Raw genomic sequence first — 233,082 nt, forward strand, 5'->3', positions numbered from 1 at the left:
GTAACAATTGGATTAAAACAAGGCGAACCATTATCACCCTTACTTTTCATATTGTTCATCAATGACATTGTTGAAAATATTGATTTTAATACCTTAACTGACAAAGATTATGATCTGTTATCCATGTATATGATTTTATTTGCCGACGATATAGTTCTGTTTACCACTGACCCTGGTAGTTTACAAGCTCAGATAGATGCTGTGCATCATTATTCTGAAAAATGGGGACTTAAAATCAATGTGAATAAAACTAAGATTTGTGTTTTTGAAAAACGAAAACAAAATGTTTATCCAGAATTTTACATAAAAAATGAAAAAGTTGATATTGTTGATAATTTTGTTTATCTTGGTGTTAAATTTATGTACACTGGAAATATGGCAAATGCGTTTAGAGCATTATACGAATATCAAGCCCTTAGGGCGTACAATGATCTGTTGTGTGTATTTGATAAATTACAACTTGATATTAAAACTAAGCTATCACTTTTTGATTCAATGATCGTTCCTATTTTAACATATGGCTGTGAAGTATGGGGTATTTATAATTACAAAGATGCTGATAAATTACATATACGTTTTTGTAAATACATTCTTGGTGTAAAATACCAAACTCCAAACTATGCTGTGTTAGGCGAACTTGGTAGATTTCCTTTGTCTGTTATTTGTAAGGAAAGGGCTATTAAATTTTGGATAAAGATGATGAAAAATAATAACACACCTGTGTATTCAATGTATAATGATTTATGTAATAATGTTACTACTGTTTGCTGGGCAAGTAGATTAAATTCAATTGTTGATCACCTTGGTTTTGCAAATGTTAGCCTCAATTTTGATAGAAGTATGAACTATGACAACTTGTTTAAATGAAGGATAAGAGATCAATTTGTCCAAGACTGGAGGGACTGTATTAATTCTATGCCAAAATTAGATTATTATTATAAATATAAGAATGATTTTTGTTTCGAAAAATATCTCGATGTTATAGCAAACGATAAATTAAGAAAACAATTAACATGTATACGATTATCTTCACACTCTTTAGAAATTGAAATAGGTAGATACAATAATGCTGACAGACAAAACAGATTGTGCAAATTATGTTCACAAAATATGATAGAATCTGAATACCACTTTATCTTATGCTGCCCTCTGTATCATTGTGTCAGATTAAAGTATCTAGGTCGATGTTCCTGGCCTAGCATACAAAAATTCAATGCATTAATGTCAACACAAAATAGAACACGGTTGCTAAATATTGCAAGATTTGTGAAAGAAGCGCTATGCTTACGTAAAAATACTCTTGAAAACTGATTTTGATATGTCTACTGATCGTTAATTGTATTTGTGCGTTTATGTGCTTTTGCTGTTTGTAAATTGTCTTGTGTATATATTTGTTGTCTTTGCCATAAGTTATCACTATTGTAAATGGCCAAAGGCAAATGTTTTGCCGATTGCTAATAAACTTGAAACTATTAAAATTTGTAAAACATTGCTTGAACATTTCGGCAAACATTATGGCCCCGATTAACAAGTTAGGAATTGGACTGTGTGTGAAAAAAAGCCACCCAACTGGACTAAAAAATTTCTACGATTCTTTGCATGTGCCATCCATACCTGAAGTAATGTCCCAGTGCATGAGGTGTCTTCCTCCACTATCAACAATAATCTTTGAACGAAGTCTTTTTAAGCAATATGCACACAATATCATCAATACACGAATTAAAAATAACATAAAAGTTAGCCGTAATGTAAGCTCTAATTAATTTAACCAGATATTATTGCATATCAACAAATAAAGTTACAACAGGACAAAATTATAGGGTCGGAGAGAATGTTGCGGCAAAAATAACTAGCTTTGTAAACAAGAGGGTCATGATGACCCTATGACCCAGTTTTGAACTTGGCATAGGAATTATCAAGATAAGCATTCTGACTAAATTTCATGAAGATAGTCATAAATGTGGCCTCACAGAATTTAGTTGTTTTTCAATCACAACAGCACAATTTTTCATTGTCCAATCAGTATCTTTTCATTGCACTATATCCACTGCACTATATTCATTGCACTAATAGGCCTTAGTTAATATTCATTGCACTGTATTTATTGCACTAGTATATTCATTGCACTAGTATATTCATTGCACTCTATATATGATGTCAGTTATATTTTTTTTAAAAATTCCATGACCTACAGAAATGCCATTAAATCTTACTCACGAAGCTGTAGTCATGTGAGTGCAACGTTTACAGATGAATTCAGGTGAACCAGCAAGAAAAAACTATAGTCATTAAATACTAAAGCAAGTTACAGTTTTATAAGTTAAAACACTTTCAGACATACATAAAAACTTAATTTCTATGTCACTTTCCCATCAATTTTTTTTCTAACCAGGTAGTATGAAGTAACTGCACATGCAACTATATGTATGGTATTTTGTCTAGCTACTGGATTCGCTCATTGTACGTAAATTTAAACCACCTTTTGTTTCAGTTACTTGTTCTGACTGAGAATCATATCTGTAAATCTGGTTCTCAAATCCTCCATTGCCAAGCCCAAAGTTTGTCTGTTTTCCTGCTCTGGTGTTTCGCCGCCAATACATGGCTATCAGGACAACAAGTAAAATGATAACGACAGATGCCAAGATGATTCCAGCAAGTGCTCCAGAAGACATACCTAGACCTGTTGTTGATGTAGATTCTACAAAAAATATATATATTTAGTAGTTTTCCTTGAGAAAAATAACATATAACTAGATGTGTGTCAACAAGACACTTCAGGTGCCCCCACTTCCTGTCACCATATGGTTTTATGTTACTTATTGGCAATGCGAGACTAAATTAACTTCTGTATTACCTTCCGTTGAGTGTGTGTCCTCTTCTGGGGTGGGGGTGGGGTGAATCTTAAACAGTACCACAACTTTACATGCTGAATAATAATTGTTAAAGGTTTCATGACCCTTGGACATACATGCCACACTAACTTTTTGGCCCTTAATGCACATTTTTGACTATGTCAATGACCATAAATCTGAGAAATATCCAAAACAAAACCCCAGATGTATATCTTCATATGAAGAACTACAATCCTATAATGTTTCATGACTCTGTGTTAGATACTTTTTTAGATATATGTGACACAAACTATTACGCATTTTTTTTTACTGTCATAGACCAAAACCCTGGTCTTACTGAGTAAAATCTAAAAGAAATCCGCGATGCACAACCTCACGTTTTCAATAACAAGAGGTTTCATGATGCTAGGCCAAACATTATTTCGAGATAGGCACAACATAAATTCAGACTGGCAGATGATCAACAGATGTGTGGACAAGGATAAATCTATGTGCCCCTACCCCCACATTGAGGGGCACTAAAAGTTTATCCTCTAAAATAATTTATAATAATTTAGACAAGGAAAATTCAAGTAAACTGATAACCTTTAACATTTCAGCTATATTGACCTGTGCAACCATGCTATTTATAGAGCTATCAGTATTAAATACTCAAAAGAAATTGCATGATTAGTGATACCTGTATAAAGTATTTCTGTATTAAACCTGATGCATAGTACTGTTAATATAAATAAACAGTCACTGGCTTACCTTTATCAGCAGATTGAGAATGTTTATATAAATAAATATTATATAGTTAGATGGCAGTGGTTCTGTTCTGTTCTTATCAATTATACACAACACAAAACATGATTACCTGTATCATCAGACTGCAGTTGTTTTCTCTGTAGATCTGGGGACAGAGCTTCTGTCATTTTTATCAACTATACAGAACTTATAAGATGATTACCTTGATCAGCAGATTGCTGCATTGGATTCTGAGTGCTTCCTCCAGTGTATGGTCTAACAGAGATAGATGGCAGAGCTCCTGTCACTGGTTTTGCATTATCAGACACCACAACTAATGTTTTCTGTGTCACTGTTACATGAGGTATAATTGCTGTTGGCTGGGATTTCTGAGTTACTGGTGGTTTGTCTGTTGGTGGGGTTTTCTGTGATATGCTGTTTGTTGGTGGTGAAGGGGTTCTCTGTATTGGCAATATGGAAGGGCGGGTGAAAGGTATTGGAGTGGGAACATTGATGGGTGCTCCTCCTGTACCAATCTGAATCTTGCTGATATCAACAGCTGAAAAAGAATTATTTTAATAAATTTATTTATTTATTTATTTGGATTTTACGGCACACCAACACAGTATAGGTTATATGGCGCCAAACAGGACTACAAATTTTGGTTCCACATCTCATTTACATCGAAATAAAAACATGAGGTATGGGATCGAAATTTGCATACCTGCTGGAATCACAGAGTTACTGCAAAACCAAGTGTTAAGACCCTATTAGTTGCCTCTTACGATCATGCAAGGGTAAGGCAGTGGTTCCAATTCTTTTCATACACAGATCGTCCAAGAACCACATGGGGCAACAAGTGAATGAAGTAATGCCATGCAATACAAAGTCCCCTACTGGAAGGCACCTAATTTTCTCTACTGTTATTTATAGTAACAACAAAAGGAAGTTAATCCTAAAAAAAAAAGAAAACAAGAGGACCATGATGGTCCTGAATTGCTCACCTCTTCCCACATGACCCAGTTTTGAGTATGATGTCGTTCTTTCTATTATTTGACATAGTGACCTAGTTTTTGAGCTCATGTGACCCAGTTTTGAACTTGACCTAGATATTATCAAGATAAAATTCTGACCAATTTTCAGGAAGATCCATTGAAAAATATGGTCTCTAGAGAGGTCACAAGGTTTTTCTATTATTTGACCTATTGACCTAGTTTTCGAAGGTACGTGACCCTGTTTTGAATTTTACCTAGATATTATCAAGATGAACATTCTCACTAATTTTCATGAAGATCTCATGAAAAATATGGCCTCTAGAGAGGTCACAAGGTTTTTCTATTTTTATACCTACTGGCCTAGTTTTTGACCGCACGTGACCCAGTTTCGAAATTGACCTAGATATCATCAAGGTGAACATTCAGATCAATTTTCATGAAGATCAATTGAAAAATATGGCCTCTAGAGAGGTCAAAAGATTTTAATAATTTTAGACCTACTGACCTAGTTTTTGACCACACATGACCCTGTTTCGAAACTGACCTAGATATCATCAAGATGAACATTCAGACCAACTTTCATACAGATCCCATGAAAAATATGGCCTTTAGAGAGGTCACAAGGTTTTTCTATTATTTGACCTACTGACCTAGTTTTTGATGGCACGTGACCCAGTTTCGAACCTGACCTAGATATCATCAAGGTGAACGTTCTGACCAATTTTCATGAAGATCCTGTGAAATATATGGCCTCTAGAGAGGTCACAAGGTTTTTCTATTTTTAGACCTACTGACCTAGTTTTTGATGGCACGTGACCCAGTTTCGAACTTGACCTAGATATCATCAAGGTGAATATTCTGACCAATTTTCATGAAGATCTTGTGAAATATATGGCCTCTAGAGAGGTCACAAGGTTTTTCTATTTTTAGACCTACTGACCTAGTTTTTGAAGGCACGTGACCCAGTTTCGAACTTGACCTAGATATCATCAAGATGAACATTCTGACCAACTTTCATAAAGATCCCATGAAAAATGTGACCTCTAGAGTGGTCACAAGCAAAAGTTTACGGACGCACGCACGCACAACGGACACCGCGCGATCACAAAAGCTCACCTTGTCACTTTGTGACAGGTGAGCTAAAAAATGTATATAACATAAGTCCACATGAAACTCTTTACCAGGTGGAGATAAGTCAAAATACACCAAAAAATCGGACATAACATGCATGTTGTACCACAGAAAAGTGGTCTCGATTTTTCCCTACAGCCAAAGCTATTTCTAGTAATAACAAAGGTAAGTAATTCTAAAAACAAGGGTGCCTCATGGTGGTGAACATTTGTGCCAAGTTACATCAAAATCCCTCCATGCATGAAGAAGAAATGCTCCGGACAAAGTCATTCTTGAATTTGACCTTTGACCTCTAAGTGTGACCTTGACATTAGACCTAGGGACCTGGTTCTAGCGCATGACAATCTGTCTCATGGTGGTGAACATTTGTGCCATTTAGTTACATCAAAATCCCTCTATGCATGAAGAAGAAATGCTCCGGACAAAGTCATTCTGGCCTCTAAGTGTGACCTTGACCTTAGACCTGGGGACCTGGTTCTTGCGCACGACACTCAGTCTCATGGTGGTGAACATTTGTGCCAAGTAATATTAAAATCCCTTTAAGGTTTGTTGAGTTACAGACTGGACAGGAAAAAAGCCCTTTTGGCCTTCGACTTCCAAGTGTGACCTTGACCTTTCAGCTAAGGGCCCAGGTTTTGCGCACGACATGTTGTCTCATCCAAGGTAATATTTGTGTCAACTGATACTTAAATCCTGTTTTGCATGACAAAGTTATAGACAGAACAGGAAAAAAATCCTATTGACCTTTGATCTCCAAGTGTGATCTTGACCTTTAAGATAGGGTTCTGGGTGTTGTGTACGACACGCCATCTCACCATTGGGAACATTTATGCCAAGTAATACTGTAATCCCTTGATGGATGATAGAGTTATGGACCGGACAGGAAAAAAAACACAGTTGACCTTTGACCTCTAATTGTGACCTTGACTTTTCAGCTAGGGGTCCGGGTTTTGCACATGACTCGTCTTATCATGGGGAATATTTGTGCAAAGTAATATTAAAATCCCTTCATGGATGACAGAGTAATGGACCAGACAGGAAAAAAGGCCTGTTGACCTTTGACCTCCAATTGTGACCTTGACCTTTGAGCTAGGGGTCTGAAAGTTGTGCACGACACATCGTCTTATTATGAGGTATATTTGTGCCAAGTAATATTAAAATCCCTTCATGGATGAGAGTTATGGACCGGACAGCAAAAAAGTCCTGTTGACCTTTGACCTCCAATTGTGACCTAGACCTTAGAGCCAGGGGTCCAGGTTTTGCCAATGACACATCGTCTCATGGGGAACATTTGTGCCAAGTAATATTAAAATCCCTTTATGGATGACTGAGTTATGGACCGGACACGAAATTGCGGACAGACGGACGGAATGACGGACGGAAAAGTGCATTCCTATAGTCTCCGAAACTGGTTTTCAACCAGTAGGGGACTAATAAAAATATGTTCATAAGACCAGTTTCAAACCTCCCGCATCTTACTGTTTTTTTTAGTCTAACTAATAAAAACATGTTCGTAAGACCAGTTTCAAACCTCCCGCATCTTACTGTTTTTTTAGTCTTGAGACTAATAGCAATGCTACCTATATCTCCTATATTGCTTTTATAACTACAAGGTTAACCTGAAACTCAGCATAATGTGTTTCATATGATCTTTAAGTACTAGCTTAATTAACATTTCAGTAAATGGCAATATCTGAAACTACGAATGAAAGATCAGACAGTTCATCATATATAAAAATCTTGTTGAAACACAATACAATGCATATGAGAGCTAAATATCTTAATTTTATCTAAAATATGTTGGATCTTTCCAAGTTATGATATGCAAATGACAACTAAAGAGATAGGAATTACAAAACTTCTTGCATTTGTAAATCAGTGCATTTAGATATTTTCATAAATCTAGTAAGGTTGGTCTGAGTTTTTGGTTTTGATTATTTGTGTTGTATACTTTGCAATATTTTTTTTCAATCTGATACCTAACTCAATAATACTTCTCTCTGGAAGGTCAAGGGCAAGCTTTCAATCCATTTTATCACCTCAGCAGCAAGCCATAATAAATTTATAAAACCTAATAATAATCATACTTCAAGGTGCACTACATACATTGTAAACGGTCACTACAATAAAACGTTTCCACAGAAACATGTGTCAAAAATTCTGTTTATTGTCCATTTATTTCAGTAACTGTGTTATATATAACAAACTAGTTCCATTTATTTTCTAACTTTAATTTGCATTTGAATGTTTTATATTTACATAACCTTACCCATTTTTTTGTTTGTTTTGTTTTGTTTTTGTTGGGTTTAACATCGCAACAACACAATTATAGGTCATTGGCGATTTTCCAGATCTGATGGTGGAGGAAGACCCCAGGTGCCACTCCGTGCATTATTTCATCACGAGCTGGCACCTGGGTAGAACCACCGACCTTCCGTAAGCCAGATGGATCGCTTCCTCGCATGAAGATAACCATACCTGTGGTTACCAATTTTATACCTGCGGTTATCAATTTTATCAATATACAAATTCGCATTAAAATGCAACAGTTATCACAATATCTTCTTTGGGACTAGAGGATGTGGACGGTTGCATTTCCACTACTGTCCATGAACAGGCTCAATCAAACCGAGCCTGCAACATTTTCGTTTATGTCTTGTTGAACGATCTGTGGTTTTCCACTTTTTCTATTTTGACAATTAATATTAAACTTACTCTTGTAATGACTTACATTGTCAATTTAATGCTTCTTTTAATACAAACAGGAAAGTTTTACCTGGTGATTTTTCGCAGACAAACAGTCGTTTACTGTTACAGTCCTCGTCATTCCATTTTCCATCAGACAAAAATACTTCAGCACAATTCTCTAAGTTTCCTGACCATCCCCGAGTTGATGGTTCCCCTTTTCTCCAATTAGTGTACTGTACTGGAGATCTATCTATCCACTGGAAACCAGCTGTAAACATTATCATAGCAAAACACCTTCTAAATAACTCAACAACAGTAACAAACAAGACTTATCACTAATGATGATGAATACCCATAGACAGCAGCTTATTGTCAGAGGAACAGGGCTACTGAAAATATGATGAATTGCTTTTACATATTGTACAGGGAGAAGATGTACAAAGATGCACAAAGAATGTTGTGCAAAACTGTATAAGATCTCCAATTTCATTGCTGTACCTTAAAAAGAAGAAAGTAGGTCAGTAGGTCAAGGTCATGGTCAAGGGACCATGTAATCTCTAAGGGTCATCAACTAGTTATACTTAACAGCATCTGAAATATGTTAGAAAATAAATGAAGTTTTTTCCAATGTAACTCTATTCATATTTGAAACAAATAAAGGGCCATGATTTCGTGAAAAATCATTCAATTGGAACGACGTGCTTCACACATGCACAACTACACTTGGTACCCATGATAATAATAACAAGGTTTGATAAAAGTCTGGCATACAATGACTGAGAAATAGGGCGGACAAATTTTTTCCATATACATATGGAGAAAAAATTAATAAAGGGCCATAACAAAGTGAACAAGAGGGCCATGATGGCCCTATATATCGCTCACCAGAGTTGATCTGGCCTACCGACCTAGTTTTTTACCCCACATGAGCCAGTTTCGAATTTAACCTAGAGATTATCAAGACAAACATTCTTACCAAGTTTCATAAAGATTGAGTCACAACTGTAGCCTTCAGAGTGTTCACAAACTTTTTCTTTCATTTGATCATGTGACCTTGTTTTTGACCCTAAATGACCCAGATTAAAACTTGACCTAGAGATCATCAAAACTAACATTCTGACCAAGTTTCATAAAGATTGGGTCAAAAATGTGGCCTCTAGGTTGTTCACAAGCTTTTCCTTTGATCTGGTCTACTGACCTAGTTTTTGACCCCACATAATCCAGTTTTGAACTTGACCTAGAGATAATCAAGACAAACATTCTGACCAAGTTTCGTAAAGATTGGGTCACAAATGTGGCTTCTGGAGTGTTCACAAGCTTTTTCTTTGATCTTGCCTACTGACCTAGACTTTGACCCAACATGCCCCAGTTTCGAACTTGAACTAGAGATCATCAAGACTAACATTCTGACCAAGTTTCATAAAGATTGGGTCACAAATGTGGCCTTTGGAGTGTTCAGAAGCTTTTCCATTGATCTGGCCTACTGACCTAGTTTTTGACCCCATATGACCTAGTTTTTGATCCCATATGACCTAGTTTCGAACTTGACCTAGAGATCATCAAGACAAACATTCTGACTAAGTTTCACAAAGATTGGGTCACAAATGTGGCCTCTAGAGTGTTCACAAGCTTTTCCTTTGATCTGGCCTACTGACCTAGTTTTTGACCCCACATGACCCAGTTTCGAACTTGACTTAGAGATCATCAAGACTAACATTCTGACCAAGTTTCATTACGATTGGGTCACAAATGTGGCCTCTAGAATGTTCACAAGCTTTTCCTTTGATCTGGCCTACTGACCTAGTTTTTGACCCAATATGACCCAGTTTCGAACCTGACCTAGAGATCATCAAGACTAACATTCTGACCAAGTTTCATTAAGATTGGATCACAAATGTGGCCTATAGAATGTTCACAAGCTTTTCCTTTGAGCTGGCCTACTGACCTAGTTTTTGGCCTACTGATCTAGCTTTTTACCCAATATGACCCAGTTTCGAATTTGGCCTAGATATCATCAAGACTAACATTCTGACCAAGTTTCATAAAGATTGGGCCACAAATATGGCCTCTAAAGTGTTCACAAGGCAAATGTTGACGGACGACGGACGCCGCACGACAGATGCCGACGGACGTCGGACAATGACTGGTCACAATAGCTCACCTTGCACACTTTGGTGCTCTGGTGAGCTAAAAATCATTCAAAATGAACATGCTTTGCACATGTGCAACTTGACTTGGTACCAATGGTAATTGCAAGGTTTGATAAAAGTCTGGCATATAAGGACAGAGAAATAGTGCAAACAAATTTTTCCATATACTACATATAAAGAAAAAATTAATAAAGGGCCATAACTAAATGAAAAATCATCAAATGTAACCCGCTTCGTACATGCACAACTAGGCCTGGTACTGATAATAATCATGTCCATATGTTAAACATGAACATGGTGATGTGCTCTAATGATTGCTGAAACTGATAAAGTATATACTGAAGTAGATATATGTAACAATTTTAAAAACTGTCCACGGAAAAAAAATCCTAGGAAATGCCTTGAACGAGTGACTAGCTTTAGAGTGTGTGTGTGTTCGGGTTTAACGTCTTTCTCAACAATTTTTCAGTCATATAAACGACGGTGTCTACTTGCTGCCTCACTGGAATATCACGCCATAGACACGTAGCATGATACCCCACCCAGTCACATTATACTGACACCAGGCTGACCAGTCCTAGCACTATCCCCTTAATGCTGAGCGCCAAGCGAGGAAGCTGCTAATCCATTTTTTACGTCTTTGGTATGACGCGGCCGTGGATCAAACCCACGACCTCCTGCATTCGAAGCGGACGCTCTACCACTAGGCTACCGAGGCGGTTGACTAGCTTTAGAGAATATGATACACTCTGATAGAGAAGGCATCTACTTCTACACTTAAAAATAATACTTTAACACTGCAATCTTACTTACAATCTATTGACTTATGTAAACCAGTCCAGAAGCTCTGACCATTGACAGCCAATGATGTCATAGTTTTGACAAGAAACTGGTTCACTGTCTGGTTGTGAATGGATACAAGTGCCCCTTTATGTTGTTGACAATAGAAACCAGCATCTAGTGCTGTTCTAGGAACATTCACACCCAGGTAGTAACACTGACTACTGTACGAGTACCAACCAGGGTCACACAGTCCATTAGGGGCTGGTGGGGTCAGTGATGGAGATGCTGAAATTTAGAAGTAAAGGAAATAGTTCAGGATAAATTGTTAACAACATTATATGATAATCTATCCATTTCCATATGTTTTCTGCTTCAAAAACTGATAACTACTTTTTGTACCCAATAATTTAAAAACAAAAATCAGCTGGAACAAACATTCAAATGTACCCTGACACTGAAAAAGTGAGAACAAGCAATTTTCATTGGATCTTCATCAAATTTGATCAGGAAGTTTGTCCTGATGAAATCTAGTTCATGTATGATTATAGGTTATCTGGGGCAAATAAAGGGCCTTATAAACTCTACTGAAAATCACTGAACCAGAATATGTCAATGATATGCACAACTTAGCTTGGCAACAACCACTTCAAGGAAATTTAGTGGAATTCCTCCTAGTGCTACAAGGTAAAACTGTCGTAACTCCACTACAAGAGGACATTGACCCTAAAGTGCTCACCTGTGTAGTATTTGTATAAGTACAGAGTTGGCGCTCACCTGTGTAGTATTTGTATAAGTACAGAGTTAGGTTTCTTCTATGTTAGCCTATATTATATACATGAACTTTTTGAACAATTATGGTAGACATTATAAATCTGATATCACACACCAAATATCAAGGCTCTAGAACCTAGGGCAATAATTTGAACAATTATGGTAGACATTATAAATCTGATACCACAAACCAAATATCAAGGCTCTAGAACAATTTGTGCAAAATTATTTTAAAATGGGGCCAGCAGTTTTACACAAAAATGATTTTTAAAGTTTCCACTACAGACATATAGGGAACAGTGACCACGCCCAATAATATCAGACAAGACTAAAACATCATAAATTCTAAAAGATTTGAATTTGAATTTGCAATAATTAATTTTTGAATTTTGGTGAAAATGAGGAGACTTTACAAATGAAAAAAGTTATAACCTAAGGATATTTTATAAATGACAGAAAAAAAATGTTGCCTGAAGAGGTTTTACATATGAAAGAGAACTAGTTGTAACATGAAGATTTTTAGCTTGAAGGACATGTTGAAGTATATTGTTACCTGGGCAGATATTAAAGAGTGAAGGACATGTAGAAGTATTGCTGTTACCTCAGGAAATATTACAGAGTGAAGGACATGTAGACATATAGCTGTTACCTTGGGAGATATTACAGAGTGAAGGATATGTAGAAGTATAGCTGTTACCTTGGGAGATATTACAGAGTGAAGGATATGTAGAAGTGCAGCTGTTACCTTGGGAGATATTACAGAGTGAAGGACATGTAGAAGTATAGCTGTTACCTTGGGAGATATTACAGAGTGAAGGACATGTAAAAGTATAGCTGTTACCTTGGGAGATATTACAGAGTGAGGAAGATGTAGACGTATAGCTGTTACCTTGGGAGATATTACAGAGTGAAGGACATGTAAAAGTATAGCTGTTACCTTGGGATATATTACAGAGTGAAGGATATGTAGAAGTATAGCTGTTACCTTGGGAGATACTACAGAGTGAAGGACATGTAGAAGTATAGCTGTTACCTTGGGAGATATTACAGAGTGAAGGACATGTAGAAGTATAGCTGTTACCTTGGGAGATATTACAGAGTGAAGGACATGTAAAAGTATAGCTGTTACCTTGGGAGATATTACAGAGTGAAGGACATGTAGAAGTATAGCTGTTACCTTGGGAGATATTACAGAGTGAGGAAGATGTAGACATATAGCTGTTACCTTGGGAGATATTACAGAGTGAAGAACATGTAGAAGTATAGCTGTTACCTTGGGAGATATTACAGAGTGAAGGACATGTAGAAGTATAGCTGTTACCTTGGGAGATATTACAGAGTGAAGGCCCCCCAAAAAAAAAAAAATGTATAGCTTTCTTGGAATTTACAGAAAGACATTGAATTTTGTGTACTGGGAGATTTACAATGAAAACATATAGATTATAAGCTGTTCCTGAGATATTACAGTAGGAAAGAGACATAGTGTTACTGGAGATTTACGTGAAGGACATGTGAAGTATATGTTACCTGGGAGATATTAAGAGTGAAGGACATGTAGAAGTATTGCTGTTACCTGGAATATTACAGAGTGAAGGACATGTAGAATATAGCTGTTACCTTGGGAGATATTACAGAGTGAAGGAATATGTAAGAAGTATATGCTTTACCTTGGGAGATATTACAGAGTGAAGGATATGTAGAAGTGCAGCTGTTACCTTGGGAGATATTACAAGTGAAGGACATGTAGAAGTATAGCTATTACCTTGGGAGATATTACAGAGTGAAGGACATGTAAAGTAAGCTGTTACCTTGGGAGATATTACAGAGTGAGAAGAGTACGTTAGTGTTACCTTGGAGATATTAAGAGTGAAGGACATGTAGAAAGTTAGTGTTACTTTGGTATATTACAGAGTGAAGGATATGTAGAAGTATAGCTTTACCTTGGGAGATACTACAGAGTGAAGGACATGTAGAAGTATAGCTTACCTTGGGAGTATTACAGAGTGAAGGACATGTGAATAGCTGTTACCTTGGGAGATATTACAGAGTGAAGGACATGTAAAGTATAGCTGTTACCTTGGGAGATATTACAGAGTGAAGGACATGTAGAAGTATAGCTGTTACCTTGGGAGATATTACAGAGTGAGGAAGAATGTAGAAGTATAGCTTTACCTTGGGAGATATTACAGAGTGAAGGACATGTAGAAGTATAGTGTTACCTTGGGAGATATTACAGAGTGAAGGACATGTAAAAGTTAGTGTTACCTTGGGAGATATTACAGGTGAAGGACATGTAGAAGTTAGCTGCTACCTTGGGAGATATTACAGTGTGAGGAAGGTAATGTTAGCTGTTACCTTGGGAGATATTACAGATGAAGAACATGTAGTGTATAGCTTTACCTTGGGAGATATTACAAGTGAAGACATGTAGAGTAGCTGTTACCTTGGGAGATATTACAGAGTGAGGAATGTAGAGTATAGCTGTTACCTTGGGAGATATTACAGAGTGAAGAACATGTAGAAGTATAGCTTTACCTTGGGATATATTACAGAGTGAAGGATATGTAGAAGTATAGCGTACTTGGGAGATATACAGAGTGAAGGACATGTAAAGATAGCTGTTACCTTGGGAGATATTACAAGTAAATGTAAAGGAGATGTAGAAGTATAGCTATTACCTTGGGAGATATTACAGAGTGAAGGACATGTAGTTATTACCTTGGGAGATATTACAGAGTGAAGGACATGTAGTTGTTACCTTGGGAGATATTACAGTGTAAAGGACATGTAGTTGTTACCTTGGAAGATATTAAAGAGTGAAGGACATGTAGAAGTGTAGTTGTTACCTCAGGTGATATTACACAGAGTGAAGGACATGTAGAAGTATAGCTGGTACCTTGGGAGATATTACAGAGTAAAGGACATGTAGTTGTTACCTTGGGAGATATTACAGAGTGAAGGACATGTAGTTGTATAGCTATTACCTTGGGAGATATTACACAGTGAAGGACATGTAGAAGTGCAGCTGTTACCTTGGGAGATATTACAGAGTGAAGGACATGTAGAAGTATAGCTGTTACCTGGGGAGATACTACAGAGTGAAGGACATGTAGAAGTATAGCTGTTACCTTGGGAGATATTACAGAGTGAAGGACATGTAGAAGTATAGCTGTTACCTTGGGAGATATTACAGAGTGAAGGACATGTAGAAGTATAGCTGTTACCTTGGGAGATATTACAGAGTGAAGGACATGTAGAATTATAGCTGTTACCTGGGGAGATACTACAGAGTGAAGGACATGTAGAAGTATAGCTGTTACCTTGGGAGATATTACAGAGTGAAGGACATGTAGAAGTATAGCTGTTACCTTGGGAGATATTACAGAGTGAAGGACATGTAGAAGTATAGCTGTTACCTTGGGAAATATTACAGAGTGAAGGACATGTAGACGTATAGCTGTTACCTGGGGTGATATTACAGAGTGAAGGACATGTAGAAGTACAGTTATTATTGTAGAGATTGCACTGACACTAGGATATGCATAACTACATTTGTTATGTGAAATTATGTGCACTGAAAGACATGCACAAGTACAGGTTGTAACCTGACGAGATTTATAGATTGAATGCCATACAGTAATACTGTTGTTACCTGAGAAGATTTATAGATTAAAGGATATATAGAAGTAGAATTATTACCTGAGGAGATTTTACATATTGAGGGATATTTAGATGTACAGTTGGTATCAATCCATCTTCCTGTAGAATTGACAATCACACACCCTTGACCACCTACTGGCTGTCCAGCATCCCAATTTGTGTACAACACTGGCCAACCATCTGTCCATGAATATGTTCCAGATTGCTGCATATCAAGAAAAACTTTTGTGATATTAACAGCACATAGTGTGATATAAAATCATGCCCATTCAAATTACACCTGTTACTTGTATGTAGCACATGATGTAAACAATAAACAAGAGAGCCATGAAGGCCCTGTATCGCTCACCTTACCTACTGGCCTAAAGATCATCAAGATGAATATTCTGACCAAGTTTCATTAAGGTATGGTCATAAATGTGGCCTATAAAGTGTTAAATAGCTTTTCCTTTGATTTGACCGTGACCTAGTTTTTGACCCCGCATGACCCAGATTCGAACGTGACCTAAATATCATCAAGATTAACATTCTGACTAAATTTCATGAAGATATAGTCATAAATGTGGCCTCTAGAGTGTTAACAAGCTTTTCCTTTGATTTGACCTAGTGAACTAACTTTTGACCCTACCTGACCCAGATTTGTTCTTGACCTATAGATCATCAAGCTTAACATTCTGACCAAGTTTCATCAAGATATGGTCATAAATGTGGCCTCTACAGTGTAAACTAGCTTTTCCTTTGATTTGACCTGGTGACCTAGTTTTTAATTCTACATGACCCATCTGGACCTTGAGATTATCAAGATTTACATTCTGACCAAGTTTCATGAAGATACAGTCATAAATGTGGCCTCTACAGTGTTAACAAGCTTTTCCTTTTATTTGACCTGGTGACCTAGTTTTTGACCCCAGATGACCCAATATCAAACTCGTCCAAGATTTTATTGAGGGTAACATTCTGACCAAGTTTCATTAAGATTGGGCCAAATATGTGACCTCTAGAGTGTTAACAAGCTTTTCCTTTGATTTGACCTGGTGACCTAGTTTTTGACCCCAGATGACCCAATATCAAATTCATCCAAGAATTTATTAAGGGTAACATTCTGACCAAGTTTCGTTTAGATTGGTCCAAAATTGTGACCTCTAGAGTGTCAACAAGCTTTTCCATTGATTTGACCTGATGACCTAGTATTTGACCCCAGATGACCCAATATTAAACTTGACCAAGATTTTATTAAGGGTAACATTCTGACCAAGATTCATTAAGATTGGACCAAAATTGTGACCTCTAGAGTGTTAACAGTCATACTGTTGACGACGACAACGCCGACAACGCTGATGCCGACGACGGACCCAGGGTGATCACAAAAGCTCACCTTGAGCATTTTGTGCTCAGGTGAGCTAAACATGAGCAGAGACCTACAGTATCATGAAAAAATGTGCAGGATTAACCTGACAAACAGGATGAAGGATCGTGCAAAACATGATACTACTACACATATCAATAACTCCCCAATTTAATCAGTGAAATAAAGAACAGGGACTAAAGCTACAAAAAACATCTATATGTATTTCTTACAATAAACACAACTGTTACAGTTCACCCTGCTGACTCACAGCCTTTTCTCATGGACTTATCACCATTAAGGATACTGACCGCTGGATATAAACTATTAGGTGAAACATCATGGACTAATGGACTTTGGTTGCATAAAAACACTAAACTGATTTTTCAAGCATGCTATGATATTCTCTAACATGAAATGACAAAATCTATTTTATTACCTTGACATCATTTAACCCAATCCACACTGCATCAACATGGTTCTGCTTCATGGTCAGGTATATATAAGCCTGCTCAAATCCAGAGTTTACCGATGACAAATATCCTCCTGAGAAATTAATTTCTTCTGTTTATTAAAATTGTATAAATTTTCAGATATTCAAAACGTGTACATGTCATATCAGTAAAGAACCAGTTTCTGAAATTCCCTTAAACATATCTTTGGTCCATTTTTTTCTGAATGTCACACTTGCCTATCAATAGCAACTTTAGTCTGGTTTTTTTTGTTGATGGTTTCTTGTCAACTGATGTTTGTGACAATTACGAATTTAGAACATTCATAAATGCTGAAGACCAAAATCTCTTTAGATTTAACCAGTGTCTTAGATTTAAAAACTTTTTATTGGATTGCAGTCATACCACTAGTCAATTCTACATTTATGCTCAGAAACAACTATCAGATGGTAGAGTAACATTTTGGACCCTAAACCAAGTTTTATAACCTTTGGCCTTGAAACCAGAAAGAAATTCTTGATACAACTTTGGTAACACCCAATTTCAAATTGCGAAAAAAAGTAAAGTGGCACATGCCAAAAAAAAAAAAAAAAAAAAAAAACAATCTGAAGTTACAAGCAGGTATGCAAAACAAAATATGACTAGAGTCCAAAACTTAGAATTTCAAAATGATGGAAATATGTAATAATCCTGGGTTTAAATCTGACCAACTTGTGACTATTTAGAAACATTACAGTATTTCTGTCTCCTTAGTATCTTACCTCCTTGTTGAATACAGTAATCATTTGCAGCTGACCAGTTGACTGCTTTGTTTACAAAGAAATAGCACCCAGTCTGAAACAGCTTTTGTCCTTGCTTTACATCACAGATACTGGGTACCGGTTCTGGTGTACTAATCGTTGGATCTGAAAATATAAATTTTGTCCTGTATGTACTGACTAACATAAAAGGTATTTTACACTTGTTCTCAGTATAAATGGTTTTGTTTAAACATTAAAAATTTGTCATGTACATATTGACTAACAAAATAAATACTTGGAGCCAATACTGGTTATCAATGGAATCATAAGAGTTATCTCTTGTGTAACTGACCAGAAAGACTGAACAAAGCCATGAAGTTTTTACATGCCTGCCTATGTAGGAAAGGATTTGTCCTACCAAAGGGCCAGTGTGGAATGAAAATGTGGAAGGTTTGTCTCCCCTTACCTTTCTTTGTCATACAAACATATCCATGAGTAGTTGCACAGCTTACATCATTCCACTGTCCAACCATACCAGGATACCCCATTATCTGCAAATAAATACTGGAAGAACTAGACGATGCTTTTTTAGACAAGAGGACCATGATGGTCCTGAATCGCTCACCTATCCCCACATGACCCAGTGTTGAACTGAGTATGACGTCGTTATTTCTATTATTTGACACAGTGACCTAGTTTTTGAGCACATGTGACCTAGATATCATCAAGATAAAAAATTTTGACCAATTTTCATGAAGATCCATTGAAAAATATGGCCTCTAGAGAGGTCACAAGGTTTTTCTATTATTTGACCTACTGACCTAGTTTTTGACCCCACGTGACCCAGTTTCAAACTTGACCTAGATATCATCAAGGTGAACATTCTGACCAATATTCATGAAGATCTCATGAAAAATATGGCCTCTAGAGAGGTCACAAGGTTTTTCTATTTTTAGATCTACTGACCTAGTTTTTAACCCCACGTGATCCAGTTTCGAACTTGACTTAGATATCATCAAGGTAAACATTCTGACTAATTTTCATGAAGATCCATTGAAAAATATGGCCTCTAGAGAGGTCACAAGGTTTTTCTATTTTTAGACCTACTGACCTAGTTTTTGACCGCACGTGACCCAGTTTCGAACTTTACCTAGATATCATCAAGGTGAACATTCTGACCAATTTTCATGAAGATCCATTGAGAAATATGGCCTCTAGAGAGGTCACAAGGTTTTTCTATTTTTAGACCTACTGACCTAGTTTTTGATACCCACATGACCCAGTTTCGAACCTGACCTAGATATCAGCAAGGTGAACATTCTGACCAATATTCATGAAGATCTCATGAAAAATATGGCCTCTAGAGAGGTCACAAGGTTTTTCTATTTTTAGATCTACTGACCTAGTTTTTAACCCCACGTGACCCAGTTTCGAACTTGACCTAGATATCATCAAGGTGAACATTCTGACTAATTTTCATGAAGACCCATTGAGAAATATGGCCTCTAGAGAGGTCACAAGGTTTTTCTATTTTTAGACCTAATGACCTAGTTTTTGACCCCACGTGACCCAGTTTCGAACTTGACCTAGGTATCATCAAGGTGAACATTCTGACCAATTGTCATGAAGATCCATTGAAAATTATGGCCTCTAGAGAGGTCACAAGGTTTTTCTATTTTTAGACCTAATGACCTAGTTTTTGACCGCACGTGACCCAGTTTCGAACTTGACCTAGATATCATCAAGGTGAACATTCTGACCAATTTTCATGAAGATCCATTGAAAATTATGGCCTCTAGAGATGTCACAAGGTTTTTCTATTTTTAGACCTACTGACCTAGTTTTTGACGGCACGTGACCCAGTTTCGAACTTGACCTAGAATTTACCAAGATGAACATTCTGACCCATTTTCATAAAGATCCCATGAAAAATGTGACCTCTAGAGATGTCACATGGAAAAGTTTATGGACGGACGCACGGACGACGGACACCGCGCGATCACAAAAGCTCACCTTGTCACTTTGTGACAGGTGAGCTAAAAAGCGCATGTCTTCCCCAAAGTATAGTAGTAATCGGCAAGTGTTCAATAAGGAAATGAGCGAAGATCAATGAGACACTGATGGCTGGCTTAGTGGCTGAAATGCAATAAGAATCATCTACTCAGTATGTCCAACCATTCTTTAAAGTTTCAAGGATCTGTGTCAAGTGATTCTAAAGTTATGGATTGGAAACAGTCTTCCATGTTCTGGCCCCTGTGACCTTGACCTTTGATAGAGTGACTCCAAAATCAATATGAGTCATCTACTTTGCATGTCTAGTCACCTTATGCAGTTTCAACATTCTGGGCTAAGCGGATGTCAAGTTATTGATCAGAAACAGTTTTCCATGTTCAATTTTACAAACTTTCAGAAATGCTAAAACAGTGGGTGAAGAAAATGCCCTATAAAAATAAAACAAGTTCAGTGACCTGTGGTTTTTCTTCTCTTGTTTGTTTTAAAAACTGATGTTCTTCAAGCTCACAGAGTTTGAAAAAATTCTTAACATTACAAAAATTCGCTCCTACATCCTTAAAATAATAACCTGAAATTCTAAGTTGAAAGGGGGCAATATTTTTACATATAACAGCTAGAGCTATGTGACTTGTCCTTGGAGGTCATCTCATGATGCTGAAGACATCTGTGAAGTCTGAAAGCATTTGGCCAAGTAGTTTCTTAGAAACTACTAACATGCAAAACTTTAACATGAAATTTTGTGAAGTGGATGCCAAAAAAAGGATGATTACAAAAACACTACTATTTAAAACAAGAGGGCTAAGATAGCCCTAGGTGGCTCACCTGAGAAATATACCATTACAGTGTAAACATGTCTGACCTAGTGATTTCATGGAAACAAATATTCTGACCAATTTTCATTAAGATTGGACCAAAATTGTGGTCTCTGAAGTGTTAACAAGTATTTTCTGACCTAGTTTTTGAGCCAAGACAATCTACATTCGAACTTGACCTAGATTTGATCAAGGCAATCATTCTGACCAAATTTCATCAACCTCAATTGAAAAATACAGCCTCTATAGCATACAAAACGGTTTTCTTTGATTTGTCCTAGCAACCTAGTGTTTGACCCCAGATAACCCATTTTCAAACTTGACCTTGATTTCGTCAAGGCTATCATTCTGACCAAATTTCATGAAGATCAATTGAAAAATACAGTCTCTATTGCTTACACAATGATTTTCTTTGATTTGACCTAGTGACCTAGTTTCTGACCACAGATGACCCAAATTCTAAATTGACCTTCATTTCATCAAAGCAATCATTCTGACTAAATTTTACGAATATCCAGTGTAAAATGCAGCCCCTATTGTGTTCACAAAGATTTTTCTTTACTTTGACCATGTGACCTAGTTTTTGGCTGAAATTACCCATATTCAAACTCCACCTAGATTTCATCCAGACAAACATTCTGATCAAATTTCATAAAGATCCAGTGTAAAATGCAACCCCTATTTGCATACACAAGGTTTTTCTTTGATTTGACCTAGTGACCTAGTTTTTGACCCCAGATGACCCATTTTCAAACTTGACCTAGAATTCAATAAGGTAATTATTCTGACCAAAGATCAATTGAAAAATACAGCCTCTATCGCATACACAAGGTTTTTCTTTGACGAACTAGTGACCTTGTTTTTGACCCCAGATGACCAATTTTTGATTTGGCCTTGATTTCATCAGGGCAATCAATCTAACAAAATTTCATGAAGATCAATTGAAAAATACAGCCTCTATTACATACATAAGGTTTTTCTTTGATTAGACCAAGTGACCTTGTTTTTATCCCCAGATGACCCATTTTCGAACTTGGCCTAGATTTCATCATGCTTATCCTTCTGACCAAAATTCATGAACATCAATAAAAAAAATACAGCCCCTATCGCATTCACAAGGTTTTAGTTTGATTTGACCTAGTGACCTAGTTTTCAATCCCAGATGACCCATTTTCGAACTTAGCCTAGATTTTATCAAGGTCATCATTCTGACCAAATTTCATGAAGATCAGTTGAAAAATACAGCCTCTATCGCATACACAAGCTAAATGTTGACAGATGACAGACAGACGACGGATGACAGACACTGGATCAAGCGATCACTTAAAATTCAAATAGTCCAGTTAACAAGGCAAAAGACTCAGGCATTCTCCACTTATCAATCCAAAATAGTTTGCAGTACTGAGGTCAGTGTAACCTACATCTTTGATCTACTGGCCAAATAAAATGGAGTTTAAAGTAAGTAGGCAGAATTTCACTTTTTACTAACACTTGAATAAAGACAAGTCATCTACAAACCACAGGCAATCATGAAATTTGATATCTGTAGAACTAAGCATCCTGTAACCTTTAAAGCCATGACAGACAAACAGACAACAAACAAAACTATACATCAGCTCTTCTTTAAGCAGAGTGGTGAGGGCTGTCATAAAAACATTAGACTAAAACAAAATAAACAGTGAAGATTAAACATAAGGGTCATGAAGACCTTGGATTTCTCACCTGAGTAATGTGAGCTACAGTGACAAATGAAAGAGATTAGGTAAGAAAGTCAAATGTAAGTAAACACTGAAATCTTAGGTAGGTCAGTAGGTCACATTTATTGGTCCGAGAGCTCACGGACTTTTATTGCAACAATTGAGGCCAAAAGAAGTTTTTACTTTTTTGGAAACAATATTTCATATCCTCCATGAAAACCCATTTCTTAAGTGTCAAAGCCGTGCCTATCTATATTTTGTTTACTTATGTTTGTGATAGGGGAGGTAAAACTCACTTGCTAAAATTTAGGGGGTAGGGTAAAGTTTACGTCTACCAGTTTTTTCACTGTTTAATTACAGTAACTATCTTATTGTCAGTAACTGTATATATGTCAACCAATGTCAGCAAAAAGAAATTCATCAAAAAGGAATGAAGGGCAAACTTGATATTTAAGGTCAAAGGTCAAATTCATGTACAAATCACAAAAATTGGCATATTTGAAATTTATTTTCATTCTTAAAAATTAGTTTGTTATCATAAGTCACTCAGTTTTACTTATGTAATGTGTATATATCAGCCAAAGTCAGAAATGCAAGTCTTATTGCAAAACGTCAAAGTCAGCCCTGATAATTGAAGGTCAAAGTTCATTTTCATGCAAAAATGTGAAAAATGTTACATTTACTTTTTTAATCTGTTTAATATGTATTCACATTATTAGTCACTGAAGTTAATTTGTTTTAATGTCTGTATGCCAGGCAAAGTCAGCAGTGCAGATGTAACCCCAAAACTGCCAAGGGTAAAGCTTATATCAAAGGTCAAAGGTCAAATTTGTGTGAAAAATTGCCTGAATAGCTTCCTGTTTGAAATATAAATGCTATTTCTAATCGTTATTAGTAATTGCTCGTGATTTATTTTAATGTATATATGTCCCACAATGTCAGTAATAAAGATATCGTCTGTAATTAGAAAAGTTCAAATGTGATATTAAGGGTCAAAGGTCATTTTCATGTAAAGAAAATAAAAAAATGCTCTTTCACTTTTCTTCTTGTTGATAGTATTTTGTCGATATTAGTCAACGATATCAGGTCATTTTAATGTATAAATGTTAGGCAATGTCTAGTAGGCACATATAATTTCAAAACATCCAAGGTAAACCATAGTATCAAAGGTCAAAGTTCAAAAAAGTGAGTAAAATGTTTCAAAAATATCACCTATTTGTAATAATTTTTTTTGTATAAAAGTATTTGTTATGTCATTTTAATAACTAATCGTTGTTCATTTTACTGTATATAAATCAGACAATGTCATGGAAGAGAAAATAAGTCAAGGTCAAACCTGGTATTGGAGGTCAGGGGTCACTTTTGTATAAAAAATCACAACCTTTACCATACTTACTCATTACTTTGATCAAAAATAGCTTGTTGTTATAATTCACTGTTAGCAATTTACTTTAATGTATACATATCAAGCAAGGTCAGCAATGTAGGTCTTATCCTTATAAGTCAAAGGCAAACCTATTATCAAAGGTCAAAGGTCAAATTTGTGTAAGAATTCGCAAAATAACACGAATAATGCAAAGATTCTTGGTTGCGGGTTTATCCCGCTACCAAAGTTAAAGTGTATTCTGACAATCATAGCATCTTTATTTTATTCCGAATCACATCCAAAAGATGTTCATGTGCTACACAAAATAGTCCCATTCATGAACAGTGCGAATAAATTATCAATGAACAAGCAGTTCTTATTCAACCTGTATCCACTCACACTGACCATTTAGATTATATAAGATCTATCAATGATAAGGTATTCCAGCCCATGGTTACATCACAAGCTGGGTCAGGCAAAGTTCATCTTAGATATGAGGCACATTAAATTTGTATTTGTTTCTCATTCATGTATATTCATAGACTCGCATTTAAACAGAAAATCTATCTACCAAAAACCTGCAACCATCAGACATTTCAAGGCTTTGATTCTTTATTGTGTAGGTTATTTGTGTCACTACTAGTAAAACTGATCATTTTAAAGTATATACAACTGACAATATCACTGTTGAAATAATAATGAAAAAAAAGGTCAAGGTCAAACCTGACATTAAAGGTCAAAGGTCATTTTCATGTAAAAATTCATAATACAGCATTTTTAATTTCTTCTTCGTTACAAATTATCTTGTCATTTTGTTCATTGAAAATAATTCTGTCTTATGTTTATTTGTAAATCAATGTCAGCAATGCAGATCTAATTTCAAAAACAGTGATTGGTATAGCTTATATCAAAGGTAAAAGATGAAATTTGCGTGAAAGATCGCAAAAAAATAGCATTTTTGCAATACTTTTCATTGTTTAAAGGTATTTTGTCATTATTAATATCTTATGGTTATTCCTTGAAGTTTCATACATGTATATATATGGGTCAATGTCAACAATGGAGATATCATAAGAAATGAGTCTAGATCAGCCCAGATGTTAAAGTTTAAAATTCATTTTCGGGTAATAAATTCAAAAGATAGCACTGTTATTTTATCTCTTTGTTCAAACATATCTTGTTATAACTTGATGTTAATTCATTTTAATGTTAGCCTTTACTTACTTACTTCCTTACTGCCTTCCATCTTCTTATGGCCGTTTTATTTTTTATGATTAGATGCGGCAATGTACTGCACCGTATTCTGCAGGTCGCTGATATCTCTCCACGGCTTGGTCTCAAATGGGATGTCTGTTGGCTAAACGTTCTGGCTTGCTTCTTCCAGATAGGAACAGCTCTGCAGAATGTGAAACGGTGTTTGTTCCTCTGATCCGCACTGACATTTAGCTTTCTCTGCAACTCACAGCTTCTTCATATGTTTTCTCAGGCCACAGTCTTCAGTGCGCAGACAGAAGACAGTTAATTGCCTGTTTAGCTTGTGTAGACAGTCCTGATTTGGCAGGAACCTCCATTTATGTTCTTCCAGTCTGACGCAAAGCTGTTCTTCCACAGAGTCTGGGCTTCTCTGTATGAAGTTGGAGGTTAGGGCTGTATTTGCCTGATTGCTGTCTTTGCAAGTTTGTGCGCAGCTTCATTTCCAGCTATGCCCACATGTGCAGGAATCTATCGAAATGCTACATTGTTGTTCTCAGACAGGAGATTGATGTTTTTCAACAGCTGTCTGATTAAGTTGACTGATGGACCTGCTGAGAGAGCCTGAAGAGCTGACTTGGGGTCTGTTAGGAATATATTATCCCTTTTCTCCTCGCTCATACTGTTCGAGTGTCGCCGATGTGAGGGCTTGCATCTGGATCTGTAGTTGGAGCATCTCTTGCCGACTGTATGAGAGAGTATGAAGGAGGAGCTGTCTGAAAATTTGTTGTAGGCACCACCCCAAGCTTTCTGAACTGCCTTTTCCACTGATCCATTGGTATATTCTTGGGTCCAAGAGTGTGCTGGATAGCGGTTATTGATCATTTCTAGCGTAAGAGATTGTTGGTAACCTGGTGTTGCTTTCCCTTTTCTTCTGCTCCTGGCACCTCCAATCTGATCTTTGGAGCACATTGTCTGGGAACCTATTCATTGGGCTCGAGCGGCTCTGCCTCTGTGTCCAGTGCTGCTGCTTTCCCTTTTTGCAGTTTTTTGACGATGTGGTTAAGACTCTGTCTTTTCAGTCTGTTCTTGGTTCTGCTCTCAAATTTTGAGTGGAGTGGGTGGGATGGTAGTCTCTTTGCCTTCTCTGCATGGACAAAAGCTTTGTACTCTCGTCTTGTCTCTAATGGTTCAGGGTTGGCTGTCTTTTCTATTTATTTTATTTGAGTTGTTTTCATTGCCCCGGGATTATCCTTAGACCTGAAATTTAACCTTGTCCAGTTTATCTTTACAGGTTTTGGAAGCAGGTACTTGGACTTGCAGAGGATCTTTGCATTTACTCCCCAACTTGTTCCAGCCATTTTTTTTCATAATGGCGAGTTTTTTGAAGGCCCTCTCCTTCGACATTTAATGTTAGATTTGACCTTGACTAATTTTTCATTATTATTTCAAGAATGATATCATCTGTTATATATACTTTAAAATGAATAATAATTAGTTAATAGTTTTTAAATACCCTCAAAACATAAAGAAAAATTATTGCAAAAATACTGGGTTTTTTGGCTAATTTTCACGCAAAGTTGACCTTTGACCTTTGATAATAGGTTTGGCTTTGCCTTATATGGATAAGACCTACATTCCTGACCTTGCTTGACATGTCTACATTAAAATAAATTGCTAACAGAAAATTCTAACAAGAGCTATTATTTTTTAACAAAGTAATGAGTAAGTATGCTACAATTTGATCTTTTACACAAAAATGACCCCTGACCTTTAATACCAGGTTCGACCGTGACTTATTTTCTCTTCCATGACATCGTCTGACATATATACAGTAAAATGAAAAACGATCAGTTACTAAATTGACAAAACAAATACTTTTAAAAAATAAAAATCATTACAAACAGGTGATATTATTGCAACATTTTATTCACTTTTTTGACCTTTGTCCTTTGAAATTATGGTTGACCTTGAATGTTTTGAAATAATATGTGCATACCAGACATCGCCTACTTTTTATACATTAAAATGAACTGATATTTTTGATTAATATCGACAAAATATCATTAACAAGAAGAAAAGTTAAAGAGCTATTTTTTCAATCTTTTACTTGGAAATGACCTTTGACCCTTTATATCACATTTGAACTTGTCTGATTTTAGACGATATCTTTATTACTGACATTGTCGGACATATATACATAAAAACAAATTACGAGCAATTACAAATAATGATCAGAAATAGCTGTTATATTTCAAACAGGAAACTATTCATGCAGTTTTTCCAAAATTTTGACCTTTGATCTTTGATATAAGCTTTACCCTTGGCAGTTTTGGGGTAAACTTTGCACTGCTGACTTTGCCTGACATACAGACATTAAAACGAATTAACTTCAGTGACTAACAATGTGAATACATATTAAAAACGTTAGAAAAAGTAAATGTAACATTTTTCATATTTTTGCATGAAAATGAACTTTGACCTTCAATTATCAGAGTTGACCTTGACATTTTGCAATAAGATTTGCATTTCTGACTTTGACTGATATACACACATTACATATATAAAGCTGAGTGACTTATGATAACAAACTAATTTTTAAGAATAAAAATAAATTTCAAATATGCCATTTTTTGTGATTTGTACATAAATTTGACCTTTAACCTTAAATATCAAGTTTGCCCTTCATTCCTTTTTGATGAATTTCTTTTTGCTGACATTGGTTGACATATATACAGTTACTGACAATAAGATAGCTACTGTAATTAAACAGTGAAAAAACTGGTAGACGTAAACTTTACCCTACCCCCTAAATTTTTACAAGTGAGTTTTACCTCCCCTATCACAAACATAAGTGAACAAAATATAGATAGGCACGGCTTTGACACTTAAGAAATGGGTTTTCATGGAGGATATGAAATATTGTTTCCAAAAATGTATAAACTTCTTTTGGCCTCAATTGTTGCAATAAAAGTCCGTGAGCTCTCGGACTATATGGTCACTACAAGTCAGTTTGAAAATCAGTGTGCAAAACTGTATATGTCATCCAAACTCCAAGGATGTACCTTAAAAAATAATAAAAGTAGGTCAGTAGGTCAAGGCCACAGAGCTCATCATGCAGTTATAATTAAACAGTCTAGGAAATATGATCTGATAATTTTTGAAGTATTCTTTTCTATATAACTCATATAACAAGTGACCCCCGGGCAGGGCCTTTTTTTCCCCTCATGGGTATAATTTGAACAATCTTGTTAGATGTCCATTACACAATACTACATACCAAATAACAAGGGCCTTGGCCTTGAACTTTCAGACAAGAAGATTTTAGAAGATTTTCCCAATATAAGTCTATGTAAATCTTGGGACACCTAGGACAGTGCCGCTTTTCCCCTCAGGAGCATAATTTAAACAATTTAAGTAGGCAATGCTAAAAACCAAATATCAAAAGCCGAGGCATTGCAGTTTCAGGCAAGATGATTCTTTTTTCCTATGTAAGTCTATGTAAAAGTTGGGACCCCACGGGGCAGGGCCTCTTTTCATCCAAGGGGCAAAATTCGAACAATCTTGGTAAAGAACCACAAGGCAATGCTACATACCAAATATTTAAGGCCTAGGTCTTGTGGTTCAAGACAAGAAGATTTTTATCCTTTATAAGTCTATGTAACAAGAAGACCATGATGGTCCTGAATCGCTCACCTGTCCCAACATGACACAGTTTTGAACTGAGTATGACGTCGTTTTTTCTATTATTTGCCATAGTGACATAATTTTTGAGCTCATCTGACCTAGTTTTGAACTTGACCTAGATATCATCAAGATAAAAATTCTGACCAATTTTCATGAAGATCCATTGAAAAATATGACCTCTAGAGAGGTCACAAGGTTATTCTATTATTTGACCTAATGCCCTAGTTTTTGAAGACATGTGATTGAGTTTCGAACCTGACCTAGATATCATCAATGTGAACATTCTCACCAATTTTCATGAAGATCTCATGAAAAATATGGCCTCTAGAGAGGTCACAAAGTTTTTCTATTTTTATACCTACTGATCTAGTTTTTGACTGCATGTGACCCAGTTTCGAATTTCACCTAGATATCATCAAGGTGAACATTCAGATCAATTTTCATGAAGATCCATTGAAAAATATGGCCTCTAGAGAGATCAAAAGGTTTTTCTATTTTTAGACCTACTGACCTAGTTTTTGACCACAGTTGACCCAGTTTCTAACTTGACCTAGATATCATTAAGATGAATATTCAGACCAACTTTCATACAGATCCCTGAAAAATATGGCCTCTAGAAAGGTCACAAGTTTTTTTTTATTATTTTATCTACTGACCTAGTTTTTGGTGGCACGTGACCCAGTTTCGAACTTGACCAAGATATCATCATGGTGAACATTCTGACCAATTTTTATGAAGATCCATTCAAAGTATGGCCTCCAGAGAGGTCCCAAGGTTTTTCTATTTTTAGACCTACTGACCTAGTTTTTGAACGCAGTTGACCCAGTTTCGAACTTGACCTAGATATCATCAAGAAGACCATTCAGACCAACTTTCATACAGATCCCATGAAAAATATGGCCTCTAGAGAGGTCACAAGGTTTTTTTATTATTTGACCTACTGATCTAGTTTTTGATGGCACGTGACCCAGTTTCAAACATGATCTACATATCATCAAGGTGAACACTGACCAATTTTCATGAAGATCCATTGAAAAGTATGGCCTCTAGAGAGGTCACAAGGTTTTTCTATTTTTAGACCTACTGACCTAGTTTTGGATTGCACGTGACCCAGTTTCGAACTTGACCTAGATATCATCAAGACAAACATTCAGACCAACTTCCATAAAGATCCCATGAAAAATGTAACCTCTAGAGTGGTCAACAGCAAAAGTTTAATGACGCACGGACAGACGGATGCACGGACGACGGACGCTTCACAATCACAAAAGCTCACCTTGTCACTTTGTGACAGGTGAGCTAAAAATTGACACTCTGGGCAGGGCATCTTTTCAGTTGCCTTGGCAACCAGAGTTCTTTGTAGAATTCAATTCTTTGAACAATTCTGAAAGGGAGCCACCCAAGAATCATTCCTGTGACGTTTGATGTAAATCTGCCTGTCAACTTCAAGAAGAAGATTTATTTTGAAAATGTTGACGGACAGACGATGGACACTGAGCAGTCACAAAAGCTCACTCAGGTTAGTGAACAAATCAGCTGATTGACCACCTACCTGTACACAAGCTTCTTTTTGTTTACCATTAGGTTCATTGTGTGCCCAGTTAGTATAAGTTGTTTCATCATTGTTCACCCACAACAGCTGGTTCCCCCAGTTCTTATGTAGACCTATCCATGGATTTACTTTCATCGCTGCCATCATAGTTGTTATAAAGGCTTGAAAAATTATGTTAAAAATTTTAAAGGAAATTTATCCTCTAATTCCTGTTTTCTGTGTTATTGACTAGACTTGGGTAAAACATTTATATCTGAGTTTGCAATGCAATTCATCTGTCTGAAACTTTAAAGATTATTCATATTCACTGAGCATTTTATACATTTTCACAAAATGTACTTTTACACTTTGATATTTGTTTCATTTTTCTATATTGTTGCCAAACTATCAATGAATTTTTTAAAATTGCATATGGATATATTTTAAGCTTTGATTGTGCAAACGATCATATGAAGATTTTATGTCCAAGATCTGCACAGAAAGTTATATATATAAAGAAGCAATTCCCATTAATTCACATCATGAATTATAATTACCGTAAAAGCTCAAATATAATACGCACTTTTTTTAATGATTTTTTTCATTTTCTCAAAGGGGTGCGCAATATAAACCAAGGTAGAGCTTCAAACATTTTTCCCAGTTTGAAAACCTGAAAATATCTGCAAAAATCAGACAATTTGTCAACTGTCATGTGTTTACATTTCTGGCCATGCTTTTTTAACCTCCTCTTTTTTACACATGCCGCTAATGGCCGATTTCGAGTTTGTAAACAACATTTTCTGACAGATTTTTCTGTGCATAATATATTCCAATGTAAGCATTTTTCCCAAGATTTTGATGCAAGATCGAGGGTGCGTAATAAACATGCTAGCGTAATATATTCGAGTTTTTACGGTACTTTCCTACATGTCTGTCTTGGTTGAACAACCAACATTCAAGATATATTGAAAATGAATATAATCTTAAGCTACCAGCAGTTTTAACATGTTCTTTTTTGTTGAAATATCCAAACAGCTGTTACAAGAAAATGTGAAACGGGAAATTCTACCAAATCAAAACAAATAAAAATCTTTTAAAATATTTTCATTAAAAACGGAGGTAATTACTTTTTAATAAAACAAGAGTGTATACTTTTAAATTAACATTTCTGACACAGATCTAACTCTACCTAACTGGTCTTTCTGCTCATAAATAGTATCTTTTTTGCAGAATAATGAAAAGTGAAACCTACTTAAAGGTGACTGACCGAAAGGGCTTGTGATAGAAGGATCCTGAATTCCTAAATGGTTTATAAAACTGACAAGTTTTTAAATATGAGTTATACAAGGAAAATATGTGAATAAATGACCTGCAGGCAATGATGTAAAATTTGAACAAAAGCAATTGTCTTTGAGTTCTTACTCCTTCTTTTGTGCCTGAACAAAAGATCCAACTACTACAAATGTTAATTTCAAATTTGACAGTGAAAATAAAATAACAAAAATGAAATGTTAACCATAAAATACAATATACCATTTGTGACATCATCCAGAATGCTAGCAAGGTTGTAGCCAGATCCTAGTCCTTTACAATTAGCCAGGGCTGTTGTCCAGTTCACAGGGGTTAGATATATTCTGTAGCATCTACATAGAGAACATATATTACAGATGCACATATTGGCAAAATCTACTGTTACAATAGTTTTCACAGAAGACAAGAAAAAAAGATGTGAAAAATTACATATAAAAGGGGAAATAGTTAAATATTTACTGGTGATAGTTACAGATATTGTGCTCCTCATTTTCCCTCATTGCAGATTATGCTTATTGTTATATCAAATTAAAAATAGAATTAAAATTTAAAACAAAGAACGGATTAAGAAAGTTGGTTTTTTTAGCTCTGAAGTACAGTCATGACCTTGGCCTTAATGCAGAACAGTCAGAGGGTGGTCTCAATAGTATCAAGACTATATCAAGTTTCATCAAATTTATCAAGGCATTTAAATAAAATGAAGCTGACACTAGTGTTAAGGATGACAAATTTAGAAACGTACAGACAACTAACATATGTTACTGTACCTGTTATATAGTAAATTAAAACCAGTTGGACAATTTCCTGCCCATAGTCCAGTGGGAACAGGGGGGGTAGGTGGCATACCCAACTGTACTTTACAAATATATCCCATCTGGTAGGAACAGTGGTCATCATTCCAGTTACCTGAGAAAAATCACGAATTTTCATTAGAAAATGTACATCTTTATTTTGCCATAGTTTGATATGTATATCACAAACATATTTATCGTACAAAATGTAATTTTTCAATGCTTATCTCATTCATTTTGTGTAACAGTTAAAAACATTTTAGCACATACCATATTTTGGCATAGTTAAGTATACTGTGAAATCATTAATATTCGTGAGGGACTAAATTTCGTGGATTTCGCAGTTGAGTCAATCCACAAAATTTAATCCCAACTAAAATGTAAAATTCCCATTCATTTTATGTTCAAAAGTTGCAAATCAACAAATTGATATCCACACGAAATTGCCGTTTTGTCCAAAAGCACGAAATTTCATGCCCACGAAATTAAATGATTTTAAAGTATCACAAGCAATGCCAACAATGAGCTCAGAATTAAACACTCAGAAGATAGATCTCGAAATCAGCTTAATAACATTGGACCAAAGTGCTTAAACGAAACAATCTTGCTTTTTGTCAATAGGCATCATTTAGAAAATATGATTACCAGTTCTAAGGAATATGTCTACACAATCTTCCTCCCCGCCAGCATCATTTGGTTCATTCTTCCCCCAGTTATAGTATGTCACAACTGAGCCATCAGACCACCTGAAAAGGAATATGTTTTCAAGTCTTAATATAGACTTTACGACGCTGATGAATGAGGATGTCAAATAGCTCTACCTTTGAATAGTCAAGCTAAAAACTAGATAAAATAGAGAAAAAGAAATATGTATGATGCCTAATATAGGTCAATGTGACATCAACTTGACTGTGTTTTGAAAAAACACTAAAACATTGCAAAGCTGTTCTATATCTCTGAAATAACTGAGGATTGTGGAGAGATTAGAAATTAGTTGCAGTAAAATCCTCTGATTGTTATAGGCCAGTGGTCAGTATCAAATAAACTATTCGTCATTTTCATTGATATAATTTGATCAAGTAACTTGAGGAATAAAAATGTGTTTCGCTTTAGAGTATTAACAGAGCTATACAAATTATTCTTTTCAATTAACAAGAAGAGTAAATAGTAAAAATTAAACACTTACTTATATCCATTGTTCAGGTCAAGTGCATTCAAGCCAATCCACACTGAATTTGCAGATATATTTTTCAACTAAAAAAAAAATACTATCATGGTAAACTTTCATCAACTTTGTTATATTAAATCACATCTAATAATCTGAGATAAACTTTATAAATCAATGCGTGGAGCACAGCTCCGTCTTTTAAGACTTTTTCTTTTTAAATATAAGTTTGATGACAATATTGCCAGCACACTGGAATACCTAATACACAATAAGAAGGATACATCAGATTAAGTCTGGTGAAAATCTGTCAAAGTGTACATTGATACAACTTATAAGGCAAAACAGGACTGTAGCTGCTGCAAGTAGATTTGCAAAAGTTACACCAAAACTCTGTACAAATCAGTTCTAATCTTTGTCACCTCTATTAAGCAGTTTCATGAGAAAATACCTGTATCGAAATGTTTTACCTAGTTTTTATACTGCTTTGTTTCCAATTACATTTTCTGAAATTTCTTCTGGCCTGGATAACAGAAGTTTCTCTAACACTTCTGATTCCAAGTTTTCACTTAAAACTAGAGCTAACACTAAAGGTGATGAATGTACCCCCCGCATGCACTGACACAGTACATTGCAATTTGATGCACACAAGACTGCATAATTATGTGGACTGTATGTATATAGACTGTATGTATACAGTAAAGTAACAAAAAACAAAGTCCCATAACTATGCAGAATATTTATCTAAAAGAATATAACATGCACCATGCACAACTAGGGTTGGTACTGATCACTTGTGTGAAGTTTCATTAAATTGTGTGTAAGGGTTTGGTAGATTAGGCACGCACAAGATTGCATATGCAGACTGTATGTACATAGTATGTTAACAAGAAACAAAGTCCCATAACTCTGCAATTTTTGTCGCTGAAAGAACCTAACACGCCCCATGCACAACTACTGTTGTTACTGATCACTTGTGTGAAGTTTCATTAAATTGTGTCAAGGGGATGAGGAGAGATGGTGCGCACAAGATTGTGTCTATGTATATAGTAACAAAAAAACAAAGTCCCATAACTCTGCAAATTTTTTTTCTGAAAGAACCTAACATGCCCCATGCACAACTACTGTTGTTACTGATCACTTGTGTGAAGTTTCATTAAATTGTGTCAAGGGGATGAGGAGAGATGGTGCGCACAAGATTGTGTCTATGTATATAGTATAGTAACAAAAAAACAAAGTCCCATAACTCTGCAAATTTTTTTTCTAAAAGAACCTAACATGCCCCATGCACAACTACTGTTGGTACTGATCACTTGTGTGAAGTTTCATTAAATTGTGTCAAGGGGATGAGGAGAGATGGTGCGCACAAGATTGTGTCTATGTATATAGTATAGTAACAAAAAAACAAAGTCCCATAACTCTGCAATATTTTTTTCTAAAAGAACTTAACATGCCCCATGCACAACTACTGTTGGTACAGACCACTTGTGTGAAGTTTCATTAAATTCTGTCAAGGGGATAAGGAGAGATGGTGCGCCCAAGATTGCATCTACGGACAGACAGACAGACAGACAGACAACCTGAAACCAGTATACCCCCCCCCCCCTTACAACTTTGTTGTCGGGGGGGTACAATAAAAGGTCACTTATTACCAGTGTAAGATATATAAAAGCTTGTTCTGCTTGGGAGAGTATGGATGCAAGATCTCCACCAGACTGTTGGCATGTCCGACGAGCCTGCCTCCATGACTTTCCCTGGTCCCCGTTTCCATCATTAGCTCTGTAACAGGAACCATGATAGGCTACCCATCCACTTCCAACAAGACTTTTGCATAGTGAACCTTAAATATTACAAAAATAACATAAGGTCAGTGAATGGTACATTAAAACTCTTTCTTGTGGTAAAACAATGAAAAATGTTCAATGTAAAAGGGACATGCCTTCAGATTTATGCAAAACTAGAGTTGTCACAGGAGTGAGGAATTATACCCCCATAATAAAGCCTTCTCACAGAACTAAGGCAGTGTCAAAGCTGAACTTGCTTGACCTTTGACCTAATGACCTCAAAATCAACTGAGGTCATCTGCTGGTCATGATCAACCTTCCTATGAAGTTTTATGATCTTCGACCCAAGCCTTATCAAGTTATTGTCCATAAAAGATTTAAATAACCTTTGATCTTTGGAACCCAAAATAATTATGGGTCATGTGCTGGTCATGACCAACCTCCCTATTAAATTTCGTGACCCTAGTCTCAAGCCTTATCAAGTTATTGTTCGGCAAAGGTTTAAGTGTTCCAGGTAACTTTGACCTTGACCTGTGACCTGCTGACCCCAAAATCATTAGGGGTGATCTGGTGGTCATAACCAACCTCCCTATCAATTTTCATGATCCTCGACCCAAGCGTTCTCAAGTTATCACCTGGAAACCGTTTAGCTGTTGCAAGTCACTGTGACCTTGACCTTTGACCTACTGACCCCAAAGTCAAACTTTATCTGTTTTTTATGATGTTACACCAGTGTACCAAAAATTATTTAAATCTGTCAAGCCTTTCAAGAGATATCATCCGGAAACCGTTTAGCTGTTGTGAGTCACTGTAACCTTGACCTTTAACCAACTGACCCCAAAGTTGAACTTAACCTGTATTTTATGATGTTACACCTGTGTACCAAAAATTACTTAAATCGGTCAAGCTTTTCAAGAGTTATCATCTGGAAACCGTTTAGATGTTGCGAGTCACTGTGACCTTGACCTTTGACCTACTGAGCCCAAAGTCAAACTTGACCTGTATTTTCTGATGTTACATCTGTACTCCTAAATTTATTTAAATCAGTCAAGCCTTTCAAGAGTTATCATCCGGAAACTGTTTACCTGTTGTGAGTCACTGTGATGTTGACCTTTGACCTACTGACCCCAGAGTCGTACTTGACCTGTATTTTTTTATGTTACATCTGTGTACCATAAATTATCTAAATCGGTCAAGCCTTTCAAGAGTTATTATCTGGAAACCATAAAACCAACGGACCGACAGACCGACCTACAGACAAGCTCACTCCTATATACCCCCCAAACTTTGTTTTGTGGGGGTATGACAAAATATATTAATCTAAAGCAGTAAAAATCTTATCTAAAACAGCAGGAATTCAACTGACTAAGATTCTTATAGACTGTTGTAAAAATACTATTATTGTCTGGTACCAAGAGTCACGATAATATTTCAAAGCAATTTTGTTGTTTGTTTCTTGTTTTTTTTTTCAAAAGGAAGCATTTGTGTCTGTTAATTATATAATAAATAACAATAAATATTCAATTTTAAGGTTTCGATGGAGGCATTGAGAAACAAAAATCAAACAACACCAAATCATAGAAAGAAAGAGTTGTTTGACATGAAAATTGTACAGCATGTAAAACATGTATATTACTTTACGAAACAAGTGTCAGTATACTGAAATAAACATTGAATTCCGGAAAAGGGCTGCCTAAAGGGGCTCCACTTCCGGACAGTTAAACACCTTTAAAAACTCACCATTTTCAAAGAACAGTTACACATGTTCATTTTGATGCATTTGCAATAGCGTGCGAGTGGTGAAATTTCGCATAACAAGGTGGAACACAGTTTTCAGCAATTGTTTATCTTTATTTCTTTACAAATGGCATTCATTTACAAAGGGAGACAACTGTTCCCGATTATTTTAAGTACAAATGGCATTCATTTTCAAAGGGAAACAACTTTATCCAATTATTTTAAGTAATCTTTGAGAAAAAGTTGTCTCCCTTTGAAAATGAATGCCATTTGTAAAGCAAAAATGATAAACAATTGCTGAAAACTATGTTCCACCTTGTTACGTGAAATTTGACCACTCGCACGCTATTGCAAATGCATCAAAACAAACATGTGTAACTGTTCTTTGAAAATGGTAAGTTTTTAAAGGCGTTTAACTGTCCGGAAGTGGAGCCCCTTTAGGCAGCCCTTTTCCGGAATTCAATGTTTATATCAGTATACTGACACTTGTTTCGTAAAGTAATATACATGTTTTACATGCTGTACAATTTTCATGTCAAACAACTCTTTCTTTCTATGATTTGGTGTTGTTTGATTTTTGTTTCTCAAGGCCTCCATCGAAACCTTAAACAAAAAAAGAACCAGAAACTACTTTCCATAAAAGTCTGAGACATGGTTATTGCAAAAAACATGCAAAGATAACCAAAGAATGAAAAGGGGCAATAGTTTTAAAATTTTAACAAAACTAGAGCTGCTTTTGAGAAAAACACATGTCTCCCACAACTGCCTCATCATTTGAATAGTAAGTCAATCTTTATATATTGTTTACTTAGAGCACATGCACATAAAGGACCCTATACTACCAGAGCGCATGCGCATTTTTGACACCAAAAGGACCCTTTAAAAGTAGTATAGGAGTCCTTTTGGTATCAAAAATGCGCAAGAAATCTGAGGATTATTTGGTAATTCAAGGGCCATTATTCTGAAGTGCCTTGGCCGATTTGGCTATTTATCGAACCTGGCCAAGCACTTATTGGCAAACAAACTTTGTTCAAGTTTGGTGAAGGGTTGAACAAGCTTTGTGATAAACAGACACACACACAAACAGGAGAAAATCAATATGCCTCCCACATCACTGTGTGGTGGGAGACATAATTAATCAACCATGACTGTATCTAGAAAAAAAAACCCAATAATTTTTATAGTTTTTCCTCAACATGTTCTTGGACTGAATCACATAATGTAAACTTTTTATGTTAAAACTAAAGTTAAGATTGTCATAATTTGCTCAGACAGTATTCATTTAAGAATCCAGTATGAGTTATGCTTAGTGACAGAAAAAAATATTACATATTAGTCTTTTCACCTGATCCATTCAAACTGCAACAGAATATTAAAGACTGTGTTATAAACTTCACACATATCAAATGTACTTACTAGACTGTGTGGCTGGTGCTGTCACTGTTTTCAATGTTGTAAAATGTCCTCCTGAAAAGAATACAGGGTATGTCAGCCACCTTTGGATTTTGGTCACAAAGTGAAAAGAAGTGTCTTCTTGGATGACTGTTAGAAAATGTTAAAATTTACCAAGGGAGCAATGTGATGGATTCAATGTTGTGAAGCCATCAAGCAGTAAAAACTAAATGGCTACAATACAGACACATTTTTTCAGTCACAGAGATATTCAGCAGAGAAAATGTAAAAACAAGAGGACAATGATGGTCCTGAATCGCTCACCTGTTCAAACATGACCCAGTTTTGAGTATGACGTCGTTTTTTCTATTATTTGACATAGTGACCTAGTTTTTGAGCTCATGTGACCCAGTTTTGATCTTGACCTAGATATTATCAAGATAAAAATTCTGACCAATTTTCATGAAGATCCATTGAAAAATATGGCCTCTAGAGAGGTCACAAGGTTTTTCTATTATTTGACCAATTGACCTAGTTTTCGAAGGTATGTGACCCTGTTTTGAACTTTACCTAGATATCATCAAGGGAACATTCTCACTAATTTTCATGAAGATCTCATGAAAAATATGGCCTCTAGAGAGGTCACAAGGTTTTTCTATTTTCATACCTACTGGCCTAGTTTTTGTCCGCACGTTACCCAGTTTCGAAACTGACCTAGATATCATCAAGGTGAACATTCAGACCAATTTTCATGAAGATCCATTGAAAAATATGGCCTCTAGAGAGGTCAAAAGATTTTTCAAATTTTAGACCTACTGACCTAGTTTTTGACCGCAGTTGACCCAGTTTCAAACTTGACCTAGATATCATCAAGATGAACATTCAGACCAACTTTCATACAGATCCCATGAAAAGTATGGCCTCTAGAGAGGTCACAAGATTTTTTTATTATTTGACCTACTGACCTAGTTTTTAAAGGCACGTGACCCAGTTTCAAACTTGACCTAGATATCATCAAGATGAACATTCTGACCAATTTTCATGAAGATCCATTCAAGGGTACTGCCTCTAGAAAGGTCACAAGGTTTTTCTATTTTAAGACCTACTGACCTAGCTTTTGATCGCAGTTGACCCAGTTTCAAACTTGACCTATATATCATCAAGATAAACATTCAGACCAACTTTCATACAGATCCCATGAAAAATATGGCCTCGAGAGAGGTCACAATGTTTTTTCATTATTTGACCTACTGACCTACTTTTTGAAGGCACGTGACCCCCTTTCGAACTTGACCTAGATATCATCAAGATGAACATTCTGACCAACTTTTATGGAGATCCATTCAAAAGTATGGCCTCTAGAGAGGTCACAAGGTTTTTCTATTTTTAGACCTACTGACCTAGTTTTTGAACGCACATGACCCAGTTTCGAACTTGACCTAGATATCATCAAGATGAACATTCTGACCAACTTTCATACATATCCCATGAAAAATGTGGCCTTTAGAGAGGTCACAAGGTTTTTCTATTATTTGACCTACTGACCTAGTTTTTGAAGGCATGTGACCCACTTTCGAACTTGACCTAGATATCATCAAGGTGAACATTCTGACCAATTTTCATGAAGATCTTGTGAAATATATGGCCTCTACAGAGGTCACAAGGTTTTTCTATTTTTAGACCTACTGACCGAGTTTTTGACCGCACGTGACTCAGTTTCGAACTTGACCTAGATGTCATCAAGTTGAACATTCTGACCAATTTTCATAAAGACCCCATGAAAAATGTGACCTCTAGAGTGGTCACAAGCAAAAGTTTACGCACGCACACAAGCACGGACACATGGACGACGGATGCTACGCAATCACAAAAGTGACGAGGTGAGCTAAAAAATATAATATCACATGTTTGACAGTCTGACATTGTAGAAGTAAAATACAACCATTATATAACTTTGGTATTATACTTGCTCTGACGCTAATGTTGTTTTAGGTATAGGAGACATTGGTCGAATTTAGTTAGAGATAGAAGAAATTTTGATGTTTCAGCAGGTAAAGCTTACATGTGATAAAAAGAAAATTGTCTTTCCACATTAAATTTATTAAGCTCTTTGAATAAAACTGATAAAATGCTCAACAGTCTCAGCCTCATTTAATAAAGTCAATATGAAATGACACTCATGTAATATCCTCTATTAAATTAACAGTTACAAGACTCTGTCATAATGCATAACCTTTTTTTTGACATTATGATGATAACAGAAGTAATAATATTAGTTGTTTCACTAGATACAGTGAAACACAAATTTAATTTTCTTGAAAGTGCATCTTGGGAGGTCTCAAGTAAACGAAATTTGATGAAAATGATCTAAACGAAAATAATTTGTTCTCCTCAAACTTTCATACAGATCCCATGAAAAGTATGGCCTCTAAAAGACTTTTATACTCTAAACTGACTTCAAACTGGTAGCTAATCTTATCAAGTCAAAACCAGTACCTGCAAACTACTCAGTCAAGACAAGAAAAGTTCTATTTTTGCAGAAATGTGGGAAAAGGTGAAAAACAAAAATGTTACTATGGTAACAAATCTAGTAAATGCATTACAGAAACAAATTAAAGGAGTCAGGTTATCATTTATTTTAGCCTTGCAAGTCTGTTGTAACCAATTATTTTATCATAAATACAAATATTTGATCGAGTTCAAAATTACTTAATTTTGTTTTCCTTATTGCAAGCATGATGACAATGTTTATTTATTCTTAAGACTTTCCGAAAAAGTAGAAGTACTAAAATGTTTGTTTGTTTTAGGTTTAATGCCATTTTTAAACAGTATTTCAGTCATGTAATGGCGGGCAGTTAACCTAATCAGTGTTCCTGGATTCTGTACCAGTACAAACCTGTTCTCCACAAGTAACTGCCAACTTCCCCACATGAATCAGAGGTGGAGGACTAATGATTTCAGACACAATGTTGTTTATCAGATAGTCACGGAGAACATACGCCCCGCCCGAGGATCGAACTCATGACCCCACGATCCGTAGACCAACGCTCTTACCTACTGAGCTAAGCGGGCGGGTGCTAAATACTAAAATGGGAGGTGGGGCACATCAGCCTCAACCTTTTAAGTTATATTCTGTTTGAAATAAGTAAAGTAGCTTTTTGTAACAACAAAAGCAAAATATTAATTGAGCCGCACCAAGAGAAAACCAACATAAGGCATTTGCGACCAGCATGGATCCAGACCAGCCTATGCATCTGCACAGTCTGGTCAGGTTCATCCATGTGTGCTAGCATTTAAAGCCTATTGCAATTAGAGAAACCGTGGTCTGCATCCATGCTGGTCACAATTGCACTATGGTTTTGTCATGGTGCGGCTCAATTATTTCACACTATAAAAGACAAGACTTATGATAAGAAATAAGCTGAACCGTGTTTGTGGTCTCTATACAGACTTGCCACATTGCAAAATTCTCAGTCGGCTTTAAACGTAGTTCTGAACATCTGATAAAACGAAAGTAATGGTTTAATGTCATTTATCCTAATAAAGTAGAATAGTGTCTGAACTGGCATATGGAACAAAAATCATTGTATAAATTAATGGCAGTCCGTGAGTAAATTTATCAAAGTCTGTGAGTAAATTTATCAAAATGGCAACACTATTATTTTGTCTAAAGATAAAATATGATATCAGAAAGTTAGACAAATGAAATAATTCATCAAATCTTAAAATCAGTTGGAAATGTGTTGATCTACTTCATCTAAAAAAAGAGCAAGCAGACCTATATATTTCATTTCCCATATACCGGTAATAGATTATAAGATTCTTTCACCAGTTGTAGGTGCAGATGGAAATTTCCGGCCTCGAGGGTAACTGTTTAGGCAGTTACGAACTCCAGCTGAGTAACCGCGTAAACAGTTGCTCAAGAGCCGGATATTCCCATCTGCACCTACAACCGGTGACAGAATCTTTTTCTTGCATACCATATTAAAACAAGAGGACCATAATGGTCCTGAATCGCTCACCTGTCCCAACATGACCCAGTTTTGAACTGAGTATGACGTGGTTTTTTTTCTATTATTTGACATAGTGACCTAGTTTTTGAGCTCATGTGACCCAGTTTTGAACCTGACCTAGATATCATAAAGATGAACATTCAGACCAACCTTCATACAGACCCCATGAAAAATATGGCCTCCAGAGAGGTCACAATGTTTTTTCATTATTTGACCTACTGACCTAGTTATTGACGGCACGTGACCCAGTTTCAAACTTGACCTAGATATCATCAAGGTGAACATTCTGACTAATTTTCATGAACATCCATTCAAAAGTATGGCCTATAGACAGGTCACAAGGTTTTTCTATTTTTAGACCTAATGACCTAGTTTTTGACCGCAGCTGACCCAGTTTCAAACTTGACCTAGATATCATCAAGATGAACATTCAGACCAACTTTCATACAGATCCCATGAAAAATATGGCCTCTAGAGAGGTCACAAGGTTTTTCTATTATTTGACCTACTGACCTAATTTTTGAAGGCACATGACCCAGTTTCGAACTTGACCTAGATATCATCAAGGTGAACATTCAGACCAATTTTCATGAAGATCTTATGAAAAATATGGCCTCTAGAGAGGTCACAATGTTTTTCTAATATTTGACCTACTGACCTAATTTTTGAATGCACATGACCCAGTTTCGAACTTGACCTAGATATCATCAAGGTGAACATTCAGACCAACCTTCATACAGTTCCCATGAAAAATATGGCCTCTAGAGAGGTCACAAGGTTTTTCTATTTTAAGACCTACTGACCTAGTTTTTAACCACAGTTGACCCAGTTTCGAACTTGGCCTAGATATCATCAAGATGAACATTCAGACCAACCTTCATACAGTTCCCATGAAAAATATGGCCTCTAGAGAGGTCACAAAGTTTTTTTTATTATTTGACCTACTGACCTAGTTATTGTCGGCACGTGACCCAGTTTCAAACTCGACCTAGATATCATCAAGGTGAACATTCTGACCAATTTTCATGAAGATCCATTCATAAGTATGACCTCTAGAGATGTCACAAGGTTTTTCTATTTTTAGACCTAATGACCTAGTTTTTGACCGCAGCTGACCCAGTTTCGAACTTGACCTAGATATCAACAAGATGAACATTCAGACCAACTTTCATACAGATCCTATGAAAAATATGGCCTCTAGAGCGGTCACAAGGTTTTTCTATTATTTGACCTACTGACCTAGTTTTTGATGGCATGTGACCCAGTTTCGAACTTGACCTAGATATCATCAAGATGAACATTCTGACCAATTTTCATGAAGATCTTTTGAAAAATATGGCCTCTAGAGAGGTCACAAGGTTTTTCTATTTTTAGACCTACTGACCTAGTTTTTGACCGCACGTGACCCAGTTTCGAACTTGACCTAGATATCATCAAGATGAACATTCTGACCAACTTTCATAAAGATCCCATGAAAAATGTGACCTCTAGAGAGGTCACAAGCAAAAGTTTACGCACGGACGGACGGACGGACGACGGACGACGGACGCTGCGCGATCACAAAAGCTCACACTGTCACTTTGTGACATGTGAGCTAAAAATAACAAGAGGGCCATGATGGCCCTGTATCGCTCACCTGTTATCATTGCACTTGAGGACAAGAAGGTCCTCAGTAAAATATCAAAGTCCTAAGGACAGGAAAAAGAAAGGGAAGAAATTTAACCAAAAAGAAAAAAAAATGCCTACAAGGTATAGATATGTCAAAATACACCTAAAAATTGGAGGTACCATCCATGTTGTACCACAGAAAAGTGGTCTCTGTTTTTCCCTACGGCCAATAATAAAAAAGTTACTAAAAATAAGCTATTTATAGTAACGTAAAAGGGAAGTAATTAAAACTAGAAATGTGTCCATGGGACACAGATGCCCCCACTACATGACATTAGTCAGGGGCCAGAACTCCTACAATACTGAATGAATCCGGATGCGAAACCCCAGGTGCACAACTACACATGCTGACCAACATTCCTGTAAACTTTGGTGATTCTAGGTCAAATACTTTTGGGGCTATGCGCGACACAACATTAAAATGACCAATTTTTTACTAAGTCAGGGGCCATAACTCCTACATGACTGGATGAATCCGGATGCGAAACCCCAGGTGCACAACTACACATACTGACCAACATGCCTGTAAAGTTTTGTGACTCTAGGTCATATACTTTTGGAGCTAGGCACGACACAACATTAAAATGACAAATTTTTACAAAGTCAGGGGCCATAACTGCTACATGACTGAATGAATCCGGACGCGAAACCCCAGGTGCACAACTACACATGCTGACCAACATTCCTGTAAACTTTGGTGATTCTAGGTCAAATACTTTTGGAGCTATGTGCGACACAACATTAAAATGACCAATTTTTTACTAAGTCAGGGGCCATAACTCCTACAAGTCTAGATGAATCCGGACGCAAAACCCCAGGTGCACAACTACACATGCTGACCAACATGCCTGTAAAGTTTTGTGACTCTAGGTCATAAACTTTTGGAGCTAGGCACGACACAACATTAAAATAACCAATTTTTACAAAGTCAGGGGCCATAACTTCTACATGACTGAATGAATCCAGACGCAAAACCCCAGGTGCACAACTACACATGCTGACCAACATTCCTGTAAAGTTTTGTGACTCTACGTCAAATACTTTCAGAGCTACCCGCGACACAACATTTTCGGAAGGACGGACGGACGGACGGACTGACGGACGGAAGGACGGACGGACAAGAGCAAATCTATATGCCCCCCCCCCCCAAAGTGGGGGCATAAAAATAAATATTGTTAGTGAACAAAAGAAGGATCTGACAAATAAATCTGTTGACATAAATGAAATTTCAGATCAGTATCTTCATTAGTTATGGAGATATACGTACCCATTTTAATTTGAAATAAAGGGAGGTAATTTGACATAAAACCAGTCCATAGTTATCTACCCTGATTGTCTCTGTCCAACTAATAACAATAATGAAATTTCAAATAAGTTCTATAAGTACTTACTGATATAAATCCATTTTGATTACAATCAGGGGAGGTAATCAGATATAAAATAACTCTGGAACCTATGATTGGATCTGATTTGTCATGGAATCCAAGATTTATTGTTGTTGAAGATATTTTGGAAGTTTGTATCAAATAAAACCATAAATGAAGTCTCTATATGGCTGCAAAAGCCAAAATAGCCAATTTTGGACCTTTAAGGGGCCATAACTCTGGAACCCATGATGGAATCTGGCCAGTTGAAGAAAGGAAGCAAGATCTCGTTGTGTGCAAGTTTGGTTAAAATCAAATCATAAATGAAGCTGCTATTGTGCAGACAATGTCAAAATAGCTAATTTTGGCCCTTTCAGGGGCCATAACTCTGGAACCCATTGTGGGATCTGGCCTGATCAAGAAAGGAACCGAGATCTTATGGTGACACAAGTTTTGTGCAAGTTTGATTAAATTCAAATCATAAATGAAGCTGCTATTGTGCAGACAAGGTCAAAATGGCTAATTTTGGCTCTTTCGGGGGCCATCACTCTGGAACCCATAACGGAATCTCGCCAGTTCAAGAAAGGAACCAAGATTTTATGGTGATACAAGTTGTGTGCAAGTTTGGTTAAATTCAAATCATAAATGAAGCTGCTATTGTGCAGACAAGGTCGAAATAGCTAATTCTGGCCCTTTAAGGGGCCATAACTCTGGAACCCATAAAGGAATCTGGCCAGTTCAAAATAGGAACCAAGATCTTGTGGAGATACAAGTTGTGTGCCAGTTTGGTAAAAATCAAATCATAAAGCTGCTATTGTGCAGACAAGGTCAAAATAGCTAATTTTGGCCCTTTCAGGGGCCATAACTCTGGAACCCATAATGGGATCTGGCCAGTTCAAGAAAGGAACCGTGACCTTATGGTGATACAAGTTGTGTGCAAGTTTGGTTAAAATAAAATCATAAATGAAACCACTATCGTGCAGACAAGGAATTGTTGACGGACGCACGGACGGACGACGGACGAAGGGTGATCACAAAAGCTCACCTTGTCACTATGTGACAGGTGAGCTAATAACAAGAGCTGTCCATAAGACAGCCAAGCTTGACTATTCGAAATATTGTCCCAGAAGCAGGAAATTATTACCCAAAAAGGTTAAATATAAAAAGAGTTTTAAGTTCAAAAGGGGGAATAATTTGACCAAAATGCATATCAGTTATGGGACTTACTGCTATCAACTAGTTTTATAACCCCGAAGGCACATGTGAAGTTTCAATTCAATATCTGCATTTGTTTTGGAGATAGAAACTTGCATGTAAAACTTTAACCAGAATTTTCAAAGTCCAAAAGGGGGCATAATTTGCCCAAATTACATGCCAGAGTTATGGGACTTGATCCAGTGAGGTTAGTAATTGATCTAGAAAAAGAAAAAATAAGTTTCAAATCTATATGCCTTTTAGTAATAGCTGTATGTACTTGCACGCAAAACTTTAACCAGAATTTGCTAAGTCCAAAAGGGGACATAATTTGGCCAAAATGAAGGTCAGAGTTATGGGACTTGCTGCTATCAACTAGTTTTATAACCCCGAAGACACATGTGAAGTTTCAAATCAATATCTGCATTAGTTTTGGAGATAATAACTTGCATGTAAAACTTTAACCAAAATTTTCTAAGTCGAAAAGGGGGCATAATTTGCTCAAAAAACATGTCAGAGTTATGGGACTTGACCCAGTGAGGTTGGTAATTGATCTAAAAAAAGAAAAAATAAGTTTCAAATCTATATGCCTTTTAGAAATAGCTGTATGTACTTGCATGCAAAACTTTAACCAGAATTTTCTAAGTCCAAAAAGGGGCATAATTTGGCCAAAATGAAGGTCAGAGTTATGGGACTTGCTGCTATCAACTAGATTTATAACCCCGAAGACACATGTGAAGTTTCAAATCAATATCTGCATTAGTTTTGGAGATAGTAACTTGCATGTAAAACTTTAACCAAAATTTTCTAAGTCCAAAAGGGGGCATAATTTGTTCAAAATACATGTCAGAGTTATGGGACTTGACCCAGTGAGGTTGGTAATTGATCTAGAAAAAGAAAAAATAAGTTTCAAAGCTATATGCCTTTAATTGATGGCTGTATGTACTTGCATGCAAAAACTTAACCAAGGTGTGACGCAGACGCCGACGCCAGGGTGAGTAGAATAGCTAGACTATTCTTTGAATAGTCGAGCTAAAAATGTCAATCAATATCATAAAATGAAAAGGATTTGATAATTAAACTTGGATTAAAGTAGATACAATAAAATGCTGGCAGTCAGCCCAGTCCACAACCCTTCTCTCCTTTGCAGATTGGCTGACTTGAATAATCTATCAAAGATTGTTTCACATAGCCTGAGAAAAAACTTTGACACATAAACATAGTTATAATAGGTGGAAATGGAAACTACCTGGTCCTCTTTTCACCATGCAGATCCAACTATTTCTGGACATACAGGCTGCATCATTCCATTTTGACGTAGAACTCCACATCTCCACACAATCTTCAAAACCGTTGTAATTGTCTGGTTGTTTAACATTCCAGTTCAAAACATTGACTGCACTTCCATCAGTCCATACATACCCTTAAACAATGTAAATACACATTATAAGAACAAAATATTTCTTTCATTCACCTAGGATTTAATTTTGATAAATTGGGGGTACTACAAAATTTATAATAATAGCCGACACAAAGATTTATGTCTAAAAATGACATGTTCACATAAGATAAAAATAATTCAAGATATCTTCAAAATTTCAGAAAATCTTACCACTGTCACTGGATACATGCAGAATAATGTTTTAACTTATGCATGTCAAATGTTCATCATAAAGATGAATTTTATAGATACTACCAGTTATGCTATAAATTTCATCAATCATCTTGTATCCATGGCAATCTGAAAGCTTCGTTATACAACTATATGCTCTACAAGCTCAGTAGGTAGAGTACAAGAGAACACAACTACCTGTCTGAAGTGAATATTTTCTGTTAGGATTTGATAGAAGACACTGTGAACTTTCAGATATGGCAGGCTGCCACACTTAGACAATTCCATATGAAGAAAGTTACCAATCACAGTCAAGTAAAATCACTTTTTCTTTGCTGATTTTGCATGACAAGCGGGGAACCAGTCAACCATAATTTGCAGAATCGAAGACGGCATAGAAAGTTACAGCTTGCCTTCAACTCAAAGTGTTCAATAAAACTGTTGTCATTTCTTCTTCTTCTCTCAACTCGTATTTTGCAAGTTGCCAAAATTTTATATGATATCAAAAATGATGTAATTGTAGCATTTCAACATTCCATACATCAAAAATTCACCACTTTAGAAAGTTTTTAGTCTTTTATGTTTCAAGTTATAATCAGTTTTGGCAGATACAGCAACAGGTAGTAGTATATAACAAACGGGTCATTGAAACAGTGACGCGATCTGCAATGATGCATCTGGCTCTCACGGATTTTGCCTGACTCAAATCAAATTCAGGGCAAATGCTTCACAGGATCTATATAGGCCTAGCCCATTCAAATTCAGGGAAACAGCATCAAGGGATTTTGGCCTTGCCTGATCACATCTGGGGCAAGTGGATCATGGGATCTAAGCCCAAAAAATCAAGTGAAGCCAAATATAACAGTGCAGATAAAGATACTGTAATTATAATCCTATTATAAATAATCCAGAAATAACTAAAATGCCATTTCATAATTACACAGAGTTGCAAATAGTGTTAAACTCAATTATCAAACACAGGAACTTATCAACAAATGCAACTGTGTTAGATCTAGTTGTAATAGTTTATTACATACCATTTTCTGAAGCTCTGTCATTAAGACCAATCCAAAATGATGTTGATGTTCCTCTGAATAATAAAACAAAAATTATCAGAAAATAAATAAAACAAATTTTTACATAATCACAAAATAACAATTATTCAGCTAGACTTTCTTCAAACTTTACAATGAAGTTTAATAAATTTCTATACATTAAATAAATTCTACAGAGTGCTAAGTGACTTCAAGAGAAATTACAACTAGGTAGTACTACACATCTCTTGTTTTTATTTCTTTGTTCTTAAACTTAAACAAATGATGCATGGCTTAAGAAATTTTCAGATAGTACCCGGAAAAGTACTGCCATTTCTTCATGTACAATTAAAAATCAGTAAAACTGTGGCATAATGCAAATTAGAGAATTCTTATTTGATATGTCAAAATGTATTTTCTTTGGATATTGAATAAATAAATGCTACTCTCCATGACTGAAGAAAGACACAATAACTTGTTTCATGAATAAAATATCAGTTAAAAATACAAAATGCTATGCTGCAAAAGTTTTAAGATCTTAGTTAATGCCATGCAGAAAACAACATTTTATTAGTGGTTGAGGAGGTTTGAAAGCAGTCAGGAGAATACTGGTGACGAGTCACAGTCAATACATTAAAAGCTCTTTGACATGTTCTGAAACCTGTTATTTAAATATTCACATTCAATGTGTTCTTATCAATCATACTTTCAAACTTTAGCAAAATATGACCAGAGATAAAAATATCAGAGCAGTTTTCCGTGTATCTTTTTAACACCCCTCGTATAACTTGAACATTCCAAATGTCCATTTTTATAAACTTTTTTAGGAATGAACACAACATAACAAGCAAAACTTTCAAAAATATAGTAAATGTGAATGTTAGGTTAGAAAAGACAATAATTAAAACATACACAAGAGCGTTTCTCCATACATAGTCTATGTCAGCTGCACTGTGGAATGAAGCAAGATTACCTCCCTTGCTTACACAATCATCCAGAGCTTCATCCCAGGTGCGCTCTAGATGACTGGCAACTTTGTTCACCTGTAGTAATTAAAGAATCACATTATTCTCAAAATACAAGATACAGGAAATTCTAAATCAATACAAATGTAAGTCGTACACTAAAGTTTAAATGTATAAGATTCAAGTTTCCATTAATTTTTTACAATGATCATCTATTGTCATCAGTAAGAAGTTTTGTAATATCTTGAAGCAAAGTTTTTTTTAAAAAAACTACAGCTATTTGGCAAAAAAAGATCAAGCTAAAAATTTTACATTTCAAGGTTGAAATTTCAGACTTAAGTTTTTAATGACTTTGGGTCCGAAAGCCGGGAAGTTTACCTTCTGTATATTGAGAAAAGTTTGCTTGGTATAACTCTTTTCAATAGTATTTCAGTTACATGAAATATTCAGCAAGAAAAACACGATTTGTGTATTCTACCAGTACTAATTTGTTCAATGCCTTTTGTTCATATGCTAAAGGAACTTTTACTTGAAATGAATAAAAGTTAGATACCTGATAACAATAGCTTGGTGTCTGTATGAGTCCTGGGTCACAAGGAGGGAGTGTGGTTGTTGCTGAGGGCAGGGTTGGAGCAGTGTATCCTACCCTGGTCTTCTTACATACTAACCCAGCCTTGTTAGTGCATGGCTGATTACTCCATAAGCCAGTCATGTTACCACTTCCTATGGAAACACACTGCGAGGTTCCATCTAAAAATAAACCTAACCATGAAATCTCTAGACCTATGTTTGTTTATCACAATGTGACTTTTACTTAAGGCAATTGAAAAATGTTTGAAATGGATTAAATGATGTCTTCAAACTGAGTTTCAGTTGTAAAATACAAGCCCTTTTACATGATTCTGTACCTGAGTTGACCAGATTCCTGATTAACTAGAGTTGTCACAGGAGTGATGAATTATACCCCCACAATATGGCCTTGTCACAGAACTAAGCCAATGTGAAAGCAGAACTTGCTTGACCTTTGACCTACTGACTTCAAAATTAATAGGGGTCATCTGCTGTCATGATCAACCTCCCTATGAAGTTTCATGATCCTCGGCCCAAGCGTTCTCAAGTTATTGTCCAGAAAAGGTTTAAATGTTCAGTGTCACTCTGACCTTTGACCTTTTGAACTCAAAATCAATAGGGGTCATCTGCTGGTCATGAGCATCCTCCCTATTTAGTTTCATGATCCTAGGCCCAAGCGTTCTGAAGTTAATGTCCGAAAACTGTTTAAATGTTCCGGGTCAATGTGACCTTAACCTGTGACCTACTGACCTCAAAATCAGTAGGGTTCATCTGCTGGCCATGGCAAACCTCCCTATCAATTTTCATGATCCTATGCCCAAGCATTCTCAAGTTATCATTCAGGATTCGTTTCACTGTTCCGGCTCACTGTGACCTTGACCTTCGACCTACTGACCTCAAAGTCTAACTTGACCTGTATTTTATGATGTTACACCTGTGTATCAAAATTTATGATCCTAGGCCCAAGATTTTTCAAGTTAACATCCGGAAACCATTTAACTGCTCCAGGTCACTGTGACCTTGACCTTTTTGTCCTGAAGCCATGAAAACCCAACGGTCAAACCGACAAGCTCACTTCTTTCTACCCCATGCTCCCCCAACTTGTTTTGTGGGGGTATAATTAACAACTTCCCCACTGAGCACTACAGCTATACCTATAAAGCTAAATGAGCAGTCTTGTTCTACCTGCATAGATAACAGGGTACTCTTGTTCTACCTATAACAGGGCACTCTTCTTATATCTATAACAGGGCACTCTTCTTATATCTATAACAGGGCACTCTTCTTATATCTGTAACAGGGCACTCTTGTTATATCTATAACAGGGCACTCTTGTTATATCTGTAACAGGGCACTCTTGTTATATCTGTAACAGGGCACTCTTGTTATATCTATAACAGGGCACTCTTGTTATATCTACAAAGCTAACAGGGCAGTTTTGCTTTATCTACCAAGCTAGCTCAGTAGGCAACAAAAATAAATGAAATATAGCATGAACCATTTTAAACAGGTTGGTAACTTATAATGGTTAAATAAACTTTTTCATTCAAGGTTGTTTGTAAGTACACATACACGAAATGATAAACCAACAACACTGCAAACAATGCTAGCATACCTGGTTTATTTTTTGCCCAGTTGGTGAATGCCAGGGATGGTCTTCCAACAGTGTGCTGGTAGGTTCCCGACTGTGCTAGATCATTTACATCTATCCAATATTGTCCTGTTCTGGCACCCAGCACACCTGATAAATACGACTGTTCATATCTAAAATAACAAGGACATTCTTTGAGATTTTCGCAGGTAGATACACATCTGCTCGACATTTTTAAAAGACAACTTCCTTCAAGTGAGGTAAATATTGTGCTTCTTAATAGGGGAAAATTATTACCTATAATGCATGCGTAAGACTGATTTTGAATGTTCTGCACATCATGACAATCAGAATGTCTGTACCGAGATAGTGTAAGTTCTGTAAAAGGTTTCTGTGGTATTGATAGAAGGAATTGTTTTGAAATAAGAAAATCAGCCGAGAGATTCTGCAGGGTGTATTATTAACAAAACAGAAATAAATGTGTCACTTTGTAAAGTCTTATATATGGATGACACAGACCACTGCTCTGTATGTTTAAATATAATGCATAATAACTGAGTATGACCTGGAATGCTTAGGCTGGCTTAACTTCTGTGTATGAAATGCCATGTTAAATTCATCTTAAGCATTTTAGGGACGTTTTGAAGCAGGCATGAAATACTTCATGTTTAATGCACGGACCACACAAACTTCTAAATTAAGATGTCTTCATTTGTAGATTCAGATTACAGAGAAATACAAATCCTTAGCTTATTTCAATTTTTGCCTCTTATTTACTTACCTTCAAATGTTCTCTGTCATTGACTTACCTTCACTTTTTGTCTGTTTTATAAACTTACATTCTAATATTCCTTGAACTTAACTTACCTTCATCTCTTTTTCTCTTTCAATAACTTGCCTTCAAATTTTCCCTGTTATAAACTTACCTATCTCCAATCCGAGCCAAAGATCCTCCAAAGGTTTCACACACTGCTTTGCTCTCTTGCCAAGTCCTTTTGGCATCCCCATAAAGGTAGCAGGACCACCGGTACCCATCCCAGCCAGTCTGGCACCCAGTAGGTACTACTGTAGCAACTGGCTTACTAGCTCGCTGTTTGTCCATCTGACACACAAACATGTGACTGACATCACAGGATGCGTCCTGCCAGCCTCCAGACTAAAACAAACACAGTGCAGATAAATCAAGGCAGCATTCTGACAGGGACAAATTAGCATATAAATTCTATTCTTCCAGTCTCTTGGCTGTATTGAAAACAGTGTACGCTAATTATAGCAACATTCATAAATTAACAAATAAACTTGCTAACCTACAAATTCTATTAGCAGCTATCAGAACTGACGTGTAAAGTTTCCATTCTATATGTTGATGGAATACTACAAGAAACAAATATTTATTTATCAGAGGAGCCTTCCAACTACAGCAAGCAAACATTAAAGATTCATCATGACAGGTTCCTAAACAAACATAAAACTTTGTCGCAATTACCTTCACACTGAAACAAGCGCACATTATAGCCATTTTAGAACACAATGGAGTGCATTACTTGATCATCCTTTAGGGTGCTATAAACCAACAATACAGTTTCATCAATGGAAGAAGTGCAACAGAGTCAAGACCCCCACCTCCATGCATTCACCAGTGTAAACAAGTGATGAAACAATTTTCTGAAATTGGTGTATTTGGTCAAAGCTGTTGTGCGAAACATACAGAAAGATTTTGAAAATCAATCGAAGGACCTGCTAAATCTTGAGACAGTGAAGACAATCAAACCTTTCTTAACACTTATCATGCTGGGCATGATTGATTCTGCCTTTGCTACCAGTGCAGATCATGATCAGCCTGCACATCCATGCAGTCTGAACATGATCTGTACTGTTTGTCATTCAATCAGTATCCTTTTGATATGCACCTCTGTTAACAGTTAATGGTAGTGTCTAAATTGAAAGATGGACAAGTTAATTATAGAAGTTTAGCAGTGTTTTTAGGTTAAAGACCACCTGTTGACAGAGACCACCTGGTTCTAATGACCACAAGTTTCATTTCTAATACTGATATTTACAATATTTCAACCTTTGAATAAAGACCACCTGTAAATAAACATCTCTATTTCATTCTCCCACAGGTAGTCTATACAGACAGGTTTGACTGCAATGTACTATAGTATGAATGCATTAACTTACTTGCTGCATGTGCACTTACTTTGTTCTGCATTAGAACACAATCTTGGTTGGCATTAGCCGTATGGCTTGGTTGGTTTAAACCCCAGTTTGTGTACTTAACCTGCCGACCATCAGCCCAGTTAAAAACAGACTCATCTTGTATGTCATTAAAACCTATCCAAGTACTCTGACCATCTGAAAGTAATATGCTGAATTTAAATAAATTTCATCATAAATTTGAAATTATGCTGATTGTGACACAAGTGTCACTCAACAACAACCTCTATACAATGTAAGTGTAACTTAGTGTAAACCTCTATACAAAACAAGTGTCACTCAACAACAACCTCTATAAAATGCCAGTGTAACTTAGTATTAACCTCTATACAATGCAAGTGTAACTTAGCAACAACCTCTGTACAACACAAGTGTCACTCAACAACAACCTCTTTACAATGCAAGCGTAACTAAGCATTATCCTCTATACAACACAAGTGTAACTTAATGACAACCTCTGAACGACACAAGTGTTACTCAACAACAACCGCTATACAATGCAAGTGTAACTTAGCGACAACCTCTTTACAACACAAGTCACTCAACAACAACCTCTATACAGTGGAACTTCTGAAAACTGGACCTTCTGAAAACCGGAAACCTTTGAAAACTGTGCGAAACTCAAGGTCCCGTTTTTTTCTGTTCTTATCTCTATATATTTTTAACTTCTGAAAACCGGAACTTCCGAATTCTGAAAACTGGACGATTTTTGAAGGACCGCTTATATTTTAACACTAAAATTTACTTCCAAAAACCGAACAGCAAACTTTTTGCCGGATTAAAAGTGTCACCAATCCAAAAATGCCTACGGCAAGTAGGCAGAAGAACATGGTATTTTATCTATCAGTGGCGCTCATTTAATTAATTACTTGATATAAACTCGTAAAATTATAAAGGATAATAACCTCCTTCATCCTACGTGTAAGAAAACATAACGCTTGTGCACCACGTCCACTTTGCCCACAAACTTTCAAACTTCTGAATTCCGGAAACTTCCAAATACCGAACTTTTAGGCTGGTCCGGAGGTCATTTGGTTTTCGGAAGTTACACTGTACAATGCAAGTGTAGCTAAGCATTAACCTCTATACAACCCAAGTGTAACTTAGCAACAACCTCTGTACAACACAAATGTCACTTAGTGACAACCTCTGTATGGCACAAGTGTCACCCAACAACAACTGCTATACAATGCAAGTGTAACTTAGCAACAACCTCTTTACATAACAAGTGTCACTCAACAACAATCTCTATACAATGCAAGTGTAACTTAGCGTTAACCTCTATACAACACAAGTGTAACTTAGTGACAACCTCTGTACAACACAAGTGTAACTCAGTGACAACCTCTGTACAACATAAGTGTAACACAGTGTCAACCTCTGTACAACATAAGTGTAACACAGTGTCAACCTCTGTACAACACAAGTGTAACTTAGCGACAACCTCTATACAAGCAAGTGTAACTTGACGGCAATTTTTATACAATGCAAGAGTCACTGACAGAAACAACATCTATTAAACATGGGTGTCTATATGTTACAACCTCTAAACAACACAAGAGTTAACTTCTACATCATGCAAGTGTCAAACAGCAACAACTTTGTTACAACACAAGTGTCACTTAACAACAACCTCTGTAAAACACAGGTGTCACTCAGCAACAGCCTATGTACATTACAGGTGTCACTAAGCAATAACCTTTGTCCAATACAGGTGTCACACAACAACCTACATACAACAAAGGTGTCACTCAGAAACTATCTCTATGTAATGTGTCACTACACACTTAGCAACAAGATCCATGCAAATCAGGGCAACTTGTATAGTGTAGAGAGTACATTGTGTCCCCAATTGTGTCTTTTTGAGTGGCAGCTACCAGATAGTTTTCGGCTACAAGATCTTGTAGGGTTTAGAACTCTTCCTATTTTTCTTGCAAGTTTGTGCTGTCAAATGCTCTGATAAAGAGATTTTGATGAGGAGCACCTGTCCACTATGGTATTTTGTTTATATTTTTTCATTAAATGTATTGAGATGTAATACAACCAACAATTTATGCTGGGCTTATTTAAGAAATAAACATGACAGTGTGGACAACAGAAAAAATGATGTTTTAATTGATTGATAGGCTCAAAGGCCAAGTTTATATAATTCAATAATAAATATCATATAGTACTCCAGTGGAATAGTAACATCAGCAAGTTCAGTGTTTTCACATTATCACAAGGTCACATATTAGAAAATCTTTTTCATAACACAGCTGTACTAACCCTATTCAAAACTTTTGCAAAATATGACTGATTTATAACATTTCTGAAATAATATCTTTAAAGTAGCTTTGTTCTTCAACTGAATATGTATCACTATAACTAGAGTTTTTCTCAATCAATGTTTTCACTAATGGTTCACTTTTTAAATGTCCAAAATTATATTTGATATTTATAAAAACTTTGTACCAGTTCGGCCATCTTTTTTATTTACCTGTCATGATTTCCCTCCATTTAAAATTAATGGGTCTTCCAAGTTCAATTAATATTGCAAAGCACTAATTACTTGTACAAGAGATAAATTATTTAGTGATTAATGGGCCCTACAAGATTTTCTTGTAGTATGTAGATGGGGCTTTAGTCTCAAAGCTCATAACAGATTTACATACAGGAAGATAACATCAGCTATTATCTTCATAAGCTTGTGATTACTGAAGCAGACACCTATAAAAGAACATTTGTGTCCCTAGTAAATGCTAATGTGAAGTCACCTGCAATATTCTCATACATGAATTTATGGCAGACCTGCTTGAACATCATAAGTTTTTAAAAAAGAAGAAAACAATATAATTGTAAAAGTTTCAAACAGATTCTTACTTGCATACTGAAGCAGACTGAAGACAAAGTCCTGCTCTGCCTGACTATTGGGTGAGGCGAGATCCCCACCCTCAGACTTGCAGCTAGCTCGTGCATCGTACCATGACTGCTTGTCCAAGATCAGTATATAACAGCGATTATTGTAAGACTTCCAACTGGTTGGACAGATCTTGAATTCTGGTGCTATAATGTGAACAGACAGCTTCCAAGTAACATTACAAACACCAAACACTCTGATAAGCCATTTAAGTAAATTACTTTTTAATATTTGTTTAGCTATTTCCAGTTGATAACGGTTATACTAACAAGCAAATTCATCTAATTTATATTCTCAGCAGAATAGGTTATTTTAAGAGGTATTCAATTTCCAGATCTATCTATTAATTTTAAAACAATAAAAGGGCAATAACTTTCCAGTATCTGAAGTGATCCTGATGAAAGATGTTCTGCACAATAGCCCTATAGTGATCTAAATTTGTAATAAATCTGATGAAGATCCATCAATGAATTACTCTGTTTATCTTTGAAAATGCAGAAGCAAAGTAAATATTATGACCTAACTTTTCCAGTAATTCGTTAACTTTCAACAGGTTGTTCATACAGGGAAATTGAAGTTTCTAAAGGGAAACTTACACATTCCTGTTGTATAGATGATGTTAGAAGTTGGTCCTCCACATTGAAAGTTTGTCTTGGGAAAACACGAGAGTTTACAGTCCGTTGCTGGACCATACTTGCCATATGAGTTACCACAGAAACATTTAAACTGGTCCTGAAGTAAATAATAATCTTTTATTGTAGTTTTATTCTTTTGCTTGATGACAGATCCCAAATATTTTCTCTCTTTTTATCAGCCAAAGCAATATTTTGCACACCACTTGGCTGAAAAGATGCTTAGTTGTGTTTGTACAAGTAAAGTTAATTCTCCTTTAGTTACCAAGTTTTTTATGATTACAAATCATACATAAAAGCAAGAAAAACACTTCAATATTTACTGAGAAAATTCACATTTAAATTCAGTGACCTATCATTTAGTACCATATGGTTAGTTCACTGATTCTTATTAACTGGTGTTATATGGTACATAAGTTAATGCCTTGTGGGCGAAGTTAAACAAAACTGTTGCATAACATTTATAAATAATACACAGACTAAACAAAATTTAGCTGACTACAAACCAGTTTCTGATCACCTAAATATACAAATTTTAATGTAGCATTACCTGTAACCCTGCATAGTAGTAACCTTTTCTGAAACAATGGTCCACACACATTGGGGGCCACATTCCCACCCTGGGGTCAGTGTATGGCTCAAAGGGAAGGTCTCGGTCATGATCATCATCAGCAAAACAACCAATTCTAACACCTGAGGCAGCACCTACATAAAGAAAGTCAACAAAATTGTGATCATCTAAATAATAAGGCACTGTAAAAATTCTCAAAACTTTATCGCTGAATATTTTACATTTTAAATATTTTTGACTTGCACATTTTACTAGGCATAAGTGTTCCTTTTAAACTGCTATGAAAATTGTCAGGAGACAGTATAGACTTTATTTCATATCACAATGCCAATGAGCAAGAAAAAAGTTTTTCAAGGTCCTTACATTTGGAAGTAAGTCTTTTTGTGTATCAAGGCTAAATGTTACATGACTGGGCTGCAGTAAAATCAATACCATTTCATTAGCACAATGCACCTAAGTCTGTACAAATACAGACAAGTACATAAGTGATGGAAACCAAGCTAAACTTATGGATATATAATCTGGTAATATCTTACCTTTTTAAATGGAGCTTATAAAAATTAAATTTCGAGTGCTGAGCACAAAACTGTTGTATCTTGTTCTTTATTTATATACAGTTATAATAGTTTCCCACTCAGCCCACAATATACATACCAGGGCAGCCATAAAGTTCCCATCTGAGAGCGATTCTGCTGTTCCAGGTCTGAGGATATATCAGTATATACCTGGCTATAAATGGTATCAACAGGTTATGTTTTCTCACTATCTTGTTTTCCCAGTTACCATCAAATACCTATGATATAGTAACAATATATGTATACATATATCCATGTATATTTGGCTACAAACTGTACCATTAAGTCATTGTTTTACTGCCATGTTTTCTAAAGTGATGCCAAGCTACTGTCAAGCGCTTACAATACACTGAAAGATATGCATACATGTATCAATGTAGATACAGTCGACATCGTACTTGCGACCACCTCTATTAAGCGATTTGTTTATTAAACGACCGGTCAGAATCCCTCCCGAATGTTTTCAGTAAATAAATTCATTCCATTAAATGACTTTTTTATTTAACGACTAGCGACCACATTAATGTAGTCCCAACAGGTAAAATATTCGACAAAAGTATCTATTAAGCAACCGGGTACCAAATTCCCGCCGACCATTTCTTCACCTGTGTACTTGGCGAGTACTTTTTTGCAACTGACTGAATGCAATTAACTTTGTTCAAGATCTTAAAACAGATTCTGAACTCATACATGCAGTTTTTCGCCATCATGGCATCAACATTGGCTAAACGCAAAGTGCATTAATAGTTAAAAATAACTCTTCTCTTTACCTGACTGAAATTCATTAAGAGACCATTCCATTAAGAGACCACTTTTTAGCAGTCCCTTGGGTGGTCTCTTAATACAGTGTCGACTGTATAAACATGTTTTCCAAGCTACTGTCAAGTAACTACAACACATTAATTTAGATATGCATGCAAATATCAATGTACCTCTTTGCTAAAAGTGTTATTTACAGAAGAGCATTAGTGCCAGGTATATGGTATTTAATTACTCGAAATTTCGAGAAACTAACTACCATAGTATGTGTAGATGTATGTTAGGTCCTGGCCAATATTTAGGTACCTCGTGTAGCCCTTAGGTAGCCATAGAGGGTCACAGAAGATGGGCCTCCTGTCCTCTGTTTGTCACTTATATCATCAAGTCCTTCTGAAAATCTTTTATGCCATTTAAACACTAAACTTCTTGAAACGTGAAATTTCCTTTCTGCATTAATTTGTGTGTATCCGTCGGTGTCACGTTTCCACTTATGCAAAACTTTATCACACCGCACTGCTCATTGTGTAACATTGCTGCCATAGCTTAATATTGTTTGCGATTTGTTTGACGCTAATAGAACGCGCTTCAATGCAGATGATGTTCAAAATAACCGCTGAAAACGTTAAATGACGTCACATTTGATATTCATGATACATTTTTTCGCGCATTTTGCTGCTTATGCAGACTACAATAGACAACATATGCGTTTTTCTGAAAATGCGAAGTGCTGCGTGCAGGCGAGGTGTTTTAGTATACTGGCAGTGATGCAATGAGTGCCAGAAGTTGAATATTGATTGTAGACTGACCAAATCAACACTTTTGTGTCTTTTTGTAAGGGTAAAGTTACACGTTTTGTAATGCACGTCTTGTCCACGGACTTTCTAAACACACCTCGTAGTTACATATACCAGTCCCCACATGCTGGGTACAATATCTGAATGTGTAGGAAGACGTATATTTACTACTTAAGAGTCAATAAAAGTAACCAATAAAAAAACAACAGAATTTTTGAGTTAGAATCTCAAAATTTAGACCAGTAACTTAAAATTTCAAGACAGTAATAATGTATCTCAAAATTTCAAGTCAGGAATTCAAAACTTGAAATGACCTTAAGTTTCCTAAAAAACATACACCCTACACCAGTGCTATTCCATGGTTACAAAATATTGTATAAAATGATATGCAGATGGTCACATGATGTTAATGCAGTAGACATTCAGAAATACCTACTTTCCATTCACCAAGCATTTCAGATGCAGAAGTTCTATTTGCAAATTACAAGCCTCTCTATTGATCACTGTTAAACACCCTTTTAAAAGCTACTTCAAACATAGTACTTACAAGTTTTTAAAATCAAAGAATTCAGCATACCTTTGGACTGCTTCCTAATTCATAGTAATACACCCATTTAACATTATCGTTGGAATAGCTAAGTCTGTATGTTTTCACCCAGTCCCCAGAGTCAAACGCACCCTGGGTGGCTACTCCTGTAATCTGTATCGCAAACCCCAAATCTGCCTGAAAACACAACATTTCCTAAAGATTGACAGTTTGTATTTTTTATAATGTTGAGCATACAGAATGAAAACAGTTGTCAAACACTTCATCTTATTGAACTAGATGACTTGCAGTTTACAAGGTCTTCTTGTATTATTAAGACTAAACATCTGCTGAAGCAGACTAAGCCTGGTCATCATTTACAGGATATAATTTTAGAAAGTTACACAAAAAATCAAAACATCTGTATTGTTAAGACACAGAGACAGTATGTACAACGTACAGAATCTCTTCGGCAAGATCTGTTTGTTTGTTTCAGGTTTAACGCAGTTTTTCAACAATCAAAGCAATAGTGTGACACATAAAGGCTTTGTACCTATATGAGAACTCAAGACAATATTATATTGCTAAAAATTCACATATAAAATAACAACAGCTGTCGGATGACAGCGCACTCGACTAATCGAAGAATTGATTGAAGAATGGGGTCAAAATATTAACACAGATTTTCAGACAAAAGAAAAAAATAGATTAGTCAATGTTCCTGTATTTGTGGATTTCTAAAAGTCTTGCACTAAATGGCAATGTGCGACCATGATGGTAATGAAGTGTTGAAAGTTTCAAAGTCAAACAGTTTAAACAAAATATAGAATGGTATGAGAAACTTAACTTATTTCTATGTCAAAAAAGGGCTAAACTGAGTTAACGTCCTTGGCCTAGTTATGAAGTCTTGCCTATATAATGTAAACTGTGATGGTAAACAAGTGGTCAAAATTACAAAGCCATATGACAGACTTGTATGAAAAAATTAACTGATTACCAAGTCCAAAAAGGGCTATAATTCAGCCAAAATAGTTGATAGAGTTATGTACTCTTAACTACAGATGGAAATCATGTTGATAAACAAGTGTATAAAGTTTCAAAACCACAGTTCAAATAGTTTTGAAAAAACACTGACTTGTACGGAGAACTGAACCAATTTCAAAGTAAAAAAGGGCCATAATTCAGCCAAAATAGTTGACAGAGTTATGTACTCTAGCCTACAGATGAAAATCATGATGATAAACAAGTGTTCAAAGTTTAAAAGTCATATGTCAAATAGTTTCGACAAAACATGGACTTGTACGAAAACAAAACCAATTTCCAAGTCCATAAAGGGCCATAATTCAGCCAAAATAGATGACAGAGTTATGTACTCTTGCCTACCATTAGGGGACTAATTTTGAAAAAAAGGCACTGCCTCAATCGGGACCGATCAGACTTAAACTCATCCCTTTAAACATTTAAAAAAACTGTCTACTAGGGTGTTTAATAAGGCAAATTGTTGAGAAGCACAATGACAGACTTAAGGTGATCACAACAGCTCACACTGTGCTCGGTGGCTAAAAATTTAATAAAAACTTAAAAGTTACTAGATTGCAACTCACTGTTAAAAAGACTTAACAGACAAACATTAACAATTCTATTTGCACCAGGCAGGTTAAGGCTCATTTAGGGAGACATATTAGCCTTCTTGTGCAGGTTTTGGGTTTTTTTTCTATTTGTGTTATTGTAATTCTGAAATTACTCGTAAAACAAAATCCTAATTTTGCTTTTATATACACATCCAAAGACTTGCATTACACTTTATTTTTTGGAATAAATTTGTTCATTTTTTTAAGTTTTTATCTGTATACACATTTATAATGATCACAGATCACATAATTTGTTTTTTTCCATACATGAAATATAGCTGAATCGTGAATAACAACTTTTAATAACGAAACTGGATGCTTTTGTCAGGCTTTGAAATAAGTATTGTAAAAATTAAAGAAAATGTGACTTGCTGTAATCTGTATTCTAAAAGGTACAATTTCTCTTACAAAAAGAACAAATAAACAAGAGGGCCATGATGGCCTGTATCGCTCACCTGGATTTGACATAAGATCATCAAGATCAACATTCTGACAAGTTACATTAAGATATGATCTAAATATAGCCTCTAAAGAGTTAACTAGTTTTTCCCTTTTGATTTGACTTGGTGACCTAGTTTTTGACCCCACATGACCCAGATTCAAACTTGACTGAAAGTTCATCAAGATTAACATTCTGATTAAGTTTCATGAAGATGCAGTCATAAATGTGGCCTCTGGGTGTTAACAAGCTGTTCCTTGATTTGCCCTGGGCGACCTAGTCTTTAATCCCCCTGACCTAGATTTATTTGGGCCCTATGATCATCAAGATTAAAATTCTGCAAAGTTTCATTAAGATATGGTCATAAATGTGGCCACTACAGTTTTAAACAAGCTTTTCCTTTGATTTGACCTGGTTTCATGTACCTTTGTTTTTGACCTAGACGACCCAATATCAAAACTTGTCCAATTTTTTATTGAGGGTAACATTTTGACCAAGTTTCATTTAAGATTGGGAAAAATTGTGACCTCTAGTGTTAACAAGTTTTCCCTTGATTTGACAGGGGTAAACCTAGTTTTGACCCCACTTGACCCAGATTAGAATTGATCTATGGATCATTAATATTAACATTCTGACCAAGTTTCATGAAGATATTGTCTTAAATTGTGACCTCTACGTGTTAACAAGCTTTTCCTTTGATTTGACTTGGTGACCTAGTTTTTGATTCAGATGACCCAACATCAAATGTGTCCAAGATTTTATTGAGGGTAACATTTGACCAAGTTTCAAAAAGATTAAGTCAAAAATTGTGACCTCTTAGAGTGTTAACAGTCAAATTGTTGACGACGGACGGACACAGGGCGACCACAAAAAGTCACCTTGAGCACTTTGTGCTCAGGTGAGCTAAATTGCTAGAGTCGTCACAGGAGTGACGAATTATACCCCCACAATATGGCCTTATCAAAGAACTAAGCCAAAACAAAGCAGCATTTTTTGACCTATTACCTAATGACCTCAATTCAATCTCCATGTTTATGTCCTCCGCCCAAGTGTTCCCCAAGTTGTTGTATGAAAAAGGTTTAAATTTTCCCGGGTCATCCTGACCTTTGGAACTCAAAATTTCAATACAGGTAATTGCTGGTCAAGCCCAAACCTTGTACTAAATTTTGTGTTTCTATCCAAGCATCCTAAAGTTTTGTCAAAAACCGTTTTAAAGAACCGTTATTTATTTTGTTGAATTTAACATCACACCGACACAGGATAGGTCTTTATGGCGACTTTCCAGTTTTAAAAGGGTGGAGGAAGACCCCAGGTGCCCCTCCGTGCATCATTTTAAAGAACCGGGTCAGTGTGACCTTGACCTGTGACCTAAACATATTTAGGGGTCACCTGCTGGTCATAATCAACCTCCCTAACAATTTTCATGATCCAGGTCAAGCATTCTCAAGTTATAATCTGAAAAACATTTCACTGTTTTGCCTTATTGTGCCCTTGACCTACTGACCTCAAAGTAAAACTTGACCTGTATTTCATGATGTGACACCTGTTTTCCAAACTTTATCATCCTAGGCTCAAGGTCTCGTTATCATTCGGAACGGTTCAACTGTTAAAAATCACTGTGACCTTGCCTTTGATCTATTGACCTCAAATTCAAACAACCTGTATTTTATCATGTTACCCCTGTGTTACAAAAGCTATGATCCCAGGCCAAAGCATTTGCAAGTTATCTTGACCTTTGACCTACTGCCCCAAAGTCGAACTTGACCTGTAACTATATACCAAAAATATTTAAATCGGTCAAGCTTTTCATGAGTTTTCATCTGGAAGCCATGAAAACCTACTGAGAAAGACGACAAGCTTACTACATGGGGGTATAATAGAACATTCTTTTAAAATCTCATGAAAAATAGAAAATAGATGTCCAATATGTCAAGCCCGCCAGCTGTCAAAGGACTGGGAGTTGTGCATGACACTCCTTGTCTCATTGAGGCAAACATTTATGCCAATAAAGAGATTGCAAAAAGTTACAATATAAGTTATTTACAGTAACAACAAGGAACGTAAAATTAAAAAAAAAAAATTAAAAAAAATTCACACAAAAATCCGCCCCCAGCAGAGATAGGTCAAAATACACCTGAAAATTGGATGTAACATGCATGTTGTACTACAGAAAAGTGGTCTTGATTTTTCCCTACGCCAGTAATAAACAAGTTACAAATGTAAGCTATTTTATAGTAACAACAAAGGGAAGTAATTCTAGGATCTTATGCAAAAACACCCGTCGCAGGGATGATAACAATTGTACCAAGTTACAAAAAAAATCCCTCTAGCATCAAAAAGAAATGCTCCAGACAAAGTTTTATTGTATCTGACTTTTGCCCTCTAAGTGTGACCTTGACCTTAGTCCTGGTTCTTCCGCATGACACTCCGTCTCATGGTTGGTGAACATTTGTGCCAAGTTACATCCAAAGCCCCTCATGCGTGAAGAAGAAATGCTCCAGACAAAGTTTTTTCATTCTTGTATCCTTTGACCTCTAAGTGTGACCTTGACCTTAGGCCCTAGGGACCTGGTTCTTGCAAATGACACTCCATCTCATGAGGGGTGAACAATTGTGCCAAGTTACACCAAAATTTCCCTCCATGCATGAAGAAGAAATGCTCCGGACAAAGTCATTTTTGAATTTGACCTTTGACTGTAAGTGTGATCTTGACCTTTGAGATAGGAACTTGGGGTTTGCGCATGACACTCCGTCCCATGAGGTTAAAACATTCATACCATATATAAACAAGATTGCTCCATGCATGTCCAAATTATGGTCCGGACAAAAAACCCGGACAACGCACGCACGCACATACACCAAATTTTGAATTTGGACAACTTGTCTTCGCTTCCGCAAGCGGGCTCGACAATAAAAAAACCCAATGTGATTAATCATATTATCTCTTAAGTAACAGAGCTTAGTAAAACACTGCTGTTCTCAAAATATATTTAGTTTCTAAAAAAATCCTGATTCCTATCCTTAAAAGGTTTTTTTTTTTTATTAAAGTTCCCTTGTTCTTCTGTCTTTTTATATTTCTGGTGTTTCTTTATTGCTTTTCAAGTATACTGGATTTGTGACCTTCCATTTTTTTAGCTGCCTGCTCTCAAGAAGGTAAACCCTTTGTTAAACAGAAATCAAAATATTGTAAATTGATAAAAAGGACCCCAACCAACTTTCATAAAAAATCTCAGGGAAAAATGTGACCTATAGAGTGGTCACAAGCAAAAGTTACGACGCCGGAACGGACGATGGTTGCCGCGCTATCACAAAATCCCCCTTGTCACTTTGTGAAGGTGAGCTAAAAATCAATATTTGAGAACCGCTTCCTGCGGTAACACTAAAATGTAATTAAAATTAAACATTTGTTGATGTGTTTTTTGGGAAATGTTACCTTGCTTTTTGGGGATGTTGGGGAAAAAATGCATATTTTTGGATTGGGAAGTGGCCGAATATGGGCCCTCTGTCATATAAGGTGAAAAGCCCTGCCGGCTAACAATTTCTGACAAGAAATCATTTTAAAAGTTTTTCTTTTCGGGTGGTTTTTATTGGAATTAATTCTTTGGGTATTTTTGAAAGGGACACCCCATGATCATTCTGTGAAGTTTGGTGTAAAATTTCCCCGTGGTTCTGAAGAAGATCTTTACAAATTGTTGGGACATGACGGACATCAACTCATGTTGTCACCCTGTGACAGGTGTCGAGCTAATAATTGTTTAAATTTGCATACATGTATTAAATTTTATGTTTTGTCCTGAAATGCTTTATCATCAAGAAATGAAATGGAGTCTTTACTAAGGTCTAAAAAACATTTGTTTCCGGTAACATGCTAAAAAAAATTAGGGTAGGTAGGGCGGAAAAACTTTTTCTTTGGATTTTTTAAATTAATTTTAGGGAGACTTTTTGGAAAAATTTTTTTTTGCGTCAAAAAATGAATACAAATAGGGGGGTTATGCCTCTAGAGCATCAGTAAGTTGATTTATAACATCACTGTCCATGTGTAAAGATAAAAAGTGCAGTTTTGCAACCCTTTTTGTCAAAAGTTGAAAAAATGTTTCTCAAAGACAAAGGCGTCCATTTAGGGTCGGGCCAAAATTTATGGTAGGTCAGGATACGGAAACAGACAAATTTTTTTACGCCTAATTTTTCCTTTGGGATTTGATTCTATGCACTGACTCAAACGCAAAAATCTGTTCACACAAATACTAATTTGTATACAGTATATCATGCCTTTTGAATGATTGAAACTGCTTCCATGGTGCACAGCTGCAATTTTTATAGTAAAGAAACAGAAAGATAGAAATACCTTATGGCCGCAAGCAAGTGGTTTCAGTCTGTCAACAAGCACTTTGGAGCGTACAACAAAACTCTGTATAATAGACCATGATGCCTGAAATAGTGGAAGGTGAGCAAATTAAGAAAACATGGACAACCAGCTGTTTTGAAATTTCAAGGTCTAAGAGTTAACATCCTTTTTTCAGTTTATCAATTTTCATGCAATAAGATGAAACCCCCAAATTTTATTTATTGGCATTTGGGGGGGAGAAATTTGTTAAATAAACTTTTTTTAATGAAAATAAAACAGTAGCAAATTTTGTCAAAGTAAATGAAACGAAGTAAATTGCGGTTTAAATTTCAGTTTTTTAAAAAAGAAAAGTCACTGTATGAGTAGGTTTGTTTACATGACTGACCAGCCAGAACAGCCAAACATTCATAGCTGTCAAGGCTCCACAAAGGCCACGAGTGTGATCGGAGTTCGAAGGAAGGTTTCCCTCGTGAGGGTTGGAGGGCGATGATCCTTAAAAGCCCGGGAAAAGCCCTCACATAGAAAATTTAGACTTTTAACACAAAATTTGATTGGTTTTGAATAGTCTCCCCCATGTTTACTTTTTGTGATGTTTATTCATGCGGTAGAAATAAACTGTTGCACCGGTGAATGTAAAAGCTGTATAATACGGTTATAAAAACACTGTGTCAAAGTCACCCTTTCATGTTGATTCAATAATTTTCTTTCGAAAAAAAACAGTTGATTGCTTTATTTCTTTAACATGCGTGTGAAATTGAATAGTAGGCGTTGTGAGCGTGATCTAAGGCCAAAATGCGTGTGGCACACGCGCAATGCGTGTGTCTTGACAGGTATGAATATTACTTTAACCCAGTGAATTCCAGGTACCTTTTTGACTTGGTGGTCTATGACCTTCACTTTGCTCGGTATCATGAAAAGGCAAAAACAGACTGGTAAAGCAGCTAGAAGAATCTGTTCTGCCTTCCTCAGTTTAGTATGAACACAGGAGTCGACAAAATGCTACAATTGTTTATTGGTATCTCAGCAGCGGTCATGATTCATAAACGTTTTAAACTTTAAACGTAATTTGGTATGTGTGCAGTGTACAAAAATTCAGATTTCAACTAACCATGCTGGCAACCAGATTGAAAATTTTCCAAGCCTGACACCAATTTACATGCCCGAACTTAAAGCTGAATTTGAACCATAAAACAACTGGTCTAGCTATACCTCAAATACTTCATCATATTGTTTGGGACATGCTCGACTGGGGATTCCCAGGAGAACAGGAACTGAATGCATCGGACCAAAAAGTAATGTGAGCGGCTTCAGTTTGCATTTGCAAAAGCTCAAAATTTCAAATTTAACTTTTTTGACCAACGTACTGCAAATTTTTTGCATGTTTGCTTTTTTTTCTTGTTGCTTAATCTGAAATCTACTTGCAAATTTTGACCTTTCAATTAAAAAGTTAGAATATCCTAAAAAAATCATGCTAGAACATCAATATTGTTTGCACGGTTTTCCTTGGTGTACAATTTTGTGCGTTTACTCAAAATGACCTTCAAAGTAATTCGGAACGCATCACTGATGGCGTTAAACTTAACTACTGGCTGAAACTACGGCAAGGCAAATTTTCGTACCTTAAAATTATAAATAGCGATTCAACTGTATACTGTACAAATAGTAAGATAGCCTGCGTTCTAGATTTAATTATAAGATAGACCTCTACATTTCTTTTAATCAGTAAACCATTCAACAAAAAAAAGGCTAACCAAAAAAGATGATTTTGTTTTCTGTTATCCTCAAATGAAAGCGAATTACAAACATTAACAAAAACCGCAACAATTTGACATTTTTGTATTTACAAAATAAATTGTGTGAAATTTTTATCTTAACTTGCATTCCATGAAATTGACTTGCATTTAGCGAGTCCAAAATTTGAGCCCTGTGATTTGTGAAAGTAATTTCATCTTCTGCATGATTATGGTTCTGACTAATCTTAAAATCTTGCATTTATGGAACAGTTTGTATTCAATTCCTTCATATTCTGGGCCAAAATAATCGAGCATGCTTCAGAAGTTCAGAATCCAGATAAGGGCTGTATTTTTGTAATTACGAACTTGTTAGGGATCAGATATGACTTTATTTTAAAATGTGGATGTATCAATTTCGAATTTATTTTAAAATGTGGTTGTATCAGTACGACATGTAAACAGTATTACATATATTCCAAAGAAGGGGCCGAATTGCATTGTTGCGCAAGTTGCACTTATCAACGCTATCTCAAACTGTTGACATTTTGCATGGTTTTCAAAAGAGTGTGGAATTACGAAACAAACACCGTTGCATAATGTATGCATTAACACATAATTTTTTGGACTTCAAAAAAAATGCATCATAAAATCTGAAAAGGGGAAATATTCTACCAAAAATGAAGGCAACCAAGTTATTTTTTATTTTAATTTGTGTCATGATGAACAGATGAACCAAGTTTGAAAGAAAATCTTTACATTTTCAAAATGTTTGTTTTTATGTCGAAAGCCGATCGGGCAATGTTACCAGCCTGTTTAAAATTTTTTTCTATAAGCCCATCCGATTCCATAATGCTTTATTTAGGCCCAGCAAGCTTATCGGCAGAATCATAAGCTCACTTAATTACTGTGTATACATGCAGTGAGCCTTAAGAAAATTAATCTAAAAGGCCCATTTTAAAATTTATGAATAAATAAAAATGTAAAAAATATGGAATTTCTATGCTTTTTATGGGTGGGGTGTTTGTTTACATTTTATTATACAATGGAAAGTTAGTTACTCAGTTTCTAAAAATGTCAAACAGATCCAACCATGCACATGCTCTAATGGAGTGCCGTCCCATATTTTATATTAAGTAAAATATTCCATTAATCAGTCATGCCTGCAAGTTAAAATCACGGATTTCTTAATTTTAAAAAATTTAATATAGGCTTAAATAACAAAGAAGTTCAAAGAAACTAAAGTACCGGAAAGGAATTAAATACGATCTGAAAAAGCGACACAAAAGGGGAATCTATTCTCTCAAATTTCCCCCAGCTGAAGAACTTGTTGGAGAATTTTTTGTTTCCTCAAATTTTCAAAATGTCGGCGCCAGTGTAACGTGTATCCACTCTCACTCTAAATATAAAAATGTTCAAAAAGTTCGCCGTTTAAAAATGCTACTCAGTATTTAATAAGCATGTTTGTATCACAAACTATATCAGTGTAGTCCCGTTACCGGCTGATTAGCTTCTGGGCGCAAAAAATTATCAGCTTTCTTTGAATATTCTTTCGAGTCGCAGGCATCTTATTGTGCGGATATTGCGTTTCGCCTACTGATCTGACGGACGCTTATTAAAATTAACGAAGACCGTGATATCCCGAATTTCATCGGGTCGTTCCCCACGCCCCTGGTTTTAACGGAACTCCATATTTTTTTATTTGGATAGTATGTGTTGTTTGGATACCTCGTATGTTCACCGTAGTGGGGGTTCGATCCCGATTTTCGTCGCTTTGCGACGAAAATCGGTAAGATCGAATTCCTATTATATTGAACAAAATGATAAGGTTTCAAAGCAAAATGTAGATCACTTTACACAAAATGTAAACTAGTACGAAAAACTTAACCAAGATTTCTAAGTCCAAAAAAGGGCCCTTTAAATTTAGGCAAAATCTTTGATGGAGTTATGTACTCTTGCCTATAACTGGACATGGTGTGGTAAAAAAAGTGCTGAAAGTTTCAAAGCTTTAATTATCTCAAAAGACTTTGTCAAAATATAAACTAGTACGAAAAACTTAACCATGATTTCTAAGTCAAAAGGGGCCACAATTCAGTCAAAATCCTTGATGGAGTTATGTACTCCTGCCTATAACTGGACATGGTGATGGTAAACAAGTGTTGAAAGTTCTGAAGCTTTATCTAGAAAGACTTTGTCAAAATGTGGACTGGTATGAAACACTTAACCATGATTTCTAAGTCAAAAGGGGCCATAATTCAGCCAAAATCCTTGATGGAGTTATGTGCTCTTGCCTATAACTGGACATGGTGATGGTAAACAAGTGTTGAAAGTTTCAAAGCTTTATCTCAAAAGACTTTGTGAAAATGTGGACTGGTACGAAAAACTTAACCAAGGTGTGACGCCGACGCCGTGGTGAGTAGGATAGCTCTACTTATTCTTCAAATAGCCGAGCTAAAGAAGATGAAGAGAACTTCATAAGAACTGTAAAGTACCTTCAGATATTGCTGTTTATCACTGTATTTGGGTATCCATGCTCCGCCATAAGCTCCATTGGCCGGGAGATTTAGACGAGATCTACTTACGGTGTGTCGGTTATCAAGTACTGATGATGCACTTAACTGTTTATCAGCAATATGATGTTTTCCACTCATTAATGCTACCCCATTACAACCTGAACAAAACAAGTTAGAATGGCTAGTGTTAATGCAATGATTATATGCATTTGAAAATATGGATTCATTCGTGAAACAAAATTAAAAACTTAACTTATTCTTAACAATTCTTCATTTTTCAAAGTTTCAATATTTAATCCTTACCCTGCTAAATTTCTATAATGAACTTGTCCTTCTTTCAATTTGGACAGTACCATTAACTCTAAAAAGAGGTACTTACCAAAAAGGTACTGACTGAATTGCGAACAGTGCAGATCATGATCACACTGCATGGATGTGCAGGCTGATCACGATCTACACTGGTCGTAAAGGCAGAATCAATCTTGTCCAGCATGATAAGGGTTAATGAATATACTGGAGCATGACCTTTCCTTTAACAATTTATAATCAAACCCCAATTTGATTCAATTCTGGAGTTTTCTCAGACACTAAAACTTTTTCAATATTTGCTGATACATTCTTACAATAATAAACTTTCAAAATATATTAGCAGAAAGGCAACATGTTCAATTCTTATAAACTATGAAAAATCAATATTTTCATGAGCTTAAATTTTTCACAAGGACATTACTATACTGGTCAGTTCAGTCAATTGGTAGACTCCTGATTAATTTAGCTAGGAAGTAAGAATTACCATTTTTACAAACTAAGACATTAAATACTCATGCAATATTGAAGTGTCCAGCTAAGTGGCAGAATCCTGATTTATCTAGCTAGGAAGTGAAACTAAATTCTAGTGATATATTAGATGTGTTCCAGCTAGTCAGAAAAATCCTGAAGAATCAAGTGAAAACATACCATTCTGACAAACTAGGACATCAAAAGCTAGTGCTATCCCTGTGTTCCAGCCAGTTGGTTGTATCCTGATGAATTTAGCTTGGAAATGAGACTTGAAGTAATATGTTACAGGCGAACTGTTATCTACATTCCCTGAGATTGTCTGCAAGTAACGCAAATCAATAAATATTTGAAAATAAAATTTCATTAACATATAATCAGTTCCTGTTCGCACATTCACCTATGAGTGAAGCTTGTTCAAGAGAGCTTCAAGCAACCACTTTCATCTATCCCCTTGTCAGGCAAATGTTCTTCAAGTTGATTTACAAAGTGCAATATACTTGTAAAGAATACTGTCATAAAAGATAGTAAGAAATCCAGGAACAATGCATCTTAGACAGTCTTTATGTACCAGTAATTACTGCAGAAATTTTAACAACAGGATTAATCAAAACAGAACACTGAACCAACATTGGACAAATCTAAGTACTCAGTTACCATTTCTCTAGTTTACATGCTAAATGGAAATAAAGATCCATCTAAAGTAAACTTTACACTATGTTTTGTTTGTTTTGTATATAAGTTTTTTTATAGTCGCCACCGGTAACCCATATGGGAGACTCCTCCAGAAGACTGTAATGTTAGTGGGAGGATAGTGCAAGATACAGAAGAGTCTCCAATTCCAGAAGCTTCCCTGGTTCTTTAGCATGCCAGGTGTAAAGCACCCATACACGGGACTCTTATCCCAATGATAGTAATTTCGGTTCAAGAAGCAGGGGCTCAAACTCACGACCCCTGGTTTTGTAGTAAAACAGTGTTACCACTAGACCACACTGTCTGCTCTAACTAACTATGTTCCCATGGCTAAAGTTATAAAACTGAGCTTCAAGACCAATCACAGAATGCAACCTTGTGATTGGTTAAATTAAAAAGTGGGATAAAAAAAACAACCAATCCATCATTACTTTTGCGACTAGAGCAGATAAGGTTATGTCAGGTTTAAAACCTCTGGGCAAGGTTTTTAGATAAAATTCAACATACACAAATTTATTTTAATTAAGTGATCATTATTACCTTATATAGCTTTTTTCTAATGATAATATTGAAACAAGCACTGCCAATATGTTCCCAAAGTTAAATGAATCCTCGTAACAGATTAAAATGTTAACATCTACATGTCTCCACATCTACATATCATTCCTGATCAATCGTTGATGATATTATAACAAGCAGACTTGGTGTGTTCTCAGGGGAAAACTGTTAGAAAATTTAGTTCTGTGCAAAGTTACTATAGATAAAAGTTCTACAACACTATTAACGAAAACTATACAGTTTTAAAGAATGGGTTATGCTTCTCAGCAAAAACGTTCAGACTGGGGCTAGACATAATTATTTAAAGGTAAACTATTCCACAGCAGTACACTTCCCAGAAAGAACAAGGAGCTGCGTTCAATAAACGCTTGATGCCTCCGGTGGCATCCTTGTCGATAGAAAGCAACACAAGTCCAAAACGAGGTCAAGTTCAAGGTCAAGGTCAAAATGAGGTCTGGTGATGTCTGAAGATGAGGAATGGTCACAGGTTACATCTGCATTAGTATCAAGTCATTCTAGTTAGGGGTATTGATGCTAGACGAAACGGTCCCATTTGGTTAACCTCGTACTGACGGACGGACGGACAAATGAACGGATGGACAGGACAATCACTATATGCCTCCCGCATCAGTAGATGCCTGGGGCATAAAAAGTTTAAGTGGTACTGTGTTCTTGAGTAAGATATTAAGTATATACAGCTCAGGTTTCTGGTGGACAAAAGGTAATGATGGGCAACATAAACAAAGTGGTTCACTTTAAACTATTTATTACCTTTCATTAATACAGGTTTCCTCATACCGTGGCCCAAATATATGTGCCAAACTGTGCAGCAGTATTCTGTATTTAAAGTTTCTACATTTTTTTTATAAATTTAATGGTATTATTTGCTTTAGTAGTTATATTTCTAATATGCTCGACCCAAGATAGATCATAACTGATAGTTATGCCTAGGTATTTTGAATAAGCTGTCGATTTTAGCTGAGTTTTGAGTAAAATATAAAGAAATTGTTGGCTTTCTCTTTCTTGTAATTCTTAAAACTTCACATTTTACAGGATTAATTCAATGGACCTATCTTGTTCCAATATTTTGAGTGATTTGAGGTCTTTTAGTAAGGTTTAGGCATCATGTGTGGATTTTGTCAGATAGACAACAGTTTCTGCAAATATTCTCACCTTACATTTGACACTGTGAGAGAGGTCATTTACATAGGGCTAAAAAGGCAGTGTCCTAATACCAAGCCTTGACAGACACCAGTATCTTATTTCTGACCTTCAATGACAAACTACTGGGAGTGTGAGGAGAGAAAAGAATGGTCCCAGTTTGTGACCTCATTACTTACATCTAGCCTATGTAAATTAAGGACAAGTATACAAGGACAACATTACTAAAGGTCTTACTGAAATCCCGAGACTCTAATACCAGTTTGTTTACCTTGTTCAAGATTGCCTTGGATCTTGATGAAACTTACTAGTCAGGATTCACAATTGTGTTTTGACCTGAAACATGCTGATATGGGCTGAGAATGTTGTGTTCCTCATAAAAGTACAAAATATTATATCCCAAGACATGACTCAATAGAGATTAAGGAGATATATAAATACTGTGTTTGCATAATGGGGCATTTCATGGGCAAATACAGCATGTTTCCAGTCATTTGTATTAAAACCTGTTTTAAGTATATGTACCTTAGGTTTTCCATATGGTTCCTGGTAGTAGACGAATGAGGTACCATCCAGACCATACTTCACCCTGAACTGTGTTACCCACTCCTGTGCTGCTGGGTTACCCTTCACAGTTACACCACGAACCACAAATACATTACCTAAATCTACCTGTAAAAAAATAGAGCAAACTTCTGTTACTCATAATCATCCAATTATGATTGTAGGTTAATTTCTGTTCATCAAAACAAAAACGTAGTTAAAGAATTTGTTTTGTCTTCTTAATTTATAATTTCTTACTTTTCAGGATATATGTACATATTCAAAGCAAATGAAAACCTAATAGAAATGTGGTTGTTGGTTAAAACATCCTTGCAAAAGAGACAAACAAACTGAAACTAGTGAGAAATTGATGAAATTTGTTTGTTTTGGGGTTTAACACTGTTTTTTTTTTCAACAGTATTTCAGTTACGTAACGGTAAGCAGTTAACCTAACCTGTTTTCCTGGATTCTGTACCAGTACAAACCTGTTCTTTGTAGGTAACTGCCAACTTCCACACATGAATCAGAGGTGGAGGATGAATGATTTCAGATACACTGTCTTTTATCAAATTGTCTTGGAGCACACATGCCTCGCCTGAGGGTTTAACTCGCGACACCACAATCTGTCAATCTGCCCTCTCCTTACTGACCTAAGTAGGCGGGTTTTAAATGATTTAACAGATTTAATATTCCCCAACATATGACTATATTTTGAAAGATGCTTTTGTAAATTAAAAAAAGAATTAAGGGCAATAACCCTGCAGTTACTGAAGAGATGCTAATGAAGGATATGCATGTTACATCACCCTATAATGGTTTACCTAGTTACATGGGAATTTACTGACTGTGAAAAAATTATAGGGCAATAAAAGTTATCCTGACAAAAGTTGCCCATACACCACTGCCCACCACTGCCCATGTACCACTGCCTAAGGATCTACATTTGTGTAAAGTTTCTAAAAGACCCATCGAAAGGTTACTTAGATAAATCAAATATTACTATTTTTAACAAATCAAGGAGAAAAACTGCTTTCTCTTTGTCAAGGGGAACAAATATATATGTGCGCAAAGGTCATTTGCTAAATGATAATTATGTGAGGTTTGGTGATTCTAGCTCAAATACTTCTTGAATAATAAGCATTTTCAATTTCAAACAGACAGTGGCATAGATGGATCTACTACCCACCACCTTCAGCAGGGGATAATAAGAAAGAACATAAACCTGAATCCACTGGTTAGTATCAGAGGTTTGAGGTTTCCAACATGCTGGTGAAGTACTCTGGGTAACTGGGCGTAACCTGGCTGCCTTTGCATCATGTGCTATGTCATAAACACCTGAAGCTTGCAGCTGACCATCCATAGCAACAAGAGGTCCGCTCACAGCATAATCAGGTATACAGCTCTCTGAAACCAATCAGATACACAAGCTTGAAGTGACCTTGCTACCATTGCTACTATGCTCTGTCAATTTTGTCAAATTACAGGTTGAATAGTTTTCAATTTCAATTTAATTTTCAATCTTTCAAGCAACAGTTTGTCTTCCTGGACAACAGAACAAGTTTGAATGCCTTTCCTTACAGCCAGTTTGAATCAAGTTAAAATAAGCTCAATCTAACATAATTGTAAAACCTTCAGAGGAAAAAACCTTGAAATCATGAAATCTCCACCACAGCAACTTATCACTGTCAGCTCTTGAACAGCTGGAGAGCAAAACCAGCAAGATTTGCAGGTAAATACAATACAGTGAAACATTGCTTGCTAGAGAGTTGATGACTCCAACACCTGGGCTGACTCGAGCAATTCACACAGTCACTGACTGTTGTCATTGTATTCTTTTACGTTTGAATCTCTTAAACACTGGATCACTTGAGCATTTCGTATATCCTCTGTCTTTAAATTATCATCGTTTTACAGTGTATGCTTATGTCTGTTTTTAGAAACTATTTTTCCAGATGTATTTCATAAATTTACAGCAGTCTGTGATAATACTCCTCAATTTTATACCTGAACTTCTTTGTTTATCACAATTTACCAAATTCCCCTCATGAAAGGTGTGGAACCAGTACTGCCTGTAATTAGCATGTCTAAGTCAGCATCACCTCATTCAGAGTTGAACAACTGACCTCTGTATTATAAGTTCTAACTGGTTTTGAATTGAACTAAAATGAATACATTTTTCATACAGGCTAATTCAAAATGTACATACCTTCAAGACAGCCAAGAATCTCCCATCTGAGGGATATACCCTGGTGCCATTGTACAGGAACCAGCTTCACTTGCTTGGCTTCAAATGGGAAGAACAGCACGTTTGTAACTGATGTAGAGGAGTCATTGTTCGCTGAAAATATCTGAAACAAAACAAACAGCTTCTTAAGATTGTGCTAAAGTTTTCTGGAAAACAACCTCATAAAAGCTAATCAATACTTTAAATTTGACAAGTCTACTTAATTATGTCTCAAAAAATCTTTACTCACTCCAATATTAAGCACCAGTTGTTTTTTACCTTTAAAAATGAACTTAAGTCTTTCAGTTAAGCTAGTGAAGAACTCTTTACTGACTTTTTTCATAAGATTCCAAGCAGTGTATAATTTTCTCTTCAGTTTATTTTTGTTTTGGACTCTATTTTCAAACAGAACACAATCAACTGTCAGTTAAATACCATCTTCTCTGATTTCCTTGCAACACTAGCTTGTTCTCAATAGCAACACTAGCATGTTCTCCATAATTAATTCATAACTTCTCCACATAAAAAATTAGGCGACACAAAATAAGCCATTAGTTTATTGTCAACAGAAACTTTTTTAAGACCAAGGTCACAATCTTTCATTTCTTATACTGTAAAATCATTTAATTTCGTGGGCATGAAATTTCGTGGTTTTTGTCAAGAGGGCAATTTCATGGGGATATGAATTCGTGGATTTCAACTTTTGAACATAAACTGAATGGGAATTTTACTTGTTCGTTGGGATTTAATTTCGTGGATTGACTCAACCACGAAATCCACGAAAATTAATCCCCCACGAATATTAATGATTTCACAGTATATCACTGGTTTATCACAAAATAGGATATCTGTACTTCGCATGGCCTTGCAAGTCTCTGTGTGTTAACCATTCTGAGTAGACCTTACCTTGTCAGTATCAAAGGTGTCAATGCAGGTTAACCATTCTGAGTAGACCTTACCTTGACAGAACCAGATGTGTCAATGCAGGTTAACCATTCTGAGTAGACCTTACCTTGACAGTACCAGATGTGTCAATGCAGGTAAACCATTCCGAGTAAACCTTACATAGACAGAACCAGATATGTCAATGCAGGTTAACCATTCTGAGTAGACCTTACCTTGACAGAACAAGATGTATCAATGCAGGTTAATCATTCTGAGTAGACCTTACCTTGACAGTATCAAAGGTATCAATGCAGATTAACTATTCTGAGTAGAACTTACCTTGACGGTATAAGAGGTGTTGATGCAAGTTAACCATTCTGAGTAGACATCAGAGGTGTCAATGCAGGTTAACCATTCTGAGTAGACCTTACCTTGACAGTATCAGAGGTGTCAATGCAAGTTAACCATTCTGAGTAGACCTTACCTTGACAGTATCAGAGGTGTCAATGCAGGTTAACCACTCTTAGTAGACCTTACCTTGACAGTATCAGAGGTGTTGATGCAAGTTAACCATTCTGAGTAGACCTTACTGCGACCAGGCCAGTGGGATGATTGTATTTTAACCATTCTGAGAAAAGCTTACCTTAACAGTACTAGACAGATCACTGTATGTTAAACATTCCAATAAAGCCTTACCTTGAAAGTACAAGGCAGATCATTGTATATCTTAGATATACAGAGAAGAACTTACCCCGACCATGCCAGAACGATCATCATGTTAATCATTCTGAGAAGACATAATTACATCATCATATATTACCACTCTAAGTAGACCTTACCTTGACAGTTCTAAGTGTATTAATGCATTTTAACAATTCTGAGTAGACCTTACCTTGACAGTTCTAAGTGTATTAATGCATGTTAACCATTCTGAGTGGACCTTACCTTGATAGTTCTTAGTGTATTAATGCATTTTAACAATTCTGAGTGGACCTTTCCTTGATAGTTCTAAGTGTATTAATGCATGTTAACAATTCTGAGTGGACCTTACCCTGACAGTTCTTAGTGTATTAATGCATGTTAACAATTCTGAGAAGACCTTACCTTGACAGTTCTAAGTGTATTAATGCATTTTAACAATTCTGAGTGGACATTACCTTGACAGTTTTAAGTGTATTAATGCATGTTAACCATTCTGAGTGGACCTTACCTTGATAGTTCTTAGTGTATTAATGCATGTTAACAATTCTGAGAAGACCTTACCTTGACAGTTCTAAGTGTATTAATGCATTTTGACAATTCTGAGTAGATCTTACCTTGACAGTGCCAGGTGGATCATTGTATGTTAACCATTCAGAGTAGTATGTCTCCTGGTACTGTATCTTAAATTGTGTTACCCATTCATCAACATCTGTCCGTCCAGCTGTGGATATACCTTTCACCACAATTGTGTTGTAGAATGTCACTGCTATATATTGGTTAGTATTTGCAGTTTTAGCTGACCAACCTCCGCCTGCTAATTAAACGAAAACCTGTTCCATCAAAATAATGTCTGAAATTTACATTAACATACAAGTTTTATATGACTGATGTACTGAAATTTATAATTCATCTATATATGTCTTTTTCTGTTAGGGGATATTTATTTCATGTTTACAATTTAATAGCACCATTGGTGCATGACCATATAAATACAATTAATTATAATTTCAAGATCTTTTGAAAGTTTTATTTGTTTTTAAATATTAAAAATATTCATTTTCCTTTGAAGGTCTGACTCATTTTTTCTATTAAATTCCCAGCAAACAATTGAAAAATTATCCCTACAAATGATTTGATTTACAACAGTTATTTTGTAATGAAAAAATATGAAATCCAAAACAATGGAAACAAAGTCTTGGTGTTATGAATTGTTATGTCATCTCTGCAAAAGTCTTAAAAATGAATATTAATGATCCTTTAGCCAAGGCCTAGTCCTTATTTGTACTGATCAGTTTCTGCAGCAGTTTTAGATTTGTATGATTGACAACATGTCAAGCCCGCCCTCTGACCCCCTAACTGTGACCTTGACCTTTGAGATAGAGTCTGTCTCATCGAGTTAAACATTCATGCCAAATATAAACAAGATGATTCTTCAATGCATTTCAAAGTTATGGGCCGGACAAGATCTGACATGACCTGACCTCCAACTAAGACCTCGACCTTTGTGATAGGAACCCAAAGTTTGTGCATGACACTTCCGTCTCACTGAGAGTTTTTTTTGGACATAATTATAGGTCATATGGCGGTCATATGGTGACCCCAGGTGTCCCTCCATACATTATTTCATCAGGAGCAGGCACCTGGGTAGAACCATCGACCTTCGGTAAGCCAGCTGGATGGCTTCCTCACATGAAGAATTCAATGCCCTGAGTGAGGCTCAAACCCACATCGATGAGGAGCAAGTGATTTGAAGTCAGCGACCATAACCACTTGGCCACGGAGGCCCCTTGCCAAGAATGAACAAGATTGCTACATGCATGTCAAAGTTATGGCCCCGGCAAACAAATCCAGACTGATGAACGCACAGACACAAGCACGCACTGATGGACACATGCACGCACATACATCGAACAGCCATTTGGAAAACCCTGTCTTCGCATCCAAAAGCAGGCTTGACAAAAACAGATATTTTTTCAAAAGCTTTTTGTCTAAGTTTGCATCTTTTCAGTTGAAATGACAGTTAACTTTTCAATTTTGCTATTTTGCTACTATCAAAAATTTCCATATAAGGACATTTTACTTGATAATGTGGCCCTAAAATATTATTAATTACTATATTGGCATTCTATGATGTCAAGGTCATCAATACAAACAGCCTTTAAACTTGAATGTTTTTCAGAAAATTTTGATCTTCTTGATAATATCCAGGCATTCTTAATTAATAAGATACGTTCTTTTTTTTTAGCTTTCCAAACAGTAAATATATACTGCAATACCATAGACTGAACTCATGTCTACTTCGTTCTAAAAATAAATGTAACATAGAATTGTTAACCAATTTATGTCAATGTTGATTCATAAAGTACTACAAGATAAAAATTGATTAATACACCTGATCTTTCAATGTGGTGGTGGTTGAATTTGCTATCAAAACACATGACAAATTTTCAAACCAAGCACCATAACTAAAAGAAATACACCATTAAAAAATACAGAACATGACTCTGTCAATAATGTATTCACCAGTATGTAGTTAGGAGTTTCAAACAAGCCAAAGAGCCACACAACAGGCAGCTTACCTTGCATGTTACCGGGGAACAGCCTTGAATTGATGGCTAAATGTTGAGCATCGCGTGCTGTTGACGAGGTGAATGACCTTGTATCAACCAGACTGTAATTCCCTGATATCATGGCCTCTCCATGACAATTACCTGTATACAAAAGAAATGTAAACAATCATATACGTTTTCCTTTGGCCTACAAATTTTTTAACAGATTCTAACTTAATGCATTTCTGACAGATCATTGATACAGACAAATATAAAAGAAAGTTTTGCAAACTGTACTTTGAAAACTTGTTTCAACAATACTGACCATAGATAATTCATGTAAAGATATCTGCAAGTAAAAAAAATTCGACCTTTTTCATTTTTCTTCAATAAGACTGAAGTCTATCACATTTTCCCCAATTTTAGAAACTCCTTCTACTGAAAAAAAAATGCAACATGGAAATTCAAATTGGTATAAATGAAAAAACAACAACAAATAGTAAGATGGCAAAATGGACAAGCAAAAACAGAAGCCCTAGAACAGTTACAGGATTCTCATTTAGAATACATAAAATCAGAAAATAAACACACTACCTTTATTGAAACCTGTAGGTGGAGCCACAGTTAAAGCAGTGGTCATCAGAGCTGAAAAGAATAAGCAGTATTCTATTTGATAATGCATTCAACAGTATACTATTTGATGATGCATTTCTGGCAGGCAGTATGTTATCCATAAAGCATTTCCAGTTCAAAAACTTGATTACTAAATATACTTTTACCAGCAATGTTTAAGAGATACAATACTATATTAAAGCATATTTCATTTTATCTGTTTCACAATGGCTATTAAGCATTGTTACTTTCACATCTTCTCCATGGCACTCACTTAAGTACAGTGATAGACAGACTTCCACAAACTTCAATGCTGACTAGATTCATACATACAACCTCTGAATTAAGATCCAGACATTTCTGGCTCTCCTGACACTTCACCTGACCCTCTTTACACTTCACCTGGTCCTCTTTACACTTCAACTGACTCTTGACATTTCACCTGACTCCCCTGACACTTCACTTGAGTCTCTTTACATTTCACCTGGTCCTCTTCTGACTTCAACTGACTCTTGACATTTCACCTGACCCTCTTTACACTTCACCTGACCCTCTTTACATTTCACCTGGTCCTCTTCTGACTTCAACTGACTCTTGACATTTCACCTGACTCCCCTGACACTTCACTTGAGTCTCTTTACACTTCACCTGACCCTCTTTACATTTCACCTGACACTTGACACTTCAACTGACTCTTGACATTTCACCTGACTCCCCTGACACTCCACTTGACTCTCTTGACACTTCATCTGACTCTCTTGGCACTCACCTCTCTTTAGACTTCACCTGACTCCCTTTAGACTTCACCTGACTCTCTTGACACTTCACCCGACTCTCTTGACACTTCACTTGACTCTCTTGACACTTCACCTGACTCTTTTACATTTCACCTGACCTTCCTGACACTTCACCCAACTCTCTTTAGACTTCACCTGACTCTCTTGACACTTCACCTGACTCTTGATATTTCACCTGACTCTCCTGACACTTGACTCTCTTGACACTTCACCGGACTCTCTAGACACTCATCTCTCTTTAGACTTCACCTGACTCTCTTTAGACTTCAACTGACTCTCTTTGACACTTCACCTGACTCTTGACATTTCACCTGACCTTCCTAACACTTCACCTGACTCTCTTTAGACTTCACCCGACTCTCTTGACACTTCACCTGACTCTCCTAACACTTTACCTGACTCTACTCTCTTTAGACTTCACCTGACTCTCTTGACACTTCGCCTGAATCTCCTGATACTTCACTTGACTCCTTTGACACTTCACCTGACTCTCTTGACACTCACCAGACTCTCCTAACACTTCCCCTGGCTCTCTTAACACTTCACCTGACTCTCCTGACAATTCACACGACTCTCTTGACACTTCTTCTGACTCTCTTGACACTCACCTCTCTTGACACTTCATCTGACTCTCTTTAGACTTCATCTGACTCTCTTGACACTTCACCTGACTCTCCTAACACTTCATCTGACTCCCTTGACACTTCACTTGACTCTTTAACATTTCACCTGACCTTCCTGACACTTCACCTGACTCTCTTTAGACTTCATCCTGACTCTCTTGACACTTCACTTGACTCTTCTAACACTTCACCGGACTCTCTTGACACTTCACCTGACTCTTGACATTTCACCGAACCTTCCTGACACTTCACCTGACTCTCTTGACACTTCACCTGACTCTCCTAACACTTCACCTGACGCTCCTGACACTTCACCTGACTCTCTTGACACTTCATTTGACTCTCCTGACACTTCACTTGACTCTCTTGACACTTCACGGGACTCTCTTGACACTTCACCTGACTCTCTTGACACTCATCTCTCTTTTACACTTCACCTGACTCTCTTTAGACTTCACCTGACTCTCTTGACACTTCACCTGACTCACCTAACATTTCACCTAACACTCTTGACACTTCACTTGACTCTCCTAACACTTCACCTGACTCTCTTGACACTTCACACGACTCTTAACATTTCACCTGACCTTCCTGACACTTCACCTGACTCTCATTCGACTTCACCTGACTCTTCTAACACTTCACTTGAATCTCTTTACACTTCATCTGACTCTCTTGACACTTCACCTGACTCTCCTAACACTTCATCTGACTCCCTATACACTTCACTTGACTCTTTAACATTTCACCTGACCTTCCTGACACTTCACCTGACTGTACACTTCCGCCAAGAATGACACTTCACCTGACTCTCCTAACACTTCATCTGACGCTCTTGACACTTCACCTGACTCTCTTGACACTTCATTTGACTCTCCTGACACTTCACTTGACTCTCTTGACACTTCACAGGACTCTCTTGACACTTCACCTGACTCTCTTGACACACACCTCTCTTTTACACTTCACCTGACTCTCTTTAGACTTCACCTGACTCTCTTGACACTTCACCTGACTCACCTAACATTTCACCTGACACTCTTGACACTTCACTTGACTCTCCTTACACTTCACCTGACACTCTTGACACTTCACCTGACTCTTAACATTTCACCTGACCTTCCTGACACTTCACCTGACTCTCATTAGACTTCACCTGACTCTTCTAACACTTAATTTGAATCTCTTTACACTTCATCTGACTCATTGGACACTTCACCCGATTCTCCTTACATTCCTGGCACATTTTCCAATATTCCACCTGACACTCACCCCAGCATTTCACCCTACGCTCCTGATACTACTCCTAACACTCCTCTTGACTTGTCTTCTGACACTCATCCTGACCCTCCTGGCACTTCTCCTGACTCTTCTGACACTCCTTCTGACTCTTCTCCTGACACACATCCTGACTCACTCAGGTATTTCTCCCACTCTTCTCATGAAACATGACACTTCACCTGACTGCTGACACTTCTGGCACTCCTCCTGACACTACTTTAAAACTCATCCTAACTCTCCTCCTAATTCATCCAAACACTTCTCCCCACACTCTTCTTCAAACTTCTTCTGAAACTTCTCCTAGCACTCCTGACATCTAGGACACTCCTCCAGAAACTTTAATCAGCACACCTGATATCTTAAGATCCTCTCCTGACACTCATTCACACACCTTCCAACACATCTCTTGATACTTTTCTCAACACTCCTCCTCACATACCTATATAACTACCCCTCACAAACACCTATTAGTCAGTGTTTACCTATCCAGTTGCAGCTCAATAAAATGGTTGCTATGAATATTGAACAAGGAGCTGCCTTCAATAAACGCTTGATGCCCCCAGTGGCATCCTTGTCGATAGATTTTGCACCTTATGGTTCAGGTAACTCTAAGGCTAAAATAAAGTTAATGTGAGGTCAGGTGATGTTTGAAGATGAGGAATGGTCACAGGTTACATCTGTATTAGTATCAATTCATTCTTGTAAGAGGTATTGATGCTAGACGAAACGGTCCCATTTGGTTAACCAAGAGATGGCCCATATAAAGCAACTTAAGTCCAAAATGAGGTCAAGGTCAAACTGAGGTCAGGTGATGTCTGAAGATGAGGAATGGTCACAGGTTACATCTGCATTAGTATAAAGTCATTCTAGTAAGGGGTATTGATGCTAGACGAAACTGTCCCATTTGGTTAACCTCGTACGGACGCACGGACAAACGAACAGACAGACGGATGGACAGGACAATCACTTTATGCCTCCCACATCAGCAGATGCTGGGGGCATAATAAAAACAACTGAACTATAGACAATACCATTTTTCTTGCAGATGAAGACCTGTTCCTTGCTACAATATTTATCATTCCACTGGTAGTTCCAGGCTGGTACCATTTCAGCACAGTCTTCAGGCTGGGCACCAAACATCACATTGTTAGGCTCACCTGGATGCCAGTTCAAATACCTGTTTGGTAAATTGTTTTGTGTAATAGTTTAGTCCCTCCACTTCTTCAACAATAAATTTCTAAAATCTTTCAGATGCGACTTTAAAATGAGACCTGATTGGGGAGCTTAAGGTATTGGACCCCTAATAGTAATGTTTAAAAAATGGCATTTGCTTGGTATATTCCTAAAGTTGACCATGTTTCGCACTGTGTTGCAAATTTTAAACAACTTTAACCGTGCCATTTTTTGTAAATTTTGTATAATTTATGGTATTTCCTCAAGCTCAAGTAGAGACAAATTTCAATGTGATGGCCACTATTAATGTTTGCAGAGAATTCATTACAGCATTAATTTTGATAAAAAAAAAAACCCATCAAACTATTGTTAAACAATTATTAAACACAAAATAAAACTGTAAATATCATTTTTTCTAGGGTGCCTCAAGTAAACAGATTTAATGAGACAGAATTCTAACTCCAACTTTGAAAAATTAATGTCGAATCCTGTGAGTCTGTTTTGAATTTTGCTCACTTCATTCAAAAATAACCTTGGGGCGGAAGTAAAACCTACCTGCATTTCTTCCACAATATGTAATCTAAAGAATGAAGGCAAAATAGAAAACTTTTACCGCATGTAACTTAGTATTTTAAAAGATGTCTAACTCTAACCTTTCAGATTCAGAGGTAAATTCACTTTGAACAGCAAGAAATCGCTTATAAAATGAAAATATTCCACTTTTGTACAATACATCAATAATAAGTCTTGAAAGAAGTAAAAACTTACTAGGAAAAAAGGAAAATATGGAGAGAAAAAATTTGGTCCCAGTGCAACCTACGCCCCCCTGAATATTGCAGTCTAAGTAGGTTTATGGTAGGAATTGAATACTCTTCAAAAAGGAGGTACTCTATTACAGGTCCAATACCTTAACCAAACAGCTACAAGTCACAAAACTTTTTTGTATTTAAAAAAAAATGAAGGATATAATCATCAAGGGACAAAATAAAATTATCTGTATATTCTACACATTGCTTTCTGTCTATGTCCCAGGTTCCACGAAAAGTCAACTGTACTTTTAAAATTAAAACAGAATCCACCATCTGTGGTTGATAGAAGGATAGACAGATGGATGAATAGGCAGGAAAATGTAGAAAACTAGAATGTGTCTGTAGGACACAGGGTGTGCCCCCCACTGGTACATTTGTCACAAAAAAGGGGCAATAATTCAAATGTTTGCAGTCTTAATGGGGTATAGCCTCAAAAAACATTTTATGAAAAGGATTCATTATTCTAGGCCATATACATTTTGAGCTATGAGCATCACAAACAAAAAATCCGCTATTTTTGCTATTTCAAGGGCCATAACTCTGTAATAAGCGCTAAGATTCTCAAGACGAATGCCAAGTGTGCAAGGTCACATCACAGTAAAGACTCAAGCAAGGTTTCATGAATTTATATCAAATACTTTTTGAGCTAGGCATATAATTAGGTGAAAATGTACATTTTTTTACTATTTTAGGGGCCATAACTTTAAAAATAGTGGGTGGAGCCAGCAAAAATATAAGAGGTGTGCAAGTTTATATCATGATAAAGACATATGCAAGTTTTCAACCAGTTATATTAAATACTTTTTGAGCTAGGTGTGTCACAAGGTGAAAATGTGCATTTTTTACTATTTCAGGTGCTATAACTGAAAATAGGGGGCAGACCCATATGAAAAATAGGAGGTGCACAAGTTTATATCATGATTAAGACTCAGGCAAGGTTTCATGAATCTATATCAAATACTTTTTGTGCTAGGCGTGTCACAGGGTGAAAATGTGCATTTTTGACTATTTCAGGGGCCATAACTCTGAAAATAGGGAGAGCAGCCAGACGAAAAATAGGAGGTGCACAAGTTCATATCATGATAAAGACTCATGCAAGATTTAATCAATCTATATGAAATACTTTTTGAGCTAGGCACGTCATAAGGTGAAAATGTGCATTTTGACTATTTCAGGGGCCATAACTCTGGAAATAGGGGGCAGACCATATGAAAAATAGGAGGTGCGCAAGTTCGTATCATGATTAAGACTCACGCAAGGTTTCATGTATCTATATCAAATACTTTTTTAGCTAGGCGTGTCACAAGGTGAAAATGTGCATTTTTTACTATTTCAGGGGCCGTAACTCTAAAACTATGGGGCGGAGCCAGACGAAAAATAGGAGGTGCGCAAGTTCATATCATGATAAAGACTCATGCAAGGTTTCAATAATTTATATCAAATACTTTTCAAGCTAGGCGCGTCACGAACTTCTGACGGACGCACGGACAAGACCAAATGTATATGCCTCCACCACTCATGGGGGGGGCACAACAATGTGTATATTCTCCACATTGTCTCTCTCCTACTTACCAAATTTCCTGAAAAAAAACAACTCATGTACTTTTTAAGTTATTGCAGATTCCAATTTTTGTCACTCTTTCAGGAATATTTGTTGCCATAGCAACCATGTTAATAAAATAAACAATTTTGCATATTTTCCATATAACCTTCTATCCATATATTGTTTCATAAAAAATGTCTTGTACCTTTTATGTTATTGCGGGATGCTTCTTTTCTGTGACAGAATGACAGACTGGGGGCAAACCAAAAGTTTTTCATACATGTGTCTCTGTGAAACAAATGAAACCAAAACTGTGGCCTACTTTAACCACAAGGGCATGATCTGAACAAACATGGCAGTCCATCAATTCACAATGGCACAATGCCAAATATCTAAGTTCATGGCATTATGGCGTTAGACAAGAAAATTTTTGAAGTACTTCCTATACAAGTCTAAGTAAAACAAATGAACCCTAGGGCATGGCCAATTTTTGCCCCAGGTGTATGATCTGAAAATACATCGTATAGAACAACCATACATTGCCACATGCGAAATATCCAAGCTAAAGGCATTACAGTTTTAAACAACAAAATTTTCAAAACTTTTCCTAAATGAATCTATATTAAAAATGTGACCATGACCTCTAGTAGCTATGTTTTTGATGAATCAGAACAGCCTGAATGATTTCTGTAATGGGTCACCCAAGGGGCATTTCCATTTAATTATTTGAAAATCTTACCAGCAGTTCCTGACGGGAAGATTTTTTGAAGTTCCCACTGCATACAAACTGGGAAAAGAGATCTTGCAGGATTAAGTTTTTTTGGAGAATGGAAAAACTTGATAGACTTTGGTAGCTGGTCTCTCAAGAAATATCTCTGTCAAGTTATTTTGAAATTAGGCAAGTGGTTTGAATTTTTTAAAGTTTTGCTCCAGTGCCATGGCAACAAGAGTTCCTTTGGTAGAAAACCATCCAAGTTTCATCAAGGCCAAGTTTATCAATTTCCACCAAACGGTTCCGGTTGAGACATCATGTGGATGTATAGAGGGACAACAGAATGGCTTATGATAGATGATAATTGATCAGAATAGATCACCCCAATCACATTGTGCTCAGATAAGCTAAGAAAAAGTACACAGTACCTGAATGGTGTGTTATCATTCCAGTGCCAGCCTCCTTCCTGTGTCTGGTCTGTAGCACCAATCCAAAAGTTCAGCTGTATAGAAGCATACTTTCCAGATGATAACACAGCTGTAACATAACATTGTATACAGATATAAAATTGTCAATAAAATCTAAAACAGGGGAACCATGGTAACTTTTTAATATGTGAGACTGTAAAAAATAAATGTGCCACACCATGAGAAAACCAACATAGTGCATTTGTGACCAGCATGGATCCAGACCAGCCTGTGCATTTGCTAACAGTTTTTGCATCCATACTGTCCGCTAACAGTTTCTCTAATTGCAGTAGAGTTTGAAAGCAGGCTGGTCTGGATGCATGCTGATCGCAAATGCACTATGTTGGTTTTCTCATGGTGCGGCTCAAATCCACTTCAGAAGTACTATATCCTTGGTTTTCTAACTAGAGATAAATATCAGTACCTTCTTTCTAAAGGTAAAAAAAAGTCCAAAAAAACTGAAATAGAAATGTAAACTGACATAAACTACTACCTTGAACGAAATTCTGTTCACTCACACCAGATATACTGAGTAGGTCCCCACCATTCTGCTGACAATAGGCTTTAGCTCCCTGCCATGTCTTTGGCAGTCCAAGAACCACTTGGTAACAGAAGTTATTACTGGTACTAGAGATCCAACCAAAACCACACTGCGGTGAAATCTGAGCTAGAATACAGATAGACCTGAATGTCACAGATTACAGCACCAGCCAGGAATTATCAGGCATCAAACTTTTCTGGACAATACACATGTTGCATGGTATCACCAGTTGGTAACAATGCTAAAGGAGGCAACTGCCAAAACATTTATAAGAAATATTTTACTTTTTGACTTACAGGATATTTCAACTGTATCATACAGCCTTCTTCAGGAAAGTGCCGAGTCAGTGGTGACATCACATGACACAATCAACCTGTTGTAAGCTAGTGGGGCTGGAGTTACCTCTAAAGGTATTATGCTCAACTACTGATGAAACATATACTTAACTGTTTTCCAGTAAAGATTTATAATGACTGGTCAAGTAAAATGTTGGAGCCTGTAATCAGATACTTCATTACAATTACATTCCATACTTGCACAACTACTACTTTCATTATACAGGAGAAGTTATTATTTACTTACTAGGTACAGGTGGGCCTGATGGTGGCAGTATCACCTTAGGAACTGAAAATAAAATTGTTTAACATATTTACATTTCTTGTAATTTCAAGATCAGATCTACTTATCAAACCAAGCAATAAGTATTGAATAATTTTACAAATAAGTGAATACATTTCTATTAAATGGAGAAGTTATAAATACTTCTTTCAGATAGAGAAGTAAACTGCCAATGTGCTCAATTCAAAGAAATATTATATATAGTTTATTTGATAAAAGTGACAATAGAATAAGACATAACTGTGTATGGTGTGAAAGTCTAAAGGTTATGATTAAGCTGCTCTATCTATGTAACAGGTGCATTAAACATAAGAAAGCTAAAACTACTTCCTATTAGCAAACTAACCAGCATTTTTCTCACAGATGAACCCCTGCTGTATTGAGCAATTTCCATCATCCCATGATCCTGTATAATCCCTACGTCCTCCGATAATCTGAATACATTCCTGTCCATTCTTGTAATCGTCTGGTTCATTAGGGTAAAAATTGGTTTCATTAGCCTAAGGAACAAAACAAAACATACTACAAGGTGATGTTGAGAAACATTTTTTGTGCAACTTATCAATATTTAAGCCTCTTAAAGTCCATGGTGGTATTCAAATCATTTTTGGATACAAAAATCCAAAATGAGCAAAAAAAATTTCCATAAAATTATTTGTAATTTTGTTCAGAGGATACAGTTTTGTCTAAGGCCCTGTTTGTGTCTTCACTTTGGTTGTTTTTTTTAGCTTTAATACAGTTTCTATCAGTATTTCAGTATTGAATCGCACATAAATCAATGGTGGATGAATGTCTTCAGACACAATGTCTTCTATGCAATCAACATAAAGAGCACAATATTATGTACTACAAGGAACCAAACGCACTCTCTCTATTCATACTCTTGTGCTTAAGCTATAAAGTTAACTGGTCTAGCACATCCATTTATAATCTAATCTATAAAATTCATAGTTAAGTTTTCATAATCACTGTACAAACTATTTAAGACAAGAGCACCACCTTGCAGGTGCAGACACTCATCTGATTTTTTTGTCTCTGTATAATAGAAATATTGTCCTACCCATGATTTTCTTAGTTCAAAAGGGGCCATAATTCTGGCAAAAAGCAATGTAGAGTTACAGTACTTGCTGTGCAGAGTCAACTTTTAATGGCGAATAACTGCTCCAAGTTTTAAAGCAATAGATTTGATTTTTAAGGAGAAAAGTTAACAAAACATAAAACTTGACCAAGAAATCTGATATTTTCTAAGTCCAAAAGGGGCCATAATTCTTGCAAAAAGCAGGATGGAGTTATGTTTCTTGCTATACAGAGTCAGCTATTGATGGTGAACAAGTGTTGCACGTTTTAAAGCAATAGATTGGACAGTTAAGAAATTAAGTTTAAAATCTGACCTTAACATAAAATTTAACCAGGCAATACCAACACCAACACTGACACCAACAATAACTCATCATATCTTTCAAAAAATCAGATGAGGTAAAAATAACTTCATAGAACTTTTTTAACTTTTCAACTCTTATCAGACCTTACTTGTATGTACTATTACACTGCCAAAAATCTGTTTGATTTCACTAGAGATCTATCTATAACACATGCACAACCTACCCAGTATTGTCCAGGAGTTGAACCATCCACCCATCTGAAGACATCATTAGATTTATCATACTTGAGTCCTATCCATGCTGTAACAATCTTTGATTGCTGAACTGAAAAACATACAGTATAATGTACTTTGGGCCCATGTTCAGCTGAGAGATACACCAACAATATTTGAGTGCCACTGTCCGAAAACCAAGGTTAGAACTTTGAGACCAGTACCGGTATTGAGCAAGATCAGCCTGTGCTACTGTGCAGTCTGATCTGGATCCATACTGTCTGCTTACCGGATGCATATTTATAAGTGCTGATCAGGAACTGATTAACAACAATATGGATGCAGAGACAAACTAACAGTATAGATGTGCACTGATCTGAATTCTTGCTGGTCACAAAGCCCTGATTTTGGTTTTTGCACAGCAGTGCTCATTTACACTTTCTAAGAATTTATACTCATTTCCAATCATTGTATTAGTACAGAACCTGTACATGTTGCAAATACCTTTATGACAGTAAGTGTTCAGTAGGAAATATAAACTGTAATAATTTCAAAACTTAAGATTTCATTCTACCTACTCCTGAATACTAAAAAAATAAAGAATAAAACTAATGTATGCTGATACTAAACAGAATAAATTTTCTGGTTTATTAAGTGAACTGAAGGTCGTTAAGCTCACTGCTTTATTACCCACATTTTTTTTTTTTTTTTTTTTTTTTTCTAGTTGTGGGTAACCCCGTTTATTATCTCCGTAACCGGTATAATAGGGGTCGGAGAACCATCCGCCTATTAACCTTACAATATCCAATACATTCAAATATTTAGATATATAATAAAAGTTACTACATACATACACAGTACCATACATAATACCATATTTACAAACAGTTGATGTTATTCACTAATTTTTCTGGCACATAAAAACAATTTTGTGATGAATGTATGATGCTTTTTGTGTAAAAAAAGGAAATAAATTATAAAAACAGTTGATGATATTTCTAATTAAGATAATAAATATTACCCACATTTTTGACAACAATATTTTTTCCTATATAATTAAGCAAAATATAGCTAAAATACAATCTGAAATGTAAGAATTATATTGCAAAAAGAACATTAGTGCACCAATATGAACTTTCAAAACATCTGATATCATGACTAATTCTGTTTTTCTAAATGTATTTTTCATTTTGCACAAACTACAATACAAGTTTCATTAGTCTCAAATCCAATATGTCATCATCCAGCCGCAGTAAGTATTCTAATTCAAGAACATACCAGTCACAAATGACATCTCGTATGGGTTTCCAATGACAACCAGTTGTGCTCCAGAGCTCTTGCAAAAGTCATTGGCATCATACCAGTTCTTCAAGGACTGGTTACGAACTGGTCCAAAGTAGTAGCACTCTCCTCGGAACAAAACCCAGTCATGATCACAAATGTAGTTTACTGAAAATATATATAATATAATGTTGTAAAACTGACTTTTAACTGTATCAAGACATCTCATTTTTTATTGCAGTAAATATTTCCTTGCATGTTTTTTCTCACGATGCACATCTGAACATCAAACAAAGAGCTAATGCATTTAATATAACCTTCTACAAGGAGGAAACAGTAAGACATTTGTCAATAACACCTCTACGAAATAAATACTGCTTTTATATATTACCTTCAGATAAATTATAAATCTACATGAACAATGAAACAAGAAACACACCTGGCGGAACTGTAGGGTTGAAGGGAACTGTTGTGATCGACATCTCACAGAAGAAAGCTGTTGGCTTAAAGCAGTAGACATTGGACCATCTAGAATCCATTAGACCTGAATAATTAAAATTATAAAGAAAATTGAAAATGTTATTACAGTTTGGATTAAAAACAAAATACACACTATACTGTTTATATAGACCAAATACATTCAACAATTAAAATAGACTCAACAATTTAAAAGATTTTTACAAATTACATTTGGATAAGCTGAAGCAAAACCTGTGATACAGTTAATATTTTACATATATTTGACATTTCTTGTATGCCAGACAGGATTTTTCCATGCATTTGTGGTGCAGGAAAAACTCATCTTACGTTCAAGGGTGTAAGATGACTCACATGCTGCTTTTTATGAATGAATGCGTAAATTCATTCCTTACTATGATAAAATAGTGCTTAAAAGAATAGTATTTGTTTTATTTTATTTCTTCTATAAATATATTCGCATCTTTTTCTTCTTCTATAAATTGAAGGTGCGAATGGAAATATCTCAGACTGGCTCTTGGGTAACTGTTTTGTGGTAACTCGGCAGAGACTTGTTATTGCCAATATTTCCATACGCACCTTCAACCAGTGAAAGATTCTTATAATCAGATAGAAAGTTTCAGCTAAAGACATGTAAGGGAAAGTGCTGACACTCCCTGGTGACTATCTCTTTTTTGAAAATCTGATGTCTGAAAAATCTTTGTATGTGTGAAATTATTTAAGAATTGGGCAAGAAGTTTCTGACAAGATGTTTTAAAGATCCCACTATATGCATACAATACATTAATAGGGAAACTGGTGGTCACATTTTTAGTCGAAGCAGAATAATCTGAACAATCCTGGTGCATAGTATCCCAAAGATCAATACTGAGAGCTTCAAAATTGTGTCAGCATTTTCTCATGAGATTTTTAAATTTCATACTACATACATATAAGGAAAAATACTGTGCTTCACAGTGGACAAGTTTAAAGCAGATCATAATAATCTGAACAGTCTTTGGACAGAGTTATCAATTTATTTTAAACAAACTAATGCTTTATGAGATTATTGTTTCTTTCCGAAGGAACATTTCTTTGAAATTATTTGAAATTAGGACTAGAAATTAAGTTATTGTCATTTGAAAAGCTTTCTGGTGGCTCCTATGTACTGCTTACTCGAACTGTGCAAGCAATTTTGCAATAGGACTCTACAAGGAGCAGCCATGCCAAGTTACATAAATTTCTACTGATGGCATTGCAGGAGATGTAGTATGAAGAATAGAGCAGCCAACAGACAGATACAGACAGTGACCACAATAACTCACCTGGAGCAGGTTGTAATCTGGCCCCATGTTCACAAAACATTTTCAGTCTCAGCTGAGTTTGATAATGAAACTTTATTTGTCATTCATATCTAAATAGCATATTTAAAACTAAATTTTAAGTTAATAACTATTTTCAAGTGGCTATTCAGAATTGACTGTCAGTCTCATTTTGAACTTAACCTTGAAGTTTAGTAAAACTGATATTAGAATTTCAAACTCAAACTAAGATGAGACCAAAAAATGTTTAGTGAACACGGGGCTGGTGAGCTAAAAATGTATCTTTTGTAAAAGACCAAAAAGCATCTTTATGTATATAGCCAAAACATTCAATATCTTTCAAGGTAAAGGCAATAATTATGCTTGTAATAAATTATGAGAACATTTTTACCTTTCACTATAAGTCCACAATCAAATCTTTTGGCAATCGGCTTTGGAAAATTTCTGTCCCACAGTTGGTAAGAACTTGCATTTTTTGTTAATCTTCCATCTAACCATTGCAAGGTATCTGACTGATTCATATCTAAATTGTAACAAGACTTATTAGCTGAGAATGAGGTCAGCAGCAAACAATGAAAAGCTGAAAAAGAGCACATTATGAACAAGGCTTTAGTTTTGTTTAACAAAGGTGGGAGGAGATGACAATATCGAGAAACAAATTAGTTTTTTTAATGGGGTTAAGCGGGGAGTAGGGGAACAGAGATATAATTAATACAGTAATACAAGACAGGAGGGGGGTGGGGTGACAACAGGATACTAATAGATGATTATTCTAGGATAGAATTCCTAGGTTGACGTACCATCATATGACCTAAGCTTTCATGTTTAAAAGAAAATAAAAACACTTCCGATTATAAACACAAGTTTATTTTTCGTTTAGGGTAAGTGTGGATTGAAAGACGGTCATAGTGGCTTACAACTTCAAACGTTAAATGGCGACTGAAGTTGAAAATCCTCACAAAGGGTGCGACCCGGGCATGCCTTAGATAATTTGAACCTCGTTGCGCCAAAGCCAGGTAGAACCAGGCACCACCTTTGGTACCATATAAAAACCAGGTACTTCCATGTACCATTTACAAACCAGGTACCCATTTTGTACCATATACGAACCAGGTACTTCCATGTACCATATGGTACTACCATGTACCATATACGAACCCGGTACCCATTTTGTACCATACACGGACCAGGTACTTCCATGTACCATATACGAACCCGGTAGCCATTTTGTACCATATACGAACCAGGTACTTCTATGTACCTTATACAAACCAGGTACCCCTTTGGTACCATACAATAACCAGGTACACCATGTACGAACCAGATACCATTGGCGCAACATAAACCTAATAACAACAAATGTAACCTATGTAAATGGTTGAGCAACTATAAGAACGCCTAGCCCTTTTCGCTCTCTGGCCAATTCTTATATGCTCGAAAAAATGAACCAGAAAAAATTGAATTTTGAACCCACGAGTGTCACCAACCCCGGTAAATGGCGGCAGCTGGTCAGGGACCCATGAGTATGCAAAAAGATTTAGTAATTGACAGTTAACAACTCAGTATGGCATGCCCTAGTCGCACCCAGACGTAAGAACTTTCCGCCAGTATGACAGAAGAAAGATTAGAAGAGAGAAAATAAATAAAAGAGATGAAAGTAAAAGAAAATATTTAGAGTTTAAAGTTATAAGTTCTGGTACCGGCTTAAGATAACAAGCTAAGCAATTTTAAAATGACAAACAGGAATATATGTATCTCCTTGACGCACTCACTTCACATCATTTATAACTGTCACCATGTACATCTGATTTGCAAATGGTATAAGTAATCATAATCATAAACTAGGCAAAATGTCTTAGAGTCAAGTGTTTCAAATAAGCACCTTTAAACCTAAGTAAAAGTTAACAAACAGGAATATATGTATCTCCTAAACGCAGGCACTTCACATCATTTCTAAATGTCACCATGTACATCTGATTACAAATGGTATAAGTAATCAAAATCATAAATTAGGCAAAGATGTCTTAAAGTGTCAAGTTCTTTAAATAAGCACATTTAAACACAAGTAAAAATTAACGCTGGTGAATGTTAACGGTCAATATAGATATTTTGAACCAGTACAGAATACATTTCCATCACAGTGTCACTGGTTTCATCGTATCCTGTGATCCTTCCGAATAAGGCTGAATGATATAATCATTGGCTTCTGAGCGATACTATGATGTTGAACTTCAAAAGTAGCATATTGTGTCGATTCTGTCTGGTTATAGCGTTTCTTGACTCATGTGCTTTAACATCTGATGCCATAAAAAGTAAAGCATTCTGAAAGAGTGAGAAAAACTCGGCAGCAAAAAAGTAACAAGAATGTTGCAAAAATAGGCAAGTATTGCATATAACGTGTAACTGCCTTAATACTTTACCATTATAATTATTGATTGAAAATCTATAGTATCATAAAACAAACGAAATAGTGTTTAAATTATGCTAAAAAAGGGGTGCGGTGGGCGGGTTGTTCTTAAAACGGCCTCGTGCTGAATGGCAAATCGGAAGCACGGCAAACACGTGACTTTACTTATAAATTATCGTCTGCTACGAAATCTCGCGATACATACCATAGCAACGACTTAGCGTTATGACAACCGATGCCAAATTACAAACAAACAATTAAATTGGAATTTAGCCAGAATAAACAAGATTAATTGGAAGGATTAATCTATATTATTCTAGGATAGAATTCCTAGGTTGACGTACCATCATATGACCTAAGCTTTCATGTTTAAAGAAAATAAAAACACTTCCGATTATAAACACAAGTTTATTTTTCGTTTAGGGTAAGTGTGGATTGAAAGACGGTCATAGTGGCTTACAACTTCAAACGTTAAATGGCGATTGAAGTTGAAAATCCTCACAAAGGGTGCGACCCGGGCATGCCTTAGATAATTTGAACCTCGTTGCGCCAAAGCCAGGTAGAACCAGGCACCACCTTTGGTACCATATAAAAACCAGGTACTTCCATGTACCATTTACAAACCAGGTACCCATTTTGTACCATATACGAACCAGGTACTTCCATGTACCATATGGTACTACCATGTACCATATACGAACCCGGTAGCCATTTTGTACCATACACGGACCAGGTACTTCCATGTACCATATACGAACCCGGTAGCCATTTTGTACCATATACGAACCAGGTACTTCCATGTACCTTATACAAACCAGGTACCCCTTTGGTACCATACAATAACGAGGTACACCATGTACGAACCAGATACCATTGGCGCAACATAAACCTAATAACAACAAATGTAACCTATGTAAATGGTTGAGCAACTATAAGAACGCCTAGCCCTTTTCGCTCTCTGGCCAATTCTTATATGCTCGAAAAAATGAACCAGAAAAAATTGAATTTTGAACCCACGAGTGTCACCAACCCCGGTAAATGGCGGCGGCTGGTCAGGGACCCATGAGTATGCAAAAAGATTTAGTAATTGACAGTTAACAACTCAGTATGGCATGCCCTAGTCGCACCCAGACGTAAGAATTTTCCGCCACAAAATAACAAAGAAATAACTTAAATTTCTTTTTATTTCCCCCAATATTCTTACAATACTAGTTATAGAACACGTTCATTCAATGAATCCCATGGTAATATTCCAAAACGGACTGAACTGTTATTATCCGAGAGCAAGCAATTGTATCGCGTGCTTTAAGCCCTAAAGACACACACTTCTCTTGCACCAGCAAGCGACGGACAAATTACTGTGTAACTTCGGGTTAACCTTATAAAGTCTCCGATTATTCTTCGTTAAAAAGATGACATTTATACTGAATGTGTGACATGCAAATCCTGGGTGTATGACATATGACAACGAGCGCCACCTACATAAAACCTTATGGTACTTCCATGTACCATATACGAACCCGGTACCCCATTGGTACCATACACAAACCAGGTACTTCCATGTACCATATAAAAACCAGGTACCCATTTGGTACCATACAGTAACCAGGTATTTCCATGTACCATATACTTACCAGGTACCCATTAGCCATAAGGACGGATCCCAAGATTCCTTTTCTAGCTAAATCAGTAGCCTTGCAAATACAAAAACTATGCGTTTAAAAGTTTTAAAAAGTCTTAACCTACGGAAAGATGTGCACTTGCGCAATATCACCGGAAATTGATATCGAGTAGCGTGATTACCATTTTTTTTTTTTTTTTTTTTTTTTTTATTAACAAATCGTGGGCCTTCCCAACTCGAACTTGCCTTCGAATGAGTTAGGGCCGACTCAGTTGTTAAATTCAAAAGGTATACTGATCGTATCCGAAGTATAACAACGATTAGTTTCAAATGAATGCATTATGATTTGAACCGAATTGATACGTTCCAGAACAATGTTTTTAAATTGTATTGTTACATTGTGTTTCGCCGACGCGAAATAGTCAAGAAAAACATACAAACAAAGAAAAAGAAAACCATACAACTAGTTAGAACAAGGTCCGGAAAGTTTGGACCAATAACCATTATATTAAACAAATTCCAAGTATTACCCTACAAGACCAAGTATGTTCAAGTTTTTAGAAGTGATACAAAGTACTATTCAAGTTAGCAATGTATTATAAAATGCCTCGAATATCAAAACTTCGATTTTGAATAAAGTACTGTAATATCACATTATCATGTTGTATGTTTTCTTATTGTTTCATTATACTGTTCGTCTTCAAATAATTTGAAATGCTGCTGTACCAAATATCGCATTAGACTTATATATTGTTAAAATTTAAATTATTAGGGATGCATATTAGTTTTCAACTGTCAGACCGTTAGTTAGATCGCTCGCCCGCCACGTCAACTTTGTGCCTGAAGACGCCTTACTCGCGAAGCACTGCACCCAGGATGCTCAAACTTCACATGCTGAAAGTACTTATTGAGTATACGACCCCCGCGACCCCGGGGTCACCAGGTCAAAGGTCAGGGCCACAAGACCAAAGCGCTATGGGCACCATCCAACACCAGTGACAGCTCATGTTTTTATTTATTTATTTATTTTTATAAAGAAACTAGCACCCGTATAAATATATATGTGGGCAATATCCCTACTCGCGTCAAACACTCTGATGACCAAAATAAATGAAGCAATTTCCGATTATTTCACGGATTGGACATAAATTCAAATAAAACTTAAATTTATCAGAAGAGGAATTCAATTCTTCATTGCCTTATGTAAAAATAAAAAATTACAAATTGTTCTGATGATATAAACCTATATTTGTACAGTACTGTGCCTACCCGCAGGCGATAAAACCAGTAACTTATATATGACTGTGAACCATTATTTTGATCCTTAATATAACAGTTTTGACGTTTGGACTGCCAATCACAAACATACAACAATCCGACAGTCGAATTATTTTGACTGACAAGAACTGCTTATCCCTATATTTTCTAAAAGCAACAATAATAAAATCAACTCAAACTTACCAAAACGTTACGACATCTTGTTAATACACTTTATGCTAAGTCGCAAAAATTCTATTTATAGACTCGTCAGCCAAATAGGGTGATCAAAATGATTTACCTAGCTATATTTAGATCTGAATTACTATTTTTACTGAATAACACTACCGAGATAACGGACCAATCCATTATTAATCAAGGAAAGTGCACTACACAGTGTATGTACTTTAACATGTGTAAAATTTTGCTAAATAGCAGTTAACGCTAAGTTTTTAAATTGCTGCAATACGTTCATTATTTAATATTTTCCCATTCTGATTTTTGCATTTTGCAGTCCAACATCTGAGCTTTATGCATATAGTATGTTACATTTATTTACTTTTTGGACAAACGAAAAATTAAAGAACGCGCTGTATAAATTCGTAAGCATGCAATTTCATTAAAATCGACCGTTTTTGTAGAATTGTGTCTGTATTTCTTTCATTATCTTATTTTAGCTGTTATAGAATTCAAACTTTATCATTTCACAAGTGGTGATAGAAATATTAAACTTTTAATAGTAAAACGAAGGTACCATGCGCGCGTTGTATATATACGCGGCGCATACGGATCGCGATGTTTTCTGTTTATTACTTGCGCAAAGCTGACACTTGCAACTGTGTTCGTCTGGTTGATTACTAAATTTCTGCTCTACGGGTATTTCCTATAAAGGGCTCTTTCACGTACCTACTGCTTGCTACGGTCACCCGCCGGTCAATGCGTGTCCTCATAGCTACCTATTCTAATTTATAAACAAACGTGGTGACCTAACTTTTGTGGGCAATAAATTTATTTGTTTAAAATATTTTGATAAAATTTCACGCAATTCCGATTTATAGGATACTGACTAATTTTAAATGGATTCAGCAGTTCACGCAATTTGTCTGGCTGAATTAAGGTATGTAACGTATCCCTTCGACGTTCGATTGAACCAATATTGTATTAACAGTTGTTTGAACGACATTCTATCGTACCGGTGTTTGAAACCTAGGAGTGAAATCCACTAACTCCACCGCACCCTTCAATTCGCCCCTACTTATTTTTATATATAGATATATATATACATTGTGTGTGTTAAGCTCGAATGAACATGCAAAGTAATAACATTCTAAAGTAAACATGTAGTATTAATATTCTGCATCATAAAATCTGAGTAATAAAAAAGTCTCATTTCCTTTGTTTACGCGGTCCTATGTACCGCAATTTGAAACTGAATTGTAATCTGTGGTAATCGCTTGATCACTACATTCAATAAAGGACAGAATTTTCTGTCTTCCTATTACGAAATGACTGCTGACACACGAGACCGTGAGACTCAAATAATTTGCTGGAAGTCGATAAAATTACCTCTAACATTCTCCATCCCATCTGCGGCGTTTCTCTTATACCTTGCCGGTACCCAACACTTCTTGTTTTTTGCCACGTGGCATAACTATCGCTTAGCATATTTGGTATTTATGTCTTGTTCTTAAAACGGCCTCGTGCTGAATGGCAAATCGGAAGCACGGCAAACACGTGACTTTACTTATAAATTATCGTCTGCTACGAAATCTCGCGATACATACCATAGCAACGACTTAGTGTTATGACAACCGATGCCAAATTACAAACAAACAATTAGATTGGAATTTAGCCAGAATAAACAAGATTAATTGGAAGGATTAATCTATATTATTAAAAAAACGTAAAAAAAAAAACAAATTTGGAGCAGGGGGAGATAATGTGGTAGGGAGTGACAGGATACTAAGTGACAGTACTAAGGAAAACAAGAAAGTAAAATTAAAAGGGAGGGCAGACAGAATGGAAGGCAAAGATATGTATGAAAATTATTTTGATATTCCCCCTTCAACTTTACAGCTAATTTATATAAAAAATGTCTAAGTTTAGAAAGGAAGATAATTTTACCAAAATGATATTAAGAGTTATGAAACGTATGTTTTACTATTGATAACTATGATGGCAAAGACAAATGTAGAGTGTTATTGACTTGCAATGTTACTGAGAAACTAGTTTGACAACAACAGCAAACAGAACTTTGCTGAAAACTATGACTAAGCATTAAAAGGGCATAATTTTATGAAATTTATGGAAACAATGTCATTCAGTTTGTATTATCATGGCAAAGAAGTATGTGATGTATCATTCAGATATGTTTGCAGTTATTGAGACACAAACTTGCTAACAACCACAAAAACAAATTTGTTGAAAATAAATGACTCAAAGTGAAAGCAAGAGTTACTGAACCTATATCATTCATCTGGTATCATATGATGGTAAACAAATGGTCAAAGGAAGTTTCAAAGCCATATGTCATACAGGTTTGGCAAAATATGGACTGGTATGAAAAATTTAAATAATTTCAAAGTCAAAAAAGGGCCATAATTCAGCCAAAATAGTTGACAGAGTTATGTTCTCTTGCCGTAAGATGGAAATCATGATAATAAGCAAGAGTTCAAAGTTTCAAAGCCACATGTCAAATAGTTTTGACAAAACATGTACTTGTACAAAAACTGAACCAATATCCAAGTCCAAAAAGGGCCATAATTCAGCCAAAATACTTGACAGAGTTATGTTCATTTGCCTACAGGTAGAGACTTATATAATAAACAAGTGTTCAAAGTTTCAAAGCCACAAGTCAAATAGCTGTTACAAAACATGGACTTGTACGAAATCTGAACCAATTTCCAAGTCCAAAAAGGCCATAATTCAGCCAAAATACCTGACAGAGTTATGTACTCTTGCCCACAGGTAGAGACTGTTATAATAATCAAGTGTTCAAAGTTTCAAAGCCATATGTCAAATAGTTTTTTTTATAAAACATGGACCTGTACGAAATCTGAACCAATTTCTAGGTCCAAAAAGGGCCGTAATTCAGCCAAAATACTTGACAGAGTTATATACACTTGCTTACAGGTAAAGACTGTTATAATAAACAAGTGTTTTAAGTCTGAAGTAAGTATCTTTGATGGTATACAACATATTACCATTTCAAAAAAACATTAACAAACACTGACTCTATAGTATAGCTCTCCATATACTTTGAATAGTTGAGCTAAAAACTGGTAATGCTTGCAGACTAAAATCTGAAGAAGCAACATTACCTGAAAATCCGAGCCATGCCCTATTCACTTTCAGTGAATTCAAAGTGACATTGATGAAAGACTGTTCCTGTTGACTGCAAAACAAAGTATAAGGTACAGTTTGTAGGGTGCTACTCAAGAAGTGTTTGTTTTCTTCCTTGAAATCATTATATTTTGTGGTTAAGTATTTTGTGGTTTCAGGCAACACAGAAATTTCGTTGGGACATGAAATCACATTCTTTAAAGAGCGACATAAAAATAAAATTTAACTTGTTTGTTGGAGTTAAAACTGCTATTTAATGTCAAACGGAAAGGTCTTTTAAACTTATAAACTGTAAAACAAAACTCAACCAAATAAAAAAAAAGTCAAGCAAAAACATTTAAAAATTTGACCTTGTTCAATTGCACCCAACATCTGTGTGAAGTTTAGACCAAGTATCTGAATAAGTTTTGGGGACAGTAATTTCCATGCAAAATTTTAATGTTGCATTTTCCAAGTTAAAAATGGGGCATAATTTTGCCAAAATACAATTAAGAGTTACGGAACATGTATTTTCACCATGTTTTATCCACCTCAATAACTTGTATAAAGACTGTATAAAGTTTAAATTCAAAACTTGTACTAACAGTGGAAAAAGTAATTTGTATTCAACACTTGAACACTTTGTCAAAATTTATGTAAGAGTTATAGGACCTGATGCTGCAACCTTGTGTTAATACCTGAAAGATGAGTATGAAGTTTAAACATAGTATCTGTAATGGTTTAAAACATGGTAACTGTACTCTTTGAAGAACTTTCATCATATTTTCAAAGTTAAAAAGGGGCATAAATCTAGAAATACTGCAGATAGTTCGGCATCTAACAAAAATTTCCAAGTTAGAAAAGGGCCACTATTCACGAAATACACATATTTCTGGTAGAGTTGTAGAACTTATCACACAAATAGACATCTTCACCTTGAGCAAGTACAGCAACATTTCACTTGAATATCTTAATGAAGAAAATGTTTGACATCACAAAAACTTCAAAATGCAGAGGCCAATGCTATAGCTGTCCTTATTCTTCTAACAGTCAAGCTAAAAATGATTTGTTAACAGTTTCTATTCAATTTTACGACAGATATATTTACTTATCCAGCACCTACACTAGGTTGCTACTACCAGAAACAATACCAATTTAATTTATCACCTAGCACTGAAAACGAGTTGGGAAATCAGTTGTGGCCAGGGATAGCTAGAACTATAGTCCAGCTATTACCACAATGCTACTGACTCCCTAATAGAAGACTATCTTTTTAAGTTTAATTACGATCCATCCGCCCTTTCAGACACAATGAAGCATATAAATGCCATGTAGAGTATAGACCGCCCTAATAGAAGACAATTTTTATTACCTATTTATAACAAGCAGAGAGGCTCCAGTACTCTCACAGTATGTTTTAGCATCAAACCAAGTTTTCTTGGCAGTATCTACAACATTAGGATCATAACATCTGTCCTGATTCTGCAACCATCCAGCCGGACATACACCTACAAGTATGACAAATAGTAAGCATTACAAAAGTGATATATCAGTAAATGCAATTTATATATTCAATTGGAATGCATCAAACTTAACAGATAGAACAAAAGCAAACTTCCTTTAAGGCATGAATATCTCTAACCATCTATGTTTATGAAAATGTTTTTATCATATATATTTTTCTGTCTGAAATATGGCCTGTACAAAACACAGTGTTTTTTCCTGCTTGTCTGTTTGCTGTGTGTGTGTGTGTGTGCACGCAAAGCTGTGGTTTGCAGTGTAGGGAGGCTTCGTTTTTGGTACATGGCATTACCTGTTGAATATTAATCCTTGCTTTTTTCCCTGACACCCACCCTCCTTTTACCTACCCATACCCAACACAAACAAACTTAACTTTTTATTAAATGGTATTAAAATATGGTATTATAATGACTTACCTAGAGACCTGTTACATATAAACTTGAGTTGTGTATCACAAACATAGTTTCTCCAGGCCCACCCATCAATAGGAGATGCAGCTGAACAGGTAGAGCCGTTCTTTCTACAAACACAAGGACAGTTTGAATCAAAAATAGAAGTTCCTTCAAACATTGATGAAATAATTGTTGAACTAAATTAAAGTGTATAAAATATTATTTTTGCCGATTCCCTGAATTTTAGTATCAATTTTCTGCTTAAATGACCTAGTGCTTAAGGTACTTTGTCTAGTAATTTGATTTGCCTGATACAAGTGGAAAATAAAGCAGCTTTCACAAATGGAATATTCAAGTCATTAAATGAGCCACACCATGAGAAAACCAACATTATATTAAGTGCATTTGCGACCAGCATCCACAGGCTGGTCTGGATCCATGCTTGTCGCAAATGCACTATGTTGGTTTTCCAATGGTGCGGCTCAAATATCTATTATAACATGATCCAAAAAATTTCCTACATAATCACATAGGAAAATAAGTGGTATATTATTCTAAAAGATTGTAAGATTTTTTCAATGGTGGTAGGTGCAGATATGAATATCTGACTTGACAGCAACTGTTTGGCAGTAACAGGGCTGTGCTTTGATCTCTGTGAACTTCTAAACGAGCAAAATTGCTCAAGTATAACAGATTCAACAGTAACGTCATAAAAATATGACATCATACACGTTAAAATCATAATGCTGGGCCAAATTACAAAATGTCTTCATTTTTTGTTGAATAGTTCTATTCACAAGTAATTGTTAAATTCCTAGTTTATAAATATAAAAACTCTGAACTGTAATGACCTATAGACTGAATACTAATCTGCAGTTCAACAGTTAGTGTGAAATTTTTGCATGGTTATAATCAAAATAATAAATGTGCCACTTTATCTTATCAGTGAATAATATATAAGCAGTCATATAGTTAAGAATATTAAATCACTTGTGCTAGGCTGATAAACATACAGGAGTACATTCATCACTTCTTTCGTAAAAAGACTTACAGAATTTGATTGCCATATGAATACCATCTTGCATATCTGACCGTGTCGTTATTTATCCACCTCCACATTCTGGGCTGAACCTAAACAAGAAAAGTAATTTTCCATTTCAGTTTCTACAGTACTTAAACATTCAAACCTACATTATCTTCAATTTATTGCCAATATATTGGTTCAAATGAAACATTGGTCTAGCAATCTAGTACTCTTGTTATAGTCTAAAATAGAAAACAATAGCATCACAGTCAGAACTAAATATGCTTGAAGCAATGTCCCATTCAAGTTTGAGAATTACTGCTTGAAGTATTCTGAAGTTATTGAGCAAAAACTAAATTGCAAAAAACTGGATGGATGACCTCGCTGCATGACGTCCATCTGATCACTTTACACAACAGTGGCCATGACCTGTTGACCTCAAAATATGGGGAAGTGTTCTTGTGGTTCAGTGTCCCCTGCTCAAACAGTGAATCACAGGTTCAAGCCCCACAGAGGTCTTAACGACACTAGAACTGGTCTTTGTAGGGACAGTAGTGTCAAGAATGGTTCAAATATGCTTGAAGCTTTCATCACAACAGCCAAAAGAAATTAGTAAAAATTGAATTATTTTGAGGGTCATAGGTCAGGTCATTCTCAAAATATTGAGTGTAAATGGTTTTTACACGCACAGTCAGTGTGTCCACCACCACTGACCAACTCACCTAAACACGCATACAGGAAAGTTTGCAAGCCATTGATCAAATGGTTCTTTAAATACTGAGAGGAAAGGGTTTGACCTGCTTACCTCTAAATCAACAATTGTGATTAACTGCCAATAGGCTTAAGATATTTAGCAGAAACAGTTTTTTTAACTAGTCGTCACTGTGAGCTTGATTTTTTGACTTACTGAACCAAAAGTCAATTGAGATGTTCAACTATCCATCAGCAAAAGTTTTTGGCCTGCCAAGATTTGAGAATGTAGGTCTAGGGATTATCTGGATATTAAGCAAAAACAATTTTTGTACATATAATCACCTTGTCTTTGACCTAATGACCACCAAAAACAATTGCATCATGTCTGCCAAGTTTCAGGAATGTAGGTCAAGGAATTCTCAAAATATTGAGCAGACATGAAATTGCTAAGAGACAGAGAACAAGTGTCATCACATGATTCAGACACGAAGAAAGTCCTCACTATTTTAAATATCTTTGTATTTATTAGTTAAATGGTAATAAACATGTGTTTTCATAATAACCCTGTAAAGGACTGAACACTTGTTGTATTGGTGTAAGGCGGCAGTTTGATGATAAATATAACAGATTGGGGACCTTCTACTGAGCCATTATGAGAGACACAATGTTTATAACAAGAGGGCCATGAAGGCCCTGTATCGCTCACCTGACATACTGACCTAAAGATCATCAAGATTAACATTCTGACCAAGTTTCATTAAGATATGGTCATAAATGTGGCCTCTAAAGTGTTAACTAGCTATTCCTTTGATTTGACCCCGTGACCTAGTTTTTGATCCGACATGACCCAGATTCAAACTTGACCTAAAGATCATAAAGTTTAACATTCTGACTAAGTTTCATGAAGATACAGTCATAAATATGGCCTCTAAAGTGTTAACAAGGCTTTCCTTTGATTTGACCTGGTGACCTAGTTTTTGACCCCACCTAACCCAGATTTGATCTTGAGCTATAGATCATCAAGTTTAACATTTTGACCAAGTTTCATCAAGATATGGTCATAAATGTGGCCTCTAAAGTGAAAACTAGCTTTTCTTTGATTTGACCAGGTGACCTAGTTTTTAATCCTACATGACCCAGATTCAAGCTGGACCTTAAGATCATCAATATTAACATTCTGACCAAGTTTCATGAAGATATAGTCATAAATGCGGCCTCTACAGTGTTAACTAGCTTTTCCTTTGATTTGACCTGGTGACCTAGTTTTTGACCCCAGATGACCCAATATTGAACTAGTCCAAGACTTTATTGAGGATAACACTCTGATCAAGTTTCATTAAGATTGGGCCAAAATTGTGACCTCTAGAGTGTTAACAAGCTTTTCCTTTGATTTGACCTGGTGACCTAGTTTTTGATCCCAGATGACCGAATTTCGAACTCGTCCAAGATTTTATTAAGGGTAACATTCTGATCAAGTTTCATTAAGATTGGGCCAAAAATGTGACCTCTAGAGTGTTAACAAGCTTTTCCTTTGATTTGACCTGGTGACATAGTTTTTGACCCCAAATGACCTCTAGAGTGTTAACAAGCTTTTCCTTTGATTTGACCTGGTGACCTAGTTTTTGACCCCAGATGACCCAATATCGAACTTGTCCAAGATTTTATTGAGGGTAACATTCTGACCAAGTTTCATTAAGACTGGGTCAAAAATGTGACCTCTAGAGTGTTAACAGTCAAATTGTTGATGACGGACGGACGATGACGGACACAGGGCGATCACTTAAGCTCACTTTTGAGCATTTCGTGCTCAGGTGAGCTAAAAATGTTATTGCAGGATTGCTCTTGAAATATACAATAGAGTTAACTTCAAGGCAAAACACTAGGTGCACAACTTCACATGCTGAACAATCCTGTAATGTTTCATGACTTCAACTTGAAATACTTTTAAAGATATGTGTGACAGAAACTTTTTGGCCCTTTATGCATATTTTTGACTGTCAATGGCCATAACTTTAGTCTAAGTGAGTGGAATCCTAACCAAACCCTTGTTGCACAACTTCCCAAGCTGAATATCAGTTTTATGATGTTTCGTGACTCTAGGTCAATAACTGTTTGAGATCTACACAACACAAATTTAGACCAATGGACACAAATATGGACAAGGGTAAATCTAAATGTCCAAACATACAGTTTTGGGCACAATTACACCTCTTTCATATAAAGGGCTCTTCTGGACTAATAAAACAAGAACATACGGTTCATGCTCAATCATTGCATGTCCATGTAAACCGAAGTCATGTTTCACATTTCTATTCTCTAGCTGAACATTATTCTATGAAATGATTATAAAAGTTTACAAAAGCATAAAACAATTAATATTGCTTTACAGTGTCTGAGAGTCCAATCCAGGCTACATTATCAATGGTACGACATGTAATAAGACTGTCAAGACTTCTGAGTTCATCATAGTTCTTGTAAATTGTAAGGTCTCCTTGATTTGCTTGGCAAGTTTTCCTCGCGTTGAACCAGGACTGTGGAGTATCAAAGAACTTGAGGCATCTACCATCTCTATACTGCCAACCATCAGCCAGGTCACACAGATCCAGCATTGCTGAAAATTACCAAACAAACATTTGAAAAGAATATAAAACACTAGAGGTTCCTTTGAGAAAAGCACATGTCTCCCATGACTGCCTAATCATCTGAATAGTAAGTCTGTCTTTATATACTGTTTGCAGCCTATTGGTATCTGTAGGAGTTGGAGTTGGAGTAACCGGTTTACATCTGTGTATCGGTAATTATGTTCAAGGGCAATAATTCCGAAGTGCCTGGGGCAATTTGGCTTATTATCGAACTTGGCAAGGAGTTATGGTCAAACACATTTTGTTCAAGTTTGGTGATGATCTGTGTCCTCAGTCAATATCATTTTTACAGGGCCGTAAAAACACATCCTGACCTCAACGTAAGTCAATAACTGTGTAATAACGTAATAAAATATGTAACAGAAATCTCACACGTATGTGGAAGATTATGTAATAAACTAGAGCTATTACTAAAGGTGATGAATGTACCCCACGCATGCACTGACTTAGTACATTGCAATTTGACGAACACAAGATTGCATAATTATGTGGACTGTATGTATATAGACTGTATGAATACAGTATAGTAACAAAAAACAAAGTCCCATAACTATGTAGAATATTTATCTAAAAGAACGTAACATGCACCATGCACAACTAGGGTTGGTACTGATCACTTGTGTGAAGTTTCATTAAATTGTGTGCAAAGGTTCGGGAGATTAGGCGCGCACAAGACTGCATATGCAGACTGTATGTACATAGCATGTTAACAAGAAACAAAGTCCCATAACTCTGCAGAATATTTATCTAAAAGAACGTAACATGCACCATGCACAACTAGGGTTGGTACTGATCACTTGTGTGAAGTTTCATTAAATTGTGTGCAAGGGTTCAGAAGATTAGGCGCGCACAAGATTGCATATGCAAAACAAAGTCCCATAACTCTGCAATTTTTTTTTAAAGAACCTAACATACCCCATTCACAACTACTGTTGTTACTGATCACTTGTGTGAAGTTTCATTTAATTGTGTCAAGGGGATGAGGAGAGATGGTGCGCACAAGACTGTGTCTATGTATATAGTATAGTAACAAAGAACAAAGTCCCGTAACTCTGCAATTTTTTTTTCTGAAAGAACCTAACATGCCCCATGCACAACTACTGTTGTTACTGATCACTTGTGTGAAGTTTTTAAATTGTGTCAAGGGGATGAGGAGAGATGGTGCGCACAAGATTGTGTCTACGGACAGACAGACAGACGGACGGACAGACAGACAACCTGAAACCAGTATACCCCCCTTACAACTTTGTTGTTCGCGGGGTAGAAATAATCTAAACATCTCTTTCTGAACATAGTTCCTCAAAGGAGTCCGTGGTACAGTGGTTAACAGGTTGCAGCTGATATACTGACTAGTGTACAATACCAGATGACTATGTAAACTCATACTAAGCCATGACTGTATGCTGAAGGTAAATTGTCTGGAGCTTGGAAATAAGTCCAGTCTATTCAAGGTGGGAACTTTTATCAACTACCCAGATAAACATTTAGGTGTAAAAAAAAATTTTGTTTCTGGTATCCCAACCTACCCTAAATTTTTGGTCTGACCCTAAATGTTTTTATGGCCTTGTAGAATTTGTTTTTCAACATTTTAACAAAAATTTGCAAAACTGCACTTAATATGCTTTAAACACGGCCAATGATGTTAGAAATCTAGATACTGTAAAGGCATAACCCCTTATTTGTATTCATTGTTTGACACAAAAATAATTTCCGAAAAGTCTCACTTAATAAAACAGACTGTCAAAAATATGCCCACCATCGAACTTGGCCTAATTCAAGGGCCATAATCCAAGAGTGACTGGGGCGAGTTGGCTGGTTGTCAAACTTGGCCGAGATATTATACCCACAAACATTGTCACCAAGTTTGGTGAAGATAACATGAAAACTGTTCAACTTAGAGAGCGGACAAGGCTAAATTCGCAGATTTCGAGTAATTCAAGAGCTGAGATAATAAGCTCACAAACATTGTCACTAAGTTTGGTGAAGATCGGATGAAAACTGTTTGACTCTGACAGCAGACAAGGCTTAATTTGCAGATTTCTTGTAATTCAAGGGCCATAACTCAAGTGTGCCCGGTGTGATTTTGCTGGTTATTAAACTTGGCCAAGATATTATGTTTGGTGAAGATTGGATGAAAACTGTTTGACTTAGGAGGGAGGACAAGGCCGAATTTGCAGATTTGAAGTAATTCAAGGCCCATAATTCAAGAGTGCCTGGTGCGATTTTGCTGGTAATCATACTTGGCCGAGATATTATGCCCACAAACATTATCACTAAGTTTGGTGAAGATAGAATGAAAACTGTTTGACTTAGAGGAAGAACAAGGCTAAATTTGCAGATTTCATGTAATTCAAGGGCCATTACTCAAGAGTGCCTAGTGCGATTTTGCTGGTTATCGAACTTAGCCGAGAAATTATGTCACAAACATTGTCACCAAGTTTGGTGAAGAGCAGATGAAAACTGTTATACTTAGAGAGCGGACATGCTTTTGGACCCTGCCCCCTGCCCCCTTTCTGAGACAGGCGTATAAAAATATTTTTTTAAAAAGATTTCCGACCTACCTACCCTAATTTTTTTACCATGTTACCAGAAACAAAGAACTTTTTTAGGCCTTAATTTTACATCACATACAGGTTGAACACACATTCCCAGCCATCTGTACATCTATATCAATTGTCTAAAATATTGTAACAGCTATACTAAAATTTAGAGTCAACAAATATAACTCCTAGCAATCATTACACCTACTCACATTGTCTTAACACATTGTACAGCTGCATGCAATGTCAGATCCAATAACAAAATCTAGTAGATATAGTTCCCAAAACCCCTTTTACCCAAATCAATGTATAGTTACAATGTATTATTGTTATTATTATTATTATACCAGATTTATATAGCTCCCTTTTCATGATAAACACGTTCAAAGGTGCTTTACCGGTACTTATAGCAAACGCAGCCACACGGGGCGCAAAATTCATCCTCTACCAGTACAGACAAAGATTGATCTGACCAATAACAGATAGAGAGAAATCATTATAGATACAGGCCTGTCCGGCTAACTTAGCCTAGCTCTTTGCGAATTATAGACAGTCTGGTTCTTTAACATGCCCGGTGTATAGCACCGATACACGCGAGACCGTCTTTCCTGGGAAGAACCATTACAGGCCTCTAGTTAGGTGGGAGACTCCCAAGAGCATCTCAGAAATTTCCAGTGCCTGGACCGGGATTCAAACCCTGGACCTCTGGATTGACAGTCAAGCTTGTTACCACTAGACCACCGGCCCACATAGTTGTTCTTGCCTTAAAGTCAGACACAGTAATGAAGCCATCATTCTATACTCATACTGCTCACATTAACAAAATATTGAGCTAATTCATATTTGGACAGACACATAGTTTTCCACTCCTTTGTAAACCTGTCACCATCTACTCTGAATGTCTGACAAGTAGTAGAGATGTACTCAACTTCATATCTGATCTATATCATTCCTCAGCCTTAGGTACTGAAAGTCTCTGGAAGCAGTTTTCAGTCATAGAACATGTGGTCCCCGATTCCTACTAAAAAATGCCTGACAAACTGTACTGCTGTACTCACCTTTAGGTCGGACACATATAGTTCCCCAGCCATCTGTACACCTTCTAGCTTGTATTTTTCCAATATCTGGTTTGTAAGAGTACAACCCAGCACATTTATTTGAATTACTGTTTCTGTCCCCTTCCTTATTCCTATACCATGGTCTGTAAATGGATTATACATTACAGCTCATTGATACACTCATTTATTACAAGAGGCTACTGTGGAATTAAGATGATTGTATCATGGGACATAGATACACAACTTTCTCAACATCTGATAATATAAAGAGGAACATACCATAATAACAAGAGCTGTCACAGGAGACAGCGCGCTCGACTATTTCGATGCTGGATAGTGAAACTGGGCACATCTGAGGAAACTAGAGCTGTCACTGGAGTGTTTAATGACTCCAATTGTGGATGAAGATATTGCACTATAGCCTGAGTCTATGTCAAAAATATCAACTTAAAGTAATAAGAGAGGTAAAGATAAAATGTATCAAAACACTATATAAGTATATCCTAAGCAAAAAGGGGCATAATTCATTAAATATTGGTGCCAGAGTTATGCACCTTGTGTCATATGGTGTGGGTGATGATGTTGAACAACTATTTTAAGTTTGAATCAAATCCATTCAGTAATAACAGAGACACAGTGAAAGTGCATCAAAACTTTAACCTAAAATTCTAAGTAAAAAGTGGGAAAAATTAATGAAAAATTGGTGCCAGAGTTATGCACCTTGCACCATATGGTGTGGGTGATGATGTTGAACAACTATTCTAAGTTTGACTCAAATCCATTCAGTAATAACAGAGACAGAGTGAAAGTGCATCAAAACTTTAACCTAAAATTCTAAGAAAAAAGGGGAAATAATTCATGAAAAATTGGTCCCAGAGTTATGCACCTTGTGTCATATGATAAGGGTAATGATGTTGAACAACTGTTTAAGTTTGAATCAGATCCATTCAGTAATAACAGAGATAGAGTGAAAGTGCATAAAACTTTAACCTGAAATTCTAAGTAAAAAGGGGAATAATTCATTAAAAATTGTGCCAGAGTTATGCATCTTGTGTCATATGATGTGGGTGATGATGAACAACTATTTTAAGTTTGAATCAAATCCATTCAGTAATAACAGAGGTAGAGTGAAAGTGCACCAAAACTTTAACCTGAAATTCTAAGTAAAAAGGGGGAATAATTCATGAAAAAATGGTGCCAGAGTTATGCACCTTGTGTCATATGATGTGGGTGATGATGTTGAACAACTATTTTAAGTTTGAATCAAATCCATTCAGTAATAACAGAGATAGAGTGAAAGTGCATCAAAACTTTAACCTGAAAATCTATGTGATAAGGGGGGGATAATTCATGAAATATTGGTGCCAGAGTTATGGCCCTTATGTCAGATGATGTGGATGATGATGAGGAATAAGTATTTCAAGTTTGAATCAAATCCATCAAGTAATTACAGAGATAAGTTGAAAAAAGAGAAAGTGCACCAAAACTTTAACCAAGGTGGGGACGCGGAAAGACGCCGACGCAGACGCCGACGCCGGGGCGAGTAGGATAGCTCTCCTTATACTTCGTATAGTCGAGCTAAAAATTATTTGAATTATTTAAGAAATATTTCTCATTTAGTTATTTGGCATTTAATAAAATCATTGTTTGGAGGTCAGATGCTAAATTTAAGAATTATATCACAAGGGTGCAGCCCAAGTGACACGATACTATGCACCTGAACGACAATGATTTTGTTCAAGAGCAAATCACTGTTTGAGATTTATTATTTCCATTCTCACACATTATTAACAATTGTTATCTACATCTATATGCAGATATTCAAATATTTGCCCGTTTTTCATTGATTTCTTTTACAGTGCGCAACTATGACTATTAACAATATAACATAATTATTGTGAAGTACAAACTGTTTATGTGTTGCATAACACATAGTTTTAGTCTTTAGTCATATGTTTAACAGTGAAATAAATCAGGCTGTGTCAAATTATAACATGACTTCCTGATTTAGGAAGCAAAGGTTGCAGATAAAAACTGCTTTTGTTATGAAAACTTATAATAAATGTTTAACTGAATAAGACAGCTTCTTTCTAATTACATGTACTGGAAACTTCCGGACTTTTCTTCTGGTCCCGAGGCTGTACAGTTTTCGGAAGTTACAATGTATATTATAAATTTTGAACCCCATTGCTGTTTTAAACTCTCTTTTGTTAACCTTTTGGCTTTTAGCATTTGAAGGAAACCCTTAAAGCTTGTTTAGGTCTAAAATAAAATATGAATGAAATGTAGCAATCTTCACAGTTTTGGTAATTAAAATCCCATTAAACGGAAGTCTTTTCTACATACTGCTATGCAAGTTTCAGAGGAAAATCACTTATATCATAATCTTTGGCAATACGAGTTCCCAAGAAAATCACTTTAGTTAGAGCCTATGGCAAATTTCATTTTATAACATTGTTCTTGATTCTTATTTGCAATCATTAATTTTCCTTACATATTTCGTGAATTATATGGAGTACCATCCATAAACTTCCATCGTCTGTTTACCAACTGCAGATCTGTCCAGTAAAGTATTCTTGCACCCTGACTAACCAGTTTTGTCATCCATTTCTGAAAATGAAGTATTAAATATTTCCTGATTGATACATCCAGCAATAAAATATACACGTATATGCACAAAATATAAGTGACATAAGTTTCATCTATTAAGTCAGTTCATGACTCGAAAACTTTCCAAATCAACTACAATAGGTGAGCATCATTGTGTACTCTGATTCTGCCTGGTATATTGACTTGCCCGATTTGTACACATCAGTCACCTTAGAGATATGCTGAATAGCCGGACTACAACATCAAGCTGCATTCTGGTGTACCAATCAAGCGATTGGGATTGGCCGGTTTTGTATGAATCGAGCCTACTGATTATTAGGAAATTATTAGAGAACAAACTATCTACAGAAAAATTTATCATTTATAATAATCTTGCAAAAGACCTTTTTTAATCTTAATTCAAAATATATTCTACTTACCAGTTCATCTGTTGAATGCCAGATCCACAAACTAGCATTTCTCGAAGCACATGCATGTTCCAAATCCCGATGATTGTATCGTGAATCCGAAACATAGTAACAGTTGTCATAGTACTCATACCAGCCTGGCTCACAGGTACCATATATACACGGCACAACTGAAATGTAAAACTTCATGTTAACCCTTATCATGCATGATACGATTGATTCTGCCTTTGCAACCAGTGCAGATCATTATCAGCCTGCACATCCGTGAAGTCTAATCAAGATCTGCATTGTTCGCCATTCAGTCAGTATATTTTAGGTAAGCACCCCTTTTAAAAGTTAATGGTACTGTCTACTTTATTTTCAAGTTTTATGGTAAGCATTCAAATGAATTACAAATCATAAGTATCCCCTAGTGAAATTTAGAGAATTTATATTTAAGGATTTTTTCTAAGTTGCTGATTCTAGACAGACCTTGCAAAAAATGACTACTACTTTGTCATGTTCAAACTTTTGTTTACACTTAGTAAGATTTCAACCCAATAATAACTGCATTTTCCAAACAGTAGAGTGTCTGCGTTCAAGGAGGAAAAAAATTGGGTCGTGAAAATATGTGACATTTGATTTTAATGGTGTAAAAACTATCTCTCAACACATTTCTGGTGCTTTATTCAATAAGTGATAATGTATTTATGTGTTTTGAGAGGTTTTTACTTACAAATTAGCAGTTTAATACAGACTTTAATGTTGAAAATCCGAAAGAGTGAATTTTGACTGCGGGCAAGTGGATTTTTATGTCTCACAGTGAAAAATAATGAAAAATATTGGGATTTTCACACCCCTGCTGAAGAATGTGATACATATGTACCCACTTTTCAAAAAGTGGTGGGAATGCTTTTAGATTCAAGTTTTAGGTTCAATTGCAACAAAATTAAAGATGTAATTCATTTACACTCTCTCGGAAAAGGAGGTCCCAACTCCTTGACAGGGTTCTCCGAAATGCTTAATTCTGCGTATTTGTACACATACTTTTTGGAAAAGGACGCCAAAATATTCCACTATTCCCTGGGATGCATAAAAAATTTGTCGAACGTGTAGCTTACAGATTTACACAAAAGAACTACCTTGTCAGAAGCTATTTTGCCTGTCAATCAAAGGCGGAGTATGCGGTGGCTGCTTTGTGCTCTCGACTAATCAGAGATCATTGTTTTCCAATAACCGCATAGTTAATTAAGGTTGTATTGTTTACGTAATAGATTTAACCAACACACGACAAACATGCCTTTGATTTATGTGCTAATTAGTGTGTTGTCCAATTTATCTTCATAACACGTCTGGCTCACTTAATTATGCTTTTTGCATTTGCCACAAATTTAGATAATTGAATTAAATGATGACTGAAAGTAGCAGTGTTTGCAGGACAGAAACTGGACTTAATTGTAATGTTATTCGCAGCCGTTCCCGAATAAATTAATTAATGTGACAATAAATGATGCGATACAAAATATATTTCAAACGCTGATAGCCTTACTCATTTGGCTTATTGGGATGACTTATTTTATGATCTGATATTTTATAGTTGTCATCCCTCTAAGCCTTAACCGTATCTGCATTTTACTGTTAAGAAAACGTAAGCATAAAAATTTTGAAAAAAGTCATATAATACTGGTCAGACTTACTTGCTCCAATAAATTAAACATTAATATTCATGTAGAAACTTCAAATGGGTTGAATATAACTCATAATGTTAAATAAGAGACTTAAAACTATATGGAAATACGTGCAGGTGCGAGCAAGGCTGTAGGAACTGGGGCGGCAGGGGAGGTGCCCGCCGCCCCAATATTTTGAGAAGCAGCAAAATGCCTAACTCATAAATTTTTGAAAAGGCTAGAAAATATAACTGAGAATAAATACGGCGGTCTTCCCTTGCCAATTGTCAATTTATCATGAAGTGCATCGGCGACTGATATGTACACAGAATCATGTCATATCGCTGACACTTTGCTAGATCAGCTAGGTTACAAGGTTTTGTACAAAATCCAAGGTCGCTGTAGTTTCACGCCCCGCAGACTTGGATTATAGGCGACACATTAATTAATGAAAGTTAACTGTGTTTAATTGCTTACTGTCGAACAGATTATAGACACTAAAATGCAATTTATGTTGTGTCTCAAATTCTGCCAACAAAGGTAAATATCTTGAGTAAAACAGAGATGTCTTTTCATAAAATAATAAGTATTTTTGACACTTAAACATATTAATTGTTTGAAATATCAAAGAAAATATAGTAACATACCAATATATAATTTGTGCTTAATTCAGAAAGAAAACTGTGAATTGCGTTTTACCTTTATAAATGCTGGCATGTAATGACTAAAATGCCATAAGGACTGGATTACCCCTGTAAGTCAGGGTCTTGTGCTCGATCTCCTACTTAGACATTACTGGTTCTACCCTGGCAAGACATTGTCCGTATCTAACATTGTACCGCCATTACAGTGTTTAAACGCAGTAAACTGTAAACAGGGGTGAAAACTCGCAAAAAAAAACAAGTATGTTCAACAACTACTGATTAGTCCAAGAAGTCACCAGATTGCACCATTTACTCTAGCCATATGCAAAATTTTCCCAGGCCCACCCGGACCCTGTTGAAGGGATGGGGCTAGCCTTACTCCTTTGGCTAATCAGGATGACTTATTTTATGATCTGATATTTTATAGTTGTCATCCCTCTCCGTGACGGAGACAGTGACAGTTATCACGCTGTCCCAAAATGACCTATTATTTGGACAAAGATGGGGCTACCCCCTCCGAAACCCACCCCATCCACCGCCCCAATCCTTAAAACGTCCCTACGCCCATGGGTGCGAGCAGATATTTACCCAGGCACCGGTTTCAATACACAGCGGACTGCATATGACACGAAACTGCAGAAACAAAACACATTAAAATATACAATGTCAAAAAATGTCTGCGAGGCAATTCTATATATGCTTTAATGTCAATATAAATCAATTATCAGAGATGTAATCATTACAAATACATTGATACATGCACCAGGAAATGTTCCCAGAAATATGCAGAATAAGTTTGGACGTGACGGGAGCTGTCTCAAAATGTTCTGTTATTCGGACTAAAACGCCGACAATTAAGGTTCTTCCGCAAATTGAAATTAGAAATTCATGTGAAAAATCAGAATCCTCGAAACAGCTTTCGAAATGCAATGACACAAAAAATATATGATAAAAGTTGAAAAGATATATCTGTAGGTAAACTTGCGAGCATGAAAGCTACGTTGAACCCTATCTCCACAGTGCTTTGGAAGAAAATGAGTGAACATTTTTGGTGCAAAATTTCGGTATCGTATGCAACCTAAATTGCTATAAAATATTTACTTTCAAATCAAAGAAATGCCAAAATAGTGCACACGAGCGTTACTTTTTCAAGAAAATGTCGTTAAACATTCTAATGCGCAAAACACGTGCACAGTTTTTCTAAAATATTTCGCCGCCATGTTTATTTCAAGGAATTAAATATATGATTGTTCTTTTACCTCAGATTTCCTTACTGAAATATATATGCCTCCTTATTCATTGTTAGAGATATCCATTTAGTATAGTTTAGCACTGCCCGATCTCCTTGATCTGTTACCGATCCTTTACATTTAAAGAATAAACGCAATGTGTAATGATAGTTTTTCGCTTTACACACCACCTTTGGACAAGAAAGGCGTTTCACTTAAAATGTGTAAGCATCCGCTGGCAAAATATTATTGAAAGATCGGAACTTTTTCTAAAATAAAGTTCAATTTCAATCATTTTCAAAAACTGGAAATATTGCACATTGTGTTGAATACATAAATAAAACAAAAATCCCCAAATAAACCATTTTAGAACTTTTCCGGGAACTATAAGTTTCAGCCGAACAACGCATTTCAGGATGACACAAAACTGGTTTCTCTTTTTAAAGTTTGTAAACAGTGTCAAAGTTCACCTGAGGAACATTGCTGAAAAAGTAAAAGTGCTTACTTGTTTCAGTTTTACATCCTGTAGAAAACGATCAACTTTCAACTTTAAATGCATAGATGTTCTAAAATTATTCCAATATCAAAAACCGTCCGATCTTTTCCGTGATAAATAAAACGAAGCAAATTTAACTATTTGTTTACACTTTAACCATGTGAAATTAAAGGCATGTACTATCACGAGACTCCCGTGCATTTTGAACCTCGTGGTGAATAAACTGAATTTACTTTAAAGTATGGTGTCTCAGTTGAGCCAGTTATTTGTTAATTTCAGAGAACATACATTAAAGAAGTGTTTATGAGATTATGCATTTGTACGAATATTTACTAGTCTGCTTTATATTAACGACGATAGAAACAAGTGTGCACTCGGCAAATAGCAAGTATAATACTAGTATACTGAAACTGATCCCAATGTTCGTAATTTTCAGAATGATAAAGAGCTCGTTATCCTTTGTTTCATAGACAGTCTTAGTACTGGACCGCTGCTTCCGCTGTCAACACCGCAGTAATCACTAATGTAAAGTCAGTGTCCATTTCTATGCCTGAATTTCAATACACATTTATTATCAGTTTAAATCTATGAAAGTGTGAAAAAATATCGTTGTTTAACGAAGAAGCAAGAAACAGAAAGGTTACTTTTGAGATACTGCTGATTTTAATCATCAGGTTTTTGCGTGAGAAGTTCAACTGATTGCATTTTGTAAAATGTTTCGTAGTTATCTACAATTGTATACAAATTGTATTACCTCCTAACATATTTGGCTGTACATTTTTTCTGCGATTTATTCTCACTGTGTTTTTAAAAACATGCTGCATAAATTCTCATATTGTATAAAAAGTCGATAGATCAAAATTGGTTAGTTTACGACGCATGAAACATCTAATAAGGAATCAATATACACATCGAACTTGTCCGGACCAGTATGCGGAAATACTGTGGCCGAATGTTTCAAGATTGTCTAAAATATTTGCATATATCATGATAAAGCAAATATTTTTGATTGTTTTTTTATAATTTATAGATATACAAACACGTATGTGTGAGAAAGTTACGTTAAGTAATTTCGGTAGTTACAGAGGGGGTGCCGAAAATTCTATTTCCACCACATTTTCCGTGAGATAAGCAGCGCGTAAGTACATAAATTCCGCTATAATAAATTAAACCTTTATGATACTAGCACAATCCTTGAAAAGAATTTTGGATCGTTGCTAAATCTTGTTAACATTAAGTCTGAGACTTGTCTTACAATTTTAGGCAGTCTGGTACACCATACGTAAAAAAATCATTGCCCGCACATTGCACTACTTTTATGTATGCTGAAAATAGCAATATGTACAGATTTATTTTCGTTTTAATACATGAGGTGGTCAGATTTGAAAACAGATTTTGTACTAAGTTTAGTTCTATTCAGTAAGACAATTCTCCTATGCACTAATTGAAACTTTGAACTAACTTTTGCCATTCATGAATTTTTAAAAAAGTATTTTGAAAGGATTTATAAATCTAACCAAAAATTTGGAAAAATACAGGTAAAATATCTTCTTTGTTTATTTCCAAATTTTAGTTTTACTTTTTATACACCTTCTTTTAGTTCAAGTCTTGCAAACTGAGCTGTTTTTGTACTCTGGAACAGCTGCATTTGAAAGCTTTTGTTCACTATATTTTCACACCTCAAATGAAGGTCACTCTAAATTCAAGATGGCGGAAGTACCTTAAAGGAGAGCCAGCTCTGGCCTTCAGAGTTGTTTTTTTTTTCTGGTCTAGCTTGAATTTTCGATACACCTAATTTCATCTTACCTGGCCGTATCATTTCAAGTAATTATGGCTAGTTAGAGTCATGTTTATTGACTAATGAGCACATTCAAACTTACAGTTTTTGCACGTCCTTTACTGTAAATGGCGGAGTTTAATCTAAGGGACATAACCTGGTAATACACAGCGTTACCAGTAGGTTGATACAATAGATCTAGATCTACTTGTAGATCTATAACAAGATTTAGCTTACCAAAAGGTTCCTTCTAGCGCATATTAAATATTCTTTTTAAGGGATCTGTTTTTAGCATCCTGTTACAGATGTTTAATAAAACAATAATGAAAAATATGTTTTGTTAGTTTACGTGCATTCTTATCTATCTATAAATACTGCATGACACCCTTGCGAGTATTTTATGCAGGTGCGCGTCAGTGCATAAGAGTTTAAAAGCAGGAATGTACAGGAGAATTAAAGTAATACATAAAGTATTTGTGAGAATTTGAGAAAAAGCTGATAGTGCTAATAAAAAGGCGAAATGTACAGTAAAAGGATTAAAAACAGCCTGGTCACTCAGAAGTCCTGGCCCAGTTTGGTTACCCCTTGCCTAAACTGGTCCAGGGTAGGTGCTTGAGCAATGTCAGCCGGCAAAGAATTCCAGAGAATGATGGTAGCCGGGTAGAAAGAGAACTTGTAATAATTACAGGGTGTTTGAATTTGCCGGAAATATTGGGAATGCATGTGTCTAGTGAGCCGGGTAGGAGGTAAAATATAAGACGGCATTGGCACTGCAACCAGTCCATGGACAATCTTATAAAACATCAGTAGCCTGGCATCATTTTCTTCTGTTTGCAAGGGAACGCCACCCCAATTGCTTTAACATGTGTGTGACACTGCTGTAATTTGAATAGTCACTGGTGACCCATCGAGCGGCCCTGCGTTGGACCATCTCGATTTATGTATGTTGAGCTGTGTATGTGGACTCCACACTGAGCTGCAGTACTCTAGTTGTGGTCTAACAAGGGTTTTGTAGGCAAATTCCCTAATATTTTGCTGTTTGGAGGGAATATTGCGCTTAATGAAGTTAAGTGTTTGACCAGCTGTTGAAGTGACCTGGTTTATGTGTTTGTTCCAGTTTAGATCTGAAGTGATGCTAACACCAAGGTATTTTGCATCACTCACGGTTTCTAGTGTCTGCCCATGTAGTGTGTAAGTGGATTTGTAAGGGTGTTTAGACTTGGAAATATTAATCACTGTACATTTGGATGGATTGAATTCCATGTCCCATGTGTGTTCCCATTTTTGTAACCTGGTTAAGTCCTCTTGCAGAGTATGTTGTTGTGTAACATTGTTGACTGTGATATAAACAGCAGTATCATCAGCAAATAACCGGACCTGTGAAACAATATTTTCAGGCAGGTCGTTTATGTATAGCAGAAAGAGAAGAGGGCCGAGGACAGAGCCCTGTGGGACACCAGATGTGACCGGGACCTCATCCGACTTATCACCATTGACTAAGACGGACTGACGGCGACCGATGAGAAATGATTTGACCCACTGTAGTGTACAGTCCTGGATGCCATGTTGGTGCAGCTTATATAGTAACTTTAGGTGATTAACCTTATCAAACGCCTTTGAGAAGTCGAGGAGTATTAAGTCTGTTTGGTGACCTTGAATTAAATTCCTGGATAGGTCCTCGACAAGTCCTAACAGTTGAGTTTCGCATGACCGTTTTGACCTGAAGCCATGTTGAAGGTGATAAAGTATGTTGTTGACCTGGAAATGTTTAGTGATGTTTGATGCGACAATGTGCTCCATAACTTTGCAAAGAACACATGTCAGGGAAATGGGTCTATAGTTAGCAGGGTTGCTTTTGTCACCCTTCTTAAAGAGAGGAGTGACATTCGCCTTGGACCAGTCGGAAGGGATAGTGCCTGTTTCTAGAGATTTTTGGAAAAGTTTGGTAACCAGGGGGGCTATTTGTACACTTAGGTTTTTCAGGACTACCGGTTTTAAGTTATCGGGACCGCAAGCTTTGTCACTCTGTAATGTGGACAAAAGCTTTTGGACACCATTTACACTGATGGAAATTTCAGACATTTTGGGGTATTGAGGCTTTGGGGCATTGCTAAACAGGTATTTAGTTTTCATTAAGCATAGCTGACCTAGTTTTAAGGGATTCATTGGAGTGAAGACGGACTGGAATTGGCGGTTGAGAACATTTGCCTGGCCCCTGCTATCTGTGATAAGGTTATCATTTTCCGATAGTGGGGCAATGCCTTGAGTGTCCTGTTTAGCATTTTTGATAGTTGAGAAGAGCTTTTTACGGGAGAAGTTTTGACCTGGTTTGGGGTTATTTGGATCACCTGAGTGTGCTTCTAGGACATATTCTAGGTAGTTTGTGTGGGCCTGCTTTATCTCCATTTTGACCTGGTTTCTGAAATTTTTGTACTGATGTTTGACCTTTGAATTTGAACTGTTTTTCTGTTTTTTGTACAATTTATTTCTTTTTCTGATTTGTCTCTTGATGCCTTGGGTGATCCAGGGAAGAGATGGTTTAGAACCCAACCTCTTGGAGGGAATGAAAAGATTTATTCCTTCATGGATAAGATCTTTAAATTCTATCCACAGCTCTTCAATAGATTTGGAATGGAAGTCACTAAACATAGAAGGTGACTTTGATTTTACAAACTGTTGGAAATTGACCCAGTTGGCTTTAGATCTAGATCTATTTAAAAACATTTAAAGTTATTTCGCACAAACATATATTTTAACTTATAATAATAATCAAACACCTTCTACTTAAATATTATATCAGCGGACAATAAATAATAAAGACCATAATTCTATCAAAATTTCGGGAATCTTCCCTAGTGGAGTGGCACAGATCGGAATTTGGCCGTATGTTAGCCTCTTTGTAAATTTAAAGTTTCACATAGCAATACATGGACAGAAAAGTGCTGCCAAACATCTTGCTTAATTGCATCGCATGACTGATACTTCCAGCTCCAAAACGAAATACGGCCGTCTGGGACCGTAGAAGCTAAGCTAGAAGAAAATGAAACCAAGCATTACGCGATGCGTTAAGAGCCTCGTTTTCGATTTTTTCCGAACGAGGCGTGAATAAGGAGTATAGCAGACGATATTTTTGACGGGAGTTGATGATGCTTACTCATTTAAATAATTTCCATTCTTCATTCTGACAAGTTAGATTTAGGAGTTATATGATTTTAACTATATTATTGTTTCTTGAAGACCTGTTATTACGTAGTTGTATTTCACTAAACTTTAGTCTAAAGATTGGCTTAAAGATGCGTAAATACACCCTGGCAAAGAGGCTATTTGTAATGAATATGCATGAGTCCAAGATGGCGGCGCCCTACTGGAATTCGGATGCCTTTGATGATACCCTTGTAGCCATTACCTGCTCAGTCAAGTGTGACATGTTCACCATAAGTGTACCTTCTCTTGAGAAGGAACAATGATCATAATAGTTCAAACTTAAAAAACTATACGAAATTAAACTTAATGTCGAATATTCTGCAATTCATTAACATCAAAATAATCTCTTAAAGTCTGAAACCGGAATGTCGTCTGCAGGGAATTCAGACGGTGTATGAAATTTCCTTCTCGTGAGAATCACTTTAGTGCGCAACTCTCAACTTTTTAAGATATTGATAGGATTTAGATTGTGGAAAATCCTCTCCAAAAATATTTTACAAGTCTATGTATACAAACTAAGGGTGTGTACGTAGCAACAATCACAATTTAATATCAGACCTTGTAACAGTCATTCGTTTAAAAAAATCCCAGTAGTATGGTGGCTGATTTCTGCCATTTCGTGTTGGCGGGACGAAAACTCGACGTTTAGAGGGCGCCGACACGACGAATTTTTCTGTCGAGTTTTCGTGTTGGCAGTTTAAAGATGTCGTATTGGCGCCTTTTATTTGTCGTGTTTTCGCCCCGCCAACACGAAACCACGACATACACCTTATTTGTCGAGTTTTCATGTCGCACCACCGGCACGAAAACACGACAAATACTTTTCAGACATCTCTTATAAAATGTAGAGTTATTCTGAAGCCAGTGGAAAAGGGTTTTAGAAGCATTCTTCTTTCTATTCGAACGAACCGTCAATTCAGAATTTATTTTAAGTCACTAAAGCTGCATTAGGAGATTTGAGATTATAAAACAGTTCAATAATATGTCAGATGTCGGTTATCGTTTTGAGAATGCGAAGTGTATGTATAACTGTATAACAGACTCGGTATTAGGGTTGGGGAGCGGCACCAGTTAAGAATGAAGGCGGTATCGGTGAGCCGAATGGGGCTAGGTACAGAAGGGGGTAACCCCCACCCCTCCCCTATTAGTTGGGTCATGGCGTGTCCCCATGGAAATGTTTGAAATAGGCTATATGTATAAAATGGTGGCAAGTGCTGCATTTCTGAGTCCAAATTTTGAGGTACGGGAGGAGTTAACCCCCTCCTGACAGTGGAGTTGCAGGGTCTCTACCTGGTCATTTTTTAAATATAGGTGTGAAAAGGTGGCCCCGCTGCATATTTAGTGCAAAATTTGAGGTATATGAGGGGATCATGCCCTCTTATTTGGGTGTCAGAGGGTATCCCCACGGACATTTTTGATATATGTATGAAATGGTGGCCTGTGGTGCATTTTGGAGTCTAAATTGTGAAAAAAAAATCATTCCTTTGCCAAAATAGTTGGGTTGCAACTTTGATGAGTACAGGTCACTTTTCAGCCGGCCGATATGGGAGGGGCAGGGGCAAGCCCGGCCATGGATCCAAGCCTGTGCAATTAGAAAAATAATTTACGTATACGAGTGGGCCTCAGTGAAGATTAATGTCCCTCATAAATATTGGCTTTGATTTTATTATTATGATGTTGTATATAAAACATTAAACGCATGGCAGAGCACAACCCTATCATAGAATATTTCTTCGCTGGGTACACATACAATAAATTGATTGTAATTCTGTATTGTCATGGGATTAATATCAGTTATATATGGAACGACTATACGTCTTCCTGGTTATATCGATATTTATCCTGCAATTTTATAATAATGTTGATATCCTCCATATGTGTATATTAGCTAACAGCTAACAGCTAACCCACCACTTTCGTACTCGCAATATCTTCGCAGTAATACTTAGTAGAGACTTATAAAAAATTAAAACAAAAACAACTGTCATAAACACAAACTTGTCAGCTTTTGTCATTACCAAAAATAAGATATTTGTCGTGTTTTCGTGTCGCGGAGCGAAAACACGAAAATTCGACAAATAATGTATTTGTCGTGTTTTCATGTTTTCGTGTCGTCGGGGCGAAAACACGACAGCACGACAAATAAAGGACGCCAACACGACATATTCATACCCGACAATACGTAAACTCGACAAATAAATATGTCGTGTCGGCGCCCTCAAAACGTCGTGTTTTCGTGTAAAATTTGTCGTGTTTTCGTGTTGTCGTGTTCGTGTTTTCGCCCCGCCGACACGCCAACACGAAATGGCAGAAATCAGCCACAATACAATAGGCCATAATTTATTTTATTCACCTTATACATTTATTAACCGTAATTTACTAAACGTGTAATATTGTAAAACCTACACAAGGTAACCTCACTACCGTTTATTCATAATACCTTTTTTTTTCAAATATGTCGTATTTTATACTAAGTTTTCTAAAATGGAATTTAGACATACCGTACCCATTTAACATTGTTTGTTTTGTTTTGTTTTGTTGGGTTTAACGTCGCACCGACACAATTATACGGGTCATATGGCGACTTTCCAGCTTTGATGGTTGAGGAAGACCCCAGGTGCCCCTCTGTGCATAATTTCATCATGAGCGGGCACCTGGGTAGAACCACCGACCTTCCGTAAGCCAGCTGGATGGCTTTCTCACATGAAGAATTCAACGCCCCAAGTGAGGCTCGAACCCACATCGGTGAGAGGCAAGTGATCTTAACCACTCGACAACGGAGGTCCCGTACCCATTTAACATCAGTCTGCCACGTACGAAGACTGATTACCGACTTAGACACAAGTTACCTTATGTGAACCTGTTCCTGATCAGAATTTGCACTGAAACTGAAAACTGAAACTGTTTTATTTGATTAAACACAATTTTTTAAGTAAAACATATTCAATGGCCTTTCTACAAACACATAAAAAAAATTTACGTCTAAAAATTAAGACATTTTAAAGATGTATGAAATAAATGAGCATAAACATCATTGTGAATAAACTATTTAGTAAGTGTTAAACAAAGATCAGGCATCAGATAAGATTAATAAAATATTAGAATATTAAGATACAGTAAAATAGCCGCTGTTTTGTTAGTAAGTAAGTAAAAGTGAGTTATTGTGACATGTCCATAAGTTATTACAAACGACTGTATTTATTTGTGATAAAATTGTTCATATTCGAATGTATTTACACAGTAAAAATCATCCAGTTCATGTTACCACAATATCTTAAAAATCACAGTCACAGGCTCTAAAAGAGTAATTTCCAAAATAATGAGTTTTCAACTTCTACTTTTGTCACTGAACGTTTTGCGCTTGTTGAAAAGAACAACGTAACACCCAGTAACGGAATTTGAAAAACGCAAGTTCCTTGTCTGAGTTTGTTTTATGAGAAGTTCTGAAAGATATTCCGGAGAATTTCCGAATGAACAAGTATACATGTAGGTGAGCATCTTGAATGTGATTCTGGCTTTGATTGGTAGCCAGTGAAGTTCATAGAGCGTTTGTTTGGAACTGTCGTATTTCCTTCGTTTTAGGACAAGTTTTGCACATATGTTCTGAATTCGTTGCATTTTGTTTACCTCGCTTTGACCAATACCATACAAAATGACATTGCAATAATCTAAATGGGATATCACCAATGGCAGAGTTTCGGCAGTCTCTTTGGTAAGATATTTCCGGATACATTTTTAATTCTGAAGTAGGTGAGCATTGCTGTTCTACACTTTCGTCTTGCATGCTCTTTTAGATTCAAGTTTTAATCAAGGTATGCAGCTAGATATCGAATAAAGCTCACTGATTTCACTTCATCACCTACAATGCATATTTTGTCAGTTGCACACTTAGAGAGCTGTTGCCTACTACCAAACATGATAAACTCGGTTTTGGAAGTGTTCATTTTGAGCTTATTTTCATTCATCCGGTTGTCGATTGTTCACTTTAGTATGGGATTGTTGCATACATGGCCAATAGTTCCAATAGTTCCGCTTTTACTTGGATTTTAACCCTGAGGTGATACCGACTTGACATCACTTAGAATGACCGACGGGAAAATCAAAGCCTTGAGACGTCTGGTGGAGCGGGTTTTGGTTGTTAGATTTTCTATTTTATATCAATTATTGTGCACTTCAATGCCATTCATTAACAACAAGGATAACGCTTTACAATTTGTCTATAAAAATGTCATGTCACCTGTATAAAATGTAACTAAATATAAAACAAAAACAACAAACAATTTTCGCGTAAATTAAAAGAAAAATCACTGTGTGATATTAATATTAACCACATTTACTATAAATATCTCACTTATAGATTGCGCTATTAATAATATACTTCTGATCTATTTGTAACAAAGCAAAGACCAAACTGAGAAACAAATAAAATTATGCCTGAAATATAAAATGAACTCTGCATGACCTCTAATGAAGTTATCTAATTGGCAAGCTGGAAATGCTCTTTTACGATATGTCATGACAACGCCATTATTTTGCTGTTGTTTTTTTTTTTGTCATTTTCTTCCTTCATAACGTTTTTCGCTAGTCTGTAAATTCTAGATGTTTTAGTGTATTTTTGTGACTTTTCAAAGATGGACTGAAGTCGTAAAAGCAGCGATTTCGTATGATAGCATAATTTGATTTTTTGAAATTGTGAAAACTTATCAACAGTAGATATTGTTCAAAGTGTAGACTAAATTTCAAAATTGTACGTTTAGTAATTTTTGAATTACTAACAAAAGAACTAATGGCGGGTTAGCTTTTTTTTTGTTTAGTATAAATGGTCAGTGTGAATGGAGACAGGTTAAATTAGGACTTCTTGATCATTAATAATTCATCCGTGCTGTTCATGAATGGAACTATTTTTATGTAGCGTATGGACATCTTTTAGGTGTGATTAGGAATCAAATAAATTGTCAGAAGTACACTTATAACTTTGGTAGCGGGTATACCAACCCCCAAAAATCAGTCCAAGTCTCATTCCAATGCCAAAAAAGAGTTGTAAAGTTAAAAGTTTGTCATGTTTTTTTTCCCCTTAACATTTATCTTCAATTTTGTTTGTTTCCTAAGACCCGATGCAACTCCGAGCGCGAAGGAGAAGGTTAATCTTGTATATGTATTACTCGGAACAAATATGTTTAAACTTTTAAAAAAGCATATATGGCACAGAAGTTTACATTAATGAATTCTAGTTTATAACCATATTGTCAATGATTCTCCATAAATGTATCATACTGGGACAATGAAACAAGAATGACAACAGAAAATTATTGGATCATGGCCCTTGTTTTGTTATGATATCAACAGATTCAGCGTGTGTGCACGAAGTCGCATTTCAAACTACGCATTTACTTTTTCTGTAAGAAAACTTGTTGAAAATCATTATGACAACAACTGCCTGGCGAAAATATTTGTATAATCTTGACGTTGATTATATATGAAATATCGATGTTAAAGGTGAAAATCGATCAAGAGCAAACAAAACTTAACACAGAAAATTAAGGTGTGCCTTTTCAACTTAAATAACATTGAACGATGGTACATGTACAAATGTATAACTATAGTGATTTATTTTGACTAAATAATATTTTATTTCTCTTTGACGGACAATTATTACAAGAACAATAATCAGAGGGCGAAAGGACCGGAAAACAATTCCCGACAACATTAGAGACTGTCTGTGTATCTGAACTGGCGGTTTAAATTGTTAAATTCAATTGTCTGAAATATTTAATTCTTTATAGGCTTATAATATGTCTTTATATATACGAAACTAGTTAAACAATATAATTTTATTATTATGTATTATCACGATGGTTTCACAAGAACGCCATTACCATGATTACGCAACCGTTTCGTCCTACAAATGCGTTATCACGATATAGAATTGAATGCTATCCAAATATGGACACTGTTGGTTTAAGTACTGATTATTGATCCGTAAAACAAACAGCTATTATATTAAACGTCCAGTTTAGTGTATATAGTATTGTGTGTTGTGTGGAACTGACCAAAATGGCTAACACGAAGGCAATAGTTGAGGCTAAAATAGCTGGGAAGAAAGTAATGGTGTTTTCTAAATCATATTGTCCCTACTGTAAGTTGGGAAAGAAAGTGCTGGAAGCTTACATTGGGAAGGAACTTAAAGCTGAGGACTACGAAGTTTGGGAGATAGAGAATGAATCTAACTGTGCAGAAATACAGGCAGTACTTGGCAAAATGACAGGCGCAACGTCGGTAAGTTTATTACTGTTTTTCCTGTATATATTTTTAGCTCGACTCTTTGAATTTTTCGAAATAGTAGAGCTTTTGTAAACACTATTTCGTCGGGGTCGGCATCCGCGTCACAAAGTTCAGGTTAAAGTTTTGCACGTAAGCAGGTTTCTGAGAAACTACTAGGTCAAATACTTTCAAACTTTACACATGAGATGACAACGCAGGACAAGTTACAAAAAAAACTTGCTATTAATTTTGTCAAAATTATGCCCCTTTTTAACTTAGAATCTCAGGTTCTCAAAAACTACAAAGTCAAAATGCTTTCAAACTTCACACATGTCTTCGGCATTATGAGATGACCTTACGGGGCAAGTTACCTAACTCTAGTTTTAATTTTTGTCAAAATTATGCCCCTTTCTAACTTAGAAATTTTGCTTAAAGTTTTGCATGTAAGTAGGTTTCTCAAAACCTACCAAGCCAAATGCTTTCTAACGTGCATGAGAGGAACTCACGTGGCAAGTAACATGACTCTAGCTTACATTTACGCAAAATTATGCCCCTTTTTTAACTTTCAAATTTTGTGACAGTTTTGCTTGTTAGCATGGTAACTTGACCAAATGTTTTCAGATTCTCAACACATCTTTTGCACTATGGAATGGTCTCACTTGGCAAGTTTCATAACTCTGGCTTACAGTTTAAATGCACATATTTCAACTTAGAACATTTTGATATAAAAGCCTTTGTTTGTAAGCTAGTATTTGGTGGAAGGGCTTCCAGATGTTAAGCGCACTGTCATTAGACAGCTCTTGTTTGAGAGTTTTGTTTTCATGAAAGTCCAAGGTAAATTCGTGGTATGCTTTGTTTGATAGCTATCACATAGCCATTCATAATGCTGAAAGAATTTTTAAAGCGAAATCACTAGTTTCATGAAATATCTGGCATTCTGAAATTGAAGAAAATGGCCAATAGCAGTTTTAGTGTTTACGTACTACTGAATTATCTATATTATCTATAATATTATCTGCAAATACAACAGTTTCTTTAGTTTAAATTGTAAACATGATAACTTCTTTCTTTTTAGATGGAAAAAATAGAGAAAATTTTCTTCAGAGATACGGTTAAAGATAGATAAATCTGAAAACTAATTAAAATTAAATCAAAATAACGTTGGCTTACACTTAAAGAACGCTTTTATTTTGAAGAGAGTAGCGTAAATACAATTAATAGTTTACGAAATAAATGTTCCGATTATTGACATAGAGATACCGAAAATAAATAGTCGCCATATATGAATTTAATCTGATATTAACCTAATTCAAGTTGTGGTTACAGTAATCTCGGAAATATTAAGGATTTTACTTTTTCAACAGTTGTTATCACGATTTAAACGTTTGTGTATCTTTTACTTAACAGGTACCCCGTGTGTTCATCAATGGCAAGTTTATTGGCGGAGGATCTGAAACCCAAGATCTGGACAAAAGCGGAGAGCTACGTAAAATGTTGTCATAGCACTGCCGAGCACAGTCGAGTTTCTTTTCTACAGTTCAGCACAAGAACATTCAGTAAAAACCGGCGGATTTTTTTTAAAGAACTGTAAAAACTTGAATCGTGTAAATGTATCATCCTGATTATTCAATGAAACTAGTTTATAGCCGGGAATATAGTGACTTTTTGGATGACATCTTACTACAGAAACCTGTCAATTTGTCACGGTGTTGTTTTCTATTTGTTTCTTTATATTAAATTATGATAACTTGTGTTCGTTCTGACTCAAAGATCTGCAAAATCCTAGATTTTAACCCATAATGCTAATGTATATGTTACATATGTTAACCTAGATTTTAACCCATAAGGTATGATTTCACTACGAATAAATTGATAGAATCAAACTGAATACCCACAAATACAATTTATACACCCCAAAATATTAAAAATCAACAACAGCTTCGGTAAATGTTGTAAATAAGAGAACATAAAAATCATGTAAAGAGGCTATAGAGATTGCAGGGCCACATCTTTTTATGACGCGATGATAAACACTATTTGTTTAAAACAACATCATGGGAGCTTTTAAAGGCAACAATGCCAACACCTTAACTAAAGCGCGTTTCGGGTACGGTAAACTTTTCTATGTACATCTGGCAACTCTGGTAACTGCTTTTGTGATAACACGACAGAGAGCCTCGTTACAAACAGTTACACCGACTGTGACAGATTATCATATTGTGGTGTGTGTGTGTTGCAAAGTCTGAGACGCTCATATTTATATTGCCTAATGGTTAGTCTGGCTACCGATTAGATAATATTTTTTTCATTCTTTATTCTAATACATTCAGACTCTGATTATCTAATGTTTTGAGAAGAAAAGGGACATAATTATATAAAATTTGAATAGCCGCATGAGTTATCTCCAGTGAACAAAACACTGACAAGCTAGTGGTATACAAAAAAAACAACCGACTTTGGAACATGGCTTGCGGTGTGGATTCGTCAATACTTCCTACAGGTTTGACTAAAAGGCATATGTTCCTGTTAATGTCATGCTGCTATTGCTGTCGAATCAGATACACACGCTGCCGCGACAGTACGGTTTCATATGTAGTGGCGATGGTGTTGGAACGAATGTATGGAAAGATGACAAAGATGCGATACTGCGATGACACGATGTTTACTTTTCGTCTTCTCCATCGTGGCAAAAAGACTATAAAACAGTTGAGTTATTACTGCCGCATCTGGCTACGCGATGCCGCGAAAGTATGATTGTAAGATGGTGATGGCACGACAGCACAATGGTGATGGCACGACAACACAGTGGTGATGGGGCGAAGGCACGACGACGATGACAGGTAGTAATATCGCGTATTCGTCATCGTGCTGCCGAAATATCGCTCCATCACCATCGGGTCACCGTCGTATCGCGCCTCCGTCATCGTGCACGCGCTCACTTACCATCGTGCTGTCTTACTGTCGTATCTTCACTATCGTGTCATCGTACTGTCGTCGCTTTGCATGTATTTGATACGACAGCGATACCACAATAGCCTTAGTAGTTTTCTCATCATTTTTGGCATCTTCCCACTTCCCAATACAAGTCTGAGTATGAAAAAAAAAGACGGACCGCCTGATATTCAAAAGTATTCTAAATATAACTTAACATAGAGATTTATACGCCCCGCTCAAGGAGCGATGCCTTGCTGTTTTGTTTCCTTTTGTGAATACAAGAAGCAACTCAATTTAGTGTTTGAAATTATTTTTTGTCCAATGGCAAAACAGTATTTTTCAAATTACGGGAAATTTATTTTGGTAAATCAACATTTACTTCCAGTCGTTTATTAACCAGTAAGTCACATACTGTAAGCGGAGCTTAAATTTGTAAACAAAAAATAATTTCAAACACTAAACAGGTTAGTGTTTATTAGAAAGCATTTATCAAATTAAATTGGTCGCGCGGGCTGCGCCACGCCAGACCAATTTAATTTGATAAATGTTTACTAATAAACACTAACCTATACAGAGTAGATGATCAATTTTGAAGGAATCACTGAAATTGATTTACTTAAATCTATGTACTTTTTAACGATGTACATTGTGCAAAAATATATGGTCACTATTCCCATAACCACATTTATTTATGCCTATCATTACTATATTGTCTATCCCAGGTAACTTATTTAAAGTCGAGTTTTACCTTATGTGTCTAAAACACACGATATGTTCTGTTTTGCTTTTGACATTCCTTTTTTTCAATTTGGAAAGCTAACTATTAAATGTTTGAATATTGTTTAGTTTGGTAACTACACCAACCACACGTATTTACCAAACATGTTTTACAACGCATGTGTAGCATCAATAAATGAACATTTTTTTACATAAACGTGTTTCGTTAACGGAAAATAATAAGATTGAATACGTAAAAATGAAAATATAAAGAATAAATCATTTATGAAAATAATGACTCTGTGCATTCTGACCAATTCAGGCAGATCCCAACTTGACCAGAGTTATATTTTCGTCAGAATAATATTTGAGAACTGTTTACTCACCACATGATATAACTCCAATTATATATATCAGATCTATTGATTTGAATTCCATGATATGAAAATAAAATGTTTATGCACCATATAGTTATTAAAGCTTTGTTATAATATTACATAATTGCATACAATATACATGCAAGTACCGGTTACACCATATAGGGAGCATCCAGTAAACTTTAAATGTAAAATTTTATTTATATTATTGAGGCCAGGCATCACATACTAAAATACTGATTTATCTTTGAAATGTTGTTCTGAAAAAAAGTTATGGTTTTAGGAATTATAACTTCATCAGATTTCTTTGAAAAAAAAAATTCGCATACTATTAGAGGCACTACTTTATTATATTATTCAAATAAAAAGGACCAATTACATATATTAGACTACCAACACCCTTCCCCATCCTCATAATAATCTTTATCTTTAATATGATAGTGACTTTGTACAAGAAGACTTCACGTACCTTTACCGACTTGTACAATGTATGATAACATACCTTTAATGAACATACTAACAGCAAATTTATCTCGAGATTACAATCATTTCAAGTGTCCTTAACACAGACGCTGCAACGCGGGAGAAGATTACAGCTACGATTGTATTTGATGTGCAAAATATGTGTGTCAAACTCTCAACATTTCTCGTAGTTGCTTGCATATACAATATACAATGGTATCAGGTCGAATCAGTTGGCCGCTGTCCGCAAAATAATTGTTCTATATTGCCACCCACATCATATGACACAAGGGGCATAACACTAGCACCAATATTTTATGACTTGCGTCCCTCAGTTTTCACTCAAGTTAAAGTTTTGATGCACTTTCACGCTGTCTCTGTTATTACTGAATGAATCTGTTTCAAACTTAAAACAGTTGTTCCGCATCATCATCCGTATCACATGACAAACAAAGTCCACAACTATTATGTCGATATTTAATTATTTATACCCCCTTTTATTTACAATTTCGGTTTAATTTTTATGCACTTTCACTCTATCTCTATTGTTACTAAATAGATTTGATTCAAACTTGAAGTCGTTGTACCACATTATCACCCACGTAATATGAATGGATTCTATTCAAACTTAAAACTGTTGTCCAATACTATCACCAACATTTAAGGTCCATAACTGGCTCATATAGTATACGAATAAGCCCCCACCCACTATCCCAATTGAAATTCCAGGTTAAAGTTTTGATGTACATTGATACCATCTGTTATTACTAAATGGATTTGATTCAAACTTAAAACTGTTGTTCCGAATCATCACTCACATCACATAACAGATGGCCCAAGACGTGTAGATGTGCACAACATACTTTTTCCTAGGGCCGACGAAGGTGGTGGGGTGGGGTGTGGGTCGGCTAACCCACCAATTTTCTTCTCGTCAATTCAAGAATTTCACACACGAACTGTTGTGTTTCCTTTGACGAAGCAGTACTGTAGGCTCAAGTTATTAATCATTTCAATGAATCAAACATCGAAATGGTCGAGCACAATGTCTCCTCTGATCGCTCTCGTTTGGTTTCAAGAATAACTTGCAGATTTCAGATGTCAGAAAGACTAAGTATGTACATACTTTTTTCAAATTCGAACACTCTTAGGTATGTAATGTACAGCATTCAAATGAGTGCTCGAACTTGCAATTAATTTTGAATTTAAATCTTACAACTTTAATGACAAATCGTATGTGTCAGTGGTAGACAAAAACTTGACTATGACTTTGCAATAACAGCAATCTATTATTCTGGAAGAGTCATCATATTGCCTTATGAGTATCTAAATAAAAAAAGAAATGCTTATATGCTGTCCCTGTCACTGCAGTGTTTAATGACTCTAATGTGGATGAAGATACTGGACAATAGGCTATTAGCTTAGCCTGTGTCAAAAGTATTAAGTAATAACAGTAATAACAGAGATAAGGATAAAGTGTATTAAAACATTAAATAAGTATAAAAGGGACATAATTCATGCAAACTTTCTGCAAGATTACGGCGCACCAACACAGTATAGGTTATATGGCGCCAAACAGGACTACACATTTTGGTTTCACATCTCATTTACATCGAAATAAAAACACGAGGTATGGAAAAAACTCATAACATATTGGTATAACTCATAACATATTGGTACGTGCTAGCATTGTGGACCTTGTGTCATATGGTGGGGTGATGATGTGGAACAACCATTTTAAGTTTGAATCAATTCCATTTAGTAGCAACAGCGATACGGTGAAAAAGCATAAAAATTAAACTGAAATTCTAAGTAAAAAGGGGGCACAATTCATGAAAAACTGGTGCAAGAGTTATGGCTCTTATGTTATATGATGTGAGTAATGATGTGAAACAGCTATTTTAAGTTTGATTGACACCATTTGGTAAGAATAGAGTTAGAATACTTTAACCTGAAATTCTAAGTAAAAAAGGGGAGGGGGATAATTCATGAAACGTTGGTGAAAGAGTTATGGCGCTTGCGTCATATGATGTGAGTGATGATATGGAACAATTATTTTAACTTTGAATCAAATCCTCACTGTAATTAGAGAGATATAGTGAAAATGCATCAAAATTAACCTTAAAATAAGTAAAAAGGGGGCCTAATTTATGAACAATTGGTGTCAGAGTTTTGGCCCTTGTGTCATATGATGTGGGTGATGATGGAGGAATTACTATTTTAAGTTTGAAACAAATCCATTAAGTAATTACAGAGATAAAGAGAAGTGCATCAAAACTTTAACCAAGGTGCAGACGCGGAAGGACGCCAACGCTGGTCGAGTAGGACAGCTCTCCATACTTCGTATAAACGAGATAAAAAAGGGAGATAATTCAAAAATGGGACCACCAAGAGTTATGATTCCTTGTCACTGCACTCCCTCTCACTGACCTCTATCAATACGTAAAGTGCCTGGTCAATATCTTACATAGCATTAGAGTTATTCCCTGTACATGGTTTTTAAAAAAGGGTGATAATTCGAAAATGGGACCACCTAGAGTTATGGTTCCTTGTCAGTGCATTCCTCTCAATGAGCCCTATCCCTATCATTGTGTAAAGTTACAACTGGTATCTTCAATACTTTTTGAGTTATCCTCTGGACAAGAAGTGTGACGGATGGACAAACGGACAGTCAAGGTGGTGACTATATGCTCCCCCTTTGATAAAATTTTAACATCTATACCATTTACTGTCATCATTTTTCAAAACAGAATTTCTGAATGTTGGCTTGAATCCACCCTATATGGAAACAGATCATTGACAGTCAGATAAAATATAATTCCCTGACATGTTTCTATTTCCCCTGAAAATCCCCCCCCCCCCCCCACCCCCAACCCCACACACACAAGATCTGTCAAATTTGATTTTATCATTTTGTTAAAAGGCAACTAGAACCAAATATGAAAACTACTTCAAAAAGAGTATTTTTATTAAAGGCTTATTCTCTCTTTTTATCAGCAATTGATAACGCGGTATTTGAGATCCATCAAACTGTGCATAAGGAGTTATTATTTTCATTTTCTATTTTAACTCTTTTTGCAGTAGAGAATGGTCAAGCATGGATGGTAGTAGATACTACAGACACATTGCACTAGGAAGGTGGATAGTCTGCATTTTACACATTCAAATTAAAAACAAACAGTAACAAGAAGTGTAAAAAAAATTTATTAATCATGATTGTCTCGGAATTACAAAATACTGTAAGGCACACAAGCTTGAAATATAAAACATCACAGATATATCAGGCATGGTATTTGTATATCTGACATGATATATGTTGTTCCCACGGAGTTACGATGAGCAATATTTGAGATAATCATGTTCTCATCTTACAAAATATTTAACATACATTTCATAGTAATATGACTGTTGGATAACAGCAACACCTTACTACGCAAATGCCTTGTCACAAAAAAGTCAACTGAAGGGCAAAATAACTAAATATTAATATTTTCTTCTTCTTAAGAATAACATGGTGTAATAGCCATATTTCATATCTTGTAACTGGATGGTAATATTTAAATGAAATTTGGTCACTTTAAAGACATTCAAAATTAGAAACTTTTCACCGAGAGCTTTTTCAAATTTTATCATTTTTTGGGGAGATAATCGGTACTGAAGTTAACATTGATGCCTATGGGAAATATATAATTTCTTTGATGAGAATCTGAACTTGAGTTTCGAGAAAATTTTGCGGTAGAAAGCTGCATTATATGATTCTGATACAAATATCAAAAAGAAATCTAAAATTCCCCGTAGGGAAAAGGAGAAAATCATTTTTTTTCTAGTTTTCAGTGAAGATAACTCATGAAAACTAAAATTATCAGGGGAGGTTATCAAAAGGAAATTTCTGAAAACTTCTGTCACTATATAACTTGTCAGTATGCACCTTATTTCTATCGTTTGACATTTTTAAAGCTTACATTATCAAGTTGTATGTACGCTTTTGGTGAAATTGAGGCCTATTACACCATGTTGTCCTTAACGCTTGTTTAAAACATATTATCTGCCAACCTCTTTTACACTATCAAAACTGAACTTGAATAATTATTCTATTTTTCTGTTTTTGATTGTTAAAAGCACATAAACTGTCAGCACTGAAAAAAGGTTTATCACGGCCTAGTTTTTGCACACAATAAAATATGTTTCATCAGTTATTGCGGTAATGAATACTGGTAAAAAAATGGATCTGTTTTGAGCTTAAAATATGAAATATGCCAAATTTGACTAATTCAAGAGCCTTAACTCTGGTACTATTTAAGAATCCTGCAAAGAGGACTGCTAAAAAAAATGTTGTCGCTAATATTTTGGATAAGGTGAAATAAATCATTACTTCTTAATCAAAGGGCATAATTTTGGCGTTATTTGAGTGATTTTATCCATTATTGAAAATGTCTGTAATCATGTACCTGTTCACATTCTTCATATGTTTCATGATTAGTTTGCTCAAGGAACGAAGTCTCTGTATTTATTTGAAATATGATGATTCAAGGGTCATTACCCTGGTGGTATAATAGCAATCTTGCCCATTATTAGACTTGTATGAGATGTTTTGAATGCTAACATTCTGTTTAAGTTTCATGAAGTTTGCTGAAAAAATATGGCCTTCGATTTACTTTTACAGACCACTGAAAAACCTAGCAATTTCAACAAATTCAAAGACCATTCCTCTAGTGTTATTTAAATAATCTTGCCCACCATCAAACCAATACAATATATATATTGTGGCCATATACATTCAATGTAAAATAGAAGAAGTAGAAAACCACAGGTCGCCCAACATGACATAAATGAAAATGTTGCTGGCTCGGTCTGATTGAGCTTATTCATGGATGGCAGTGGAAATGCAAGCTTCCGTCCGTGCCATCTAGCCCCAGGTTGAGCAGAACTTGACATTTACACATGTTACAAGTACATGTTGTACCAAAATATGAAGACTGCTGCCTAACAAATGTGGCCTCCTCTGTGTTAATAATTAATGTGAAATACACTACTTAACAAATAATCAAGGCCTTCAAGGTGTATGTCATCTAATTTATCACGGTTTAGACTTCAGATGCCCAGGAATTGAACCACGAGGGCGTTAGCACTGGTTGTTTAATCTAAGCATCTAAACCATGAATTTTGGTAAGTAAGACAACAAATCACAAAAAGGCCTTTATTGTTTTCATTCTTACATGTTCATTGCAATATTTTGGTAAAAAATATGCTGGGCTTCATTTATTCCAGTAGTAATGGACCAGATGTCATGTGGCATTTGGACGTCATAATGCTTTCTTACGGTCCGTGCGTTAAGTGTTGTTTAACGCAGAATATATAGAGCTTGAATTTCTTCTTTGTTTAACTGGCAATCAAATCGAGCCATGTTAGAATTTCTAACAATTCAAGGACCATCACGCAGATGGTACTGCAGCAATGAAGTCCGTCATGAAACATGACCATCATACATATCATAATCTGATAAAGATTAAGGAAGAAATGTAGCTGCTAGGGTATAAACAAGCTTAAATAAGGCATTTTTTTGATAAGTCCAGAGCCATAACTCACCCAAATTTTCTGAGATTTTAAGTTGATACAGGCTGTTTATAACAGGATATACAAGTACTACATGTCTGTGTGCATACGAGATCCTCTTACTCTCATATCTCTGAGTGAGAAAATATCATAAAAGAAACCTGTGTATTTCTTTTGATTTCAATAACAATTTTCAATCTCAAGTCTGTTCACAGAAATTGACTTTGTGTAAATGTTCATTCACTAATTTCATTCTCAGTTTCAAACTAATCCACAACATTTCTTAAAATTTCACTGACCTCCACAAATCTCAATTCACCTTTAAAGTTTTCATATATAAACTTCATAAAAAGATCACTTGCATAGCACTTTATAAAATATACAAAAATAACAACAACAACAACAACAACAAATATAAATATCTCAAAACATTTTTGTTTTGGGTAAAAATAATGTACTTTCAAATTCTGATAAAAATTGTATTTTGTTAAAATAGCCTTTGGTATAAATGTATAAACATTATGAATGTTTACAAATTAATGCTGCAAAATATAAATACAACATTCTGAAAGGAGAAAAGTATACAGTAAACCTTGCTTATAAGGAACAGCTTGGGACCTCTAAAACTTGTTCCTTATAACCGAGGTTCCTTATATCCGTATAGCGAACTAATTCCTTGTAACCGAGGTTTGTATAACAAACACAACTTGTATAGCGAACACTATTTGACTGACGTTTGAAAAGGGCTCCGGGTCGACCATGAATCTTTATGTGAGAGATTTGTGAGTCTAGTACCGGTCCTTTCCTAGAGAGATGGTAAGGTAAACTGACTGCGTGTATATGACTTAAATAGTGTTGAAACACGACATTTAAACCTAAACTAAGCTAAAATGTACGTCGGTAAGAATGACGTGATTTGTGTTTATTTTTTGTCGGCTATTTCTATCTTCTTGTTTTAGGAGAGCACTACATTATGATTATAAGATATGTTGCAGCCCTTACCTTCCTCGGCAGCATGTTATTTGAAAAGGCATCAATACTAATATAAAATAAATGTTCAAATAATTAATACAAAAATGCTGAATTAGATTACCAATTAAAATTTAAAAGTAGGGTGTTTATGACATACAGTGCATTACGACTAGACATCGGCGCCATACATACGGACTAAAGTGTAAATTATACCTATAGTTTTGCTATTGTCCATTTTAGCAACTGCTATAATTTTTACAATTGAAAATTTGGTAAACTGGACTGTTTGCCATTGTTAATCACGCGTAATTAACACATTTATTTAGGATAATATGACATGACCATGTCCACGACTAATTTTCGTTCACTATTGTTAACATGAAATACCTAATACATGTAGCTCTCAGACATAATCTCGAGTAAATATAAGTAAATGATGATATTATTTATTTTCTTTTTATCATATCTGTGAAATAACAAACTAAAGATCATAGAAATGAAATAATATGTATTTATTCATGTGCATAAAAGCGCGTGAAAGTGCCGACGTTACTCTGACGTCATCAGCGATTCTCCTGTTTATTTCCAGTTTTCAATGATTTTTATTCTTTATGTCTGTTCGCTATAACCGAGGGTTTTTATATTGAATTTCGTACTTTGGGACTAGAAAAAGTGTTCCTTATAACCGAGTGTTCCTTATAACCGAGTTCCCTATAACCGAGGATTTTTACATTGAATAAAGAAGGAATTAGATCGGGGAATTATAAACTGTTCCTTATAACCGAGTGTTCCTTATATCCGAGTTCCTTATAAGTGAGGTTTACTGTACAAGATACTTTTGAAATGATGAATAAAATCGTCATGTTGTGTCATGTTAGGAACTAGGAGAAGTACAGAATATATAAATTTTACATGGTTTTAATCAGCTACTGTCTTTACCTAAACAATGTTATATGCCGTCATCTATTTTGTCTACAATATAAGCAAAACTGTGGATCAAATGTCATATATATATATATATGATACCAATACTGTCCGTAAGTACTGATCTGCCACTCATTAAATCTTTGCGAATATTTGCGGGCATTTTCATTATAGTACACGATACATGTATTTGTATCCTGAAAATATCTACACTAACAACAAGAGCTGTCCGTAAGAGAGCTAGTGCTCGACTATTCGAATCGTTGTCCCAGAAGCAGGAATATTACCCTATATGTTCTATAGATTTTCCATCCAGTTTTTGCATTAGTTTTGGAGATAGTAACATGCATGCAAAGCAGAAGTTTTAAATTCAAAAGCGGACATGATTTGGCCAAAATGCAAGTCAGAGTTATGGGACTTGATGCAATCAACTAGTTTTATAACCCTGAAGACATATGTGAAGTTTCAAATTTATATCTGCATTTGTTTGCAGATAGTAACTTGCACACAAAACTTTTACCAGAATTTTCTAAGTCCAAAAGGAGGCATAATTTGCCCAAATACATGTCAAAGTTATGAGACTTGACCCAGTGTGGTTGGTAATTTATCTAGAAAAAGAAAAAATAAGTTTCAAATCATATACCTTTAAGTAATAGCTATATGTACTTGCACGCAGAACTTTAACCAGGATTTTCTAAGGCCAAAAGGGGGCATAATTTGGCCAAATTGCACGTCAGAGTCATGGGACTTGATCCAGTGAGATTGGTAATTGACCTAGGAAAAGAAAAAATAAGTTTCAAAGCTATATGCCTTTAAATGATAGCAATATGTACTTGCATGCTAAACTTTAACCAGGATTTTCTATGTCCAAAAGGGGAAATAATTTGGCCAAAATGCATGTCAGAATTATGGGACTTAATGCAATCAACTAGTTTCATAACCCCGGAGACACATGTGAAGTTTCAATTCAATATTTGCATCAGTTTTGGAGACAGTAACTTGCATGTAAAACTTTCACTAGAATTTCCTAGTGTGGTTGGTAATTTATCTAGAAAAAGAAAAAATAAGTTTCAAATCATATACCTTTAAGTAATAGCTATATGTACTTGCACGCAGAACTTTAACCAGGATTTTCTAAGGCCAAAAGGGGGCATAATTTGGCCAAAATACATGTCAGAGTTATGGGACCTGACCCAGTGAGGTTGATAATTGACCTAGAAAAAGAAAAAAAAAGTTTCAAAGCTATATGCCTTTAAATGATAGCCATTTGTACTTGCACGCAAAACTTTAACCAGGATTTTCTAAGTCCAAAAGGGGGCACAATTTGGCCAAAATGCATGTCTGAGTTATTGGACTTAATGCAGTCAACTAGTTTCATAACCCCGGAGACACATGTGAAGTTTCAATTCAATATTTGCATCAGTTTTGGAGACAGTAACTTGCATGAAAAACTTTAACTAGAATTTCCTAAGTCCAAAAGGGGTATAATTTGGCCAAAATACATGTCAGAGTTATGGGACTTGACCCAGTGAGGTTGGTAATTGACCTAGAAAAAGAAAAAACAAGTGAATGAAGTATTGCCATGCAATACAAAGTCCCCTACTGGAAGGCGCCTAATTTTCTCTACTGCAGTATAACATAATGAACTGATATCTGTCAATGATGTATAAACAATATTGTACTATATATACAATATAATATAACAAAGCACTTGGATTAAAATTTGCATATATAAAAACGTACAGTTGTTTTCATTTTGGAATTTTTTTGGCCAATATACAAAAAGTTATCATAAAAGTTATTTATAGTAACAACAAAGTGAAATTAATCCTAAAAAAAAAAAAAAAAAAAAAAGAAAATTTATAAAATGTAAGTCCACAAGAAAATCTTTACTAGGTAGAGATAGATCAAAATACACCTAAATATTGGATGTAACATGCATGTTGTACCACAGAAAAGTGGTCTCAATTTTTCCCTACGGCCAGTAATAAAAATGTTACAATGTAATCTATTTATAGTAACAACAAAGGGACGTAATTCTAAAAAAGTGTGCCTCATGGTGGTGAACATTTGTGCCAAGTTACATCAAAATCTCTCCATGCATGAAGAAGAAATGCTCCGGACAAAGTCATTCTTGAATTTGACCTTTGACCTCTAAGTATGACCTTGACCTTAGACCTAGCGACCTGGTTCTGGCGCAAGACAATTTGTCTCATGGTGGTGAACACTTGTGCCAAGTTACATTAAAATCCTTCCATGCATAAAGAAGAAATGCTCCAGACAAAGTCATTCTTGAATTAGACCTTTGACCTCTAAGTATGACCTTGACCTTTGAGCAAGGGCTCCGGGATTTATGCATGACACGTTGTCTCATCATGGAGAACATCTGCGCCAAGTAATATTGAAATCCCTTAATGAATGACAGAGTTATATACCGGACACGAAACAGACCCTGTTCATGCCATGTTAACATTTGACTACTAAGTGTGACCTTGACCTTTGAGCTAGGGGTCTGAAAGTTGTGCATGACACATCGTCATATTATGACGTAAAATTTTACCAATTGATATTAAAATCCCTTCATGGGTGAGAGAGTTATGGACCGGACAGGAAAAAAGCCCTGTTGACCTTTAACCTCCAATTGTGACCTTGACCTTTGAGTTAGGGGTGCGGGTTTTGCGCATGACACGTCACCACATCATGGGGAACATTTGTGTCAAGTAATATTAAAATCCCTTCATGGATGAAAGAGTTATGGACCGAACACGAAACAGACCCTGTTCATGCCATGTTAACATTTGACTACTAAGTGTGACCTTGACCTTTGAGCCAGGGGTCTGAAAGTTGTGCATGACACATCGTCTTATTATGAGGTACAACTGTGCCAAGTGATATTAAAATCCCTTCATGGATGGGAGAGTTATGGACCGGACAGGAAAAAAGCCCTGTTGACCTTTGACCTCCAATTGTGACCTTGACCTTTAAGGTAGGGGTCCGGGTTTTGCACATGACACGTCGTCTCATCATGGGGAACATTTGTGCCAAGTAATAATAAAATCCCTTCATGGATAAAAGAGTTATGGACCGGACACGAAACTGCGGAAGGACGGAATGACGGAATGACGGAAAGACGGAATGACGGAATGACGGAAAAACGCATTCCTATAGTCCCCAAAACTGGTTTTCAACCAGTAGGGGACTAATAAGTTTCAAAGCTATATGCCTTTAAATGCATGCAAAACTTTAACCAAGGTGTGACGCCAACACAGACGCCAGGGTAAGTAGAATAGCTAGACTATTCTTTGAATAGTCGAGCTAAAAATAACTGGTATAGTTAACCATTAGCACAGTGGCACAGTGGTAAGCTCTCTGACTTCTACGCACCTTACCATGGGTTCAAAATCAGTTCAGACTATTTTTTTTTTATATTCAGTGTAATATAATAGAATCATTATTACTTTAATTTTTACAATATTTTATGAAACATCATTTTTCTTGTGTACTGATGTCTTGTGTCCTTGAATTGTACGTTGAATGAACGAACACTTGTTTGGTCCTGAAGATTTCAGCCACCATTTTGTAGATCAGTTTACTGACATGTACGTAGAAGAATGTTGAATAGTAGAGTATTTTTGTCAATAAATGAACAATTTATCAAGATAAGTGTGACAATTCTCCTGTCTGTTAAGTTTACAGATGAAATAAACTAGATGCCCACAGGCAACATGTCGAGCCCGCCAGCTGTCAAAAGAACTAGGAGTACATTGCACATGACATCCTGTCTCATTGAGGCAAACATTTATGCCAAATAAAAAATGATTGCAAATGTTACAATATAAGTTATCTATAGTAACAACAAAGGGAAGCAAATCTTAAAAAAAAATCTAAGTCCACACAAAAATCCTTACCAGTAGAGATATGTCAAAATACACCTCAAAATTGGATGTAACATGCATATTGTACTACAGAAAAGTGGTCTTGATTTTTCCCTACCACTGGTAATAAAAAAGTTACAATATAAGCTATTTAGAGTAATAACAAACGGAAGTAATTCTAGGTTCCTGCATATGACACTCCGTCTCATTTAGGTGAACAGTTGTGCCAAGTTACATCAAAATCCCTCCATGCATGAACAAGAGCGCCACCAAGCGGGGCAATATACGCCCGAAGGCTTACATCATAGGATGGGAGCAAAATTTTAAGAACTTGACTGTTGTAGCCCCAAAGGACTGGAACAACAAAAGGAAAACTTCAAACAAGAGGACCATGATGGTCCTGAATCGCTCACCTCTTCCCACATGACCCAGTTTTGAGTATGATGTCGTTTTTTCTATTATTTGACATAGTGACCTAGTTTTTGAGCTCATGTGACCGAGTTTTTAACTTGACCTAGATATTATCAAGATAAAAATTCTGACCAATTTTCATGAAGATCCATTGAAAAATATGGTCTCTAGAGAGGTCACAAGGTTTTTTTATTATTTGACCTATTGACCTAGTTTTCGAAGGTACGTGACCCTGTTTTGAACTTTACCTAGATATCATCAAGGTGAACATTCTCACTAATTTTCATGAAGATTCATAAAAAATATGGCCTCTAGAGAGGTCACAAAGTTTTTCTATTCTTATACCTACTGGCCTAGTTTTTGATCGCACGTGACCCAGTTTCGAAACTGAAATAGATATCATCAAGGTGAACATTCAGATCAATTTTCATGAAGATCCATTGAAAAATATGGCCTCTAGAGAGGTCAAAAGATTTTAATAATTTTAGACCTACTGACCTAGTTTTTGACCGCAGTTGACCCAGTTTTAAACCTGATATAGATATCATCAAGATGAACATTCAGACCAACTTTCATACAGATCCCATGAAAAGTATGGTCTCTAGAGAGGTCACAAGGTTTTTTTTATTATTTGACCTATTGACCTAGTTTTTGAAGGCACGTGACCCAGTTTCAAACTTGACCTAGATATCATCAAGGTGAACATTCTGACTAATTTTCATGAAGATCCATTCAAGGGTATGGCCTCTAGAGAGGTCACAAGGTTTTTCTATTTCAAGACCTACTGACCTAGTTTTTGCTCGCAGTTGACCCAGTTTCAAACTTGACCTATATATCATCAAGATAAACATTCAGACCAACTTTCATACAGATCCCATGAAAAATATGGCCTCTAGAGAGGTCACAACGTTTTTTCATTATTTGACCTACTGACCTACTTTTTGACGGCACGTGACCCATTTTCGAACCTGACCTAGATATCATCAAGATGAACACTCTGACCAATTTTTATGAAGATCCAATCAAAAGTATGGCCTCTAGATAGGTCACCAGGTTTTTCTATTTTTAGACCTACTGACCTAGTTTTTGACCGCACATGACCCTGTTTTGAACTTGACCTAGATATCATCAAGATGAACATTCAGACCAACTTTCATACAGATCCCATGAAAAATATGGCCTCTAGAGAGGTCACAAGGTTTTTCTACTATTTGACCTACTGACCTAGTTTTTGATGGCACGTGACCCACTTTCGAACTTGACCTAGATATCATCAAGGTGAACATTCTGACCAATTTTCATGAAGATCTCATGAAATATGTGGCCTCTAGAGAGGTCACAAGGTTTTTCTATTTTCAGACCTACTGACCTAGTTTTTGATCGCACATGACCCAGTTTCGAACTTGACCTTGATATCATCAAGATGAACATTCAGACCAACTTTCATACAGATCCCATGAAAAATATGGCCTTTAGAGAGGTCACAAGGTTTTTCTATTATTTGACCTACTGACCTAGTTTTTGATGGCACGTGACCCAGTTTCGAACTTGACCTAGATATCATCAAGGTGAACGTTCTGACCAATTTTCATGAAGATCATGTGAAATATATGGCCTCTAGAGAGGTCACAAGGTTTTTCTATTTTTAGACCTACTGACCTAGTTTTTGACCGCAAGTGACCCAGTTTCAAACTTGACCTACATATCATCAAAGTAAACATTCTGACCAATTTTCATGAAGATCTTTTGAAATATATGGCCTCTAGAGAGGTCACAAGGTTTTTCTATTTTTAGACCTACTGACCTAGTTTTTGATGGCACGTGACCCAGTTTCGAACTTGACCTAGATATCATCAAGGTGAACATTCTGACCAACTTTCATAAAGATCCCCACAAAAATGTGACCTCTAGAGTGGTCACAAGCAAAAGTTTACGGACTGACGGACGGACGACGGACGCTGCGTGATCACAAAAGCTCACCTTGTCACCATGTGACAGGTGAGCTAAAAACAAATCTAAGTCCACAAAAAAAATATTCAAAGTCTACAAAAAAAATCCTTATCAGGTACAGGTATGTAAAAATACACCTTAAAGTTGGAGGTACCATCCATGTTGTACCACAGAAAAGTGGTCTCGGTTTTTCCCTACGGCCAATAATAAAAAAGTTTCAAAATAAACTATTTATAGTAACATAAAAGGGAAGTAATTCAAAAAAAAATTATTGTAAGTACAAGAGTGCAAGAATGTCACAATATACGCCCGTCACAGCAAATTTCTTTACTCTAGCACCTGTATTTGCAAATGGAATTTTAATTTTGTGGTTGTTTAGTAATAACTAAGTGTTTTGTTTTTCTAAGTCCACAAAAAAAAAACTCCTTACCAGGTAGAGATACCTTAAAATACACCTAAAATTGGAAAGTAACATCTATGTTGTACCACAGAAAAGTGGTCTTGGTTTTTCCCTACGGTCAATTATAAAAAAGTTACAATATAAGTTATTTATAGTAACAACTAAGGGAAGTTAATCTTAAAAAAAAAAAAAAAAAAATCAAAAAAAAAAATTGTAAGTCCTCACAAAAATCTTTACCAGGTAGAGACTGGTCAAAATACACCTCAAAAATTGGATGTAGCATGCATGTTGTACTACAGAAAAGTGGTCTCGATTTTTCCCTACGACTAGTAATGAAAAAGTTACAATATAAGCTATTTATAGTAACAACAAAGGGAAGTAATTCGAAAGAAGGGAACTGCGCATGACACTTCGTCTCATGATGGTGTATAATTGTGTCAAGTTACATCAAAATCCCTCCATGCATGAAGAAGAAATGCTTCGGACAAAGTCATTCTTGTATCTGACCTTTGGCCTCTAAGTGTGACCTTGACCTTAGACCTAGGGACCTGGTTCTTGCGCATGACACTACGTCTCGTGGTGGTGAACATTTGTGCCAAGTTATATCAAAATCCCTCTATGCATGAAGAAGAAATGCTCCGACAAGGTTTTCATTCTTGTATCCTTTGACCTCTAAGTGTGACCTTGACCTTAGACCTAGAGACCTGGTTCTTGCGCATGACACTCCGCCTCATGGTGGTGAACATTTGTGCCAAGTTATATCAAAATCCCTCTATGCATGAAGAAGAAATGCTCCGGACAAAGTTTTCATTCTTGTATCCTTTGACCTCTAAGTGTGACCTTGACCTTAGACCTAGGGACCTGGTTCTTGCGCATGACACTCCTTCTCATGATGATGAACAATTGTGCCAACTTTCATCAAAATCCCTCTATGCATGAAGAAGATATGGTCCGGACAAAGTCATTCTTGAATTTGACCTTTGACCTCTAAGTGTGACCTTGACCTTAGACCTAGGGACCTGGTTCTTGCGCATGACACTCAGTCTCATGATGGTGAACAACTGTGCCAAGTTTCATCAAAATCCCTTCATGCATGTAGAAGATATGCTCCGGACAAGGTCTGTGGATGCCGCCCGCCCGCCAGGGGCGTTCCCATAATACGTCCCGTTTTTCAAACGGGCGTATAAAAATTATTGTAAATATAAAAAAGAGATCTGCCAAATAAAAACAAGAGCACTGCAATGCAGAGCAATATACACAAAGCAAAGTCATATATGACCTTTGACCCTTAAGTGTGACCTTGACCTTGAAGCGAGTCATCCGGAACATGCGCTCTGCACATCGTTACAATGTGGTGAACATTTCTGCCAAGTTTCTTTGAAATCCTTCCAGCAGTTCAAGAGTTACAGAGCGGACACGAAACAAACTGACATGACTTTTGACCCCTAAGTGTGACCTTGACCTTGAAGCAAGTCATCCGGAACATGCGCTCTACACATCGTCTTGGTGTGGTGAACATTTGTGTCAAGTTTCTTTGAAATCCTTCAACGGGTTCAAGAGTTACAGAGCGGACACGAAACAAAGTGATATGACCTTTGACTCCTAAGTGTGACCTTGACCTTGAAGTGAGACATCCAAAACATGCGCTCTGCACATCGTCTCAGTGTGGTGAACATTTGTGTAAAGTTTCCTTGAAATCCTTCAAGGGGTTCAAGAGTTACAGAGCGGACACGAAATTGCTAATGGACAGACGACAGACGGACGGACAGACGGACACCAGCGTCATAACATAATACGTCCCTTCGGGCGTATAAAGAGAAATGCTCCAGACAAAGTCATTCCTGTATCTGACCTTTGACCTCTAAGTGTGACCTTGACTTTAGACGTAGGGTCCTGGTTCTTGTTCATGACACTCCGTCACATGGTTGTGAACATTTGTGCCAAGTTACATTAAAATCCCTCCATGCACGAAGAAATGCTCCGGACAAAGTCACTATTGAATTTAACCTTTGACCTCCAAGTGTGACCATGACCTTTGAGATAGGGACCTGCGGTTTGCGCATGACACTCCGTCTCACTCAGGTTAACATTCACGCCAAATATAAACGAAACTGCTCCATGCATGTCAAAGTTATGGTCCGGACAAACAAATCCGGACAGACGCACGCACACATTGACGCACATACACCGAACAGCCATTTGGACAACTATGTCTTCGCTTTTGCAAACGGGCTTGACAAAAAAAATGACGTGGACAGAGGGAGGACTCGAACACATATCCCCTAAATTGCTAGCTGAAAGCTTTGTCCACACAGTTATATCAGTACATGCAAAATGATGATGTTAATTAATAAATGTATATTTGTTTGTTCAATAGTTATAGCGTTATCTAGATTCAAACACCGAAAATTAATCTATGGAAACATAAGGAATATTCATGAGTGCCAGGTCAAAAAATATGGACAATGCCTCAGGTTCAATTTGACAAATAAACTTAAGATGCAAAGTAACTTAAGTAGCACTACTGTATAAAACAATGTTTTGAAGGCAGGAAAATGTCCGAGATACTTCATGAAGCAGACCGTACCAACTTTACTTAGAATATTTACATCATATCCTATTCATTGCACTTTTGTAATTGAAACAAAATTACTATTTGGATACATGCTTGCGTAATAACAGCAAATTAGCAAAAGACAGTTAATACTTTGATTTGTATTGAATATACCTATATACATGTATTATAATTTTGCCCTCAATTATTGTTCTGACTACTCTAAACTAGAGCTATCACTAAAGGTGATGAATGTACCCCCCGCATGCACTGACACAGTACATTGCAATTTGACGCACACAAGATTGCATTATTATGTGGACTGTATGTATATAGACTGTATGTATACAGTATAGTAACAAAAAACAAAGTCCCATAACTATGCAGAATAATTACCTAAAAGAATGTAACATGCATCATGCACAACTAGGGTTGGTACTGATCACTTGTGTGAAGTTTCATTAAATTGTGTGTAAGGGTTTGGTAGATTAGGCATGCACAAGATTGCATATGCAGACTGTATGTACATAGTATGTTAACAAGAAACAAAGTCCCATAACTCTGCAATTTTTGTCGCTGAAAGAACCATTACATGCCCCATGCACAACTACTGTTGTTACTGATCACTTGTGTGAAGTTTCATTAAATTGTGTCAAGGGGATGAGGAGAGATGGTGCGCACAAGATTGTGTCTATGTATATAGTATAGTAACAAAAAAACAAAGTCCCATAACTCTGCAAATTTTTTTTCTGAAAGAACCTAACATGCCCCATGCACAACTACTGTTGGTACTGATCACTTGTGTGAAGTTTCATTAAATTGTGTCAAGGGGATGAGGAGAGATGGTGCGTACAAGATTGTGTCTATGTATATAGTATAGTAACAAAAAAACAAAGTCCCATAACTCTGCAAATTTTATTTCTAAAAGAACCTAACTTGCCCCATGCACAACTACTGTTGGTACTGATCACTTGTGTGAAGTTTCATTAAATTGTGTCAAGGGGATGAGGAGAGATGGTGTGCACAAGATTGTGTCTATGTATATAGTATAGTAACAAAAAAACAAAGTCCCATAACTCTGCAAATTTTTTTTCTAAAAGAACCTAACATGCCCCATGCACAACTACTGTTGGTACTGATCACTTGTGTGAAGTTTCATTAAATTCTGTCAAGGGGATAAGGAGAGATGGTGCGCACAAGATTGCGTCTACGGACAGACGGCCAGACAGACAGACAACCTGAAACCAGTATACCCCCCCTTACAACTTTGTTGTCGGGGGGTACAAAAAGTGTTTAAAATTACAATTGAAAAAATAATTCTAAATCATACACAAAATAGTTCAGTCATGTCTCTCCCACAGGCTCCTAAAATGTTATATAGAAAATAAAGTAAAATATTTAAACTTTTGGTCCCAAATACATGTAAATCTACATCAACCTAATTGACCAACACAATCAACAACACAAATATATAGGTGGAGTAGTGGATGAAAAAATAAAAATTCTTCAAATTGTTACAGTAATGATGTTCCAAACATTTTACTGACATATACAGTTAAACCAGATAGATCATTCCTTACTCTGGCTCATGCATTCACAGCTTTCATGATATTGCTAATCTGAATCACTTTATAATGCCAGACTAAAACATATATGAAAATAGCTATAAAATACCATATTCTTCTTTTCTTTTTTTTCAGTTACTTGTTTTCACTGCATAAAAAGTAATACATGTATAATAAAAGTTTGATGGTTAGCTTCTTCATTAGGCACTTTGTAACATGTTTTTGCCAAATCACATACAATCAAATCAGGACTATCGTAGCAAAATTTCATCTGGTAAAAATCTTTCTATATCCTTTATTTGATCAAGTAAAATTGTACAGATTGTCAATAATTTATTTCATAAAAATACTGGAATATCCCTATAAACTGGGGCTTAGAAAGTCATGAACAGCGTTTTGAACAATGTATGTACAAATATATATAAGAACATCTTAACAAATACATGTACTAATCACTCAGGAAAACAAGTCAGTTTAGCAGTTCAATATAAACATGTTTATTACTTATCAAGAAAATGTTAACATTTTATTTACTGACAGATCCTTGTAAGAATGATTGCTGTGTTCATTGGTATCAATTATACATAACAGATGTGTTTATATCTACCTGCTCAACTGTCTCATTTTCCTAAATTGTTAGTAAACCTGGAATTTAAAAGATGTTTTTCTTGAAAAACGAATGGCATATACTGACTTAGTAAAACAAATGTGAAAATTTTTTTGCTGTTTTATATCAACATTAAGTTACACATGTATTAATGACTATTTGTACATAACAATATTTAAAAGTAAACAGAATCAACTAGAGCTATCACTAAAGGTGATGAATGTACCCCCCGCATGCACTGACACAGTACATTGCAATTTGACGCACACAAGACTGCATAATTATGTGGACTGTACGTATATAGACTGTATGTATACAGTATAGTAACAAAAAACAAAGTCCCATGACTAGGCAGAATATTTATCTAAAAGAATGTAACATGCACAACTAGGGTTTGTACTGATCACTTGTGTGAAGTTTCATTAAATTGTGCGCAAGGGTTTGGTAGATTAGGCATGCACAAGATTGCATATGCAGACTGTATGTACATAGTATGTTAACAAGAAACAAAGTCCCATAACTCTGCAATTTTTGTCGCTGAAAGAACCTAACATGCCCCATGCACAACTACTGTTGTTACTGATTACTTGTGTGAAGTTTCATTAAATTGTGTCAAGGGGATGAGGAGAGATGGTGCGCACAAGATTGTGTCTATGTATATAGTATAGTAACAAAAAAACAAAGTCCCATAACTCTGCAAAATTTTTTTCTGAAAGAACCTAACATGCCCCATGCACAATTTCTGTTATTACTGATCACTTGTGTGAAGTTTCATTAAATTGTGTCAAGGGGATGAGGAGAGATGGTGCGCACAAGACTGTGTCTATGTATATAGTATAGTAACAAAAAAACAAAGTCCCATAACTCTGCAAATTTTTTTTTCTAAAAGAACCTAACATGCCCCATGCACAACTACTGTTGGTACTGATCACTTGTGTGAAGTTTCATTAAATTGTGTCAAGGGGATGAGGAGAGATGGTGCGCACAAGATTGTGTCTATGTATATAGTATAGTAACAAAAAAACAAAGTCCCATAACTCTGCAATTTTTTTTTCTAAAAGAACCTAACATGCCCCATGCACAACTACTGTTGGTACTAATCACAATTTCTGTTATTACTGATCACTTGTGTGAAGTTTCATTAAATTCTGTCAAGGGGATAAGGAGAGATGGTGCGCACAAGATTGCGTCTACGGACAGACGACCAGACAGACAGACAGACAGACAACCTGAAACCAGTATACCCCCCCTTACAACTTTGTTGTCGGGGGGTACAATAATTATTAATAAAATTCTACAAGATCAAAAGTAAAATTTAATGATAGTAGACACACCAAAACATCAATTTTCAGCAGTGACACAAATACTATAATACCAGGCATGCCGATTCCTCTCAGTTCCCATGCCTTAATACTGTGAACCTGCTCAATGTCCATAATGAGCCTGTAACACTCTCTAAGTTTCACAGCTTTAACAGGTATAACAAGTCTGCCAAATTACTTTGAAACTGGCCAGTAGATTCCAAGGAAAAGATTTTCCGTAGACCCATATAAAGCAAAATAAGATCCACCCCCTGGTAGCCATATCTTATTTTGACATATTACAATGGTAGTAGCAAGTCACCCAATGAACATGTCTGTGAAATTGGCCAGTGATTCAGGGAAGAAATGGCATTGGAAGATTTTCCTATTTTCAGCTCTGGCAGCCATTTTTCACAAATCAGAATAGTATGAAAGTCTTGGTAGGTGGTCATTGTGAAATTATTTCAATTTATTTATTTATTTATTTATTTGGGTTTTACGGCGCACCAACACAGTATAGGTTATATGGCGCCAAACAGGACTACAAATTTTGGTTTCACATCTCATTTACATCGAGTATGGAATCAAAAGGAATTATTTCAAAATCGGACAGTTTTTAAAGTTTCAACCATATACATATATGGAAAAGTGATCAGACCCTTTCAGGCTATGTTATTTAACAAAAAGAAGTAATCCGAACAATCTTGGTAGAGGGTTACCCAAGGATTAGTTGAGTGAAATTACTTTAGAATTTGGCAAAAAGTTTCCTATATTTGGAAAGTGACCACACTCTCTGGATGCCATTTTTATTATCAGAATAATTTGATTCATCTAAAATCATGGTAGCGGGTCACCCAAGACACACTTGTGTAAAATTATTTTGATATTGGTACAGCAGTTTAGGAGGAAATGTCGTTTAAAGATATTTCCTATTTTTAGCTCTTGCAGCATTGTTTTTTCACGACTTGGATAATCTGAACAATCTTTGTAAATGGTCACACATGGAACACTTGTGTAAATTACTTTCCTATAAAGTTTGGTTGAAACTGGCCTTGTAGTTCAGAAGATGTTGTTTGAAGCAATTATTGACAGGACAATGAACGGAATACAGACACCAGACATTGGGTGACGGGAAAAGTACTTGATATTTGTTCTGAAATCTTGTTCTACAAACAATACATGTATGTAATGAATTGGTTAATACCTTACCAAACAGTTTAGATGCACTGGAAAATGTTCAGAGCACAAAAATATTCAATTAATTCAGTTCATAGTCTTTTCCTTAGTGTTATTTCAAAATTTCGAAGACTATACTGAGTACCGAAAATCTCAAGCACTTGATCTAGTGGAGTAACAAAAGATACCTCTCTTTTCTCATTATTTCCAGTCAGTAGTCCTACAGCTGTAATTTCCCCAGTTTCATTGTTAACTGTAAATACTGGACCCCCAGAATCACCTTCTTTAGAGAAAGGAAACTCTGGATCATCCCAAGCAACTTCATATTGATTATGAAGTGTTACTAATGAAGGGTTTTTTTTATCCTTACTAAATGGATGGGGAAATTCAAAACAAGATTCCTTACTTTGTAGACGTCCCTTTGTTAGACCAGTAGAGTGTCCTAGTTTGAACACTACCATTCCCTTTTCAATATTCTTATGATTCCAAAATTGACACCTAAAATACAATGTATCAGGAAATCCAAACATTTTCCAGTGATAATATATGTATCCTGCTGGAATGTCTTTATTAAAAAACCTATACTGGTTACCAGTTTCAACTGCTATAATTTCTACCCCAGCAGATACATTATCTCCAATTTTGTAACACCCAGACCTGATCAAGCCAATTATTTCTTTACGGAAACAATAACATTCTAGATCACATCCTCGTCCTAACTTGCATAAAAATGTATGCTTTAGTTTTACCATTTTGTTTTCATTTTCTACTTTGCTTAATTCCTTATGTCTACTTTCATCTAACAAAACATGAGAACTTGTAAGCTGACAGTCTGGTCCATCACTATTTGCTAGTACCCATCCTAAACTCCCTACACAATTGTTCTTTCCGATGACCTGCTCCCCGCAGAAATCAGGATTTTTCGTACCATAGGTAATGCAGTTATGCCTTGCTGGTTTCTTTTTTTTAAACCGACTGATACCAAGCTTGTTCAAATATGCTTCCCATTTTACCTTATCGATTTTCATTTGTGACAACTGTGTAAATTTCTTAGAAAGTTCATTACTGTTTAAAGATGATGCATATTTAAGTAAGTTTTCTTGTAAAATGAACCTCCAGAATTTCTTCTTCTCCCTGAAAGTTTGTGGTAGATGGTCCTTTGTATCTTGGTCTTCAACTTCTTGCTTCAGTACATTTAACTCCATAAATGTGTTGTTTTTATTGTCTTCTTGTTCTCCATTCTGCTGATTTCTTTTTTCGGTTTCAGGTCCAGAGTCATAATGTGGCATTGAAAATGCAGCCCAAAAGGTGTTAAAATCAGGTAGAGCTTCATAAACTCTAGTTATCATTGTGAGTTCGACACATGGTTCTTCCTCTAAACAATGAGCTAAGCATAACCAGTGAACATCAGCAGATAAAAGATGCTCAATCCGAGTAATAAGGTCATTTAAAGTAACATCAAATTGTACTTCTAAGTTTTTCTTCTGTTTCTCTCTGGCATCTGCAAAGTGTATTTTAACTTTCTTCTCTGCCTCTTTTTCAACAATGCCAATCATCTTTCTATTATCATCAGTAGAAATTACCAGGGCCAGATTTCTCCAGTCACCACCGAGTATACTGTTTATTTCATGTAAATCTGTTATGTTTGGTATGGCTGACTTGTTATCCTGAGACAGAGGAAGATGATCGGTTCCTCTGGACACTACGTTTAGACCTGTTATCTGGAAAAATAATAAAAATTTCATTTTACTCTGACTTTTTTTAAAGTTTTGCTTCACCACACATCATATGAATATTTCTATCCAAGAAAGAATTATGCCTCTTTCTTTCTGTTCCGAGACCCTTAACTGGGATTTCATTAATAGATGCTATTTGCAAAAGATTTTGCTACATTTTAATACTTCAACATTTAACCTTAAAAATACCCAAGCAGATAAATTCAAAGAATTGTTTTCTCTGAACAATCATAGCTTTCACATGATGACAATAAGTTACATCCAGATAATTTCTCGTTGAACAAAAACTTGAGTTCATTCATACTTTCTGAAAAATAATTTTCATACAGGATATTACATGAGTGTCATTTCATATTGAATTTATTAAACAAGTTGAATAAAATAATAAAATGTGAGGCTCTGCTGAGCATTTTATCAATTTTATTCAACAAGTTTAATAAATTCTATGTGGAAAGTCACAAACGTAATATTCTTTTTATCACATGTTAGATTTTCCTGTCGAAACACCCAATATTCTACTTTCTTTTACTATATAAACAAGACAATTTGACCAACGTCTCCTATACTATAAACGATATCGACGTCAAAGCTTTATTTATCATTTTTAAGTAATGGCTTTATTACAATCCCGCGACGCGGAACATGTGATAATTAGAATTATTGAATATAAGGTACATAATCTGGCTTGTAAATGAAAAAAATACAGCAAGTGTTACTATTTCCTGCAAGAAAGTAATATCCAGCCCAGTGATTTTAGATAAATAAATTATATGCCAAAATTTTCAGCTAAGTAAATTTCAGTTATAATGTGAATAATACTATTTTCCTTTTACTCCTTTTCATCTGTCATATGGTTTTCCACAACATGCATAAAATTTTGAAACAGGAAAAAGCTGCAAGTACAAATTTTCAAAAGGCTTGGATCAATGAGAAGGCTCGGAATTAGGAGATAAGGCATCATTATTGATGAAACTAATTATACTTTTATAAGAGACACATATTCTTAAAGATATGAAGTCTAGTTTCCAAAAAAACAGTGTTTCTGACAATAATCACCATTATTTTCAATGGTCTGTTTCTCTGCTAATACAACTAGAGCACCGCACTGCCGAGCAATATACGCCCTAAGGTATGACCTTTGACCCCTAAGTGTGACCTTGACCTCAAAGCGAGCCATCTGAAACATGCGCTCTGCACATCGTCTCGATGTGGCAAACATTTGTGCCATGTTTCTTTGCAGATTAAGAGTTACAGAGCAGACACAAAACAGTCATATGACCTTTGACCCCTAAGTGTGACCTTGACCTTAAAGGGAGTCATCCAAAACATGGGCTCTACATGTCATCTCGATGTGGTGAACATTTGCGTAAAGTTTCTTTGAAATCCTTCAAGGGGTTCAAGAGTTACAGAGCGGACACAAAATTGCTAACGGACGGACTGACATCGGTGTCATAAGATATTACGCCCCCTTTGTAATAAGTAACATGTTGAAGGGCACTGTCAAACAAATAACGACTCTTGTACATTAAGAGTAAAAGACTGAAAAATAAAGTGTCTCTGTGTGACCTTTACCACTGAGCTTTGGCAATCGTTTTCTACACTGTCTTGCTCAGATTAGATTTGTGCAAATTATATTCGTCACCTAGAAGCAGACATTGCTTATGTTATGGCTGCCATTGCCACTCCACAATCTGGGAAAGACAATAAAACTGAACAAGTTTTGTATTTTTCACTTCAATCAGGCAGAAAAGAATAGTTCAGCAACATTTTAATTATCCCACATGAATTGATCAGGTATTAGATGAAAATATGGTGTAGGTTAAATATCCGTTAGTGTAAGAGTTATTGGTCTCCTGATGCTTTTATATTTATTTGCACAGAGGGAAATTTTGAAGTATAGACGAAAACTTGCTCACCTGACCAATAGTCTCTGGTGTAGGATTTGAAAGATCCAAAGAATGGCTGTTTCCATCATTTAACTGTGCACTTGGCATCTGTGAACAAATAAATCAAATGCTAAATTTTAATGGTTGTATTGGTCACATGCCATTCATCTTCAATATAGACATGGTAGACATTCCCATAATTTTTTCCGCATCTGGCATTAACCCCATGCCGGTCATGAATGACTTGCTCTAATGTAAAATGGACCTGTGAACCCTAATAATTCTGTTGGCAAATAAAGAGCAACCTAAAACTGTTTATAACTTTATACACTCCAAAATATGCTGGTAACAAGAGCTCGTCGAACACGAAATGCCCCCCTTGATGCATTTAGTAATTGCACAAGCAACAGAAATTATATGCTCACTGTAAACAAAAGTTCTACCATTCTGGTTTAATCTGACCTTGACATTTAACTTACTGACACTAGGCCAAAGCGTTCTTGAGTTATTGCCTGGAAACCATTTTACTGTTCCTGGTCACTGTGACCTTGACCTTTGACATACTGACCTCAAAATCAATAGGGGTCATCTGCTGGTCATTACCAACCTGCCTATCAACTTTCATGATCCTAGGCCCAAGTGTTCTTGAGTTATCATCCGGAAACCATTTTACTATTCAGGGTCACTGTGACCTTGACCTTTGACATACAGACCTCAAAATCAATAGGGGTCATCTGCTGGTCATTACCAACCTCCCTATCAATTTTCATGATCCTAGGCCCAAGTGTTCTTGAGTTATCATCCGGAAACCGTTTTACTGTTCAGGGTCACTGTGACCTTGACCTTTCATATACTGACCTCAAAATCAATAGGGGTCATCTGCTGGTCATGGCCAACCTAACTATCAATTTTCCTGACACTAGGCCAAAGCGTTCTTGAGTTATTGCCTAGAAACCATTTTACTGTTCCTGGTCACTGTGACCTTGACCTTTGACATACTGACCTCAAAATCAATAGGGGTCACCTGCTGGTCATGACCAACCTGCCTATCAACTTTCATGACCCTAGGCCTAAGCGTTCTTGAGTTATCATCCGGAAACTGTTTTACTGTTCAGGGTCACTGTGACCTTGACCTTTAACATACTGATCTCAAAATCAATAGGGGTCATCTGCTGGTCATTACCAACCTCCCTATCAATTTTCATGATCCTAGGCCCAAGTGTTCTTGAGTTATCATCCGGAAACCGTTTTACTGTTCAGGGTCACTGTGACCTTGACCTTTAACATACTGACCTCAAAATCAATAGGGGTCATCTGCTGGTCATTACCAACCTGCCTATCAACTTTCATGATCCTAGGCCCAAGTGTTCTTGAGTTATCATCCGGAAACCGTTTTACTGTTCAGGGTCACTGTGACCTTGACCTTTCACATACTGACCTCAAAATCAATAGGGGTCATCTACTGGTGGTGACCAACCTCCCTATCAACTTTCATGATCCTAGGCCCAAGCGTTCTTGAGTTATCATCCGGAAACGGATAGGTCTACATTCCGACCGACCGACCGACCGACAGACCGACAGACCGACATCTGCAAAACAATATACCCCTCCTTTTTCAAAGGGGGGCATAACTAGACATTCGTTTTTTTTGCACAAAAATATGTATTATTTGCCCCAAAACTATGTGTCACAGTTTCAATACTAGACACCTAAAACAATCTGTATGACCCTGTTTAAACAGACTAGAGTTGCTTACTTGACATTAGACCTCAATGTATCACTTGGATCTTAAAGACAGAACTGAAAGATGTGCTCTGCATACTGCCTCAATATGCTATTGAAGTCATTCAAAGATCCTTCAAGGGAGTAAAGACTATAATGTTCTAAGACAGAAACAAAACACTATTTGACCTCTTTTCCTGACCATATGACCTTGAAACAACATGGCTGAAAGTGATGTGCTGAGCACAGTATCATTATGTATTATCTTATTATTTGAAAACTTGCCGCATACCTTACATGCAAAACCTTCATTTGCCATGCAGCCTATTTACAACACGTTATATCAACATCATATTGTGGACTACACGGCATGACCTTGATCTTGGATTTACAGGAATGGATCTACTGCATGAAACGTAATCTCCTTATGGGTAATGTTTGTCCTGAGTATTATCAAAATCCCTTGGTGTACGTTGAGCATAGGACTGTTAAGCTTGAAAACACAGTTCTAAACAAGCAGAGTATGTTTTAAATAAAAAACTTTAAAAACTTTACACTTACATCTTAAATACAAGCAAATAACTTAACTTACAAACAAGTAAAGCATTAGAAATACTTAGAATATCTTACTTGTCCCTCAGCTATTGGTGCAGATTGTGGAAGACTGGACTGGTTTACATTTTCATCATCTGAGGCAGCACTTGGTGTCTGTAAACATGCAATTAAAATACATAAGTTATATACAAAAGATAAGCTTATTTACACTACAAAATTTCAAGGACTACTCTAGCCTGGAAAATTAGGGAGAAGTGCCTTTTCTTCCAGCTGAAACACAGAGAAGTTTAAAACAGGAGGGCCCTGAAGGCTTGTCTCGCTCAAATGACCTTGTTCTTACACACAGATAACCTAGTATTTAATGTGGCCTAGATTTTGTAGAGAGAAACCTTTTGACCATGTTTCATGTAAATCAGGTACATCATTATCCGAAGTTTTCAATGATTTGACCTAGTGACAGTTTCTGTAGGTACCTAACATTTGAACTAGATTTCTTACAGACAAACATTCTGACTCAAGATTGTGACGATCAAGTTGAAAAAGCTGCCTCTAAAGTGTTAACAAAGAGTTTTCTAAGATTTGACCTTATGACCTTTTTTCCCCGCCACATGACCCAGTTACAAATTTATCCTATATTTAATTTTTAAAACAGACAAACATTCCAACCAAATCTCATGAAGATCAGGTTGATGTGGCCTTTTGGGTGTTAACAAATGTCTTTCTATGATTTGACCCTGTTACCTAGTATTTGACCTTGATAATCCAGTTTCGAACCTAACCTAGATTTCATACAGACATAGATTCTGACAAAGTTTTATGAAGATCAAGTAGAAAATGTAGCCTCCAGATAGTTAACATGATTCTATGATTTGATCTAGTGAAGATCTCAGGTAACGAGCTTTGAACCTGACCTATATTTCACAAAGACAAACATTCTGACAAACTTTTATGAAGATTAAAAGGAAAATGTATTCTCTAGAGTGTTAAAAAGACTTTTCTATGATTTGTCCTAGTGATCTAGTTTTCGACCTTAGGTAAACCAATTTTAAAGTTAATCGAGATTTAATTGAGACAAACATTCTAACAAAGTTTTATAAAGATCAAGTCAAAAATTTTGTTTCTAGTGATAAAAAGTTTTTTTTCTATAATTTGACTTAATGACCTAGTTTTAAGATGTCAGATAACCCAGTTGTAAATTAACTAGTTTTAAGATGTCAGATAACCCAGTTGTAAATTTAAGTTTAATTACATAGAGACAAACATTCTGACAAAGTTTTATGACGATCAGGATGAAAATGTGGCTTATAGAGTGTAAACAAGGTTTTTCTATGGTTTAACCATGTGACCTAGTTAAAGATTTCTGGTAACCATGCTTTAAACTTGACCTTTACCTTGCTGAGACAAACATTCTGACATTTTAAATAAAATTCAAATAGAAAATGAGACCTCTACATTGTAAACAAGATTTTCCTATTGTTTGACCTAGTGACCTGGTTTTTGTCCTCAGGTTTTAAACTTAAGCTAAAACTCATAGAGACAAACATTCTGAAAAAGTTTTATGAAGAAAATTAAAAAATGTTGCCTGAAGAGTGTTAACAAAGTTTTCTATGATTTAGCCTGGTGACCTTGTTTTTTTGTATATCAGGTGATCCAACTTCAAACCTTTTCTATATTTCATAGTGACAAACATTCTGACAAAGATTTATGATAATCAAATAAACAAGAGCTGTCCATAAGACAGCCAAGCTCGACTATTCGAAATATTGTCCCAGAAGCAGGAAAATATTACCCAAAAAGGTTAAATATCAAAAGAGTTTTAAGTTCAAAAGAGGCAAAATTTGACCAAAATGCATATCAGTTATGGGACTTGCTGCTATCAACTAGTTTTATAACCCCGAAGGCACATGTGAAGTTTCAATTCAATACCTGCATTAGTTTTGAAGATAGAAACTTGCATGTAAAACTTTAACCAGAATTTTCAAAGTCCAAAAGGGGGCATAATTTGCCCAAAATACATGCCAGAGTTATGGGACTTGATCCAGTGAGGTTAGTAATTGATCTAGAAAAAGAAAATATAAGTTTCAAATCTATATGCCTTTTAGTAACAGCTGTATGTACTTGCACGCAAAACTTTAACCAGAATTTTCTAAGTCCAAAAGGGGATATAATTTGGCCAAAATGAAGGTCAGAGTTATGGGACTTGCTGCTATCAACTAGTTTTATAACCCCGAAAACACATGTGAAGTTTCAAATCAATATCTGCATTAGTTTTGGAGATAATAACTTGCATGTAAAACATTAACCAAAATTTTCTATGTCTAAAAGGGGGCATAATTTGCTCAAAAAACATGTCAGAGTTATGGGACTTGACCCAGTGAGGTTGGTAATTGATCTAGAAAAAGAAAAAATAACTTTCAAGTCTATATGCCTTTTAGAAATAGCTGTATGTACTTGCACACAAAACTTTAACCAGAATTTTCTAAGTCCAAAAGGGGGCATAATTTGGCCAAAATGAAGGTCAGAGTTATGGGACTTGCTGCTATCAACTAGATTTATAACCCCGAAGACACATGTGAAGTTTCAAATCAATATCTGCATTAGTTTTGGAGATAGTAACTTGCATGTAAAACTTTAACCAAAATTTTCTATGTCTAAAAGGGGGCATAATTTGCTCAAAAAACATGTCAGAGTTATGGGACTTGATCCAGTGAGGTTGGTAATTGATCTAGAAAAAGAAAAAATAAGTTTCAAGTCTATATGCCTTTTAGAAATAGCTATATGTACTTGCACACAAAACTTTAACCAGAATTTTCTAAGTCCAAAAGGGGGCATAATTTGGCCAAAATGAAGGTCAGAGTTATGGGACTTGCTGCTATCAACTAGATTTATAACCCCGAAGACACATGTGAAGTTTCAAATCAATATCTGCATTAGTTTTGGAGATAGTAACTTGCATGTAAAACTTTAACCAAAATTTTCTATGTCTAAAAGGGGGCATAATTTGCTCAAAATACATGTCAGAGTTATGGGTCTTGACCCAGTGAGGTTGGTAAATGATCTAGAAAAAGAAAAAATAAGTTTCAAATCTATAGGCCTTTTAGAAATAGCTGTATGTACTTGCACGCAAAACTTTAACCAGAATTTTCTAAGTCCAAAAGGGGGCATAATTTGGCCAAAATGAAAGTCAGAGTTATGGGACTTGCTGCTATCAACTAGTTTTATAACCCCGAAGACACATGTGAAGTTTCAAATCAATATCTGCATTAGTTTTGGAGATAGTGACTTGCATGTAAAACTTTAACCAAAATTTTCTAAGTCCAAAAGGGGGCATAATTTGCTCAAAATACATGTCAGAGTTATGGGACTTGACCCAGAGAGGTTGGTAATTGACCTAGAAAAAGAAAAAATAAGTTTCAAAGCTATATGCCTTTAATTGATGGCTGTATGTACTTGCATGCAAAAACTTAACCAAGGTGTGACGCCGACGCCGACGCCAGGGTGAGTAGAATAGCTAGACTATTCTTTGAATAGTCGAGCTAAAAAAATGGCCTCTTACGAGTGTAAACAAGGCTTTTCTATGATTTGACCTAGTGACCTAGTTTAAGAGGGAAGTAGATAGCAACAAGTATTTTGATATGACTGGAGCATATCTTGCGCTGTATATAAACACTGAAAATTAATTTCTAAATATCTGAAAAAAGGAATTTTCTTACCCAAAATTGTCAAGGCCACTCTATTTGATCATAGATCATATGTTACTTACCTGATTTCTTCAAGTAACTATTTGATACAGTGTAGTAGTTCCCAATATTCTTTAAATTGTCAATCTATAAATGTCTTACCAGGTCTTCAGGTCCTGAATCTTGGTTTTCTCTTCCATCTGACTGTTCTATAGGTATCTGTAAATGAATGAATGAAAAAAAAAATTCAAAGAATGATTACCATGTCTAAAATTTTCATTTTCATCTTTAATGTTATTTGGTCTTTGTCTACAGAGGGAAAATGTTAACAGTTTAATTTTTAGTTCAGCAAATCACTTACATGTACCCAATTCCTAGCTTCAGAATGTGTGAGCCCGAGGTTTGGTGTTCCTTCTCATTTGACTATTAAGTCAAGGTCAATAGGGGGCCAGGACTAACCACGGGGGTGTAAATGAGCTTTTGAACCATCCTACAAGGTTTCAAAGCAAAATATGTAACGGTTTTTGAAAACTTGTCATTTTTGTGAATTTTCAAAGGCATCAAAATATTCTAATTTCTTCAAGGTCAAGGTCACTAGGGGACCAGCACACACCATGGGAGTGTAAAATTAGTTTCTAAAACATCCTGCAAGGTTTAAAAGAAATATATGTAAAGGTTTTTGAGTAATTCCCAATTGTTGGTTGAAGCCGCCATCACCTCCGGAAATTGGATCGCTTAGTCTTGCTTCCACTAAAAGCATGGGCGGGGGAAAACACAAGTTCACAATTCTGTCTTTAACAGTATTTACATTTGCATTCCTTTTTTGTCACTATTAATCTTTTATAACTCACATTAGAAAATTCACTTACCTGACTCCCAGATGTTCCTGAAGATTCCAAGGTCTGGTTTTCCATTTCACTTAATTGTGCACTTGGTTATCTATGAAAACAAATAAAATACAGTTAAAAAGAATGACAGTTGGTATCTGCAATGCAAGTAATGTGTATTTACAAACAAGAGGTGTCTCATGACAGAAAGCTTCACTAAGTAATTGAAAATATTATCACACATTTCTGCACAACATGCGCAGCTACACCAAACCCTAATAGAAATACTCCCAATTGATGATGATCAATGACAAACTTTTAGTCAACAAGAGCTCGTGGAACACGGAATGCCCCCCTTGATACATTCAGTAATTGCACAAGGAACAGAAATTATATGCTCACTGTAAACAAAAGGTCTACCATTCTGGTTCAATCTGACCTTGACCTTTAACCTATTAACCTAACAAGAGATTACAGAGTGATCTTGGCACCATCCACTGAGCCATTTTTGAATGTTCCAAATTTCAAGACTTGTTCAAGGTCAAAATCAAGGTCAAATTTCATTTCGGTATAAAACAATGTGTACGTGGTCCAAATTTAAAAGCTGTGGCTTGAGAAATGTGAAAGTAGGTCACTAGGTCAATCTAAAGATCAAAGTTCATTTCGGTACACAAAACTATGCATGTGGTTCAAATTTGAAGGCTGTAACTTGAGAAATGTGAAAGTAGGTCACTAGGTCAAAATCAAGGTAAAATTTTATTTTGAAACAAAAAACTATGCACGTGGTCCAAATTTGAAGCCTGTACCTTCAAAAATGTGAAAGTAGGTCACTAGGTCAATAACAAGGTCAAAGATTTTTTCGGTACACAAACCTATGCATGTGGTCCAAATTTGAAGGCTGTAGCTACAGAAATGTGAAAGTAGGTCACTAAGTCAAGATCAAGGTCAACTCATGTCAAGGTTCATCTTGCCACTCAAAACTATACATGTGGTCCAAATTTGAATGATGTAAGTTATGGACATGGAGATTCTAAGTTTTTCCCTATATAAGTCTATATGAACCATATGACCCTTGGGGTGGGGCCATATTTGACCCTAGAGGGATAATTTGAACAAACTTGGTAGAGAACCACTAAATGATGTTACATAACAAAATATCACAGCCATAGTCTTTGTGGTTTGGACAAGAAGATTTTCAAAGTTTTTCCCTATATATGTCTATGTAAACCATGTGACCCCCAGGGCAGAGCCATATTTGACCCTAGGGGAATAATTTGAACAATCTTAGTAGAGGACCACTCGATGATGTCATATACAAAATATCAAAGCCCTAGACCCTGTGGTTGTGGACAAGAGGTTTTTCAAAGTTTTTTCCTATATAAGTTTATATAAACCATGTGACCCCCAGGGTGTGGCCATATTTGACCCCAGGGAAATAATCTGAATATTCTTGGTAGAGGACCACTAGATTATGCTACATACCAAATATCAAAGCCCTAGGCCCTATGGTTTTGGACAAGAAGATCAGAAACCGTTTAACTGTTCCTGGCCAATGTGACCTTGACCTCTGACCTAATGACCTCAAAATCAATAGGGGTCATCTGCTGGTCATGGCCAACCTAACTATCAACTTCTTGACATTAGGCCCAAGCGTTCTTGAGTTATTGCCTGGAAACCATTTTACTGTTCCTGGTCACTGTAATCTTGACCTTTGACATACTGATCTCAAAATCAATAGGGGTCATCTGCTGGTCATGACCAACCTCCCTATTAATTTTTCGTGACCCTAGGCCTAAGTGTTCTTGAGTTATCATCTGGAAACCGTTTTACTGTTCAGGGTCAATGTGACCTTGATCTTTAACATACTGACCTCAAAATCAATAGGGGTCATCTGCTGGCCATTACCAACCTCCCTATCAACTTTCATGATCCTAGGCCCATGTGTTCTTTAGTTATCATCCAGAAACCGTTTTACTATTCAGGGTCACTGTGACCTTGACCTTTGACAAACTGACCTAAAAATCAATAGGGATCATCTGCTGGTCATGACCAACCTCCCTATTAACTTCCGTGACCCTAGGCCTAAGCGTTCTTGAGTTATCATCCGGAAACTGTTTTATTGTTCAGGGTCACTGTGACCTTGACCTTTAACATACTGACCTCAAAATCAATAGGGGTCATCAGCTGGTCATGAACAACCTCCCTATCAACTTTCATGATCCTAGGCCCAAGCGTTCTGGAGTTATCATCCGGAAATGGACTGATCTACATTCCAACCGACCGCCCTACCGACCAACATCTGCAAAACAATATACCCCTCCTTCTTCGAAGGGGGGCATAATAAAATATGTAGAAAATTCTCAAAAGTCACTTAAAGTGTAAGTCACAATATACTGAAATTTTATAGAAAGCTGTTCTTTATATCATACACATTATTGACACAAAACAGATTAACACCCGGAGTTCTCATATACCTTTGAGCAATACTTCTGCATCACTTGTGGTCTTTTATTGCAGTAAGACAAGAAGTTAAAAGAAGAGAAATATTTTTATAGTGCATTTACAATGAATCAAGCTTTACATGGGGTTTTGTGTAGTTTAGGGATCCAATAAAGAGTAGGGAGCTTCAACTGATTGTCGTCAAGTCTGACATTAAAATCTATACATTGATCTACATGAAACTCGAACAAAGAATTGTATGTTTTAATAACTTAAATGAACACATTTTTAGTAAGTATCTCATCTGCATACTTTTAAGACCAATAATAACAAATGCTAGGGCTGTGTATTGAATGGAAACAAAAAGCTGCGTTCACTAAATGCTTGATGCCCCCGGTGGCATCCTTGTCGATAAAAGGCAACCGATGTCCAAAATGAGGTCATGTTCAAGGTCAAACTGAGGTCAGGTGATGTGTGAAGATGAGGAATGGTCACAGGTTACATCTGCATGAGTATCAAGTCATTCTAGTAAGGGGTATTGATGCTAGATGAAATGGTCCCATTTGGTTAACCAAGAGATGGCCCATATAAAGCAACCCAAGTCCAAAATGAGGTCACGGTCAAACTGAGGTCAGGTGATGTCTGAAGATGAGGAATGGTCACAGGTTACATCTGCATTAGTATCAAGTCATTCTAGTAAGGGGAATTGATGCTAGACAAAACGGTCCCATTTGGTTAACCAAGAGATGGCCCATATAAAGCAACCTAAGTACAAAACGAGGTCAAGGTCAAAATGAGGTCAGGTGATGTTATAAGATGAGGAATGGTCGCAGGTTACATCTGCATTAGTATCAAGTCATTCTAGTAAGGGGTATTGATGCTAGACAAAACGGTCCCATTTGGTTAACCTCGTACGGACAGATGGAAGGACGAACGGACAGGACAATCACTATATGCCTCCCGCATCAGTAGATGCCGGGGGGCATAAAAATCAATATGATACGTATTTCAATAAAGAAGGATCAATACACGATACATATTGGCGATTCAATACAACAGCTAAAAGGACCTATAACTTCAAAACTGCAACATAACGGGTCCAAAATAATTGTTTGTTTCGTGTAACATGACCGTGGGAAACTGGAAATGTCTAGATGTGTGGACTCCTATAAAATTTGAACTCAGTTAAAATTGTTAAAGAAACGTTAAAGCACGATCTTTATATCAGACTATATTTCAGAGCTATATACGTCAGGAAAATGCTTGCATTTCTGCCTAAAGTCGTAAATTTTGACCGTAAGCCTTTATTAGTAGACCAGTTTTTTTAAGTTTGTTTTGTTTTTAATTTATTTCTTGAATAATTAAAATTGCTAAAATTAAAACAGGAACATGGCCAGTAACAAAATTACCGGCGTGACGTATGGATTTCATTTCATTTTTAGCGAATAATTTCCAGTCAGTGCGCAAATAAAAATAAAAAGCCAATGAAAAAAGTAATTTCCTTAAATCACGTGCTTGATTTACATGAGACGTCATGCTTGTCAGCGGATGTCTTTGAACTCAGCTGTCAAAACAAAATGTGAAAGTACGCAGTGACTGTTTTTGGGATATAATGGTGGCCCGAGGTTATGAAAATATACCTTCCTTTTAATTTCTCTGAATAATTTTGTGTAAAGTGATAAAAAATGAAGAAGCTTAATTTCATTTTGTGTTAAAAGGGGTGTCACTGAATATATCGATACACTAAGAGAATCGATATGCGTATCCATGTAAACATGAATATTCAATTCATATCGATATAAATTTCATCAATGAATATTTCTGATTTTTCTCAGTCATTTTCTATATTACATTTTTGAACTTTGTATTGTATACAGTATAAGTCCAGGACCATAAATATATCCTCGGCCATTTGGCCATTTATGTTACTCTATTCAAATTAAGTTATTATAAATATAACTGATTTAAATTCAGACACCTAGAACCAACATTCCTTCTTACATAAAAATAAAAATTTACTTCTTGGCTAATATTTTTATTCATCCTAGCCTGATAATTACTTTTTTATATGATTTATGTCATCTAACAATTCCAAAGGTAAATGTTATTGCTGTAGCCATTTACTAGATTTTGTCAGGGAGTGGTGTTATTATACTTAAAATACTATGACTGTGGTCTGTCTGTAGCAGAAGGTTTGTTCAATGTTACAGTTGATAAACAAAATAACAAAATCATTTGAGTAGCAAAGCTATACAAAATTACCTGTCCACTCGTGTAAAAACCTTTTTTTTTAGTTTCCCTTGGAATTAGTTTCAACTTCATCAGATTGGCCTTGCATGGCTATTATTATTTGGATCGTTTGACGCATTACATTAACATCTGAGGTTTTATTACCAAAAAATGAAGAAATTGTCGTTTGGGTAGTGGTAGCCTTGTTCTTGTTGTTTGTATTCTCCCTCTTTCAGGGCCCTCACTCTACTTTTGTGGAAGGGGTCCGCAGCCCTCAGGCGGGGGAATTTTCGTGTCGTTTTAGCCAAAAGGGGGAATTTTCATTGCTTTCAAAGAATAACATACTATGTAAGAACTATAACATAACTCTCATTACACTAAAGCTGTTTCTTTTTCTAAACATACTACTGGTAACTGCAATTATATCATGTCAAGATCAGCTTTGCAGGGGTCAAGCTAAACTTCCACAAACTTTTATCTAAAACAAGTACATTTATCATTACAGACTTTTTCAATCAATTTATATTTATATAATAAGTGGGTATATATTTATAAGTGGGTGGGGTTTGGTGCCTCTGCATTTTATTATCGAAAAATGCTTCAAAATAAGGGCTGCTTTTGCAACAGTGATCATATTTTTCTTAAATACAGACTTTTAATTTTTTGTTTAGATTGTACTAGAAAATCTTGTAAGAAATGATGAAAATGTCCGAAAATCACGGTCGCGAAAACGGGTGACAAATATGGAAAACGAAAGTAAACATTTAAAATTCTTGATGAAATATCTGTTTTAAATTTCTTTTTTTCACCATACCTATTCAATACTTATAATTTCTGCTTATTAAAGCATTTAATTTATTTTGGACCAAACAAAGCCTCGGCAATGATAGAACGTAATGGTTGACCAGCTCACGTAATCGTATCAAGCAAACAAAATAATGATTTTAATTATCCAATTTGTTGTTCTATTTAGTAATAAGATAAGATCATTTTTATTGTTAAGAAGGCAAAACACAACTTGCATACCGCTAATTAACAAGTGGTGCAAAAACGACAATCTAAAGCTGCATTGTTTATCAATTAACTTTTACACATTGATCAGTAAACACCTTTGATAATGACAGGGATTATTGTACTGAATATAAACCGCGAGATGACCACGTGTCAATCGGCATGTGGCGTGATTGACATCTGTTAGCAGCTGATTAACATATGACGCTCTGCCTACTACCATACTTCCGCGTATGACGGCGAACAATAGTGAAATTGAATGGGATTTTGATTGACAAGGGGCAGAACTTTTGAACTCAAGACGCATCAAAGAAAATTTCTGTGAGTCAACCCGACGCACAGAGCATATTTTGTGCGGGTCAAATTTTTCTCAATTTTCGCGGGCCAAAAACACGGGACCTCCGGTCAACCGAATACCCAGTAAGAGGGAATTTTTTTCTCTGGAGGGGGAAAAAAGGATACTATTTTGGCGGGGGAAGCAGCCGATATTCGGCGGTAAAAACGGCCGATCAAGGGCCCTGCTCTTTCTATCAGAGGAGGCGCAGTAATGCGTCACGAAGTATATATACAAGTTTTTGTATGTGTCAACTTTAAAATCTCCGTGCACTTGAACGTAAGAGTTCACTATATAACTCTGAGTAATTTACATTATAGTACGTCTGTGGGCAGCCATCACTCCAGTTGTTAAAGTATATGTAGTCTTTTGAAATGGATTTTAAAGAAAAAGTTTCTAGAGAGTTCTTCTACTGTGGCACTAATATCACGTAGTTAAGGAACCATTACAGCAATTAACACACACAGGGTCGACAATGAGTTTCAGAAAACAGTCCCAGTTCTTGAAATACATATTCGCCACAAAATATCAATGTCAGCGACGCATTTAAGGGGGAGGGCATGGATGTGTATTCTCCAACGTACTGCGCATGTTGCAACAATTGTCATTTTTGTAGTTTATTTCATTATTTAATTGTTAATTTAAAACTTTTGCTGGAGGTGGGGGGAGTGGGGGGTCAGGGGGCTCTCCCCTTGAAAATTTTTGAAACAGGCATGAAATCATGGCCTCTGGTGCATTTTAGGTCCAAAATTTTGAGGTAATGGAGGGGTTAGTACCCTCTTGATGAGAGGGAGTGGGGGTCAAGGGGAAAATCATGAAATATAGGTATGGAATGGTGACCTCTGGTGCATTTCTGGGTCTAAATTTTGAAAAAAATATTATTATTCCTTTGCCAAAATAGTAGGGTGCATCCTTGAGTATGGGCCACTTCTCAGCTAACTGGGGGAGAGTGGGGGTGGGGGGTGGGGGGGGGGTCGAGACCCTGAAGCCGGACCTGGAATTATATTTCAAACAGGACTTTATAAATCAAACAAGATATACATATCATTGTATTCTGCATCTGGCAATTTGATTTAAAATCAACAATACATTTGCATTAATCGGAAATTGTGGTGGCGAAAATGTGTGACAAACAAAAAAAATAGGCATATTTATAAAATAAAAATTTGTAACTTATTTTCTATGGCCAGAGTTAATTTTTACCATTGATTTCTGGTTGTTTATCGCAGTTTTTCATTGGAATTTGCCAGAATCAATCTACGATCATGATTTAAAAATTATTGAAAATTATTGCGGATGTCACGTCAGTCGTTCATTCCGAAGTTTTGCTACAAAATATAACTCGGAAATAGCTACTCTGATACATTTGTGATTCTGCTTGTTAAACATGTATAAATCAGCTGTAAGTGCTTTTAATTCAGTCCGTGAAACATGATTTTCATTTGTTTTTACTATAACAGTAAACTACCTCGCCAAATTACTTCAATCAACGATGACATACTGTCAATTTCAGAATAGCGCGCCGTTTCAGTGTTTGCATCATACACATTTAGTCACTGACTGATATCGATTTTCTTATCGTGAGTGGCTAATTTTGTAACTGTCATTTACATAAACTCCGCCCAAGGCGCGAGCCAAGTTAAACTGAAAAGTCTGTGATAAATGTATTTATGGTATTTAAAATAGATGATATTACAGTTTTTAGTCGTACCTCAGACTCAGTTTCAAAACAAACATTTTTGTACGTGCTCTCAAATGGATTACATTATGTCTGTAAAACTGAACTTAATTAACATTGCATTCTCCCGATCATTTCATGTATACATTATATGTATTTTTTTCCTGTCACCGATGTACATCAATTTCCTTGTGACAAGTCGATAAAAAATAATGTGTATTTTTATCGCTTGGTCACGCTTGGTCAGGGATCTAAGTTTAAACATAAATACCCTGTTTACAAACATGACTCAAGTTATAAAGGTAATAGCTCTAAGCATTTCTGTCTGTTTGGTATTATCCAGCAACATGCGATTCTGACATGCTTGAATTAACTGGAATCTTTTTTTTCATACATTGAACATGTATTTAGGTCCTACTTATCAACGATTAAACTTCCGGTCATGTAACCGTTGTACATAAAGTTAAAAACCTTATGTGCTGGGCTTCTTCATTTCGCTTTAATAGCAAATTGAAACTTGATTTGGGATTCATGACTAAGTCTCCTTGCCAAGAAACTTGCTCACGACGGAAATTTATTTTCTTGGGTTTAACGCCAGATTTCAACAGTTCTTCTTTGATGTCAGGTGGTTAGTTTACTTAAGCATCGCTCCTGGGAAGAACCAGTACTAGACTCTTGTCTCCGTAAGAAACTGCAGACTTTCTCACATAAAGAAATATGGTCGGTAGGAAGGCTCGAACCAGTGCCCCCACCCCAGTCAGTGAGAGGTTACAGTGATTTCAAGATAACGACTAACCACTCGACTATGGGAGCAGTCAACCGATGGATGGGTACTACAATTCGAAACACTATTTTCGAACACTATTTTCTCATTTTCGGTTAGAATTATTTTTGACTGCGAAGTACTTGATTTATTTGATAAATAAGGTTTAACTGTATCCCAAAAATCATTTTCCTTACAACCACCTATACAACGTTCTTGAAAATAATTATTTATCGATTTCTTTTTAAGTTTATTTACGTAATTTCTCTGTTTTCTATATTTTTCCCAGTTTTTAGAAGTTCGATAATTCAAAAATTTATGGTAATGCATTTTTTTGCTGTAAACAGCCTTCCTTAATTCTCTATTCATATATGGGAGTTGTTTGCTTCTTCTGTATATTTCTTTAATAGAAACACGATTATTGAAAACATCTGTAACATCTGATTCAAATTTCTCATAAATACAAGATTGTTCATTTTTGTTTGGATCAAAACGCTGTATATTAATGTTTGAAAGATCATCATTAAGTGCTTCAATATTCAAGTTTTTAAAACTTCTGTACTCAATTTTTTGCTTTTCATTCTTTGGAGTATTGTTGTTTATAACTGTACATACTAGGTTGTGGCAATCACACCTGTTGGAAAATTTAAGGTTTTCATACATAGTATCTTGGAATTTGTAATAATTACATCTAAAAGGGATGGAGTACAATTTTTCATAAAACAAAAAGGTTTTTTTACCAAGTTTGTTAAGTCAAACATTTCCATTAGATTTACAAGTGGGTTTCCTTTGTTTTCATTCAAAAGGTCAAAGTTCAAATCACCAATTAACATATAATTGTCATATAAAGATATACACTTGTCTAGTGAGATTGAAATACTTTGTATAAAATCATCTTCATGCATATTTGGTGGTCTATAAACACATAAAATAAGCCATTTAGAATGATTCAAAGTTACCTCATAAGAAATGTTTTCTAAATTGTTTGATTCTAGATATTTTCTGCGTCTGGCTGGGATGTCACTACGTATGTAGGAAACTAATCCGCCACCATAAGCACTTCGATCTCTTCTTTCAAGTCTGTACCCCTCAGCTTGGAAAAGGTTATCTCTGAAGGTAGAATCAAGTTTAGTTTCCGATATAAAAAAGAGGTCGACAATTTTATCTAATAGAATATCATGAATTTCTGAAAATTTATATTTCAAACTATTTATATTTAAATGTGCAGTAATAAATTTATTAGGGCGTTTCTTTCTAATTTCATAAAGTTCTTCAAATAGGTTTTCTTTGTGAATCCGAGTAGAATCATCAAGGTGACTGGTATGACGCATGTCCTCGGAAATGGCAGAAGAATCAAAGAAGGAGTCTGTAAAATGAAAATTTGTACAGTTTTTACAAGTCCAAGGTTCATCACTCTGACATAGATTTGAGTATTCTGATGGAGTGAGATTTTCACATTTTATATGCCACCAGTAGAGACAAGCCTCACACTGTACAGCTCGATAGTCCGAAGCCACAGGTCGATAACAGCCTCCACATGGAAAGCGGATAGGTCCTGGATTAAGAGAAATATCACCACTCAGTAATATTAGTGTCAAAAATTTGTGATGTTTTTGTTTAAATTCAATAGGGATTAGTTTATACATAATTTATTTTAAGTCGATTGTGAAGGAAGTTCTACAACTTATATTAATCACTCTCGACACCTCATTCCTGATGGAATCCATCGCCATGAGGGTATGAGAGAAAAGGCCAGTTTTCCCTTTTAATGCTGAGCGCCAAGCAAGGGAGCTACTGGTACCATTTTTCACGTCTTTGGTATGACGCGGCCGGGGATCGAACCCACGACCTCCCGCACTCGAAGCGGACGCTCTACCACTAGGCTATCGAGGCGGTCTTCAACAGGGATTGAGGATGGAATATTTCTACTGTGTTTGATGTGATAGAACAGCATATTTCTATTTTCTAGTCGACAAGTCCAGTTCTCGTATGAAGCTTAAGTTGTGTTCTTGTTTTGTATATATTTCGTTTCTGGTTTGGATAGTTTTTGGATTTGGGTATGGAACGTAAACCCGATATATTATACATATTCGTGTTGGTTTGTTGCCGATGTTGCTTGGCGATGACACTTGCCATAGGTACAGTAATAGTGTAAAAACTATTCGAAAGTTCATCATGCTGGATGTTTGTTTACTTCAACACCAGACACCGGTTAATGTTTACTTCGACACCGGGTAGATTCGATCTCTGTCAGTTAGGTGCCTGTGATAGATAAACCAAGTATCTCGTTATCCAGATCACAGCTGATAAATTTTCAAATAACATTCCTTCTTTTATGTATGAAGTCATGAATGAATAAATGTTTAAAAGTGCAATATATATCCATAAAAGTCAAAAGTTTGTTTTAAAAAGTACTAAAAATGCCAAATTTTGATTTTCTTTGTGATGTATTTTTTTTTTCAGTTCGCGCTCCGTGCATGCGCAGTTCCAAGGTTAGATGACAATGGCTGACTATTCATAACTTTATCATGACATTTTCGAGTACCTGCCAGTTTCCACTTGGGTATAAGGAAGTATATTTATAATGAACATATAGTGACATTAGAAATAAGTATTGATCAGGTCGGATATCCGGGCACTTCAGCGTATCACGTTGCGTAGCAACAAGCGGAGGTGACAGCAAATGCTAAATTGTAATTGAAAAGCGTTTCATGTTTCACTAGCGCTGGTTGTTTTTCTTTGCTTAAAGTAAAATTTTGGGCAATATTAATAAGTCAGTGAATTTATAATGTAGCATGATGGTCCAGAAATCACTCCTGAGAAAGAAAACTTTCTTTTTTAGGTTTCAGACGTGATATTCGTCATTGATCCGTGCAAAGAGCTGCAAGGTCCCGTATATGTGACGGACAGGAGGAAAATCATAATTGAAACAAGAGGACCATGATGGTCCTGAATCGCTCACCTCTTCCCATATGACCCAGTTTTGAGTATGACGTCGTTTTTTCTATTATTTGACATAGTGACCTAGTTTTTGAGCTCATGTGACCCAGTTTTGAACTTGACATAGATATTATCAAGATAAAAATTCTGACCAATTTTCATGAAGATCCATTGAAAAATATGGTCTCTAGAGAGGTCACAAGGTTTTTCTATTATTTGACCTATTGACCTAGTTTTCGAAGGTACGTGACCCTGTTTTGATCTTTACCTAGATATCATCAAGGTGAACATTCTCACTAATTTTCATGAAGATCTCATGAAAAATATGGCCTCTTAGAGAGGTCACAAGGTTTTTCTATTTTTATACCTACTGGCCCAGTTTTTGACCACACGTGACCCAGTTTCGAAACTGACCTAGATATCATCAAGTTGAACATTCAGATCAATTTTCATGAAGATCCATTGAAAAATATGGCCTCTAGAGAGGTCAAAAGATTTATATAATTTTAGACCTACTGACCTAGTTTTTGACCGCAGTTGACCCAGTTTCAAACTTGACCTAGATATCATCAAGATGAACATTCAGACCAACTTTCATACAGATCCCATGAAAAGTATGGCCTCTAGAGAGGTCACAAGGTTTTTTTATTACTTGACCTACTGACCTAGTTTTTTAAGGCACGTGACCCAGTTTCAAACTGGACCTAGGTATCATCAAGGTGAACATTCTGACCAATTTTCATGAAGATCCATTCAAGGGTATGGCCTCTAGAGAGGTCACAAGGTTTTTCTATTTCAAGACCTACTGACCTAGTTTTTGATCGCAGTTGACCCAGTTTCAAACTTGACCTATATATCTTCAAGATAAACATTCAGACCAACTTTCATACAGATCCCATGAAAAATATGGCCTCTAGAGAGGTCACAACGTTTTTTCATTATTTGACCTACTGACCTAGTTTTTGAGGCACGTGACCCACTTTCGAACTTGACCTAGATATCATCAAGATGAACATTCTGACCAATTTTTATGGAGATCCATTCACAAGTATGGCCTCTAGAGAGGTCACAAGGTTTTTCTATTTTTAGACCTACTGACCTAGTTTTTGACCGCACATGACCCTGTTTCAAACTTGACCTAGATATCATCAAGAAGAACATTCACACCACATTCATACAGATCCCATGAAAAATATGGCCTTTAGAGAGGTCACAAGGTTTTTCTATTATTTGACCTACTGACCTAGTTTTTGATGGCATGTGACCCAGTTTCGAACTTGACCTAGATATCATCAAGATGAACATTCAGACCAACTTTCATACAGATCCCATGAAAAATATGGCCTCTAGAGAGGTCATAAGGTTTTTCTATTATTTGACCTACTGACCTAGTTTTTGATGGCACGTGACCCACTTTCGAACTTGATCTAGATATCATCAAGGTGAACATTCTGACCAATTTTCATGAACATCTCATGAAATATATGGCCTCTAGAGAGGTCACAAGGTTTTTCTATTTTTAGACCTACTGACCTAGTTTTTGACGGCACGTGACCCAGTTTCGAACTTGACGTAGATATCATCAAGATGAACATTCAGACCAAATTTCATACAGATCCCATGAAAAATATGGCCTTTAGGGAGGTCACAAGGTTTTTCTATTATTTGACCTACTGGCCTAGTTTTTGATGGCACGTGACCCAGTTTCGAACTTGACCTAGGTATCATCAAGGTGAACGTTCTGACCAATTTTCATGAAGATCTTTGAAATATATGGCCTCTAGAGAGGTCACAAGGTTTTTCTATTTTTAGACCTACTGACCTAGTTTTGGACCTCATGTGACCCAGTTTCGAACTTGACCTAGATATCATCAAGGTGAACATTCTGACCAATTTTCATGAAGATCTTGTGAAATATATGGCCTCTAGAGAGGTCACAAGGTTTTTCTATTTTTAGACCTACTGACCTAGTTTTTGATGGCACGTGACCCAGTTTCGAACTTGACCTAGATATCATCAAGGTGAACATTCTGACCAACTTTCATAAAGATCCCACAAAAAAATGTGACCTCTAGAGTGGACACAAGCAAAAGTTTACGGACGGACGCACGCACGGATGGACGACGGACGCCGCGAGATCACAAAAGCTCACCTTGTCACTTTGTGACAGGTGAGCTAAAAATCAGAGTCTTTTAAAAATAAATAAAATAGAGAATCTAGCTCACCTAATTAGGTTTCTCCATTTGTTTCAATTTTTTCGTTCTATTTTGTAGCCTGCCATTAAAATAGTTCCGAAAGCCAAATAGCTGAAACTGCGGTGTCAAAAGTGATTCAGTCACGCCAAATTTAATTAAATCAACACTTCTTACCTAAATTCTGATTCGTGTGAGATTTAATGAGAGGTGCCATAATTTAAAGCTTAATAGTCCATTATGCGTAAATACTGGAGAAGGGATTTTTTTCTCCCTCGAAGCGTATCAGGATCACAGCATAAGTTCTTTATCTGCATTTATAACAGAAAGGGATCTGTATATGTTACAATTGTTTTAAAAGTAATATGACATCTAGAGCTACTGTGTTACACATGGAGATAAAATGATATATAATAACTGCATGCTGGCTTCTTTTTACGAAAAGCCAGGACGTATCAATAAAATGATGACGTCTATTTACGAAAATACTGATCTCTGCTTTGTTATAAATTGTCAATTATTTTAAACTGTGAACGATAATTTGCATCCATATTTTTTGTTAATTGTTAGACTGTCACAATTGACTGCTTCCACATACCACAAAATTAAAGCATTCATTCCAGTCATAAGTCATAAATCACTATGGAAACCAATCAGCAGTTTTGAACAGTTCCTAATGACTATCACTAATTAATAGATTGATTTCCTGTTTGTTTTATCCCTCTGATGTACCCCTTCGGGGCCGTATGGTAATTTCCTGTCTTATCCGTTTGATGTATGCCTTCAGGGTCTTATGATATTTGGAAGATGCGCATTATTGTTATTTGCGTGTCAACTGACAAAGGGATTAATAGAGTTTCTACATAAAAAACTTAACTGATACACATGCCCGAGCATATACTTCATTTGAAATTTTAAAATCAATCCACCAAACTAATTTTTGACTGGAAAGACATTTCTTCAAAAAAAAAAAAAAAAAAAAAAATAAATAAATAATAATAAAAAAAAATGAATGCAATAAGATTACATAGAATAAAGTATAAGTTTTCAACTTTATTTAAATGACTTTCATACTTAATGTACTTTGACATTATAGCATTTTACATTTATAAACTAAATAAAATATATCGCACAAAGTACATTTCAGGAAATGGCAACAATATAATTATTTCAGAGCATTAAAACATTTAGAAAATCAGCTTATTTTAAAAAGACATAAAAGAAATCAGAAAATTAATTTACTTATTTATTTGATCTGTTCATTCTTGAAAAAAAAAAAATCTTGAAAGATGAAAGAAACAACTGCTAGATTTTAAGCAATTTGAAAGAAGTTGAATAAAAAAATGTTATGTTCTCAGATATTTAGTTTAGTTTAATACTTATATATTCAAGGCAGTGGCTACAATTACGGCACCGTAATCCTAGCCTCCGGTTCTAGGATTACGGAAGTTCTGTATTCCTAGACAACCCTACGAGGATAGGCTAAGATTACAGAAATAAGTAAGGACAAGCATAAATGATGTTTTAAACTTACATATTTCACTGAAAATAGCGATTTTTCATGCCTACCATGTTACGTGTATTTCGTGTTATTGATCCGCCATTTTGGGTTAGTATAAACGATATATTTGTGGCGGCGCGGAAATATTCAGTATAGAAATACGAGGGTTAATGTTAAATTAAAAAAAAAAAATTCTATACTTAAAACTTTATGAGATTAGTTTGTTTGTCACTCAAGTTTTCCACGAAAAAAAGGCGAAATCAACACCCGTATTTATAAGTTTTTCTTTCCAAAACCATACTAAATGTTTTTTTGTTTTTTTTTATTTATCGACAGACAAACGTGGATTATATTATTAATGATAGCTCAAAGGGATTTTAAAAAAATATTTCATACTTTAAATTTTATGATTTGATTTTGCCTGTCACTTTAGATTTCCGTGCAAATAGAATCGGGCGAAATCAACACCTGTATGTACGACAGGCATGAAAAATCACTGTTTAAGGTGAAATAAGTAAATTTACAACATCATTTATGCATGTTCTAACATATACTTGATGCCTGTTACATACTTCTGTAATCTGTAATAATAGGATTGTCTAGCAATACGGAACTTCCGTAATCCTAGAATCGGAGGCTAGGATTACGGTACCTTAATCGTAGCCACTGCCTATATGCAAACTGAGAAAATGTTGAATAAGCTTGGAAACTTGTTTTAATTATATAACTGATCCGTAGCGCCGAAGAGTTGACAATACCTAATGTGTCACTTTTTCCAGACCGTTTTAAAATACCACAAAATCAATTATTACAAAAACCCTACTTTTTTTGAAAAATATATAGATTGTACCATAGCGTAAGGACTGTAGATAATAAAAAAATGACTCTTGATTTGTTGTATTTGAAAATAAAAACATCACAACCCACACGCTAGTTAATTCGCTACGAATTGCCGGGTCCTGCTTTCACCTACAAGGTGATTTGCATAATCGATTGCTCCGGATGTGACGTCATTCCGACCTGATCAATCACACTATTTTAGAAATCAAATTAAGATTTTTCACTGCACATGGCCCAGATGATGCTACAAACAACAAAACTTTGAAGTTTCATTGAAATATTATATTGATTTAATACCTTTTATTTTAGTTAAAAGTTTGAGATTTTACACAGGGAGTCTATGATAAAGTCCGAGTAAAATGTAATCAATACCCAAGTGAAATAAGTATCGGATATCATTCCGCAATGTTTTGAACATGTTAAAATTATGAATTGTTGTTCGAAGTACACATGGATGTCTCTTGAATGATATCCGATTTATTTTCACACAGTTATTGATGCATATGAGATGAAATATTGTGGTAAAGACAAGAAATACTCTGCTGTGTTGTTTCTTATTTCATGTCGATACCTCGAATGTCAAATACCGCAACATTACAGATGGACGGTGTACCCTAAAAAGGCTAAAGCACTGTATGTCCAATATCTTCCACGCCCAATTGGCACAGACGGCAGGTTGGGTCAACAGTCTTACTACTGAATACATGTTTACCTGGTTTGGGAGTATAAACCGTCATTCTTGCATAAAAACTACTTTTTTCATTGGATCCGCCCATGTATAAACGGGAGAAAAATCGTGTGCAAACAAGGCAATTCACGTGCTGTTAATACATGATTTTTATTTTTGAAATGCTTTGCCAGGGAGGTATGTATGTATTTCTGCGCAGACTGATATTTGGCATCTGCATCTTGTTTCTTCCATAATAACCTCTTCTTGTAGCATTATAGATACAATGTAATCTATAGTATGTTTAGCTGTATCAGTTCCCAACCCCAAACGTACTGCCCCCATCAATGTACGCACTAGCTTCTCTTAGAGTTTACTCCCTTTACAAAGCGTCTGTTCAGTTATTGTAAATAACTGTGAATAAATAAGTATCGCGTGTAACTTGTGCTATTGCCCGTTTTTAGGTATTATATTAATGATTTTTGTTAGTATCAGTCGGTTTGTTTTTACCTGATTGTTCGCAGAATTCATATAATAAACCTCGAAAGCTAGTCACTAGCTTCGTACTCATCCGTACTCTGTTTGTTCGTACTCAAAATAATTCGAATGTAAAGTTGTTATTCTTAAAATAACTGTGTTCCTGTTTATCAATTTTTTTAGTTATATGCAAAATTATGTGTAATGTAACGTTTGTAATAACTAAAAATAAAAATAAGATGCTCAAAAACCTTCAAATCACGCTTTTAGTAGTGTTGTTGTTATGTGTGCCCCGGTTATGGATATTTAAAACATGTTTACCGTTTCCAAGAACAACAAGAATGGTAAATAAAAAATGTACCGGAATCGTCAAGTCATCACATATGAAAACAATGCATTTAGTCGTCGTGTAATGTTTTTTTATGCAAGAATAGAGACAATACACGTTTGTTTTGTGTATTAACGCCTGCAGAAGCCCTTGGGATATGTTTGTGACCTCTGTCACGTAATAAACTCCAGTGACAAAGGAATAGTAAACAACACTTTGAAAGTCAACAGTTTTTATTTAAAGTTCAACCCAGGTTCTTAAGGAAAAGTGAGACGCACTGACAATGACAGCTAACCCATAACTAATCGAGTCTATTCAGTTCGGTTCCCCGTGCCGTTCCCCGCTTTCTCCCGCTAATCAGAGTTATATAGGAAATATAGCCAAGAGCATTGTTGGTAATTAGCTATCATGTCCGAGCGTTATTACAAATATGGTGATACGACATTCTGCGGACTGCTGAATCTGCATGAATCTGCAATGTATAATGGAAACATGCCAGCGTCCAGTTGGCTACCTGTATACCTGGTACAGAGAAGAACTGTACTTTGTTAACCTTAGGATAGCAATATACAATTATACATGTATAATATTTCGGAGAAGCAATATTTTAGAATACTGAACTGTTTCTATATTACTTCATAACTATGTCCTGAATGGCCATTACATTACAATTTCCTTTCTTTCTTCTCTTGAAAATAAAATAATAATTTAAGTATGAACATGTCATAATAATAAAGTAAAGCTTAACTGGCCATTACATTACAATTTCCTTTCTTTCTTCTCTTTAGAATAAAATAATAATTTAAGTATGAACATGTCATAATAATAAAGTAACAGGCCCACAATAATAAAATAATAGGCCATTACATTACAATTTCCTTTCTTTCCTCCGAAGGAAAAATTTTTTTTAAAAAATCCTTTAACGATTGTAATTTAGACTACGTACTTATGATGTATAAAAAATACTTATAGAGAATATGATCCGGTTTACCAAAAAAAATCACTTATAAAATACTCCTTTATTATATCCTAATTTCTTAATCTATTCTCTTATCTTGACTCCTTTCTTTCTTCTACATTTAACAGAGCAGAAAAGATGGTATCAGCAATATTATGTCTGAAATATCACACCATGATCGTATAGGAATTGTGATTATGCATATTTGTAAGCATCATGAAGAAAATACATAGATAATAACACTTCTAAAGATAATATCAGGATGAACGTCTGTGAATTAATGCGAAATGCATACCTGGTAATTGCAGTTAATTAATGACAGAATACGTTATGATAACATGAAAAAATAGTCTTTATTCATTCGGTATCTTTGATGTTGTTAGTTTTTTTTATACACAACATCTCCTGTATGGAATAATCAAAGTCACTAGTTCACGAAAAAAAAAAAAATATATATGTAGGTGTTTGTCACAATTAAAACGCACTTCTAAAAAGTAAATGTAAGTTCGTCTACACCATGACTGCATGTTTGTATGAAAAGTAAAACGCACTTCTCCGTCTACACAACGACTGCATGTTTGTATGAAAAGTAAAACGCACTTCTAAAAAAAAGTAAATGTTAATTCCGTGATGATCCCAGGACTGTAAGGCAACTCACTTCTAAAAAGTAAATGTAATTTCGTTTACACAACGACTGCATGTTTGTATGAAAACTAAAACGCACTTCTAAAAAGTAAATGATAATTCCGTGATGATTCCAGGATTGTAAGGCAACGCACTTCTAAAAAATAACTGCAATTTCGTTTACACAAGGACTGCATGTTTGTATGAAAAAAAAACATGTCACTATGCCTGGAGAATAAATATACATGACATCAAACGCACTTCTAACAAGAGGGCCATGATGGCCCTATATCGCTCACCTGTTATCATTGCACTTGAGGACAAGAAGGTCCTCAGAAAAAATATCTAAGTCCAAAGGACAGTAACAACAAAGGGAAGAAATTTAACCAAAAAGAAAAAAAAAATTCTTACAAGGTACAGATATGTCAAAATACACCTACAAATTGGAGGTACCAGTCTCGGTTTTTCCCTACGGCCAATAATAAAAAAGTTACTAAAAATAAGCTATTTATAGTAACGTAAAAGGGAAGTAATTAAAAAACAAATTATTGTAAGTGAAGAAAAGAAGGATCTGCCAAATAAATCTGTTGACATAAATGAAATTTCAGATCAGCATCTTCAGTAGTTACGGAGATATACCCATTTTAATTTGAAATAAAGGGAGGTAATTTGACATAAAATCAGTCCATAGTTATCTACCCTGATTGGCTCAGTCCAACTAATGACAATAATGAAATTTCAAATAAGTACAATAAGTACTTACTGTTATAAATCCATTTTGATTACAATCAGGGGAGGTATTCAGATATAAAATAACTCTGAACCTACGCTTGGATCTGATTTGTCATGGAATCAAAGAATTATTGTTGTTGAAGTTATTTTGGAAGTTTGTATCAAATAAAACCATAAACGAAGTCTCTATATGGCTGCAAAAGCCAAAATAGCCAATTTTGGACCTTTAAGGGGCCATAACTCTGGAACCCATGAAGAAATCTGGCCAGTTCAAGAAAGGAACCAAGATCTTGTGGTGATACAAGTTGTGTGCAAGTTTGGTTAAAATCGAATCATAAATGAAGCTGCTATTGTGCAGACAAGGTCAAAATAGCTAATTTTGGCCCTTTCAGGGGCCATAACTCTGGAACCCATAAAGGAATCTGGCCAGTTCAAGAAAGGAATCGAGATCTTATGGTGATACAAGTTGTGTGCCAGTTTGATAAAAATCAAATCATAAATAAAGCTGCTACTGTGCAGACACGGTCAAAATAGCCAATTTTGGCCCTTTCAGGGCCATAACTCTGGAACCCATAATGGAATCTCGCCAGTTCAAGAAAGAAACCAAGATCTTATGGTGATACAAGTTGTATGCCAGTTTGGTTAAAATCAAATCATAAATGAAGCTGCTATTGTGCAGACAAGGTCAAAATAGCTAATTTTGGCCCTTTCAGGGGCCATAACTCTGGAACCCATAATGGAATCTGGCCAGTTCAAGAAAGGAACCAAGATCTTATGGTGATACAAGTTGTGTGCCAGTTTGGTAAAAATCAAATCATAAATAAAGCTGCTATTGTGCAGACAAGGTCAAAATAGCTAATTTTGGCCCTTTCAGGGGCCATAACTCTGGAACCCATAACGGAATCTGGCCAGTTCAAGAAAGGAACCAAGATCTTATGGTGATACAAGTTGTGTGCCAGTTTGGTAAAAATCAAATCATAAATAAAGCTGCTATTGTGCAGACAAGGTCAAAATAGCTAATTTTGGCCCTTTCAGGGGCCATAACTCTGGAACCCATAATGGGATCTGGCCAGTTCAAGAAAGGAACCGAGATCTTATGGTGATACAAGTTGTGTGCAAGTTTGGTTAAAATAAAATCATAAACGAAACCACTATCGTGCAGACACGAAATTGTTGACGGACGCACGGACGGACGACGGACGAAGGGTGATCACAAAAGCTCACCTTGTCACTATGTGACAGGTAAGCTAAAAAGTAAATGATAATTCCGTGTACACGATGATTCCAGGATTGTAAGGCAACGCACTTCTAATGATTAAATGTTAATTTCGTTTACACGCGTATACGACGATTTCAGGATTGTACAACGCACTTGTAATAATTAAATGTAAATTTTGTTTACTCAACATCTCCCGTATTTTATGTAATGAAGGTACGATTCAATAAAAAAACTGTAATATGTGTATGCCAATAAAACGGCATGTAAATTTATTTAATCCAATGCGTTTAAATCCGGACTTGGACTACCACAAGCTTGAGGTTCACGTGCGTAGCTCCAAGGATGAACAGTACAGTCATGTAGTTCCCGCACGCCCCCTTGGCGAGTTATCCAGATGTACTGGACGTATGCGTGTTGCTGGCTTCAGCTGCCAGCTGTTTAAAAAAACTTTCTTCTGTGTTAGGGTTGTTCAATATTACTTGTGTAGCGTCGAGGTTGGTTGTAGCATACAGAGTGCGTAGGTCTACGCCCCTGCCTTCTCCATATCATATATTTGTACTCTTTGTATGAAGTGGTAAACACACTATGCATCATAAAACAAGGAGTCAACTGCCTCCAGATAGAAGTCATAAAAGTTCTGCATGATTAGTGTACGTGATTTATGTAACATGATTGCACAAAAGTTCTGTAGGATTTATGTATAAAAAGTTCTATATATGCACGCTTCTTCTGTATTACAAATTCTACCGTTTTTGCTTTTAACTGTGCGATTTCCACGGTATCAAAGTATACATTTTGCTTGGAACTGTCCGATTTCCACAGTATCAAAGTATACATACTGGCAGGATTTGTATCAGTATCATCGGAGAAATAAAACGTTTGATGTCCATACTATTCAAGTTTGGATGCAATAAGTTAAAAAATTTCCAAGATGTCACTTTCATTAAAACAGTTTTAAAAGAGGTTATTGTCACTGAGGAACAGATTTCTCATCACATTCGGTTTCGAACTTATGAAGTTATCATCTGTAAAAACTGTATCACTGGAGCTAAAATTTTATAAAATGTCCAAAACATCGTATTTATCAAGTTATTTCTTCTTCACTGTGTTTCACCAGAATATTACAATATATGTAATCTTATGTTGTGTCATTAGGGTAAATTATGACTGTCACAATATATATTTCTTGCAAGTTTACATGTAATATCTCCGTTGGCAACATTCTGACAACAGTTTATAATACACACTATCTCAGTTCTTAGAGTGTACTGCTTACATTACCTAGCCTAAATCTTCATATATTTTGCAAGCATGTCTTACTTAAATTTTCAATGTTTCCAAAAAGAAAATGAAAGAAAGGATGTACCTAACATAATTATGTGTACTGTATTATATCAAAATACAAGACTGGAGTCAATTAACATTTAGACAGGAAAACAATCTTACATCCAATACTTACAAATGATGGTTAACCAAAAGTAACTGAAAAATGACAAGCCTGGATGAGTTGACGTAACTTGAGGAACGAAAACAGATCTATTTTGCTCGAATACAACATCTACTAGTCCAAGAGTACACCTCTATGCCTCTATATACACAACGCTATCTGCGTCTATTTCTCAGATTGAGTGCCGACGTAAACACTGTCGGATGCGTCACTCGCGCACACCAAATACCTTGGTCACTATACATGGCCGATTTGCCATTCTACTACACTGGAGTCCCCTATTCCAGAATTCATGTCATAAAAAAAAATATAAAAAAAATATACTGAGGGAGTAAAACAGTTTGTTTACTCCACACCCCTGTATGGGTGTCCTCATATTTTCAGCAAAATAGACCGTCCTGCCTCAGGAAGCCTTCAGACTTGATACTAATGTAACCCTTTGTTTACTGATGATCAAAATAAACAAGCTGTCATTTTTTCACATTAACAAACCAAGAGAATGCACAAAATGATATGCATTCCAAAACCCAATGTACCAAAAGCACAACATTCCTATGCAGATAACCAGCTGTCCTAAAAATAGACTATACACTTCGTTTTCCAGTTTGTAATTCAAATATTGTACCATTAGTATCCTTATTTTTTTTAAAACAGACAACCGTACGTACATTTGACCTCTGACGGAATGAAACTTTGTTCACGAATGACCAAAAATTGAAATGACATGCAGTAAAACCGGTACATATATTAACAAATACATTTCTAAGTAACACATTTTGCACTGAATCCAATAAAACCATATCAAGTTTACCAATGCCCAAACCAAGATTTCTTCATAAATAAGGGATAGCCCTAATCATTCTAAATCAATGCTACAGACAGGAGATAACCCTAATAATTCCAATACTATAGCCATACAGAACATACAGTACACAATTCCATTTATTTCTGTTCTTTTAGTTTTACTATTTTCTAACTTTTTCATTTTTATTTCTTTTTCTCTTTTTTTTGTTACTATCTTTCTATTTTCTGACCATAGATATAAAAAGACTGTTTGAAAATATTTTTTTATGTTTTGCCGGTGAAAAATATCCAAAAAGTAATTTTGTTCTTGTTAATCTGTACAAAATAGAAATAGGAAAACGTTTCCAGCTTGCAAAATTGTCTGAGAAGATTGAGGAAAAGTAACTTACAGTTTCTGGCATGTTGTTTTCTTCATAGTCCATGTGATCATAGTGGTAGTATTCACAGATCATTACCGCGACAATCTATTTTAAAAAGTTCATTTTTGTCCCACTTATCCTTGGTCACGGCGCCAAACAATTGTCACGTAATAAACTCCAGTGACAAAGGAATAGTAAACAACACTTTGAAAGTCAACAGTTTTTATTTAAAGTTCAACCCAGGTTCTTAAGGAAAAGTGAGACGCACTGACAATGACAGCTAACCCATAACTAATCGAGTCTATTCAGTTCGGTTCCCCGTGCCGTTCCCCGCTTTCTCCCGCTAATCAGAGTTATATAGGAAATATAGCCAAGAGCATTGTTGGTAATTAGCTATCATGTCCGAGCGTTATTACAAATATGGTGATACGACATTCTGCGGACTGCTGAATCTGCAATGTATAGGAGAGATCGCCGTGACGTCACGCGTTAACATCTGTTTATCTGGTGGTTGGCAAAACAAATGATTTTAACACCGTTTGCGTATTGAATCAGAATTTTTAATTTTTAATAACTTTTTTGCTCATTTATGGATTTTCAAAATTCAAAAAGATTTGAAATACTAACAATCTTCATATTTTTGTATCCAAATATCTTTTTTCAATGAATACCCGTTTTAAATGACATCTAATTTTAAAAGCGGCGTAGTGATTTTCACAACCTTTAGAAAAACAGTGTAAGTTAAGCGTTCATAATTAATCCATTTTATTTCGAAATAACAATTAAAAGTAATCAATAAATTGCTTGTTTTATAACCTTTCCATTGATCAAAAAATTATTTATGTAATTTGTGTTTTAAGAAAGTTTAGACCGTTAGAAAAACATCACTGTTTACAAAAAACATGGACGGTCGGCTTCTGCCCACCCGATCATTGTCTTATCAGTTCTAAAAATAGAATTTGTATACAAACACGATCTCTCCTATAATGGAAACATGGAATTAGGGACAATACGGACCATGGGACAAACCGGACTAGACAACCCGGACCATATTTGGGACAACCCGGACCATATTGGAGACAACCCGGACCGTGTTCTAGGAAAACCCGGACCCCGTTTTAGGACGATCCGGACCATAAATATAATAATAACAATTGTATATAAAGCTGCATTTATAATGGGGTATATTACTGTTAAGAGTAAAATATTATATATGAAACTATTATATATTTCAGGTGTGCCAAGCTGTCCTTCGACTGTTACCAACGACCCATGTACAGTCATTTATGGCCGACTTTGAAGCAGGGATCTGGCAGGGATTGCGGTCCGTGTTTGAGGAACCTGAAATCAAAGGATGTGCGTTCCATTTCGGCCAGGCACTGTTCAGAAAGGTGCGAGACGTTTTACCTTATAAAGATATCCCTTCTATTTTACAGACTGCCTATACTGAGCGTGACGCCGTCTACCTCCTACTCAGAAAGACCTTCGCGTTACCACTGCTGCCTGCCGAGGACATCCCAGCAGCATTTAACAAGCTTCGAGAGAACAACAACGATGAGCGGCTCAACGCGTTCTTTGAGTATGTACAATCAACGTGGATTAACAGCGATTTGTGGCCAGTGGCGTCGTGGCCCGTGTTTGGGAGGTCGATACGAGCAAACAACGACGTAGAGGGTTGGCATGCTCGTCTCAACCGCCGTGCTTATAAGGGCAACCTTCCATTCTACCTGCTGGTAGACCTTCTCTTCAGAGAATCGAAGGACATTCCCATTCAAGTGAAGTTGGTGAGGGAAAACAAGTTACGACGCCACCAAAAGAAGGCAAGTCTTATCACGCAGGGAAAGTTAATGACTTTGTGGGCCGAATACTCAAGAAATGAACGGTCAACGCGCAGCCTTTTAGATGCGTGTGCATCTATGTACGGACCTGTTCAAAAGTGTGTGTAAGCTATTTTAGTGAAATCAGTGATATTGCTTATTTGCAGTTTGAATGTAAACCATTTAGATAAGATATAGTTTTAATGAAACTGATCTAGAAAATTTTATTACACATTACATTAAAGATAAGATATACTTCATGTGATATTAAGTCTATAAAAGCACTCTTTATCGGCTGCAGTGTTACTTGACGTGAGTTTTCTTTTGCCGTGTATTAAGGGAAAATGTGAATGGATTATTTATATTTGTTCATGTATTATATAATGTAATATATTGTTATGTTGTATTATGTGCCGCTTGAACTATTAATAAATCTTTAAATAAAAACTTTGCATCGTTTTCTTTTTTCAGTCACAAATAACTATTTCAAATTAAGATAATAGATAATATAACCCTTAAATACTATTGGTCAGGTTTTTTAAGACGCAAAGTGATTTAAGCTATTTTCATTACTTTTAAATTTGAAATAAATGAATTTAAATAATTTAATTTAAACTATCGATCGTGTAATTAAAGATCATCAATAATATTTGATGACTGTTTAAGATCAATAGAACTGCCGGCAATCATTTTCTTACTTACGACAACTTTGATTAATGACAAACTGTAAACTAAATTGAACTGTAATCAGGCATTGACATTATCACAGCTTTTATGCAAAACAAAACAATTTCACTACCACAATCGGCATAAAGTATTCTTTTCACTTAATTAAACATAAATATAATAGATCTACATTTTGTATTTTACAAAAAATAAATAGATAAAATAAGAGTAGAAAAATCTATCTCCTCGGTCATTTACATATCCTAATTATATCATTATCCCCTTTGTTAATGACGTTATTAATGTTATAAGAATATAATTATATTTCTAAACCAACCAAATTAAGTTTCTAAACATGGTACGAGTTGACCAAAAACTTTGATCCGGGTCGTCCATAGTGTATGGTCCGTGTCGTCCATAATATGGTCCGGGTCGTCTATAAAATGAGCCTGTCAGTTAACTTTAATAAAAATGAGCAATGTTCGTAATAGACATTATCAGTAATTCTGAAACTTGTATTTGGTACAAAATAGTGGCCTAGAACTTTACAAAATACAGCTCAGTTCGTTCTGAAACGTGGTCCGGGTTGTCCCAAATATGGTCCAGGTTGTGTGGTCCGTATTGTCCTATGGTCCGTATTGTCCCAGTACCGAAACATGCCAGCGTCCAGTTGGCTACCTGTATGCTTGGTACAGAGAAGAACTGTACTTTGTTAACCTTAGGATAGCAATATACAATTATACATGTATAATATTTCGGAGAAGCAATATTTTAGAATACTGAACTGTTTCTATATTACTTCATAACTATGTCCTGAATGGCCATTACATTACAATTTCCTTTCTTTCTTCTCTTGAAAATAAAATAATAATTTAAGTATGAACATGTCATAATAATAAAGTAAAGCTTAACTGGCCATTACATTACAACCTCGACCTTCGGTCTCGGTCACAAACAATCCCGCGGGCTTCTGCAGACGTTAATACACAAAAAAACGTGTATTATCCCTACAAAAATCGCGCCTTGATGACGGATTGATGACTGCTTTCCTCACCGCTGTCCGTTAGACGCTTGGCCGTAAGTACCGTAACTACCGAAAAGTAGCTTAAATACTGAAAAGGACAAAATTGCCGAAAACACGCGTCTGGGAAAACCCTGTTAAGCGATCTATTATGCATTCCATTAAAGCGATCTTTCATGCGATCCACTAAGAAATCTATTATGCGCTCAATTGGCGTTTTGTTAAATGACACATTTATGTTAATCATATAGTGACTCATTAGCTCATTTGTATGTGAAACTGGAAATGGTTTTGATGGTGTTTATTGGACTAACAACTTGCTTGTGGAACATGGTTTTAGTCAAGTTAGTGACGTTTATTGACAGTGTTTCTTGGTCTTTTTGTTAACAGACTTTTATAACGTTTAGTGCTTAAATAGAATATATAATATTTAAGATCAAGTATGTAATGTTGTCTTCTTGCCGTCAATGCCGACTCAAAATAAAACTTTTTGTAATGTATTGTTAAGTTTTCAAAATGTTTCTCATATCGTTTAAATTTTTAGCCAATTTAGGTACTATCTCTACCCAAACCCTTTTAGATTCTCATCCCTGCCCACCCCTATCTGACTATTTGAACACTCCACACCCTACTTCCACCATCAAAAAAAAATATTTGGTCAAATCCCCAATATCCAAAATTTCATGTCCATATTCTGATACACTTCCATTAAGTTTTGCCCAAATCACCACTTTAAAGAATATGACAAATTATGATGGTGCAAAGACAGTTTAACAACATTTGACAGTATCTGATATTACCATCACATTACAGTACCTCTTATTAAAATCACGGTGATACATCGTACAGCGGATATAGCTGGTCCAGTGAGCCAAAATAAACAAGAAGGTCGAGGTAATAAACTTTTGAATCCATATGTTATGCGTTTTTCATAAAAGCCGTTTACAAGTTAAAGAATGTGTTTTACCCAGTGACAAGTTTACTTGAAAACTCAGGTATTTGATAAGTTGTCATGCTTATCACAAGAGTTTCAGGATACTTTATTACATGATAGTAAAACATTTTAATTATAATTTAGTAATTATTCTTATTGCCTGTCATTGTGGGAGGTCTACGGTACAACGTAAGAGCCTTATTCATTACCCAGGGGTTATGTGTTTAAATATTTTCAGGGAATGGAACTGTTTTGCAATTTCTAAAAGGTACGAGTTAGATGAAAGTGATAGTCTGTAATATACTATAGTATGCCTTTGTCATTGTGCATGCATTGGATTCTTTCCAGCAAATGCAACATAACAGCTGCTTATTCTATGTAGAATACCATTTAGACTTACAGAAATGTCTGACATGGTGAGATACTTACTTTTGAGATGAAAGGGGAGTTCTGAGTCACGGTTTGTCCCAGATAGTATGCGACAGGACTGTCCAAGAGAGAGAGAGAGAGAGAGAGGGGGGATTTCATGGACTGAAAACAGATTAATTAAAACTGGCTATTAAGCATATTGGCTTTTGTCAGTGTTACCATATTTCAGTGAACCACTGGAATTGTGTAATAGGGGTGCAATACCTTGTGTCTTTAATTAGTGAGAATCTTTTTTGTAGAGATTGAGCTTTGTTTAGGATTGTTAATGTCAAGGCCAGGAGTGCTTTCTAAACAAGAGTTGTAGGATACTTTAATCTTTGGTTTTATCAAATGCACAGGTGCTTCTAGATGTCTTTCAGCAAACCTACTTTCGATTTCAAAAAGGTGAAATCAATATATTTTCTTATCTAAATTTGACTGTAATTGATATTTGTTGATTAAAGTTCAGTATCTGTTGTCAGGAGTTGAATTTCAATTGTGTATAACATGGACATTTACGTCGTGATGCCCGACAATCCATTTTCACGTGCAGCAGGAGGCAAAATGTCGTAAGTTAAAACAGTACTTCTGAGAAAAAACTAAAAAAAAGTTATTTTGTTTTAAAGTAGTAGCCATATTGCAACATCACAGCAAAGAAGTATAAAATACATTTATTTTATAGCTCTTTGATCACAGCTAAAGCTTTTAAATACTTAAGATTACATATAGTTAATTGCTTCAGCGGCATTTTGTTTTAGGGATAACACGTTTTTTTTTGCATTATAACATCTGCAGAATCCCGAGGGATTGATTGTGCTCGAGCCCGGTAGGACGAGAGTACCAACGTATCCATAGGGGTTTCAAAGATGTTATAACATGAAATGAACATGCGCTAACACTATTCAAGCATAAAACACGCGTAAAACTAACAAATGAATATATTGTCCCTCATCGCCATTAAATTTCCATGTAACGCGCGGAAATGTGCGAGTTGTTTTTTCACGTTGACGTAATTTCTTTTTGAATTGTCCGTTTTGGGGCTGTATTACGTTTACGCTTTGCCACGGATCAAGCATATATAAAAAGGCGTTTTAACAGCAACTCGTGAGCGCGTGAATCTCTCTGTTAACATGTTAAAACATCCCTGAAAGTGCCAGCAGTTTTATGCTAAAACCTTGAATAGACTCCATGATCTTAGACAAGAAAATATAATAATACAGGAGACTTTTTACGGCCGTTTCACGGCACTTAACACTGCTGTTGTGGAGTCCACTCGAGTGCGTTGTGCAGGGGCACACCGTAATGGGTTTAGCAAGGATTTATACGAAGATACTTCCTTTGAGTGAAGAATGCAAAAAAGAAGAAAACTAGATGGGTGTTTTTCTTTTTTTAAAAAACTAAACATGTCTCCCCAGTCATTTAAATTTGCTGCGGCAGGTTTTAGGGGAAATAGAATACGGAAGACATTACTACTGTTAATATGTTGAAGAGAAACTAAACTGAAAATTATGAATAGTGTTATGTACATTTTATGCATAAAAATCGAATGGCCATAACTAATAATAAAATTCCATCAACTGTAAAACCCGCAATATTTATGCGTATACATAACTGGGCTTGCTACTGATCATTCCCAAGAAATTTCATTCAAATCCCAGCAATAATACGGATGTAGTCTGGGCAAACCAATGGTATGCTCAAATCAACTAGGCATCATACAAACCAGTTCTGTGAAGTTTCATTGAAATCCAGCGAGGTATTTTTAAGAAGCCCGGACAAGAATCGCTACATAGACTTCATGTCTAACAATCAAAGTGTCATAATTAGTTAAGTCATTTAATAATATATATATATATAATATATGCGCAATTCCGATTGGTACTGATAATTCCTATGAAGTTTCAGTCAAATCTTAAAGTAGTCCAGATGAATTTCAACGTTACCTTAAAGGGCACATAACTCTGCAGAAAAATAATCTTAGCGGGATGTGCTGATGACATGCACAACTAAGCTGTATAAAGCTGAGAGTTTCATTGAAATCCAGCAAGGGATTTTTGAGAAACTAGGACAAGCTAATGCGGACAGAGACAGAAAGACGACAAAGTCAAAAACAAATTAATTCCCATGCAACAGGTAGACAAATAGCATAGGTTTGATGAAGTCGTGTACAGAAGACCATAAAGAAAACAGTTGTGAATCTACTAAATCCCTACCAGCAAACTGACTGATAGCTTCACAATAATATCTAAAAGAGAGTAAAACTTGGGTCTTAGACAAAAGCAGCAAAGCAAGAGAAAACAAGAAGTTCTAAAAAGCTTCTCAGTGTCCCTGAAACGTTGTTCAAGAGACAACACAACTTTGCCCACTAATTGTTGTGATGACATTTATCAAAACAAGATGAACTGCTTTTCTTGGTTTACCTGCCATTTATACATTTACCATTAATCTGTTAATCCTTAAACCTGAAAAAATGGCAATTATTCCCAAACAAAACACATCCATCAAAATGTTCCATACTTTTGCATTAAGTGCAACAAATACTTAAAATAGAGAAACAACAACAATAAGACAGTCAGTGAATTTTTATTTCAACACGATTGTTTCAGCATCAGACAATACTGAAGGTCAAACAATGATCATAGACATAAACAGTGACTCTTTACCACACATAATCTGTTATATCTATACTTCTTTTGACATAATAAATTATAATCACTGTGGGGAAATAATACTCTGAATTGCAAAGTATCACTATCTGCAGTTCTGAGTAACAGTATATACATTCTAATTTAAATTGAATGTATAGGTAACTTAAATAAGCTGTGTAAACACATTTGCATTAGTGAAAAGGTTGCAAATACATATTCATATCTGTAGACAACTCTGAACAAACTTTCATAGAAAAAAAATCATACAAAAGTATAACTTGTCAAAAATAGAAGATGCTATAGTCACATTCTCAGGCAATCATTCATATTATCATAATTAATGAATTAAGAAACTATATAATAGTGCTTAAACAAAAAGTGCAGAACATTCACTGAATATTTGCCCTAAAACATACAGCACATTAAAGAACAAAATGCGATTGTTAAACTAGCACATGTGCTAATTTCATTAAGATTTACATGTTCAATCTTTCAGTCTAACATATTTACCATATATCATTTAAATCAACAAAATGGCTTGCAATACTGTCTTTAAGGTACTGCATGATTAAATATTTCAGTTGTTAAAGAACTATATTATACAATACGTAAATTATCACAGTCAATGCTTGTTAAAACATGGAATGGTAAAAATGGACGGTTTTGTTATATAAAAATAGGCCTGTATTCAAAATCATTTTAATATGAAGAAAATGTGAAACATATGAAAAGATCACTGTTGTAGTTTTGCAGTGAGATATAGAATCATACAGTTTCTACATATATAATCGGATATATATATGGTTTGAATACAGGCACCTTAACAATGATATAAAGACACTTGACTGCTGGCAGTGAAGAAAAAGGAGGTAATAAATTAGAAACAGGATGTGAGTCAATCTAAATGAAAAACATAAGAAATGACGGTTTTAAATAAACACAGTGGCATTAATGAATTATACAAGAAGAAGACTGAAAAATACTCAGAAACATTAGGAATGTTTTCATAAAAAAATCTTATTTCAGCAGTGTGAAAAAAAATGTACCACTCTAAGGTGTACCAAGTGTCAAAGAGTAGAAAATGATGAAACAAAACCAACCACACAGTGAAAAATAAACCCTAATTCATTATGAAAATTACTCTAGCCGTCAGTTCAATGAACATAATTCAAATTAGAAATTCAACAAATATAATAAATTTTATCCCAACAGTGACTTACCCTAAAGAAATATTGAATACAGTAAAACATAATTTTTTGCAATGGGTTTATTTTGGTTATATTTGATAAATGATAAGTATACATCTCTGAAAACTAGCACTAACTTTAAATTAATAATAGCCAACTTTTGGCTTTGCAAAAAAGATAGATTCTGCAGTCCCGTCTGACAAAACCCAGCTAAATTGCTAAATAATTCAAACTGGGCAGTACCACTTCTTTTTCTAACGGGTGTTCACTGAAAATTTACTGACTGAATAGCGAGCAGTGAAGACCATATGATCAGCCTGCACTGGTCGCAAAGGAAAAATCACTTGCTGCCAGCAGGCTTAAGGTTAAGGAACTGTAAAAACTGCAATTGAAGTTATACATGTAGAATCATAGTACATCACAAATACTACGCCTTTTCAACTTTTCTGGAAGTTTACCCTTAATCAATTGATAATCTGCAGGAAAACAAAGTTACCCAAAACTTTTACACTGTATAGTAAACATAAATACTGTCTAGATGAAATGCATGTATTGGTGACATTTAACGACTCATTCTTGTGTTTAAATAAAAACTGAAAATCAACATCAGCAGTGTCCTCAACATATCTAGTCTAACAACAGACAGCCATAATGTAAAAATAATCTCATGTTAAACCGTAACAAAATAAATGTATAGTCCTTTGACATCAGAATAATGCATATTGTGACTTGCGAGCTCCAAAATTGTAAAAATGCAGATTCTAAAAATAAATTTAGTCCATGATCTATATCAGTCATAGAAACCAAATGGATCATCTTTGTTCAGTTTCAGGGTTGGTGTTTTTGGCCTGGGAGTTTCATCAAGATCCTCACATCGCAACATTTGGTACTCACTGGGGCCTCCACGATCAACACGTACAGGGCGTAACTTCTCATGTCTTTGCCTATAACAAAACATGTAAATAAAGTGTACAAGCTGAATGAAATGTTTCTTACAAATATGTATATTTTGTTCTACAACTTTCCGCAATAGTCAATATACTTAGTTTTTTTGACTTGTTCTTGGGCAATGGTTTTAGTGTAAAAATGTTATATCATTACTCTTAACTGATAATTCTACAGGATCTGAGTTACACCAGCAGATTGAGCTAAAAGCAAACGTAAACATATTCAATTCAATTATTAATGAAATATGCAACCTCAGAAAAGAGCAAACGTAACGTTTGATTTCAATGAATAAGTTCAACTGGCACCTTTTAATAAATGTTTGAAATAAAAATGTTACCTTTTCCCTGTTCCCTTTTTGAATGTTTTTTCTCTGATGAGTGAAGCAATTTCCTCATCATTTATATGGTACTGTTGTTTGTTATATATTACAGGTGGGGTCGGTGTTCTTGCTCCCTGCAACAAACAAATTCCATTTATTATATAAAGTTGCATATTTATATGCATTCATACTTTTGGTGTAACAAAAAAACCCACAACTTTTTTTAGTTTTAGACTTTGTTCTATTTTACATTTTACTTCTTTACTTTTTTGTTGTTTGGGGAAGGGGGTTTCCATTTTTACATGTACTTCAGTTTTGTATGCCATTTGTACCAATATTTCAGTTTTGCAGATTTTTCTACCTGTATTTCAGTTTTGCAGAGTTTTTCTATCTGTATTGTAGTTTGCAGATTTTTCTACCTGTAATGCAGTTTGCAGATTTTTCCACATATATTTCAGTTTTGCAGTCTTTTCTACCTGTATTTCAGTTTTGCAGATTTTTCTACCTGTATTTCAGTTTTGCAGATATTTCTACCTGTATTGCAGTTTGCAGATGTTTCTACCCGTATTGCAGTTTTGCAGATTTTTCTACCTGTATTTCAGTTTTGCAGATTTTTCTACCTGTATTGCAGTTTGCAGATGTTTCTACCTGTATTGCAGTTTTGCAGATTTTTCTACCTGTATTTCAGTTGTGCAGATTTTTCTACCTGTATTTCAGTTTTGCAGATATTTCTACCCGTACTGCAGTTTGAAGATGTTTCTACCTGTATTTCAGTTTTGCAGATTTTTCTACCTGTATTTCAGTTTTGCAGATATTTCTACCTGTATTGCAGTTTGCAGATGTTTCTACCTGTATTGCAGTTTTTCAGATTTTTCTACCTGTATTGCAGTTTTTCAGATTTTTTCTACCTGTATTACAGGAAGTTGCAGAGCTCTTCTACCTGTATTGCAGCTTTGCAAACTTAAAGCAGCAACTTATTACAACAGTTGAAAATGTTGCTTCATCTACATAAAACAGCAACAGAGTTTGGTGTCTCAAAGATAGTCCCTATTTCCCCTTACAAGTTAACTACATAGAGGATATTACACGAGTGTCAATTTATATTTAATTTATCAAACAAGTTGAATAAAATAATAAACGTGAGGCTCTAATGAGCATTTTATCAATATTATTCAACTTGAATAATAAATTCAATGTAGAAAGACACAGCTGTTATATTCTTTTTATCACATGTAAGCTTTTCCTGCTGAAACATCAAAAATTTCTTTTTTCTTTACCTATAATAGACCAAGTCAATTCGTCCCTCTCCTATCCTTTAAACAACGTCAGTGTCAAAGCTTAATTACACTAATGTAATACCAAATTTATGTAATGGCTTTATTTCACGCCCCCCCCCCACCCCCTCACCCAAAAAATGAATTTTGAATGAACATAAATGTCTATCAAAACTGTATCTTTAGTTATAAATGCTTTATTTCTTAGGCACCTTTTCTGTTTCTGCTTTTTTAGCTGAGTCCTCATGTATAATCTGATGCATGTTTTGTTTCTCTGCCACAACTGGATGATCTGGTAAACTCATGGGGTCAATCAGTACATCATAAGGAACCATTGGATGTTGCCATAGTGACTGGTTGTAAATGTCCCAGGCATCTGGCTGACCAAATGTACCTAGATAAATAGAACATATTTACTTTACACAGTTGGTGCCCAAGCCCAGCAAACATGCCTTAATGCTATTGTGAAACATGTAAAACCTAAAACAAATGAAATTATTGTCTATCAAAACCTATAAATGGGAATGTCAGTGTTTGATCAGGCTGACTTCATTTCCTTCTCACAGAGTGTGAGCATAAAAATTTCTGTTAACACAAGTTTACTCTCCTGTTAAACAGCCCCTGAAAACAACTAAAACAGCAGTTTTATCCTAGAGTAACACTTAACAGACTGTGTTTAAGACATGCCTGTAATGAACCTATTACATTTTTAACAGTTTCTAGAAAAACATGCCAATACATTGCAAAATTAATTATAGTTATGTGTTTCCTTTCACAGAAAAGATTAAACACAGCTGATATGTATTCAAATTCACATGATTCTTTTGACCATAAAGGCTGAGTTTTCCGCAGGTCAAGACATTCTACTGGCTATAATTGTTCAAATGTCATAATGAATTAAACAGCATAATGAGGTCACTAACCAACATAGTGTCCTTCCATATTCCACATTCTGACAGTACAATCAACAGAGGCACTTATCAACAACTTGTGTTCCTCCACCAGGGCTATTGACGTTACACTCTTTACATGGCCTCTCCATGTCACTAACACTGAAAACAAAACATTCATAAATATACATGTAGTGGATATTTATTTGTTTCAGCCCAAGATTGAATTATCTTTCATCAAGTTAACATCAGTTGCAGTATTTTATCAAATGGCTGGCTAGTCCACTTGTGAAAATTCAAAGTCTGGTGCCAACAAGTGAGATACTTTGATCTTGTATGTGAAACAAAAGCATTTTCTTTTTATATGTCTTATCAAATTATTTGTACCAAATTATGCCAATTTTACCCGCAGTTGGCAAACCCACAGACAAAATCATGCTATCACAATACTAATATTGCAAAAAAGGTAAACTAATTCTTTGATATACTTAGAATTCTTTAACATTTTAATACAGTTGGGTGCCATCTGCAATTGCAAACTTCAATATCTTTACTGCTGAATATTTTTGAAATAATTTCCGATTACTGATACCTTCTAACTAAATTTTTGCTTTCAAGCTTTTTTTAACAAGAGGGTCATGATGACCCTGAATCGCTCACCTGAGTAATATGAGCCACATGTTTAAAATAGCAAACTGATGCTAAAATATTAGAAAGTAGGTCAGTAGGTCATATTTATGGTCACTGAAAGTCAGTTTTAAGATCGTAGTGCAAAACTGTCATCCAAATTTCAAGGCTGTATCTTAAAAAACAAGAAAGTAGGTCAGTAGGTCAAGGTCACAGTCAAGTGACAAATTACTTGGGGTCATCAGGTAGTTATAATTAAACAGTCTTGGAAATAGGATCAGATGATTTTTTAAGTATTTTTCCTATATAACTAACATAATAACTAAGTGACCCCAGGGCGGGGCCTCTTTTAACCCCAGGGACATAATTTGAACAATTTTGGTAAAGGACTACTAGTCAATGCATCATACCAAATATCAAAAGCCTAGGTCGTATGGTTTCAGACAAGAAGCTTCTTAAAGCTTTTTCCTATATAAGTCTTTATAAAACTTGGGACCCCCAGGGCAGGGCCTCTTTTCACCCAAGGGGTACAATTTGAACAATTTTGGTTGAGGACAATAAGACAATGCTACAAACGAAATATCAAAGATCTAAGTGTTGTGGTTTCAGACAAGAAGATTTTTTTCCCTATATATGTCTATGTAAAACTTGGGACCCCCGGGGCGGGGCCATATTTGAACCCAGGGGGATAATTTGAACAGTCTTGGTAGAGGACAACTAGATAATGCTACATACCAAATATCAAAGCCCTAGGCCATGTGGTTTTGCACAAGAAGATTTTCAAAGTTTTCCTTATATAAGTCTATATAAACCATGTGACCCCCGGGGCGGGGCCATATTTGACCCTAGGGGGATAATTTGAACAATTTTGGTAGAGGACCACTAGATGATGCTACACACGAGATATCAAAGCCCTAGGCCCTGTGGTTTTGGACAAGAAGATTTTTAAAGTTTTTCCTTTCGGTTGCCATGGCAACCAGAGTTCTGCATGGAATTCAATTCTTTGAATAATTTTGAAAGGGGGCCACCCAAGGATCATTCCTGTGAAGTTTGGTGTAATTCTGCCCAGTGGCTTTCAAGAAGAAGATTTTTTTAGAAATTGTTGACGGACGACGCACTACGCACGATGGACTACGCACGACGCACGACGGACATCAAGCAGTCACAATAGCTCACCTTGTCACTTCGTGACAGGTGAGCTAAAAATAGTTCTGTAACAGAGAACATTATAAAATGATAATCCCACTGTTTGAAACAGTGAAAGTTTCAAATATAATTCACCATTATATTTGAATAAACCTCTGAAAAACATTTAATAACAAGTACTATCTCATCAGAAGAAACAATTTTAAGATCTTCTAAAAAGCCTATTTTAGATGGGTATATTACAATGTAGTAGGCATGAGACAATATGTATGCATACTAGCATCATTTGTACAACCTTTTTAAAGATGGTGTGTGTGAGGTGGTATCTTGTAATGAAGCTGACGTAGCGGTTGATGCTAGCTATTTCCACTGTGCTGATGCAAGTCCTTCTCTTGACATAAACTTAAATATTTTATCTTCTAATAAATTATTTTGTTTCTAAAGTGAACTATAACCATACCTTCAGGGCTTTCATGTTCACGGTGTTTTAAGCAGTACCCATCAATATTCCACAGATAGATAAATCCACAGCTGTCCCCAGAGATCAGTACAGTGTTTGCCTTGTTCACCTCCAACACACTCACCATTGCACCTTTAGAATTTGACTGCAAAACAAAATTGATTAAATGTAAATATCTTATTTATTACCAAGCCCAAGAAATATATCATTCCCTTGAAGTAAGTTTACATCACATTAAATGACTGGTTATTAATCACACAGCATTTACAGGTAGTTTGATCATAGTCCAGTGTGTTACTCCACACAACTAAATATACAAGTTTAAACTATCTAATTGATGTATCTTAAAATAACAACAAATGCCCTCATGATGACCTGCTAGAAGTTGTACAAGTATATTACTTTTAGTCTCACTTTTGCTGTGACCTTCATTCTCGACCTCTTAAAAGAATAAGAGGTTGTCTACTGACCATAAGATACCATCTTGTACAGTAGGAGTTTAAGCGCCATTGGCCCAAGCGTTCTACAGTTATTGATAGCATCAAGAGTACCTTGACCTTTGACCTAATAACTCTAAAATCAAAAGCTGTCACCCACTGATCACAGGCAATCATCCTATTATCCCGTCTTAAACTATTACTGTATTACAACACAATAGGACCAACTATATTAAATGACAACAATTTACTACAAACCCCTGGATACTGAGCCATGAGTTTTCCCCCTTGAAAGACATTCCAGAAGTGTATATGTGCTCGTGGACCACTGGAAATTAAAGTAGCAGCATCTTTCTTGTATGCACGACTCTGTAAGAACACAAGCTTGTTGATGCTTAAATCTCCATCCACTGAAAATGTAATAATTATTTGAAAATACAGTAATTATTTCAGTGTACAAAAAGCATATTGTTTTTTTGTTTTGTTTATTTATTCAAAGACTGCTTGTACTTTGCTTGAATGTGTTAAGGATTAAAAAAAAACCAAACAGAATCTGTTTTTCACATTAATGCAGCTTCATATGACAATTTCTCATATGGCAGAGGTACATGAGCGTCAAACTTAAACACTATTATATCATTCGGCTTGGTTCTCATACTCTTAACCTTGAGAAAAATTTTAATGAATAAAAACTGCAACACAGTCAAATGGACTTACATGATTGATCCTCATACTCTTCAGGTTTGGGAGATTTTAAATGGGCAAAGATATGTCCTGAGACCATATTCCAGACAATAACCTGTCCATCATAGCTAGCTGTGGCGAGCAGATTTGGTGGACATTGTGCAACTGATAAAATATCTTCCTTATGTCCTCGGTTCTGAAATTTCAAGACAAAAGTTATTGTCAGTATCTGTATGTTCTGTTTTACTGGCCACAGTTTGATAGCTTTGGATTTTATTACAAGAATTGAAGCTGGCCAGCAAACAGCAAATCTCAATGATTCCACAGGCAGCTTTCTTAAATTTTTCTACATTAGAAGTCACTTTTTAAACTTTTCTTCTGACCTTTTTAATCAGTCATGCAGACATATGAGGAACTGCAATGAAATGTTTTTCCCTACAATTCATTTCTCCATAATTGTCAATACAATGAAACACTGGATGTTCGAACATTGGTGGCTCAAGCATGAGTGCTGACTCCGGAAACTCAAGTGGTCTGTGACCATTTTTCTAATATTTTTTATATATGTTTGGATTCCCTGGATAATCTGAGCATTTTGTTCCTCCCCTTGTGACTTAGAACCATTGGTGTCTTAATGTATTTTCTTTATTCCTCCACTGAGTTTATAACACTAGCAAATTACATTATGACTAAGTCTGTGAATGAACACACCTCTTCTACACGACCTGGTGATTTTTATCAAGTTGTGGTTCTAACTAATAAAAAAAAAACAACAAGTTTCTTACAATATCATCATGCCAGTTTGGTAGTGGGTGTTGTATATGGTGTATATTGCTGTCTGCCAGGTCGTCACTATAGATGTTGATACGGCGATCCCAGCCTACGCCGACAATGTATCGGTTACGGTTCATCTCAACATACGCCAGATCGCAAATCTCTTCATTTTCCTCCTCTGTAAACAACATAGAGTAGAACCTCAAATCTTAACAACTTCAAGGAATCAATACCATCCTGTATTTGTTATTTTATTCAATTGGAGCAATTCCTCAATGAACTTGTCAGCCTGGAACAATTATCCTTGTACAAAAAGTTTGAAAAGTTTGTTAGAAGTCGGAATTTTCCGGAAGTTCTGTATGTTTAGCGAACAATATAATGGACCAATGTTAGGCAATCCAGCTCACTGCTGAATGTAAAATGAAGCTAACCCAAATAGAAAATATTCAAGATATTATGCCCCTTTGTTGTTTATACTCAACATGTCTGAGAAACGTTATATTTCCTTGATCACAAAATTTTCTTTTATATGAAAATATTAAATGCTCATTACTAAGCACTTTTGGTTAAAATATCAAAAATATAGCTATTTTAGAGAAATATATAAACGTTTGCATGTATTTCAAAGATTTTTAGCATCATATTCTATGTTTTGAAAAAAATAGGTACTGCCTCTATAAGAAGCATGTACCCAGTTTTTGCTCTGACGTGACACATATTAAATAATCTACATACATTAAACAGTCAGTGACTCTTACTGACAACTACTCTCAATGATTGGCCTGCTTAGGTAAAGTATCGTCATCCCACATTTAAACATTGTGATGACTGCAAGATGATTTTAAACTGTCTACATTTGATTATACCTATATCACAGCTTTGCTCTCAATTCAACAACAATGGCTGCATAACCAACACCAGTGTACACAGATACACACTTTTTTAACTATTACCATCTTATACAATCACAATATACAAAACTTTCCCCAACTTTAGAACATATTTGTGACACACAGCCCAACATCTTGTACAATGTGCAAGCAAGCCTGATGTATGTGTATCTACCCTATGTACCAGGAAATAAACGACTCAGCTTTAAGACAGAAAGATGTGTTTTACATTAAAGAAGGCAAACTATAACAGGAACAGTACTGGTGCAATTATTTCATTTGAGGCATAAATGGCTTTTACAGATTTTATCAAAAAGATTGGGAAAAATTTAAATTGCCAATAAGCCTGTTTTTGGAACATGGCAGACATATCTCGATTTTGCAATACTACTCACAAACTATATGCAACTGTTACACAAGGTGCCTTTGTTTACCTACAACTGGCTGCATTTCTCTTTTTGGTATTTTTACTTCATTTTCTACTAAATACAAATTACTTTCATACAGACGCTGCTCTCAGTATGGTTTACACAATAATTTAACTGTTTTCAATTTGCTAACTCAGAATGTTAAATTATCAGCATATTTTTACTCTTTGATAAATTAAATCAATTTGGTTTAACAATTACATGTACATGATCATAACACAGAGTTTTAAATGTTAAATAATTCAAGGATTTCCTTTTAACAATCAATTTCTTTTTTAAATAAAAATAAAAATTTAAGTAACTTTTACCATCATGTTAATTAAAATGATATAATATTTTGAGTGGGTGAATTTATTATTTTATTTGTAGAGTGCACTAGTATACCTTCTGGAACACTGGTTAGGAAGAAATTAGCGAATGATTTACTTCGCCCTTTAGTTCGTATTCTACGTATTGCCCTGATTTCCTCAACTGTTTTTTCTATTGTATTTAAAGAAATATAGTTTAAACTTCTGTATTTCAATTTATCTTTCTACAATGTTAACCATGTTAAATTCTGTCAAATAAAAATATATAAATTTAGTAGTTATAACACTGATCTATTAGTAAAGATATTTCAGAATTAACATGCACTTTCCATTCAAAATTGACATGCACTGATAATATTTCTATTATAACAAGAGGACCATGATGGTCCTGAATCGCTCACCTCTTCCCACATGACCCAGTTTTGAGTATGACGTCGTTTTTTCTATTATTTGACATAGTGACCTAGTTTTTGAGCTCATGTGACCCAGTTTTGAACTTGACCTAGATATTATCAAGATAAAAATTCTGACCAATTTTCATGAAGATCCATTGAAAAATATGGTCTCTAGAGAGGTCACAAGGTTTTTCTATTATTTGACCTATTGACCTAGTTTTCGAAAGTACGTGACCCAGTTTTGAACTTTAACTAGATATCATCAAGGTGAACATTCTAACTAATTTTCATGAAGATCTCATGAAAAATATGGCCTCTAGAGTGGTCACAAGGTTTTTCTATTTTTAAACCTACTGGCCTAGTTTTTGACCGCATGTGACCCAGTTTCAAAACTGACCTATCTATCATCAAGGTGAACATTCAGATCAATTTTCATGAAGATCCATTGAAAAATATTTTAGACCTACTGACCTAGTTTTTGACCGCAGATGACCCAGTTTCAAACTTGACCTAGATATCATCAAGGTGAACATTCTGACCAATTTTTATGGAGATCCATTCACAAGTATGGCCTCTAGAGAGGTCACAATGTTTTTCTATTTTTAGACCTACTGACCTAGTTTTTCACCGCACATGACCCTGTTTCGAACTTGACCTAGATATCATCAAGATGAACACTCAGACCAATTTTCATACAGATCCCATGAAAAATATGGCCTTTAGAGAGGTCCCAAGGTTTTTCTATTATTTGACCTAATGACCTAGTTTTTGAAGGCATGTGACCCACTTTTGAACTTGACCTAGATATCACCAAGATGAACATTCAGGCCAACTTTCACACATATCCCATGAAAAATATGGCCTCTAGAGAGGTCAAAAGGTTTTTCTATTATTTGACCTACTGACCTAGTTTTTGACGGCACGTGACCCACTTTCGAACTTGACCTAGATATCATCAAGGTGAACATTCTGACCAATTTTCATGAAGATCTCATGAAATATATGGCCTCTAGAGAGGTCACAAGGTTTTTCTATTTTTAGACCTACTGACCTAGTTTTTGACCGCATGTGACCCAGTTTCAAACTTGACCTAGATATCATCAAGATGAACATTCAGACCAACTTTCATACAGATCCCATGAAAAATATGGCCTCTGGAGAGGTCACAAGGTTTTTCTATTATTTGACCTACTGACCTAGTTTTTGACCGCAAGTGACCCAGTTTCGAACTTGACCTAGATATCATCAAGGTGAACGTTCTGACCAATTTTCATGAAGATCTTTTGAAATATATGGCCTCTAGAGAGGTCACAAGGTTTTTCTATTTTTAGACCTACTGACCTAGTTTTTGATGGCACGTGACCCAGTTTCGAACTTTAACTAGATATCATCAAAGTGAACATTCTGACCAATTTTCATGAAGATCTTGTGAAATATATGGCCTCTAGAGAGGTCACAAGGTTTTTCTATTTTTAGACCTACTGACCTAGTTTTTGAAGGCACGTGACCCACTTTCGAACTTGACCTAGATATCATCAAGATGAACATTCTGACCAACTTTCATAAAGATCTCATGAAATATATGGCCTCTAGAGAGGTCACAAGGTTTTTCTATTTTTAGACCTACTGACCTAGTTTTTGACCGCACATGACCCAGTTTCGAACTTGACCTAGATATCATTAAGATGAACACTCAGACCAACTTTCATACAGATCCCATGAAAAATATGGCCTCTGGAGAGGTCACAAGGTTTTTCTATTATTTGACCTACTGACCTAGTTTTTGACCGCAAGTGACCCAGTTTCGAACTTGACCTAGATATCATCAAGGTGAACGTTCTGACCAATTTTCATGAAGATCTTTTGAAATATATGGCCTCTAGAGAGGTCACAAGGTTTTTCTAATTTTAGACCTACTGACCTAGTTTTTGAGGGCACGTGACCCAGTTTCAAACTTGACCTAGATATCATCAAGATGAACATTCTCACCAACTTTCATAAAGATCCCATGAAAAATGTGACCTCTAGAGTGGTCACAAGCAAAAGTTTACGGATGCACGGACGGACGACGGACACCGCGCGATCACAAAAGCTCACCTTGTCACTTTGTGACAGGTGAGCTAAAAAGACAGGTCTAGACTGGTTAATTACAAATCAAAACCAACAATAAATATATTTACAGTGAAGAACAATAGTATAATATCTCTAACTATCTGGTTATATTTGTAGAGCTTGAATCAGGCAAACAATCACATGCTGTTGTGATTTAAACATGATCATGTTATTTTCATGTTATTATCAATTTATTATCATGTTACCTTCTTCAGTGTCCTTCTCTTTCTCTAAAAATAACACAGACAAAATCCTTAATATGAGAAATTTGTAGAAATTACAATCATTATCATTTAAGTTTCTGTTAACTGCATAGAACTTATATTTAATTTCATCTCTCTTGATAAAGCGCAATTCCTTTTCAGATGAAAACCTTTAACTGACATTATACTTAAATACATAGATTTTCTTTTAGCCAGAACAAAACTTATATAAATCACTTATAACTGACTGTGAAATAATAAAGTAGCTATCAATGACAAAACAACCATTTACTGAGTTTATACTATCTAATACACTGCCTCACAACTGCTAAGAAATGAAACTATCAAGTATCTTTATGAAACATCATGGTCCTGAATCGCTCACCTGTCCCCATATGACCCAGTTTTGAACTGAGTACGACATTGTTTTTTTTATTATTTGACATAGTGACCTAGTTTTTGAGCTCATGTGACCCAGTTTTGATCTTGATCTAGATATCATCGAGATAAAAATTCTGACCAATTTTCATGAAGATCCTTTGAAAAATATGGCCTCTAGAGAGGTCACAAGGTTTTTCTATTATTTGACCTAATGACCTACTTTTTGAAGGCACGTGATCCAGTTTTGAACTTGACCTAGATATCATCAAGGTAAACATTCTCACCAATTCTCATGAAAATTACGGCCTCCAGAGAGGTCACAAGGTTTTTCTATTATTTGACCTAGTTTTTGAAGGCACGTGACCAAGTTTTGAAACTGACCTAGATATCATCAAGGTGAACATTCTCAATCTCATGAAAAGTATGGCCTCTAGAATGGTCACAAGGTTTTTCTATTTTTAGACCTACTGACCTAGTTTTTGACCGCACGTGACCCACTTTCAAACTTGACCTAGATATCATCAAGGTGAACATTCTGACCAATTTTCATGAAGATCCATTGAAAAATATGGCCTCTAGAGAGGTCAAAAGGTTTTTCTATTTTTAGCCCTACTGACCTAGTTTTTGACTGCATGTGACCCACTTTCAAATTTGACCTAGATATCATCAAAGTGACCATTCAGGCCAACTTTCATGAAGATCCATTGAAAAATATGGCCTCTAGAGAGGTCACAAGGTTTTTCTATTTTTAGACCTACTGACCTAGTTTTGAACCGCACGTGACCCAGTTTCGAACTTGACCTAGATATCATCAAGGTGCACATTCTGACCAATTTTCATGAAGATCCATTGAAAAATATGGCCTCTAGAGAGGTCACAAGGATTTTCTATTTTTAGACCTACTGACCTAGTTTTTGACCGCACGTGACCCAGTTTCAAACTTGATCTAGAAATTATCAAGATGAACATTCTGACCAATTTTCATAAAGATCCAATGAAAAATGTGACCTCTAGAGTGGTCACAAGCAGAAGTTTACAGGACGGACGCACACACGCACCGATGGACGGACGCCAGGTGCACGTGACCTACTTTCGAACTTGACCTAGATATCATCAAGGTGAACATTCAGACCAACTTTCATGAAGATCCATTGAAAAATATGGCCTCTAGAGAGGTCACAAGGTTTTTCTATTTTTAGACCTACTGACCTAGTTTTTGACCACACGTGACCCAGTTTTAAATTTGACCTAGATATCCTCAAGGCAAACATTCTGACCAATTTTCATGAAGATCCATTGAAAAATATGGCCTCTAGGGTGGTCACAAAGATTTTCTTGTTTTAGACCTACTGACCTAGTTTTGGACCGCACGTGACCAAGTTTCGAACTTGACCTAGATATCATCAAGACGAACATTCTGACCAATTGTCATGAAGATCCATTGAAAAATATGGCCTTTAGGGAGGAGGTCACAAGGTTTTTCTATTTTTAGACCTACTGACCTAGTTTTGGATCGCACGTGACCCAGTTTCGAACCTGACCTAGATATCATCAAGATGAACATTCTGACCAACTTTCATAAAGATCCCAAGAAAAATGTGACCTCTAGAGTGGTCACAAGCAAAAGTTTACGGACGGACGACGGATGCCACACGATCACAAAAGCTCACCTTGTCACTTTGTGACTGGTGAGCTAAAAACACACTGACAAAAATATATTCACTGTAGCCAGTGGTGCAAATTTACCTTCATTGTTGTTTTTATCCTTAACAGCTGAATATAAGAAATCAGAAGATCATTCAACAGCTTTCTCTGCCATTAGGATACAACATAAAAAATTTACCAGTGCAAGAGTCACATGGTTTACAACAGTTACGGCAGTGTCAGTGAACTTGGTATAATTTAAGCAAAAGCCTTTTTTTTTTTAATTAAAAGCTATCACCTTCTTGTGCTAGACTCTTGAACTAAATCTGATATTTTATGCAATTATAATAATGCTATGTAATTCTTCACCCTTGCCTAAAAATTAATCACTCAAGATTCATATATTCAAATCAAGACTGTTTTCTCTGATGTTACAATTAGAAATACAATGTATTACTTATAACAAGCCCATTATATCAATGAACAGTATGATTTTGCAAGCTGTATCAAACTCTAACAATTTTAGTGTTGATCCTTTGTTTTTCTATCAGGAGACTTACGTTTTTTTTTCCAGCAATGACAGATGAATCAAGATATTACTGGCAATGATGCACAAGCTTACAGAAAACAATTCCCAGCAGCCGAGTGCCTGAAAATCCTTTAAGTTAAATTCCACACCTATATAGACATACCTTTCTGTAGCACCTTGAGACAATGACCATTGTTATAATTCCATATTCTGATCAGACCATCTCTTCCACCAGTAATCAATCTACAACAAATACACATCATTAACAACTTCACACTTCAACATAGCTTTCAACATTTTATATACATTGTATTTCATATTTTCATTATAGTTTTAGTTTTAAGGTATGCCATAAGTTTACTTTAGAATCTCAAAAATTGTAACTTTATTAACTTCCTAGTTTAAACCTACCTATTTCACAGACTTCAAAGCTAATTATGTAACTACTTGCTGTATTTCTGACCAGTACTTTAGCATTGGTAAATACCTTGCTCTAAATCTGAAATGTTTTCATTTAGACACCCACACTGAAGATATGCACTTCAAGCAATAAGCAATAGCGACAAGTTACATATCTCTTGTATATCTAAATGATCTAGGTGCTCTGTTCATGTGTACAATCTGTGCTGATTTATGTCAAATAAAGCCAAAGTTTTACCTCCTCCCACATTTATCAAAGGTCATGCATGTGATGGCTGAATCCCCGTGTGCTTCTCCATACTCAAATATGGGTGTGCCAGTCTCAAAGTCCCAGATCTTAATTACCTATAAAATATCAACTAGAAACTATATTGTATGTAAATAAATAATCATATCACATATAAATTTATCACCTTTCTGTGAAAGCAATGTAATATTTAACTTACTGGTTATGATTAGTTTTGGACAGATGCTCTTCAGTATGATAAGAGCACAAGTCATAAAAACATTAAGGACGTACGCTAGAATTCGGAGCGAAATTTTTCCCAATAGTAGAATTTCTTCAAACTTTGGATATTAAAGGACAATCATCTAAGAAACAAAAATATGCAATAAAATTCATAGGTCACCAGTATTGAAAAAGAGTTATCTGCCCTTGAAAACATCATTTTCCCCAAAAATGCCGGCATCTCATATACAGGGAATTCTAGCATACACCTTTAAGAGCTAACTGTAAAACACATATGCCCCAAATGATGGCCTGTCAGAATATAACAAAAGTGTAATTTTTACAGCTAAAAGCCCAAGGAGAAACTGTTTTCAGTCTCACAGTTACTATGACATTGACCTTTGACCTACTAATACTGATTATCTACAATCATCCTATGAAGTTTGACCACTATATAGGCTCAAGCCTTATCCAGTTATTGAGCAGAAACTGTTTCAGCTTGAGGTTAATTTGGACTGGACTTTTCATTTAATGACTTTCAAAATCCTGACCAAAGGCAATTATCACAATGTAGTTTGAACATTGCAGACACGAGCCTTCTCCAGTTATTGAGTGGAAGCTATTTATAGTATGAACGTCACTGTGACCTTGATCTTTCACCTACAGACCCGGAACAGGCAAACGTCCAACCAATAGAATGACAGACAAAACACTATAATTATTCCTCTTATTTGAGGTAGGGTTTCAGCAGCCAGAAATTCTTGGATAAAATGTAAAATGATCTTCAATCCAATGTATGTCAGAAACAACTTTTTCTTGACTGACTGTTAGGTCAGAAAATATTGTTACTATTTCATATCTGTATTCTAAATACAGGTCAATTTAGAAAATATTAAAAAACTTCTTTAATTAAAACCGTTATCCTAGATAATTATTTTAATACCAATCTTTGAATCATTAGAAATTTGTGTTAGGGGTGATAACAGTCACCTAAAAAAAAATCTTAAAATTTATTTTTGGAGGTGTAAGGGGTCTGATAGAGGTAAAGACAAAGCAAAGGACTTCCAGTCAAAGAAATTGTTTGTTTTGGTTTTAACACCATTTTTCGACAATTTTTCAGTTATGTAATGTCGGGCATTAAACAATATCAATACAAAAATGTACTCTCCAAGTAAATGCCAACTTCCCCACATGAATCAGAGGTAGAGGACGAATGATTTCAGACACAATGTCTTTTATCAAATCGTCATGGCCCTGCGATCCGTAGATCTGTCCTCTCCCTATTGAGCTAAGCCGGTGCATCCAAAACAAGAAACGCAGCAATGCCACGAAACCAGGTTTTCAACACTTTTCATAAGAATAAACAAGAGTGCCAGAATGTCACAATATACGCCCGTCACAGCAAATTTCTTTACTCTAGCACCTGTATTTGCAGATGTAATTTTAATTTTGTGGTTGTTTAGTAATCATTGTAATTCTTTTGTTTTTCTAAGTCCACAAAAAAACTCCTTACCAGTTGTACCACAGAAAAGTGGTCTTGGTTTTTCCCTACGGTCAATTATAAAAAAGTTACAATATAAGTTATTTATAGTAACAACTAAGGGAAGTTAATCTTAAAAAAAAAAAAAATACAAGAAAAAAAATTGTGAGTCCACACAGGAATCCTTCCAAGGTAGAGATTGGTCAAAATACACCTCAAAATTGGATGTAACATGCATGTTGTACTACAGAAAAGTGGTCTCGATTTTTCCCTACGTCTAGTAATGAAAAAGTTACAATATAAGCTATTTATAGTAACAACAAAGGGAAGTAATTCTAAAGAAGGGAACTGCGCAAGACACTTTGTCTCATGATGGTGTACAATTGTGCCAAGTTACATCAAAATCCCTCTATGCATGAAGAAGATATGCTCCGGACAAAGTTTTCATTCTTGTATCCTTTGACCTCTAAGTGTGACCTTGACCTTAGACCTAGGGACCTGGTTCTTGTGCATGACACTCCGTCTCATGATGGTGAACAATTGTGCCAACTTTCATCAAAATCCCTCCATGCATGTAGAAGATATGCTAACCCTAACCCTATTTTTAGTAACAATGACCTTGACCTTGATCCCAGAAACCCCAAAATCAATCCCAAGCTACAACTTTATATAAGTTTTCTATACACCAAGTTTCATCATGATAGCTCATTCCTAAGTTAAGTTATTGACCGGAAACCCTTTTTCTATTTTAAGTAACAGTGACCTTGACCTTGACCCCAGAAACCCCAAAATCAATCCCAGCCTTTGTCTTGATATAAGCTACATACATACCAAGTTTTATTCAAATATCTTTACCGAAACAAAAGTTATTGACCGGAAACCCTTTTTCTATTTTAAGTAACAGTGACCTTGACCTTGACCCCAGAAACCCCAAAATCAATCCCAGCCTTTGTCTTGATATAAGCTACATACAAACCAAGTTTTATTCAAATATCTTTACCGAAACAAAAGTTATTGACCGGAAACACCAGTTTGACGCCGCCGCCGCCACCCGCCCGCCCGACCGACATCTACCCCAATCTAATAACTCAGGTTTTCGTTGAAAACCTGGTTAAAAATTCTAGAAATATTATTAATTCCAAATTGATTATCAAAGCTCAACCCTAAGTTTCTAAATGAATTTGAATTTATCTCAATAAAAGCTTTTTGATTTCTTTCAAAATTTTACCACAGTTGTTATACAGAAGACACCAAACAGTGGCAAGTTACAACAGACTTACAGAACTTTCTGAGCAAGTGATGACCTGTTTAAAGCTGGGGTTGTACATACACCCTGTCACTGGTTCTTTATGACTGATCACAACATCTGCATTGAGGCCAGGTCTGCAAACATCATTTACAACATATCACAATATACATAATTCTAACAACATAATCATACTTCAATATACAGACATATCATATAACATAGGGTAACTTACAAACATTTTCTGGGCATACAGAGGCAAACTTGTTGCAACAATACTTCAAACAATTACAAACTATCAGTGTACACATTTTATACAGAAATATCATACAATACAATGTTACTTATAAACATTTACTGGACATACCTAGACAATATTTTTGCAATATAGAATGTAACTTCAAAACATTTTATACAAACCATCAGTGTTCTTTTTTCTGTTGTAAACAGATTTATCACAAAATAACTTTATACAAACATTTACTGGGCATATTTTGACAAAATTGTTGCAATATCTATGCACTTACCAAGCCTGTCAGTTTCTAATTAACAGAAATAAACCAAACCAATAATTTTTCACAGAATACCATAAATTAAAACATCATTATAAAAATATATTTTATAGTAACTGTTCATTATACTGTCTTGAAACATGAATAACAAGTGCTTGCAGAAAAAAATGTCAAATACAACATTTACAACATTTTCTTTACCTTTTTTCTTGATTCATTTATATTATTCAATAAGCATGTTTAAGTCTTTCGCATTATAACAAAAATTATAAAAAGCTCTTTGTAACAATAGAACAATTGTATTTTCTGATTAATTCCTTAGCAGATAAGCATACTCTTTTTAAAAGTTTTGTTCCCATGCATCACACATAAAATGCTTGATACAAATGTATATTGTTTATAATGCAATGCAAAGTTCATAAGCCGTGTGCACAATGAGAAATGTCAAGTGTCTTTAAGCTTGAAATTAATCAGAATTATGCAAAGAAATATTTCACTGTTTAAAAACACGCAATACAAGAAAATATGTAACACAAAATCTTTATAAAACTGAAGTAACTGTAAAACTCTTCAGGCATAAAATCTTTTCTTCTGATGCCAATGGCGCATAATGCAAAGTTCCTGAGAAAATAACTTACATGACTGTAAAACATTCACCAAAATTCTTTTTAAAAAGGGGCATAATTTTAACAAAATTATAGTTGAGCAAGGTCATTAAAATTTTGTTAGGTGACATGTTGCCAAAGATATGTGTGAAGTCTGAAAGCAATTGGTTTGGTAGTTGTTTAGAAACCCAGTTAGGCCAGAGTTTTTTTATTTTTTGTTACTCGGATTTTGGGCAGAAAAATGTTGACAGGAGGAGGGAAAAAAATAAAAATAAAAAGGCAGTAAAATTTACTAAAACAACAGACGATAAGTGATCACTTCAAATGTGTTGCCTGAAAGGATTTTAACACTACTTTAATACGCATTTAACATGTAATACAAAGAAAATTCTGTGTTTAACTTTTTTAATATCTTGAACATAAAATTGATGATTTCAAAAACTTTAACAAAATCACTCTTTGGGCATGGGTACTATTTGCCCTTGGTCATAACATCTCCAGCGAGTATTAAACTGATGATTGAATTTGAATAGCAATTTTCAATGGTCTGATCGGCTGGTTTCATTTTTAGCATGTGCATATTTTTTTTTAATTCGTAAACTTTTCTGACCAAGATCTTTATTTTATACATTTTAATATTTATTTGTTGTGTTATAAGTCACACTGACATAATTTTATACGTCATATGGTGACTTTCCAGACTTAAATTGTGCAGGAAGACCCCAGGTACTCCTCTGGGCATCACCTCAGGCAAGAACTGGCATCTGGGTAGAATGGCCTACCTTCCGTCAGCCAGCTGGATATCTTTTTCACATGATGACCTGAGTGGGGCTCGATCCCACAGTGGTTAGGGGAAAGTGATTCAAAGTCGGGCCACTCTTTATTTTATATTCGATGGCCAGAAAATGACTGAAAGCATAAGTAGCTAGATAGGTCCCTGTAAAGGATTTGTATGCAATGGAATATATAGATAAATACATCCAATCAGGCAACTTGTAATATATATATATATATATATATGTCTTCATAAGTATATCACAGGGTTTTATCCCCCTTCATAATAGGGTCCTTCCCTCAGAAAATATCTTTTAAATTATGCAGTTTTCCCCAAAAACTGATTTTACATCAGGTTTTTTATTCCCCTTTGCCTTAACACCGAGCTGTTTTTGCTCCAAATCACAGGCCTGGGCCCCTTATCCCTCCTGGTAAAAACAAACAACCCAAAATCTGAAACGGATGACTCCTTTGTTTGGCAGCTCTTTGTTGCTCCTATATCTCATCCTCTTGTAATATATAACTGCCAAAGGCATGTCAAATTCACATTCAATGTTGCCGTTGTTATTTACGTCGGGTAAATCTGTTTTTCTAACATTTTGAGACACCGTTACTGACCGTAACCTTTACAGAACTTGTTTTTCGTTGTTTTATTGTCTATATACTAGATCACAAACAAAATATTCCGCTTTTCCATCGCGCATAAATCGTTCAAAGACAATCTTAAATTTCACTCAAGTTTTTGTTTACGTACGGGAGACGCTTCCATTTGAGCGGAAATTGCGCCAATATGACACTGACGGATAATGCGCTGACGAATATCGACGTTGTCGTCGTCGTCAGAATGCAGCAAAACATCGATCGTCGCCCGAAAATAATTTTGAAATTTTTGAAATTTCAATTTTTATTTTTTTCGAAAATGACGGAAAATAGGGTCGGCGGGTCTGAGTAACGAAAAATCAAAGAACTCTGGCCTTACATGCAAAACTTTCATCAAAATTTTTCTAAGTCAAATAGGGACATAACTTTGACAAAACAAAAGCTTGTCCTATGAAGTTGCCTCATGATGCCAAAGATGAAATGAGGTTTGAAAACATTTGGTCTAGTAGTTGTTAAGACACCTGATTTAACATGCAAACTTTTGTAACATTGAAATAGAAAATTTCAAACAATCAAGCTAAAAAACAGAATAAAATGAAACCAAGAAAATGAGACAATAAAGGTAAGTTTTTAAATAATTAAATATGGAAGACCACCCTTAAAATTTTCACAGTTTGCCAAAATCGGATCATTTCTGTTTTAACAAGATTTCTATCCATATTGTCCAAATCACAAATACAAGTTTACCTCCAGATTCTTTGTGTTCACACTGAAATTGTAACTGTTCTAGCTCTCATAGCATAATATGCTATAACATATTATGTGAAAGTTACTGACAATTTCCCACAAGAATGAGAGCGAGAAAAAATGACTCTGAACATACTGCCTTTTCGTCAAATTGTTATGTAAAAGGGTCAACACTTGGGCCCTCTATTTTGTTTTTAAGTCTTAAATTTTGCCTTATGAAATAGCTGCTGGACTTTCTAACAGTCCAATACATTTGATTTTCTAAATATCTTTTTTACAGAGCTTTTTTCATAAAAACTTAACATCCAGGAATGGGCACTTATTTATTGTACAATATTTCTAGCTTTTGATTACAATGTACATTATCACAGAAAAATACTAAGTGAGTAATCTGGAAGACATAAAGTTATAAGAGTCAGAGTGGTCTGATGCTTGTTTCTCCTTACAAAAATTTTACTTTATCTGCAATTAATCCTAAACCATTTTCAATATCCATCCCCTCCCCCACAAAAAAAAAAGAAAAAAAAAAGAATAGACTGTCAAAAACATATCATACAGAATACATTGTTACAAAGGTTAGTGTGGAGACCATGGCAGTCTAAAACATAGCATCTCATTGGTTACCTTGGATCATAAGTATGCTGCTCAAAATAAGTAGAGCACGGAACATAAGATTGTCTTTTCTATATTTTATAGTGTTTATTTTTTAATTATCAGCGATTTTGCTCGCAACTCGATGAAATATGTTGATGGTGTACTGACATGGAACACTAGCCCGACTTTTTCCACAGTCTTTAACCAGTTTTTGCTTTGATAGCATACGTATCAAGCGCACTATTTGTATTCATTTATCAATATTCTTCCAAATGATAAAGATAAATAGGCCAAAATGTAAATGGAGTTTTTCAAAACCACTTACTTTCGGTTTTGTCGTGGCACCGGCGGTCTCTCTGCATGCCAGTTTTTTTTTTGTTTTCTTTTTTTTTTTTTTTTTTTTGGGTTTTTTTTTTTTATGCACAGGCAGGCTCTCTGCATTACGCACAGAGAGGCTCTAGGCTAATGACTATCTGGAAACATTATAGCTTAATTTGGTGTGTTTATCTGACTTTTTATAACTGCCAACCTGTTTATAGCAAAGAATCGCCGGTGCCGACGCAAGAAACCGCCGATAAAGCATATTTCGCAAAGAGTCCGCCAATATGGATATGCACCGTGCAATTGTGTATTAAATTTTAGTAACTATTTGAAATTCAATTAATTTTTATGCAACTTCTGTGGACAAGACATTTTGATGAACGATTTACAGCTGATTTCGAGATCAAAATAATTATACATAATAAACAATCACGAATAAGGACGGTCCGACCAAGTACATGAATATGCCTTTAAGCTTTAAAATGTTCTTAATAGTTGGTGTAAAGCAGAAGTAATCTGTTCATAGTTGATTTTACAAATTCGAACAATGAGAGAAAAAATCTACTGACGATTATTAGATTAGATAATAATTACAAAAAATCAAACTGTCAAATTACTTCCCCCTCCCCCCACGAACCAAATAAGTCATAAATTCAAACTGACGAATAACTAATGAATTTTTTCTACCTATTCTATTTCAAACCACTGTTTTTTTTATTTTATTTTTATTATTATCATCTTTTATATAGTATTAATTTTTATAAATAACATATCTCTTGAAAATATTTTCTTAGACATGCGAAAAGTATTTCATTTCAGCACTCTATTTTCTGAAATAATATTTTAGAAATAACACCTGCACAAAAAAAGATATTTTAACAGATTGCGAATCGGGATTAGACTCTTCCACGCGTTAGGTACTACATATTAACAGATCAGTGAAACAGAATCGGGATCTATAGGATGTTGCCGCATATTTATAGATTCGCCTGATAAACGGTACTGATCGCCGCAAACTGATAAAGTTTCTCCGTAATACACATCCACAACAGTGTCGAGGCACGGTGATGAAAAAATCAATAATCTATCGGCTTATCAGTGGCGTTGCAATTCCTTAGTAGTTGCTATTTTCACGCAGAATCTTGAACACATTTTTTTGAGCGTATTGAAACTAGTTATTGGATTTCAGAATAGGTCACATGATCAAAACAAGTGTCGGTTTCAGAATCGATCACGTGATCAAATCAAGCGTCTTTATTATTCTTATGAAGATCTATTATAATTTATATTTATAGGAATAAGGTTAGTAATTCGGTCGAAAGAAAGAAAGCTTCGAAAGAAGTCCATAATAAATAGATCCTAATTTTCCCATTTTCTGCGCAAATTCGTGTAGAACGAGTGCTTTAATCACACTTTTTCGCTACTAGAATACATTCTGCATGAAATGAGACGGTTTTCATGTTCATACAACCCACATGGCAAGTTTTGCAGATCGAAACCGGAAGTAGGTGTTTATTGCGCGGAGGAGAGCAAATATGCGCCATTTTTAGGGTAGCAGACCACAACTGACTGGCATTTCACTAGGAACTATTCAACCCCCTATTTTCTTTTCATTTTTTCGTTAATTTGTGATAGAACTTTCATGAAAAATTGGTGTAGGAAAAAGTGATGTTCTCTAAAGATACGTAAAGACGACATGAAGTTGTCGTTTTTTATATGAAACAAAGAAGGATTTGAATTACTGATCTTTAACCTTATAATGCAGTTTAGTTTTCTTCACATACTGTTGTTGATATAAAAAGTGTAGATTTATTTAATCATATCTGGATCGAAAATATAATTGCAAAATGCAGTATGAAAGTTATGTTATAGGAGAACTTTTTAAAGAAAGAATAAAACTGGAAAAGAAAAAGTCTACCATCAGTCAGGAGGAAATATCTGAAAGTGATAATAAAGTACTGTATTACATATCTGGATATATCATTCGTGCTCTAGAGAAAAAGTATTCTAAAATAAAAAACAAACTAACAAGGGAGAACAAAATTGAGACTGTTAAGGCACTTTACAGTAAAACTAGTGAAAAGACATTCACAGCTAAATTCACTACCTGGTTTGATAAAAAAAGATAGAGGAGGTTTAAGAAAGCCAAGTGACGATTTCTTTTTACTTATACGAGAGTTTGAAAGTGTAGTCCGTAAAAATATTGACTCAGAAAATCTTGTTTCTACCTCCCTCTTAAAATCTAACTTGAAAGAAAAAGTTTTGGAGTCATTTATGGTGAAACATTATGAAAATAAACAGTTTTCAGTGCAGAATGATGATGCAGAGAGTGACAGCAATGAACACTTTACATATATAGAGGACACACTTCACTTATTTCTGTCAGTGCGAGGTTTTTCTGTAGCAAAACTTATTCAAAAGAAACTGAAACTTGCCCAAAAAGATGACAGAAAAACAAAATCTTCTGCAAGTCTAAGAGATGCTCTGAAATGTATTTCCAACAAAAGTGTCAACCAATGATTGAGTTAAAAAAAATCGAAAGACAGCAAAAAATCTAATTATTGACACATGCCTTTTCTTACATACAGACTTACAGCATTAATATGTGCCTTCAAAGTAAATCAATATCCTTATATTTACTAAAATTTGTATGAATAACAATAAATAAAGCTCTGAAAAAAGTTTGGATCAGAAGTCTAATGTTTCTTAATTACATATTGTAGCTTATCTGTGCTAATATAACAAATTAACAGTTACAGATCACTCAACTGATACTGTAGTTAGTGAAAATTTATTTTGATAAAAGCAAAGTGGTTTCAATAGCATACATTTTGGATATCAATTTATGTAAATGTGTGGTATTACACAAAATAGTAATCAAAGAATCTGGCCCTTAGAAATCAGTTTTTTCCACTGTTATCTGTACACAAATGATTTTTTCTGGAAAGAACAAACATATTCTGCTCTATTTTCGTCTTGGTAATGGACTGTTATCAAAGTAATCATTGTTAACTGCCCCACGTTGTATGTTTCCTTGTTTTGGAGGTAGAGCCTGTGCATGAACAGTCCTAGCAGTTGCATCATGCTCCTCACTTCATGGACAGAGGGGTTATTGTTTGCTCCTCCACGCATCCTATACTGCCCAAAATGTTGCTCCAACGGGTCCTGGTTGAAGGAGTGCGTGAGAATAAAACTTGCACCCTGGTTAAGCATGAACCTGACACATTCACAAATTGAGTAAACAGTGATTTTTAATCCCTGTATAGTCTGATACGATAAGAGCATTTTAGCTTTTTGAGACAAAGAAACTCCGTTTCGGTTCTTTACATTATTTTCCCAGGAATCCAAATATCCTAGAAACTCTTGCATTAGGTATGTCAAGCGGGGGTCATCAGTACTTCTGTATGGGTTAAGATTGGGGTTTCTTTTATTTCTGCCTTCAAACAGACTGCGCACGTTCAAACAGTCGAAGAATTTATTCACATGTCTAATTAATTTCACAGTCTCGGAAACTTCATTATCATAAAGTTCTTCTAGGGCATTAGCCACAGAGTCACTAAAAACTTGAGCTGCCAAGTTCACTTTCATGTAATTAAAAGACACTAAATCTATATGATTGCGTGTTAACTTTGGGCAAGGGGAATATATATTCAGTTCGCAGTGGTCTCTAAAAAGCTTCACTATATGAAGCCATGAAATGTCTTTATTGTTGTTCCATAAAGTGCGAGTGTTTTTATGGGAAAATGAATTACTAACACAATTCCTTATTGTTTTTAACAGGTGTGGCACATCAGAAATAAAGTACACATTTCTGTTCATGTCAAATGGATTTACAGTCCTATATACAAATTGTTCATTGGCAACTCTATGAATTGAAAAAAATCTCCTATTTGGGGAAGCACCATCACAGGTAAAAAACAATACTCTGAGGTTCAACTGTGTTTCTATTACAGCAACTGTTCTCCATATAATTGGATATAGAAAGTCAGCAGAAATGCTCTGGGTGGCAAATCCACAAACCGGATAAGTAAAGTTACAAGTGAGGCTTCTAAGCATAACGACTAACATGTATTTGGCCAAATTTCCACTAGAATCACTATTTGTTTTGTTCATATTTACGAAATTTAGCATTTCATTCCCAACACTGTCTAAATTGCAAAATCCCACAAGTTTCCCAGTATGTTTATCATAGACCAGGTCTTCTCTAATTTTAATCTCATCAAATAATAGACCGCAGTAGCTTCTCCATTCTGCCTCAAACATTTGCTTTTTTTCAGCTTCAGTTTTGAGAGTTTTCAGGGCATCTGACTGCAACCCCAGTTCACTTTTCAAGTAATGGGAATAGTCATATAAAGTTCTGCTTGAAGGTAAATCTATGAATCCAGAGCTTCTCATCGCTTCATAAGCTTTCGACGACTTCTGTCGCATATATAGACACCACCTAATAATCATTGGGTGCCATCGCATGCCCCTGGTATCTGAAGAATTTCTTTGCAACTGTTGCTCCCAAAATAATCTTTGTCTACAACTGGCATCAGGGAACGATTTTTCAAATTCTGACTGGCAACTCGCCATTAAATCTTTCAGTTCAATGTTCTGGTGTGTCTCCATTTTTATTCCACCTTTCGTTATCATTTTGTCATACTCTCTTCTCATTCTAATAACCTCATCCTGTAATGACTTTATTTCATTCTTTTGTTTCAATAATTTTGTGAGTAATTCATTGCGTTGCATGTCTTTATGTTTAAAATTTGTGTGGTTATACTTCCTGTTGGAGGCTTTCCTTTCCTCTAACCGTTCCTTTCTTCTTCGAAGAGCGTTTCTGTATTTAGAACAAACTTTACATCTGCTGTTAGTTACCAGTAAATGACATTTAACTGTTCTTATAGTTCCATTGTATTCAATCCCAGTTCCAGTTTTTGCCTTGAAGTCTCCTTCATGTATTGCCAAAATCCCTGGCTCTTTATTATCACTAAGACCTGCCCCAACTGGCACTAAGTCAGTGTACTCCTTTTCTGGGTTGCCTACACACACATTATACCTTGAAATTCTTTCAACAAGAGATACTGCTTTATCTAAGTCTGTGAAATAAGTTGGCATTCCGTGCCACATTTCATGTTCTTTTGGGATTTCTTGTCTGTGCACATACACTGCACATGTTAAGTCCGCAGAGAAATATATTGAAAGTTTTACTGAAGGATTTCCACTATCATACATTTCTATCAACTTCAAAACAGAACTTGATCTGTGAAACAGGTATTTGTTATGGAACATGGTACTTAATCTATCCATTAATACATCCAGACAGTTTGTGGCTGTGTATGTGTCATTTTCACAAATCAAGTCTTCACAAAATCCTAAGTTTAGTTTGTCACAATCTTCTTCATTTTCGTTATCACTCACTTCATTTTCATCCACACAAAACGCGGTGTTCAAAACATCTTCCTCCCAAAACGAAATACACTCCTCATTCCTGTGCATACTTTCTTCAGAAAAAATACATTCTCCAGGTTCTGTACCACTATCTTCCATTGGAACCCATGCCCCAGACAGAACATCATTTCCAGGCAGGGAGACATATGAATGGTCATTCATGGATGAGTCAGCAAGATCATTAACTTCATCAGTGTTTGTATTGTATTTCTCAACAGTATCTGTTCTATTAAAGTATGTATGATCACTGCCGTTTTCATGTTTTTCAGGTTTAGGGTCTATCACTTCTAACTTGAACTTCTTGACAGACCTTCGTTTGGCAGGCATACCAACACTCAGTCTCTTCTTCCGTGGCATCATGAAACCTAAAAGAATACAAGTTCATAATATTACTTTATTATTTGTATCATTAGAAATAATTAAACAAGTGAATGAAGTATTGCAATATAAAGTCCCCAAATGGAAGGCACCTTATTATTTGTTATCAATAAAGTCTGGCCCATACCACAGAAACAGCTGAATCAGACTGTATGGAAACCACCGGAAACATACGGACGGAAGGCTTATATAATTAAGAATGATATCAACCTACATTCTGTCACATATAAATATTTAGAAGTTAAAGTCATTTGTTTATATCTAATTGTATATTCATAGCTTTAGTCATGTTCTCTTGCCATTGCTTGTAGAACTATAGTCAGTATTTCTAATTTAATTGGCATTTCTTAAGATCAGCTATTTTCACCTGCTTAAAAATTGTACGACGGCTTTTATTTTTTATAGCTCTTTGGTTTCGGATAAGAATTTTGACCATATATTTGTGGTATGGTAAATCTGTGGTCACGCTTCGCTGACCACAAAAACGAGCGTTATCCATACATTCATCTTGAAATGCAAAGCGAAAATGAGAATGAAATGTTTAATTAAAATTCTGAAAAGTTCAAAACATTAACATCTTTCTCGGAAAGCGAATCGCGATTAATTTATATCTCTCGAACTGCAAAATAAAAGTTCATTTTGCAATTCGAACTGCAAAGTGCAAAATGCGAAATATTTTGAAGTTCGCAATTCAAATTACAAAGTGCAAATTAGATTGAAATGTTAAATTTCAAAGCCTAAAAAAATGTGCTTCATATGTATCGTGAATAGCAAATGTTTGCAATTCATATTACAATGTACAAATTAGATTGAATTGTTAATGTTTCAATCCTAAAAAGCCCAAAACAATAACAGCTTTCCCGGAAAGCAACGCGGTTCATACAAATCTTGAATAGCAAAATGAATTTTTATTTTGCAATTTGAATCGCAAACTGCAAAACAGTTGGTGTGTGTGTGTGTGTTCGGGTTTAACGTCTTTTTCAACAATTTTTCAGTCATATAAACGACGGTGTCTACTTGCAAAAACAGTTGGTGGTTTTCAATTCGAATCGCAATCTGCTAAACAGTTTGCAGTTTGCAATTCGAACAGCAAACTGCAGACCAACTAAACGCCTATCTTCTAGATGTTTTTTAGCCAACCTACTTTCGATTTCAAAAACTTTAAAAAAAAAAAGGTGAAATCAATATATTTTCTTACCTAAATTTGATTGTAATTGATTTTTGTTGATTAAAGTTCAATGTCTGTTGTCAGGAGTTGAATTTCAATTGTGTATAACATGGACATTTACGTCGTGATGCCCGACGATCCATTTTCACGTGCAGCAGGCGGCAAAATGTCGTAAGTCAAAACAGTACTTCTGAGAAAACTAAAAAAAAGTTATTTTGTTTTAAAGTAGTAGCCATATTGCAACATCACAGCAAAGAAGTATAAAATACATTTATTTTATAGCTCTTTGATCACAGGCAAAGCTTTTAAATACTTGAGGGTACATATCATGGGCGTAGGAGCGAGTTTAACTTTGGGGGGCCAAACCTTTTCGACCGGCAGTTTGTGGGGGCGGGGGGTTAGCGGCAAGGTATCCTCAGTGCATTATTCGTGACAAAGCCTCAAAGCCTTGTACAGGGATTAATTGGGCCATAGGCCCCTCAAACCTTTATGTTTTAGCAATCATTGAGTTATTCTGATGATACACATACGACTAGGCACTGAACTGTCTTAATCAGTCATATTATGTATTGTTCTAATTAAGTGTGCCATTTTTTTACATTCTTCTGTTGAAGCCCTGGACATACAATCAATTAGCACTGCATTTGTCTAATTGTGGTATTAAGTTGTGGAAATATTATTTCCCTTGAATGGACAATGAAAAACAAAAAAATACATAACGTTTACATGCGTAAACAGGCTTAAAAGTTAGGCCTACATTGATTTTGCAGACGCTCAAACCGGAACTGTAGTGATTGCGCTCAATGACATATTACTTTTTATAAAATGTAAACGATTCTTGGCGTGGCGCGTACAGATTTCAGTACTCACACTACGGAAAGAGACATTTTTAGTCAGAATACAAGGGAAGGCCAAATGCAAATCAGAAATCAGGTTGAAAAGAATTATATGATGCTAAGTAAATGTTATATTAGACTGCAATTTATATCTCTTTTCCAAAATATTCGGGGGACCAAACTATACTTTGCCCCCCCCCCCCCCTTCTCCTAGCTTTGGGGGTGGGGGGGGGGGGGCTGGCCCCCCGCTGCCCCCCCCCCCTGCTCCTACGCCTATGCATATACATTTTATTGCTTCAGCGGCATTTTGTGTTAGGGATAACGCATTTTTTTTGGCATTATAACATCTGCAGAATCCCGAGATATTGATTGTGCTCGAGCCCGGTAGGACGAGAGTACCAACGTATCCATAGGAGTTTCAAAGATGTTATAACATGAAATGAACATACGCTAACACTATTCTAGCATAAAGCTAATAAATGAATATATTGTCCCTCATCGCCATTAAATTTCCATGTAATGCGCGGGAATGTGCGAGTTGTTTTTTCACGTTGACGTAATTTCTTTTTGAAGTATCCGTTTTGGGGCTGTATTACGTTTACGCTTTGCCACGGAACAAGCATATATAAAAAGGCGTTTTAACAGCAGCTCGTGAGCGCGTGAATGTTAAAACATCCCTGAAAAGTGCCAGCAGTTTTATGCTAAAACCTAGACTCCATGATCTTAGACAAGAAATATAATAATACAGGAGACTTTTTACGGCCGTTTCACGACACTTAACACTGCTGTTGCGGAATAAGTGCATTGTACAGGGGCACATCGTAATGGGTTTAGCAAGGATTTATACGAAGATACTTCCCCTGAGTGAAGAATGCAAAAAAAGAAGAAAACTAGATGGGCGTTTTTCTTTTTTTTAAACTAAACAGGTCTCCAGTCATTTAATCTTGCTGCGGCAGGTTTTAGAGGAAATAGAATACGGAAGACATTACTAATGTAACATGTTCAACAGAAACTAAACTGAAAATTATGAATAGTGTTATGTACATTTTATGCATAAAAATCGAAGGGCCATAACTAATAATAAAATTCCATAAACTGTAAAACCTGCAATATTTATGCGTAACTGGGCTTGCTACTGATCATTCCCAAGAAAGTTCATTCAAATCCCAGCAATAATACGGATGTAGTCTGGGCAAACCAATGGTATGCTCAAATCAACTAGGCATCATACAAACCTGTTCTGTGAAGTTTCATTGAAATCCAGCGAGGTATTTTTAAGAAGCCCGGACAAGAATCGCTAAATAGACTCCATGTCTAACAATCAAAGTGTCATAATTAGTTAAGTCATTTAACCGTAAAACCCGTAATATATGCGCAGTTCTGATTGGTACTGATAATTCCTATGAAGTTTCAGTCAAATCTTAAAGTAGAGTAGTCCAGATGAATTTAAACAGTACATTAAAGGGCACATAACTCTGCAGAAAAATAATCTTAGCGGGATGTGCTGATGATATGCACATCTAAGCTGTGTACAGCTGCAAGTTTCACTGAAATCCAGCAAGGGATTTTTGAGAAGCCAGGACAA

The 233,082-nt window shown here is 35.7% G+C and overlaps 4 protein-coding genes across 13 annotated transcripts; 1 reads left to right on the plus strand and 3 right to left on the minus strand.

Annotated features, from left to right (window-relative positions):
• Positions 1 to 1,740: 1,740 nt before the first annotated feature.
• On the minus strand, positions 1,741 to 137,286 carry LOC128556876 (uncharacterized). Of its 3 annotated transcripts, none has more exons than XM_053542708.1 (53): positions 137,120 to 137,286; positions 117,838 to 117,995; positions 117,303 to 117,418; positions 114,809 to 114,951; positions 110,956 to 111,179; positions 107,903 to 107,982; positions 106,876 to 106,979; positions 106,311 to 106,446; positions 104,938 to 105,011; positions 96,724 to 96,855; positions 94,994 to 95,098; positions 94,552 to 94,722; positions 93,285 to 93,385; positions 92,026 to 92,179; positions 91,644 to 91,685; positions 91,014 to 91,187; positions 90,482 to 90,590; positions 86,848 to 86,993; positions 83,098 to 83,148; positions 82,534 to 82,665; positions 80,569 to 80,765; positions 78,350 to 78,491; positions 77,366 to 77,547; positions 76,126 to 76,272; positions 73,369 to 73,510; positions 72,391 to 72,569; positions 61,806 to 61,952; positions 59,755 to 59,893; positions 59,080 to 59,234; positions 58,494 to 58,629; positions 57,861 to 58,043; positions 54,982 to 55,136; positions 53,708 to 53,937; positions 52,806 to 52,954; positions 51,174 to 51,370; positions 50,568 to 50,698; positions 49,659 to 49,711; positions 48,259 to 48,432; positions 38,795 to 38,845; positions 35,510 to 35,697; positions 33,879 to 33,946; positions 33,338 to 33,438; positions 32,669 to 32,807; positions 32,124 to 32,233; positions 30,612 to 30,772; positions 18,760 to 18,844; positions 18,315 to 18,458; positions 17,541 to 17,647; positions 15,796 to 15,961; positions 11,356 to 11,610; positions 8,481 to 8,660; positions 3,802 to 4,137; positions 1,741 to 2,698 (listed from the first exon to the last, which is right to left on the minus strand). In XM_053542708.1, the coding sequence occupies exons 1-53, from the start codon at positions 137,169 to 137,171 to the stop codon at positions 2,439 to 2,441; spliced, it is 7,593 nt and encodes a 2,530-aa protein (XP_053398683.1). In that variant the 5' UTR covers positions 137,172 to 137,286; the 3' UTR covers positions 1,741 to 2,438. The 3 variants fall into 3 exon arrangements, with proteins under 3 accessions (XP_053398683.1, XP_053398681.1, XP_053398682.1); XM_053542706.1 differs by having other exon boundaries at positions 80,569 to 80,768; positions 137,120 to 137,285; XM_053542707.1 differs by having other exon boundaries at positions 38,795 to 38,842; positions 48,256 to 48,432; positions 80,569 to 80,768; positions 137,120 to 137,285.
• Positions 132,822 to 134,833, plus strand: LOC123556482 (uncharacterized). The gene is made up of 2 exons (XM_045347233.2): positions 132,822 to 133,097; positions 134,490 to 134,833. Exons 1-2 carry the CDS (start codon positions 132,876 to 132,878, stop codon positions 134,583 to 134,585), a joined length of 318 nt encoding a protein of 105 aa, XP_045203168.2. The 5' UTR covers positions 132,822 to 132,875; the 3' UTR covers positions 134,586 to 134,833.
• Positions 137,287 to 157,310: 20,024 nt separating the features above from the next.
• Positions 157,311 to 189,525, minus strand: LOC123556483 (uncharacterized). Of its 3 annotated transcripts, XM_053542713.1 has the most exons (8): positions 186,696 to 189,525; positions 178,677 to 178,827; positions 169,306 to 169,375; positions 168,798 to 168,926; positions 168,599 to 168,655; positions 164,832 to 164,909; positions 162,510 to 162,587; positions 157,311 to 160,578 (listed from the first exon to the last, which is right to left on the minus strand). In XM_053542713.1, the coding sequence occupies exons 7-8, from the start codon at positions 162,585 to 162,587 to the stop codon at positions 158,950 to 158,952; spliced, it is 1,707 nt and encodes a 568-aa protein (XP_053398688.1). In that variant the 5' UTR covers positions 164,832 to 164,909; positions 168,599 to 168,655; positions 168,798 to 168,926; positions 169,306 to 169,375; positions 178,677 to 178,827; positions 186,696 to 189,525; the 3' UTR covers positions 157,311 to 158,949. The 3 variants fall into 3 exon arrangements, with proteins under 3 accessions (XP_053398688.1, XP_053398686.1, XP_053398687.1); XM_053542711.1 differs by lacking the exon at positions 168,798 to 168,926; XM_053542712.1 differs by lacking the exons at positions 168,798 to 168,926; positions 178,677 to 178,827; positions 186,696 to 189,525 and adding an exon at positions 174,097 to 174,253.
• Positions 189,526 to 200,218: 10,693 nt separating this feature from the next.
• Positions 200,219 to 220,411, minus strand: LOC128556877 (WD repeat-containing protein on Y chromosome-like). 6 transcript variants are annotated; one of them, XM_053542715.1, is made up of 15 exons: positions 219,564 to 220,411; positions 216,594 to 216,700; positions 216,099 to 216,178; positions 215,509 to 215,535; positions 213,385 to 213,408; positions 210,748 to 210,843; positions 210,370 to 210,414; positions 209,057 to 209,223; positions 208,305 to 208,467; positions 207,846 to 207,997; positions 207,151 to 207,295; positions 204,951 to 205,079; positions 204,240 to 204,421; positions 202,772 to 202,887; positions 200,219 to 202,430 (listed from the first exon to the last, which is right to left on the minus strand). In XM_053542715.1, the coding sequence occupies exons 1-15, from the start codon at positions 219,609 to 219,611 to the stop codon at positions 202,277 to 202,279; spliced, it is 1,635 nt and encodes a 544-aa protein (XP_053398690.1). In that variant the 5' UTR covers positions 219,612 to 220,411; the 3' UTR covers positions 200,219 to 202,276. The 6 variants fall into 6 exon arrangements, with proteins under 6 accessions (XP_053398690.1, XP_053398689.1, XP_053398691.1 ...); XM_053542714.1 differs by having other exon boundaries at positions 210,370 to 210,417; XM_053542716.1 differs by lacking the exon at positions 215,509 to 215,535 and having other exon boundaries at positions 210,370 to 210,417; positions 219,564 to 220,410.
• Positions 220,412 to 233,082: the final 12,671 nt, after the last annotated feature.

The sequence above is a fragment of the Mercenaria mercenaria genome, chromosome 5, assembly GCF_021730395.1.
Source record: "Mercenaria mercenaria strain notata chromosome 5, MADL_Memer_1, whole genome shotgun sequence".
NCBI classification, from domain to species: domain Eukaryota; kingdom Metazoa; phylum Mollusca; class Bivalvia; order Venerida; family Veneridae; genus Mercenaria; species Mercenaria mercenaria.

What these genes read in the sequence shown, in the direction of transcription:
- LOC123556483 (XM_053542711.1), bottom strand. Translation starts at nt 169,350, where the DNA reads ATGGAAAACCAGACCTTGGAATCTTCAGGAACATCTGGGAGTCAG. An exon ending in CAGGAACATCTGGGAGTCAG is followed by an intron (nt 168,656 to 169,305) that starts GTAAGTGAATTT and finishes ATTCATTTACAG; the next exon opens with ATACCTATAGAACAGTCAGA. An exon ending in ATTCAGGACCTGAAGACCTG is followed by an intron (nt 164,910 to 168,598) that starts GTAAGACATTTA and finishes GCATGTTTACAG; the next exon opens with ACACCAAGTGCTGCCTCAGA.
- LOC128556877 (XM_053542714.1), bottom strand. Translation starts at nt 219,611, where the DNA reads ATGTACAACCCCAGCTTTAAACAGGTCATCACTTGCTCAGAAAGTTCT. An exon ending in GGATAAAAACAACAATGAAG is followed by an intron (nt 213,409 to 215,508) that starts GTAAATTTGCAC and finishes TGTTATTTTTAG; the next exon opens with AGAAAGAGAAGGACACTGAA. An exon ending in AGAAATGCAGCCAGTTGTAG is followed by an intron (nt 209,224 to 210,369) that starts GTAAACAAAGGC and finishes TGTTGTTTACAG; the next exon opens with AGGAGGAAAATGAAGAGATT.
- LOC123556482 (XM_045347233.2), top strand. Translation starts at nt 132,876, where the DNA reads ATGGCTAACACGAAGGCAATAGTTGAGGCTAAAATAGCTGGGAAGAAA. An exon ending in AAATGACAGGCGCAACGTCG is followed by an intron (nt 133,098 to 134,489) that starts GTAAGTTTATTA and finishes TTTACTTAACAG; the next exon opens with GTACCCCGTGTGTTCATCAA.
- LOC128556876 (XM_053542706.1), bottom strand. Translation starts at nt 137,171, where the DNA reads ATGGAATTCAAATCAATAGATCTGATATATATAATTGGAGTTATATCA. An exon ending in TTGTGGACTTATAGTGAAAG is followed by an intron (nt 95,099 to 96,723) that starts GTAAAAATGTTC and finishes TTAATTATTCAG; the next exon opens with GTCTAATGGATTCTAGATGG. An exon ending in ATAAACAGCAATATCTGAAG is followed by an intron (nt 61,953 to 72,390) that starts GTACTTTACAGT and finishes TTGTGTTTTCAG; the next exon opens with GCAGATTTGGGGTTTGCGAT.